Raw genomic sequence first — 288358 nt, 5'->3', positions numbered from 1 at the left:
GCCATTCCTAATATCGGATTTGTGTCCATTTATCCTTTGCCATAGCGACTGTCCAGTTTGGCAGCAATGCCCCTCTGCTATGTACATAGGCCAAACTGGACAGAATAGAGGTACGGAAAGAGGATGCATGCACACTAGTATCTGGAAGGTAGGAGTCTTGTGTCCAAAGAGTTGCCTGGGTGGCTATTGAAATACACTGAGAGCTACAGCGTCATAGAGACAATCTGAACTGAGCTCACTTTAGTTTGTGCTAAAATAAATGGTACAAAGTGCTCAGGAAGGATGATAAGAACTTTGCCTAACAGGAAGAGTGGGCAGGAAAGGTAGGCAGCTAAAGGATTCTGTGCCCCTACTCCTCCTGGTGACTGAGGAGTTTAATCATCTTTTCAGTCATGTGAATATGAACTCTGAAGTGAGTGAAGATGGCTGCATGTTTCTGGGAACAGTACTGAGCCATCAGTGGGAAGAGATGAAGTCACTGAGGTTCAGCAAAGAACGAAAGATTAAAAAGGATTCACTGAAAGTCTGTTCTGTTTTAACAATTGTCTGGGTATTCTGATAAAACCTGAGTCAGGGCAGTTATGGAAACAAGTAACACAAATAAGATGTGAGCAGATAAAGTAACTTTCATAATCAAACAGATATATAATACAGAATATTCATTCCCAAAGAATTGATCAGTATAGCCAGAGTAGCACCCCTAAAATGAACATCTGTTCTGAAAAGTGACTACAAATAATAGCATTGCGGGGTTCCATGTTTCGTGTGTCTCGATTTCCATATCCAGTTTTCTCACTTACAAGTAAAGATGTGCTTTCCCTCTTTCCCCTCCAATTCAGCCTTGAATCCCAAAGTCAAGCTGGATTTGCCCCTTAATCCCTGGTAATAAAGGGCCTATGCACCAATCAGTGCTGTAACCCAGTGGCCAGTGTGTGTTGTCCCCAATCCACAGAGGATGCAAGGCTGTTCCAGGTCCAGTTGCAGACCCTGGCTCTGTAGTTCAGGATGTAGAAACTCTCACTTTCAGTCCCCAGAGTACTAGCCAAGATGGAAGCCATGTCTAAGCCCTATCCAACTTTGCTGAGGGAAAGAGCATCTTCTTCACTGGGTGGATCTTTGAATCTCAGTACATCCTGTATGTTTGTAGCTGGGAAGCCTATTTTTCACTTGTTTATGAATTAAATAAAAAGCTCAGACGTCTCAGTTGTGGAAGGAGTGTTTGAATGACCAGACAGACTCGCTGTTTGTTTGTGTTGACCAGTTCTTTTCCCCACTCCCCAGAAAGCACAGGTTCACAGACAGACTCCTGAGCGGAAGGAGTATGTCGTGCTTCTGTGAGCAATCGGTCCACCAAAATAGGGCACAACATAGAGTTAAATGCAAGTGCGCAGCTGCATTCAGGTGCTCAAAGTTATTCATTAGTATAAACACTTTTCTGCCTAACACTACGATTACTTTGCTAACTCAGTTGCTTACCTGATTGGACTGCTGACCAAGATGTCCATCGGTCCAGGTTGCTGGCTTAGCTTTTCACCTGGCAGTTTTCCCTCCCTGCCAGACAACCAGGCATCTTTTCACATGTTCCAACATCTATTGTATACATTCTACATATTACATAGCCTCTAGCTCAGCGGTTTGAGCATTGGCTTGCTAAACCCAGGGTTGTGAGTTCAATCCTTGAGGGGGCCATTTGGAGATTGGTCTTGCTTTGAGCAGGAGGTTGGACTTAGATGATCTCTTGAGGTCCCTTCCAACCCTAATGATCTATGATTACAGAGCTGGCGAGGACTCTTACATGGACTCAGGCCAGGGTGAACTGGGGTGATTCATGAAGCAAGTTACACTTTGTAGAACTTAAGAAATCAGACTCCACAAACAGGGGACATGTTCTGAACCTGCCTCAGTCTAGATAACCGATGGAAAGAACCTGTGGGGTTCTGAGTACAACATACTTGCAGGGCCACCAGCTGGTGTGCTGGAGGGCATCACCCCATGTACAGGCTAACAGAGCCACAACTTCCTGGAAGTGTACGTGCAGAAACCCTTCACCATAAAGGTGTCTTCAGAAGCCAGGAAGGTTGCAACTGGGGCAGCAGTCGATTTCTTGTACTGCAGTGCCAGGGAGCCCCTGCTGGATGCTGTGATGTTAGAGACAACACAGCATCACCTGAATCCCCATTCATTGACACTGGGAATCAGCATGGCTAATACCAGGTCTATGTCCCTAGAGGCCCCTGCAGGCCATTCTGGAAGGCAGGGCCCCCAGGCGGGAGGAGTAGGGGCACAGAATCCCAGAGCAAGTTCCCTTAACATGACTGGGTCTTTCAAGTAGCATGGCCAGCCAGGTGGCCTGCTAGGACCTGGGGCTAAAGGCAATGTCATTGCTCTCCTTCATTAGGGAGACATGAGGTATTACAGCCCTTGAACCTGGGCCCATGGGTCCCCAGGCAGTGCTCAGGCCATAACATGCCGCTCAGCAGAGAATCCAGGGAAGGGCTAGCTTGCAGAGGGCCTTGCCCCCAAAGCTCCCAACTAGGGAAAATGTCCACCCCGCCGATTGGCTAAGGTGTACTATATAAACCAGGAAGTAACAACCAGAAGTTGTCTGAGCACCCAGAGGAATCTTTGTCTGGCTGTGACTTCAGACCCCTCCTGCTTACCTGATTCCCGAGCCCTGTATTCCCTCCTGCTCCCAGTTCCTGCTTCCCAGCCTGATCCCACCCCTCAGCCTGGCACCTGACCCTTTCTCTGGCTGTGAAGGTATCAGCTTGGTATCTGATGCTGTCTTTGGTTTTGATCCTTTGCTCTGACCACTAGGGATGACTGCCCATCACTGCTGGAGCTACCATTGGACAATTGCCACCATCTTGCTGATGGGTGGGTGAGGGAGCACCAATCCTTTGTTTCTCTACAACATGATCATTGCTGGAGGGCCATTGTACATTTCCTTTAAAGGCCTGGCCTTCAGGACTCTGGTTTCTTTTACATCTTTGCTTTTATGTCATTTTATACCTGCTCTTAGTCTCTAGGTTCTTCATCTTCTAAGTGCTCCCTTAGTCTTTTTCACACAATCCCAGCTCCACGCTTTATCATTCCACACCAGAGTTACCCTTGAACCATTCTCCCAGTTTCCATTAGCCACCAGGCCCCTTTTTTACTATCCTTCTTAAACACATTTCTCTCTGATGTGCTTCACCTTACCAGTAAACTCACCCATTGTTTGTGTCTGAACTGTCCTCCCCTTCATTTGGTTGATGTGAATTGAGCTTTTAAAGACAGGAACCTTTTAAAACTTGCCGTGAAGCAGAACATACTAAAATTACGTAATGAGAAACAAACTATTCTTTGTCATCATCGTGCCTCTGTTCTACTTCCTGCTTTCTTCACTGCTCCAATATCATTTATCTGCACTCATTTCATTAGACTCTTTTCCCTGAATGTCCTCAGCAAGGCCCCTTCCCATTTCACACGATGCTGCCAATCTCTATGCAACAGCGAATACCATCATGCAATAAGGAGGAAGGCACAAATGCAAGCTACCTGCCAATCTTCCCCTTGGCTGTATGTTTCCACTCTTACTCCATGTGGATTTGTTCTCTAGATGATAAACTGGTAACTGTGCAGAAACTCAATTTATCTTGGCACAGTCTTGGCAACAAATCTTGCAATTGCCTAGCATGCTTAACAGTTGCTGACTGTTCTAGGCATCCTTCTGGCTGTATCCTCTTTATTTCACCTCTCAGGATATTTACCACTTTCTTGGACATTCACTCTACCACTCTGGCCACCCTCTTTCCATCCCTAGTGTCTTTGAATTTTCTCCTTTGGTTTTCTCATTGTCTTTCAATACATCTTCCTTAGCTTCTTCCTCTAAATAGTCTCCTCCTGCTGTCATGTCTTGCATGGCTGGTGTTGACTGTGTTTCATGTGTAATTCTCTACTCATTTCTCTTCCTGAATCCCTGTATTTCCTTCTGCTACTGTCACTCACCGTTACTCCTAAGATTTCTTGTTCTCACTAATCTCAGACTGCACGTGCCAAGTTTTCTTCATGTAGAATTTGCGTTGTTGAAAACTACACTGATTGGCTGGTACAATAGCTCTTTAAAAGATCTCCAGTCATTGCCCCTTTAATTTAGGTCCCAAAGAGGCGGTGTGGTGTGGGAATTCTAGTGTCAGCTAGAAAGAAACTGAAGCATCATGGGGCAGCCATCTTTGGCCGCCAGGTCCAAATAAACAAAATCAATACAGGGTGTCATGCTGTCTGGAGTGACTCATGATCATGAGTCCCAACCTCAGGACAGACTGTTAAGAAGCTGTACACAAGCTCCCAATTGGTTGTGAGTTCTACACTTAGATTTCATCAACCAATCATCAGGTGTGAGCTCCTCAAGCACTGTAACAGCCTTACCATGGAGTCACAGACAGTCTGCTCGGGTGCTCCAGTCTATTTTGCCACCCAGACAAGCTTGCCATTGTGACAGATGGTCCCTTACACCAAACATCACAACAATATTTAGGCCACTCCCAGTCCCAACCCCAGGTCAGTTGCACCTCAGATCTCACACCAAAGACAGTGCTTGTAGCCAATTCTATTGTAGCGTCCCCTCTTTACCTGGTTACCTTCTTTAATGCCAATCTTCTTACAGGTCTTGATGGACAGGTCTGGGTTCTTCTAGATCCCGCCAGCCGCCCCCACCCCCCTCACTCCTTCCCGGCAGGGTCACCAGAGCAGCTTGGGAGGAAAAGTCTAACCACAGGATAACTCCCACTGACTTTCCAGATAGTTGGAGACTCCCAAGAAATAACACAGACACAGTAATTATATTAAACAGAGACAAATATAACACAACAGGATAAAACACTATTCTTAGGCTCACCGGTGCCCACTCTGATAATACCCATGACTTTCCCCAGTCACGTGACCTGATGTAGCAAATGTAAGATCAGTGTCCCGTCAGTACACATACTTTGTTGGGGCCCTTGATGACCTACAACCATGGTGGTTTAGCAGTGTGGCTAGCTGGGTTCAGTACAGCCCCAAGGACTCACAAGTGGGAAGAGGTGGTAAGTCCCTCCACAGGTTTAAGACGCAGCAGGTTATAAAATCCCCAAACCCTTAATCCCTGTCTTGAGGACACAGTTCAGGGAGTAGGGGGTCCCCAAAACAATTTCCCTGACTAAAAGATGTGCACTCACAAACTCCATAAATGATCCTCAAGTTCAGAGCTGACTCTGGACTCCTTGATCACTGCAGAGGGGCTGGTCTCTGCTGGCCGAGATCCTCTTCCAGCAGGAGTCAGGCTGCGTCGGTCCCAGGATTTCCCCTCACCACAAAGGGGTGCAGGGCTCAAGGTGCAGGTTACACAACTACCCTAACATCCAAACTGTCATCTCCTAGCCCAGTGTCCAGACACACTGGACTAGCAGCCAGGGCAGAGCTGACCATGTGGTGATGGTCTCACCTAGGGAGCTGGGGGGCGAACTCAGCCTGGTTGGGGAAGTTCCCAGCAAAATTTTACAAACTGGGAGTCATCAGTGGAGAAGGAAAAGCCCAGCTGAGAATCTTGCTTTCAGGTCCCTAGAGGCCAGTTCTTGGGGGAACCCTGCATGCAGGCCTGGGACTCACCAGCTCCCCACATAGCCAGTCCTGCCCTTGCCCTGGCTTGCTCCACACTGCCTCAAAAAATGGCTTCTCCCCTTCCTGAGCTCCCTGGGAGGGACATCTCACTCCCTATTGGTTGGTGGGCAGCCTCTGAGACCCTGACACTACCAGGGACAGTGCCTTTCCCTGAGCTGCCCAGACAGAGCCCCAGGAATCTAGGTCATCTCTTCGGAGGTTACACTATAATAAACTGACTAAAGATTTATTAACTAGGAAAAAGAAATGTTATTTACAAGATTAAAGCAGGTAAACATACACTCACAAATGAGTTATGGTCTTAGGTTGCGAAAAGTAATAGAAGCTGCTAACGTACAAGCTCTGTATGTCCGTTAGGGCTAACCCAGCAAAACAGCTGGGGATCCCTTGCTTGTGCTTATAAGTGTTGCCCTCTCCCTGATGTCCAAGTAGCACAGGGATAACAATTTCTTCTTCATAGGGATTATTATTCCCTTCCCCCAAAGCTCAAGATGATGGGACAGGTGTTTTTGCAGATCTCTCCTAGCATTTCCCACTTGGTAATGCTTCTCCTCTGGCTGATCTAAAACTGGACCAACCCCTCCCCCCCAAAAAAAACATTTTCATTGTTACAGAGCAATCACTTAATATTAACCTTATAGTATGGGACAAAGGTATTGTAAGTGAGATTGATGCAACTCACAAGTTGAAACACTTTTATAACTCTAATGCCTATTTAACAAAAATGCTAACATACAGATGAGCCAGAGTGGTTCCCAGCTCTGCATTTGTCAGTGTTCAGTGAAGCCTAGGGGCCTTGGCATGAGCTGATATCTGGTCTGCCAGCATCACACAGGCCAGTTTACTTCTACCTAGTCTACGAGTCTAAAGAATGAAAGGTTCTGCTTCCTTCAGCCAAGAGTCTAGCTAGAGTACACAAACAAAACTGTGGTCACAGTCCCTAGGCCTCCTCAGTGCAAGCCAGGGGAATAACTCTCCAATTCTGCCTTTCCCCTAACTAGCATCTGGCTTGGGAGTCTCCTGCTTTGGCCCTTGGGTGGAGCTGCGACACCCCTGTGTTTCTTTTTATGGCTTCCCACTATTAGGAGACATCTGTCAGCAGCTTAACAAGCCACGAAGGCCGGCTCTTAGCTCCAGGCCTGTTAACTCAGGTAATCGTTAAAGGCTAGCTACTTCCTTCAGTGACCAAAATGGAGCTCCACCGAAGGGAGGGCGCTGCTGGTGCATAACAGGATTGAGGCCTTAGTTTGCAAGCTCGTCAGGGCAGGGATTGTCTCTCTTTGTGCCTGTACAGCTCCTGGCACAATGGGCTCTGGATTCTATGGTGCGCTATTTGTATTATAAACGTTAAATAATTCAGTGAAGACAAAAAGCTTCCATAAATAACGGAGAATACATTTAAAACCCGAATCAAGTTTGGGTATAGGAGTTTAATACGCAGTTTTACATCTATTCAGTATGTTCGTCGCTCTCTCTTTCCCCCTCTCCCCGCTCTTTCTGTAGAAACAATCTGCAATTAAACTGACCTTGGAGCATGTTGTTCTCACTCTAGAGCATCAACCCTGCCTACAGATAAACGAGCAGCTCTGACCAGGAGACTTCATTATTCCTTGAAATGGAGCAGAACCCACTGAAGCAGCTTGTCACTTGCTTTATTACCGGAGTAACAGGCCCTGAAGTATCAGGTGTGGCCAGACTTAATCAGGCAGAGGTGATACTGAAGGCATGGGCCTTTCACCTCCTGCACAGAGGTGGCTTATCAGGAACCGTGCTCCCTTTCAATATTGCATGCAAAAACTTCTCTCTCTCTTACACACACAATATTTCTCCACTGCACTTTTTTCTGTCTAGTATGTATCATTTTATTAACCTTTCTTTAAAAAAATGTTTTCGTTCTGATACTGTCTCGATCTTGCAGTGATATTGACATGCTCAAGAGGTCTCAGAGTGTGTACTAACCAGCTGTGATAACCATTAAGACAGGGAGCGTGATTATACCCTTTCATGCACTCAGGGAAACTGCATGACATCAGGAAAGTAGCTGCTGTTCAGACCACATTTAGGGTCTGACAAATCGGAAAGGTAAAGAAATTCCAGGTTAAAACTGATTCTCTGACAGTAACTCACCCCATTTAGCTTTGCTATTCTAAGGATTTCCAGCCAGTGTTATGCTTGGTGCCAGAAGGTTATTATTAATTTGTACTGTGATAGAGTCTAGACATCAACATGATAAGAATTGTATACACATATATTAGGGTACTGCCCTCTCCCCCAAAATGCTGCGGTTTGATTAAATGATTTTTTTCCCCTCAAAAAGTGTCTGTTTCCTATAGAAGTTTTTTTTTTTAAAACTTAGCTGAAAATTGGAATTTTTCAGTTTTGGGTCAAAAACCAAAATAAAAGCTGAAAAAAACTGGAAATATTTCAATTCTGAACTGCCGCTGTGATTCATTACGCTACTTGTAGTTTGGGTGCTTCGTGCTCACGTTCATCTCTATAGGTTCCCCACCTGGACTTCATGTTCGATGATGCACCAGAGCCAGGAATCTGCTGTGATGTACTACCTGCCCTCATCAAGAGAGGAGACCATGGTGTGTTGCAGAAGATGTAGTCAGACCAAGGAATCTGGCCTGTACAGGAGAATGTGAGCATGAGATTTAATTAGGGCATCTCATTTAATTAGTTGCCTCAGTGGAAGACTCTGGCCAGTGGAGTTTGAGATACTGCTTTGACAGCACAAGGCTTATCACCGGGGATGATAGCTTAGTTAGCTCATTCCATTGATCTGTCTATGGGAGGCGGGGGCAAGTTATTTCCATGATGTGCACTACCGAAAATCCAATGACTACACAGAAGTACTTATGAGTAACCACCATCTCAAAGAAATACATGGGCAAAGCTGACAGTGGAGATTTTGTCTGAGTGCGGATTGTGGGACTGGCCCACCATATTAGCCTCTTCTGAAATGCTGCAGCCAATTATTGAGACAGTGGCTACATTGAAAATTTGTCCTCCTTTCATTCTTGTGTTGTGCAAGGCTCCTTGATCTCAGGTGACCCCTGCTCTGTACACCAGGTACAGCCAGGTTTTCTTGTTATTTAGGTGATCAGCAGATGGTGGTATATCACATGCTCAATGCACAAAAACAGCTCTGGCAGCTGTTCGGCAGGTCACACATTCCCCTCCTTTGGGCTGACTTGGGCTGAGATGCGAAGAATTTTTAAGATTTCAATTCCCATTCAAATCCAGCTTGGAGTGGGAGTGACAGTATCCAAGTGTCAGTGTGCAGAACCTGAAGGCTTGCTTTTTCTGCTGTTTGCCACCTTAAGAGCCCAAAAGGCACTAATTCACTGTTCGTTTTTCCTTCCAGCCAGTCAGTTGCTGGAACTGTGTTGCTTTGCTAGTCAACCTCAATCAATTCCCTGGCAAGTAGCATTACATTTATTCAGTCCCCACTCAGATCCTTGTTTTCATGTGAAGATCAGTAAAATTCCTTTGGCATTTTAAGATTTCAGCACAAGCCCACCTGGAATTTACTTAAATATCTTCCTGCTCTCCATTGATTTTCTTCTGTAATGTGTGCCTGGGGCTAAGAGGCCCATAACTTGATTGTCTGTGTTATATGAGAGTGCTAATTCTTCCCTGGAGAGGGGTTTTTAATTGGGATTCATCTTGGTGACCCCTGTAACCTTGCAGTTTTAAGCCACAAAACCATCCACTTCTCAAAGGCAGCCTTCTGAATAAGAAATGATTCCTTTCATTTCAGAAATTAGAAGTCTGTTAAATCTCAAGTTATTTTGGGATTAGATGAGAGGGTATACAGTGGTGACAGTGATATGGTATTCAGAGGTCTGATGGTGAAAATAAAAAAACAAATCTAATGGCTGAACTAAACATTCTGACTGTATTCTAGTCCAAATTACACCTCATGTAAAAGAGTACCAGTGTTTCAAAGGAGATCAGATAGTGCTGCTTAAAGTGGACCTCAAACGTATAAAACTAGATCAGAGGAAATCCATAGAATATCGGAATTTCTCAAGATGTTGTCTAAGGTGTTCCATTGCTTTGGTATTTTTGAAATAATTGAATGTTTGTGTTTTAGCAAAGAGTTCCAGCAAAAATCTCAGGTTATAGTACTTGGACTAGAGGGATTTGAATTAGCCAAAGGGAATTTGGAGACAGAAAGCTAAATTTCTAGGAGGTTTCTAAAAATTCATGCACAATTAGAGATGGAAGAAGATTTTTGGATGAATAGTTTATCCACTGAAAAACACAGTTTTAGGTCGACCAAATTCAGGTCAAATTTGGCAAATCATTTCAGAAAAAAAATTAAGGTTGAAACCAAACATTTCAACTTTGCATTTCAAAATGACATTTCATTTTTAAATTTAGCTAGTTGATTTTTTTTTAAAAAGAACTAAATGAAATGACCTCTTCCCCCCTCAAAACCATTTGGGGTTTAATGAAACATTTCATATGACCCAAAACAAAAATTTTTAGAGAAAACCCAAAAATGTTCTGCTTTGGGTTGACCCAAATATATATATATAGTCTGGGGAGTTAATTGGCCTGCCTGGCCATTTTATATATATGTATTTTTTTCTGGTTTGGGCCTGTGACGGGGTGTCCACCCCACACAGGATTGGAAGGGGTTAAAATGGCCAGGCAGGCCAATTAACTCCCCAGACTACACCTGGAGGAGGAGCCAGGAAGCTGGGTACAGACAGGAGGCTTCAGGAAGGCAGAGAAGTAGGCTGCAGCTGCTCCCTGAGTGGAGGGAGTTGGGAGAATGGCAAACCCAGAGGGGGGGAAGCCAGGTAAGTAGGAAGAAGCCCAGGGAAACAGCAGCACGGTTAGGATAGTACAGAGACCTTGGCTGTTTGTTATAGGGTCACTGGGCTAGAACCCAGTGTAGAGGGTGGGCCTGGGTTCCCCTCCCAGTCACTGGGCAGTGGCACCGGGCGTTGGAGACACCAGCCTGCCAGCAGGTCTGGAAAGACTTTGAATTCCCCAGAATGGGAGACATTAGTGACCTGGCTGAAGGGCCAAGCCACGAAGACGAGGCTGCAGTCCCTGGAGTGAGAGGTGAGTCACAGGGTGAGATAGCATGGGGCAAGACACCATCGAAGGGGGAGCAAAATGCCTGGCAGAGCTAATCCCTAGGATGGCTAGCAGGAGGCGCCCCTAGTGGTGAGTGTACCCTGTGACTTGCCTCTGAACTGAAAAAAAAAAAATCAGGTTTTCGCTCAGTTCTACCCACATTATTTGCAGCTGCTTCTGCCTGAGCACCTCACAAGCCAGTATTTGTGTGCAGAAACCCGGTAAATATGCCCATGGATGGCTAGCCCAGCGTGCTAGTGCCTTGTGTGCTCAAATGGATGTGCTGGCTGTCAGAGAAGTAAACTACTCTAGCTGGGCAGCAGGAGAAAAGTCCTGAGGTCGGGACATTCCCACTTCTGCTGGGACCCTGGGCAGACCTGTATTCTCCCTCTCTCTCCCCCATCCCCTTTTCAAATCAGTAATGTACAAACTTTTCTGATGGCTCCTAACTTCCACAACAGGGCTCTGAATTGTCTCCACCAGTATTTATGGCAGCAATGATCTCTCATGTTCTGCAAAGGAGTCAAATGATGCATCTGCACAATATTGGTCTAATGGGGCGGGGATCTTATTAGATAAGAAAAGGCAAAAAGATCTTCTAAGCAAAAGGAGGTTTTACTTAGCTCTCTGAGCTTCTTAGCCAAAGGAGAACTTTCAGATCGCATGCGGCATGTTGTTACAATAAATTATGGCTGGATCCTGTTTCAGTGCTGTAGCCACAGAGAGCATAACTGACCAAGTCTAAAATTCCTATTGCTCTCCTATTGCCATTCCTCTGCGAGCAGAAATATACCACCCAGGTTGGCTAATATTTAAAATCAAGCAGATTATCTCCCCTCTTAGCATCAGGTTTTTGTTTCAGTTCCCAATTAACAGTATGTTTAAATTCAGGGCAGTTCTCTTGTCCTTTGCAGTCACAGACCCTCAGCTCTAATTTCAGTTTGTTTCACTTCGTAAACAGACAATTTTCCAAAAATCCAACATTTCCTATTTCGCTGTAGCAACTGATCAAAGAGAGTTCACACTGGTTTCCGCCAGTGCTTTGGGCGTGGCAGTCAATACAGACGGTCCAAAAGCAGCAGTCTCTGTAAGGGATGTGAGTTTAACAGGGAAAAGCTCATATGCGATGCTCCCAGATACAGAAGACTCGCTGTCCCGAGTACAAATCCCTGGCAAACCCCACACTGCAGCTCCATTATTGAACTGTTATATTTCAGTCTCCGCCAGTTTCCCAGTTCGAGGCCTCTTTGCTTCAGCCCTGTCACTGATGTTCTGGAGGAGTGCAGCAGAGCTGAAAGCAGTGCTCCAAAGCTCTGCATTGGGAAGGAGACTGTTTACACAGAGCTCGTGATTTCCCACCCATCCAAAGATTTCAAGAGCTCACTGACAAATGGAAATTGCAAATTTTAGACCTGCTCCTGCTTCCACTGAAATCAGTGACAAAACTCCCATTGGCTTCACTGGTACAGAATTGGCCTGTTGCACACAGCTGGCTGCTACACAATTCTCCTTCTTTGTTACAATTTGTTTAATTCACTGTCTAGTGAAGCCAAATGGTCTGAACACTCTCCACAGGGTCTTCCTGAGACCACACTATCCTCAGCATTGGCTCGTATAGTTTCATAGGGTGATTCCCCTTCATGGTGCAAGATTCCATTTGGGATAAGCGCTTCCTGGGGCTGAAGGCAGTTGGAGGAATGTGCTCCGCTCCAGCTGAGCAGTAAGAAAACAGGTTGCATTTTGATATGCCTCTAGCAGTTCTATGTGGGCCACTGCCCGGATTTAGAAAAGCGCTTAAGTATCTGCCTAACTTTAAGCACATACTTAAGTCCTAGTGACTTCACTGGGTCTTAAGCAAGTGCTTTGCTGACTTGGGGGCCTAAATGCCATTGCCAATTCTTGGCGTGAAATCTGTCCCTCAGGCCTCCGTTCAGCAAGTACTTACGCACCTGAGTAACCCCATTTACTTCAGTGGGACTAATTCACATGCTTAAAGTTAGTCTGGTTGCTGGTGGCTCACTTTCCCAACCCCTATCTCAGAAACTGTTCCTTCAGAGCCACACTACAAAAAAAATCTGTGTCAGTAATTCAGAGCCTTTTATTTAACCCACAGAAATGGTGGTGGACTCACGCTATGATATTTTTCATGGATTCCAGTCCTGCAGATCTCAGTCATTCTAACATGAGTGAGGGCTGGGATTTTTAAGGACATCCCTGCCAGTCACCTCATTCACTTATAATGTCCATGGAAAGCTCCCACAAAAGGAGCATGAACACAATCAGAGCAAATTCATTTAAATTTCATAATGACAATTCCTGGGTATTTTGGGCAGTGTTCACCCAGCTCCCAGTGAATTCTGCTTCACAACATGTTTATCAGGGAGGTAAATGGAGAAAAACGCAGGCACCTTGACAAAGGGAAAATTTTCTGTTCAGTGCCCAGTATGAGTAACCTGGCTGGCCACTGGTGGTTGTTTGCTGCTGAATAACCTGTCCAAGGCCCGAGGGGGTCCACGGCAGAGCTAAGCTTAGAATCCACAGCTGCTGATTCCCAGCCCAGCGCTCTCACCGTCCATTACGTTCCAAGTGGGATTTCAGGGCCTGACCCAAAGACAGCTGAAGGTAATGCAAAGACACATACTGATTTCCCTGGGTTTTGGACCAGACCTTGAATGCAGTGAATGAGTTTTTGAAAAGCCCTCAATGCTGGCATAAATCTTCTCCCACTGATTTTCAATGGGAGCTTTGCCATGGCTTTCAATGGGAGCAGACTTCAGCCCATGCTGACTGTTTTTAAAATCCCACCCAGTTCCTTTTAAAATGTAAGTCTGATCCTTCACCTGCTAGGCTACGAAGGGTTTGCTACTGGAGTCTTAAGCCTGGAATGTTGATACACTATGTGAATACCCTAATCAACTGTATTGCTCAGACTGGTTACTGCAAATACTTTGTCAGATGCAGATATTTTAATTGAATAACTAATACAGAATTAGTGGGAAGCATGGATATAATAAAGTTATAATATACTGTAATATAAAGTATGGGCCCAAGTCTTCTCCCATAGAGTCAGTGGGAATACAACATTATAAACAGACAACTTCTAAAATACACAACAGCTATCCTTATCATGATAAACATGTCTTAAAAGACATTCATCATTATCAAATCATTAGCATAGGGACAGCCAAAGAAAATCTCATGATCAAGCTGACAGTTATCCAGTAATTGGCACCAGGCTTGCGCTGCTGTTCTGCAAAGGTTTGGCATGATGCCTTTCCCATCATTTGGCACAGGCAAATGTGCATCTCAGTGACTTTGATCCCAATTATTTTCTCCTTGACAGTGGCGCCAACTCTGTGCAGGCTGAGTTACACATCTTGCGAGTCGTTTTGAGGGTTTGCTTTCCCATGCTGCCATTTTCTTCACCTGGGGAGGAGCTGAACAAAGTGGTGCTTGGTTCATATTTGGAAGATGTTTTCTTTTTCTTTGGTTGAACATTGAATTTTAGGGGAAAGGAGAACAGAGAAGGTCCGAGTGCCTCACATTAATCATGGTCCTTGGATCATCAGCAGATTTGTGGGTGCTACTCTCCTTTTATTTGATGCACTGCTGCAAAGTAATTTTCCACTAACATTTCATTTCTCAAGATTTCTCAGCTGTTCAGCCTTTCTCCATGTACTCATATGGGGGAATAGCAATATATGATGTATCTTATTACACTATGAAAAAAAAAACAACTTGGCTTAGAAGATAACTTAGTTGCAATGGGTATTCAACTGATACTTAACAGAAAAATCCATATGTTGCAAGCTGGGACCTATATTGAGCAACATTTTATAAACATGAAAAAGTTGCTGCAAAGCGTGCATGGACAATCCGGAGAGTCCTGCAAATGTGGTCACTTTTTTCTGCCATAACATGAAGGAGGCTTGATGTGATTGCAGGTGTTATGTCTTCAGTTGATGATCTAAGACAACTGACTCGCTCGCTGTCTGTGTGAAGTTTGCAGCTTGGTCAGTATTTTATTTGAAAGTAGAACAATTTTAACAGGGAGAAAAATTGTGTGGCAAATTTGGTGGTGCTTTATTCTGTCCCCATATGCTAGCGTTGTTCGTTGTGTACAGTAAAGTGGTGCCTTGGTTTTTGTAACTGACTTTTAGAAAGCAGTTTATTGAGTGTCAGATCCTCGTGGCTTTACATTATGCAGACCTGTAAACCAGCAGTGCACTAGGCCAACTGACAATGGGGTAGGCGTGCTTGGTTTCAGGGATTTGTATGTGGATGCGAGCTGGGCAGCTGCTTAGCGAGGAGCCGGGGGCGGCAAAAAACAGGACGAATGGGACTAAAGGGCAAATCTTGAAAACATTTAGATCATGTAAACGACCCCTTTGATTCTTCTTGCTCCCAAATAATTTTTCTGGTCCCCTCTCCCATCCACTGATGTTGCAGTAACCTTCAGGCAGAAAAAAAGGACCCAGAATGCTGCGGAACAGAGTAAGTCGCCGTACCTGCAAACACTTATGAATGTGGACAGTCCCACCAACTTCAATGGGGCTACTTGTGCTGAAAGTTAAGCACGTGCATAAGTGTTTGCTGGAGCAGGGCCGTAACCCACTAAAAAGCAGTAATGGCTTGCTAGTGAGGCTGTTTTGTCATTAAGGCTCAGGCCTGATAGTCAAGGAACGCTGAGCTATACCTCCGCTACTATCACAGACTTCCTGCGTGGCCTTGTTATTTATTGTTTGTGTTACCAGAGCAGCTACAAGCTAGGGTCTTGTTGTGCTGGGTGCAAAGAACCTGCAAGCTAAGCGTGGGTGTGTAGACAACAGGTGGATGCTGCAGACAGAGCACAAGGGAACAATGAGACAGTACAGGTGTGTTCTCAGCACACCAGCTGCCTAACCACTGTCAAGATACACGTAGGCCTTAAGGCAAAGGAGCATTTGAAGGAGGTGGCTTTGCAGATGCCTATGGGCAGCTCCTCCCATGCATGTGGCAGACCCTAGGAGAAAGCACAAAGTTGCTGGTTGGAAAACAAACGTTTCTGTGCTTCCATGTGCATCTGATTGAAACAGGGATAATAACCTGCCTCTCTCACTAATGCTTGTGAAGCACTTTGGGATCTCCCGATGGATTTTGTTATTAAAGCCTCCCTAGTGGACGTAGCTTTCAGTCTGGATGCACACTCCCCAAATCATTATCAACCCCTTTGGGATCTTCGACATGTTCAGCCACTTCCGAGAACAACATTGCTAGGAACATTTACTCCTCTGATTAGCTTCGTTCGTCATCCCCCGGCTAGAAAATAAGAAAGCCGGGGAAGAGGGAAGGGAGAGATTCCCTTGTTTCTGAAATTTCTTAAGGACGAGAAAAGAGGGAAATGATTGTTGCTTTCTTCAAAGAGGAGCCCTTTGTTAGCTCTCCTGACACTCAGCAAATTAAAATGATTTGAAATGAAATGAATATGGATGGATGGGGCTGCCGGGTGCTGATAAGAGCATCTTCAGCTCTCACAGCAGAACAATTCGCCCTCACGTTGTGGTTCCCTTCGCCCCAGTTGCTCACAGAACCCTCTTCTATCAGATAAAAGGCAGTCACAACTGTGCGAGAAGTGATAGCGAGGGAAGCAGCTCAGCAGAATCTGAAGGGTCTTGCTTTCCGATCCTTGAATGTGCTGTACCAGCTGCTTTTAAGATACAGAATGCAAGAGCCCTACCAAATTCACGTCTGTGAAAAATGTTCGTCAGACTTTTAGATGATGGCAAAGTCATTAGGCCCAGTGAATATGGAAAATCTAGCTACATGGCTAGTGCGGGGGGCAGAGTTAGGACGAACTGAGAATTTAAATATGAGTGAATCAGAGCAGCTACCACTGGAAAGATTAGACAGGCAGTAGATGGAGTGAAAAATGTTTTGGGCAGGCAGCCAGAAGTACACTGGCTGATACCGCGGTTTATGACATAGTTAGGGAAAGAGAGAGGTCAAAGACCCATCAAGGTCTATCCAGTGCAGATTACATAAAACCTGGGACTACCTGTTAAGGAGAATAACGTTGGGGTTATTGGCTGGAGAAATACAACCGGTGACTAACCTCAGGGTGAAGGTCGCCAAACATATTATAGCTGATTCTTTAATGGCAGGTGATTTGAATCAGAGGGAATTTTGGAATGATGTTTATAAAGGATCGTCTCCCAGTGGTACAGCTCTTCTCAATGTAAGGCTGCATCCTATCGTTATATTAGTCATATTAATCATTTTGCCTGGAACTGTTTGTAAACATCGTGGGCTATGACAATCTGCCCAGAACTGTCTCTTTGAAATTATGGGTGAAGGGCCCAAGCAGCTGATGACGTGACAGCGGATTATAAAAAGTTGTTCGATACACTTGCAGTTTGGAGTCATTCGTGGATCCAGAGCCCTGTTTGAATCAAGGTGTGGTAATGCTGGCTCCCTGAACCTTGACTGGCCATCGGGACTTCATTCTGACCTTCAGACTCTGGTGTCATATGCTTGGAGTATGAATGTGGAGTGAGGGAGGTTTATAAATACTCTTTACGGTAAGCACTAAAGAGAATTTAGAGTATTATATACCAACACTATGTCCTGTATGTGCCTACTCCCCTATTCCATAGGGAGACTCCTGCTGTGGGTCTAACAGCCTGACCATGAGCCTGGGAGCCAGGGCATGGTGATGATGGATGAACAAGAACAAGTAGGAAGTTGTCCAGGGAAACCCAACAGTAGTCCAGATGTGGCTTACATGTAAGTGACCTTACATTTCCCTGTTGACTCTGTGGCAGGATCAGCCACTGCTGCTAGGGCCTTGGGCTAGGTCCCATTGGAGCAGGGTGGGCCCGGGTCCCCTGCCACCGGCCCCCTACACATGGGGCTGGCTGCATGTTCACCTTAGACTAGAAGACCTGAACCCATAGACTATTGTTGTGTGCCCCAGTCAGAAGGCTGAGGGCTAAAGACTGTCTAATTGGTCCACCCACCCAGAGGGCTGGAATCCAAAACTCTTGTTGCTTGTCCCAGCCAAGAGGTTGAAGGCTACAGATTGCCTAGCTGCTCCGACCTACCAAGAGGGCCGGAATCAAAAGACTATTGTTGTTCACCCCAGCCAGAAGGCCGGGCTACCATCTCATTGGTGGTGTGCTGAGCAGTCCGCCTGGAGATCTGAACTGTTATTTGGGCAATTGTGCGGCCGCAAGTCACACTGCGAATGAGCTTTCGGTGGGCATATCAACTTCCTGACACTACCAGAAGGGGGCGACCTGGCCCTGAGAGTGAGGAGCGCTACACCAGGCTATATATCAAAGAGTCACAATTCAGGACAAAGGAACAGAGAGTCCTGTGGCACCTTACAGACTAACAGATGTATTGGAGCATAAGCTTTCGTGGGTGAATACCCACTGTTGCTTTTTACAGATCCAGACTAACATGGCTACCCCTCTGATACTTGAATTCAGGACAAATGACCGTTCTGAAATAATCTCGTGCAAAATGAATCCCTTTTAACCACAACTCCCACAGTATCATGCTTGCCTTTCCAAATGCATTTCTCTTGAGGCCCTGCAGTAGCTACCCATTCATTAATGTATCATATAACTTTTGTACACTTGCTAGTTCAACCAAGGAGACTGTAGATTAGAACACTACCTAATGAAATATTAGCTTTTTATTGAGTACCTTTGAGGCTCAGAGTGCTCTTCACACAAACAGAGTTATTTCCAAATGCTCTTACTTTTTCCTTGAGTCCCTGTTTATCTCCTTCAGCAGAAAACAAAGGACTGCAAGTATTCAAGCTGTCTTTGAATTGGGGGAGGGAGAATAATTCAAACCTTCCTGATACCAGCCCTTCAGAGCCTATAATGGAATGCCCTGCTGAGATTGGCAGCTACATAAACAAGCTAATGAGTCAGAGCATTTGAGTGACTGAGTTTTATTGGCATGAATGTTCATGGGAAGCACATTTCAAAGTCACAAGCGCAAATACGAATTTTACAATCAGGGTTGAGAAATGGTTGAGAACGTGATTTTTCTAATTAACATTTCTCAGCACGAGTTCTACTTGTGGTCAATCCAGAGAGAGAGAAAAATAATGGAATAATGTGGAACAATGAATGCAATCAGGGAAACTGTGACATCCTTGTACATGATACATGAAATGTAGAGAAATGTTGTCTAGATGCAATTACTTATAAAGTGGGTGAGTGACTGGTTGTAAGACCATATTCAGAGAACAGTGCTCAATGGTTCGCTATCATACTCGGTTGGGTTCCCGCAGGGGTCAGTCCTAGGTCCAGTACTATTCAACGTTTTCATTAATGACTTGGATAACATAATGGAGAATATGCTTATAAAAATCTGCAGAGGATACCAAGCTGGGAGGGGTTGCAAGCACTTTGCAGGGTAGGATTAGAATTAAAAATGACCTTAACAAATTGGAGAATCGGCCTCAAATCAACAAGATGAAATTCAATGAAGACAAGTGTGAAGTACTGCATTTAGGAAGAAAAAAAAAGATCAAATGCACAACTACAAAATGAGGAATAACTGGCGAGGCGGTAGTGCTGTGGAAAATAGTCTGAGGGTTATAGTAGATCACAAACTGAATATGAGATATGATGCAATTGAAAAAAGGCTAAATCATTCTGGGATTTGTAAACAAGACTAGAGTATGTAAGACACAGGAGCTAATGGTCTCACTCTACCTGGCAGTGTTGAGGCCTCAGCTCAAGAGCTGTATCCAGTTCTAGGAAACATGTGGACAAACTGGAGAGTCCAGAGGAGAACAACAACTATCAAAGGTTTAGAAACCCTGACCTATGAGGAAAGGTGAAAAAAACTGGGCGTGTTTAGTCTTGAGAAAAGAAGACTGAGGGGGAACCTGCTAGTCTTCAAATACGTTAAGGCTTGTTATAGTGAGCATGGTGAACAATTATTCTCTATGTCCATTGAAGGTAGGGCAAGAAGTAATCATCTTAGTCTGCAGCAAGAGAGGTGTAGGTTAGAGATTAGGAAAAGCTCTCTCATTATAAGAGTAGTTAAGCACCAGCACAGGTTTCCAAGGGAGTCTGTGGATTCCCAGTCACTGGAGGTTTTAAAAACGGGTTGGACCAAAAACCTGTCAAGAATGACCTAGGTTTACTTGGGACTGCCTTGACAAGGGGGGTTGGCCTAGAGGATCTCTTGAGCTCCCTTCCAGCCCTACTTTTCTGTGATTCTAGCAGCAGAAAGGGGGGCAAAATTCATTGACTAAATTATGTGTATGTAACAATTCACTCAGCTCGACTATATCTGGCCCAAATCAGCAGGCTGCCTCCATGTATCACAGTATTTAAATTGCTCTCAATTTGCTAAATTGGGGCCTATGGAAAGCAAATTCCCATACATTGCTTAAGGGAGGCGGAATGTGTATTTTTGCATTCTCTGTGAGGTAACAGCCTTTTGGCCATCAAAACAGTGTTTCAGATTAGCTCAGACAGTGTCATCATAGTCCAGATTCCAACGTAATGCGTGGGACTGTCATGATGTAGGAAGAAGATAAAAATGAAACAGGATGGGTCCAGAATTATATACCAGAATAGAATAAAATATTCAGTAAGGACATTTTTTTGGCTAACAAATGAACTAATCTTTACCTTTCCTCCAAACCGTTCCAGCCAAAGCTGAACCTTCCTGCGGGACTCAAACAAGTTTAGAAACCTTTGTTTAAAGCCTATTTTCCTTCTCCTTTGCTCCTCCTGATTTAATGGGAATTGGAACTGAAATGTCAAACTACAGCGATTGATCTTGGACCATTATTATGATGGAATATTTATATTCTGGTGCTGACACAAGGTCCCCAATCAGGAATGAGGCCCTATTGTGCTAGGTACTGTACAAACAGAAGTGATCCCTGCTTTGAAGAGTTTACAATCTAAAGAAACCAGCTCCTCAGCCAGTGCTCCATTGACTTACCCCAACTGGGATCTAACCCAGAATTATTCTTTTGTTAACTCAGACAAAACGTGGCCTGTTTTCATTGCCTGTGAAGTCCAGTTTGGGAGGAGCTGGGCTGATAAAGCCAAGAAGCTGGCTACAAGGTTCAGTAGTCTGCAGTTACTCCGTGCGAGGATGGAGTTGGAGCTGGTACACCTGAGGGGGGGGGGAGCAGAAAGGAACCAGAAGCCATAGGAAGGAGTCCAGGGCAATCCTGTACTGGACTGGATCTGAGAATAGTGGGAAGACCCAGGTTCCCACCGTCAGGACAGTGCCAGAGAAGACTGCCTGAGACCAGTCATGTAGAAGGACTTTGACACTCCAGAAGCGGGATATGTGCTGAGTGACCTGGCTGGAGGGCTAGGTTACAAAGAGGAGGCAGCAGATCCTGGAGCAAGACTGGCCACAGATAGTGAAAGAGACAGAGCATGGCAGAGTGCAACCGCGGGAAGGGGCTTCGGTCGCACAGAGCTAATCCCCATAATGGCCAGGAGGGGGCGCCACCTGCCATGAGTCGAGTGCCCCATCACAGACCCCCTCTTTCACTGGAGACAGCCCAGGTACCCTCTTGCCCCAAAAAGGCAGGGAATGACAGCAGGGTATGTAGCCAGTTTGTAGCCCAGGAGTGTGTGTATCTGCTTGTGTGGGCTGAGCCCACTGATTTTTTCTCTCCTGCCACACACAAAGCAGTGGGTTTCACTTGCAGCCATTTCCCTCCTCCCCTAGACCTGTGTCCAGGCTCTGTGCAGACAGGCTTCACTGCAGAGCTTGAATAATCTACACTCACATTAACTCCTCTCAAATCAGCCTAGCTCAGCAGCAGAGACTGGATTAGCAACAGAGAGTAGCTGTGTCCCCACTAGATCGCTAACTCCAGTGCCAGGAGCTGTGGGGATTCCAAATCTCTCCGACTCACCAGGCCAGCTGACTTGAGTTCAAAGCACCACCTGATTAAGCTAGTGATTTTTGTGTGTGGACCAGAGTTGGGTTAGGGTCACCGTTCAGATTCTGCCATGAGATAACACTGCAGTGAAGACAGTCTCTGTCCCTGAAAACCTGTCTTTTTGACCTGACTTTGTACAGCATCTAACACAATGGGGTCTCGGTCTGTGACTCAGTCTCCCAGGTGCTTGGTGTAGGAATATGGGTGAACTGATTTTAAACTGAATTTGAACATGAGTGAGAGGCCTGAAGCGTGTGACCAAAAAGAATAAGATCATGAGAAAGAGGAATTATCTGTGTTAAAATTAGAGTGACCCTGGAAATACCGGTGTTATCTTATTTAAGGTTCAGGCTAAGCAACACCAATAAAGAAAGCAGGGTTAGTTGGGCACCAAGTGCAGTAAATAAATGCTTAGTCCAATAGTTGAGAAAAAATGGGATATGAAGAAAACCTTAGAGAGCAGAGTGCAGCCCTACACTGCTTCAGCTGGCTTCAGCTAAGCTCCAGTAACCAACAACATTATCACTTGGTTATTAGTGTCTAAAAAGTGACACTTTCTAGGGGTCATGGTGAAATACTTCCAACATGAGAGTAACACTATAATAATTAATATCACTGCATCAATGTGACCTATTTGGGTCCCGTTTCCAAGTTCTACTTCACAACCTCAAGGGCTGGAGTCTTCCTTAATTTTAACTTTAAATAAAATCTTGAGTTCCAGATGTGATCACATGACTCAGAGAGCTGAGGCCCTAGGCATGGGCCCATAATACCTGCCTTCATCTGGCCTTCAATGGGGTTTCACTTTAAACAGCTCTTAGTTAAATAATACAAATGGCCTAATTGATACCTGTGCATGAATGCAGAATGAGTATACGTTGCAGGGATTGTAGTCCTTTGAATTTGAGGATCCCTAAACTCATTTGTTTTCAAAATCCCCTGTAGGAAAAATCTGATTTCTCTTCTATCTTATTCTGCAAGGCAGCACGTGAAATAACATAAATCTAAAAGGTACAGTTCCTTCATTGTGCATCACAGTAACTTTCTCTCTCACAAAGGGAAAGTAGGACACTTGGCCCCATCAAGTGGTAGTTGAGTAAACTGCAAGGCAAAAGACAACTGGATTAGCAGTTATCTTACATTGAAAGAGATAAGAGAGATATTTAAATAATCATGTATTTAATTTCCTTATATTACACACAGCACTTTAACAACTGGAGGATTGCCTTTGGCTTTCAACAAATGTCTCTGAATGTTATACTGAGCATTTGACCAATTTAAGTTTTACACATAATATCTCTAAAACAAAAAGGTCTGATAGGAAGTAGTCACTTTTCACATAGTGAAACTGAGTCAGCAGGAATCGAAGAGGAGTAAGTATAAGTCTGCTGCTCTGTGTACCATTGTTTATAGGAGGTGGGCTGCATAACATGGGAAGATTAAATATTTTTCTTGTCCAGGGCATCATTTCACACATACATTATTTATCTGACGATGATGCCTAGAATCAACCAAGGTCAGGACACCGCTGTGCTGGCACTACACAAACACGCAGCATGAGACTGCTCCTGCCCTGAAGAGTTCACAAGTGGAAAGAGACAAGATAAAGGGGACATAACTAGCCACAGTTAAACAGCTGGACAGTTGCACAGGTCTGTTACCTGCACTAGTGCCCAGGTCTGTTACCTCCCAGTCCAGGGCTCTGTCCTCTCAACCACACCATCCCCTTACACACCATTTGGAATGGTACCTAGCAGGGATGATTCCAGTCACAATAAAAGCAAGCAAAAGGCACGTTAAGACAGGAGCACGCCAGGTGAAACGCACCCCCATGCAGAGAGCCAGCACAAAGCCTATGAACCTCTTCACTCTTACTTAACCCCATTGTGAGAGCTTACGTGGTGCTTAAGTGACCCTGTACAAAACTCCGGGGGAAGAGACTGACACTGGTTTATAAATTCAGTCCACTCTATTAAACTGCCCAAGATCTGCCAGTTCTCTCCTCCTAGGGGCTCAGCCTCTCCTTCCCCTCCTCCCCCCATGCAAGGTTTCAACCCCTCTCGGTGGAAGGAAGGATGAAGGGGAAATGATGTGAGAGGATTTGAAGTGGAGTTTCCCTTTTCTGTGGATTTTTCTGAGGGAAGGAAATATGGCTCTGACACAACGTAACTTAACACATCATGGCTCAAGCAATCCTGGGGGCTGTATTTAGATTCACATTGGTTTAGTCTATTTACAATTAACAATATGATCAAAACCTTACTCTCAGTTAGGGATTTTCCCTGGCAAGTAGCTTTCAAAAGGTTGCTTCAGAGGCAACTCTGTCTAGCTGATTGAATCAGGTAATTATTTTCTCTCCTCTGCACCTTCTGTTACATTCAATTTCAGTCTAAAAATTACCTCTCCCATGCAAATGAATGCAGCAGCCCAAAGAAAAGATCAGCTGACACACAGCTGATTTGCTTCTGCCTTAGCATGAGACAGCCCAGAGGAAAAAATCAGTTCTGCTGCAGAAAGTCAAGTCTTCCGTTTCCCAAATCCAGGTTATGGGGGCCTCTTTATTCTCTCCAGCTCTGCATGGTGACTTCTGTCCTGAGCCCCACTCTGGGGAACACACTGAACAAGGTGATCACAGAAATTGTCCACCTGTAAATGTGGCCCCATTTCACACAATGTCTGCAATGCTCACCACCTGGAATGCCAGCCAGAGGTCACAAAACAAAAGGCAGCTTTGCAATTGATGGAGGACAACTAGCCCCCATAGGAAACTCAGTTGACCTCCAATGATGTGCTCGAGGCTCACTGAATGAGGAGTGTAACGGCGTTTCGACTCACCACTGCTGGCGCCTCCTGCTGGTTGCTCTGGGAATTAGCTTGTCATCTGTGGAGTGCCCTCTGTGCATGGTGTCTCACCTGTTGTCTGCTCTGCTGATTTGGGAACCACATTGCTCCCCGCTCAGCGTGTCCACTTCAGGACACTGCCCTCTGGCAGTGTCCACTACTCCATTCTCACCCCCTTCTGGGGCAGGGGGGGTAACAACAGTCCTTCAGCTTGCACCTGCCTCAGTGGCCAACCACAACCCCAGAATCTAGCCTCTCACCTCAGGCACACTCCTCTGTGGCCAGGTGCAGTGCAAGGCAGGGACCCAGGCCCACCCGCTACTCTGGGTCCTGACCCAGGGACCCTCTAGCAGCAGCCTCTCTCTGCCCTCCTTCTCTCCCCTCTTGTCCACCTATCTTCCCTGGGTACTTTCCCTTTGGCACCATGCACCTTCTCAACCCTTTTTAGCAGGGGCCACAGCCTGGCAGGTATATGGGCAGGAGCTCTCCTCTGCTCCCCAGATCCTGCCCAGCACTGCTCTGTCCAAGGTGCTACCTCCTTCCCTCAGGAGCCAGTCCTCCTCCCTTAATAGTCAGAGAGAGACTGCTCTCGCCTTTGCTAGGCAACCTTTATATAGGGCCCAGCCCGGCCCTGATTGGCTCTCCACAGGCCTCTGCTGATTGGCTGCTGGTCTGCACAACCTCTCTGGCCTGTTCCAGCCCTTTTTCTCGTGGAGTGGGGCTTCTGCCCCACTACAAGGAGTAAATTCAGTGTACAGCGGAGAGCAAGCCGAGGATACCTTTATTGGTGACGAGTTTGCATGCTCCAACAATTAACTTACTAAGTGAGACCCTTTTCCCTGAAAGACAAACCTCAGGCTAGGATCTCAGGCACTATCACTATTGTTTAGTTCATTTTTGATATATAGAAGTTTTCATTCCCCTGGGGCCACCCAGCTGGACGTTGGAAAGTGGAAATGAATCAGTCTAACATCAGAAGGATCATTCCAAGACATTGCCAATCTGTTTATTCATGTTCACTGGCTTTGTGGCAAATAATTCCTTTGTTAAAAATGTAAAGAATTACATAATTTTTCCTTTTTGCCCCATCATCCAGTGAAGGGCTTCAGCCCAAGGCCAATAGCGCCACTTACATCCTATTTTGAGGCCCATGGTGGGACTTAAATCAGAGTTAAACAGTGCATAGGTCTTGGGTGGACCCCGCCCTCCCCCAAGGATGAATTTCAGCCTCTGGGATCTGTCCAGCAGAAAATTGCACCTTCAAGTGTATAGCTCAGGAAGGCTCTGCATCCACAGACCTCTCCCTCCTGCAAACAGTTCTCTCTCATAGGAAGCAGCTGCCCAAAGCTGCTATGTGATGACCTTCTACTGCTCCTTCTCCAGAGATGGAAGCACGTGCTCTGCCCCCCTCAATTGTAAACATTGAAAGGTGCTGGGGAAGCAGTGATTTTTAGGGGTCTGTCTACACTCCAGTTGGCAGGGGATGACGGCAGCAGATGTAGACATACCTGAGCTAGCTTGGATCTAAATCAGCGCTCGCTGGGGTATGTCAACACCCGCTTCAGTCACACCTCCAGAGTGCAGTGTGGACACTCCCAACGTTGTACTACTTTAAGTATGTAGCAACAGTTGTCCGTTGCTAGTGAGGACTATATTGTTGCAATTCTCATCTATGGCTGCCAACAGGACTCCGAAGTCGGATCCCTGATGCACAGAGTTGGCTACACTGAGATCAGGAGAAGTCCATATCCATGATGTTTGACGATGCTGCTCTGTGGCGTCTTTCACGTGCAGCCTGGAGACCATTTTGTCAGTCCTGCTCAAACCTGTCGCATGCTGATCTTGTCAGAGAGCAACACTAAATCCTGTTCTGAGCCGTTTGCCTGAGATTGATGCCAGCCCACTGGAGACTGCTCTTCAGATTATTTTTGAGGCGCTTAAGTGGATGACCCTTCTTCCTTTTACCCTGCCTCAGCTCCCCATACAGGATCTACTTTGGGAGGTGGTGGTCTTCCATTCTGATGACATGTCCGGTAATCCTAAGTTACGCTCTCAGTAGCATTTCCTTGATGCTGGTTGTGTTTGCTCTCTCAAGGACCTTTATATTGGCCACTCTGTCCTGCCAGTGAAAGCTCATTAGAGAGCAGAGGAAGCGCATGTGAAATTGCTCAAGCTTTTTAATGTGCTGGCTATAAAGAGTCCTTGTCTCAGAACCATACAGGAGAGATATGAGGACCCCTGCACTGTATGGGGGGTATTGGGAAGGGGTAGTGCCCCTGTCAGAGGAATGCGCCATGCTCCTCAGGGAGTAGTTCAGCCGCTTTGGTCCCCTACACCCAGCTCTTTCAGTATATGCTCAATTAGTAAAGCAGAGCAACACCCCCTAGTGGGGATGCTGTGATGCTGGTATACATCTGCTTACTCTAGTATAACTCATTTCTATGTGGAAGGGGGAATGTTAGACCAGTATACAACACCTTTAAACTGGTGTCACTCAACCCCACTAGGGTTTGTACTGGTGTGATATTTTGGTGAAAATCATCCCCCTAACTGTGTTGGGGAGCGGAGGGAGCTGTATATTTCTATACAGGCCGATGGAGCTATGTTTCCTGACACCAGCTGAGGATCTAGCCCATAATGTTTTAGGCATGCTCTGGTAATGGGCTACACCAGCTGACACTGCTGGAGAACCAGCCCTCCATTTCATTTGCTGTGTACCAGGTGATCTCTGCTCCTAAAACGCTAGTCACAACTCAGGTAAAACATACACGACTTTCATGATCAGATGCTGAACCAATAAACCAATTTCAGTCTAAAAGGAGCATACTATGTGTGCTTAACATTTAGACTAGGAAAAACATGCAACTGCTTCTCCACTTTAATATGTTCACTGCTATTCTTCACATTCCTAAGGATCTCAGGCAAGACTTCTGATCCACCACAATAAGTAGAGCATGAAAATTAGGTTTGGGCTTGAATTTTATCCATGACATTAACTCTGCCTCCTTCCTTCTCTTCTCCTGCAGGGTAAAATCCTAGTGATAAAGGAAAAGTCACTGCTAATACTTTGGATGTGGATTTTTTCCCCTTCCACTCAAACCTGTGCAAGGTGCATTTCAGAAATAGAAGCAATTTATAGTCCAGTGCCCGGATGCAATACTGCTTAACCCCATCATTTTCCTTGCAACTTTTAGGGCTAGATGGTCACTTTGCATTCTATCCTGAGTCACAATTTTCTTTTCTGGTTCCTGCCTCACCCAAAGGGAAAGTTATCTGCTACCAGCACTGTAGATAAAGCTAAAATATAGGATATGGTTGCTTTCCCGAGTCAGTCTCTGTTTGACTGATTGTCCTACATTTGCCAGAATACCACATGGTATAAACAGATGCCAAGCAGCCAGCAAAACAAGTGTTGGGTAAGGAAAAAAAAAGTTGAACCTTTTGTATCCAGAAACTGGATTATGAGAAAAATGACTTGAGTTTTTTTATTAGAATATTTTACTCCTGACCCCATCTGATAATAAGATGAAGAGTGGAATTTAATATCATTGTCCTAAATTCAGTTTGTTTTCCTTCTAACTAGATGAGTTCTAGTGGGGTTCAGTTTCTTATGATTTAATAATAAAAATGATTTTTTAAAAAAAAGTCCAAGTCTGGAGAGAGGGGGCCCAGAATTCCCTCCAAAGTCTTCTGTTGGAGGTAGTCTCTCTCTCTCTCTCTCTCTCTCTCTCTCTCTCACACACACACACACACACACACACACACACACACACACACACACACAGTGTGCAGCCCTCAAATCTCATAGGATCACATGGAAATCATGTGCTTCTACACCAAGTCCAAGGACTTCCTGAGGCTATCCCCCACTCCCTGGCAGCCTGTCTCCACTGGACTTAACTCAGAGGGCTGGGTCTTCTCTGCCAGCTGTCCACAAAACAATTTTGAAAGGTCAACATGTATGAAATCCAACTGTCTCAGCACACAGCTCTGTTACAGAGGAGGAAATAAAAGCCTCTCAAGTCGGAGAGTTTGCCTCCCAATTCTCCCAAACCAAGAGCTGCAAGGGGGAATGGAACCTCTTCCCTAGTTAGAGAAACTGCACTTTCTACAGCAATGAAGGCATCTCAAGGTCATCGCTGTCAGGATCCACTCCCCAGCATCCTTCTCCAGAGACAGCCTCCTTTGCTCTCGCACCATCATATGGGCTTTAAAAAAAGAAAGCGAAAATGGACTGTCTGGGACCTGCCTACCACCCCTACTTAGGTTATGCACAAGGATAAGCCCAGCCCTCAGGCAGGATCAGCTCCCACCCCGGGACAGGGAGATGACTGAGGACAGAGGGTTGCAAAGCATAGGCGTCTGGGAGCCTGATCACCTTTAAGAAATTCTGCAAAACCTTTCACTGTGATGAATGTCTTCCACCATAACCAGAATGACATTCACACCATCAGCCCTTTCTCCCCCACCCCTCACACCCAAAAGGAGACCCTAGTCCAAGCAGTGCTTTCTACAAACCAATGAGGGAGAAGAAACGACGACTCCCTGAAGCTCAGAAGGGAATTTGCTGTAGCCAACTTATTTTCTGTGGAAAATGCCCAGGCTCTAGGTACAAAGCCCTTTGCTAGACTGGTTATTTACACAGCCTCTCAAGCAGCTCGACCATTCCCTACCATGCAGGCAGGTTGGTTTTGTTGTTGTTCTTTTCATTTGGGGGGGGGCAGCATTACAGAGTGGGTTGACTTGCTTTCTACGCATGCTGAGTGGCTGTGTGGTTAACACCCATTGCCCATATGTCCCAGAATAACATGGGACAGAACATGGGCTTTGGTGACTACCTGGAAATCTATTACTTTCTGAGCTTTCTGAAAGTGTCATCACAACACCCACAACCATCATGCATTCTTGTTTTGCATTTTATTCCCAAGTCAGGGGAGGTGATTTTTCATATAATTGTCCAAAGCCCTAAGGACAGTTTCCTCCACTTTCCACCCCTCAGTCCTGGACAGTTATTCACACACTGAGTGGGCTGAGGCCAGTACGGATTGCAGAGACTGCTGATGCTTCTTCATTCCTGCTGTAACATACAAAATCTTGCGATCTGAGCATGCCCATCGCCAATGACCTTCGCCTACTCAGTGTGCGAGAGTCCAGCAATCTGACCTGATCTCCAGTAAGATTCAGGATGCTGCCTCTGAGACATCAGGCTTGCCCTGTATTACCTCTAGAGTCATTAAAAATGCCTTTAATAAGATTCTTCATTAAATAAGGAGATAATCCCTAAACAATTCTGCTTGAGCAGACACCTCCTTTGAAAGATAAGCTCTCGGAACCACAAGAGCCCCACGACTGACTATATCAAATGGATGCCAAATGCTGTCAAGCCTTCCGCACCCTAGGCAGCTAATTAATTTCCCACATCAGCCCAGCAGGAGGCCATGCATGGTGCACCGTACATGGCACGTTTTGGATTTGGACACACGTGCGCGCAGCTCACGCTGCCAATGATGGGAACTGAACCATGGTTACAAAGGAGAAACTTGGCACTCTACCATGAGCCATCTGACCTATTCAACAGCTCAGATAATAGCTTCTTGTTCTTCCATCATTTAACACCTCCTCCGAACAATATTTCCTAGTTTGCTTATATTGCTATGTGGTTTTTACAATGTATCAAATGTAAGAAGTGCATGAGCTACAGTAGTTAAACCAAAAACCAATATGCAGACGAGTCTACATTTAATCTTTGAAGCAGCTAATTGCAAAATGTAGGGTCAGAAGAGTTCAGCTCCCATTGGCTTCCCCACTGATTTCAATGGCACTTGTGTCTGCAGAAATACAACCCAGGACCTCTAGAGCTCACAGCATGAGCTAAAGGAATAGCTCAGGGGAGGAACAGAGTCATAAATCGCTAGAGGGGGATGAAACCCCAGCATGGTAGCATGAGATACATCAGTTGTTAGTGGAAGCTACTGAGTGTTGAAGACATTAGACAATCAGGCCATTAACATGGTGGGGTCAGGGTTTCAGAACGGCTGGGCACCCACAGCTAAGTGAAATCAGCAGAACCTGCAGTGTTCATCACCTCTGAAAACTCAGGCCTTTGGTGCCTTCTGAAATTAGCAGTGACTCGGGATTGTGGGGATGGATGTGGCTTTTGAGGGAAGCAGATTATTCAGAGACCATATCAAACCAAAGCATATCAGGCACTCATGAGTGACGCTTAAATCATACAGCGGTCGCTTCTGAAACATCAACCATGGCAAGCAGTTACCATGTAATGGCCGTGTCTCAGATTTCCCATGGATGGAGAACAGAAACCCAATTGCCCCTTCCTGTGGGAAAATCCATAGGAGGGGGCCAAGAGGGAGGAAAACTCTGAAATATCCCCTCACTCATTGTGTGTGTGGTTTGCCCCTCCCTGCCCCAGAAGACTGTGGGACGTGCCCATACACCACCCCAGGTCTGACAACCATAGAGATCAGCAGGGGGACATGGATGGATTATCCACACAGAGGCTCTGTGCCTCCACAGCAGTTGTGACTGTACTCGTTGGCAGCATGGACTGTCCTGATTTGTACCTGTCCATGGAGTCCCACTACTGTAAGGGGAGGGTACAGAAAAGTGATTCAGCCTATTGCCTGGCCACTCCTCCCTGGACCCACCCCGTCCCCTCATTCTGATTACTTGATTGGCAGAACAGCCTCCACAGGAGCCCTGAGCCCCTTCCGCAAAGGAACGGGAGACCAATGCAGTGTGTGCAGTGTGCTCAGTATATGGATCTGAGGGGCGTGATTGGGCCTTGTAGTTTCTACCATTGACTGGGGGCTGATACATGTGGCTTGTTAATGGCATTCACCACGCAAACCATTTGGGAAACAGCTCGTGTGGTTATGAGAGGAGTTGCTGAGACAAAGAGACACAATTTCTTTAAGCACTTCAACCATGAGCAAATGTACAAAACCAGAGATGATCGCAGCCCGATGGCATTTCAAACTCTATGGCTGTGTATACCAGGCTAGCCATCTATTGTCTCCTAATCCAGGAAGTGCGAATTAAAAATGCTAGTTAACATCAGCTTTAACCAGTAACAAAATATTATCATCTATTAAATAGTGGTCAATTAACTGTGCATGAATAATAAAATATGTCCTGGCTTATGAGGAACATAAACAACTCAGATTTTTGGAGAACTACTTTTCAGAACTGCACATGCAGCTGCTCCTTTTGCAATCAAAATAATTACATTTCTCAGGCTTACTATGACATTTTCCTAACCATTAGTTTAGAGCAGACTTGGTTCTCCTGACAAGCACATTACAACAGTGCCATGGACATCTATAAAAAGTCCCTAAATATGAATGTCTCCACTAGCCAGATCATATCGTCCCAGGAAAACATTTTGATTTTCTATTTCCGTTTGCATATAGATTTACACACTCATCCTAGCCATTAGTATTATTTAGTTCAATAATACAGGGCCTAATTCTGGTCACACCTTCGTTGGTATAAATCAGGAGTTCCTACACTGATATCAATTGAGTCAATCTGGTATGAAACGGAGGCAGGAGAATTGGGTGTGTTTAAGACTCTCCTGTTGTCCTGGATAGCCCAGATGCTTGACTGGAGCTCAGCAAGGGACTCCCAAAGATGGCTTTCAGGCACTTTTGAGCTCCTTTGGATCCTGGGCAGGGCGTGTGCCAGTCAAGTCCCATGACATAACTTAGAGAAACTTTAAGGCTGCTCTAACTTGCAACAGCAACCCACAGCCCTCCTGAGAGTTTCTAATCATTTGCTTTTGTGCATGTGATTTCTAGAGAATCATGCCCAGTGCATTGGCAAGGGATGTCACACCTTCTTCTAGCAGGCTTCCGGTCAGGTCGCACTCGTATGCTGACCTGGCCAGGGGCTGGCGCAGCTCTGCACTGCATCAATAGGGAGCTCAGAATGAGCTGTGCCATCGGGGGCAGGATCCGCTCTGAGCTCCCCGGCACGCAGGGCTGGGTGCTGCTTTCTATTGCCTGTACGTCTGGCCCCACCTCCTTTTGGGGACTCACAACATTCAGCCATCATAGTGCAGTTGCTGTACGGAGAGCTATGGGGTAGGAGCTTCTTGTGACCTTCCCCTCAACTTTTATTTCCACTCCTGGAATAGCCGGGCACAATCAGTCCCCCTTTCTTGAATGATGTAATCCTGCAAATCCACGCTGCGTCAGCCACCTGGTGAGCCACACAGCTACCTTATGGGAACGGCAGCCAGGGAGCCAGTTCAATCCCATGCCTCCATCCCTAGAATAATTGCAAACCTAGGCTCCAATCCAGCCACCTCTCCAGTAGCTCGTCCCCCACGACTCAGCAGGACTACTCAGAGGAGTCTGTGTTTGCAGGCTCAAAGCCTTAATCTGATTCACTGGCACACCTGTGTGCAAGCCTAGCCCAGTGACTATGTTGGTGTGAATTGATGTTGGCAACCATGACTGGAGCTCTGAGACGCTACAGTAATACAAAGAATTAATAATAAGTTTGCCTTTTGCTGGCTGCAAACTGGGTTGTGCAGATTGCTGGTGGTGAACAAGTAGTACACAATAATACTTGGCTGTTCAATGACTGTGTTGCTTAAGTGATTGTCTAGCATGTTTTCCTGTTGTGTATTGTGTTTCTTTCCAGAGAAATTCAGGAAGTAAAGGCATCTTTTTATTAAATGAATTAGTGAGGATATAGTTAATGGGTGAGCTAGTGATGTAACAAGATCTAATGTAAAGGAAAGGCAGATACCCATAAAGTTACCGTTCTAGCTCATCTGCCCACTTCAGAGGGCTGTATTCAGATTCTCCAGAGGCCTCTTCCTTCCTAAGAGAGTCCATGAGTGGATTGTGATGTTGTAGAGTACACTGATTTGCTGCAGCAAGAGAGGACTTCCCACAGGTTCTTACTACAAGGCAGAGAGAGATCTTTTAATGTCAAAGGCAGAAACACTTCCATCCGTTGTTCTTAATTGTTGTGAGTTTTTTTTCTGTTTAGCTTCTCAGTCAAGGTTGACTCGAACAGTAAACATACTGTTTGAGTGTGAACCGCATCACCATCCCTCTTTCATGCAACACATTCTTTCATTGTGATTAAAGAGCTATTCTGTAAAACATGCACTTCACTTAAAGCTACACCGTGTATTTGGGTTCAAGAATACAGGTGCAGTCCTGTTCCAACTGCTATGCCTAGGAGCCAGCGACAGAATATAAAAATAGCTTTTGCTGTCAGCATGGCTTTTTCTTATTTGTATTCCAAGTATCATCACTTTGGCAGGCACAGGAAGCTTTCTTGTTTGCATTTTATTTTGCCTGCAGAAAATTTATAGTTCAAATGACTTCTGTATGCTTCATCAGGCTAATTGGATGACAAATTGCTTGAACTACATAGCAGAGACCTCAGACAAACAGAAAATTATAACAGAAGAAAAAAATTACATGTATGATTTTGGTCAGAGTGAAAGATTTTTGTTCGGTAGCTACCTGTCATTAATTATTTTGCTGGGTTTTGATGCAAAGAGTTGTGAAATGGAAATCAAGTTATTTATTCTGGTTACTGGGATTTATATATAGACTCAGAGGATATGTCCTTCAGTGAGACAAAGCCTTAAAAATGTCACCTATCCTTAACCACGGGAAAACAACTACATGTTCTATTTTGAACTGCAACGTCCTACTTCCACTGTAGCCTCAGAAAGTACCAAAGAAGAGCTTTATATCATGCTTATCTTATTGATAGTGTTTGGTGATTTGATGCTGCTCAGCACTAGGAGTTTAATAAACACTGCAAGAGTTGTCTGTATTTCTGGATGGAGGACAGCAGCAGTATTTTTCGTCTTTCTTGTCGTGCTGGCTGACCTTGCCTGGAGCCATATAGAGCAAAGGCAATAAAGATACATTGCCCTAGTTTGGAATGAGCCTTCACACTGACTAAATGTTAGCATTTGGGCTTTCTGCTTCCCTTGGAAACATGTTTACTCTTAATTTCTATTTAATATTAATTTTCGGATTTTCCTACAACAAAGATTCCTTTTTTGGTCTGATATTTATGTTACAGACAGAATTGTGGCACCATCTTCTGGATGAGTCTTCAGACAAATAAAAAGAAAATCCCAACAAAAGATCTTTCGGTCTCATTCCTAACAATGAGAAGGGCTTGAATAGTCATTAAATGCACTCTCCTGATTACAGTAGACTTCAGATAATTTAATTATGCAGTCCATTTTGGAAACAGTGCTAAGAGCTACAGTCAAAACACTTGATTACCAAATGTTATCCCAAAGGAACAAAAGTGTTTTGCTTGTGAAAAGCTACTTTCAAACCTTTCACAAAGAGGCTCAACTTCTTAAATATTAAACACTGAGCCATTTCCCCCCTGGGATAATGTGATAGTGGCTCAGTAAAACATGTACTATCTTATTATTATACCAAACAATATTTGTATTGCTTTTTGGCTGCCTATAGTTCACTCAAAAGTTTTTTTTATTGTGGCGGGCAAAACTTTGGTCACTAATAAAGTCAGTACACAGAAGATACCTGCATACATTGGTCAGTGGAGTTGCATCCAATTACAACAAGGATAATAAAGTGTAACATAGACTCTTCTGTATATATTGAAGTCAGTGGAGCTATGTTATCTTACACTAGTTGATGCCACTACCCTGTATTTGGTTAATAAGACAAGGCTGGATATGCTTTTGACTGAGGAACATAGTAGTAAGCCGTGTAAATAGCTCACTGATTGGATTAATAAACGGTGTGGATTGTTTGATGTTTTGTACATAGGCTCAGTGGGACTGATTAAAAAAAGTTTTAAAAATTCCAATTTTTTCCCCCACAATATTTTACTTGTTTTTTTAGTTTGGAAAAATTTCCATTTTTTTTTGTAAATCCAAAAAATTGCCACCAGAGCTATAGCTGCTTGAAAAAAATATTAAAAATTTCACCCCCAAATGTGACACTTTAAATTTCTTTGGAATTTTAAAATTTCAAAATATTCTGATATTTTTTTTTAAATTCAAAAAAATCACAAGCAATTTGGTTCCCAGAGGCCAGGGTAGTGGTGTTTATATATCCCATCAGAGATGCAAAAAATACAGAAATATAAATCAACTCATTCATAAGTTTTAAAATGGCAATGATTTATGCTCTCTAAGATGCACACAGGCATCCTTCCTTAAAGACGGGGTTTCAATAGACAGAATGTTGCGGTTTTATTAATCTTTATGGTTTATATTAAAGATCACAACATTACAAAATGTAGCTACAAATAAACCGTCTTTGGAAATACAGAATCACATCTGTCCAAGGTACTTATCTGGGCCCTCATTAGCACCTCAGAATCTTTAATGCATTTAAATTCACGACACCCGTGTGAGGTAGGGCAGTGCTATTACCCCATCGTACACACGGGGAATTGAGGGACTAAGTGACTTGCCCAAGGTTGTACAGGAAGACTGTGGCAGAGCAAGAGGATTAAACCCAGGTCTCCTAAGGCCCAGACTCGTGCCCTAACCACTAGACTAGTGGTTCTCAGACAAGGGTCCATGGCCCTCAGGGGGCTGCGAGCCGGTTTCAGAGGGCTGTGAGGCCTTGCAGCTAAAGCCCAGCACCACCACAGGGCTGAAACCAGGAGGCGGAGCTGTGGAGAGCCCCGAGCCTCAGTGCTCCCCACAGGGCTAATGTCTGGCACTCCAAGCCCTGGTTCCCCCCGCTGGACTGAAGCCCTGAGCCCTGGCGCCCCTGCAGGTCTAAAGCCTGGAGCCCCAGTGTCCCCATAGGATAGAAGTCCTGAGGCCCTGCCCTCTCCCACCTCCACAGCTGAAGCCTGGAATCCCACAGGGCTAAAGCCCGGAGCAAGCCCCCGCACCTGGTAACTGAAGCCAGGAGCCCTGAGGCCCCTCTGCTGGGCCTGGAGTTTTTATAGTATATTTGGGGGGGGGTCAGAAAGAAAAAGACCTCCTGCACTAGACCATCATCCCTTGCTCCCTCATAAGGGCATTCCAGGCAGGTACTTTTCCTGTGTAAAATCAGCACCCTACCCTTCTTGGCACTTAGCTTTGCTAACAAAGTCACTAACAAAAACACGGATGGCTTTCTCCCCGGGCTTGGTTCCTCCTAGAGCCCCCCACTCATGACTGCTCAGCCCACACCTTGGAGAGCTACTTGCACCTCCTTTATATTCAGGTTGGATAAAGATGTCGCCATCGGCCTGAACCAGCAGATCCCACCTAACATTCCCCAGTAATATCAGCTCCTGCTGACGGTGCAGAGTGGGGCACGCACACACTGCCAGCTCGTTACAAACAGAAACCCAGTTCAAGGTGCAGAAGTGCAGGTGTCATCTGCGAATGCAATTACTCCATCTGCACAAGCAAAACTCAGGTCCTGAGCTCTCAGATGTCCAGTTACACAGGTGATGATAACGTTCCATGAACACCATACTGGGCAAATCTCAGCAGAGGCAAGAATATCCCAAAATATGGCTCACGTAATTCTGAAAAGACGATTCAGGGAAAGCAAACTTGCTCCAAAGCCCATTGCTGTTAATAGGAGTCTTCTCTATGTGACAATAGTAACAATTTGTCTAGGAAATCCACAGGCAAATGACAATTTCTGCAAACTGGGCAAACTCCCAGAGAAGATACTGGCCTGTAGGCCTGGGAATTCCTTTGCACTGATGCAATCCAAAACAGACCCTATCCTACTTCAAAGGAAAAGTCGCCATCCTGGGGACAAGTATTATATTGCCTCTATATAAATCCACGGTAAGCCCGCATCTTGAATACTGTGTGCAGATGTGGTCACCTCATCTCAAAAAAGATGGACCTGGAAAAGCTTCAGAAAAAGGCAACAAAAATGATTAGGGTATAGAACAGCTTCTGTATGATGAGAGATTAATAAGACTGGGACTTTTCAGCTTGGAAAAGAGATGGCTAAAGGGGGATATGATAAAGGTCTACAAAATCATGACTGGTGTGGAGAAAATAAATAAAGAAGTGTTATTTACTCCTTCTCATAACACAAGAGCTAGGGGTAACCAAATGAAATTAATAGGCAGCAGATTTAAAACAAACAAAGAGAAGTATTTCTTCATACAATGCATAGTTAACCTGTGGAACTCCTTGCCAGAGGTGTTGTGAAAGCCAAAACTATAACAGAGTTCAAAAAAGAACTAGATAAATTCATGGAGGATAAGTCCATCAATGGCTATTAGCCAGGATTGGCAGGCTCCATGTATTGTTAAGTAGCTCTTTATTAAGTAGCTGTTTCTATGATTATTCATGGCCTGGACATACATGTGAGACCAGACTGGCCAGCCAGCCAGGTGAAAAATCAGAACTCAAAGCCCTGTGCTGGGAGGTGGATCCACCATCCAGCTGCTGCCTGTGGGCTAGGACAGTAGCTGTCGCTCCTCCATGCCAGCTGTACAGGGCAATGTTGGCCGCTGGAGGCACATAAACTGAAATCCATCGTCTCTCACCTGCCCTGCCTCCTGGTTATCCCTCCCACACCAATGTGACTGCCCTGTGTGACCATTCAGTCATCTGACCCCCACAACCTCGTGCAGTCCTGACCCTTTGTGCTGACCCACCAGGGGCAGATTTCTCTCTCCAGACGCCTGGACCTCCTTTGGTGAGGCTCAGAGATGGGATAGGCTATGGAACAGGGTAGGACTCTCCAGTGACTTTTAGGTTATGGAGAGCAGGATATAGCAAAGGGAATTTAACCCTAGACCCGACAAATATAAGGCTCCCTCTCAGCTCTACCTCTCAGCCAGCACTGCAGGCCTGTAATCTGGGCCCACCTTTCAATCTCTGTCCCAAATCGGTAGCAGCCCTGGTGCCTTTGAGACTAAGGGCCCATTTAGGAGTGGGAAGATCAATGGAAGCAGGATTGGACCCCAAGACTCCTCAGCCTAGTACATATCAAGTCTTTAAAAACGCACAGTGGGATAAAGGATTGAATTTTTCTTATAGCCAGCAAAAGAACAAATGCAAACGTGTTCTGGCAAGGTTCAGCTGCACTGATCTTCTCTGATGAGTTAACAAAATATAGTTCTCAGTTCACTGCTTCTGCTCCTTCAGGGACTCCAGCCAGACAAACAGAGACCAAATTCAAGGTTTATTGTCCAGTTCATCCACCTCAGATGCCAAGGATTTATTATCGCTCAGTCACAGTAATTTATCCTTGACAAGGTATCTCGTGTCTCGTTTCCTATGAACAGGATTAGCCCGCAATCTCTATCTTCTGATGGATGCTGTTACAGACATAAGTTCTATGGTGCAGTAGATCTAGGGTAGGAAATTGAAGCAGTTCCTCATACATCTTTCAGGCTGGATTGTTGGAGTTTGAAATGGGAAAATCCTCCTTCAAAGAGCTTGGCTTATCCTTAGACATAATTAAGCTCCTGAGCTCCAAGCATTGTCAAAATGCCCAGTCATGAGAGCAAGTGCCATGAGACTATGATGATAAGCAAAAAAGTTGAGAGGGAGAAAAAATCACTTCCAGACGAAATAAAAGCAATGACAAGAACAGGAATATTTCATGATCTCTCTCACATTCCTGCCATAACAAATACTTCTACAACCATGCCTAGAAGACATCCCATTATGCTAGGCACTATACAGACACATAGGATGAGATAGAGCATCGTCCCCTTCACCCCATGTCCCAAAGAAGTTGTTTCAATAGACACAACAGACCAAGGGTGGGAGAAAAGGAGTATTTTCCCTGTTGGGGAGCTGAGGAACTGAAAGATTAAGTGACTTGCTCAAGATCACACAGGAAGTATGTGACAGAGCTAGAAACTAAAATGATATCTCCTGAATCCCAGTCCAGTGCCTTCACCACAAGATCTTCCTTTCTCATATTGTGGACTGAAGCACCCAGTACTGTCCTATCTCTTTCACTTTAAAATGTCATTGTACGGTTCACAACAGCCTGCCTTGGTATAACCAAAGTAAAATCTTTGGCATAGAGTGTACGGCAAAACTTTGGCAAACCAGTAAAGCGCCTGAAACCACTATGGCTTATTGTTAAAGACAGTCTAGTAAGCAAGCTGTTAAAAGCAAGTCTCAGTTTGACCGAGGCAGAAGGGGAGGGGGGTTTTGGGTGCCACCGAAAGAGCAGCTTGACCCCTCGTCCCTCCTGATAATAACTGAGTTAAAACTGCTGATACATGCATTTTCAAAGAGTAGGATATGCCCCAGGAATGTCTACTGAGGTCTCAAGGCTGCAAGTTCTGGAAAAACCCACACCTGGTTAATCAATAAGCAGAAGGAACCTCTTGCTTGAAACTGCTTACTTAACAAGGTTTCTTTAATTACTAATGTATAAATAAGAGGAAAAAGCTTGAGACAGGTGGGACTCATTTCGGGACTGACCTCTCCCTCTGGATGCATCTTGTGTTCCCCAGCACCAGACAGGCTGCTGCTGTATCACACGAGAGCCACACTCAGCTTTAGTAATTATCAAGGGTTGGGGGTGTTTTACTAACTTGTTGCGGACGTGTGTAAGTGCTTGAGACTAAGTAAAGTTTAGCTTTAAGTGAAAGAGCTCTTGTGTTGTTCTGTTTACGCCAGCCATCTATCGGTCGGACGACCGTGTCTCCCCTGATTTATTTCCTGACACCTCCTCGCACAGAGCAAAGTTACCAAGAGCTTTGGGTTGAAAGAACCCCGGGTAACAAGAGCACTGATTCTCTGGCATTGTCTCCTGCTTTAAAAATAAACCTCTCCAGTTTTGCCTTGACATTTTACCAAGCAAAAGGCATTATACTGCAACAAAGTCAATCCTACCAAATGTCATGTTTTTAATTCACTCATATATACAGTAATTGAAAACATCAGGAATTAACAGTTGTGCAGCAGATTGTGCAGAAATACTATGGTTAGACAATGTAAATTCATGATTTTGGATTATGGTATATGGCTGAGGTATGTATCAGATATTTGCAGTCATCTTCTTTATATTAATGGAAACAGGCTAAATGGGTGGTCTTTATAAAAACAATTCCAAAAAGATCTTAACTATACAATGTATAATTATATATTAGAAAAGCATGACTCTATGAACGGTATGATTGTGAGCATTGTCTGAAGAAAATCATTCATACTTTGTATAAAGAAAAATCATGAGTTCTTCATCCAGACAGTATTTGTTATACTTTCCTCTCTCTCATCAGATATAAATTCAGTTGATATATGACTCATTTTGCTCTTCAGAATCTTCATAGGATAAAAATCCAAAGGCTAGGTTGCTGACTTGTAGCTAGAACTGGGGGAATTGTGAGGAAATTAAGTGCACATACAAATTTGTAAAACCCAAACCGTGATCCAATTGAGCCATGTTCAAACCGGCTTTTCCACAAAAATGTGTACGAATGTTTTTTGTTGATACAAATGTTTAAAGAAGAGCTTTCACTTGTGTGGATGCAGGAATTCACTTACATATGAGCATATTCCTGCAGAAACAAGTGTATTTGTGCCAGAGATTCACATACTGCTGTTTTATCAGTCTGTCTTAGCATCATTACATGAAGGGAATGTGACAAGGAAAAATTAAAGGTAAAATCAGCCAGACATCCAATAAATACTTAGATTGCAATTCTATGAGGTAGTCTGATGGGGTGTACCACCAGGCCCTTGGAGACCCCCTGCTAGAAGCATTGTGGTCCTACCACACCCTACTCCAGAAAAGGAGCAGTGAAGGTGGGTCCTCCAGGCCTGCCTAGAAAGGCTGCAGGGAAGCAGCCAATCAGAATGCAACAGGCTCAGTTAAAAGGAGCTGCAGGGCATGAGCGGTTCAGTTGCTGGCTGGGACCAGAAGGGTGAAGAAGGAATAAGGGGCTGTGAAACTCCACAGGTAAAGAGATTGGGAGAAACCCTGCTCAAGCAGGGACAGGACTGTTACAAGCTGTGCAGGCAAAGAGGCCTGAGAGAAGATGCTGAGAAATCAGGACAGAGACTAAGTAACTCTCCAGGCCCTGGAAGAGACCCTGATCAAACAGGGAACAGACAGAGAACCCAAGAAGAGGAAGGGGCTATGTGGGAAGTGGCCCAAGGAGGAGCTGCAGCACCTATTCCAGGAAGCAGCACGTGGTGGTGTTTTATAGGTCCCTGGGTCAGGACCCAGAGTAGTGGGCAGGCCCAGGTCCCCCCACTGGCAGGGTAGCCAAAGCCCCAAGAAGGGGATAAGGCTTGTTTAGAGGCCCAAGTGGAGGCCAGGTCTTAAAGGGACACCAGAGAATGGCTAAAGGACTTAGAGTCTCCAGGGAAAAAGCCCTGGGGGCACTGCTCTATACCAGGGCAGACACGGACTTAGAGCTAGCCCAGAAGGGGCTGAGAACTGAATCCAGAACAGGGCTGCAGATGGTACCAAGGGCACAGGGACAGGCCCTGTTGGACTTTTTACCCAGAAAAGAGTTTGTTTGTTCATGCATTTGGGTGTGTGACTTAGACAGAGGGCTGAAGACCTGCCTAACGAGGGTGACAGCGGACACCACAAGGAGAGAGAAAGAGAGTGCAGGTTCACACCCAACCAACAGGAGGTGCTCATGAGGGCTGTCTGTCACCACAGGCAAGAACATTCTGTGAACTCCTTTTTCACCCTTTTATCACAAGTCTCGTGATATTTGATGTTTTCTAAAAGCCCGGGATGCTGGAGTCAAGTGATTTCAATGAGAATCTCCACTTTCAGTTTCTAGCCCCGAGGGATCCAAAGAAAACCTTGAAAACCTGACCTCTAGTGCATCCTAAATGCTTCCAAGCCAGAAGGCAAATTAAAAGAACCCCCAGTTTATTTTTATTTTTGCAACTCATTGTTCTTGAATACTTCAGGTTGGCAATACTGAAACTGGAATACAAATTTACAAGGCTACTAGTCACAGCAGATGGCCCTGCAATGATCAGAATGGGAAGTCATTCCAAAGCCCAGGCTTTTGCAACAGGCCGGTGAGGACAGAGAAGCCTGCACTGCCCACAGGAAGCAGCATTCTCTAATAACGGAGCCACTGCCTGTTGGAGAAAAAGACAGCAGGCCTGGGACAATCTGCTTTCACTTGCACTGCTGTTATGCCAGTGAAATTCCTTTAATCTCAGTGGAAATGCTCCTGATTTATACCCTTGTGGGATCAGAATCAGGCCTTGCTGCATTTGCCTCTTCTGTTTGGTGTTATGGTTCTGCACCCATCAGCACAGCGGCAATGAGAGAATAAGGAGAGCAAGAGAACAGGCTCGAGAGAATGCTGACACGAGCAGACTCTCCCCAGGAGAAAACAGGATTCAGTGTCCTATTGACCGGAGTCTCCTTAAGACTATGAATCCTCAAGGGAGAGCCAAAGTCTCTGACATCCTGCTCGCACATCACAGCCACATAGCAAAAGGGCATAAACTCTTGGTTTTGATGAGGATAACAAAGGGGCGTGGAGCTTGGGATGGAGGCGATTTTCTTACACATCACAAATTACTAACAGCCAAAATCAGGGGCCAGGAGGGAAACAGCTGTTTATTTTCAAAGTGTGTGTGTGTGTATTGGAGGGGGGTCTATTATTTGTAATCCAGATGCACTTAGAGGCCCCAAACCAAGATCAGGACCCCATTCTGTTCAGTGGTGTCCAAATGTGCTGGAAGAGGCAGTCCCTGACCCTAATTGCTCAAAGTCTAAATACCTTACCCTGATGAATTTTGTGATTTTAACAATATGAATTAAAGGTCTGGGGTGGGGTCATGTGCCATCTGATACAAAGCCTGCTGAAGTCAATGGGAGTCACTTCATTGGTTTCAGTGCCTTTGGATCAGGCCCCTGGTGCGTTTGAATCAGGGCCGGCTCCAAGGGTTTTGCCACCCCAAGCAGCCAAAAAAAAAAAAAAAAAAGCCGCAATCGTGATCTGTGGCAATTCAGCAAGAGGTCCTTTGCTCCGAGCGGGAGTGAGGGACCCTCCTCCGAATTGCCGCCCAATCCCTGAAAGTGCCGCCCCACTCCCGAGTTGCCGCCCCAAGCACCTGCTTGATAAGCTAGTGCCTGGAGCCGGCCCTGATTTGAATAGGTGAAGGCAATAGAGAGGGTGTTTTACTGGTGAAATTGACATGATAGTGACAGAAGTGTATCTGGAAAGGCCTGAAATGTGTTTGCATCCAGATCCCTGGGTGCCTTCATCTACCCTAGCAGTGACTAGAGCCAAAAGTGCCCTCTGGGAAATGTGATAGCAAATTGCGATCTTAATAGTCAGCTTAAAAACAGTGTTTGCGAAGCAATATCGTATCTTCTCAGAGGACACTGCTGCAAAGTGATCCCTGTGTGACAACCCCTCGGCCCCAGCTTTCATTATCTCCAGTGTTAGGAAATACCGTCTCTTAATTTCCTCTCTGATACATGTCGTCCCCCCCAACACACAGACCATTAGAAACTAAAGGTGAAAAGTGCATCTCTCCAACCTTGCAGTGTTTTACTGAGCAACAGAGAAACAAGACCGATAATGATTATTTGTTGTCAGGCTTGTCAAGTCAATGTGATGTCAATTTAGAGGAAGTTCAACTAAAAATAGCCGCCATGACAAATTATACCAGTTCCAAACAGCAAATGAATATTTATAAATGCTTAGGCGTCCCTGATTTTCACTGTGCACACTGGATGGTTTTGCCAGCCCAGATTAACATGTAAATATGCATATAATCAGGCAATTATATGCAAAAATGACTCTCATCACCGAGGAACAATTTCTTACTGCTACGCTTTGCTATAAGGGCTGATATACTAGGTTTCCTTTACACTGTTCTAGTAAAGGCCCCCTGCCAGGGTGGTGTAAAGGGACCTTAGCATAAACAAGACTCAGCCACAATAGCTGATTGCTAAAATGGAATTAGCATTTCATCTTCATTTTGGATTATTGTTAAAAGGCACAGACAGAAGAAAGCAACTCAGAATGCCCTGGGTATTGATTTGTTGTAAGCGCAAGATATTAAAACCTTATGTTTTGATTATGGAAATGGACCAAATTTGTGTTGCAAAAAAACCCAAAACCCTCTGAAGACACATGGATTAATATCTAAAATATAAATATCTTAAATACAGCTCTTACAGTCTCCAGTAACACTATTTTTTTCTAAAAAGAACACATCTCTTGGATAAAGTGGTTTGTTTCTTTGTTTTGCTTTCCACAGTGTTTTTCTTTTTCCATCAGTTAATAAAATCATGGTCCTCTTCGACATTGGTTTAGCTGATCTGGGAAAATAAGATCCACAAGTACTTGGTCCTGCTAGTGAAGGCACGGGGCTGGATTCGATGACCTTTCAAGGTCCCTTCCAGTTCTAGGAGATAGGTATATCTCCAATTATTATTATTATCAAGGTATTCAAACAAGAAAAAAATCCGTAATATGTTCCTATTGATACCACAAACAGGATTTTCATCTTAGTCTGAGTAGAAAGTTCTCAAAATGCTCCTTAAATGTCTTGATTTTTCTCTCACTGCATGCAATTCCCATTATTGTTAATGAGTTTAACCAAAGAAACAATATACCCTTTAGAAACACTGAAGAAAAATAAAATCTCCTCTTCACTTAATAGCTTATTAAAGTGCCTGATAAATCTTCAAGACAGAGAGTTTATTAAAACAAAGCAAGCTGTCCTCTTATTTCAGATAAAGGAAAATTAAGATGTTTTGAAATATTTTTTAAAAGTGCTTTTAATTGCCTTAGCAATAGCTTTCTAAATGAATCCAATTGTTTAAATCAATAGAACATTTAATACAGCTACTATACAGGACTCCTCTCTGTTCTCAGATAAGCCGCACGTATTGCTGTGCATTTAAACCAATAAATCATACCAAAAGTGCACTTTGTGTCAACTTTTTCATGTCAGTTACCATGATCTCTAAGCTCTGGAGCTGAAATACGTCCTGTGGTCCAAGAGTCTGTATGTGGGGAAGTTTAAAAGCCCTGAGAATGAAGTGTAACATGGAGTGGGAGATGAAAACTCATTTGTACAAGTCCTTTCTCTGCTCTGTGGCTTTGGCAGAGGTCAGTATTTATTTATCTTTCCTTATGGACTTAAAGTAACATTTTACTTGTCATTGTTCCATCTATTATGTACACGTATGCATCCATTTCCTTACTTTTGTTGCTGTTAATACCTTAGTTTGTTAAAACAAAGAATTTTAAAAATCTAATTTACGCTCATTTAACTTTTTCCATTTTGTTCAGTTACACAATGCAGATAGATTAATTTGTTTGCAATGGTCCTTTCTGATCTAAGATCTCTGACCAAATGAATCTTTTGCACAGCAGGAGTGCTACAAAGGAGGTGGAATGAGAATCCTAGACTTGGCCCTATATATTTTCCCATACATAATTTTGGATTCAGAAATACAAAGTTGTTGTATCAACCAGACAAGGTACTATCAAGCTTCAACAGGACTTTATTTTTAAAATGGAAACCTCTTTACCAAGCTGCTGCTGCACCATCTGTAACTCTCACTCAGCCTCCTCAACTCCTCCCCCCTCCTTCCTGTTTCCTGTCCTTTCAGACTCCCAACAGCCAGTGCTCCCAGTTCTAATAATTTCAAGCGACATCTAAACACCACAAAAGTGCTTTGTGCTGAATTCAGGGCCATATTAAGGAAATATAGAACCATGAGGTTAGGAAATGTAGGACCCTCTAACATGTGATATAGCGTCCAATGTTTGTGACACTGTTATATTAATAATATTCAGAATTGCCAGTAGTAGCCAGAATTTGACACACACACCCTTGTAGATTGTACATACAGAGTTTCTGTCCATGAAAAGGTCACATGCTTTGGTTTTAAACACTAACAACTCAGTAAAAGACAGTCAAAACTTCCTTGTGGTGAAATCATGAAACGTTCTACATTTCATCATATAATTTCAACTTGACAAAACTATAAATTGTCCTGAGGTCACTTATCTCACTTCAATTTCCTTTAACCTGGACTGAGCTTCAAGTTTGTAACAAAACCCCAAACCAGCCAAGTTTTCATTCAAGTGTGACTATTTTGCATGACTAGCTCACAATAACTATAGCAGGCTGCTGGACAGAGAGGAGGAGATTCATGTAAAAATCCATGTTGGAAAAAAGAAAAAACTCTACATATTGAAAGAGTCCCAAATTCAGATTCTTCCCAGAAGACTTTACCATGATACTAACACACTATTCTAAAGATAGAATATACTGGGGAAGTGGAGAAGCTCCATTTGTCTACAAGTGGCAAGAAAGCAGAACAAAGCTAACATTTCTACATCTTGAAACAAAGCCCCAGACCTTTCCTGCAACCATGATTCTAGCAGCCTTCTTAAGGGCTTGGCTACACTGGAGAGTTGCAGCGCTGGTGGTGACTTTACAGCGTTGCAACTAACATACCGTCCACACTTGCAAGGCACATCCAGTGCTGTATCTGGATACAGCGCTGGCTGTACTCTACCTCTGCCTGGGGAATAACGACTGCAGCGCTGGTGATGTAGCGCTGCTCTGCCAGTGTGGCCACCAAAAGCGCTGTTATTGGCCTCCAGAGGTATTTGGAAGTATCCCAGAATGCCTGTTCAGCCACTCTGCTCATCAGTTTGAACTCTACTGCCCTGGCCTCAGGTGACCTGCCCTTTAAATGCCCCGGGAATTTAAAAAATCCCCTTCCTGTTTGCTCAGCCAGGTGTGGAGTGCAATCACTGAATCTTTCCAGGTGACCATGCCTCCACGCGCCAAACGAGCCCCAGCATGGAGCAATGGCAAGCTGCTGGACCTCATCAGTGTTTGGGGGGAGGAAGCTATGCAGTCCCAGCCACGCTCCAGCCTTAGGAATTACGATATCTATGGGCAGATATCAAGGGATATGACGGAAAGGGGCCATGACCGGGACACGCTGCAGTGCAGAGTTAAAGTGAAGGAGCTGCGGAGTGCCTATTGCAAAGCCTGCGAGGGAAACCGCCGCTCTGGTGCTGCCCCCACGACCTGCCGTTTCTACAAGGAGCTGGACATGATACTGGGGGGTGACCCCACCGCCAATCTGAGGACCACGATGGACTATTCAGAGCGGGGGGCAGAGGCGGAAAAGGAGGTGGGGGGGAAGGAAACCGAGAGTGAGGGTCCTGGGATGGGGGGAGACACCCCGGAGTCCCAGGAGGCATGCAGCCAGGAGCTCTTCTCAAGCCAGGAGGAAGGTAGCCAGTCGCAGGAGCCAGTACTTGGTGAAGGACAAGCAGAGGAGAGGGTTCCCGGTAAGCGGCTTGTATTTTCAGGATGGAAATGTTTCGGGAGAGGAGGTGGGGTTAGGGCTGCATGCATGCATGCCTAGATGTGGAATAGCCCATTGATGTGGTCTATCACATCGCGGTAATTGGCCTTGGTAATCTCTTCAAAAGTTTCAGCCAGACCGTGGGCAATGCGCTTGCGCAAGTTTATTGGGAGAGCCGCTGTGGTCCTTGTCCCAGTCAGGCTAACGAGTCCACGCCACTGTGCCGCAAGGGGTGGGGGGACCATTGCTGCACACAGGCAAGCTGCATAGGGGCCAGGGCGGAATCCGCATTGCTGTAGAAGACCCTCCCACTCTTCCCAGGTGACCCGCAGCAGCGAGATATCTTGCAGGATCAACTCCTGTGGAAAATGTTGAGAGAGTGTTCAATGTAGGTGCCCCCTGTTTGCTTTCCCCAATGCACAAAAACCCCAGTACAGCCCAGAAGCAATCAGTCCCCCTTACTCACAATTTCGGGGCTCCTGTGGGTTATGTGCGCTCTGTTTGGTATGGGAAAAGTATGCTAAAGTGAAGACTGTAAACTCCTTCACTGTGTGGGAATAACTGTCTGAGATATAAACAATGCTGCCTCTGGTAACTGTTGCCTTTTTTGCCTTTCTACAAGCAATCATGACTTCTCGGCTGCCTGTGTTATCAACAGCTGAAAGACTCCAAAATCTCCGGAAGAAGCCGCAAAAAAGCAAAGACGACCTACTGCAAGCAGTTATGGATCACTCTGCCAGAGAGAATCAAAAACTGCAAGACTGGAGGGAAAAGGAAAGCAGAATCCGCCAGAGAAATGCAGCGGCCAGGAAGAAAAGCACAAAGCAGCTGATAAGCATCCTGGCGTGCCAAGCGGACTCTATCCAAGTGCTCGTAGACATTCAGGCAGAGCACTACCGTGCCGGCCCCCCACCCCATGCCAAAGCTCTTTCTCTTGTCCCCCAATGTCAGCTCAAAACCCCCTTCCCCAGCATCCAGGTTCTTACCACCACCACCAGCTGCCTCCAACACCTGTACGTTCACCAACCAGCCCTGAGAACTATGACCCTTACCCTCTGCACTCAGTGCCCATCACCATGCAGTATAGCCATCCTGAAGTGCAGCAGTCATTGCACAGCACTCCAGACAGGGCATATTCAAACCTGTGACTGTACAGTTCCCCACCCCACCCCCCTGCCCTTTTAGGTTCCCAAAATGTTGTGTGTCCGTCAATAAAGTTATTTTCTTTTCAATAAATGAATTCTTGGCTTTGAAAACAGTCTTTATTATTGCAGAAAGTCAAAGATACCTTAGCCCAGGAAAGAAACAGGCACTGCAAATCAGCTTAGGAAAAACAGATTCCTACTAACATTGTAACCACTGCACTTCACTCCCGTGCAAGGCACCAAACATTACTGTTGGTTTTCCGCCTGAAATTCCTCCCTCAAGGCATCCCTAATTCTTGACGCCCTGTGCTGGGCCTCTCTAGTAGCCCTGCTCTCTGGCTGTGCAAATTCAGCCTCCAGGCGTTGAACCTCAGAGGTCCATGCCTGACTGAATGTTTCACCCTTCCCTTCACAAATATTATGGAGGGTACAGCACGTGGATATAATCGCAGGGATGCTGCTTTCCCCCAAATCTAGCTTCCCATACAGAGATCTCCAGCGCCCCTTTAAACGGCCAAAAGCTCACTCCACAGTCATTCGGCACCGGCTCAGCCTGTAGTTTAAATGTTCCTTGCTCCTGTCAAGCTTCCCTGTATACGGTTTCATGAGCCAAGGCATTAATGGGTAAGCGGGGTCTCCAAGGATCACAATGGGCATTTCAAGGTCCCTTACTGTGATCTTTCGGTCTGGGAAAAAAGTCCCTGCCTGCAGCTTCCTGAACAGGCCAGTGTTCTGAAAGATGCATGCATCAAGGTTCAAGCCCATAAAAAGGCTGACATTTACACTAATTTTTAGCTGAATTAATCTTATATGGACAAATTGTTTCTTTCAATGGCTTGTCACCAGCAGCAGGTACTTGGTAGCATTGCATCTTTTTGCTCTAGCCTCTCCTCTTGGGAGATATTGGTTCAGGACTTAAGCTGTTCATACAGGTGAGCATGGTGGTCTTATTTTAATCCTCCACACTGTGTAGCTGGAGGCTTCAACTAAAGATAAGAGCAGGAGTGTGGAAATCCCAGAAGCAGAATGTAGCCAGAAGTTCTGTGTCAAAATGTGGCATTCCTTTTGTAACTCTTGAGATCAGCATCAACTACAGGGCTGTCCTACAGTTCTCTATACCTGCTGTGAGGCTCCTGCATATAGACTAGCCGAAATGACCTCTTATCTATAAAGAGCAGGCTGCCCTAGAAGGTTTTACCTCCTGCAAGGATGTGGAGTGTTGTGTTGCATCTTGCTGACAAGGGTCAGAGGAAGGGAATCCTTCTCTCCCTGACCTTCCTTTCTCTTGTCCCCTCAGGCCCACCAAATGCTGATGTTTAAGCTAGATCTTCCCCACCTCCTGACTGAGATACTGTGATAACAGCATTAGCCACCAGCCTGAAAATCCTGAGGTGTTTTTGCAAGATTTAGAATCGGAATTCCCTTCTGCCAGACTCCATCCAGCTCTAGAGAAGGTGAGATGTTTTTCATTCCTCCCAGCAAGGCGAGGCCCAGACATGGGAGGCAATGGGTGACAAAGACTCAGAGTGAGACCAAAAAAAAATTCATGCAAAAATGCTGTGCGGTTCCCTCTAATAGTATAAGTTAACTCTTTCTACAGCCTCAGTTTTTGTGATTTTTATTTCTGAGGTAAATGATTTCTATTGATACCAAATTTGTGGGAAATGGGTGTCACTGGGACTAAAATGAGAAACACTTGAGAGATCCAGATGTATTTTGATTTGGTCCATTGTGTCTTCACCTCTTTGACCTGCAGCCTATAGGTATAAGTATTTGCTAGGTGAGGCCTGGGGGTAAGTTAAGGTGGGAATATAATGAGCCTACAAGGCCTGTAAGACAATAGTTTAGCTAAACTAGGCATAAGACCCAAAACCATCAGCATAAGCAGCTAATCAGAGGTAACTCTAAATCATAAGATATCACAAGATATAATGCTGTAATAACTAAACAGCTGACAGGTAACTACAGGATGCTAGTTTATATCAGCTTGAGATATTTTAAGTTAGGAAGATCAGCAGATACCTGGCCACAAGAGTACCATGGTAACTAATTGACATATAGGCTAATAAGGTAAGATAAAAGGCCTAGTAACCTTATATCCAAACAAGTGTGCCTTGGGAAGATACCTGGATGGTGACCACTGGTGATAATGGTGAGGATGACTAACAGTTCCAGTTTTTTTGGAAGGTATGATGTGAGTATATGGATCCTCAGACACACATTCCATACTGTCTCTTAACATTGCTGGGTTGGAATGTTCATAACTTTATTGTGTCAATAAAACTATTGCAAAGGCAGAAGGCTTTTCCTGAGTGTGAGTGTTTCAATCATGCATATTGTGGTTTCCAACTGAACAGAAATTCTAATAAGACCGGACATGATCTTGGAAAAAAGAACCTATTAAACCTGAGTGTTGAATGGGAAGCCCTAGGTAATCAATACACAATCAACAGACCATGAAACAGCCCACTCCAAAATTACAGCTATGAGGATTCAGGGTACCTGTTCTGAAAACTAGCTTCTCCAAGCCCAACCAGTAATTCCCCATTCTCCCCCATGCCATGCCATGCCATGCCAAAGGTTACCCTCCCCAGAGATCTATATGTAGAGTCCCTAACTCTGCCCCTAATTGGCATGACCCTGCCTGTGGGTGGAGCTTCCTTTATAAAACTCCACCCTCCATTTTGAAGCTCTTCTGTATCTTTTAGTGGTGGCTGCATTTACAATCCCTAGGCCGGGCCTTCCTCCTGATTCCAGTCTCCTCTCCCTCTACTGGTACCTTCTTCGTCTCTGATCCATTTGTCTCCTTGTTTTCACTTCATTTGTCTTTCTTCTCACCTTTAGACCTTGTACTATTATCTCTTGCTTCATTTAATCAGGGGCACAGAACTCCTCCAGCCCTAGGGCTGCAGGGGATGGGGGAGAGCTTTCCTGCTGCAGCCGACAGCAGGGAGGGAAGAGTGAACTCCTGTACCTCCCACCCTAGTCCCAGCAGAACACCCTCCCCTGCATCCCCCAAAAGGCATCAGAGTTAAATTTCTGCATATGCCTCAGCCTCTACTCTAAACAACCACCCTGGCTCCCCCCCAGCAGCTAGATGGGATCCCAGGTAAGATCCTTTTTTCCTCAATGTCAGAGATGAGGCCATTCAAAATAAATCATAAAAGCCATTTTCAATCTGGTTAAACAAATGACTGTCCACTGATGAGCTTCCACCAATAGGAAAAGGCTTTTGGAAACTGTTTTGAGCCATGTAGCTGAATTTTCCATCTAGCTCAATGCCAGCTGGGGTGTTTTGCAGGACAATCTTGTGGTGTATGCTTGATTAATTAATCACCCTCTCAATGAACCTGCTACAAATATCTGGCTATAATTTGACAAATAAAAGTGATAAATTGGTTTGTTCTCCTTATGTTTTTTAAATGTCTATAAGCATCCATTAGATCCCAGCCTCAAAGCTTTACTGACTTAGCTTAATGGAATCAAGAAACTAATTCTGAGTAAGGCCTTTCTCATACCAGGCTCCTGTTTCAGAGAGGAAGGACAGCTTTGGGGGGGCCAGGCGTTGGCCTGGGACATGAGAGATCTGGGTTCATTTCCTGCCTCTGCCCTGTGTGACCTTGGGCTCCCCTGTGTGAAACAGGCGTGATAATGATTCCATTTCTCCACCTTTTTGTATTGTCTATTTCACTTATGAACTCTGAAGGGGAGGGGTTGTATTGCTGTGCATGTACAACATCTAGCACCTCTAGTTGCCATCTGAAGGGCTTAAAACAGGCTTGGGGGAAGGTTGTGGCTGGGAGCTACTAAGCTGGTCTGATTGGGGAGTGGCTGCATCTGGGCCATGCCTCTGTTAGGCCACAGCTGGCCTGTATAAAGAGGCTGGGAGCCAGGAGCCCAACACACTCTCTCTGTTTGTAGAGGGAGATGGGCCTGGCTGCAGGGAGCTAGAGACAAAGTGCCTGAGTGGAGCAGGGCAGAGGACAGGCTGGGGAGCTCCAGCCTGGGGCTTTCCAGGCTGCAGCCTAGCACAAGGCCAGCAGGTACCAGGGGTTGCAGAGGGCAGCCCACGGTAGGAAAAGACAGCAGTTCCAAACCCAGCCTTGCCAGTGATGAGTGGCTGATAATGTGGTCTGGCGTAGGGGGCTAGACAATGACTGGCAGTAGCCATATACTGAGGCAAGATGGGGATAGTGGGTGGGGGTTCCTGGGGAGGGGAGACCCTAAGACTGAGGGGTTACTGCCAGGGGCAACACCCCAGGTAACAGGGCACCGGGATCCAGGGAGGGACATGGGGGCCAGAGGACAGGCAGATCACTAGCCTGCAGAGGGCACTCTGGAGCTGAATTGAGCTAATTCCCAGAAGTCACCAGCAGGAGGCGCCACAGGGGGAGTCTGCACGTCTACACCATAATAATGCTGATGGGCAGGTTTGGTGGAAGACGATAGGCTCTCAACTGCTCTCCCCACGCTGAAGCCCCACTGCTGGCACAAAGAACTTCCAGCAAGTTGAAAGAAGTGATGGTGGCTCAAATTTCCTCTCTTTGATAAAGCTTGGGTAAAAGGTACAGAGGTTTTTCTCCTCTTTTGGCCCCTTTGTAAGTAGATACATTGGAGGGGACTGTTTGGCCCTTTATCTTTCAAGGCTTGCTGAGCCGGTGTGCCCCGAATCCCCTTCATAGAGTAATTCAGGCATTGCCACTCACTCTTTCACACCTCAATGTTTTCCCAACTTACGTTCCATTCTCGTTTCCTTAGTTATGACAGTGGCACCATGTGGAGCAACGACTGGGCATGCTGAGTTTGGGAAGGATTTGTGAACCTGTGCACCAATTGTAAGGCTTTAATGTTGCTGTGGCAAAGCACAAATACTGGTTCAGGGCAGTGCTGGATCACAATATCGCAAACACATCTTACTGCATTCAGTCCTCAAGCATCTAGCTTAGGCTGAGTTTAGATCATTAAGTAGGCATGAGGCAAAGTTTGACCCCTTCCCCCCTCCATCCATAAACCCTCTGGCATTTGTGCTAAGAGCACTAACTAGATCTATTTTAGATTAATCTTCCTTTATTTGTCTTTTTATTGTAATAAGAGCCTCACCTTCATTTAAAACCACTAACATGGCAAATCATGCTAGTTTTCTACCTCTTTTTCTACAGTTTGCAAAAATGTTTTGTTGGGCAATTGAGGATTCCTTGCTCACTCTCATGCTTGTAAAATGACATGCACAGATAATGCAAGCTGTCTCTCTTCCCTGCTGCCATGGACTAGTTTTCACGTGTGCTACCTCTTGCCATATCTTGCTCCTGCTGTTCTTCAGAAAAATATTGCTACCCATTATACAAATGACAAACCCATGTGCATACCTTTCAAAGGTATTATCTGAATTCCAGTAGCACCTACAGTAGCTGAGGTGAGGCCCCTGTGTGCTAAGCTCTGTGCAAATATTATAAGAGACAGTGTCTGCCCCAGAGAGTCTACAAGCTAAAGCAAGACAGATTATGTGATGAAACAAAGTAGTGTTATTGCTATTTTTACCAGTGGGGAAAGGCAGGGACAGGCAAAGTGATTTATCAACGGTCACACAGTCAGTAGCAAATCCAGGACGCCGAACCCAGAATGCCATTCCAGTGCCTTATCCCTCCTTCCTCTGTTATTTTTTTTGCCAAACTCCAGTTTAAAAAAAGCACAATGTAAATAAATGAAGTGTGTTCCTGTCTCCTGGAGCTGAGTGGATTATAGCTTAGCCACAGTGAAGGGATGAGCAGTTCAGAGAGAATGAAATGTCACCTTAATTCATATGAAAAGGGATGTCTCTTGTGTTATTTTTTTAGCAGCCGTCCATTGCTTAAGTAATTTCCCCCATGATAGATAATAAGTCTTCAGTTCTGAGGCACTGCTGATCATCTGACCTCTAGATGAACTGGCAAATAGTTCAGCCTGTGAGCAGAATCTGAAGTTAAATCAAGCAGAGCTACGTACCAATACCTGAAGACATACAGCAGCTAGTTGCACCATGAAACCAAAGGCTTAGTTGTGAATGCAGTGGAGAAACTGTAGCTGATGTATGAGAAATAGAAGCATTGTCTCGTAACAAAGTAATTGTGTACAGTTAAGGCAGCAGTGGTGGGGTGCCTACCATGCCTGTCAAGTTTTTTGAAACCTTACTTCTCCAAATCCATGATTTTTCCCTTTTGCAGCCCATTTGCTGTGCTGCCCTGTGCCACTTGAAAAGCTATATTTGAGAATTACTGAGGACAACAGAACTCAGCAACAACAGCCAAATTCTTTCTACTTGCCTATCTTAAATACTGCTCTGGCCTTCATTACTGTAGTATCCAAGCACTTCACAAGCTATCTTCACAACAGGTAGGGAAATACCCACATTTTGCAGATGTGGAACTGAGGCATGAAGGCCCAAATCCTGAAAGCACTTAGGCTCCTAACTCCAGTGAAATAATGGATGTTAGGAGCCTAAACACTTTGATGATCTGAGCCTTAGTAACTTGCTCAAGGTAATGCAGGAAATCTGTTGAGGAGCAGGGAATGAAATCAGGTCTTCCAAGTGCCAGGCTAAGCACTGGGCCATCAATTTTCCTGTTACACCACTGGAATCGCACTGGACTCAGGGTTGCATGAGTGTAACAGAGAGCTGAATGTTGACCACAAGAGTCTGCCCATGTGAAGAGTGTGTAGATCAGCTTCCTATACAATAACTCCTTGCTAGGTTCCGTGTGCTTGCCATGCTGCACTCCTAACAAAAAGGCCTCCAAGCGATTTGTGACTCTTCTCACTCTGTTGCTACAACTGGAAGGTTTAAAAGTACCCTAGTCTGGATCTTGGGGATAGATCTTGGCTTTGAACCACAGACGGGAGGGGTGGCAGAGGCGGATTACCCTGGTCGCAGCTTGGGACACCAGACATATCCTCTTGAGGTACTATGGGGAGGGTGTGCAGCTTTATCTGCGTCTGATTCTTTGAACAAGTCCACAGCAGTGGCTGTTGCTCTGCCCTTTGTTAGAGCTGGGAGCAAAGGGTGAGGCTATGGCGCAGCTCCAGTGTTAGTCAGTCCTACTCCCAACGTTAACCTCAGCCCTGTGCAAAGGACCACCACCACCTAAACCCAAATCCTGTGAAGAGATCTGTTGATGACATATGAGTGCAGCTCGCACCATGCAGAACTCTCTGCAGGATCACAGCTTCAGTGCTAAAGTAATGCAAAGGCCTTATGCTGGCTTCCTGCACAAGGTTGCATTTTGTTTTTAGTGAGCAAGGACTGAGGGGAAATGCTTGGCCTCTGCATGACTGCAAGGGATGCAAAGTTCTTTGCACTCTCCATCCTCTTGTTCATTTGCACAGGGCTAGGCACAATTCTTTGCTCCCTTGCATGCAGGACCGGCGCTAGAGTTTTTCGCGCCCTAGGTGCACGGCCATTTCGCCATGCCGCTCCGGTGGAGCTGCCGCAGCCATTTCTGCGGAGGGTCCATTGGTCTGCGACGCCGATGGAGCTGCTGCGGCAGCTCCATCAGAGCCGCCTGCCGCCCCGGCAAAATGCCGCCCCCCGAAAATCCTGGCGCCCTAGGCAATTGCCTAGTTCGCCTCAATGGAAGCGCCGGCACTGCTTTCATGCACAATCAGATCTGCTGCTAGTCTGCTGCAACTCATTTTCTTTCTTTAAAGAAAACATAGCATTTAAACTTTTGCTTTCACTAAGAGATTAAACAAAAAAAGTAGGTCACATTTGAGGCGACCAATCTTGACAGAGTCCCTTTGAGAATTCAGAGAAACGTTCTGGAATGAAAGAGAATATGACTGTCTGTGTTACTGGAGTTTACGTTCACAGGTTGCTTGGCCAAACATACTGCTCCTGTTTTTTTGTATTCTGATATGAAAACCCTAACACAACTTAAATATGGCTGGTGGTCAATTATATTCTAGTGCCTTTAATGAATGCATTTGATTAACAGTAATACATTGTGTTTGCAGCATCCAGCTTTACTAAGTGATAATTATACAGTGGTATTGTGATTGCTTATTTTGAAATTTTGCCTAAAAAGAATTAATTTTTGCTTTGAAGTAGCAGAGGGATATTTCTTCAGCTAAATTAGCTGAAATTTACTAATTACAGAATGCTTTTGTTTAAAGTACTGGAATAATATAATCTGGAAGCTAATATCTAAAAAGATGTGATTGATCTAGACAAGGGATTGGATTTTTAATAGGGAAGAGGAAATAGATTGAATTAAAAAAATAAAATTGACCTCAATCTTTGTCCAAAACTGAACTTCAAGAAAGCCTTCTTTGGATTTTGAAAAATGGTTTAATGGGTCACTTTCCACTTAATTTCACGTGAACTATATATTGAGTTACCAAAGAAAAAATGATATGGCTATTCTAGGTATTCTTATGCAGCTGGAAGAAGAAAAAATCTTGAGATTATTTGTGACACTGGCAGGCCAAAGGCCAGCTCTTGCCCAGGCTGCAGGCATTAGCTAAGAACAGACACACTTCTAGCTGGAGACCAGACCAGTTCACCTCTATGTTAGTGTTGCTCAAAATAGGTATTAGCCTTATAAGAGTATATTTAGGGTTTACACTCTATGAAATGCTGGTAAATTGCTGCATGCATTAATCTCACTTGCAATGTCTGTTTTCCATGCTACAAGGAAATATGTACGTTTTGCTGTATAACTTTTTTTAAAATGTTTGCTCTGAACTGGTGCACTCAGGTATGGTTCAAATGCTGATTTTCTATTTATAATATTGTGGTGCCTAGAGCCCCAGTCATGGAGTGCCGCTAGGTGCTGTATAAACACAGAACAAAAAGACAGTCCCTGCACCAAAGAGCTTACAGTCAACTCCTTGTTAACCCAAATACCTTGGTATCCCTAAGGCTAAAACAAGCAACAGCATCTGACTCCAATTTTACAAATGCTTTGGGTATCCTCTGAGACTCTTGTAACAATGGTGTTTGCCTGTAAACACATCATGAAATGGAATAAAGAGACATCATGTGAAATCTGCCTGCCTTGTAGTGTTACTTAAAAGAAGCTATGCTGATTATAGTGATGAAAATGAAATGCTTTCGTTTCTGCCAGAGGTGCCAGAATGGCAAATGCCGTACGCTAAATATGACTTTTCCTCGTCTGCTGCAAAACAATTATCATTTAACCCATTTGAATTCTAACCACTAATTCATTAAATAACTGTTTGTCCTTTTTCCAAGATGTTTTACTCCAAAGCCAACATTTGTCTCTGTGTTCCAACTGTTTTTAGTTCTAAGTTGTAGCTGTTACGTTGCAATGCTTTGGGGTTTCTTACTTCACTGGACACCTTTCCACTTGAAGGCAGTTAATGTCTCCACTTGACCCCATTTTATATGCATAAAGCATTTTATTGGAAAACAACACTCTACTGAGAATTATTTAAATTCAGAGATATGTGACTATGTCTGAGGAATGAACAATGGTTTGCTACCAGATCTGTATTGCTGGTGGTCTTTTGGCTTTGTTTTTTTATTGTTTTTGTTTTTGTTAGAGGTATGTTGGCAAATCTGCATCTTCCTAGTTCAGTATTTGCAGGATGTCTGTTGGTATTAGTAAATTTTGTGTTGCAGATTGTCTCTGTGATAGTTAGACACCTTCTATTTTACACAGGTATTTGCTGTGTTACACATATTGAATAAAAATGTACAACTATTGACAGCTCCTCACCTAATTTTCCAAAAAGTTACTAGAATGACCAAGAGCTGTTGCCAAAAGCACATCCAATTTTGTAAGGAGGGTCTTGTATTTGGCCTTAGCAATCATGGCATCAAGAGAAAACTCTCTGAAGCTGTTCTGGAGTCATTGTATTTCTACTGGAAGACGCTTTAAGCAAATACTGGAGCAGCTATTGCTACTTCGTATAGTCATAGGTGTTAAGCCCAGGAGAGGCATTATGGTCATTAAATCTGACCTGCCTAGCACAGGTTAAAGACTCAGCCGGCAAGCCCAATAACTTCTGGTTGAGCTAGAGAGTATATTCATACTATGGGCAACTGTACCGTTACCTGTCCTTGCACAGCATTAAGAGGGTCATTCATGAAGAAAGGCTGCAGAATAGAACCTACACCCGCTATGAGTGCCACTTCCATGATATAACCAGCTCCCACCAGGTCAAAGTCCCTTCACATAACTTTTTCTTGGATTGCAGTGAGGGGGCTAGAATCACCCAGGGTGGTGTGGGTGTGGCAGGAGACCACCAGAGCAGAGGCTACTGAAGTCTCTACCCAACCTCTTGTGCAGCACACCAAGTGCTCTGTTTGGCTCCTAGAGATGGAATGCCTTTTGCCCCAAAAGTGAATGTTTGTGTAGGGCTGCATGTAGCTTTGGGACCGGACTTGTCATTCAGACAAAACAAAGCCATAGAAACAATCCACAAAGACAGTCAGATGGGTGAGTGAGCTAACAGGCCTTTTCCTGGGAATTAGTTGGGGAAAGTTTTATGTCCTGTATCATACAGGGGGTGAGACTAGATCAGGGGTTCTCCAGGACCCCTTAGGGGGTTGCGAGGTTATTACATGGAGGGTTGCAAGCTGCCAGCCTCCACCCCAAACCCTGCTTTGCCTCCAACATTTATAATGGTGTTAAATACATAAAAAAGTGTTTTTAATTTATATGCGGGTCACACACAGAGACTTGCTATGTGAAAGGGGTCACCAGTACGAAAGTTTGAGAACCACTGGATTAGACAATTACAATGTTCCCTGCTGTCTTTGCAATCTATGAATCAGTCTCTAACTCCGGTGGCTCAAACAGCGTCCAAATGTATCTGTTCATTGCTGGGGCATGAGGTGAAAGATCGGACATGCCCATTGTTGAGGCAGAACATGCTACAGAGAAATATTTTCATCTAATCACTTTTGATAGCTACTAGATGTAGAGCTTTAAAAAACAAAACCAAAAAACCCACCTCTTTTCCCTCTTGGGCATCTGCCAAGAAGTAATATATGGTGAATAAATTTGATGATTGAGGCCCACAAAGGGCAAAATGATCCTCATCAGTATGGATCCTGAAAAGAGTGACAAGGAGAGTGTGAGACTTAATCCTAGTCTACACTAGAACCATTTGGTGTGCTAAGCACCATATGGTTCCCCTCATGTGCGTGTAAGACCTCAGACCCACACACAACTGCCCCCAACACAACACTGACGTTACATCCACCAGTCAGCTTAAACTTGCTACAAACCATCTGGTCTTCCGGTGGCGATCGTTGATGTATTTGCCTTGTCACATAGCAATCAAGTCATAGATTCAATACTGGAAATACAAGAATACTGGAAAGGCGCAAGAAAAAAGAAAACAAAAAGAGAAGCATAAAAGACCTCAGGATCATGTAAAGCATAGAGGAAAAATATACATTTGCTACTTTTAATGTTAGGTCCAAAAATAGTGTTTTAATGTTACCAAAATTCCCTTTGGAACTTCAAAACAATATAGATTCCCCAGTAAAGTAAGTTAGAATAAGTCTTTGTCTAGGTTAAAGAAAATCTTTCCTGGCTGATGCAGTTCTCTGCCCTGCGTCCAGGCTGAATACAGCCTTTTAAGTTTGGAAGAGGCCTCTGCCTAGGCCAAGGTCTGAAGCTAACTTCAGTTCCAGGCTAAGTCTTCTAAAGCTGGAGCAGGCTTCTGCCAAAGTTTGGGTCCCAACCCAGACCCAGCTCTGATAGACTTCAGCAGGCTTCTAATTAAGCTCCCACTAAATGCCGGCCAATTGGTTAACCCTCTTAGTGCCCCAAATATCTCAAGCCCCAAATAATCCTCGCAATACCATCACACACTGAATACTGCTTAGGTGGCCTGTCTGATCTGCTTTCTGCACTTCATTGCACTGGGGACAAGAAGAGGATGACCAGATCACAAGAGTAAAATATTGGGACACAGGGGGGGAAGGGGCCAGCCACAGGCTCACAGCCGTCGCTGGAGCCATGAATCGGGGATGCGCGGCCTCAGCTCTGGCCCCATGCCATGGGTCGGGGGTGCAAAGCCCTGGCTCTAGCCCCTGCTGCAAGGAGGGTGTCTCAGGGCTGCAGCAGGGGTTGGGGTGCAGGAGGCAGGTTGGGGTGCTGACTCTAGGAGGGAGTTTGTGTGGGGGGGGATCAGGGTTGGGGTGGGAGGTTGGGGATGTGGGAGGGGGTGCGGACTCTGGCAGCTCCCCAGAAGTGGCAACATCTCCCTCTGGGTCCTAAGCAAAGGCATGGCCAGGCAGCTCTGTGTGCTGCCTTGCCCACAGGTGCAGCCCTGCAGCTCCCGTTGGCCATAGTTCCTGGCCAATGGGAGCTGCAGAGCTGGCACTCATGGCAGGGGCAGTACGCAGAGCTCCCCTGGCCCTCCCTGTGCCTAGGACCCAGAGGGAAATGTTGCCACTTCTGGGGAGTTGTGTGGAGCCGAACAGGGAGCCTGTCAGCCCAATGCCAACCGGATGCCTGGCAACCCTATAATATCGAGACAAATGGCATCCCGTGGTTTTTAAGTTGGTATGTTTAACTCTTAAACCTCCAGTATTAGCAATTCTGCCATTTTAATTTAGCCTTGATTTCTTACTCAAAGAAAGAACAGAGATAAGAAAACAATAATGACCCGGTTGTGATTTTTCACACCCAGGATAACTGCGAGCTGGCATTGACACTTCTCTTACTACCCTGTCCTGTGAAGGAGTGAATAAGCGTATTGGTTGGATGAGAAAGGTGGAGCAGGAGAATTTTTGTCCCTGTATTGTGAATGTAATCTCTGAGAAGTGCGCTCCGTGGTGTTGATGACCCGGTGAAAGAGGTTTCAAACCTCTGAAACATTATTTTAACCTCTTTAGTCTCTCTACCATTCATCACAAAGATTTATAATTGCATCTCTTCTGCATTTCTTTTGGGCAATGCTTACCAAGCACAGTCATACAGGTGTGAAGACACAGTGGAATATAATTTAGCACAAGCCTAATTTTAGTCTCTAGATTCTTACTCTTCCCCTTCAGAGTTTCCAATTGCAGACCTAGCACATTTGCTTGTTTGAACACAGGTTTGAGAATTTTTTTTATGTAGTATCAAAAGACTTGGGTCTTTGTTTCTTGAATTTGAGATGTCATTAGTAAAGTAAGATTTAGACTGGGATCTTCAAACCCAGTGAGACATTTCTACTGCTAAGATGTCTAAGATTTTGTGTGCAAAGAGAGCAGCTGTGAAAGCCAAAAAAAGCATTTGTGTTTCAGTGTGACAGAATGCGCCAACAACCATCTGGAAGACTCAATAAAGGATAGAGCAGATATTGATCCAAAACCAGACTGGTCCATTGGTGCCGTGTTCATTGGAGGATTTCCATTCAAAGAGAGATCTGACCATGAACAGGCTCCGTGTTGAAATAGGATCAAATGATCATGAACCACAAATGCCATTAGGTCAGAAGGGAAGAAAATTAAAAAAAAGAAAAAGACAAAGGCACTTGCATATGTAAATCAAAACGCAAGCATAAAAACTTAAAAAGCAGGAAGCAAAATAATCCTTTGTTTCTTCAAGATGGCCCAGCTTTTTTTCAATGTGCCATGTACAATCTCTGAAAACTGTAGCCAAGTGTACTGCTAATAATTTACAGGAGTGTTTGTTAAGGGTGGGATCTGCAAGAGGCTAAGGAAGATAGGTGTCTGAATCCCACTGATGGTCAATGGGAGTTGGCCACTTAACTCCCTCCTTTGAAAATCCCAGCCTAAATAACCCAGGTCAAATTGTGATTGTGAGAAATGATTTTTCTGTATCCATCACAGGTGTATCCTGATTTTCATCTGTCTCTCTATTAAACATTTCAGTATTACTTTTATCCTTCATTTTTGGAATTACATAAACCTATATCGATTCAAGAAATCTCCAATTTAAAAACTACTCTCTATGAAAACTACTCTTTTAAAGGAAAGGTACCATGAAAGCTACTCTAAAGAGTAAGTAATGAGAATGGAAATCTAAGAACTAGCAGTCTGGCAGTCATTTATATTAGTGCAAACTAAGTACAAATCTTCAGATGACATCTGAGGTATTATCTAGGCTACGGTCCCGGGATGGAATTGGAAACCTCTGAAGGAAGAAGGACAACATGCTTGCTCTTTACATACAGTGGCCCGGCCCCCATTTCTTTGTCAGGTCTGTGACAGGGCTCCTCATGTTAATCTGCCAAAGCACCTCCACACTGGCCTGGAGAGACAATGGCTAGGAGTCAGAGGATAACTTGCATCTCTTTGCGTATTCATTCCTTCGCAGCTATACTGAGATTACCAACAACGAATGTCGTGTGGTGATGGTGCGTTTTGGCTTAAGACCACTAATTTCATTTCACCTGTGCCACCAAACAGCCCTCAAATGATGTCTGATCACTAGAGTCAGTCAAAAATGCTATATTTTTTCATTAAAATTTTTGAATGAAAAAAAATTCAGTGGATTTTTCAGTTTTGTTATTAAAAGAAAACTAAAATCTTTTTCAGTTTTTAACCCCTCACACTCAGGCACTCTCTCCTCCTTTTTTTCCCTAGGAAAGAAGAGATGTGTGTATATATATATATTTCTTTAAAAATTTTATTTGGATAAAAGTTATTTTGCATTTGAAAAAAAAAGTTTTGATGAATTAATTTTTCCACCTCTGTTGATCTGGATCAGATATAAATTGAAGACCTTTGGATGAAAGACTGTGTAAAATTACCATTAAGCTCTGACTAGTTCAGTTCCCCCTAAACTGTTCTTGATTCCTAGACTTTCCAAAACCATATTTTAAATGCAGTTTCTGTATGTTCTTTTTACAGCTCTAGGCTGAAAAAGGCTAACCAAATTACTGATTTAAACTTTTGTACATGATTCGTTCCTTATGTGGAGTAACAGCTTCAGGTATTTAAAAAAATTTAAATGTTTGGAAATGTACTTAAGGCCCAGACAGAGCAAACACCGAATGTGCTTAACTCTACTATCATTTGTACTGGGACAATTTGTGGTAGTAAAATAAAGCATGTGCATAAATGTTTGCTGGATTGGGGCCTAAACCTGGAAATTCTAGCTACGGAGTATGTGCAGTCGTTATGTAACAGGATGCTTCGCCCCCACCCCCGCCCGATCTTCTCTTTATCTTTCACTTCAGAAGGACATAATTCCATCACAAAGTTCCCATTGTGATGTTTTCATGTCAAAAGAAAATGAAACTCTGTCAGTGTGAGAGGATGATGTAAACGAGGAAAGACCAATTGGAAATGCTCTCAAGGCGAGGCTATAGCAATGATATCGTATTAAGAATATGTCAGGAAATGGTGCCAAACCCATTGTTCTGCTGCCAAGGAAATGTTACAAAAATGCCAATTTGGGTCTCTGAAACTGGTAGGATGGCACAAGAATTCTGTTGCCACCTACATTAATGTTTCACAGGGTCTAATACAGAATGTGTTATGGGGTGGGGAATTATCTTGCGTCTTACTTTTTAAACGTCAGATTGTGCATTATGGGAGCAGGTTGGTTGCAGATTTTTAACACCGATGGATAGAAATAGTGGAATGATGCTAAGATCTGGAAACATTTTTTCTTGAAAATTTTCCACTCAAAGAAATAATTTTCAGACTTTCTAGGAAAACTCACAGAGAGTGGTTGTTTTCACTTTGCTTTTCCTCTCCTTTTCCCTTACCCCTCCCTCCGCCTTTTACTTTCCCCTTCCTTCCCCTTTTCTCCTTTTGCAAGTAAAAATGCATGTCCAGTGAAGGAGGAGAAAAACAACTGAAGAAGCCCCCTCCTGCACCCAAACTCCCTACCAGAGCCCACACCCCAGCAACCTTCCCCAGTCCAAAGCATGCACCCAAACTCCCTCCCAGAGCCTGCACTCCTTCTGCACCCGAACTTCCTCCTAGAGCCTTAGGCAGGTGTGTGTGTGTGGCGGGGGGGAGCACTGACCCATTCTGGGCACCATCAAAAATTACACAAACCTGTCACCTCTGAATGGCAGCTGGTCCCCTGCATCCCATCCCCTAATGCCCCCACTCTCAGCCCTGCGGGGGCCTTTCCCTCCACCCTGCAGCAGGCTGTATAACCCAACACCTTCCCATCCCAAACTCACATCTCCACCCTGGCTTCCTTGCTCCTCAGCTCATCTCCTTCACCCTCTGAGCCCTATGTCCACTGACACCCCATATCTCACATCCTGGCTGCCCCTGCTCCTCCCAAGCTCAGTTCCTCTCTCCTTGACCTCATCTCAGCTCCTGGGTCCCCCCTGCTCCCCTAGTCTCTGCTCCTCACTCCCTGACCCCCCAATTCACCTCCTGGGTCCCCCTGCTTCTTACACCCCATCTCAGCTCCTCGGTCCCCCCTGCTCCCCTAGTCTCTGCTCCTCACCCCCTGACTTCCCAATTCACCTCCTGGGTCCCCCTGCTTCTTATGCCCCATCTCAGCTCCCAGGTCCCACTGCTCCCCCCCCTCAGCTCCCGAGTCCCCCTGCTTCCCCAATCTCTGCTCCTCACTCCCTGACCCCCCAATTCACCTCCTGGGTCCCCCTGCTTCTTACACCCCATCTCAGCTCTCACGTCCCTCTGCTCCCCCAATCTCTGCTCCTCATTCCCTGACCCTCCCATTTCACCTTCTGGGTCCCCCTGCTTCTATCTACTCCTCCCCCCCCCGTTCAGAGCCGCCCCCAGCCCTTAGCTGCTCGCCTCCCCACCAGCCCCCCGCGCTGGCCCCGGGACGCGCCAGGGCCTCTCCAGCGCTGTGCGCCCAGGGGCGCGGGCAGCGCGCACATGCCCGGGAAGGCGGGGCAGAGGCGCCCGGCCAGCCCCTCCCCTGCCTCCGCCCCGCGCTCTCGGCTCGCGTGTGCCACAGCCCGGCGTGTCTGTGTGGAGGGAGCGCAGCGCCCAGCTCCAGCCCGGCTCCTGGGTGGCTTCTCCGGGCGCGCAGCGGTGCCGGCACCGCGTCTCCAAGCGGCCTCTGCGCGCAGCGGCGCCTGGGCGCTTTGACGCGCTAGCCGGGGAGGGCAGTGAACTTTGGGGGTCGCGGGCGGAGGCGGCGGAGCAGCGATGGAGGCGGTGAACCAGGTACGGGGAGAGGGGGCTTGGGGCAGGGGCCCGGGCCGGGGCTGGGGCTGGCTCTGCTCCATGATCCCGTCTTGTGTTTGCTTTCCCCTTAGCTCGCCTCCACGGGCACTTTCCGGGCGGTGAAGGAGCCGCTGGCTTTCCTGCGGGTGCTGGAATGGGTAAGTCGGAGGAGCGGGCCGGGGCTCGCTGCGCATGGCAGAGGGGCTGGGGGCTGGGGGCTGCAGCTGACTCCCAAGTGCCCCGAGAAGTCTGGAGCGGGCGAGGCGTTTGCTGCCGCGGGGGCAGTCCCCCCGTTTCCCCAGGGCTTGGGGAGGGAGGGACGTGCCTGGTGGTGGGCTTGGTGCTCATCAGCTAGCTGCGATCCTGGCAGTGCGGTTGTGTTCTTCCAATTCCTGGTGGACTCCGGGCCATGCTGAAGGCGCCGTGGTCTGAGTGTATGCGCCGAAGCCCTTCTGTCTCTGGGGGGCACAGCCTGGATCGCCTCCCTCAGCCACGCTGGAGTGGGAGGGTGGAGGCAGAGACTTCCCCAAAGTGTAAACACAGGACAGCGGCTGCGGGCACATGTTCCCGCTCGCAGCAAGCTAAAGAAATGAGTAGCAATGGACAAGGGAAGATGGGAAGGAGACCTGGAAATGGGAGAGAGACAGCAAGGCAGGGGGGAGGAAATAGGGGCTGGGCTGGGGTAGCTCCCACCATCCCAGCCAGCTTCCCCCTGCCACCCTAGCTGCAAAGTTCTTTGGATTTCTGGCACCCTCCTGTTTGGTTGGCTCCCCATTTTGGCAGGTTTCCCCCCCCCTCCTCAGATCCTTGCGCACAGATAGGAGGGGAGGGAGAATTGTGTTGTTTTTTTCCATTCTCCATTAAAAAAAAATTCTTATTATGTATTTAGCAGATTTGTCTCTGGGCTGAGCTGCAGTGCAAAGGAGGCAAATCATGGGTTAGCGGCCACTGTTTCTCTGATCGTTATTCAGAGTGAAATCTGCAGGTCAAATGACACGCATTGCCAGTAGGTCTGAAGGAGGAGGAGAGACTATCTGAAGGGAAAGTTCAGAGCATGTCATGTAGGATTAATCACATTCTCCTAAAGCTGAGTGGCTGGTAAATGATGTCAGATACATATATGTTTGTGTGTTTATATGTGTGTGTGTAGATTAACAGGTAGTGGGACATATTGCTCTCATTTGAAGAGGTATATTTTGCTGGTTCATGCACTTTTATATTCAAATTGAAGATTCGATGTAGTGTTTCTGAGCCCAGCATTTGAATGTGCTCTAAGAATATGTATTCAGATTGCTCTGTGCTGCTTGGAGGCATTATCTGCGACGATTTTCCAGAGGTGCTGTGCTCTTGTATGTTTGTGTCTGTAACAGCCATGCTAGGCATTAGTGCTCCTGCAATTCTGGGGCACTTTGAACATCAGATTTTGTATGGCAGGGTCAGAGAGTCCTGCCTGCATCAGTTTGTTAGCAGGGTCTGGGCACCTGTGAAATTTTTAAGGTGAGGGTGTTTTCTGTTGCTGAATGGATATTAAATGTAATAGGCTGTTGTGTGTCCCTGTTACAATGTCACTCCTGGCCCTGTTTTTTATATGGATAATTTAGGCCAGCCAGGGGATAAACAATGGGAAGCTTTTGGTGCTTTCAACTATTACGACCTATTTTAAAAGCTTATTGTAGTTGTGAACTGGAAACATTAGTAGCTAAGCTATTTATCAAACTTATAGATTCCCTGGTGGTATTGACCAAAATGACCCTCCTCTGATGGCTCTAGCGTGACCAGATAGTAACTGAAAAAATGGGACGGGGATTGGGAGTAATAGGTGCCTATATAAGAAAAAGTCCCAAAGAATGGGTCTGTCCCTTTAAAAACGTGACATCTGGTCACCCTAGATGGCTGTCTAGGGTCTGTGGGAAATGAGTTGGGCTCTTAGTCCAGTTCCTTCTAGGCAAGTGTCCACATCAGAAAACCTGCCCCCCTTTCTTGGCTGTCTCAGTAAAGATCCCAAGCAAGGACCAACTTGGGAGGCCCATTTTCTAGGCCAGCATTGTGAGGTGGTTCCTCAGTCCATGAGGTTCTTTGGACAGTGAGTGGAAAGCTGCACTGCTGCTTTCAGTGCTGTATTTGTGCCGTGACTAAATAGTGGACTTCATTCTGTAGGGCAAACGAGCCAGCACTAACATATGACAGCAAGCTCCTGTGGCGTGGGTGACATGCAAAACAAGGGTGTGGAGCTCTTTGCCTCGAACCCTGTATGCTTGCCAGCCTATGAGTGTTCTAGAGAGACATCTCTTGACTCCATTGAAGCACACTGGATTAAGGGAGCTTTATGCTTTGAGAGAGAGTGGGCAAACTGTAACTATTTTGCTACCATGTTAGAGGGGCTGGGAAATAACCGTTCATTCTAAATAGATGTTTGTGAAACTAAAAGTGCTGTTCAGTATCTGATATCTAAAAGAGTGTGGAAGATTTAAAAAACCTTTCAGATGACCCATTTTTCAGCTTCTCCCGGTTTGCCTTTTTTCTCCCCCAATCTTTTCCCTCCTCTCTTCATCTCCCCTTTGCAGTCCTTTCTCCCTGCTCTCCTAGTACATCTGCATTCTTTTTTATTCTCCCCCTTTTCTGAATGTTCATTTGTTCAGTACTTAAATTTTTTAAAAAACCAAGCACTCCTGCAGATTCTGTGGCAGCTCTCAAATTCCACAGCGGCTACGCAGCCTTGGTGCACTTGATCAGAACAGTCAAATTACAGCACTAATTGCTGGATTTACAGCTGTTTCATTTTGGATGTTAAATGGCGTGTGAGTGATTTTTGTTTTATGCAAGAAGTGCTGACCACAGAGGAATTGATCAAAGCGGCTCACGTTGGTAGTGATGATTTTTTCCGGTCTTTATAGTCAGAACCTATAAGGAGGCCTATCCAGTGTTGTGTGTTGGAGTTTTGATAGCGGAATTGTAAGGCAATAAATTGAACTTGAAAGTTTTTTGTTTTTTTTAAAGATTTCAAAGGAAAATGTAAAGAATTTTCTGGTGCCGCCTTTTTGCTCCTTTATGACGTATAAAGAAGGCCTAAACTTTTTCTCAGCAGCCACAAAACTCAGCTTTTTCCTGATTGTGTGTGAGGTTTTTTTTTTTTTTTTACCTTAGCAATGTTAGGAAACGTTAAGTCTGTTCTTTCCTGGCTTTGCTAAATCAGATGTCTCAAAAGCGTGTGCTGTGCTTTCTCACCATTGAATTGAACAGGCACTTGGAATCTTAGCCACAAACATCCTTTTCTCCCAAAATGTTGCTCAGACTAGCCAAGTAGGTGTGTTTTTATTTAAAGAAATATTCTGAAAATAGAATTTTAAGCAGTCTGACTAGCAGATCACTCCCCTTGTCATTTGTTCCTCTCTTGTGATGTCATCATCCACTAGTTTTCTAGTTACAAGGAGAGACAACGTGAAAAAGTAGTAGGAAAAATACTGAGATGGGGAAAAGTTCTGTATACATCATAAAGAAGCAAAAAAAGATACCAAACTCCCTTTCCTCCTAAATATGTCCCACTCGAGTTAGAAATTGCATTAGCAGAAATGGTGTTCTTCACTTCCTGCTCTGAGTGGTTGTGTGGTGTTAATGTGGGATATTAAGCAGCTGCCATGTTTCATCTCAGAAGCGTCTGCATTCTGGGGAAGGGGTTGGATTATTTCAGCAAAGATGATAAAGAAATGAATAATGTACTGAAAGAGGAAGTCAGTCCAGTCTATCTGTTCATAGAGAGCTTTGGGAATCCTTCAGCATGGACAGTGCTATAGAAACACCAAGTGTTATGTTTATTTACTGGGATGACTTTGTCTTGAGCTTACGGCAGACAGAGGGAATTAAACACACTTGATGTTTAGAAACAGGCCTCTCTGTTTTACCACGTGAGGTAAGGCAGTCAAAAGTTCAGACGACCAAATTTTAAACATAGTGCAGTCTCTCAGTTTGCAGTCACACATTTTCATATCTGTCAGTTAAGCCCCTGGAGCAGGGATCTCAAATTCAAATCACCAGGAGCGCCACATCAGGACCAGTACATTGGCTCAAGGGCTGCATCATTGACACCTTTTCATATAAAGGTACAAAAGCCCCCCACTCCGCCCCCACTCCACCCCTTCCATGAGGACTTGCCCCTGCCCCACCTCTTCCCACCTCTTCCCTGCTCCCAGTCCAACCCCTTCCCCAAAGTCCCCACCCCAACTCCACCCCCTCCCTGCCCCTATTCCAATCCCTTCCCCAAATCCCTGCCTTGCCTCCTCCCCTGAGTGCTCCCCACTCCTCCCCCACTCCCTCCTGGAAAGCGCTAAGTGCTGCCAAACAGCTGTTTGGCAGCGGGAAGCACCTGGAGGTAGGCAGAGGAGTGGGGATGCGGCTCACGGCGGGGGAGGGGAGCTTGGCGGCCACAGGAAGTAACTCCGGCTGCGTGTTTGAGACCCCTGTCCTAGAAAGAATGGCTCATAGGCTAACTCATGATAATCAATAACTATATTTATTGTAAATACTGATTGAAACAGAGCTTTTGGAAGGGCTAGCAAACCGACAGACCCATCACCACTGGAGAAGTAAGCACAAATATTTGTAGATCTAGGTCATCGGTGGAATGGGTTTAGAGTCACAACCGTGAAACTATGTCCACATCAAAAAAACATCACACAGTTGGGCAAAATTCAGCTTACATGCCAGTCTTTTCTAAGGATCTTGAAAAGTAGAGTGTTAGCAGACTGATGCAGGAGAAACTTACCCAAAGTGTACTGATGCACGACTTCTCTCTGTTTTCCAGTATCATCTTTTGATCACCACCAAACATCTAAAGAGAGAATGCTCTAAAAGGAAGCATTTTAAAAAGGGCTGATGTCTCTGGATAACCATGCAAGTCTGTGTGTAATATATTTTTATTTATGTTTCTCGTGTGCATCATCAGTGCTGCTTTGTAATCTCATTTCAAGCAAAATTCTGGATTCAAGGGATTTAGAGACTAAATTGATTTAAGTCCAATAAAACAAAGATGAGAAATGAGTCTTTAAGCAATGGAGGTGGATATTACTGCAAATACAGAACACCAACATTATAACAGATAACATTTACAGATCTATAATTATTTGTGTAGTAAGACAATTAGAGTTTCACTTATATATTTCATATTTTTTCGAGTTAGTGTCAAAATGTTGGAAAGACTTATCTAAAAGCAATTCTGTCTGCTATTCTTTTTTCCCTTTGTTGTTGTTAGAAACATTTGCATGAAAAGAGGATATTTGTTTCTTAAATGATTCATCCGTTTCTGCTGCTTATTTCTCTCATTGCAAGCCTCAGCAGCCAGTCGTGATGTCAGAAACAGAGCATTGCAACTTCAGCTGAGAAATGGCTGTCATACCAGTGTTTCTGCTAATAACAAACAAGTTAGGAGGCAAGGGAAAGCAGAATTCTCTCTAGATATAGATATAGACACACATTTGCTCACACCCCTATATATGGGGCATGTGTGTATATACACAAAAATATATAGCATGATTGTAGACAGAATTATTTGTAAATACAAGGTTTTTTTAAAGTGCTTCTTAATGTTAGCCAAGCCTTGATGGATTTCTGCTTTTTCTCTGCCCTTTGCAACAGCACATGCAAATGTTCACCCTCAAATGTGACGTAACTTCTTGACATTTTCATAGTTCTAACTATAAAAAAAGTATGAATCCAAGTATCATTTTTAATATCTACACCCAAACAGTGACATTTCTGCATGTTTAGGAGCCCAGAGTGCTATAGTTGCCTTGGTCATCACATTTCTATTGTTTTTGTTGTTTTTAAAGTCTGTGTAGTAAACTCAAGTCTGGAAAATCAAGTGTCATGTTGGCCTTGTCTACACTAGGCTTATTTCTGAGTTTTCCCACCAGTTCAGCTTCCCCAGGAAGGCCTGGTGTACACTGGGGGGGGGTGGGGGGGAATCAATCTAAGATACGCAACTTCAGCTACAAGAATAGCATAGCTGAAGTCGATGTACCTTAGATCGACTCCAAATCTCTTATTTTGTGTCCTTGTGGCGCTGGATCGATGGCCGCCGCTCCCCTGTTGACTTTGCTTCCGCTTCTCGCACTGCTGGAGTTCAGCAGTCGACGGGAGAGCAATTGGGGATTGATTTATAATGTCTACACTACACGCGATAAATCGATCCCCGATAGATTGATCGCTACCCGCCGATCCGCGGCAAGTGTAGATGTACCCTAAGAGCCCTAGTGTAGAGAAGGTGCTAAGTACCTTCCTGATCTGAACAAGATATAGACGGCACCTGGCTGCCTGGAGCCCTTTCTACACTCATATGGTGACAACAGTGGGGCCATTTTTGAAAAAAAAAAAAAAAAGCCTAGTGCAGATACTCCCCTAGTGTAAGTAGGTGCTGTTTTTACCAGGGAGTGACTGCATCATTTACATAAATCATAAGACCAGATTTTCAAAAGTGCTCAGCACGTAAGTCCACCTCCCAACATTGTCACTGATGGGGTTCCATCGATGGTGTAGTAATCGGTATTTTTACAGCCTGTTAATTAGTGACAGAAAACCCTGCAATGTAAATCAGAATGGGTATGTATTTGTGACTTTAATCTGCCTGCGCTGTAATGTTCTGAAAAATGATCACTAGGTGTTTTGGACGAGACAATGGGCATTTGGACATTAAAATACTTAGTGAACCTGAGATCTTTAAAATAAAGTACAGGATTTATGAGTTCAGATAATCATTATATATGAGCATCTTTATTGTATGTGGCTGAGATGTCCAAAGCTGCAAAGGACAATTGGGCATCCGGTCTGCCTAATTTCTAGTGGGAATTGTGCATTCCAATTCCCAAGTCATCATCAGCACTCCATAGGTCAGCTGACTGGTCAGCATGCAGGGCTGGGGCAAGGCCACTTCTGTCAGTCTGTCACGAGTCACATTTGCCTTGACTTTGTAATCTTTTGACTATGCCTTGCAAACATTACATAGATCTATGATACGAAGTCAAAGCTCTTGATGGACTGGTAGCAACAGCCTTGCTTTTGCCTCAGTGAGAGGGAAATTCGGCTGGAGCTGGCCAGAGCGGAGTGCCAGTAAATATTTTCAACCCCGGTGGAGCTTTTATAGCATGCTGGGCGCAGGGGGATTGTAGGGGCCCCCAGGAAACACTCTGAGAATTTAAGCCCTGCTCAATGCTGTTAGTCAGTTGACCCATAGAGTGCTTTAGTCAAATTGTTTTGCTTGATGTATGAAAGGACATCAGAGCTGTGTCCTGAAAAACCATCAGGAGAGATGGGCCTAGAAAAACACATCACCCTGGATACTTTGGGTCATGACAGTGAAGGTTAGCATCTGCTTTAATTAAGACATTTCTGGATAGCAAGTTATTCTACAGACTGTATTACAGACCCATCATTTTTCAAGCAGACTCAAGCCATCCTTTACATTTCCCTGTGCGAGTTTGATTTCTGCCCTCCAATAAGGCAAATATCCAACCACCTGATCTGTGCAAAAGGGGAACTTATAAATGGAGGGCCTGTAATGGGAACTGTGTCAGATGGCCCACAGCACAGCATTGTTGAGCTCAGCAGGGCTACTCGTGGATTTGCCAGGGTTGATCCAAGTGCAAGGTTGGGACCAGGGCCGACCCTAGGCTCAATGGCATCTCAAACAAGGAGCATTGTCAGCACCCCCTGCTCCATATGTTAAACTTCTGAATACCTTATTTTTTTATTGCATTTGTAGCCCATTTCACGACTTTACATGATTTAAATGCATGATTTATCTCTGTCTTATAAGACCATACATTTGCATGCTAGGATCTGTTAATCTGTATTTATTCATGCCAAGGAGTAATGGTATTTTTTTTTTATAGTGTTACATAGATAGGGGTTCTATAGATATCTCTGGTGTCTCATTAAATATGTCCTTTATTAGCAGCTACTCATACTCTTCAAGTCTTAAAACACAAGTACACTTTCACAATTACACAATAAAACAAGGTTCATAATATATCAGCTGGGCTCTCACTTCGCTTCGTTCTTATATCTCACTGACTGACTGGTGATGCTCTTTTGCCTTATATACCTGGGAGGGCTTGGCTGACAACATCCTAGGAGGCTCAAGGAAAATGTAGTTCTCAAAGTCTGGAAGGTTTTACAAGATTCTACAAAGCTCCAGAACATTCTAGGAGGTTGGTGACAAACGAATCCGCATATGGAATACCAGAAACCTGTTACTTCCAACTTTCCATTTTCCCTTTTGTCGCTAACAACAAAAATAGCAGTCGGAGCCCAGCACACCCCAAGTCTGGCACCCAGGCAGTCGGCTGCCCCTGATTCTATCCCAAAAGAGGGATATTTGCCCCTCGTGCATTTAGAGCAGTGGTTTTAACGTAGCCTTGTTGTCTGCCTGGTGATACTTATGCTACGCTAGCAGCCAGATATTCCATTAGGAATTAGGCCCTGACTAAAGGTTGTGAAGCTGTGGCTCCTGCCCCACAGATCTGACACAGGCAGCATCAGGGAGAGAGATGGAATAAAACATGTATCAAGCTGTCCGTTAGTGGCTCAAAAGCAGGTGTACCAACCTCAGGGTAGACTGTTAAAAAGCAGGGCATAAACATTAAACTGGTGGTGAGTTCTACACGTAGATTTCACCAACCAATTATCAAGTGTAAATCCCTCACACGCTATAACAGCCTTAAAGTGGTCACAGACAGTCGCCTGGGGTACTCCGGTCTATTTGGTTACGCAGGTAAGCTTGTCTCTCTGAGAGCTGATCCCTTTCACCAAAAGTCACAATACTATTCAGGGGCTTTTTATTCCTTCCCCTCTTCAGTTTCACCTTGCAAACTTAGCTGATGGGATGAATTCACTGGCACCTCTCCTCTTCATGGGGCTGGGGGCACCTAGGGGGGAGAGCAATCAACAATGTCTTTTGTCCTCTGATGTTCAGCAATGGATCTTCTGTGTTGGGCAGGACCTAATGCCTTCTGTTGGAAGCCAGCATTTCACACTAATTCATGCCCCTTTCCATTCTGGTGATTCACCCAGCTAAGGAGGCTTACAATGCAAATGCTCAGCTATTACCTTGTGACATGGGATACAGATGTCATAAGTGAGATTAATGCAGGCAGCAACTTACAAAGCATTCAATCGAGTCTAACCAATGAGCACATTTTTATAATTCTAATACCTGTTTTAACAATCCTTATACCCGGGTGAGCCAGACTCTTTCCAGCTGTGTTTGTCAGTGTCCACATTGAGGCATGGGGACCTTGGCATAAGCTGGCACCTCGTTTGCCAGTGTTACAATGTGCAGTTTTAAAAGTGAATATGAAACCACGTACAGTATTTTAATAGAATTATGTAAGTGTCACATGAGTTGCCCTGACCTCTAAGCATCATTAACTGGTTGATTTCTTATAGGCAGCATGGCATAATGTCATGTTGACTGTAAAGCATTCAGGGTTCTCTCATAGTGTGCTTAAATGACTTGACAAAGGTCACAGGGTGAGTCACTGGTAGAGCTGTGAACTGAGCCCGATTGTTCTAGTAGCCACCTGCTGTTGCTATTTAGACAGCACCGTCACCCTTTGCTACGGAAGCACCCTGAAATCTTGAGTTATTTTACAGAAGCTTTATATATACCATTAAAGGTGAGAGAAACCTCAAATCCCATGAACTTCAATAGGTTTTAAGCACACTGAATGTCTCGAACCACCCACTCAGCCTCTTGCGGCATGAGGCTCTAAGGACAGACTTAGTCCTGATAATTGGCACTGTGACTCTTGTGTATAGATTCACCCGAAGCTCAAACCAGGACCCCAGGGACCCGCAAGTAGAAACTCTACCACATGTATTATTTTTATTATTTGAGAAGGGCTAGTAGCTGGATTCTCCATTTAGAATCGGGTCCCTATTATGCTGGGTGGTGTCAAAGTACATAAAAAGACAATCTATACCATGAAGAGCTCATAATCTAATTTAAGACAAGATGGAACAAGTTGCTGTTACAGTCCATAGATAGAAAGCAATACGAACACATGCAGGGTTGCCAATTCTCTGGATATTTAGTGCTTTTTTAAAGCCTCAGCTCCTGGAGTCATGTGATTACATGAGACTCTCAGCTTTCCCTTTAAAAAATAGTAAATTTCTTGCCTTCATGGTGGAAGAGAAAAAATTGAAGACGTGAACTCTCAGGGCTCAAACACCAGAAGACAGACAAATGAACTTCAAATCCATTAGTGGTATAATCTCTTTTCTATAATAATCTCATGGTGTTTGAATGTATGGGGCTGGCAGTACTGCACATGTTGACATAGTTTAACTGTGTGTATCAACTTGAAGGGAAGAAGTTGGACTTTACTCAGACCCCGCTAGTAAGAGCTGTGCTATTTTTTTTCTCATTTGAAAGTTAGTGTTACAAAGTGAGCCTGGACAAAATAGGCTTTGTGGATTTCAAAGGTTCGGTTTTTTTGATGATGATGACTTGAACATAAATTGGACGCATGTGATTTCTGGTCTGAATGGTTGTCTTGTGTTTAGTGTTTAATTAAAAAAGTACGGTTGGCAAGAAACAGTGGGATCAGTATTGATTTAATTCCTTCAGTAACTTTAAAATAAAAAATGTCTGGGTACAAATGCCTTTCCCTTCAGTATTTGCTATATTATTTCATCTGTCTTGAGATGAGAACTTAAAGTGCTTTCACCAGTGGAGAACATAGTTGTTTACTGTATGTCTCTCTGTCTTGAGATACAAAGTATTTGGAACTGTTTTTGATAGTGTTCATCAGACAGTCAACAGAAGTATAATGGAAGAACTGAGACAAACAGTCTGCTAGAGTTAGCTACATTCCTCTTTGCTTTTGTGGCTATAACCTGTAGGCAGCAACATACTTAAGGAAATATTCAATTGAATAAAGACTAGGGAAGATCATCCTTTACTGGTGATGTGCTCTGCATCTAAAAAGAAATGCATCGCAGCTGATAATAAGCATTTCTTTGAATAGCTAACTCCCTGCCTTGAATGACGGAACTAGCCAGACCATCTATAATAATGCCTCTTGTGACTCCTAATAACTTTATATAGAGAGCTGTTTGTGAATTTTTTGAGGGGGCATATCAGGTTTGATGAATCTTCCATTAGGAAGGTTTCTCAGGTCCAGGATGAAGTATATTTGGGGGAGAAGGGAAGAGGGTTAGAACGCTCATATGAGTCTCCCACATCTCAGTAAGTGCCATGACCACAGAGCCAAGAAATGTGTCATAAACGGATAAAGGTAAATGTCTCTTTTACCTGTAAAGGGTTAACAAACAGGGAACCAAAAACACCTGACCAGAGGACCAATCAGGAAATAAGATACTTTCAAATCTCGGTGGAGGGAAGCCTTTGTTTGTGGTTTTTGGGTTTTGCTTTGTTCTCTCTGGGTCCTGGAAGGGACTAGACGTGCAACCAGGTTTCTTGCCAATCTCCCTGCTACAGTCTCTTATATATTCAGAATAGTGAGTATTGAGTAGGAAAGGCGGTTATAGTCTTTTAATTGTTTTCTGTATTTGCAAATGTGTAGCATGCTGGAAGTATTTTAAATTGTATTTTTGCTAGGGAAGGCTTCTTTCTAGTGTCTATAAGCTGAAAGACCCTGTACTTTTTACCATCTAAATTACAGAGACAACTTTTACTTTTTTTCTTTCTTTTTATTAAAAGTTTTGCTTTTTAAGACCTGTTTGATTTTTTTTCCCCTTGTTGAGTCTCAAGGGAATTGAGTCTGTACTTAACCGGGAAGGAGAAGGGTGGAATCCCTTTGTTTTAGATTCACGGAGCTTGAATCTGTCTCTCTCTCCAGGATAACCCAAGGAGGGAACACCTGGGAAGGAGAGAGAAGGGGGAAAAAAACCTGATTTCTCTGTTTTGTGATTCAAGGAGTTTGAATCACGGTGATCTCCTAGTGTACCCAGGGCGGGAAAGATCTGGGAGGAAGAAAGGAGAAGGAGGGGGGAAATGGTTTATTCCCCTTTGTTGTAAGACTCAAGGAATTTGGGTCTTGGGGTCCCCAAGGAAGATTTTTGGGGGACCAGAGTGCCCCAAAACACTATATATTTTTGGGTGGTGACAGTGTATCAGATCTAAGCTGGTAATTAAGCTTAGAGGAATTCATGCTGGTACCCCAATTTTTTGGACTCTAAGGTTCAGATTGGGGAAATATACCATAACAACATGGCTGCACAAAATAGGAAACTCTTTGGAGTTTTGTGGTCCCTGTTTGCTTCAGTAGGAGTTTGTCATTGAAACTGGTGAGATCTGTTTTTGGTGAGGCTTCTTTTTGATGGAAGAAAAGCTGGTATTCTCGCCGTGTGTGTGAACGTTCTAAGCATTCAAAATAGGGGCTGGGGAGAGAGGCTGATTAATGCTAAATGTTTATTATATATGCAAGTCAAGAGTCGTGAAGGGAAGAGCAAAAATTATTTGACTTTCAATGAAGAGGCATGGGAACGGAGAACTGTATCAGAAGTATTCTTGCCAATTTGTATCAGGGAGATGCTTCAGCCATTTCTTTCCTATAAATTGACATCTGCATAATTTCAGCCACTGGGTAAAAAGCCTTGCAAATTGACATCTGTGGGTGCAGATCCTGCACAAAGGGCTGGGGACGGCTGGGAACGGCTGGGAAATAAGAGCAAACTGCTACTGTTACGATTTGAAACCTGAGTTCTGGATCCCTGACTTGAAGGCCCTGGTAACTCTGGTTACGTTAACATGTTTTGTGTGGCGAGTCGCCTAGCAATCCAAAGAGAAGGCATCCGTTCCCCCAGCCTCTGTATGTACATCTGCCAGAGAGAAAGGAACCCTCCAGTCACTTTTTGCTGAAGCAATCACATGGTAGTCCAGAAAGCATGTGATACTGTCCCAGGTACAGTACTGTGGGAATCCTAACATTCAGTTCCACATGCATGCAAATTCAGTCTTTCCCCTTTTGCATCAGAGGCAGTTAAATACAGGACAGTAAAACAATACATAAAATAGTGCGCAGCCACCTTTCTATTTGGTCAGTCACATGACTTCTAAACAAGGGTGCATGTAACTTGTATATTTTAATCTTCCGACAGCGTCTAAAATTACTGTAACAAGTACCAAAGGTCCCACAACATGCTGTGTGGATGTGCTGCTTTTAAGGTATCTTGTTAAGAATGGCATACGTACCGCAAATGTGACATAGTTGCTAAGGTGACGGCATGTTTTTATTTGGCAGAAACAAGAGTACTGAACATAGGCAAACTGTAAGTTGTTGCTTCATGTAATCTGCATTATTTACTCTTATGGCCATTGTGGGCACCATTTCATCAGCAGGAGCTTTTTCACATTCAAAAGATTTTACTTTCTTAATCAGAATGACCGGCACTTCCCCGCCCACCCTCTTTAAGCAGGTGCTTATAGGGCGCATAATTACGGATTTTTCATTGGCTCTAATTATGATGCAAAATATTGTATTGTATTGTAAGTTTGGCAATAGGATACTTTCAACTACGGAAGTTTTTCCAAAGAAGTACCACACAGTATAAATAACGAACTATAAACTGTTTAAGCTTTTGTGGGCTACATCTCACTTCTTCGGAGAAGTGAGCTGTAGCCCACGAAAGCTCATGCTGAAATAAATGTGTTAGGCCATGTCTACATCTAAAATTTTGCAGCGCTGGTTGTTACAGCTGTATTAGTACAGCTGTATAGGGCCAGCGCTGCAGAGTGGCCACACTTACAGCAACCAGCGCTGCAAGTGGTGTTAGATGTGGCCACACTGCAGCGCTGTTGGGCGGCTTCAAGGGGGGTTCCGGGAACGCGAGAGCAAACCGGGGAAGGAGACCAGCTTCGCCGCGGTTTGCTCTCGCGTTCCCGGAGCCACCCTGCAAACCGCAGGGAAGGAGACCTGCTTGCTCGGGGTTCCGGGAACGAGAGAGCAAACCGGGAAAGGAGACCAGCTTCGCCGCGGTTTGCTCTCGCGTTCCCGGAGCCACCCTGCAAACCGCAGGGAAGGAGACCTGCTTGCTCGGGGTTCCGGGAACGAGAGAGCAAACCGCGGCGAAGCTGGTCTCCTTTCCCGGTTTGCTCTCTCGTTCCCCGAACCGCCGAGCAAGCGGTTCTCCTTCCCTGCGGTTTGCAGGGTGGCTCCGGGAACGAGAGAGCAAACCGCGGCAAAGCTGGTCTCCTTTCCCGGTTTGCTCTCTCGTTCCCCGAACCGCCGAGCAAGCGGTTCTCCTTACCTGCTTGCTCGGGGTTCCGGGAACGAGAGAGCAAACCGGGAAAGGAGACCAGCTTGATTACCAGAGGCTTCCTCCTTCCACGGAGGTCAAGAAAAGCGCTGGTAAGTGTTTACATTGGATTACCAGCGCTGGATCACCAGCGCTGGATCCTCTACACCCGAGACAAAACGGGAGTACGGCCAGCGCTGCAAACAGGGAGTTGCAGCGCTGGTGATGCCCTGCAGATGTGTACACCTTCAAAGTTGCAGCGCTGTAACTCCCTCACCAGCGCTGCAACTTTCTGATGTAGACAAGCCCTTAGTCTCTAAGGTGCCACAAGTACACCTGTTCTTTTTGCGGATACAGACTAACACGGCTGCTACTCTGAAACCTATAAACTCTTTCTTCATTAGCAGACCATGGGTATCTGTGCATATTCAGCTGAGTGTCTGATTTGTGTGCATGTATAACATTCCTAATCCTAGCTGGGTGTGTAATCTTTGGGTGGGCTAGAGTTCACTTCATTGCCCCCAAAACCCCAACTCCCATAGAAAAGTAGCTGGAGAGCCAGAGTTCAGTCTTTAAGGATTTTCAGCAAGGATTGCGCAGGGTCAGCCTCCTCACATTCAAGTCCCAAAAGGAACTAAAGAAATGAATTCAATTAAATAACTTTATAAAATTTTATGATAAAGAAACAAATAATCTCATTTTCATAGCATAACATAGCTATTTTATAATCCACACATATTATCTTCACAGTTATACATAAACATAAAGAAAACCAATTAAAATCTGAACAGTTCAGTACCCACAGAAACACAGTGAGAAGAAAGCTTCGGTTTAGTTCATCTAAGTCTCAGCGTCTTTGATCAGCAAATCTGTACAGTTTGCTGAGTCTAAAACAACATGTTTCCTCCACTTGTTTGTAGGAATCTTCAGCTGGAATCCATGCAGACTCTTCCTCTGCTGAAATCACTGCTAGCAGTCAGCTAACTGATTAAACCAACTTTACTCAGTTAAGTATATAGATTTAAAGAAAACCCTGCTGCAGAATACTTCAGAGTTAGGGACGGCTGCTGACTGCCTGCTCCTGGGCTCAGCTTCTCCCAACTCACACAGGACACATAGCCCCCTGCAAAGCAGCTGCCCTGACCGCTTGCCCTCATGGAGTCTGGCCCCAGCAACAGGGAACCTATTGGAGCATACCCAAAACTACCACACCCAAATCCAGAAGCTTTGGGATGTGGAGTGCTTAATCTGCCTAGCAACAGTAAAAAAAACAAAAAAAACCCAGAAAACCCAATGACCTAGACACAACTCACTCCTCACAATGGGTCTCTTAAGAGATATCTCCATATTAGGCACATGGGTTACAGGTACCTGTGCAAAGCCCAGTTTGAGCATGCGCCTGGAGGTTCATGCACACTTGCACATAGATTTCCAAGACAGAGTTAAATAGTTGCATGCTTACATTGCTCAGGGTCCGTGCAGTCCATATTAAACAAATGGAAGTATAGCAAGTCCACCAGTGAGAAGGTGCTTATGGTATACAGGTGTAAGTCGGAGGTGTAATGTCCAGTGTATGTGAAAGGGGAATCAGGCCCTGTATCTCTAGAATGACACGGTGTTTAACTTGGAGCATTAGACCAAGATGTGGGAGCAGAAATCTGTGGAACATAAAGCTCTTCACTAGGTTCGTGCACAGTTTCAGAAGACAGGTCGTGTACACATCCAGAACCAATGTTCAAAATAAATTGGATATGATTGCCTGGTGAAACTGCTGGCCTGTCAACTTGATCTTTAGTCCATGAGAAATACCAGAAAGTGCTGCAGACATTCAAGTAGTATTTCTAAATGAATATTCATGAAAGCACAGTATTGAAGGAGAAAATTCCCCCAAAATTCCACAAGGTGAGGAATCTTGTCTAAAATCCTTGAGATCTTTTATACCTGGGAGGAAGATCTACAGTGGCACTTCAGTGGAGTTTTGATTTTAAAAAAAATTGGTTATATTGTACTGGTGTTTTAGCCTCCTTTTCTGTTAATGTTAATGCTTTGCCTTAATGTGAAATCCCGTGACTGATACAAATCCACCATTTCTGTGATTTGAAATTATAAAATGCAGCTCAGATCTTATACTGCTGTGCAGCAATTGGATATCTGAATGGGACCCAGTATTTGGCTGTATGTATTTGTTACATATTGATTGTTTCCATCATCCTTTTTTATTGCCATCAGGAGTTAAGCAAGCGTGTGGTTCCCGAGTCACACCCTGGATGTAGGAGAGTTCATGGGAGCAGCATCTCTGAGCTGGGATGCAGCAGAAATTGCCTTGTACTGTGGAAAGCTAGTTGGGAAACATGCCGTATCAGAAGATTTGCCAGACGTCTTCACTTTGTCTTTTCCTTTCTGGGCTCAGTCAGCTTTGTGCCAGGTATTAACAATTATATGTAAAAAGCTGCTCACTGGGTGTTCTTGATGCCTTCTGCTAAAACCAATCAGGCAATCTTCATCCCAGGTATTTTCTTGTGACTGTAGGTGGCTCATAGCTGACAGATGGCACCTATTATTGCCCCGCTAATGATGCTTCTGTGCTCAGAGTCCAAGTTGTAGTACTCCAGGAAACATCTTGTGCTTGATGTTCCTATATGGCCAACAAACTTAGTGTTTCCAGGAACGCTGGACTCCAAGCACAGCCCCTCCTGGTCTGACATTTGTCAGTGGTAGCGGAACTGCATGTGGGGCGTGGAATAAAAGTCAGATGGTATGAAGCAGCAGTTGTTCTAGCTGCAGGCACTAAATATTGTGCTTTTTTACCCCCCTGCATGAGACTGGTTTACAGCTCCTTGACTGGAAGGTGAACAGCAAATGAACATTTTTAGTATGCCCTTGACAGTGCATAAAGTTGGACTCAAAAGTTTTTTTCCAAAGTTTATTTCCCTCTTTTTTTTAACCTTAGAACTATCTGCAATATTAAGTCCCGACTTCCTTGTTTTCACTAGAGAAGAAAAGAAATGGAGTGGGATGGTTTTATCTATCTGGATTGAAACTGCAGGCGCCACTGCGCTCTCCGCCCCCAAAATGAGCCTGGGGGATTCTGAATCTTTCAGAGAGAGTTTTTCTCCCAATTGTTGGGGAACTGGAGGTGATGAAGTTTCTAATTAAAATACACATTCAAAACAGTGGGCTCCAAACAGTCTGACTAAACAACTCCGTTCTCAGAGGAGGACTGGGATAGTTGGGGCTCAGGCTTCAGTCTGTGGAGTCATGTTGTAGTGTTGCACTAACAGAATGTGGGTTTCTTTCTGTCTCCTCTTTTGGCTAGTTCACATCAGAGGTCTATGAATGTGCTAGTGCTTCTACTGCAGGGAGTTTATTCTTTAGTTTAAGTGGTAGAGACTCATACTTCTGGTTCTGAAGGTGCTGGATTCAACCTCCCCTGTCAGTCTGGAGAAGTTACTTTATGTTGTCCTTGTCCCTCCTACCTGCCAAAGCATCCTCTTGCAAAAATAAAACACGGCAATCGAGGTTTGATGTTTTGAATATTAAAAAAATGGAGAAAGTAAAATTACAAAAAGTTGAGGTTTGTGTGTGACCAGTGCCTTGTTATGCCCATGCCCAGGGTTGGATACACACATCAGCCTCTACAGCTAGAGTTTAAAAAGCATCCTCTGTACACAGGGGGTTATAACACGCACATCTGTGCGTTGGGCACTGAAGGGGTATGTGACTCACTTTGACTTGTTGGTTACAAGTGCTTTTATATAGTGCTTTATTCATCCTTAGGTTTTTAAAATGCTTCACAAAGGGCAGAAGGTATCATTACCCCATTACTATTGTCTGCAGTGCTGCGGGAGCCGTATTGGTCCCAGGATAATAGAGAGACAAATGTGGGTGAGGTAGTATCTTTTACTAGATCAGCTTCTGTTGGTGAGAGAGACAAGCTTTCGAGCTGGTCTGAAGAAGAGCTGTTTGTAAGCTCGAAAACTTGTCTCATCAACAGAAGCTGGTCCAGTAAAAGATATTACCTCTCCCACCTTATCTCTCTAATGTCCCCATTGTACAGCTGGAGAAACTGAATGATAGAGACACAATTGACTAGCCCAAGATCAGACAGTTGGTCGGTGGCAGAGTAGGGAAGTGTCTGATGGACCCTGCACCATAAATTAACACAAAAAGAGCACAAATCACTTATTTTTTTTGCTTTGTAGTTCATCTTCAGCCAGTTTTAGCCATTAGATGTAGTTTGCGTCTGCTATAAATCCATGACTCTCCATGAGCATTTCTTCTCCTCTTCACCAGCAGCACTATGGTTACAGTTGATTCGTGCTGTTTGTTCTTTTGCCTTTGTCTTAGTGTTCACTTTAATGAAACTGCACTGGATTTAGGGCGGTCACTCGAACACAGACAACATTCTGGATAAGGCTCTGATGTGACAGTAAAGGCTGTGCCGGGCCAAGGCTGTAACATGTTAAACTGATTTTATTATGGTTATTCAAACTTCTAAGTGAAGAAATGCTTCCTCAGGGCATTGCTTCCCTCACCAACAGCTGGCATAAGAGGACCGGGGTGCAAACAAGAGCAACTTGTGCAGGGACCCTTGACACTCCATGACCCTCTCCACCCCCACGCTCTGTAAGCAAAAGCAACTTCCTTGACCTCACGCACGTCCCCAGTCTGTACTGGGGCCTTGTTCGTGGACGGCTCTGAGCACTTCTTTAAGTGCTGAGTGGGTGCCCACAATGGGGCTCACCCCAAAACCAGTGAGTCCTTTGATTCTTGTAGGATGGGGCCCTCGGTGATGAGGAATTATTCGGCTGAGGACACATCTTCTGAGTTGGGCCAAAGAGGAGAAATAACCCAGGCTCACTCCTGCCTTGAGGGATAACATTTCCTGCATTTAGCTGCGTGTTTAGGTAGAGATTAAAAGAAAAAAAAATCACTTGTTTACTCTGGCAGTGAACTAGTGTTGAATCTGAACAGGTATTCAACCACCACACTCCACCCCAGAGCAAGAGTGGTATGTGGTTAGAAGTTTGGGCTGTACCGAACCACCAGGGGAGGATGTTCATATCAAGGACAGATGAGGGCGGGGGCAATCTTGAGGGAACTACACCTGAGATTGTGGGGGAGACTTAGATTCAGTGGGGTCACAGCCCCATGTTTGAGACTCCAAATGCTCTGCAGCAGGGACTGCCTCTGTATTTGTACAGCACCTTGCACAATGGGGCCTTGATCTTCCTTGGAGTCTTTAGCTGCTGCTACCATATAAATGTTTATTAATGAATGAAAAGTGTTTGAAAATTGGGCAGTTTATACACTCATTATTTGAGACCTGTAATTTGAATATGTCCCTCCAAAATCAAAGGCAAATGTGTGTTTTTTAAATCCAGCTTCTGATCAATCCAGCAAAACCCTCATGATTATCATCTACAAGGAGGGCAAGAGCATATGAGTTGAATTTTGATCCTAATTTCAAATAAGATGCCTGCCAACAGATTAAACAATATGTGCCTTCCTGCTTAATTTTAACATTTTAATTAAATTCTTTGCTGCTGTGTCTCTTTGATCTCAGCGAGCTGATAAATGCAGTGTCACTTAGTGTGTGAACAGTATTTTATGCTAATCTTGCATAAAGAAGCAAGGATGCATTTGAGTGTGAATAGTTCTTAAGGTGTAGAAGATACACTTTGCCAAGCATTGAATGTAGCACAAAATGACCTTTCAAACTGATGACTAGAGATGGGTGCATACGGAGAAAATATTCACGAACGTTTTGGAGATTTCTGAAGCTATATCTATACCAGGGGTCGGCAACTCTGGCACGTGGCTCGTCAGGGTAAACACTCTGGTGGGCCGGGCCAGTTTGTTTACCTGCCGCCTCGGCAGGTTCGGTGAGCCGTGGTTCGCCGTCCCAGGCCAATGGGGATGGCGGGAAGTGGTGTGGTCGAGGGGTGTACTGGCTGCCACTTCCTGCTGCCCCCATTGGCTTGGGACAGCAAACTGCGGCCAGTGGGAGCCGCAATCGGCCAAAACTGCTGACATGGCAGGTAAACAAACCGTCGCGGCCCGCCGGGGTGCTTACCCTGGCGAGCCGCGTGCCAGAGGTTGCCGACTCCAGGTCTACACTATAGTCTTAAGACGACCTATGTTAGGCTGACTTACAGCCACCGCATTAATTACTGCAGTGGCGGATGCCCACGCTACTCTCCTGTCGGTGGTGGGCGTCCTCACCAGGAGCGCTTCCACCGAATGAAGAGGGGCAGTGTGGGGGCTGAGTCCCCTCAGTTCAACGCTGTTCCCCACCAGGAGTCCAGCTGCCCCCCACCTCAGCTTCTCGCCTTCCTGCTCCCAGCTGGCAGTTGTGGGGGGGAAGCCGCCCAGGGCTTCTTGTTTCTGGCAGAGAGATCTGTGCCAAGAGTCTGGTCAGCTGCCCGTGCTCCCAGCCAGGAGTGGAGAGCCAGGATCCCAGTGGGCAGTATGGCTCCCAGCGGGGAGCAGGGAGTCTGGGCACCAGCCCAAGCCAGGAAAATGGGCGTCAGCTGAGATTGGAGCAGAGACCGGGCAGCAGCCCAGCTGGGGAGCCGGGAGCTGGCTTTCTTGTCAGTTTCATGACTCCGCGTTTCAATGTGTACACCTCCACTGTTCTGTCGATGAAAGCTGACTTGTTGACAAAACTGTAGACAAGGCCTTAGTAGAAATTTGCTTTGACCACATTTGTTCCTCTTTTTATGAGTGTTGCTGAAAGGTAACGTTCTGCTTATACTATTATTTGTGAAAAGATTTCAGGCCCAGAGCCGAGGTTGACTTATTTGTGCAACAAAATTCATTTCCTATAAATTCAGGTCATCCAACTGGGGAACAAAAACAACACCATGTGGCTTTGATGAACAGCGTCTCTGTTGAATACTCTGAGTCAACAGTTTGAGAGTATTCCACAGTCTGGACTTTGTTCGCACAGAAAAATTAATCTGGCTACTTAAAATTGTAAGCCAATTAGTAAAAACCTCAGTCTTTTTGGAGATGATGTGTACACTCTCAGCTCCATTGATGAGCAGGCTGTGCAAATAAAGGAAGAGAAATAAGCCATCCAGTAATGTGTTAAACTTTAATAGAAAAGAACTGTATTATAATAGGCTTCCCCGTTTCCATGAGCTGGGTTCAGATGGTTGGGGTTTGAGAGAGGCAGGGGAGTGGAGAATGTGGAAACTGAAAGAAAGTTCTTGGGAGTGGAGTAGGGTAAGCGGGGGTGATATAGCCTGTAACAAGCTCTTAGGGAACAGACATAATTGCATGAAGGCTCCAGCTGGATTAAAATGGGATGTTGGTAAATGTTTTCTCTCTCCCGTCCCCCACAGGGAAAATTTTAAACAAACTGAAACATTATTAATTTTTTGTCTAGATTTTCCATGGAAAACTTCAGTTTTTTTGGCGTACCAAAATATTTCCACTGGAATAGAATGTTTCAGCCAAAACTGAAATATTTTACTTTGGGAATGCGGCGGCGGTGGGTCTCATAGTTTGAGTGTGTCATGCTCCCATTCTCTGTGGGCTGCCTGGTTGGACTACATCTCCTATGATGCACCATGGCTTCCTTTTTTTGGTGAAGGGAGGTGGTATATCAGGGGTATGCAGCCTGTGGCACGGGTGCCGAAGGCAGCACGCAAGCTGATTTTCAGTGGCACTCACACTACCTAGGTCCTGGCCACCAGTCTGAGGGGCTCTGCATTTTAATTTAATTTTAAATGAAGCTTCTTAAACATTTTAAAAGCCTTATTTACTTTACACACAATAATAGTTTCTAGAAATCTATAATATATAACTAAAGAGACCTTCTAAAAACGTTAAAATGTATTACCGGCACACGAAACCTTAAATTAGAGTGAATAAATGAAGATTCGGCACACCACTTCTGAAAGGTTGCTGATCCCTGTGGTATATCATGGAAATCCCTGGCCATGGTGCACCATGGGAGATGTAGTCTGGTTAGGGACAGCTGCCTGTAGGGGAGAATTGCATTCAGATGCTTTAGATCTTTGACTGTAATATGTGTCCACCCTTTACATGGTCAGAGCAGGTGTTTTTCACAGCATTATGGATCCAGTATAATTCAAAGTCAATAGAACGGAATCGCTTGTGTTATGCGCTACTTGACCTGCTACCTCAGTTTACTGGGTTTCCTACGTTCCCACTGCTCCAGTGTTAGGCTCTCATTCACGGCAGTTCGCTCTCCAATAAGAGCACCTGATCCAGCACAGAATCTGTGTTTCCATATTGGTCTAGCCCTGAAAGACAACAGATGCTGGCTGCAGGGCGGGCCAACATATGCAGGGACGGCTCAGCTGGCCACATAACAAGAATCCTGCTGCTTCAGAGAGAGTCACAGAGCTTCCTATGGAGAGGAGATGTTATGTAAATGAGCCCCCTGTCTGCAGTCTGCTAGTGTCTGTTCTAAGGACAAGCATACTCCTCACTGGGGGAGCTGCATGGGATATTTGTTGATTTTTTTTTTAAACCATGCTACACTCAGTGGAGCTACAAAAAACAAGACAGTGGAATCTGGAGAATCCTCGTATCCTACAGCTGCCCACACAATAGTCATAGATTACAAGGCCAGAAGACACTGTTGTGATCATGTAGAACATAGATCATAAAAACTTCCCCAACATAATTCCTAGGGCAGATATTTTAGAAAAACATCCCATCTTGATTTAAAAATTGTCAGTGATGGAGAATCCACCAGGGCCATTGTTAAATTGTTCCGCTGGTTAATTTGTCTCATGTGGATCTTTCTTGTGTGTGCTGTCTCCTGTGTCCCACAGCCCAGTTGTCACCAGCTGTACAAACGAGGGCACAAAGATGGAGGGGAAGTCCAGTGTGACCAACCCCAATTGTTAAAAACCATGAGATTTGCTTAAAAATCTTGAGATTAAAAACAAAATCCATTTTACATTCTCTTTATTTGCCTTTGGGTTTGACTCTTCAGAGTGTGTTTGGGTCCTGTTTCCAAGCTTTCTTTCTCAGCCACGAGGGCTGGAAGAGCATGCATGTAAAAGAGAGCTGGAATTCTCACCTAATAATATGCCTCCAAGAGGTGGGGCGTTAAGAAACACGCCACCCATTGGGTGACTCATGATAGAATTGTGAGAGGTGGCAGCCTTGGAAGTCTGACGCTTTTGTTACAAAGCTGCATGCCATAGTCAGTGCTGCTATATGTCAGAATCAAGATAAAAGTCAAATGCTTTTAGGGTGAAATTCACTCCTCTTACAGATACCCAGGTGTTCCGGCTCTTTGCGGATGGAGAAGGGAGGGGCAGGGGCAGGGACACTGAGGCTTTCTGCCCCCACAACCCACAGCTATTGAAGAGGATTTACACATTCCCCAGTTCCTACCATTTCTGTCAAACTACCGCCCATCTGCACTGGTGGGATCTGGTGTTGGAGCTATCAGGGATGGTCTAGACAGTATTTGGTCCTGCCATGAGGGCAGGGGACTGGACTCAATGACCTCTCAAGGTCCCTTCTGGTCCTAGAATCTATGAATCATAGAATCATAGACTTTAAGGTCAGAAGGGACCATTATGATCATCTAATCTGACCTCCTGCACAACGCAGACCACAGAATCTCACCCACCCACTCCTGTATCAAGCCTGTGTCTGAGTCATTGAAGTCCTCAAATCACAGGGTGCAGAGAATCTTCCAGCAAATGACCCGTGCCCCACGCTGAGAGGAAGGTGAAAATCTATGAATCGGATCTGTGTAAATGTGAATGTTGTAGCCTGTCCCTTGACTTCCTTCCATCTCAGGCTTCTTCCAGGATCTATCAGGGGCTGATAACTTACTCCAGTAAAATTTTCCTTTATTTCTTTAGTAGTTAACATTTAACACAGTACTGTGCTGTATTTGCCTATTTATTTATTTATTTTGGTCTCTGCTGCTTCGTGATTGGGTCTTCTGATTCCAAATGACGTGTGTGGTTGACAGTCAGTTTGTAACTGTGGCGTTCGGAACTCTGAGGCTCTGCCGTATGAGGGATGAAACTAAAGAGACAGCAACATATCCTAAGTCCAGCAGGTGTGTAACTTCACTTGTCATATTCTCCAGTGTGATAGCCCTTGCTAGTTTGATGTAGGGCAGGAGGACCATATACCTTTACTGCCAACAGGTAGAACAAAATACACGATATAACTCTGAATTGCATTTAATTCATTTTATGGCCACAGGTCGGTGACTTTATATATGCTCCTTACATTGTTTTAAATGATGATTTCTGTTAGCAGCAATAAAATATTGCGTGGTATCCGATAACATGTTCATCTCATTTGGAAGCAGAACTACAGGCTGCAAGAGTCCATTGGTATGTTGCTTGACATAAAAGAATATTCTAATAGTCTCAAGGTAGCAACAAATCACAATGAGGTGTATTAGGATCTGAGAAGGAGTTAGATAAAGGTAGGTAAGTTATAGCTAGTTACACAACAGAAGATGGCCTGCGACGGAACCTCATCACTCCTACATCTGGCCTTCAGAACTGACATGAAAATGGTCCTTGATGTGCCAAGCATCATAGGGGTAGCCTGAGGGCTGCTCTAAGTTGTGCATGCTGCAACAGCCTGCAAAGGGCTGTTCCAGTAGCTTGGGATTGCTGGAGTGCAGAGCTCCTTCGGCCAGGCCTTCTAGAGTCAAGCAGGGATAGAGAGGGAGGGGGCACAGAGCTGCTACACTGAGGGTACAGCACCTAACACAGGGGCTCCTAGTCTGTTTCCTAAGATTGCTCATATGCAAAACAGCTGATTCCATGGCAAGGCTGGAGTTGGACTCTCTTTAGGCACATAAACATAACTATGATCTCATTGTATATGTAGGCTTTGTTAATCAATGCTTAGAGTTAAACATCTAAGTTCAAGTGGTCAGGGAGTTTATGATCTTAAACAAGTTAAGGCTTCGAACATGCAAAAAAAACCCTCTTGGTGGTTCCCCCAGTTGCTCTATCAGTTGGCACTGATGCCAAAATTAGATCAGTCACAGAAGGAATACTTCCATTTACACTTGCTTTACTCTTCTGGAAATTGCTGCCTTATAAGCTTGTGAGGGCTCTGTCCCAGAGAGCATTAAAGTCACCGAAAGCCTCCACAGGCTTTACCAGCAAAAAGTATGATGAAATTAAAGCAAAGCAAAAGAAATGTGGTTATACCTACACATTGCTTTTTTCTATTGCCCCGCATTCTCTAAGTAAACAACTGGAGAAAAAACCAAACCACCTACTCTAAAGCATTGGTTCTGCTTTGGGCATGAGAGCACTCTGCTTAGTTTGAAAGAAATTCTAGTGATTTTCACATCCCACCAAGCACTTTGGTATGTTTTCAACCTTCTCCGCTAAATAGTCCTCCAGATGAAGGAAATAAATTATCATAAATTAGAATAGATTACACTCTTCAGCATCATTACATCTGTCGTTGTTTCCCTAACAGTGCCATTTATTTAACATTTTATACACACTTTTCCTGCAGTTGCTTGTGTGTATGTTATAAATATTGGCTGAGTAGCAGATAGCAATCCAGTTCTAGGTAAACGTTAGATTCCATTTACTGTTACAAATTTGTACGATGATGTGCGGAGCAGAAGTATTAAAGGCATCACTTATAGTATTGTTCTGGTACTATATTTGCTAGACACTGGCATGCCGATATGTTACTTGGGAATGGTGTTTCTGAAAAGTACATATGGCCTCAAAGATAAAATGCCTGTTATCTCGTCAGTTCTTTAGTTCCCTTCCATTTTGAGACTGTTCCTGACTCTTTGTTACATTTAGATTAACAACTAGCATATAACTTTTTCTAGAATTTTAGCACATCATGTTCAGTTGGCTTCATTTCCCTCCCCAGAAAACAAGGTAGTGAAAGTTTGACCACAGAAGCAATGGTTGTGTGCAGGGTACATAACACCAGGAGAGAGTCAAGCAAGGGAGATCCCTCCTGCAGTGCCTCCCTTAGAGATTAGACTAGAGTGTTGTCAGAAAGAGACAAGGGAGATTGTCGGATGGCTGTCTAAATTCACCCTTCATTGACGGCTATTGCAAACTCTGAAACCAATGGCTATAGAAACACACTGACAGCCTTTGATAGCTCTGTTTTTAGAGTGGGAGGGTGGATGCAAACCCGTTGCCAGATGTGTCTGTGGTTAACATTACTTGGGAGCTTTGCACAGCAAACTGGGTTAAGCCCACAGTGAAATCTGTTAAGCGACCAGTTATAGGAATAACATCAAAGGATAACAGACAGGGACGGTGCCAGGGTTTCTGACACCCTAGGCAGACGGCCATTTCGCCGCCCCCCGCGGGTCCGGTGGACCTACCGCAGTCATTCCGATGGACGGTCTGCTGCTGGAAAGGCTCCGGTGGAGCTGCCACAGTGATACCGGCAGGCAGTCCTGTAGAACTGATAAATGAAATTGTTTTCAATTGTTCACTTTATTAATGTAACTTCTGTTCACCATTCACTACACTTGCCTATACTGTAACTTCTGTTCCATATTGTAATTCAAACCCCATTTTAAAACACTCACTCCATTTTGTAAAAGCTTCGTCCAACCTTCATTTTTGCAAACGCTGCTGTAATCTTATTAGTTTAGTTTAGATGTGTGAATGAGGTATGTATGAATGATGGAATCAACCTCCAGCCCCAGCCTGTCCTGATGAGATAAAGTTCAAATACCAACGGCTGAAGACCTAGACAACAGCCCTAAACAAAGTAAGAAGCATCCACCCTAAAAAGAAAAGGACAACAGAACAACAGAAGGAAGATCAAAGCCAGGTCCAAGGCTGAAAGTCACACCTGCAATTGATGGGTGATCAATCTAAACCCAGAGGCAGCGTGACACAGCAAGACCTATAGACTTTGAATCCAAACTAAGGCCATGTCTACATCTACAGTTTTGCAGCGCTGGTTGTTACAGCTGTATTAGTACAGCTGTATAGGGCCAGCGCTGCAGAGTGGCCACACTTACAGCAACCAGCGCTGCAAGTGGTGTTAGATGTGGCCACACTGCAGCGCTGTTGGGCGGCTTCAAGGGGGGTTCGGGGAACGCGAGAGCAAACCGGGAAAGAAGACCAGCTTCGCTGCGGTTTGCTCTCGCGTTCCCCGAACCACCCTGCAAACCGCAGGGAAGGAGACCTGCTTGCTCGGGGGTTCGGGGAACGAGAGAGCAAACCGGGAAAGGAGACCAGCTTCGCCGCGGTTTGCTCTCCCGTTCCCCGAACCACCCTGCAAACCGCAGGGAAGGAGACCTGCTTGCTCGGGGGTTCGGGGAACGAGAGAGCAAACCGGGAAAGGAGACCAGCTTCGCCGCGGTTTGCTCTCACGTTCCCCGAACCACCCTGGAAACCTCAGGGAAGGAGACCTGCTTGCTCGGGGTTCGGGGAACGAGAGAGCAAACCGGGAAAGGAGACCAGCTTCGCCGCGGTTTGCTCTCGCGTTCCCCGAACCACCCTGGAAACCTCAGGGAAGGAGACCTGCTTGCTCGGGGTTCGGGGAACGTGAGAGCAAGCCGGGGAAGGAGACCAGCTTGATTACCAGAGGCTTCCTCAGGTATGCTGGGATACCTGCTTATTCCACGGAGGTCAAGAAAAGCGCTGGTAAGTGTCTATATTTGATTACCAGCGCTGGATCACCAGCGCTGGATCCTCTACACCCGAGACAAAACGGGAGTACGGCCAGCGCTGCAAACAGGGAGTTGCAGCGCTGGTGGTGCCCTGCAGATGTGTACACCTTCAAAGTTGCAGCGCTGTAACCCCCTCACCAGCGCTGCAACTTTCTGATGTAGACAAGCCCTAAAAGCCTATAAAAAAGAAGGGTGAGATGAGAGACTCTGGGTAACATTCTGCTGCCAAAATGGAAGAACATCGGTGCCTGCCCAACAGAGATCCAGCTCAGCCTTGTGCCCAGCTTTCCTGGCCAGTTAGCTGCCACAGGCTACGAACCCAAGCTGCAAAATCAAGCCATGAACTTAAGCTATCTTCAGGACTGGTAACTATGCAGCAGCTGCAGAACACCTGATGAATGTGTGTGTGTGTGTGTGAATGTGTGTATGTGTGTGTGTGTATAAGAATTAAGATATTAGTTATTAGTCATAAATTGTTATCATAATAAATGTGGCATCTTTGTCTTGTCCCCTTTAAAAAGATCTTACCGGTTTTTTTTTTACTGGTCTAATGTAATTGGTATAACAGTCCGCTGGTCTAAAGGCTCCGGTGGACCTGCTGCAGGCATGACTGCGGTAGGTCCACCAGAGCCTTTAGAGCAGTGCACCGTCCGCCGAAATGACTGCGGCAGCTCCACCGCAGCCTTTCCAGCAGTGGACTGTCTGCCGGCATGACTGCGGTAGGTCCACCGGACCCGCGTGCTGCCCCCCCATGGCAAAATAGCGCCCCCCAAAAATTCTGGCACCCAACGCCATTGCCTAGGTTGCCTAAATGGTAGCGCCGGCCCTGATAACAGAGAGTGGAAATATGCTCTGTCCACGTTGAGATATGTTGGGGTGGTGTGAGGGGACACATTCTCACAACGGTAGAGAACAGGCCAGTGAGTTTTCATGGGTGCAGCCAGCACTAACAAGGCACACCTGTAAGGATCACTCTGTCTGGAGAGAGGAAGCTTAAAAAGGGAAAGCCTGAGTGGGGGAAGGCTACTGGCTCCAGGTACAGCTCAGTGAAGAGAAACATTTGCAGACCCTGCTGCCTATGAGATTGTATGGGCCGAGTATAAAGGAGGGGCTGGAGGCAGACCCTAACTCTGATCAGGGACACTAGAGCCTGCAGATAAGCCAAACTCTGAAGGGGTGACAAAAAGGCTGCCCCTTTCTCCTTTTCTTTTACTCTGATTCTCCCTCTCCCAGGTAAGGGGGGGACGGTGGGGCGTGTTTGGTTTTGTTTGGACAATCCCTTGTGGGAAGGACTGGGGATGGACTCTGTAAGCTGCCCAAATTGGGGTGGGGTGGGATGGGGTGAGGCTCCCTCCATCCTACCCACCCACTGCAGGTGGTCTCAAGACAGAAGTGGTTTGTACAGATTTCACTGCACTTGTGTTTGTCAACTGCAGCCGCTTGGCTACTTGAGTCCCAAAGCGGGACTCTCTCAGGGGCTGGTATTTCTCTGGCTTCCCAGCTGTGGGCTGGTGGTGCAGCACCACCTGCACTTGTCCCAGAGACCGGCCATTGGGGAGCAGCTGTAGAAGCAAAGTGCTTAGCCCGTCTGAAGCACCTAATTCAGCACTTTGGTGCCTTCCTTGAAGCAGCTTTTCCTACTGCTACAGCAGCATGCGTTCGGATCTATGGATGCTTAATTTGCCACTGTATAATGCAACATAAAGTAACCTTAATGCCCGAGTCAAAGCCTGGCATGTGAAGGGGAGGTGCTCTTCAAACTGGAAATTGCTAATGGTCTCTGTGATGCCTGTATACTGAAAGTTGGCAGGGCTGGTGCAAGGAAGTTTCACTCCCTAGGCGAAACTTCCACCTTGCACCCCCCGCGCTCCCACCCTGTGGCAGCTGCACCCTGAGGTGACCCCCCACGGCAGCTTGCCCCCCTGACCTGAGGTGCCCCCTCCATGACAGCTCCCCCCCAGGGAGCCGTGCGGCACCTCCCCACCCCAGCTCACCTCTGCTCCAGAAGCCCTGCTGTCGCATCCGTCGCCGGGCTCATGCCACATGCGCTAAGCAGAGCTGCGGAGCTCTGCGTCACCACCGGCAGTGAGAAGAATTGCATGGGATGGAGCGGCCGCTGCGCTGGGAGGGAGAGAGAGTCTGGCAGGCAGCCCAGCGCTTCCCCTGGGTCAGCGTGCCGCCGGCAGCCTGAACCCCTGGGCTGGCTGCTGGTGGCAGCGCGCTGACCTAGGGGAACCCCTGGGCTGGGCTGCTGGTTGCAGTGCGCTGACCCAGGGGAACCCCTGTGCTGGCTGCCAGCGGCTCATACTCCCTCTCCCTCCTAGCGCAGCGGTCGCTGAAATGCTTTAAAAAAAAATTGGGGGCGCCGCTTTTTGGCGCCCCCAAATCTTGGCACCCTAGGCAACTACCTAGTTGGCCTAAATGGTAGCACCGGCACTGAAAGCTGGGAAGAAATGTCTTGAAATTACACTTGTAGGATAACTCTCTTGAAAGCTGCTGAGGGGAAACAGATAGGAATATCCAAATGGAAACTGATTTACATTTTATATCTTGCATAGCTCTTGGTTATTGCAAGGAAAACAGAGTGCAGTGTGTTTTTCCTTTTTCTTCGGAGCTGGAGAGGTTTTGTTCAGGGCAAATTTGTTCTCATGCTATTTGCTGATGGGCCTTGTGTTGAAGTGCGGTGCTGAAGGAAATAAATACTGGACTGTGGAAAGAGGCTTTCAAAGGACCTTTTTATTATGTAACTTGGCTGAATGGGAAAATGAAGTAAAATAATCCAGTTCAGCACTGGCTAAGGGTGCTGCTGCAGTGCTCTCTGCCAACTTAGGTCAGCTCAGTTTGGAGGCTTCTGGGGCTACGAGTCTGTCCTCTGTGCTGTCAAACCCAAGTCACTTTCATGGGGAATTCTAGGTACTCCAGGGGTCCATCCAGCCCCCACTGACTTAAAAGGAGCTGGATCAGGGCCTTATAATCTAGGAACCTGTCAGAATTTACCCTCTCCTAACTGATCAATCACCCTTAGCTTGCCTTTTGAAATCAAAGGCAGAAAATAATCAAAGAAACTCTCCCTTTTGTGTTTACAAGGCGGATCCAGAAGGACAATAAGCCCATCCAGGCTCCTTCCAAGCACCCATATCAGCAATGGCAAGACTGCTTCTCATGCCAGGATGGCACTGGTCCAGTCCCCATCCTTGCCCAGCACTCATGCCCTGTCCAGTGGTGTGGAAGCTGCAGAGGGAGAGTCTGCTACTGCCTAGTTTTTTGCAGTATGTCTTAAGATATGGGAAGGGAGCATGCTGCTTAGTGACTGCTATCCCCCCTCTCCAGTGCTCAAGACATCCCGGGCACCCTTTGTGTTACACACTGGCTGTGTTGAGTTCGATGTATGGAGGGGTAGGAAGCAGGTATCCTCTGAGGAGGTGTTACGTGCAGTTTTACAGAGAGGGGTAACTGCTGTCCCAATGCAATTTTGTTCCTTATCTACAACCATAGGAGAGTGCTAAGGCCCATCAACAATAAATTGCCAGGACGTGTTTGGTAGTTGATGAAAGAAGAGTGAATGTGGGTGGGTACCTGACTAACCGCTGGTCAGCCATCATGTGCCAGCAATTCCCCTCTGCCATGTACATTGGCCAAACCGAACAGTCTCTACGCAGAAGAACAAATGGACACAAATCTGACATCAGGAATCATAACATTCAAAAACCAGTGGGAGAACACTTCAACCTCTCTAACCACTCAGTGACAGACTTGAAGGTGGCAATTTTGCAACAAAAAAAGTCAAAAACAGACTCCAAAGAGAGACTGCTGAACTCGAATTAATATGCAAATTAGATACAATTAATTCAGGCCTTAACAGAGACTGGAAATGGTTGGGTCATTACACTAATTGAATCTATTTCCCTATGTTAAGTTCTCCTCACACCTTCTATGGGTCATCTTAATTATCACTTCAAAAGTTTTTTTTCTCCTGCTGACGATAGCTCATCTCAACTGATTAGACTCTTCCTGTTGGTATGCATACTTCCACCTTTTCGTGTGCTCTGTATGTATAAATATCTCCTGTCTGTGTGTTCCATTCTGTGCATCCCAAGAAGTGAGCTGTAGCTCACGAAAGCTCATGCTGAAATAAATTTGTTAGTCTCTAAGGTGCCACAAGTACTTCTGTTCTTTTTGCGGATACAGACTAACACGGCTGCTACTCTGAAATTCACAGAGAATTACTTTGGCCATGTCTACATCTAAAATTTTGCAGCGCTGGTTGTTACAGCTGTATTAGTACAGCTGTATAGGGCCAGCGCTGCAGAGTGGCCACACTTACAGCAACCAGCGCTGCAAGTGGTGTTAGATGTGGCCACACTGCAGCGCTGTTGGGCGGCTTCAAGGGGGGTTCGGGGAACGCGAGAGCAAACCGGGAAAGGAGACCAGCTTCGCCGCGGTTTGCTCTCGCGTTCCCCGAACCACCCTGCAAACCGCAGGGAAGGAGACCTGCTTGCTCGGGGGTTCGGGGAACGAGAGAGCAAACCGGGAAAGGAGACCAGCTTCGCCGCGGTTTGCTCTCGCGTTCCCCGAACCACCCTGCAAACCGCGGGGAAGGAGACCTGCTTGCTCGGAGTTCGGGGAACGCGAGAGCAAGCCGGGGAAGGAGACCAGCTTGATTACCAGAGGCTTCCTCAGGTATGCTGGGATACCTGCTTATTCCACGGAGCTCAAGAAAAGCGCTGGTAAGTGTCTATACTTGATTACCAGCGCTGGATCCTCTACACCCCAGACAAAACGGGAGTACGGCCAGCGCTGCAAACAGGGAGTTGCAGCGCTGGTGGTGCCCTGCAGATGTGTACACCTCCTAAGTTGCAGCGCTGTAACCCCCTCACCAGCGCTGCAACTTTCTGATGTAGACAAGCCCTTAGCCTGATCCACAGAAGATTGTTGGAGACCAGCTACAGTGCCTGGCGCTCTAGCTCAGGTCGGTTCAACCTGTACTTTTGGCACTGGGGGGCCTTCATTCAGTCCCTTCTGTGTTGGCCAATTGTTGGCCGTAACACATGTGCAGGCTTTTATTTGTTAAGCTGACACGCAGGCTTGCTAATAAACTTTGGAATGGTTTGGTTGCAAGAAGAAACACAAGGTTACAGTCCAGACAGTGGCTGCTGTCAAGATGGATTAAGTCTATGGCCCAACAACCTTGACAGAATTGAATTGCTTGTTCTTGTTAAAATGCATATTCCTGTTAAGAGTTTTAAGTTGGTCCTGAATAGAGCTGTGCCAATAACTGACTTTGTGGTAGCTAGGTCAACTGAAACATTAAAGTAATTTGGAGTTGATCAAGAAGCTTTGTTCAATCTAATATGTTTAGTTTTGTTTTAACCTTTTTAAAAATTGATCTAGAATTTGACACAAACTTATTAAATGAAATCTCAATTTTTTTTCTGAAACCTCCCCGCCCCCGATAACAATTTGGCATATTTGCCACAAATTAGTAAATATTTACATTAACCTGAACTGGTATTTTTCAATGAAAAAAATCTGTCTAACAAATTTTGCCCAGTTCTAGTCCTAAATTTCTGAAAAGATAGCATTTTAATTTTGATTACCATTTGTTTTTATAAGACAAATTCTCTAGTGTGTTGTTGCTTGAAACATGTAATTTATTTTCCTGGGGAAGGTGTCTGTATATTCTATTTGTGTCAACCTGCTAAATTTTCACTTTGCCACACTCCTGCAGCTATGTAATAAGGGGATATGGTAGGTGTTTATAAATCTTATTTCCTTTTATGTGTACCTAGAAGTCCCTCTCCCTAACCCTCCACTTCTCTGAAGCCATGGCTACACTGGCGCTTTACAGCTCTGCAACTTTCGCGCTCAGGGGTGTGAAAAAACAGCCCCTTGAGCGCTACAAGATACAGCGCTGTAAAGCCTCATTGTAATCAGTGCCGCAGCGCTGGGAGCACGGCTCCCAGCGCTGCAAACTACACCCGTAGAGGATGTGGTTTACATGCAGCGGATGTGGTTTACGTGCAGCGCTGGGAGAGCTCTCTCCCAGCGCTGGCGCTGCGACCACACTCACACTTTAAAGCGCTGCCACGGCGCTGCCCCGCAGCGCTTTGAAGTTTCAAGTGTCTCCATACCCTGAGTAAACTTTGAGGAATGGCATTACCCATCTATCACTGCTTTAAAGTGCAGGGCGTGCTTTCTCTTTTCATATCAAAAGGCCATTGTATACTGTAGTCTTTTAGTAGGATGGGAGGCCCACATGCTTTCTGGACTTAGATCGATGCTAAATCTCAGGATTTAAAAATATTGCAAGTGAAAAGTGTGTGTGTGTGACTCATACAAACCAACTCCTTATCCCTTTAATTCTAAGGAGAATATGAAGATCACAGACATTCATTCCTCAGATGTCTGTTCCTCCCAAGAGGTAGACACATCTAAGGTTTCAGTTCGAAGTATTTAATCATAAGTGTCAGTCCCTATTGTCAGATACACCCTGAGATCTAACGTATGGACTACTAAATGTCACTAGTTAATAGACTATGTAGAAATAAGTAAATGGTAATGGGCCAATTTTCCTCTGTAAAAGGAAAAAGAAATTCACGGAAGGCTAAAATTCAATTGTGTGTGTCCAGGTGCTCCACTTATTGCAATCTGTAGCAAATGATCCTCCTTTTAGAAAGGAGATGCCTCATTTTAGACCTAAACACCCATATATTTCATGAATCTGGTGCTGTAAGTTGTTTCTCACAGATGAGAATCATGGAACAATCGGCTAAAGAAATGGATTATATGTAGTGTTTATAATGTTTGCAATGTTTTCTTGCTCTTTGCTTTGGGTTCTTATCTCCTTTTCCCCTCAGCAGGTAGAAAATTATGCTTTTGGGTCAGCGAGGCAGAATGATGGAAACTTAACATTCATCTTCTAATTCTTAAAGCAAGTGCACATTAAAATGTCTGAGCATCACAGTTTCCCAGTGTTTATTCAGGATTAATATTTTAAAAGGGACTTTTACTACATAAGTGCTAAAAATTATTTAAATCTGGCCCATGCTGCAGAGATCAGAGCCTTGTGATAAACTAGAGAATTAATAAAATCCCATTAAGGGATGCTCTTCAATTTTAAATGACTAAAAGGTTTTTCTGTGGGATAATTTTGCCCACATTTTTCGTGTCTTCATTCACCCTTTTAAAACAATTAAATATTATGCTTTGGCTGCTGAGAGATCTCCATCTTGCTCATAATGCAGAGTAACCTATTGATTCTATGCATATGTAACCCACTGGTGAGTGTGTGTGTTACAGATCCCTCTCTGTGCCTGATCTCCAGAGGATATGGTGCTTTTGCTCAAGCTGCAGCAGCTCATGCTTTTAGCACTGGAGATCCCTGGTATGTCAGCCAACATGGCAACATTCAGGCCCTGATTCTGGAATTTGATCCATTTGGGCAGACCCCTGCATATGTGAGGAGAATCATTGGCTTCAGTGGAACTCTGCTTGGGCAGAGCCGGAGACAGGACTGGACCCTTCTGTCATAAACAGATAGCTAAGGGTTAATGTTCTTTTACCTGTAAAGGGGGGTAACACCAGTAACCTGAAACACCTGACCAGAGGACCAATCAGGAAACAAGACTTTTTTAAATCTGGGTGGAGGGAAGTTTGTGTGTGAGTTTTTTGTTCTTTGTCTTGTGTCTGACCCTCTTGGCTCTGAGAGTGATCTTTCTGTCTCCTGGCTTTCTAATCTCTGTTTCCAAGTTGTAAGTACAAGAATAGTAAGACAATAATAGGTTTATATTGTTTTCTTCTGTATTTACATGTGTGTAGTTGCTGGAATGTGTTTAAATTGTATTCTTTTTGGATAAGGCTATTTATTCATTTTTTCTTTTAAGCAAATGACCCTGTATTTGTTACCTTAATACAGAGAGACCATTTTTATGTATTAACGTTCCTTCAAGGTAGGAGACCAGGTTATGGTCTTGAAGGCGCAACAGGCCCATAAGATGGAAGTATCATGGGAAGGGCCATTCACAGTCCAAGAGCGCCTGGGAACTGTGAACTACCTCATAGGATTTCCCAATTCCTCACGAAAGCCCAGAGTGTACCATGTTATTTCTCTCAAGCCTTTCTATTCCAGAGACTTACAGGTTTGTCAGTTTACAGTCCAGGGAGATGATGCTGAATGGTTGAAGGTGTCTACTATGACGGGAAAAAAGATGGTGGCGTGGAAGAGGTGAACCTCTCCACAACCCTGAAACGTCTGCAGCGGTGACAAATCAAGGAGCTGTGCACTAGCTTCGCCCTATTGTTCTCAGCCACCCCAGGATGGACTGAATGGGCATACCACTCCATTGACACAGATAATGCTCACCCAATCAGAACCCCACCCTACCGGGTGTCTCCTCATGCCCAAGCTGCTATAGAACGGAAGATCCAGAGCATGCTACAGATGGGTATAATCCGCTCATCTACCAGTGCATGGGCATCTCCAGTGGTTCTGGTACCCAAACCAGATGGGGAAATACGCTTTTGCATGGACTACCGTAAGCTAAATGTGGTAACTCGTCCGGACAACTATCCAATGTCACGCACCGATGAGCTATTGGAGAAGTTGGGACGTGCCCAGTTCATCTCTACAATAGACTTAACCAAGGGGTACTGGCAAGTACCGCTAGATAAACCTGCCAAGGAAAGTCAGCATTCGTCACCCATGTGGGGGTGTGTGAATTTAATGTCTTTCCTTTCGGGCTGCGAAATGCACCCGCCACCTTCCAGAGGCTGGTAGATGGTCTACTAGCAGGACTGGGAGAATATGCAGTTGCCTACCACGATGATGTGGCCATTTTTTCAGACTCCTGGCCCGAACACCTACTACACCTGGAAAAGGTCTTTGAGCGCATCAGGCAGGCCGGGCTAACTGTTAAGGCCAAAAAGTGTCAAATAGGCCAAAACAGAGTGACTTACCTGGGGCACCAGGTGGGTCGAGGAACCATAAACCCCCTACAGGCCAAGGTGCATGCTATCCAAAAGTGGCCTGTCCCAAAGTCAAAGAAACAGGTCCAATCCTTCTTAGGCTTGGCCGGGTACTACAGGCGATTTGTACCACACTACAGCCAAATCGCTGCCCCACTGACCGACCCTGACCAAAAAGACCCAGCCAAATGCAGTTAAGTGGACTGATGAGTGTCAAAAGGCCTTTACCCAGCTTAAGGCGACGCTCATGTCTGACCCTGTGCTCAGGGCCCCGGACTTTGACAAGCCATTCCTAGTAACCACAGATGCATCTAAGCGTGGTATAGGAGCAGTTCTCATGCAGGAAGCAACGGATCACAACTTCCATCCTGTCGTGTTTCTCAGCAAGAAACTGTCTGAGAGGGAAAGTCACTGGTCAGTCAGTGAAAAGGAATGCTACGCCATTGTGTTCGCCCTGGAAAAGCTACGCCCATATGTTTGAGGACGGCGTTTCCAGCTACAAACTGACCATGCTGCGCTAAAGTGGCTTCATACTGCCAAGGGGAACAACAGGAAACTTCTTCGTTGGAGTTTAGCTCTCCAAGATTTTGATTTTGAAATTAAGCACATCTCAGGAGCTTCTAACAAAGTAGCTGATGCTCTCTCCCGTAAGAGTTTCCCAGAATCCAGTAGTTAAAAAGTGTTCTTAAAATGTAAAAGTCTGTTAGTTATATACTTAGTGCTATATGTAAAGGTGCATGTGTTGTATTAATCTGTTTATTTTAAAGTTCTAGGAGGAAATCGCCGCCAGTGAGGTTCCCCACTGTCTGCAATTTGGGGGGCGTGTCATAAACAGATAGCTAAGGGTTAATGTTCTTTTACCTGTAAAGGGGTAACACCAGTAACCTGAAACACTTGACCAGAGGACCAATCAGGAAACAAGACTTTTTCAAATCTGGGTGGAGGGAAGTTTGTGTGTGAGTTCTTTGTTCTTTGTCTTGTGTCTGACCCTCTTGGCTCTGAGAGTGATCTTTCTGTCTCTTGGCTTTCTAATCTCTGTTTCCAAGTTGTAAGTACAAGAATAGTAAGACAATAATAGGTTTATATTGTTTTCTTTTGTATTTACATGTGTGTAGTTGCTGGAATGTGTTAAATTGTATTCTTTTTGGATAAGGCTGTTTATTCATTTTTTCTTTTAAGCAAATGACCCTGTAGTTATCACCTTAATACAGAGAGACCATATTTATGTATTTTTCTTTCTTTTATAAAGCTTTCTTTTTAAGACCTGTTGGAGTTTTTCTTTAGTGGGGACTCCAGGAAATTGAGTCTGCAGCTCACCAGGGAATTGGTGGAAGGAAGAAGTCAGGGGGAAAATCTCTTTGTGTTAGATTTACTAAGCCTGACTTTGCATACCCTCTGGGTGAGGGGGGGAGGAGTACTTGTGTTTTCCAGGACTGGAAACAGGGAGGGTGGAGTCCCTCTGTTTAGATTCACGGAGCTTGCTTCTGTATATCTCTCCAGGAACCCAGGGAGGGAACACCTGGAGGGGAAGAGGGGGAAGGGAAATGGTTTATTCCCCTTTGTTGTGAGACTCAAGGAATCTGAGTCTGGGGGTCCCCCAGGGAAGGGTTTGGGGAGACCGCAATGCACCAGGCACTGTATAGATTCCTGGCTGGTGGCAGCTTTACCAGGTCCAAGCTGGTAACTAAGCTTGGAGGTTTTCATGCTAACACCCATATTTTGGACGCTAAGGTCCAGATCTGGGAAAAATGTTATGACACCTTCATGTACAATTTTACACTATCAAAACCTTTGGTCATCTTCCTATATAAAAGGACACAAATCATGGTTGTCCTTTCACAATGCTCTAGAATAGAGTTGAGTACTGTGTTGCTGCAATATCATCCATGAATTCTAAATGGGAGGCTCTTAATCAGAAATAATGCCTCATCTAATAAATATTTTTCATGCATGCCTTTAGGATGCCTGAAAGCCTGTGCAATGTGACGTGAATTACAATTGTGCCTTAGTTGTTCTTAACTTTTAGAAGCATTCATCTCTCCACAATCGCCCTTTGAAGCACACCTGACATGAAAGCATAATAAAGGAATTAATATACCAGGCCCAGCAAATATTTCTCATGTATGTTGCTTTTAAAAATTGTGATTGGCAGAGGATAAAATGGAAGCAGTGCCAGCTTCTTACAGCCAGAAGTTCCTGTTTGATGAATTGCTTAGATAAATATGAAAAACGGTGCGTATGTGTGTATGTGTTTGCTGCTTAAAACTGTATCTGGGTTTCAGCTGGAACATATTTGATGAAATAATGCTAAATTAGCTTTTCAAAAATATTTTGTTGAAGTTTTCTTAATTATTTCATTATAATGGTAAGGAACAAAGTGGAAGAATCGGTCTGCTCAATTATTACATCTAAATGCAGAGAAATTAGCCAGTCTCTCACTTCTCCAAGGAGGATTAATCTTCCTGTGCTCTATTTCCAATGTCTCCTTGAAAAAATGAAAGGCTTATCATCTAGCAAACATATGGTCTTAATCGCACAGGTCTGGCACGTTCGTGGATTTATAGGCAGTGAGTGGACTCTTACTTAGCAGGTCTTTTGTCATATAAAAATAGACTGTTTCATTTATTTTTAACCACTTCATCTTGGTTTTGTAGTTGGAAGCCTTGAGCCACATATGTTGAAGGGTACAGTTGGCTCCAAGACCTGGCAGTGAGTTTTGCTGACTTCTGGAGGCAGTTCCCTTTGTGTAGGCTTGAAGGGTGAGTGGTCTAGTGGACGTAGCACTGGACAGACATGCAGAAGATAGGTTCTATTTCTGGCTCTGCCATCAGTCTGTTGGCTGACCTTGGGCAAGTCACTTTGCCTCTTTGTGCCTCAATTTCCCCTCCCATTGTTTATGTTTAGATTGTAAGCTCTCTGAGGCAGGTCTTTAGCTCAGTGTGACTCTGATAGCACTACTTCAATACAAATCATTCAAAAAGAGCAATAAATAGGCCAATCTGAGGAGACCTGCACTGCTATTGACCACCTTCTGTGGATAACCAGAGGGCATGGGTCCTCCAGGGCTCTCACCTGTATAAATAAGCTCAGAATCAGTTCTTTGTGGGTCTTATTTGTATGGCACATAGAAAAATGTTAAATTACTTTTATATCATGATAGTGTGATGTCCAGCCCTTCTGACTTGATCACCACTGAGTCCTGAAGGCATCAGTTCAGTGAGAAGCTTAAATTGGTGTGCAGCTTTAAGCATGTGCATATCAAGTGTTGTGAGTGGAATTGATTTCTTACTGGTACGTCCCCCCACGGGGCTACATGACCTGCTCATGTGACCCTCCATAGGACTCCTCCCCGCCCCCAGCCCAAGGGTCCCACACTCTCCCCATCCCCTCCTATTGATCCACCTCCCTTACCTGGGGAGGGAGAGGGCTCTGTTTGTCCTCCTCCCGGCGCAGCTGTCCTTCCACGACCACAGCCCTTCCACGCAGGGTCTCCTTTGTCTGTACCGCAGCTAGCTGCATCGGAGGAGAGGGCTGGGGTGCTACAGCTGTCGGCATGGGGCTGCCTGGTGGCCCCACATTCTGCTCCTTTCCCCGCGCAGTTCCCCGGAGAGCCCTGAACCTAAGTACCTTTTGGAAGCAGGACCTTCTAGAGGCATTTACTTCAGAACCGTGGCTAATTGTTTTGGTGCAGCACGTGGAGGCGTAGATCCGAATCCCTTTGTGTGCATGTAATATAGGGAGGCACAGTACATGGGTGCCAGGGGCCAAGTGCCACCTGCACAATATTCTTTTTCACATAGGTTCATATACCGCACTCATCAGTGTAGTCTCTGAGCACCTTTCTTTAGCACATTAAGCATGGTGACTGGACATCTTTTACGTGTTTGTTCACTCATCCTCTCCTCACAGGAAGAAGAACCAAGAAAACAGGACGAGGTTTTCATGTCCCAGATGTCACAGGTTGAGAATCACCATCTTTCTATGATTTGGCACAAATCGTTGCCCTTCCATTCAAAATTCTCATCCCACAAATATTCTGTCATTTCCATAAGCATTCCAGCTAGCTGCACTTTTCTGTTAGAATATTGACAGAAGGGGATTTGTGGAAACACTGGGAAAAACTTGTGGCTTTTTTATTTTCAGGGTTCTCCCAGCCCAGTTAGATTAATTTCTTATATCATCAATTACCCTCTGTAATTCACTAAGTACCTGATCCAAATCCCACTGAAGTCTGTTTATTGATTTCAACTGTGTTTTGGATCCAGCCTTAAAGCTAAGTTTTGGTCTTTCAACTGCCAAAATGTACAATTTAAGGCCAGCCGCTTAGTGACAGAATTCAAGGGAGCATTTCAAAATGCCAGAGTTCCTTTGCAAGTCTGGTTTGTGTCTGGAATTTTTTTGTGCTCACAGATCACTGCATGAATACATGTCTACTTGAGCACTGGTGCAAAAATCAGATTCTGTCACCTCTTAACATTTGTATGTGTCATTCCCTAAAAATACCAGCACACTTTTGCAGATGCAGATTGCATCTATGAGCTGCAGGATGGGGCACGCCTTCCCCTCGGTGTAGAATAAACACACCAGATAAAACATGAAGCCCAGATAAGGAAGGGCTCTTCTCTTGGGTAGCAATGGGGAAATCAGCCTTGAGTTTTGCCAAACAGAGTGACAGCCAGCTAAGGGGGAGTGCTTGATTCCATCAATTATTTTGCATTATTTGGATTGCATTAGTCACGGTTGTTTATTAATTAGTTGTTTTATACTTTATCTCAAAAATAAAACAACCCATAAATCTCATTCTGTGTCATTCAGTTCCAAAAAAGCATTTATCAAATTATGGTCCGTTCATGTCCCCTTTGGCTATCCATCTTCTTATCCATGGCAACCGTAACTGGAGGGCATGGGATGGGCTACTGATAAATCACCTGATGATGTGGCCAAAGAAAACCCTGAGGTAAAACCTCTGTTATCAGAATAAATTGGGATTTTCTGCCAACTAATGGTTGGTGAAGCCTGCAGTAATGTTAGTTTCTGTTAGATGATGCATTATGGAAGCCAATTTGCCTTTGCGGTGATAAAGTAAGCTTTGATTAAGCAGATTCAGGTGCTCTCATTGCCAGTAACATGTATTACTCATTGGATGTGCAAGCATATCTGTTGTATGTAATTATAAAATATTTTGTAGGAGTGACCTATTTAAAACAAGATTTTTGTTCACCACTATTCCTCAGTTGCTCCAGCAAATGCAGTGGCAACATCTAATTCAGCAAACGTAATTGACTGGCTTTAGGAGTTAAAATATCTCCTTAAATATTTTATGCTTCAGATGCTGAATATAATGAAGCCCACTGTGGTGGGTATGGAAGCTATTTGAAAATGCGTTGTACTCTGTAGCCAGTCTTTGGGAGCAGTAAACTGGCAATACCGTGATCCAAAGCTTGAATCAATTGGAGGGTGATCCTGATCTGATAACAAACCGTGTGCTAGTGAGTTCTTTCTCTGTTGCCTGGGGCAGAGAACTCCTGTCCTGCTGAATATGCAACTCATACCACTTGAAAGGAATTTGTTTATTGATCTAATTAGTGCCCATACTGTTTTCAATGTGATTGTGGATGGAACAACGTAATTAAAATTATGACTGTTTGTCAAGGCTTTAATCCCTTGACACTCATGATTTGGATTTCATGGGTTGCCTTGCACAATAATAGGTCATGATGATACCAAGAAGTTTTACCCTCTTTTAAGAAGACATTCTGATTATTGCTAAGTTGTCTTGCTTTCTCCAATATCTAGCTTATTGGAAGTTAGTTCAGATACAGTGTTTCCAAATAGCTAATCTATACTATACTAGTTCTTGTTACTTTACATCAACCTACAGTGGGCTTGATGAAAGGACTTTGAAAAATGGTTAAGCAAAGAAAATTCCCTTACAAGTAGCAATTCCTAGATGTAACCAATATGTGGATCTGGCTGTAGGAGAACTTGTGTGATGCTTTTTGCACAGGTCAGCAGCTGAAGATATGGGGCAGACTTCTGGCTTACAGTCCCACGAGCGCTGTCTCTGGGGCCCAAGTTCAACGAAGCACTTAAGCATGTGTGTAACTTTAAACATGCGATTTAGGCAGGAGAGTGGGTCTTGCTGACATCAGTGGTATTCAAGTGACTCATTTGCTTAAGGGCTGTGCTTATCAGGGCATGAAGCCCTGAACTGGGCATGCTCTTGGTTAACTAACCTGGCCAAATCCACAGATCAGCCTGGGAGGAGGCAGGCAGGTGGGTAGGGATATACCATGTTGTCCTGTTTGTGTACTCCATTCCTCACTGCTTAGCCTGCAGGGCTGTGAGGTGAATAGGAGCCTTAACCCTACTTGGAAGCAGAAGAAAGTCTGTTACAGAAACAGATGTTGCAGCCAGGGCTGAGTCCATTTCCTCCTAGACACACACTCTCCTCCCCAAACATGCTCCCTTGTCGTGGTAGCATCTTGGGGATGCGTGGAGAAGAGGTAGCACACTAGGAGGCATCCCCCTTTAATGACTGGTCCACTGGCAGGTGAATGAGTGTGCTGCAGCTGTGATCCAAGACCCATGGAAGTCAGTGGCAAAACTCCCTTTCCCTTCAATGGACTCTGCATCAGGCCTGTAGCTCATGACCGTAGCAAGAGAGGTCCTGGGTTCGATTTCTGCTGATGACTGCCATGGGGTCATGTGCAGGATGTGCATGTTTGGGAGTTTGCAACATCAGGCCTTGAGGTTGGAGTATGTGTGTATTTTTTACTCCTTCAGTGCTAGGAGCAACTAACCTTTGAATGAGCAATTGAGTAACTCATTAATGAGCCTTTTGGAGCCTAAACCTTTTCCTAGTCTAGGTGCCAGCATAGCATGTCTACAGTGGAATAGTAGCCCCCTGTGTAGCTTAATGCTCAGGAAGAGACAGGTAGAAGCAGGACAGAAACGTCTCCATTGGGTGACAGAGAAATTGTTGGTGTTGTATGGGATTGTGCAAGCAGGAGTTTCCTGCCGGTGACATTTTCTTTAGCGTCTGATGGACTGAGTGATTGTAGGGGTTTTCCAGGGCTTTCTTCCCAACCTCAGTCCCATGCAACCTTTCAAGTTAATCAGGAACTGATCCATCCTTCAGTGTCCTGTGCAGGACCTGTTCTAGGGCCAGGTAAGCAGGGCGGTTGCCCTGGCGTCAACTTCCAGGGTCACTGTACTGCTTAGCTAATTATTTTTTTCAGCTGCCCTTGGAGGTGCCAAAAACATCTTTATGCTTTGGCTGGCAAAATGCCTAGGGCTGCTCCTGATTCTGTCTTCTTGAAACTGCAGAGCAAGGGAGAGTTCGTATCATGGGTGTGTACAGAGACTACAAGCCAGGACACAAACATTTGATCAAGATATTTAACTTTGTATTGGGCAAAGAAAAAAGATAGATTAGGTTATAACAAGGCTGATTACCATCTTCTACATTCTATTATAGATCCATATGCAATCCTAAAAAAAAATCGTATAGTACCAACATTAAGGTACATAAAGAGCACAAATGCTCACTTAATCATAGCAAATTAGTAGATGTGATTCAAAAACTGATAAAGTATGTATATGAAAGCCAGTAACAAATTGCATTTTGAGTTTTCTAACACATTCACTTGCCTTGGTCAAATAAGGTTGATGCAGTTATTTATTCTGCATGTTTCTGAATGAGCAACTAGGGTATAAAAAACATCACTATGCATCACGTCTGGTATTTTGGCTGACACTGTTGTTTAGTGGGATGTGTATGGAAGTTAAGCTGTTACTTATATATTACGTTTTGAGATAAGTGAACTCCTTTTTTTGGGCCAAATTCTGCAAAACTCCCCTTGACTCATTACTGTAAATGTCTACCATCCTAGCATTTGGGAGGTAAGGTTTTTAGCCAAACGACTAGGTGTTTGGTGACAGAACAAGAGCTGAAATCTTAGTTACTTAGGTTTTGTCATACACGCTTTGGAGCTCATAAGTTTGCATATTGGAAATTTTGCTTTTTATTTGAGACCAGGCTCACATTTTGACAAGTGCATGTGCTGATGCATGCTCACTTCTGTGCACGTATTGCCTGATATGTACATCCATCTTAGTTTACACTGAATTCAATGCTTTGTGAAACAATGGATTTCACCTGATATAAAGGTTTTAAAGTTAAATCAAGTTTTGCTAAATGTAACAGGGTCTTGTAGGTCACTGTCCATGATTTAAATGTAACACAACTTGAATCTTTGTGTTGGAGCACAATTAAAGATTCTGGGAAACATTTCCTTATCAGAAGAGAGACTGTCCTTTTGGCTCTGGGCGCAAGGCTGTGTAGTGTGCTGTAGTGAAACGGCAGCAGAGAAGTTTGTTCTTAGTCTTCCTTTTACTTCTTCTGTAAGTAGTGACCAGTGATTAGAGTAATACATTAGCTATTTCTCTGGATAATGTTTGACTGTTTTGGCTCTAAGGCTTAGCTTTGCACCCACAAGTTCATAGGGGCTGGATGATTGGAAAAAATCTCTTCGCTTCAGTAGAATAAAAGGTTTTCTGCCATTATTTTGGCTCATAGTAGCTTGGATCAAAATCATTCATGTGCAGCTTTGGCATATAATGGTGGTGTAATATATATGATGTTATGCACTGAACCGTGGAACACCCTAGTTCTTAGGCAGTTTGAAGATTTGGAAAAGGGCAGACGTTTTGAGAGCCAAGGGCCATTTATATAATGTAAGGATCAACTGGGTTACTTTTACTTGTAACACAGCATAAAACCCGATTAGCTCCTCGAGCCTTGAAAGTTTTTGTTGTTGTTCAATGTTGTATATTTTTAATGGGTAGTTTTTTATCCTGAGCAGGTGGACCGCAGGAAAAAATGATGCACTCAAAGAATATTTCAACTAGATTTTGCAGAATCTAGTACTGAACTGCAGATAGAATAAGCTCCCCATATAGGGCCTGTTTGTGCGTCCCTGACTGATGCTGAATCGTATCCTTAGTCTGCAGTTAGTCCCATGTCATTCAATAGGAATGAAGTATTAGTCAGTGTGATGGTGGCAGAATCTGTCCTCTCATTACTTTGAGGGCAGAATTCTGTTTTTAAAGCATTTTCAGTGTTTATGAAATTGATCATCTCTGCTTACCGCCTTTCACTCTCATTTGCCCTCATAGAATCCCAGAGCAGGAAGGGACCTCAAGAGGTCATCTAGTCCAGTCCCCTGCACTTGTGGCAGGACTAATTATCTCTCAACCATTCCTGACAGGTGTTTGTCCAACCTGCTCTTAAAAATCTCCAATGATGGAGATTCCATCACCTCCCTAGGCAATTTATTCCAGTGCTTAATTACCTTGACTGTTCGGAAGTTTTTTTCCTCTTGTCCAACCTTGCTACAATTTAAGCCCGTTGCTTCTTGTCCTATCCTCAGAAGTTAAGAAGAACAATTTTCTTCTTCCTCCTTGTAACAACCTTTTACATACTTGAAAACTGTTATCCTGTCCCCTGTCAGTCTTCTCTTTTCCAGACTAAACAAACCCAGTTTTTTCAGTCTTCCCCCATAGATCAGGTTTTCTAGACCTTTAATAATTTTTGTTGCTCTTCTCTGGACTCTGTCCAGTTTGTTCACATCTTTCCTGAAATGTGGTGGTCAGAACTGGACACAGTACTCCAGATGAGGCCTAATCAGAGCAGAGTAGAACAGAAGAATTACTTCTCATATCTTGCTTACAGCACTCCTGCTAATACATCCTAGAATGATGTCTTTTTTTTTTTGTTGTTTTTTTGTTGCAATAGTGTTACACTGTTGACTTTCCGCAGTGCTCCTTCCTAGGCATGTCAATTACACTCTCCCTCCTGTTCTCATTTTCAAGATGAGAACAGTCTTGGTAAAATTCCTGCCTGGTTGTTGACTTGGGGATGTGTGTCTGCTCATCTCTCTACATGGGGATTTCAGATGTTGTATTCAAAAGATGGATTCAAGTGGGCACATTTTATTCTCTAATTTGCTGATTGAAAAAATAATGTTCTCCAGTCATCATTGGATGTTACAGGGATCAGGGGAAATTGCATTGCTCCTCATCTAAAAGGTTTTAAAAGCAGCATGTTATACTTTTATGCATGTATATACATAATACAAAGCAGAAAAGAACTATATCATTTTGACAGCACTGATTGTCCTAGAGCTGTTTTGTTAGTGGGTCTTTTAATCACATTTCTATACCATTTTGAATCTTTTAAAAAATACACTCTGATATATTTTGTGTTTTCTTCTATGCTAGATTAAAATCTGACCTGTCATCTAATTTTTTTTTTTTTTTGGCTCATGGCAGACACTTGGAAGTTAAATGGATAAATTCATGGTAGCTTAGAAATGCGGGATTATTTAAGCCTTTCTTGACATTCTTGTGTACTAAAAATATTCTCATCTTTCCATTAGGGAAAAATTACTGATCTGCACAGACAATACTTTACCACTCTGCAACTATATAATTAATAATTTTAACATTTTATTATTTTATCATGCTGGATTTGGGGTTTTTTGCTTTCGGGAGTCAAATATGAGTCTTATGTTGTCAGTGTTAGTAGGCTGATGTCCATTTCAGCAGCACCCACTATATATAATATTTCCTGATTATTAGGTTTAAAATGCCAGATTCTTTTGCTCAGTATGTTGTCATAACATATTCCCAGATTTGGAACTTAGCGTCCAAAATATGGGTGTTAGCATGAAAACCTCCAAGCTTAGTTACCAGCTTGGACCTGGTAAAGCTGCCACCACCCAAAAAATTAGAGTGTTTTGGGGCACTCTGGTCCCCCCAACAACCTTCTCTGGGGACCCCAAGACCCAAATTCCTTGAGTCTTACAACAAAGGGGAGTAAACCATTTCCCTTCCCCTTCCTCCTTCCAGGTGTTCCCTCCTTGGGTTCCTGGAGAGATACACAGAAGCAAGCTCCGTGAATCTAAACAGAGAGACTCCACCCTCCCTGTCTCCAGTCCTGGAAACCACAAGCACCGAGATAGCTAATCTCTCTTCCACCCCACCCTTCACCCAGAGGGAATGCAAAGTCAGGCTAGTAAATCTGACACACACAGATTTCCTCCTGACTTCTTCCTCCCACCAATTCCCTGATGAGCTACAGACTCAATTGCCTGGAGTTCCCCACTAAAGAAAAACTCCAACAGGTCTTAAAAAGAAAGCTTTATGTAAAAAGAAAGGAAAATACATAAAAAATGGTCTCTCTGTATTAAGGTGACAAATACAGGGTCAATTGCTTAAAAGAATTATGAATAAACAGCCTTATTCAAAAAGAATACAATTCAAAGCACTCCAGCAACTACACACATGTAAATACAAAAGAAAAAAAAGCCCTATTGTTTTATGATCTTTGTACTCACAACTTGGAAACAGAAGATTAGAAAGCAGGAGACAGAAAAATCCTTCCCATAGCCGAGAGGGACAGACCCAAGACAAAGAACAAAGAACTCACACACAAACTTCCCTCCACCCAGATTTGAAAAAGTCTTGTTTCCTGATTGGTCCTCTGGTCAGGTGTTTCAGGTTACTCCTTTCCAGGTGAAAGAGACATTAACCCTTAGCTATCTGTTTATGACATATGTGAATACATGCATTTGGGAATTTTGTTGCATATAGCATTCTGAACAGCCTTACAAAAGTAGTGCATCGCTTCAGCTGAAGAAGGTTCACGGTTAAATATTGGAAAAGGCCACATACAAAATGTGGATTAATTTAATACCCACTGCTAGACATCAGGATCCTAGAGTAGGGCATGGAGGGGTTGTCATTTTTTAAAAGTTAGCTTTTTATAGTATCTTAGATTGCCACCGTTTCCCCCTCTTTTCTTAAAGACAGTTCTGTAGTAACAGTGTAGTAATGTTTGGTAAATGTTGACTTTCTAATGACTGCCAGTGTGCCATAAAGTAAAGTTACATGCTTTAAATATATGGAGATGTACCTATCTCATAGAACTGGAAGGGACCCTGAAAAGTCATCAAGTCCAGCCCCCTGCCTTCACTAGCAGGACCAAGTACTGATTTTGCCCCAGATCCCTAAGTGGTCCCCTCAAGGATTGATCTTACAACCCTGGGTTTAGTAGGCCAATGCTCAAACCACTGAGCTATCCCTCCACAATCTGCACAAGTATAGTCCTTGACACTCCCATACCCCTGAGACTGAGTGGGTATTCTAGAATCCTGTACGGGTAGGAAGACAATGCAGTCATATAGGTATGCTTGCTGATATTTGTGTTGCTCCTAGAGATCCCAGTCAGGGATCGAGGCCCCATTATTCTAGGCACACAATACAAATAGAGATGGACACAGTCCCTGCCCTCAAAGAGGTTGCTCAAAACAAATACACCATGTAAACATCTGGCAATTGGAAGAAGCATTTCTGGCTTCACTAATTATTCGTTGTTGGGTTTTTTGGGGTGGGTGGGGATTAAAAGTGACAACGTAAAATCTCATTAACTTGTACAAAAATCTAGAGCTGAAGGGAAAGAGAAGCCAGGAATACTAAAAAGAGAGAGACCACACTGAAAAATGCTGCCCAAGCAGCTGTTCCTGCCTCCTATTTAGTGTGAATGGAAAACGGAGCTTTGACTGCAGCTGCTACCTAGCATTTTGTAGCAGTCTGCTCTGAGGATTACCAGATGGTTAGCTGTGATTAACTTGTCTCCATGGAGCATGAGGGGAGAGAGATGAAATATATTAAATATGATGAACATACTAGGTACACAGTTGTGGGGGTTTTTTATAATGAATGTGCCAGATTTGTTTACTTGCTTTTCAAATAAAATATGACTGCTAGTTTGACTTAAAACAGACATCTTTACTAAATATTCTGTTGCAAAACCTTGCTCTTTTGATTGTAGGTGTGACTAATTGTTTCAAATGCTGTGATACATTATAAAATTGGTTGACAGAATGTTGATTCTGCAGTGCTGAAATGAATTGCACAGATGGGAGTCAAGTGTCGCCTTTCCTTAGGCTAACAGCATTGCCAAGGTTATGTAGAAGTTTATTGAACTTGGAATTCCTGTATTTCTTTAATAGCTATGAAGTAATAAAAATGGACACCTGGGTAAAAGAAATATAGATTGAAACATGATGGCCATATGCTCCCTGTAGATTTGACAGCAAAAGGTACAGCCGCTTATTACAAATTCAAATGTCAGGTTTTTTTTTTTTTTGTGTGCAAAAACTCTCCTCCTTATTCCGCTGGCAAGTGGAGTGGTGGTTCCCTGTAGATGTACTCTGAGGAAATGTAGGAAAACTTTGGACAGAGCCAAAATACTACTGCACTGATGGTTTGGCACTGAGCTGGACTTTGCCGGGAGGACCCAAGATTGGGGTGAGCAAAGGGAGGTTGAAATAGGGTCACCAGATGTCCTGATGTCCAAGCGACGGTCCTGATATATTCAGGGCTTTGTCTTATATAGGCACCTATTACCCCTCAATTTTTCACACTTATTATCTGGTCACTCTGGGTACAAAGATGTTTTAACCACACAGCTCAGGATCTGGGCCTATGTTGGTAACCCTGGGGAAGAGAACCAAGAACTTCCCTCTTACAGGAAAAAGATGGAGCCATTGAAAGACCCTTCTGAGACATACCAGGGCACAGTGAGTAGGTGTCACCCATGCCCTGTAACTGGGGTGCTTTTTACAATGCCTTGCTGCTGTAGCCTCCAGCCGGGACTGCTCACAAACAGCCTCCGGCATGTAAGTCTCTCCCAGCTAGATCTGTGCATGCTGCAGCCAGCCAGCTGCACCTTAGCTCTTACCAGCCTGGGTTATGCTGCAGGGTGTCCCCAACACACTCCCAGTCCCAGTTCTTCCCCCAGAACACTGTCCCCTGTACGGCCGAGCCTCTGCTGGACAGTACAAATAGGATAAGTCCCTTATTCCTTTAAAGGAATAATATGCATACAACTTGTTACCCCAAATGGAAGTACCCAGACACTTCAAACTGAACACACTGGATTAGATCAATCAGTAAAACAAGTATATTAACTACAGAGATTTTAAGTGAATACAAGCAGTGAGGTATAAAAAGCAGAAATAGTTGCAAGAAAAAGAGAGATGAAAATGCTGATGGTTGCCTAACTTAACAAACTAGATTGGATTCAAAGCAAAGTTTATTCAATGTATGCTGTCAGCAGTCTGACTGACCACTCCTTAGGTTAGGACCCCTTCCCCAGAGTCCAGCGGCTGCTTCAGATGCAGTGAATGCAGTGGGTGGCAAGGGTGGGGAGTATGAGTGCCTTACGGTGTTTTCCCTTCCTTTTTATAACTTCAGTTCCCCTCTTGAAATACACTTCCAGCTGAGACCCAGGAGAGAGAGTCCATGTGGAAAGAGATTCTCTGTTTGTTTTCACCTGTTTTGAACTTCCTTTATTTTCCTTTCCTGCATGATGACTCTGGTTCCCATTTAAATGCAAAATAAGCAGATTACGTATTCCTTTGTCAACTTCTGTTTGGACTGGGCTGTAGGGTTTGGAACGTGTGGTGTTAACATCGCATACAAAGTTGCCACACATTTTACCAAGACAATACTGACCAGCCAATTGAGTTCTGAAATGATATCTTACAAGGCATATTCCATACAAAAATTATTACAATAGGGTGAACATACAGGTACATTCTGTCACACCCTCCCTGTAGAAAAGATATCCTTGTGACTTCTGACCAGGGAGACGGCTGCCAGTTAAGGTACCTCTCAAAATTGGGAGCAGTATGATACCTAGAGTAGTATCTCACGGCTGCCTGTGGTCACCACCTTCCCTGGGGCAGTCTCTACAACTCTGATCAGCCCATCTACCTTGTATGACAGGAGTAAAGCAAAAAGATAAACTCTTTCAATCCGGGGGTGAGTTCTCATCTGGATTTAAAACTGCCTTCAGACCCTGGGTATTCTTATAAGGCTGAGTAGCTCATCAGTTATTGGGTTACATTTTAATACACTCTCAATGCCAGTGGAAATGCTGGGCCAGTGTTGTGCTGTTCAAAGATTCCGCCAGATCATTCCACAGCATTCAATGAAAATACTTTTATGTTGGAAGAGGAATACAATTTGAGTAGCATCTGAGTCAGTGGGGTTGATGGGTTTTAAGACGTGATGAGGTTGCTGCTGTAGCAATTTAACTACCAACCAGTTATTTAACAACGAAGGAATTAAGGGGGAGGAACCTAAATGCTGGTAAATAGTTCAGAACTGGATATAATGTCCAAGAGGTTCAACCAGTGGCTAAGGTATAGGCAAATAGTGTGGTCCACAAGAAGAATTTGTGGCAACCAGCTAGAGAGATTAAACACAGAGCGCTTCCTAATTAGGACCACATTTTTTCTCAGTGAAACATAGCAGACCTACATTAATGTGTTGGGATGGCTTAGTGGGCTAATCACAGCATATGGGAAAATTTGACTTCCTAGAAACTGGTTCAGATCTCAGTAGCACCAGTTCATCCATTTCTCTTCCAAGACAGATAAATTGAAGACCATTCAGCTTTCTACGTAGGTGCTTTCAGCTGGAAAAGCAACCAAGGTTCCTATCTGCTCTCTCGATATTCCCTGCTCTGGCCCTTTTCTTAAAGGTAAATGTTTGCCCTCGTATGCTGGCTAGATTTTCAGTCCTGTCTACCTTGGGCCTTTGACCTATTTATAGACAAACATGTCAGCTCTACTTAAATATGGTTCCAGACAGTGTTTTCTAACCTGGCTTTGTCAGCCAGTGTGGATGCAGCGGGGGCAGGGGGGAGGAGCCATTGCAATAATGTGTCGTACAAAGATCCCATCCCCACTGAGGGGAAGTAGATTACCTGTTTGTGATGCTTGAGAGAGAGCTCTGTACAAAGCCCTTTGTTTCACTTCTGCCAGCAGTCCTTGGTCAGGAGAATATTCATACACCCACCCCATCAAGGAGTGTGGGATAATATGAGCGGTTTAGTCAATTTGAAGGAGGGAGCTAGTTTTACCCATGTAATGTAAATGAAAAACAATGCTCGCCGGGAACCATTTCCGAACTGCAGTTCAACATCAAACTGCTGGAACTCTGACCCCTTTGAATGACCGTGACGTGCAGAGGCATTGCTGAGAACCCCCTGATGAATGGATCCTGACTGGCCAGGAGGTGAAATTTGTCTGTATATTGGGAGTGGTGAGCATAAGAGATTTGCTTGGTATCTGTATTCCATGTGTGTTGCTAATAAATAGATGTTTAGAGCCCAGCTGTGTAAGGCTCTTTCAGTGGGAAAAGCTTCCACAGACCCGTAGAGCCCTGAGCCCCGAGGAAAAGGGCAGGGTACATAAGTTGACCGGGTTTCTTCCTTAGCCTCGTGGTTAAGGGTGGGTGCCTTACACCCTGAGCCCTTGGAAGGGAAAGGGTGGGGGTGCCTACATAGATGGGTCTCGCCTTGAGGCCTTGGTAAGGTATAGATGGGGTGCCCTAAATTGAGTGGGTAACAGTATAGTGCCCAGCCTGAGACCCCAGTCTTAGTATGGGCTTCTAGCTGCTCCTTTAATACAAATAATAAATAGTGCCTGTTGCCTACTTGGGCTCCATTACTCTCAGTAACGTACGAGAGGGTCGGTGTTAGAAGACAACTGCAGGTAACTAAGAAAAGAAATAGCTAATTCTGAAAATAATACTGTGCTGGGGTTTCAGAAAAACAGTAGTAACCTTGAATAATTTAGAAACCTGAAGATAAATATTGTATTTGAGGCAATGTAATGCCTCCGACTGGGGTTAGTGAGAGCAATTAACTGTGGTCTTTCTCCGAATTGAACATTTATTTTATAATGTCTTTGCATTTATTTGTGAATTACAAATATGTCAAAATGATTGAATTGTCAATAATGCTAACCCATCTCCATATATTTGATTATGAATCAAATTATGTGGTACAGATTTATGGCCATACTTGCAGTTTCCTAGAAAACATTACTGTTGCATTTGAGAAGCTAACCTATGACATTCAGAGCTTTGGTTAATCTTATACAGTCACTGTAAGAGTGCTGACTCAGGCTTGCAGCATTTGCAAGGAAATTTATGTAGTCTATTTATTTTTATTTTTAGTATTCATGTGCTGGGTACCACAGAACAGCCAGTGCAGTTGTTGTGCAGTTGTTGTACAGTTCTCAACATTCGAAAGGTACAGGTATCAAAACAGGCTGCAGATTGTTCATTTGTAAGTAAGGTGCAGATGAGAACTCTGCAGTAAGGGTTAATATTAATATTTTGCTGTTCTTTTAGCACCTTCCATCCAACAGGTTTGAAGCACTTTGCAGATGAAATAAGTGTCACAGCACACCTATGTGATAGGTCCTTATTATTCCTATTTCCCAGATGGGGAAATTGAGGCACAGAGATTTTGGCTCACGCAGTTAATGTAGGAGAGAGCGGAGAACAAGGCCTATGTCTCCTGACTCCAGCTAAGGTTCCCGATGTAAACTATGGTACTGACAAATGTTTGGTTATAGATTTTCTTGTGCTACTGTGATGGCAGTCCCCTAGAATTAAACAGAGGCTAGCAACACATGTATAAGTATTTCAGAGTAATTATGAACCCTTAAAGTTCAAATATAAATGTAAGAGGAAGAGTCTGAGTTTGTGCTGGACTGATGAGAATGGAGGCGGCCGTTTGAATTCTTACTCCGACTCTGAACTCTGGGGGCTGCAGTACATTTCAAGTTTGAGCCGGGCTAGTTGGAACAGAGAATGTAAAAGCAAGTTGGATGGTATTTTCCTTGTCCCTGACTGTCTGAACTTTCTTTTCCCCGATGATCAGGAAGAGCAACTAAGCTTTACCTAGTAGAGTCGAATGAGAGACATCATTGTAATTGTGCTCCCTGTGGATGGAAAAATCAATGGTGGAAATCTGTTTTCTATTCACTCATGAGCCTGCCTCGTGCTCAAATAGCAAGGGTTTTTAGAAAAAGAATCCTGTGTTCCTTCTTTAAAGGGGCGGGAACCCAGACCACTTTTTCCATCTTCTTTAAACTTTACAATATTTACATGAACTTAACATTCATTTGAAAGTTGTTGACATTAGAGCTCTAGTTTCATGTGTCTTGTGCTATCCACGTTGCTTTCAGTACAGCACAGCACGATCACTGTAAAGAAATCAACAAAACACCCTTTTGCCCTCAACATACTTTTCCAGACAGCTTTACACTTGCAGATCCACTGCTAGATTGAGTTTGAAGACCAGGTGAAGCAATAGCTGAAAAATTGAAGGAACAACTAAAAGAAGATAAGAAATGACCTGAATGTGGCAAGAGGCATCCATATTACAAAATTCGAACTGTAACTGAATGCTATTGATGAGGTGTCTGAAAAGAGTCTCAGAATATTGCATACAACTTGTAATGATGCTGTCCAAGATTAGAGACTGTAAAGAAAAAAAATGTTTGCCATTTCCTCAGAGACAAAAATAAACCATGGACGATGAGAGCTTCTCAGGTGCAGTAATTCTAAATGTCCTAAGTATGGCTGTACAGCACTATTTAAACAGTATTGAGAAATAAATTGCCTAATACAGCCCTATGGCCTACTGTGAAAATTAAAAAAAATATTATTCCACAGCCAGCCGTCAATCAGCCTCTTATTTGGTTGATTGAAGGAGGATTTGAGGGCCTAGCATTGCGGTAACACTTAGATTCTCAGGAAATTGTCTCTCCACATCTGCATCCAATTAGCATAAGAATGTTTAAATTTGCACTAAGCATGAGGAGGACTGATCAAAACATAGCACGTGTCTTACACAAAAAGAGACTGCAGAGAGGCACTACATTTACAAAAGCAACTTGAAGGAAGTTTGAGGGAATTGACAGATTATGGGCTGATGACACTATCGTCACAGTTATATGGCTTGATCTACTTAACAGTAAAGAACTGTGGAACCACGTAAGGACAAAATCAAAAAACGGTTCAGAGAATCTGTGTGATGGGTTCCCTCCAAGTGTCTTAGTGGGGTACCACTGAGCTCGCCTGACTCACCAGCCTGGGTTCCTCCCACTCTGTGCTGCTGTGATAGGCTCTCAAGCCCCCTTCCAGCACACACAGGCTGGAACACACCCAGCTGCAATTTCACACAGATGCTGAGATCAGCTCTGCATGGGGAAGCTTAGCTAAGGAACTGCCCAGCATTCAAATGCACATCCCCTCTGGAGTGCAAACCCAAAATTGTATCATCTTGCACTGCACAGAGACCTGTAGAGAGTAAGCGTCTAAAATTTGCTCCCTCCCTTAATGTGGAGGAATAGGCAACAAATTTAAAACAAACAAAAGGAAGTATCGTTTTCACACAATAACCAGTCAACCTGTAGAACTTCTTGCCAGAGGATGTTGTGAAGGCCAAGACTATAACAGATTCAAAAAAGAACTAGCTAAGTTCATGGAGGGATGGGTCCGTCAATGGCAATTGGCCAGGATGGACAGGGATGGTGTCCCTAGCCTTTGTTTGCCAGAAGCTGGGAATGAGTGACAGGGGATGGATCACTTGATTACCTGTTCCGTTCATTCCCTCTGGGGCACCTGGCATTGGCTACTGTTAGAAGACAGGATACTGGGCTAGATGCACCTTTGGTCTGATCCAGTATGGCTGTTCTTATGACGGATATGCACAGGAATTCCACAAACGGGTTTTAGAGAAAACAAAAGCAAGTTTGTTAACTACCAAAAATAGATTTTAAGTGATTATAAGGGTTAGCAAACAGATCAAAGCAGATTACCCAGCAAATAAAACAAAAACACAATATCTTAAAATACTACAGAAACCGGTTTCAGGTAGTAATTTCTCACCCGAAATGATGTTTTGGGCAGATTGCCGAGGTTCTTGAAGGCAAGCATCTCTTGCTTGCAGCTTAAAACTCCAGGTATTTCTTTCACAGACACCTTCTGGACTCAGTCCTTCTCCCTCCGTTGGTCTTGGTTTCTTAGATGTTCACAGCAGTCATCCTGGGCAGGGATTCAGTGAAGAATGACCTCTGATTATGTCCCTCTCCTGCCTTAAATAGGTTTTACACATGACGGGAACCCTTTATTTTCCAGGGTGGTTTCCCTCCCCCCCACCTGACCCTCGGTGGAAAAATATGTGGTACTGGACTCCATGATGGAATACCACATGACCCTGCATTGTCAAAGTAGCCATGAGTCCAGAGGTGGTTTCCCAGGAAGATGGGAGATTAGCACCTTCAAAGACCGATTATTCTCCCTAACGGTCCATTGACTTGTTCCAAGATCCAGGCAGACTGACTGCATTCTGCATGGTAGGCATTCCCCAGGTGCAAACACTTTTGTAGTGCAGATGTATAGTAATATTTCTAACTTTAGATAAAAAAAGATAGATTTATACAAATGGGATAATCATGTTCAGTAAATCATAACCTTTCCAATGATACCTCACATGACCTACCTTGCATATAATATGCCATGATTATGACACAATCATATTATATGGTGTAGAGTGCACCCTCAGCAAGTTTGCAGATGACACTAAATTGGGAGGAGTGGTAGATACGCTAGAGGATAGGGATAGGATACAGAGGGACCCAGACAAATTAGAGGACTGGGCCAAAAGAAACGTGATGAGGTTCAACAAGGACAAGTGCAGAGTCCTGCGCTTAGGACAGAAGAATCCCATGCAGTGCTACAGAATAAGGACCGAGTGGTTAGCCGGCAGTTCTGCAGAAAAGGACCTAAGGGTTACAGTGTACAAGAGACTGGATATGAGTTGACAGTGTGCTCTTGTTGCTAAAAAGGCTAATGGCATTTTGGGCTGTATAAGTAGAGGCATTGCCAGCAGATCGAGGGACGTGATCATTCCCCTCTATTTGACATTGGTGAGGCCTCATCTGGAGTACTGTGTCCAGTTTTGGGCCCCACACTACAAGAAGGATGTGAAAAAATTAGAAAGAGTTCAGAGGAGGGCAAGAAAAATGATTAGGGGGCTGGAGCACATGATTTACGAGGAGAGACTGAGGGAACTGGAATTATTTAGTCTGTGGAAGAGAAGAATGAGGGGGGATTTGATAGCTGCTTTCAACTACCTGAAAGGGGGTTCCAAAGAGGGTGGATCTAGACTGTTCTCAGTGGTAGCAGATGACAGAGCAAGGAGCAATGGTCTCAAGTTGCAATGGGGAAGGTTTAGGTTGGCTATTAGGAAAAACGTTTTCATTAAGAGCATGGTGAAGCGCTGGAATGGGTTACCTAGGGAGATGGTGGAATCCCCTTCCTTAGAGGTTTTTAAGGTCAGGCTTGACAAAGCCCTGGGTAGGATGATTTAGTTGGGGATTGGTCCTGCTTTGAGCAGGGGGTTGGACTAGATGACCTCCTGAGGTCCCTTCCATCCCTGAGATTCTATTATTCTAATATTACAATGAAAAATATGGGAAGCAGTGTCCCACTATGGAAACTTTTCTTTCCTTAGCCTGCATGACTGTTCCCACATATAAAGGGTCACAAGTTGAGCCCAGAATAAGGAGAGGTTGAAACGTGTCTGGGCTGACTTTTAATTTGTCTCTCATGCTAACACTGCTTTTAATTTAGCACAAAATGAGCGCTGGGGAAATCGGGTTAACTGGATTCTGAATCTTTTGTAACTTCAGGGCCTGACACCACCCTTGTGATCATGTTCTGAACACACATGGATTTGTGAACAGTTCTCGGAAGGGTTGGCAGTGCTTCAGGGTGTGACTTTGCAAAAGCGCTTAGCATTTAGCTTTTTCCTGTTTGAATCAAAGGGAGTTTGGGTATTGGCTTCAGTACTCCTTTGTATCGCATGTAGCACAAAGGAGCCTTATTCTTGGTTGATCCTTAGACACTAGTGTAATAGACATGATTAATAATAATGGAAGCAGAGATCGGTCGACACTTTTAAAAATCCCGGTTTAGGTAATGAATATTCCCAGCTCATAAATAGCACCTCAGGTTCCCTACTGTCTTTCGTAGTAAACCACCTGTATATAGCCCTACTATAGTATTAGTTTTGTAATTGAATTTTCATAAATCAGGTTGTATAAGTAGCAATTAGTAGAGCTACAATTCCATCACAGGTAATTTTCACTCCATGCATCTGAAGAAGTGAGGTTTTTTACCCTTGAAAGCTTATGCCCAAATGAATCTGTTAGTCTTTAAGGTGCCACCGGACTCCTTGTTTTTGTGGATAGAGACTAACAAGGCTACCCCCGGTACTTAATTCTGTCACAGTGGTCACAGAAATCATGAATTAGAATAAAATCAGAGGAATCTTGGAAATGGTTGTAAAAAGCCACATTTGATTAGGCCCCCAAACTGAGGGGCATTGCAACTTGGTGCAAGGGTCCACAGCGCCACTCAGGTTTGGTGCGTCTTCACCTCTTCTGTGACCTGGTGCTCCAGATTGCAACACCTTCAGCAGGGAACTGGACATGACCCTGTGGGACAGGAGCCCCCAGTGCCGGGGTGGGGGGCAATGTGTGGCAGGTGAGTCTTCCATGCCTTTTATTTCCCCACACCCGTCAGGAAATTTACTAAAAGTTTCTGTGCCAAAATCATACTTTAGCCCTTAGAGGACACTGTCTTAAGCTGTCAGAATCCATGTAAACATGGATGGGTTGCTGTACTGTATCAGCACAGCTGTTACTTGTGTGTCTCATGTTTGGTTTTAAATCATACAGCAAATCCATGTTAATAAAATGCCACTGGATCTGCTCTTGAAGGTAAGTTTTTGTGAGCATGGTTTTCATGTCCTTTGCTATTGACCATTGTAAATACCAGCAGAAATGAAGAGATTTATGGCTTGTTTCTTCTGTGCTTTACTCCATCAGATCTAATGTTAAAATGGGCTTGTACAGTGCTTGAGATTTAATTTCTCTTTAATATAACATGCTGTATAAATTTTAAATACTGATCTATATATTACTGAAAGCTTCACAAAAAAAATTAGCTTGGTCTACATAGAAAGCAGATAAATGTGACTTTTTATTTTCTGAGCTGCATCCTTTGAAAAGACACCAGCATCCAACATTTTTATAATCATTTTTATTTAACTTTGTTACTAGCAGCATTAAACATCCATCAGCTCCATGTCATTTCATCACAGGCAATTCATTGCATGACATTTTGCTTGCAATGTTTCTGAGCAGAGGTTTTGTTCCCCCGGCACCATCAGCAGGGTGGAAATGGATTTTATGCTTTCTTAGTTCAAGGCCCAGTGCAGTTTTGAGGATAACAGTCCACCACAAATAGCAGCTGTATGGCAAAATGTCATGTGACTAGGGTGTTCAGAATTCTGAACCCCTACATGGTGTCCAAAAGCATGCGATGAATTAAAATATTCCAGGAAACCCTGATAAATAGCTGTTTCTTAGTAGCAGGGTGTCTTATCAATAGCAAAACATGTAACTAGTCAGAAAATGGAAGTCCAAACTACCACTGGTTTTATTCATCCTGGTTGAATGAAGGTTTGGCTTAAGAAAATAACAGCAGGCTTTGTTCATATTCAGAGCTGCACCAGTTGAATTGAAAATTTGCTTAAAAGGTTAACGTCGTCTGGTGTAAAAAGGTGTGGACACTCTTAGTTTGATTTATCTCATCTCTTTCAACTTGAACGCGCTCAAGTGACTTGGAATCAAAAAGTGCTTTTGACAATTCCGCCCTGTGTTTCTAAGTAGCGAACACTGATCTCATGGTCCTGCCCTGGCATTTTTCTATGTGAAAATTTAAGCAGAACAAATCAAAAGCTTTGCAGAAAGCAATCAGCTTGTGTGGTGGCAGGCCGTTGTCCTAACGTTAGTAATAATGGTGGTGGAATCAATTGAAATTCAATTTTCTTGATCTGTACTGTAAAGGTGGGCCAGAATGGGGGTGTCAGTGGGAACACCCCTTGTTGTTGGTTTTTAAACTAGGCAGACGTAGCACAATTCCCGAAGGTCTAGTGTTTCAATAGAAGATCCTATTGGAGTTGTGGTTGGTAAATAACTTAGAGCTGCCTTTTGCAGCAAATTCTTCAGCATTTTGATCTGTAATGCTAAAAAACATTAATATGTTCTGGCATCTCTGCCCTTTACTGTGAAACTTTGTGAATAGCCCATGTGCTACTAAGATGCATCATTTCAGGCCATAGTTATAATGCTTTTCCCAACCAGTACAGTTTAGGCGCTGACTTTGGATGCCTAGACCATTGGAAAACTTAGAGCAGCTTTTTGGCATTGATACGAATTGCTTTGGGGAAGGGATCCAAATCACGTTGCTTAACTAGTCTGCTCAAGCAACGGCTTTGATGCCAAAAGGACCTATGAATTCAAACTGTTGCCAAGATATCTAAATTAGCAGCCTAAGCCAGAAGGGAAAGGCGTGTTGGTTGGAATATGGCAAACTCCAAGGGAGGGATTTTCAAAAACATCTCTGGGAGTTTGGTGCCCAGCTCTCCCTGAAAGCCTGGGGGAATTAGGCCCTTAACTCCTTTAGCTGACTTTGAGACTTGTATTGCAGATTCTCTGCTGTGGGCCATCTGCTACTGGAGACCTCATCACTAATCGTAGGCCTGTGTTTTTTCCCCAGTTGCAGAGGTGTGGGATGAAAGCTGATCCAGCCTGTTCTGAGCTTGGACCACGCATTCTTCTTCCAAGCTCCGGAGTCCTTCCTGCATGCAATATTCCCACTGATGTATAGCTTGGTTTTTCACCTGCCCCAGCCCTTTATGTCAAATATCTTCTGCAGTTTTACCATCATGCTCCTATTTCACATTGCAAACCATGGTATTGTTCAGTGTAGTTGCAGACCGGGGTGCATACGCCGTATTTAAGCGGACCGACCCACTCTGAGAGACGCTGAGTGCCCATTGGCTTTTTACATGGCTTCAGATGCCCAGGCGTAGGCCCCCAAACTTAAACATTTCAGCTTTGGGTTTCAAAGCCTTTATGGAATTGCCCCCTGGAGAGCCATTGCTCCACTGTGGATTTGTTGTAGCGCTGGCAGGCTGACTTTGATAGAGTGTGAACAACTTGGACTTTGCTAACTACTGGCTACATTCAATCCCAGCTCCATTCAGTAACAAGATAAAAGATTCTTTGTTTTTCCATGTGTGTTCTACCCTTAAGGGTAAGCCTACAGCTTCTGGCTGGAAGAAACATTGTGGAGGCTGGAGATAAAGAGAAACTATAATCACTCAGTTCAAAGACCTCAGTGTTACGACAACCCTGTGTTTTGAGCTGATTTTTAAGCTTTGTTAGGAGATGTGCATGTTTAAGTCGTGCCATGCAGCACTCTTGATGTGGGGTACACAAGGCCAGATGTTCAAAATCACAGGGTAAGGCAGGCACCAGATAATGGCCAAGAAGTGTTATTCGTCCAGCTGGAAGCATGCACTTTTGCAAACATCCCCAATGGCAGCCTCCTGTGCAGTCTGACATGTATTTTGCAGATGTCATTTGGGTGCATGGTTTAAAAATGTTCCTCAATGTGTTAAACCATTTAAGAATTGCCGGCGTTTTCACACTTGGAAAAGTGCTTCGGGACCCTGCCGCACAGATGCAGCTTCTCTTCTTGTGGCATCCCCTATATTAATACAGCGTGAAAAATCTCATCATACAGGATTAGAGGGTTTAGTTTGTATTGTTTGGCCAGGCTGGTTAAGCTGTGCTCAATTTATCCACAAGCCTGAGTATTTGAAAGGGTTTCTGAGTCCCTAGCCTGGAGTGTGGGATGTTCCACTCACTAGCTATGGATCAAATTAAAAAAAATCTGAAGTAATGGAGCTGAGCAATTGATCTGGATTAATCAGAATCAACACTATTAGTCTAATACAACATTAATCTGATTCCAAATTGTTAACATATTAAAGCTGCTTTATTGTCGTATGTTAGATTGACCCAATAACATTGTAATGCTGTTTGATTTAGGAGCATATTATCACAGTGCTTGGCTTGACATGACACAGCACCAATAAAACAACTGAACACAATATGATTTAGGAGTCGATAGGAATGGATTACCTAGGGAGGTGGTGGAATCTCCATCTTTAGAGGTTTTTAAGGCCCAGCTTGACAAAGCCCTGGCTGGGATGATTTAGTTGGGGTTGATCCTGCTTTGAGCAGGGGGTTGGACTAGATGACCTCCTGAGATCTCTTACAACCCTAATCTTCTATGATCTATTTTTGTATTCCAGTAGGATTGAGAGGCCCCAGTTGAGATGAAACCCCTATTTCCTTGTTTTATGCAGGTAGAACACGCTGAGGTGTAAATCTAGAGAAGCAATTTGCTCCGAGCAGATTGTTCAATAATTTATATGCTTGGTGTGTACCAAGGCCCCAATCCTGTAATTGTTTGCACACAGGTCCAGCAGTGCTCCCACACACAAACCGTTCCAGGACTGGAGGAGAATCTGGGAGATTCTTGCATCATCCACACGTGTTGACACAGCCAAAGTCATGGTGCCAGCTAGTTCCTGACACCAGGGGAGTGGTGGTTGCTGTGGAATCCTCATCTTCCTGCAGACTTGGTGCGGCAGAGTCTCACGTTTCATTACAATAATGTTTCTAGCTCTTTGTGGGTTTGTGAGAGAATCTTCCAAGTGCAGAAGTAGCCGAAGTACATTCTCGAGTCGGCAGGTTGACTGAAACAAGTGTAACTGCACGCTTTTGTCTGACCGCACACTCTAACACCTAACAATAGATTAACCGAAACTGTTGATATCTGGATCACTACATTGATATCCATACCACTGCTACCATTCAGTGAACACGCTTCTCCTACAATCACACACCACCGTCTATGGCTTTCTGGCTGTCGGAAGGTCTGGCATCAGGAACCCGAGCCTCCAGTACCCCGCTCCCACCCAACGTTTTCTACAATGCAGCTTCAGCGTTTGTATTGCAAATGCCGATAGCATGAATCACATTTTGAGCCTGCATATCGTCTTCACAATGAACACGGCGCAAGCTTTTATTGCTTGAACAGATTGAATTACTCATTTCCATATATAATTCAACAAAAATCTCCAGAAGTTTTTATATGTACATGCAGCTATTGCAGAAATTTTCAAGGCTCTTGGTGTAGAACTTAGTTTAAGCTCATCGCAGAGGGCTTGGGAATGCTGGTCAAGTTTCCTTCCCAAAAGGGAAGCATTTCTGTAGGCAGTGACCCATAGTTCGGTTATTTGTGGTTTCGTATCTGGGTTAGTAATTCACCATCTCTGTGTGAGGTCTGCAAAAATGTCCTGTGTCCGTGTATGTGTCTTCTAAAGTGGTGTGGGCAGAACTGCTCCTGACCTTTACCAGTGCTTTTCACCAGCAACGCAGCTTCCTATGTTGCGTAAACAATAGCAAAGAACGTGGCTAGGCTTGGCAGAGTTTGATTTTTATTTTATAATTTTCACGGATTGTGTGTGAAGCATTTTTTTTTTAAAATTTTTTATAAATGTAAATGTCACAGTGGTGCAAAATTGATGGTGGGGGTTTAAAACAAAGGGGAGGTGAGACAGTGATTTAACGACAGCAGGTGCTGAGATTCAAAAAGCTAAAGTTCTTATAACTTAATGTACAAATTGTCAACATCACATGTCAAAATTATACAAGATCAATATCCATAAATCGAACTCCAGTGCGTTCAAGCAGTATTTTTCTTTTGCCTATCGGTACATTTCTATGGATGGAAATATTTTGTCTGTGTTTTACTGACCTTTACTGATAAAAATCTGATCCTTCTAAGCCTAAATGTGGCAGTATTCACCACAGCAAGAAGTTTACTCTCACTCAAGAGATGAGTGACAAGCCTATTTTCTTTGAGGCTGACAGGATTTCTATTCAAAGAGGAAAAAAAAACTGCTTCTGGGAGGAAAAACATTAGCATATTCCAGTGTCCCAGGTTTGTCCTAGCACAAACTGTTCTGCAAGAGTTCACTCCCTTCAGCAAGGGAACGTAGGGATTATTGACCAGGAAAGAAGTTATGGTCCCAAATGAACTTTTTTTATCCATGGCAGTTCGGTTTGGAACTTAACAAATATATAGTTCTGAGCCCCTACAGGGAGCATTTTTCATCTGACAAGACAGAGTCAGGATACTGCAAAAATGTTTCCTTGCTGATCGTCTTCAAAATAGTCTCCGTGTGGCTGTCTCTTTAGGCATCTAGTGCTATGGCAACATGCCCAGAGTTAGTGCCACGGGGCCTCTTTCATGTATGACACCCCTTCGTCTTTTCTCCCCATGCTAGTACAGGCTGGAAAACTTTACCTCCTGACACTGCATTCTTTGCAGGTTATCCATGAGGCCAATAATACCTTCTCCTCAGTTGATGTTGTGGTTTGGTTTTTAGAAAGATCACATGTGGACTAATATAGAAGAATATCCAAAAGATACTTTCTCTTTTTCTGTTGTTGCTTTTCCTGGTATTCAGCGATCCCATCTGTTGCTTTCTTGGCTCTTCGGGTTTGAAGCTTGGTTTGCACTGGAAGTAGCAATGATGGCACACGCAGTGTAGATTTGAGGACAGTTGGTCACTTGACAGCAATTTTTTTCTGAAGTGCCCCTTAACTTTCTGGGTGAGGGTGTTATGCCTGGCTTTAGACCCAACTTAGGACCCAACTTTCACAACTGGGGCTGTAGGTGTTCCGCATCTCTGAAAAATCTTCTAAAAGTGGGCATCCAAAATGAGGCCCTTTGGAAATCTGAACCGTAACCTCCGTGCCTCAGTTTCCCCCATAAAGCAGGGTTAATAAGTCTTGCCAATCTCACAGGAGGGTTTTGAGGCAAGCCAGGTAAAAAGTATGGTTGAATAAAGAGGTTAGAGTGTTCACATCTTGTGGGGGAGGGCATGCCTTGATGACAAGAACAAAAATACTTTGAAATAGGCAGTAAGTGCATGGGGAAACTTTGGGCACACTGACTCCAGTCAGAACCATGAAACCTGGGCTCTGTTTTCCATTACGCTCACTTAGAACCTGTGACATAGTGCATTCCAACAATTAGCTGAGCTTTCTCAGGCCCCGGGAGGTAACTAAAATAAATGCATTGGTTCTTTTATTCTTTTTATAAATGGTGAAAAATCAGAATAATAGGGCATGAACAAAATAAACAGCCAATAAAGTAACTTTCTGGACTCTCAAATAATGAAAACTATTTAAAAGAAACCTCGACAATTCTTAAATTAGATAAGTTTTTCTTTTATTGCTTGCTATTTGTATGTGTGGCAAATAAGAACCTGACATACTGGCTCCTGTAAAGACACACTAGAAAACTTGATCTATATTATTCAAGAATTTGGTGACACCTGGTGGAAGACTATATAATGCCCGGTAATAGTTATCTTTCAGAAAAACATGTATACTTTTTTGTTGACCCAGTTTTGCTAATGGATCCCTTTGCATTCACTTCCACAAAATGTATTATTGTTTACCGGTGAGGATCAAATGAAGCAAAACCTGGTGTGTTTTGAGAGCTAGGTAATGGTAGGTAGCAGTAACAGAATATTGACTTCTGCATGATTATTTATACTGTGTGCATAGGAAAGATTATGTATCTGAGATTGCCCATGCATGTTTCTTGTTGTCTGAATTCAGATGAGCACTGTAGTTGCTCTTTGAGTGTCTTTCCTGTAAAAGGAAGAATTACACAGAGCTGAGTCTAACCTCAGATATGTTAACACCAGAGGTATACTGGCATAGATAAATCACATTTATATTTACCTCAGTGGTGAATTATGAATTCTACTGGGGGAGATATTGGGGTGTTAGCTATCTTAAAAATAATAGCATGCTCATCCCCTAAGATCGGCTATACTTATCAGTGTCTAACCCCTCAGGGAACGTCCTTGTGCTGGAATATAAAGGCTCTGTAGCTATGTCTCTGCAAACTGATACAAAAGCAGTGACAGGGCCCTGAAGTCTAATATCTCAGTATGAAGACACTAATGTCAGATTTTGAAAAAACCATGGATTGAATATATGGGAGACTCCCCATCCTCCCCCCTGGCTATGCTTATGTACATAGGTGTCCCGACCTTAGGGGTTTTGTCTTAGAGACACAACTATCTCCCTTCCCCAAAAAAGTGTCCTGATTTTTCACACTTGGTCACCCTAAATAGACCCAAGAGGGAGGGGTTTTATAACGAGGCTATAAAAACACAACCTATGCAGAGGTTAGAGCTGAGTGCATAATTTGAAACAAATTACTTACTGGGAGAATGTTTCCAACGTCTCCATTTTCCCTCAGACCCTCACACACCCTATTCATGCGGGGCTGTCACAAACTCAAACACACATAGTGGACCCACTCACCCACCCACCAATGAATGGAGAATACTGGGTTGAAGTACTTAGTGGCAGAACATTAACATTCTGTATTTATCTGTGTGTGTTTGACTGTGGATGTACAGACGCTCATATTGGTAAAATTCAGTTGCTTGTATTTTTGTGGGGAGTACACACAAAGAACTGAAAAACAAATCTCATTTTGTACTATTCACACCCTTGTATAGGGCCTGCTGAGGTGTCTAGGCACCTCAAAACTATTGACAGACGATTGGATTCCCCCTACAATCAAGTCTGTTTTCAAGGTGCATATAACCATTAGTATTCAGCATGCATGCATTGTGATGAAATTCAGCCCTATGTAGAAGGGGCCCCATCTTGTCCCACTTAAGTCCTACTGGAAGACCTGTGGACCCAAGTGGGATTTAAATGGTCTATAGGCCTTGTGGTAGTCCACTGCCCAGAGGTGAAATTCACCCTATCAGAATCTGATATGTAAAGTGGATTGATGTGTATTGCATGTGCACAGCAGAGTTGGATTATGCTAATGAGACTAGCACTCCGTCGTTAAGAATATTCAATGTGAAAATCCTGTCTACAAACATTTTGTATTTATGTAAAAAACATGCAAAAGCAAATGTTTGTATAATGAATATTTATTGCCTTATGTAACCTTTTTAAGATGCTTACATTTTTCTAGCCACGAAAGAGAGAAAATTGGGAAGGGAGTGGGGAGTCTATAGATGTTTGTAGCTGCCTGGAGGTGAAAAGAGACAGTCAAGAAGAGTAGGCCTTGAATTTGACTTGTCTTAATATTTGTACTCCGATAGAGCATCCTGGGGATTTTTATGCTGTCAAACCAATCCTGCTTGTACAGAATCTCTTTTTTTAAGGCAGAATATAATTGCCACAATTCTTGCCTATATGTAGAATATTTTTACTCTCCTAATGCACAGCCAGATGAGGACAGTTTTTTAGGACTTTTGAACAGGCCTGTGGAAAAACAAGTTGCCCGATCAACCATTCACCCCAGTATAAACAATTCCTGTCCATCCACTATCCGAGAACTGCCCTTAGAGCTTGGGGGAAGGTTAGTGAGATGATTCTTTGGGACAACCCCGAAGTTTAACAGACTCAGTTGATGCTAAAAGCGTTGGTTTTGGGGGAGGACTAATTTTGTTCATGGTTTCTTACATATGAAGGGTATATTTCCATGCTGCATACTTCATGGGCATTACAGTGTGGAATCCAGGTAGTGCGTAAAGAGGGCCTGATCCTGATAGGTGCCAGCAAGCCTTGCCACAATGCAAATAATAATAATGACCAGTAATGCCCATTTGTAGGGCCCCCTGCTCCCCTCCTGTACATGGTGGGGAGAGACCCAATGTCTGACAGACACTGCCATGAACAAGTGGAAGGGAGGAAGCAATGTTCTCCTCATGACTCCAAATCCTTTGATTTTGGGGCTCTGTGGCACTGGGGAAGCATAGGGCCAGAACTGGGGAGCAGCAGCTCTTGGTGGCAGGCTTTTCTTGGTAATGAGTTATATCTTCTTGGAAATCTGCTGCTTAGGGAGCAAGCTGGGGGCAAGCATACACTAGCAGCTAATAGCTGCTCAACTCCTAGGGGACCAGGCATCTTCCGCACATACTAGCAATTCTGAGTTTAAAACTTGCTATCTACACTGTTCAGTGAATATTCACTGTTTCCACCATTGCGCCTGCTGGTAAACAGATTAGTTGAGAGATGCACCCAAAGTGAATATGAAAAGGGTGTTGGGTATTTTTCTGCCAAGTTCTGGTGGAGGGGAGGACCGCTTGCAGCATGCGTTTAACATGCAGCTTGGCTATGGCGTGGCTGCTCTCTGACACGGAGAGTGTATTTAGCGTTTTTTATTCAGTTGCCCCCCTCAGTTCCCCTATAGCCACAGGTTCCGATCCCAGCCCTGCAGAGGGCAGATACATTTACAGTCAGGGCCAGCTCCAGGCCCCAGCGCGCCAAGCGCGTGCTTGGGGTGGCATGCCGCAGGGGGCGCTCTGCCGGTTGCTGGGAGGGCGGCAGGCAGCTCCGGTGGACCTCCCACAGGCGTGCCTGCAGAGGGTCCGCTGGTCCCGCGGCTCCGATGGAGCATCCACAGGCACGCCTGCCGGAGGCCCACCGGAGCCACCAGACTGACAAGTGGCAGAGTGCCCCCCGCGACGTGCTGCCGTGCGTGGGGCGGCGAAATGGCTAGAGCCGGCCCTGTTTACAGTGAATGATGGATTCTGTTTATCCACTTGTAAACTGAGTTATTAGCCACATTAAAAAGTATCTGCATTCCCTAGGCTGGGCTGCGTATATTACCTGAAAATACCTGAGCTATCATTATTATCTGTGCAACATCGCTTTAAAGCAATTGCAAACTGCTTAGAGCATCTGCTAACCTGCGATATAAACATAGCCATCATGCAAAGCCTACTGTTGTCCATAGCAAATATTACAAATCTGAGGCCTGAATCAATCTCCAAGGACCAGAATTTCAAATATTTGGCACCCAGAAAACAGGGCCAGATTTTTAAAGAGTCCAGTTTCCATTGCGACAATGTGCTGGAGTTTTTTTTAAATCTATCCATTTTTGGGGGGAGGAAGGGCTAAGTGGGAGCTGAGATATTTTAAAAATCTGGTCCCATATATCTCCACAAACTCACCCATCCAGTTCCCTTAGGAGTGCTATCGCTGCTCGGATGCAGAGTTTGGATATGTAATATTTATTCTGTAGTGTTTTTGAAGTAATAGAGAGATTTGTGTAGACAGAGGACATTATTCTCAGTGCTTGGGGATAACAAATGCACAGTTTAATACGTTACAGATGTCTGTTATGGTGAATCAGGACTCTGGAAAGCTTCCAAAGAAAGAAACCTTTGCTTCTGAAAACCATGTGCTGTAGGCTGGTGCTGAAATCAACCAAGTCATAATTGCATACTTTGTCATGATGTAAATGGATCCAAACTCAAAGTCTTAATTTGAGGGGTGTTTCACAGATGTCGGCCATTAGGAGGTTTATCTGTTTCTCTGACACTCTGTTTGCTCTTGCTTCATTTGCAATCACTTTAAACAGTGGAGGAACATATGAATAATGTAAGTCTCTCTGTTTGGAATATGTGGTTTGGTGTTTTTTCCTAAATAATTTTGATGTCATCAATGGGATGAATTGACTGCATTGTGAATGTGAGCCTGTCATCATAAAAGAGCTGACCAAGTATGTAACCAAAGCAATCAGTATATAAAAACCCACTTACAATGAACTTGGATATGGGGAAATGCATGTGGTGTGAAGTGTAATGCCCCCCATTACAAAATCAGATTGCCGTCCTCTGCGCTTACCACAGCAGTGTCTGAGAACCTCAGGTTTTCCCTGTACGCAGGCTAGGAAATACTCCTGCAGACTGTGAGTAATGTTGATGTTTTAATAGCTTTTAATACAGTACAAAAAGACCCCGCTTTCTTTCAGTGCGTTGCAAGATGCATGTTGCAAGTGATGCTTATAGTGAAGATGTCTCTGACAAATCTTATTCTGTGTACCAACGCCATAGCCCATGGGGTACATTGAAGGTATGAAGAAGGGAGGAAACCCCCACATCTGCTGCATTTTCCTATTGCAGCACCCATCAGAGAGCCATCAATTCTTTTCCCCCTTCTCTCACTCATCTATTCCCCAAGCTCCCCACCAAGCTGCACTGAAGGAACAGACCAGGAAGAAAAAAACTGAAACCAAGTGCTTGTAAAGGAACAGACATTTCTTTTGAAGAGCAGTGGAGCTAACTTTCCCTGTAACTCTTCCCAAAAGTTTCTCTGTGCTGGTAAATTAGTGTGGCCAAAATGGATAAGCCATTCTGAGCAGTTTCCTGTTGCATCACTAAGTGTTGATAACAAGTACATTTCCTACCTGAGATGTAACCCTCTCAGTACTGGGATTTTCTCTGTGCAGCGCCCAGCACAATAGGACTCCAATCTTGTTGGGAGCCAATGGGTGCGAATATAATACTAATACACCATGAGAGATGAGGCCTGACTGCACACCAGGAGGGTATGTGAGACATTTGAGGAACCTCAGCAACTCGGACAGAATATTAGTGTAATGAGGCTCAACAAGAAAATCTCAAGGAATAAAAGGAAGAGAGCCTGACCTACTCTGTCAGAAGACAATTGGTCCAGGTAACTTTAAAGAAAACAAAACAAAACCCCCAAAACTGTGCTGAGGTGATAACCTACCGCAATATTCCACAAGGAGGACTGTGTGTCATGTGTTTGGAGTGTTCCCACAGAAGGTTAAGTCTTAATTTTGTGCTTTTAGAAAACAAATTAGAGAAGAGAAATGTACTGGAGACCTTGTGTCCAACCAAAGTAGCCCAGATTTGGAATATTATATGGTCTCAACATAATGCTCATGAACAGATTACAGGCCAAGTATAACTTGCTGGACTCATCGTTCTGCCAGTAATTTAGAACAGTCACAATCGTGTTTGTGAACAGAAAGACTTGAAATTTGTTGGTCAAATTGATTGTTTACCCAGATCAGTCACTGGATGAATAATTCATGATAGACAATAAAGGGTTGATCACATGATAGACAATGTGATGAGTGTGTCAGCCCTTCCACGTGGTGGCACGTGGGAGGACACATACTGTGGATGGAGGATTGGTGAATAACCTTGTTTTATATATCAGAGAAGAACAATATGAAGGTAAGAAACTTCCCAATAGCTTTGCTCTCTCTCTTTTTGCTCCGCTTACAGTCAGCTCTGCTGAAGGTGTCTGTCCCTGCCAAAACCCTCCTGGTCCTAAGACATGACTGGATGGAGGTGCTTTAAGCAGGGCTCCTTAAATTCCCTCTCTGATGTTTATAGCCATCGCTGCATCATGCCACACACGCTGCCAGACTGCTTGGAGGTCATCAGATGTCTCTGTTTTCTATACTCTAGCAGCGAGGTGCTTACAAGCCGATTGCAGACGCTGAGGCTGGAATTTTCAGAAGGACTCTGTGGCCCTACTTGCTCTTTCAAAAGAATTCAGCACTGAGCAGCTTCCGAAATTGGGCTGCCTTTTAGGTCCCTAAAGGGCAGCTGAGTTCTTCTGAAAATCAGGCCCTAGTTGTAGGTGAAAATCTAATCCTGAGCATGTGACGTCTGCAATCCCCTCTCCCTCATGTCAACCATATGTATTAGACCTTGAAGCTCCCTTTCAGGGTGGCTATCCCAAACAGCAGGGACTACATGACAACATCAGCTAGGGCACTGAGCCAAGCTAGAGATTATTTTTTCATTATGAAGTGCAAGAATTAAGTGAAGACTAATATACAACATGAAAAGAATATGATAGCATGGACTGATCTGCAGTTCTCATTGACATTCCAAGTACACTCCAGATTCACTTAGGAGTCTCACTTCTGCTATAGCAGAATATCCTTTCTGTTGGAGGGCAAGTCTCTTTGCTGTCTGACTCCTTTAAACCACCCCGTATTTCCAAGGTTGTATTATAACTACATCTCTTAGCTGTAATGCAGAGCCTACTTCCCAAGGTGCTGCTGATGAAATCAGGGTGGCACATCTGGCTGGCAAGCTACCTTTGAATTGTTTTCACTGTTTTGGAATATACCAAGTTATTTTATTTAGGAGTCTTTACACACATGCATTAAAGGCATCTTGCCATAGGTGGTCCTTGACGGTTATTTTGTGTGTGTGTGTGTGTGTGTGTGTGTGTGTGTGTGTGTGTGTATATATAAAAAAGTATAAACTAGACCACTCCTGTAAAAACCCTTTACTCATTAGCCACAGCAGCCAACAATGACCCACCATTTTTAAGATCTCCCACCAGAGCCTTTCCGTTCCCTCACAGCCAAAGAAAGCAAATGGGCCTTGTAGGGTACCATGAAGGGAAATAAATTAAGGCCATTTTGGACTAAGGAGGGAGTGAGCTGAAGGCTGCTGGGATCTTGCAGAGCCAGCTGCCCTCGATCTTATAAAAGTGAGGCTCTAGTACACGCAGCTGTGGCAGTATGACACAGGGTGTGAGCTAGGCTTTTGGCTAATCACGCACAAGCCATTTGGTTGATTGTGTTAAATAAACACAGGCCTCCTCTTAGATCTGCTTCCTCTAGGCAGTGAGAAAGGACTGGTGTCAGGACCCCAGTATTGAGCTCAGGCCTGCTAAGTCGGCAGGTGCTGCACCATGGTAGTGCACTGAATTCTGCCCTTAACCAACAGCCTTTGTGCTAAAGGCCTCTGGGCCCACAGCAGCCACATCCCAGGTCCGTGACTGGATGGACAGTGCTCTCATTGCATGCCTCGCCGATATAAAGACTGCAGCAGGAAGAGAAAGCTGTCTGAGCAACATACCAGTGCTTACTGCCTCGATCGCCTGCTGCATCACCTGACTCCTCAACCCGCTGAACCTGGCCCCTTGGAATAGCTCTTCCAGCTACTGACCCTTGCACGAAATCCAACCATTGCCCTGGGCTGCCTCTGGTAAGGATTAACCGGCTGGCTACCCAACCACCTGCACACAGCTGACCGCTGCTCAGGACTGTCCCCTAGCCTGCCTCGGCCCCTGGACTCTGCAGAAGTACATGGTGTGGAACTGATCGGTGCTGTGTGACCAGGTGTAAAGATACTGCTTGAGTCCCGGTGTGTAAGGGGTTACCAGGAAAGTCCAGGTTCCCTCCTAGTACATGGCTGATCTGGGATGCAGCTAAACAAACAAAGGAGAAGCTGCTGCAGTGGCGTCCACCTTAGCACTTGGGCTCATCACTTCCGCCGTTTGCTGAAAGCCGGAAGGGTCTCTAGCATAGGTGCTGACTCAGTGGGTGCTCCAGGGCTGGAAAACCCATGGAAAAAATGGTGGGTGCTCAGCACCCACTGGCACCCCACAGTTCAGCACTTGCCTCTCCACCCTAGCGCCTCCCACCCACTGACAGGCCCTGCTGATCAGCTCCTCCCCCTCCCTTGCAGTGTCTCCCACCTGTCATTATCAGCTGTTCCACAGTGTGCAGGAGATGCGGGGGGGAGGGGGTGGGAAGATGCAGAGTGGGGTGGGGGCTTGAGGGAAGGGGTGGAGTGGGGGAGGAATGGGGTGGGAAGAGGCAGGTTGGGGGAAGGAGTGGAGTGGGGGTGGGGCCTGGGGAGGAATGGGGTGGGAAGAGGCAGGGTGGGGGGTTGGGGGAAGGAGTGGAGTGGGGGTGGAGTTGGGGCCTGGGGCAGAGTTGGGGTCGAGCATCCCCTGGGAACAGCTGAAGTCAGTGCCTGTGGTCTTTAGTGTTGTCTTTTACCAAGTGCTCTGAGTTACTTGGTTCTTACGCTGGATTCCCAGTGGGTTAAAGCCAGCGCTAAAGAAAGTGTCTCAAAGTGAACTGTAGCTTGGGGTACAGCTGTCTTTTTAAAATGTGGATTTCTTATTCAAATAACCAACTCTTTTGGCTAAAATCCTAAATATTTTGATTCTGAAGTGCTGCTGCAGTGCATCCTGGGAGTAGTACCTGGGATGTCTCCAGCTGTCATTCTCTACAGGCCATATCTCTGTTTAGACCGTGTCTCTCATAGAGAGAGGGAGCGGCACAATGCAGGAGATATGGTCTAGCCAAGGTGCTCTCCCCTTGAGGAAAACAGAAGCATGAGGCATTGCAGTCAAACTAGTTTGGGTTTTGCCCAAACCATTTTGTTTTGAGCATTTTCATTTTTTTGTAATTCTCTGAAGCTCAGTTGTCACTTGAATATTCATAAGTGAATTTTCCAAGCATCAAGTGGGAAATTGCCAGGGTCCTGTTAATGTCAGCTGGATTTCAGGGTAGAACTCCACAAGGTGCCACTTTGATAACCTACCAGTCAAACGCTGTTAGTACAACAAAACACATTTGATGTGGCTGCTGGAAAGTTCATTCCAGCAAAATCTCAAATCGATGCTTCTATAAAAGGACATTCGATGGAAAACTCTCATTCAGCCCTTCCTAAATTTATTTTAACTTCTCTGGCTGGAATATCATTCTTGTCCCTTACACCTAAGCACATCACATGCTGAATGTAATGTTGTGAATTTTGTTCGTTGACATTTAGTTTGGCTCCTTTGCTGTGAAGCCTACAAAAGAACTCCACGAGCGTTACGTTGCTGGTGTGCAGCGTCCACTGCCTACCATTCTCATTCCTTGTTTCCTTGTACTCCCCCATCTGTCTGTATCCATCTTTTTTCTCATACTCAAATTGTAAGTTCTTTGGGATCTTTTTGTTGTTTGTTTGTGCAGTGCCTAGCACAACAGGATCCTGGTCCATGACTGGGCTCCTTCATATTATAATAACACAAATGATAATCTACCTTCACTTCATTGCACTCTGGCACTGTAACTATTTGAAAAAATCTAGATGGAATGACTTTCAAAAGTAACTGCTGTGTGTTTTAATCGGTTGTGATGAAATATTGTTTTCATTTTAAAGTTGTAGTTTTCCCACATTCCAGCAGAGGTCACAGCTGCCTTTCAGATGCAGTACATGCAGGTGTCTCAAAATTTTCTTAATCAAAAATGTTGTGTGTGATATGGGCAGCTATTAACTCCTGACTTAACATAAAATGGTTTTAGAGGCTACGAAAATTGTGTTTTGAGTGTTTTTCTGATAAGAGCCACATCAAATGTGTTCTAACAACGTTTGACTGGTGGGTTATCAAAGTGGCACCTTGTGGAGTTCTACCCTGAAATCCAGCTGACATTAACAGGACACTTGCAATTTCCCACTTGATGCTTGGAAAATTCACTTATGAATATTCAAGTGACAACTGAGCTTCAGAGAATTATAAACTACAATAATGTTGCCACTTAGTTTCTGGCATTTTGCGACATATGTGTACATGTGGTCTTGTTAACTATTGTAGGTACTCTTGTCAAAAGTGGGGTAGTTTTAATTTTGATTATTTAAAAATCCAGTGTACATAATATATTTCCTTACAACCTGACTTATAATTAATGAAATATTTCTGGTTTCTGTGTTATTTTCTTGACCTTCATTTGGAGAAGTATAAGGCCAACCAAGGAGTAACTTGATTCTGTCCATCAGATCCTCAGTAGCTTTCTCTGCTTTCTTGTGAGTCATGAGGTTTGCTTGTAGGCCAAGACTGAGAACATTGGTTTCCATTTAGTTTATTTTAATATCATTATAAAGCATGTAGGATTTTCACTTAAAATAGAAGTCTGCTTGGCCTAATTATTAGATCTGACCCACCCAGATCCAAGCTTGAGAAGATCCAGTTGTTTTCCAACCCAACCCCAACCTGAGTCAGCACTGCCACCTCCTGCCCATGTGGTTGGCATTGCAGTGGCTTCATACCCTGTTCCTGCTATCTGCCGCCCCTGGTGTGCGGTGTGTGCTACAGAGTACAGGTGTTGCAACTCACCTCAGTGTGTGTGCATGCAGCACAGAGGTGGCAGCAGCTGGCAGGAGCAAGGCATGCAGTCTTAGTGCCAGCCCCAAGGACAGGAGGAGAGACGATCCAAACCTGAGTGGATCTGGTTGTTTTCCTATCCTACCATACCCTAAACCTGACACTTTTAATCTGGGCCCATCAGGGTTGGGTTGAAGTTCTCGACATATAGAAGGTTTTAAACATTTCTGCATAGTGTGCACAGATGTCATTAGGCTTGGAAAGATTAGATGATCAGTATATGTTTGATTTCACTGTACACAAACAAATCAACATAAATATTTCCACTGATAATAAAAAATTTACTAGTAGGCAAAGTAAGAAAAATGCTGTTTGAACGTATTGGAGTTTGATGTAAGGACATTTACTTTGTATATTTTGACCCGTGATGCTGACAATTTGTGTTAACGGTTATAAAGTTTTAACTTCTTGAATCTCAGCGTCTACTGTCATTACAAGATTGTCTGCCCCCTATTGTCTAAGTGCCCCACCATGACTTTGGTCAACTGGGAAAATTTAAATTAATAAAAGTAGGAAAAAATGCTTAAAAATAAACTGATATCCATTGAAATTATATTTTAAAAAAATGAAATTCTGCCAAACCTGGACATAATTAACAATACATCACATGCATGTATAGTACATTTTAACTTTCAGTTAAAACCATAAATACTTAACAACACAACTGCAATGGTTACTATAGCTCTTTGGTATAGGAGTTTGCAGATGATACAGAAAAGGAACGCTCAGCTTTCATAGTACCAATGTGAGACATTGCTGTAACTTGATCTGTAATAGCAGTGCTGCCAATTCCTCTGTAATCCTTGAATGCAAAAAATGTATTTGTTGTTCAAAGGAGTTTGCTGAAAAGTTCCCAAACAGTCATTCTGGTTTTCCATTCAGGGAGATTGTATGAAATTGCCATTTGGTATTGTAGTTTGCACAGAGCTACCGAGAAGTTGAAGTCCATACCAAGTCCATACCACTCTTCACACCTCTGCAGACCTTGCAAGGACGTGGTGTTTGTTTATCTGTATTAAAATGAAATATGCATGGCAACAGATCTGGCAAGATTCACATCAACATGCATTAGTGGGTATCACAAATATTTGAAAGCAGTTTTAAAACTTGCCGGGTTTAATTTTCTCCTCAGAATCCATTTGCTGGAGCTGTTATCCTTCTGTGGCTCCCTCTCTTGAGAGGAAGGATGGTTTTGCAGTTAAGATACTGAGCTTGCACTCAGGACATCTGGATACAATTCTTGGGCAAGTAACTGCTTCTCTCCTTGCCTCAGTTCCCCATCTGTAAAACGGAGGAGGATAAATCCTCCTCCTCTTCTTCTACCCTTTGTCTTGTCTATTTAGATTGTAAGCTCTTTAGGGCAGGGACTTTCTCTACAGTTGTGAGGAAATACACTCCTTTGTTCACATCCTGCAGGCTATTGTAATGATCTTTGAACAGTGTACATCTTGAAGCTACAGGTAGGCAGGGCTGGCGCTTCCATTAGGCGACCCTAGGCGGTCGCCTAGGGCACCAGGATTCGGGGGGCAGCATTTTGTGCGCTCCCCACGGGGCGCATGGGAGCTTCTGGTTCTGCTCCAGTCGCGCCGCCGAAGAAAGACCTTCTGCCAACGTGCCACGGAAAACAGCGGCAGGCAATTGAGCAGCTCAATGACTGTCGCTGTCTCCTGTGGCATTTCGGCGGAGGGTCCTTTTTCGCCGGTGCAATGGGAGTGGAACCGGAAGCTCCTGCATGCCCCGTGGGGAGTGCACAAAATGCCCCCCTCCCCCCCCGAATTCTGCCTAGGGCGCCAGAAAACCTGGCGCCGCTCCTGCAGGTAGGTGATAATCTTTTATTGATCAGAAGTTGGTCCAATATTTCCTCACTCACCTGGTCTCTCTAATATCCTGGAACTGATATGGCAACAACTACACTGCAGAAGATGCCTTGTATCATTTGAAAACTCATCATTTGCTTTTTTCAGTATCGTCCTGGTAATGTGTGGCAACATTGTATGTGAAGTGATAAGATTTCCCTGTATGACGTGTTCAACACATGTTCCAAATCCCACTACCCTGCTCTGGCAGAAGTCAGGTGTGTCCTAAATGAAGGACGGAATGTGTGCTTGCCTTAATTTGCATTTAAGCAATAAACAAAGTCAAGCAGGGAGGAAAACAAAGGAAGCTCAAACAGGTGAGGAGAAAAAAAACCCAGCAGGGAATATCGTTCTACAGAGACTGTCTCCTGAGTCTCAGACGGAAATGTTTTTCAAGAAAGGGACAAACCAAGGGGCCCCCCTCCTCCTCTCCCTGCCCACCTCATTCTCCACACCTGAGAAGACTAAAGGAACCAGCCCTTGGATTCTGGGGGAGGGATTCTGAAAGTTTGGTCAGTAATCTGCTAGAGCATGTGGTGAGATTGTTTTGCAACTAAGAGAGTTTCTTAAGTAAATACTAATAAACATTTATCTTTATTTTCTTATAACCATTTGTGACTCTTGAGCCTCATTGTATGTGCTCACTTAAAATCTATCTTTGTAGTTAATAAACTTGTTTTATTGTTTTATCTAATCCAGTGTGTTTCAGTTGAAGTGTCTGGGTAACTCTGTTTAAGGTAATAAACTGGCATATTATTCCCTTAAAGGAGAGGGGCTGCAGCTACACACAGACACGCATCAGTGTGGCTTGCTTGCTATAAGGCTGTTTGAGAGCGGCCCAGGTGGGAGCTACTCCAGCAAGGCATTATGATTGTCACAACAGTACCTAGCACAGTGGAGCCCTGATCTTGGTTTAGAACCCCAGCGTTGCCAGGATATAAATAATTAGTAGTAATGAATATATTTCTATGTATTGAATAAGTCTGATAGCTCTGAAAAGTTTATCTATGTATTTTTATTGTCAAACATTATCCCCCCGTATTTCAAAATCCTTTGTCGAACCAGGCAAGAAGTAACAAACACACACTGTGACATTTCAGTGAGTCTACTTCTGTGAGCCTTTCCAATCCGAGTAAGTGAAGGGAGGCTCTACTGCAGGTGCCACATATTGTACTCATGATGCCTTTGTTTGTTTGAGTAGCAACCTTGGTCATCTAAAATAATACTGAAGGCTGTGCTGAGTTCATAAATATTTTCATTACATAATTACATCAACAAAAGAGCTGGAAGGCTGAGTCATGACGAATCCATTTGGTTTTCTGTGGAAGCAGAAACATTTTAATTGGCCTTACCTCTAGTGCTCATTAACCTGTGTACAGTCAATGCTTGCATGTTGAGTTCAAGGAGAAACCAAATCCTGAAAAATATTGAGGAAAAAGAGCTTGCAAAAATGCCTACTTCTTGTGACAGATTTTTCTCAAGACAGACTATTTTGGCTTTTTACTGAAAGAGAGCCTTCCGCTTCTTGGATGCATTAACTCGGCTCAGCCAGCATCTTTATAAGAATTGGGTCTTTACATGCAAACTGACATAGGGTGCTGAGCTGAGACTCCATTTTCTTTGAAGGATTAGTTAATTGCAAAAAAAAAAAAAGCTTATTGTATTACCTTCTGCATGCTCTGATGACTGAGTGCATGCTCACTCTCCCATTGAGTCAGTGGCACAGCTCCCATTGACTTCATTAGTACACGATCAAACCCAATGTGTAGTAACCTGAAGCTCCAACTCAGACCGCAAAGCTGTATGTCCACATACCAGCATCCTATAGACAGGCTGAGTGCATGCTTCTCCCTGTGCTGATGTGCCAAAGAGGAGGGGCGGTAGCAGGAAACTTCATCCCCATATTCACGCCGTATGGGAGGATCTTGCTGCAAGTCAAGAAACTGCCTAGAGATTGGTTAATGTCCTTTTGCACAGCATATGCCCAAGACGGGACAGCCTGTGGATTGGATGACAAGTCTGTCCTCTCACCCAGCATGTATGCTGTGCTCTGTAGCTAGTGCTGAGTGGTGCTGGGCTTAGTTGCTGTTCAGAGGAGCAGCAAAGTGGTCTCTACAGCTTGGCCCTCATATGGAAATCGGTCCAGACCAGCAGGTGTCCTGCTGCCAGTGTTTCTGGCCCCCATTCCTGCACTGGCCACAGCAGAGTGTAACTCATATTACCACCCCATTTAACTGGCTTACGACTCCTTTATCTCTGTTCTAGTCATAGGATTTCTTCACCAAAAACAGCCCAAGGACTAGGCATCACTTGAGGTCTATTTCACCCTTCCGGTAACGTTATTAAAAAACACCTACTTCCCATGATTAAAAGTGATGTGGCAGTTAGGAGCCTAACTCCCATTGGCTTTCATGAGCTCCTATGCCCTTTGGTCACTTTTGAAAATAAGGCTTAAGTTCCTAGGTCATTTAGGCACTTTGGAAAATTCTAGCTGTAATGTTAATTTTAAAACTGTTTAACCCCTGAAATAGAGTGAGTGAGGTGGTTAAGGATGAGGCTGCAGGGTGTTCCCCACTACTGGGAGGATCAGGTCTTTGGAGAAGATCCTGCTTTGTTCTGTGTTTAAAATACCAAGTGAAGAAATGATAAAATACTGTAACAGAAACTGCTGGAGATGCCTAAATATTAAGCCTAAGGTGAGTGAGGCAGACCTAAAAAAATCCACTGATCAAAGAACTCGGGCCAGGCTGAAAGCACCATTTTGTTCCTTCTATGGCCACAGCATGCCCCATCCCTAACACTAGACCTAGCTGATTATTAGAGAAATGGTTGAAATCCCTCCCTGATAAAATAGGTTGCCTGCAATTTAATTGTTCAAGCTCTGAGCTAAAGTTTGCTGTGTTGCCGGGAAGAGCTAACATAGTGGCATGTCAAGAAGATGCCCTGAGCAACGTGTGATGCGGCTGGTGAAACAAGTTAGAACGTACAGGTTACAGCATAACGGGGAGTGTGGAAGAGTAGTTAGAGGTAAAAGATATTCCAGTCTTAAAAGGAGGGTTGAATTGTTTGAAAGTCTCTGAGGGACTGCGCTAGATGACCTGTCGAGGTCCCTTCCAATCCTACATTTCTATGATTTTGTGCTGTTAGAATGTGAGATTTCTGGATGAATCTCGCTAGATAAAGAGGATTCTGCCATTCTATTTATGGGAAGAAATAGTAGCGCAAGTGTTAGAATTACCTCTTCTTTTGGCTGGATTTAGAGAGCCTTCCTGGCAGAAATGAAGATTCCTGACCTATGATTGACAGACAATGTATCCAAAACAGAATTCTAGAGGGGAACCTCGAATACAAGAGTTTTAAAGCAATTTTCCTTTCTGAGCTTTGAGACTCATAACTGAAAATGAAAGAACAGAATCTTATTTTTTAAAGTCTTTGCTGAACTTGCTGAAGCATCACTACACAAGTCCAAACTCAAATTGGTTACAACAACTGAACTTTGCCCTTTCAGGATAACAGCTGTCCAAAGAAAATCAAAACAGGAACTGGAAGAAGTGAGTCCGAGAATTCTGAAAGGCTAACTGACTAAAGAATTACAAAGTGTGTTATATTGCCTGTGGATGGAATCTGAATTCTTCATTTAACAGGCTTCTATGTGAACTGGTATTTTGTGCTCCAGTTTTCCCCATCCTGTGCAGTGTTAATTTGTTAACTTGCTGTGCAATATTAAATAGCCTGAAGCTCTTATACATGTGTTGAAAATGTTACTCACTGAATATCCTTTTTGTTTCCATTTTATGTTTAAATAGAAAAATTTCTGCATCTAATTTTATGGTATCGTGTATGTTGCTAATTGGTCAGTTTTTACCATATGTCTCGTAATTGCTGGTATATTCGTCCCTCATCGCCCAAGACTTGCTGTATGTCGTAATGAAGACATAATGTGACACTTGGTTTTTATGTTCAGTACTTTTGTTCATAAAGGGTGAATTCACCCTTTATGTGCAGAAGGCAGAAAAGGCCTTTGCACCCCTTGTTTAGCCAGATTCATTTAAGTCACTAGGGCTTAAGTGGTGTGTAGGCCTTGTTTTAGTTCTCTGCATCTGAGTGAATTTGACCTACTATTTGGAATGCAACTATTAATGCTAGAGATGGCTGAAAACGAACTCTAGAATCAAACTCCCCTGAACTGGGAAGGGGATGACCTTTGGAATCTGTAACTGTATCAGAATTTCACTACCAGCTGCTAGTTATATAATGGAGTGGGAGGGAATCTACTACAGGAGACAAAATATGGATCCAGTTTTTTTTTCACTTGGGCCCATCTCTTGTGAGCCCATCTAGAACTGCTGCTTGATAACTGTGACAAGGAAGGACTCACCACAGCAGCACCTCCTGCTAGCTGTCCTGGGGATTAGCGCTGCTGGCCAGTGCCCCTCTTCTGGTGGTATCTCAGTGCTGTCACTTCTGCATCCCAGGACCGTGGCCTCATCTTCAGGACACAGCCCTCCGTCTGTGGCATGCTCAGTTCTCCCTGCATTTTGGGGACTCACAGTCCGCTGTCCAATCGCTTCCGTTCTCCCTGCATTTTGGGGGATCTGCAGTCCGCTGTCCAGTCACTTCCCTTAGTGGCAACTGCAGCCCATTGTCTGGTCACTTCCTCAGTGGCAACGGGGGGGGGGACCTGGGCCCACCCACCGCTCCATGTGCGAGCACAGGGACCCTGCAGATGGCTGCCATTTGCTGCATCCCCTCTGACTCCTCAATTCATTTCCCTAGGCCACTTCCCCATGGCCCTCAGCACCTACTTCATCCTTACCTCAGGGCTTCAGCCTGCCAGTTTTAGCAGCTAGCCAGGAGCTCTCCCTGCTGGCAGCACTGCTCTGTCCAGGGTGCTTGCACTCCTTCCTACTGCTAGGAGCCTAGGCTTTCCTCCTCCAGCTCCAGGCAGCTACTCAAACTGCTTTGCCCTGCAGCTCTTCTTATGTGGGCCTGCTGGGCCCTGACTGGCTGCTCTTCTCAGCCCTTCTCTGACTGGCTGCCTCTTGTGCACACTCCCTAGGGCTTCTTTTTACCTCTTAGAGCCCAGTGTGGGGCAGACGCTCCATCCCAATAACCTCCTACCATTATAATATATTATCAAACTTTGTGGTGTTAAAGATTTCTTGTGTGATTGAGTTATGTTCTGAGCCAGTGATTTGTACTTAAAAGCAATCATAAGAGCATTTAAAGAAAAGACCAAATGAATGTGAACTACATGACTCAATGAAATGTTAAGTATCGCCAAGATTTTTCTATTTTCCTTTTTGCTAAGAACTTTTTTGTACAGATATACACAATAGCTCAGAGTAGTTCATACTGAAAGTGTCTATTCCAAGTGCAGTAGTTGACTCCAAACATACCTCAAAGTCCCTTGAATTGTCTGATGCACAACACTAAGATGATGCAACTAAGTTTTATGCTGGAAAGTCATTTCTGGTTCTTACATGAAAGTCCTTCTTACAACTGTAATTATCAACTGTAAGTGACACTGACAGCCTAGAAACTTAAAGTTCTTTCCTACAGTAAAATATCTTCAGGCAACAGTAGAAGTTGGGAGAGCTATGCAAAACCTATCCTCTCCAATTGAAATCACTTCCTTTGATCTAATGCCTCATTTTAGCTTTCTCTGAAATCAAATAAAAAATGAAAATAGGGAAAAAGATATAAATGAGAACATGACAGGGCTGTTGCAGAATATTGTGTAACAGCAGAAGCTAAGAAGTTGGAAATGTTAAAGGTCTTTACTAGACCATGTTTGAAGTCCATTGTCTGGCAAAAACCAACTAACAAGCCATTCTAGCTATTATAAAAAATGTTTGAGATGTGACTTTACCTTTATTTATTAGTTGGAAAACTAAATGTTTGGGATTACTAAATAACTTCTCATTCTCTGTGGAAATGGGACATTTCATTTGCAGAACATAAAGCAATATATATTGGAAGATCAGGAAGTGCAGGAATGAGAACAGAATTCTGACAATGGCACCTTCTTATATCTTAAACCTGCACCTTATGCATATTCAGTTTATTATTTTTCTTTTTTTTTTATTACTCCACATTCTTGCTAGTCTTAACTTCACCCATCAGCACCCTTGTTATGCCTGGAGACTTCATAGGCATTCAGGCAGTTCGTGATTTTAAAGTTGCATTACATGCCACTTTGCAACATGCTTCAGCACCTGGGCCGACAGGGTAGTTTTAAGAATGAAGTGTCCATCTCAATTTTAAAATACAAATGTTCAGCTGAAGCTTCTAAACTCCATGCTCAAAAGTTCCTCATACAAATCTTGCTTTTGTGATTCCTAGTGGGAATTTGTGTGTGCAAAGTGAGTATTTAGGCACATGGCTACCCGATGTGTTCATCCAAGTATGCAAGAGCAGAGTTTGCCTGTTCTTTTGGGTTGTTCCTATGAACTGTTGTGTGTTCAAATATGTAGGGCAGTTTGGGGCCAGCTGAAAACTTGGTATTTAATGCTGCTGTTTTCATTGGTTTGTTACGTTCTTTGTTGTTTAGGCTTTATTTTTGTTAAATTGTTACACAGTGAATACTAGCATTGTGATTTCTCCTTTGGCTAGAATTAATCTTTGGCAGGTTATAACATATTTGGATTATTTTTTACATTTATTACTTACCCACATACCCCTCCATCATCTGAGACTCAGTGTTTTCTTAGCATTGATTTTTTTTTTGAGAGTGACAGAGATTTACCAGCTCCAGTGATGAAATGAGTTCTCTTCTAAATGATCAGATGACTTTGCTGGCTTCATGTAACTTTTTATGAATTTTCTCCATTGGCCTGTCACCATGGCCCAACCCGAAGTGACATGTAACCTCGACAGCTGTTACAGCAGTCAGAGTAATCTACCAGCTGGTAAAATACATGAATCTAATCTCAGTGCAGTAGCTGATTCTCTATAAAGAAAATTAGTTTGGAACTAGATGCGACATCAGACTTAATGTTCCGCCAACCAGCGTGGAAGGGTGGGCCCTTGTGCCACAATTTATAAAAATTTCACTCATTTATTTACAATTTTAGTTGCAAACCTAAAACTTGCACGAGATTTTTTGCAAAAAAGTTGACTAAGCTTTTATCCAGCATGGAAAATCCACTGCTCAAACATTCTAGCACAAACCATTAATGTGTTGTGTTCTGAGTTAGGCTTTGGAGTCATCTTCTTTTCTCTCTCTCTCAGAAGAGATTGTCTCAAAGAACCATCAGACCAAGCTATGTGGGGCCAAGTGTTCATTGCACAGTGCAGTGTGCTGTTTCTGAAAGAGTTTGATAGATTCTGAGACAGTTACTTTTCTACATAAGACATCTTTCCTCTACTTCTCATCATTAGCCAGACTTGCACAATAAACTAATAATAAGATAAAGCACATTGTTTGCACTAGGAAGACAATAAAGGAGTTTTGAATGATAGGAGTAGGATTTGAAGCTGGGGAGGGGGCCAGATTAGCACAGCTCTGTTAGCTGCAGATCTGACCCCCAACTGCTGAATGATGCTAAACAGGAAGCACGTTACGAAGTTGCAATAAAAATGTTACACTCCCGCTAGCAGCCGGAGCCCAGCTTTTGTACATGATGACAGATGAGGAACTAAACAACAGAAGCAGAAACCTGCAAAGTTTGTAAACTGCAGTCAGTGCAAGTCATTTAAGGGTTCCATTATCCCATCAGATCTGCCCGCATGACTTCCATTGTAGCTAATGGGAGTTCCATGGACTCCCCGGGAGGGGAGCCCCCCATGGTGCTTAGTATCTGTTTAGAAGTGAAGAAATCTACATGGCACATTTGTCCATTTGGAAATGAATTTTTGCAGCTGGTGAGATGTTTAGCTACAAGAGCAGGCAGTGGAGTACCAGCTTGGTTAGCCGTCTTGAGCCTCCACATTCAGCATACCTTCCTGCTTCGCTTCTGGCTAGCTGAATTGCACGAATGTGGACAGCTCCTTAAAGGGTGTGATGGAAGGTAAAAAAAAAAAGGCTTTCTATTGTATGTATCCTTCCCATGCCGAGTGAGGCAGTTTGTGTTAATTCCATATATTTCAGTAGTACCTAGAAGCACTAACTGAGATGGGGTCCTGCTCCGTGACTGGAGCTCCTAGGTGCTGTGGTATTACAAATGAATAATAACGGTGGCTCTGTTGTGCTCCGTGTATAGACACACCAGGAAAAACAGTGTCAGCCCTGAACAGCTTGCAAGTTAGGTAGACAGGATAGACAAAGGGTGAGTGAAAGGAAGGGTTCTTAACCACACGAGCCTCCTTTGTAATCTGACCCAGCAAATGTTTTTATTCCTAAAACTAGTGCTATCTTTAGAATACCGTCAGGATATCTGTCTAGCTATTTCTCTTGCTCCTTAATCCTTTGTTGTAACAGAATCTTTTAAATGCACCCTGGTCCATCCCCAGCACCCTGAGTATTATGAGTCTTGCGGATCTGAGCAGCGACTGCTGGCCTTGAGTTGTGTGTCTCTCTCCTGTTTACAAGCTCCCAAACTCGGGCAGCGCCAGGGAAGCACAGAGAGCTTGGGCTCCACTTGAAATTGTGATTTTTACTGTAGATTAATTACAACCAATTCTCTTTAAAGAAAAATCATTGCATTGTATTGTCATTTCATGTAGAGCCTGCCACAGTAGTGATAAAACACGGTGCAATCCTTTTAAAACGCAGGACAACAAATGTGCGTCTGGTGTTCCATTTGTCATCGCAGCTTGCCTACTCAAAGTGTCTAGTCAAAGAAAGTTGGATTAGTCAGAAGCCTTGGAACATGACCTGCAGCTTATTGGATTATGGCTCTGCAGAAGGAGCAAGTGCTGGAATCTGTTATTTTTTGAGATCGCCCTTCAGTTGACCCAGGAAAGCTGGGCTCCAGCTTCTGACGACCAACATATCCCATCAGGTGATGAGAGTGGAGACGGGACAGAAGGGAAAAGAGGCCCTGGACTGTGAAGATTGCTTTTGGCATCTTGAACAGAACTTCAAATCAAGTGTGTAGCCAGAGCCAGCGGGTGGCATGCAACACGGGTCCGGGATTCATGTCCCACCCTGCTCAGAAGGCAGGGCTCTATGTTCTGTCTTACGATGAGAGCTGCCCCGAGCTTTTATGAATAAAGAGAGAGGCTTGATGTTGAAGAAAAGCATCTTCATCTCATATGCTGTCCTAATCATTCAGTCTGCCCCGTGTGCAAAGATTGGGTGGAGTTGTCAGCTCGACCTATTGCTTGTATGAGTGATGCCTGTGCAGAGTGAAGCTGCCAGACTATCAAAAACAACCAGGTTTAGTATCCTAGATGCTGTGTAACTGTGTCAATTCCTTCCCTCTTTGTTCTTATACACTCACAATATTGATAACCAGTCGTGTAAAGTATTAACATACTGACAATGTGTGTGGCATCAACCTCTAATGGCTGGTCAGCCCTGTGGTCATTAGTGCCACTAGCTAATGAAGCTAACTCAAAACTCAGGTCTATGCTGAAGGGTCCAGATTCAGCAACTGCTGCTGAGCTGTTCCAAGGGTCTTTACAATTGCTTTTATCATCCATTGTCTTAAGGCACATTACCTGTCAATCATTCTGCACAGCGTACCCCTTTTACGTTTGAGGAAACTGAGACACAGAGGGAGGTTAGGTGATTTACTCAAGATCTCGCTGAGAGTTAGAGGCAGAATTGGACTAGAATCCAAGAGTCCTGATATCCAGTCTCTTGCCCCGATGACTAGAGCAGGGGGCCCAGTGTACTGGCCTGTTGTAAATTGTCATGGTCTTTGGTGGAAATATCCCAGTAGAAGCATCCCAGTTTCATCCTGGGTAGCCAGAAAAGTCTGGTATATTTGTTGGAATGAACAGACCAGCCAGTGAAAGCTGTTCTAACCTGGAGATCCCTGAATACAGTCCTTTCCTTTTTACTCCAGTAACCACCCTAGGGATGTGCACAAGTTCTAGTGTTTGTTGGTTTTTCTAAGATTTTTTTAATGCCTCAGGGAGTCATTTATGAGGCCAAAATAATGAGCAATCTACATCAGCCTTTCAGTTACTGTGCTACTTCATCCGCATAAATAATTCTTCGTGGTATAAATAAGAGCTTGTGGAAGAATGTGAACAAATGCCATGAAACTTGTGACCCGAATGCACTGTCCTAAACCAGTGAATAAAATAGTAGCTACCACTGTTTGGAGCTGGAAAGTCAGAGTGGTAAGGTTCCAAGTTAATGGGAGTGAGACAAACTAAGAAGTAGTGAGTTTCCATATCCACCTGAATGCTAACTGGTGTAGGAAGTGACAGTGGAGTTGTACTGCTACCTGCTTGGCTCTTGGAGAGAGTGACTTAATTCTGCTGGGTTATTTGTTGTGTTTCCTGTGAGTCCTATTGTCCTTAAGCATCAACTAGAACCATTTAGTTTTGACTCAAAGGTCCCCACAACAGCTCTCCTCTCCCTGCACCCCCATCACGCGCATTCTGGATCCAGGCAGGTGCTTTGTTGTGAGGATGATCTGCAGCAGAGCACACAAGGACGTTCCAGGTACAGACAGCAAGGAGAGGTGGTGACTGGCCTTCTGCCTTTTCCATTCAAAGAAGCGCATCAGCTCGTGGCATTACGGGGGTTGGACCTGGGAGTGGGAAGGAAGACCTGGTTTCTTGTGCTTGATGGCAGTTAAAAATAGGCAAGTGGAGTAGGACAGATCTTTAGTTGGTAGACGTTGGCATAGCCTCGTCAATGTCAATGGAGCCCTGCCTCCAAGGATCTTGTTCAGCATAAGTAGATCCTACATGCAGAGCTGCCATATTCTAGCTGGAGGCTGAAAAGGGAATTGGGTTTTGTTTCTCCCACTTTGCTCCTATGTGTCTCCCCAGTTTGTCACCTCTTCCTACCTCCTTTTCCACCAGCTGGATGATCCACATAAGCACAGTAATGCCTGTTCTCTGACTCCAGTTAAACATTGTGAGTCTTATCAGAGTAGTTGGGACCCTTGAAATACTACCAAATCGTGCTACCGGCCTCTAACCTCCAACCGGGTTTATTAATGCAGTCAAAACAGGCAGGACCCAACAGTTCCCTGATGGGTGGATCCTTTGAGCTATCTTTTCCACTAGTACCAGGGATATACCTTGTAAGCTGAAAATGAATGTTTGCTGGCCCATTTTACATATGGGTACCACCCAGGCACAGTCTATGTCCTCGTTCATGTCTCCATCTTCGCAGTTCAGTATGCACCAGTGTCCCAAAGACCGAAATCCTCATCGCCTAAACAAAGCCGGTGTTCAGAATGCCTTGCCCATAAGAGCTACGCGTGGTTGGAAGAAAAAGACCTCAGAACCAGGCAGCTCACCAACCTGCTGCTACTACAGTCCAGGGGAGGGGTTGTGGACATACTACTGACCATACAGGTGCTAAGGGCATTGTTATTATTAGGCGAAGGAGAACTTCCATCTTGCTCTAAAAATGAGGCAGCCATTAGTAGAGTCCCTCTGCCTCCAGGAGCCCATTGATTTAGGGGAGTTGTCAATATAATGAAAACGAAGGCAGGAGCCAGACCTGGCTCAGTCTGTATCTTTTCTTAGGGTACGTCTACTCTGCAGATAAAAACCTGCAGCTGGCCTGTGCCAGCTGACCCAGGCTCCCGGGGCTCGGGCTAAGGGGCTGTGTAATTGCAGTGTAGACGTTCAGGCTCAGACTGGAGCCCAGGCTCTAGGACCCTGCGAGATCGGATGATCCTAGAGTTCATGCGAGCGTCTACACTGCAATTAAACAGCCCCTGTGAGCCGGGCTCAGCTGGCATGGGCCAGCCGTGGGTATCTAAGTGTAGTGTAGCTGTACCCCTAGAGAGACGTGCGGGGGAGTTATTCCAGCATTTGGGCCATAGGAATTCCTGCCCAGCTGCAATCGTGCAGTGCTAAATGAGTGTGTTTAGAATGTGAAGTGGTTATACATATTTACATTCTGTTCTCCCTCCATGTGCAGCACTGCAACTCCCAGTACAGTGCTCTTCTGTTCGCCCCCCCCCATCCTTTCCGCCCGTTGTCTTCCAGCTAGACTGACCCTTCTCCTGGATGTATTCGCCCCGGTACTCAGCACTCTCTGCAGCCCAGAAGGCCGTATTTTGCAGTCTGCTGAATCAAGCCCTGAGTACTGAAGAAGGCAATGAGCAATTCAGTGTAAGCACATCTGTTTACTTTTTCAGAGGCTTGGTCAAGGGAACTAATCTAACAAGCAGCTGTATAATTAGTGGAAATTGGTATCAGTGCTCATATTTGTTGTATAATCCGTTTCAGTCAGAAATCTCATAGCACTTAAGGGGGGGAGGATCGACTCATTCCGCATCTTTAACAATAACAGACCTAAAAGTGGCAATTGTTCAACAAAACAGACTCCAGTGTGAAGCTGCAGAACTGGATACCGTCAGATTAGGCCTAAGTAAAGATGGGAGTGGTTTTTCCCCAATATTAATTTCTTCCTACTGTTAGTCACATCTTCTTGCCAGCTGTCTATAATGGGCCACTACCACTTCAGAAGTGATTTTTCCTCCCTTAGTGTCCTGCTGTTAATTGATTTATCTCATTAGACTGACTTCACATTTGCTAAAGCAACCCCCATCCTTTCATGTATTTCTACCTGCTCCTGTATTTTCACTTCATGCATCTGATGAAGTGGGTTTTAGCCCACAAAAGCTTATGCCCAAATAAATTTGTTAGCCTCTAAGGTGCCATAAGGACTCCTCATTGTTTTTACTGATACAGACTAACGTGGCTACCGCTCTGAAACCTATCAGTGTCTTTGTCGCTTGCCAAGTTAAAACGTGCTAAGTTGGACACAGGTGGGCTGCTAAGTGTGGCGAGAAATAATAGAGACTATTAGTTTTAGCCTGAAATAAATTGGCTGTCCAGCTGTAGTTGCTGTAGAGAGGAAGTTGAATGTTAATTAGATGCCAGCAGTAATTGTAGTGATTATGTACTTTTTGAGTAGCTGTTGGGAATAGCGCGATTTACATCCAAAGGGTAATGTGAACGACATGCTAATTGCTTTAAGGGAAAAAGGAAAGCACTCTGTTTTACTAAAGAAATTGTAGTGAAACAAAGCTACAGGGAGCTAAAAAGAGCTGCAAATAGAGTGACCAGATGTCCCGATTTTATACAGACAGTCCCGATTTTTGTGTCTTTTTCTTATATAGGCTCCTATTACCCCCCATGCCCATCCCGATTTTTCACATTTACTGTCTGGTCACCCTAGCTGCAAAAGTGGCTCAATGTAATTACTGAGTAGCTGCAAGAGTAGCTGCATATTGGAGAAAGTAGGGGAAAATGTTTTGGTGTTGCTGCAATATTTTCTGCTTTACTGTATTCCTTAGTTATCATCCGATGTCTCATGGAAGGGTGTCCATTTCTGCATGGTTTTTCGATAATGTGAGATGGGTTCAGCTTTGATAAGCATTGGCGGATCCATGACCATTGTGTCTTCATGACTTCTGGATCTCACATGCACGGTTAACAAGTGAAAAGCAGCCTTCCCATATCCAGCCCTGTGAACATTCAGCCGGGGATCTGAAAGAGCCCAGCTTCAGTCTTTCTGGCTCATGCACAACACCATTAAAGAGTCTGCACTTGTTACTTGATTAACTGTTCTGTGCATAGCACACAGAGCAGAAAAGGATCCAGGCTGGTCTCTGTTCTGTAGTCCTGGTGGGAGTAAAACTTTAATTTTAGGGCTTAATACTGAAAACTTGTACATGACTGACTTTACTCAGGTGACCAGGTGCACTGACTTCAACAGTACTACTTGCCCAAGTAAAGTCATTCATGTATGTAAGTGTTTGTAAGATTGGGCCCTTAGTAAAGTAACTCCACTGACTCTGAAGATGCCTAGGGACTAAGATTGGGCCCTTAGTAAAGTAATTCCACTGACTCGGAAGATGCCTAGGGAGCAGTTTACTGAGTAAAAGGATGGCAGTTTACATTGTCAATCTTCAGAGCAGGTCAGTACTTTAAAACCAGACATCGTGTGGAAATGAACACTTCATTTTCCAAGTCTTACAGAGTCCAGCAGAGCCTTCCTGGAGCTAACACTCAAGAGACACTTCTCCAACTAAATATTCAATTCAAACAAGCATTAACAGACCCAGAATTTCCTTTCTAGTTCTGGATATTTTGTCAATGGGAACTTTATCAGTTGGGTTAATAACATTTAATAATACAGTTCTTTAAAAAAATAAAACCAAACACTTTTGTCCATCCTGTTTGCAGTGATAATATATATCTGAGTAAGATGTAGGAGACTTCATTAGAGGAGATCTCTGGACCAGAGGAGAATAGATATGGAGAGGACACCTTTGATGACCTCAACAGACCTCCACCAGGAGGAGGGATAGCTCAGTGGTTTGAGCATTGGCTTGCTAAACCCAGGGTTGTGAGTTCAGTCTTTGAGAGGGCCGTTTGGGGATTGGTCCTGCTTTGAGCTGGGGGTTGGACTAGATGATCTCTTGAGGTCTCTTCCAACCCTAATAATCTATGATTCTGTGTCACAAAGGGAACATATTCTTGTAAGGCTGAATCCTATGAGATATTACTGCCTCCTGGTGAGGGGTTCAGTTTAAAAAAAAAACAAAAACAGTCCTCCACTATGAGTAGATGCCTCTAGGTCAAGCAACACAGCAGTCTCTGAACAAACCACATATTCTGCTCCTAACCTGAGGGGAAGTTCTGGGCTGCTCCTCTGACAGCAGAAGGGAAGAGAGGACAAAGAGATGCTCCCTTTTGTTTGGGAGAAAAGCAAACCATAGGCTTTAACATGAACCACACAAAATCTTGTCAAAGTTTATACAGCCTAAAAAATAACCTGTGCAGATTCTATATGTCTTGAAGAGCTGAGCGAAACTGTTTGCAAACATTCAATCAAAGAACATTATTGGCCATATTCCAGTAGCACTAAGAGACCTCTACCAAAATCAAGGGCCCATCATGCTGGACATTGCACAGACACACAGTAGGAGACAGTCCCAGCCTCAAAATATAGACTGGCAAAAGTTGGTGAGAATAAGGATTGTTATCCCCAGTTTACCAGAGGGAAAGTGAGGCACAGATAGATGTGGTGCACGCAAGCCTGTCCTTCCTTTCAAAGCCACTTTGAATTTGCTTTGTTTGTTTTCAGGTGCATTTGGTGTTGCTTTTCACAGTCATTGCCAGAAATTTTCATGGAAACAGAATTTTGAGTGAGTCTGAGATAATATGAGCAGAAAGGGAATTTTATATTTCACACCCTAAACCAGACTCTGAGGCCATGCTATGCTGGCACAGTTACAGCACTACCATTAGATGCTTCCTACATTGACAGAAGGGTTTTTTCCATTTCTCTGAGAGATGGTAGCTAGCTTGGCAGAAAAATTCTTCCATCGACCTAGCCACGTCTACACTGAGGATGGGGTTGACTTAACTATGACACTCAAGGTGTGAAATCTTTCACAACCCTGAGTGATGTAGCTAGGTCAATCTAATTTTTAAGTGTAGACCAGGACTAACAGTTACGCTTATACAGTCAGGGAATAGAATCAAGACCGTACAACCTGGGTGTCTAATCAAACATAGTTGAAATGTGCGAGGTGTTGGTTATCGTATAATCTGAGTAAACAGCTCCCAAGTAATCTCTAGGCCAAGAATTATTTGCAATATAGTTTTGCATAAGAAATCACAAAAATCACTGGCAAGTCACATGTAGAAAAGAACAATGTGTTGATTACATTATTGTACTGTAAATGATTTGCTCAGATCTAATATATTGTATGTCCTTTCACAGTATAAAATCTTTCCTCAGGGATTCTTGGAATGTGGTGGTCCCTATAATCCCAGTGCTATACTGTGAATTTTCTCAGGGTCCCTATCTTCATGAAATAATAGGAAACTCTTGAATATTCTACCTAACAACATGTGCACAAGTCTAACACCAGTGAAATGATTTCCATAGAAAATCTACGATGGTTGAACTTGGACAAACCCACTGTTTTGTAGGAAAAAGATGCTCCAGGAAATGTTCTCCCTTAAGAACTTGTACCACCGCTTCTCACAAACATAGAAAACACGTCATTTCCCTTCAGTCACAGGGGACATACAGGTCTCCTGCCTCTGATCCTACTGTTAATACTGCTTGAGAGGCTTATGCTGTTGGTGACCAGATATAGCCTTTCTTTTCTTTTGACCAGGTCACATTATTCTGTCTTCAGGAGATTGTTGGGTTTCGCATATGTCAGCGCTGTACAGGATTCCGCCCTATGAGATTACCGCACACCCTTGCATTTCGTGATAATAAAATATATAGAGCAGTGATGTCATACATAGCATTGAAATAGACATCTAACTCATTGCTGTGTCCGGGTCCTGCATCCACCTCAGGTCTTTCATGGCTTTTCAGTGCCACTCTCCCATCTGCCTGCTTCCTAGAAAGACCAAGCCTTTTGCTGGATGTCCTAGCCATTACCTCGCTCCTACTTCCCTTCCTCCTTCAGGCACGAACCCACTTTCTCTAGGGTGCTCAATGGCAAAGGTTTCCTGCCCAGCTTCAAATATAACATTTCCTAATTTCCTCCATCCAGGAAAGATAGTCTCCTAGATCAGTGGTTCTCAAGCTGGGGCCGCCGCTTGTTCAGAGAAAGCCCTGGCGGGCCGGGCCGGTTTACCTGCCACGTCTGCAGGTTCGGCTGATTGCAGCTCCCACTGGCCATGGTTTGCCACTCCAGGCCAATGGGGGCTGCAGGAAGGGCAGCCAGCACATCCCTCGGCCCACGCCACTTCACGCAGCCTCCATTGGCCTGGAGCAGCGAACCGCAGCCAGTGGGAGCCGCGATCGGCTGAACCTGCGGACTTGGCAGGTAAACAAACTGGCCCAGCCCGCCAGGGGCTTTCCCTGAAGAAGCAGCGGACCGGCTTTGAGAACCACTGTCTTAGATGGATTATTTTATTGCTTCTGAAAGGTTGAATGAAAAGCATATGGCAAGATAAATGTTTTGCTTTCATGTTCATAATCCCTGCTCGAACTAGATTTAATCTTAACGTGAACTGTTTTTCGTTTAACATGTCAACTGAAACAGTATCTTACACTGTTGCATGCAGTGTTGTTGTAGCCATGTCGGTCCCAGAACATTAGAGAGATGAGGGCGGGGAGGTATTATCTTTTATTGGACTAACTTCTGTTGGGGAGACAAGCTTTTCTGTCTCTCTCACTGACAGAAGCTGATCCAATAAAAGGTATTACCTCCCCCACCTCGTCCCAATAGGCCTCTACATTTCACCATTTCCTTTGCAAGACTTAATTCTTGGCATAGGTAAAGTCAGAGCAACCCAAACTTTCATACAAGCTCAAGCCCTTACAAAGAAATTTGAAGGGTTAGGATCACAGGTGCCAACTTTCTAATTTCCCCGGGGCTGCTCAACCCCTCCCCCCACTCTGCCCCAAGCGTGCCCCATTCCACCCCTTCCCCAAGATGCGCCCCCGCCTTTTCCCGCCCCACTCCTCCCTCCCCCCCCTCAGTGCTTCCTGCACGCCGCTAAACAGCCGATCACTAGCAGGTGGGAGGCGCTGGGGAGGAGGGGGGTGGAGCTGATTTCTTTTTCTGTTGGTGCTTCAGCCCCGGAGCACCCACGGAGTTGACGCCTGTGGTTAGAGTGACTCTGATTTATTCTGGTGGTTACAGATACTGTGTTTTCCCTTTTCAGGCTCCTCTGTAAGGATCTGCTGCTGAATGTCAGGGAGTTCCTGAAACACACGATGCCACAACAGGAAGGGCACCAAGGGATAGCCGGGGACTTTTATTTCTTACCTAGATAGCAGACAAGCACGCTAGGTACTCCACAGAAGAACATGAAGATGCGTTTTCATCTGCATGGACACAATGCAAACCCCAAGGCCTGTGGGAGGTGGGAGGAATCAGGACCTCTCAAGAAGTGCTCACCACTTCCAGCCCCAAGGTGTATGCAGTTCATACCTTAAGGCCAGTGTTTTCCAAAGTGGCCACAGACATGGTTGTGTGTCCAACTTGATGGTTAGCTTGGGCAAAAACAGAGCATGAAGCATCAGTGACCCCTTTAGAAAAGGCTGATCCAAATCATCAAGAATTATGTGGGTTTTGTTGTCTAGTTTTTACAGCCCAGCCATTGCCATTCATCCTCTTGTTGCCCTCCAGGTACCCTGGCTGCTCCCGTTTTCCCTTTCCTCCCCAACAATCCTCTCCTCCTCCTTTTCCCCCCACCTGACACTCTGACCTGGGAGAGAATCAAAGGATCCCAACAAATGTCCAAAGAACGTCCCTATGTCTCACAGCCAGTGATTGCTGCTTGTCTCAGTGGCAACCCTCCTTCTTCCTCCCCCCTTGCAGGATAGTGATGTCAGTATGCCGAGGCCAGGTGGTATGGCCGTGCCTGCCCCTGGCAACTCAATGTCCGAGTTGTTTGGAAAGGTAAGTGTGAGGCTTTGAACTCCTGGTGAACAGGATCCATGGGCCACATCCGTTAATGTTCATTTTGTTAGTTACGTGGTGAAGCGCTGAAGTTTAAATACCCCCAAACTTACCTTTACAGAAAACCCATACAGGCAGAGAAGCATGCGGTGCTCTTCCTGCAGACTTGCTGGGTGTTTCGGCTCCATCCTGCGCTCAGCAGCCAGTCCTTCCTGAGGGACCTGTAAGTAACCATCTCTGAGGTTAGTTCTTGAAATGCTGCAGGTGTCTGGAAATAGGGAGTGGGGAGGGGACATGGATCCTGATCCTAACGCAGCCTGCAAGGGTTAAACCATGTTGGGTTTTCTTGGGGTGGAGGTTGAGAACGCCTGTCCTGGTAGGGATCTTTGTCAGTTGCATAAGGACATATTTAGGCCTTAACCTGTGGGTTAGTTAACCTGCACTGTTAGGGTCTGTGATAAAATCCTAGATGCTGAAAGCTTTGGGCCGGGCTCACGAGAGACATTCTGTTAGACCACAGATTGCAGCTTCCTACCCTGCTGTCCTGAGCAGGGGGGAGGCAGGAGGTATCACATTCTTCCTCAGAGACAGGTGGTGGGCGAGATATAGCCCCAGCTGTCTCTAGGCTAGATGTAGCCCCAGCTGAGACAAGACTGCAGGCCCTGTCGGCTCAATCAGAGGGCTCTTCTTGTTTGGTTCAGCTGGTGGAACATCTGTCCAGGGGCTGCCATGTCACAGGTTAGGGCAACTGCATTGGTATTCCTTCTCTGTGGTCCCTTGGGGGCACCCACACCAGGCTTCTCAGCTGTCACCTCTGTTGGGCTGAGATCTGTCTCTCTCTCCCTCCTCACCGGGGTCTTTCCCGCCTGCACAGTTCCCTATCCACCTTCTGTTGTTCCCCAACAGGCCGAACCGCCTGTACTTTGCTTTCTCACTGAAGGCTGTGAAGAGCTGTGAGTGCCAGCAGCCACAAGCTACCATGCAGCCCTTCTGAAGCAAGTGCGTTTATTCTTAAGGTAAAAGCGTTACCAAGAAAACACACAAAATAACACACAAGAAACTACAGATATGCTAATAACCTTGCCAGAGATCACCCCCAGCTTCACCCGGGCTCTGCTAGGAGGCAGTCCTTGAAATCCCACAGAATGTTTTTGCTGTGGTGACCAGTTCACAACAGCCTTAGGTCAGAACTAGCAGCCCATGAATATTCAGTCTTTCCTTTATACAATTGGATCTTTGATCGTCAGACTCTGGGAACAGGTAATCAATGGCCAGTGACCCTCTCCTCAGGGCATAGCTTCCAAAGCTAGGTTTTTGCGTAACCAGAGGTGGGTAATTTGCATTCACCTCCCCCTAAAGATTCCCTAAGCAATCTGCGTGACACTGTTTGTCCCAAAAGTCCATTCTTGTCTGGCCCATTGTTCAGTACAGTCCTTTTGATGTTGTTAAAGCTTCCCAGGGTTCACATCCCATCCTCCCCCAGAGAAGTGACTTACAGTCCAGGCCCCCAGTATACAGAACCTTTGCGTTTAATACAATGGACTCCAAAGAGATTTAAATTTAATTCACTAAGAGTTTCAAGGATCTAGCAGGAAATTGCGATATCTGTCACAGGCCTCATTTCAGCGATGTGCATGTGCATGGGGCGCTTAGCCGCTGGAGGGAAGGCTTTGCTGACTGTACATGTCCATGGTATTGAGGCTAATTTCACCTGTTCAGTCCCAGTTGTAGCCATTGTGAATTGCCTGGGTGTACCTGAGGGCAACCCTCTGCCTGTCTCACTGACATCAGGTGGACATGGAGAGCGGAATTCTTTTAGCAAAGAATAAAATAAGAAGTTGTGGGGACTGGGAAGGGGAAGAAATAACTCAGTGAAAGAAAAAGAGCTGGAAAGAGCGTGTGTGTAATATGGGAGTGAAGCTAAGAGCGAGTAAGGCTCCAAGCCTGCAAAGACTTGTGGATGTGCAAACAAGTGCGTGTTTAACTTTATACACTGAGAATCATCCTGTTGTCTGCACTGAGGCAACTCACAGTGCACACAGTTAAGTGTGTGGAAAACGCTTTGCATGATGGGAACCTAACCCAGCATCCTGTAGACTAGCTCCATCTCACTCATGAATCAGTTGCTCCTTTAATGCTGCCAAGGCATGTATCCCGTTGCGGTGCGACCGTTCAAGAGCTGGTCACTCAGCATAAGGGACTTTGGCTTAAACTTTTTAATAAGCTGGGTGAAGTTTTTCTAAATGTTGCCCCTGCAAATGGATGCAAGATGCCTCGTTTCTTTGTGGGGATGGGCTCTGTCACTCCTGCCCCACTCAGAGTAAGCCAAATCAAAGCGACTTAACCTCTGTCCCGGTTCCATGCGTCATTCAAAGCTGTTCATTTGACAGCATAGCACTGCCATCTTCCAGATGAAGGATCTCTGCAGGGCAGTTGCTCCAGTGCACTGGCTACTAGGGGGCTCCAAAACAGCAGCAGCCAGGCTCCAGGCCAGGTGACCGTTTTTCATTCAACCATTCATCGAACACAAAGCAAAAAACAAGGGCTCCTTTTAACAGGGATGGGCCGGGAGGGGGAAGTTCCTGCCCGTTCTCCCAGTTCCTCTTTTTCTGCCCTGCCAGTGGAAGAGTGCAGATCTCCTTTCTTTGAACCTCCGCTGTGGGTTGGGGGATATGCCTCTCCTCTCCCCACGTTGGAGATCAGGGATGCATGGGGCTCATTATTCATACCTGCCCCATCTGAGAGGTGTTGGCTTGACACAGTGAACTGCTCTCTTCCAGCTCGTCCTGATCTCATGCAAGGGTTGATAAACTGGCCCCCTCACCTGGGACCCTGACTGGATAAAAGCCTGGTGGCCTGGGCCAGGTCTGCCCTTAGCCTGTTGTGGCCCCACAGATAAATCAGACAATCATCATGTCCTAGTTCTCCCTCTGTTGCTATGAGCCTTCCACATTCATGAAGCAATGTGTGCACTGGCCACGCCAGTGTCTCTCTCGAGCTCAGGCCTTTGACTTTCCACTCTGCTCGGTGACTCGACGTGCTTTCATGGTAGGTGATGCCGATCTGCTGGAGATTCTGCCTTCTCTTCCTCCGTCATGATTTGTTAGTAATTTCCTTCTGTGCCACCAGAGAGCAACACAAGTACAGAGTTGTTGTCTTAATCGAAGCAGTGTGCAGACAGTTGGAACGCTGACTCAGTCGGGTTACCTGATGGCATAGCTGAGAGGCAGAGCAGATAAAAGCAGCATCGTATGGAAGATATAGATTTGGTTATAAGACCAAGACTCTGATCTTCTGTGTTCTTCTGTCACCCCAGCGAATGGAGAGGACTCTTATTTTCCAATGAGTAATGACTCCAAAAACTGTCTTCTGCGCACAGGGGGCACTCAGGTAGAATGCTGTTGTATCTCTTTGGGGAGCTACAGCCCAGCTCAATCTGTCTCACCTGTTTTGCTGTGAGTTTTGGGCATGCAAGAAATGAAGGGTCAGGGCTAGGGTGAAGGAGATATAATATTGTCCACTGGAGGTAAGACTTCCTGGCTTACAGCACCAAAAGCTCCTCCTGCTGGACAAGAACTGTAGGCCTGAGATTTAGCAGTGGGAGAAAGGCTGATTTAAAAGGTAAAAAGCAGGCATGACTCTAAACAAGGGCCATGACTTTCAAACTGGGATGTGTAAAGAGCTAATGCACCACAAAGGCACCTAATAAGTGGCCTGTTTTCCAGGGATGCTGAGCGCACACAGTTCCCATTGATTTCAGGCCCGTTATTTGGATTCAGATCCTAAGCATGGTTTTGTATGAGAGATACTATTCTAATCAGGAGGGTATAACACCCTCCTTTTTTCCCCCCCATAAGCCCTGATTCAGCAAAGCCCATGCTTAAAATGAAGTCCAGTTGGAGTCAGTAGGACTTCAGCACAGTCATAAGTGAATTGCTGAGCTGGGGTGCTAGTCTCTGTATAAAAGGCAAGACTGAGCCCCAATAGCATGGGGGATCAGAGAGACAGAGGGGAGAAGAGACACAGCTTCTAGCTAGTTATTTTTTTCTGTCATCATCTGGTGGAATCTGATTGACAGGCTCTGTTATGAAGCCAATATTGTGAGATTTTAGCTGTGAGTAAAATAGTGCTGCTCATGTGGGAAGCAGAGTACAAGAGGCAATTATCCAGTAGTTTTAATAACAGCTTTCTGCTGGCTACATCGCTGAAAACTTAAAGTACAGTTGACAGTAATTAGATTTTTAATTTTTAAATACCTTCAGGAAAATACAATAGAAATGGATCTGATTAATTCTTATTCCACATGGTTTTCATCCGCCCTCTGCATGTTTGGGCTCCAGGTTGTTTTTTAAAATGCCAAATGTTTAAGACTTAAAGGGACTTAGTTATGGGAACGGGCCAGGCAAAATTTTGGAGCAAAACAATAATAATGAGGGGTCAGTGGCACTGCTTTGAACTTCAGAAATACAGTGGATGTTCAGATTGACATGGATAGGTTTTCAAATCTGCTGACACTGATTACTTGCTAGGTTTTGATGGGTATGTGCCACAAAAATAATTCCAAATCCATTAAAATAAGTGGAGAATTTAGCCATGCTCCTAAATATGATTTTCTGGAACTCCTTAAAAATCCTCCTAAATACACTTTTTTTTTTTTTTTTTTTTTTTTTGCCAGGAGTTAGTACACAAGTCCTCCTTACAGTCTGTCATAGAATCACAGAATATCAGGATTGTAAGGGACCTCAGGAGGTCATCTAATCCAACCCCCTGCTCAAAGCAGGATCAATCCCCAATTAAATCATCCCAGCCAGGGTTTTGTCAAGCCTGACCTTAAAAACCACTAAGGAAGGAGATTCCACACCTCCCTAGGGAACCGGTTCCAGAGCTTCACCACCCTCCCAGTGAAAAAGTTTTTCCTAATATCCAACCTAAACCTCCCCCACTGCAACTTGAGACCTTTGCTCCTTGATCTGTCATCGGGTACCACTGAGAACAGTCTAGATCCATCCTCTTTGGAACCCCCTTTCAGGTAGTTGAAAGCAGCTATCAAATCCCCCCTCATTCTTCTCTTCTGCAGACTAAACAATCCCAGTTCCCTCAGCCTCTCCTCGTAAGTCATGTGCTCCAGCCCCCTAATCATTTTTGTTGCCCTCTGCTGGATTTTTTCCAATTTTTCCAAAGCCTTCTTGTAGTGTGGGGCCCAAAACTGGACACAGTACTCCAGATGAGGCCTCACCAATGCCCAATAGAGGGGAATGATCACATCCCTCGATCTGCTGGCAATGCCCTTACTTATACAGACCAAAATGCCGTTAGCCTTCTTGGCAACAAGGGCACATTGTTGACTTATATCCAGCTTCTCGTCCACTGTAACGCCTAGGTCTTTTTCTGCAGAACTGCTGCCTAGCCATTCAGTCCCTAGTCTGTGGCAGTGCAAGGGATTCTTCTGTCCTAAGTGCGGCACTCTGCACTTGTCCTTGTTGAACCTCATCAGGTTTCTTTTGGCCCAATCCTCTAATTTGTCTAGGTCTCTGTACCCTATCCCTACCCTCCAGCGTATCTACCACTCCTCCAAGTTTAGTGTCATCTGCAAACTTGCTGAGGGTGCAGTCAACTCTATCCTCCGGATCATTAATGAACATATTGAACAAAACCAGCCCCAGGACTGACCTTTGGGGCACTCTGCTTGATACCGGCTGCCAACTAGACATGGAGCCATTGATCACTACCCATTGAGCCCGATGATCTAGCTAGCTTTCTGTCCACCTTATAGTCCATTCATCCAGCCCATACTTCTTTAACTTGCTGGCAAGAATACTGTGGGAGACCGTATCGAAAGCTTTGCTAAAGTCAAGGAATAACACATCCACTATTTTCCCCATATCTGCAGAGCCAGTTATCTCATTATAGAAGGCAATTAGGTTAGTCAGGCATGACTGTCCTCTGTTCAAGAATTTGTAGGCTACAAGTTAGCTCCCTTCCTTGCACATATCCTATATCAATTAAATTCAGTGCACTAATGGAACTGGATGATTTTTTCCTGTTTAGAGGGGCAGTGAATTTAGTGCTGTTGAAAGGTACGTGATTGATGGCTTAGGAGATTGCAGTCTGTACAGAACAGCATGAGCAGATGCAGGCAGCACAGATGTTGTTGAACTTGACCATAAATGAGCCTCTCTCTGATCCTGGCGGCGCTCCCTGTAAGCGGAGGTCCAGTCGCCATCTACTTTAACCACGGATGAAGATGTTCTCGGCACACTATCCAAGCCGGTGTGGGAGAAGTTGGGGAACGTACCTCCCCTCAGCAAGGGAGAGGAATGGGAGCTCTTCCTCTGCTTGTAGGAGACAAGAAAAGTGCCACGCTCCACACCATTGCCTCGTACCTTATGCCCAGTCACGTCTCAATGCCAGGTCATTCCTTGACTGAGAAATATCTGCAATAGTGCCAGGGCTGCCTCCTTGCCTTTATAACCCCACCCAAACAACTGCTGCTTTCTTGCAGAGACTGAATTTTGTGGTGTTCACATTGAAGAATATGCAGTCTATGTAGGCGTCTCCTCTTCCTGTGATTTTTCTCTCCCCAGTGACACCTGTACTTTGGCTGCTCTTCTTGTTACTTAAGGGTTCTCTCTTAATATTTTGTGTCTCGACATTAAATTCTCTCTTGTACCAGTAGTAGTATTAAAACTATGAATTATTTTAACAGTTGCATAGTTTGGAACTTAGAGCAGAACTCGATGAGCCAGCAAATGTGTGCCATTTCAGCGGCTTATAACTTGAAATCACTAAGCAGTATAAAGGGAAGGGACTGGGAGCCTTGCTATCAAGATTTAAAGCTCATGATAAGATAGCTGGCTTGAGGCTGAAAGTATTTTCCCCCTCTTTGCTGAATAACACAGAAGAACCAGATGTGATGAATGATTTTTTGGTGCTTGACATTGCAATAGGATACTTGCGAGATCAACTGCCAGGTCTCATTTTGAGTGGTTCCTGACAGGATCTTTGACACATGCAGCCAATATTCTGATCAAGATGCACTCTCCTAATTTCAATGGTATCCATGAGTGTGACAATATAGCACAAGTTATTTATATTCTTTTCCATTTCTTAAGCTTCAGGTTTCAATTTTAAATCAGTGTTTTAATCCTAAATCTGCAAGTCACTCTGGAGTCGCTCTGAATCAGAGGTACGGGGGAGGGTACATGCAAGTATACATTTCACCTACTTTTTTATGTTGGTTGGCAAGAATATACCATTTTTTGGCCACAGTAAGTGGTTTGGATGGTGCAAATGGGAGATTTGATTTTAACCCCCTTTGCCTCCATTAAATCCAGTTCAACTCAAGTAGGTCCTTTTCGATGCACATTGATTTTAATTCACTTTCCTGCCCCTTGCTCTGGATCAAGGAGCAAATCTCAAAATAAATGTTTCCCCCCAGGTCCTCTTTGTAACCACAATGAACTGCTGCATTCACATACCCTCAGAGTAATTCATTCTACTACCAAGTCCTTTTGGCAGGATTTTTGGTGACAGACTCTAAGGGGACGTCTAGGCTGGTTTAAAAAAAAAAATCCAACAAAACCAAACCTGTGGCAACAAGTCTCGACGCTTGAGTCTGCAGACTTGAGCTTGTGGGGGCTCATGCTACCCTGCTAAAAATAGCCTTGCTGATGTTTCAGCTTGGGCTCTGACACCCACCCCCCCACATTGGGCTTCAGAGCCTGAGCTGGAACATCTGCCTGGCTATCTTTAGCACCATAGCTCAAGCCCAGAGCTGTAGATCCAGACTCCGTGGCTCGCTGCTGAGGTTTAGTTTGGATTTGGGGTATTTTGCAGTATAAAAGTACCCTAAAGGATTTTGTAAAATTGTATGTGATTCAGTAGATTGGGGTCGGCAACCTGCGGTACACGTGCCAAAGGCGGCATGCGAGCTGATTTTTAGTGGCACTCTGCTGCCAGCCAGGGTCCTAGCCACCGGCCCCAGTCAGGCTGCTGCCTGCCTGGATAAATGGAACCCCAGGCCGGCAGCGCTGCTAGTCTGGCGTTCCATCCGCGAGCCTCTGTAAATGTAAAATGAATTACTGGCACTCGAAACCTTAAATTAATGAAGACTTGGCACACCACTTCTCAAAGGTTGCTGACTCCTGCTCTAGATTGTCAGCAAAAACTTCTCCAAGCACCATCTATAACGAAAGTATGGCCACTTCTCAGATTGCCCCTGCACTGCTGTTTTGAATCTAGGGCTTGACTCTTCTCTTTCACTTGTATAAATCAGGAGTAACTCCACTCAATTCAACTGAATTGGTTACCTTAATGCTCATGCAACATGCTCATTTGCAAATGCTTTTAAAGTGGATGCAGGAGGGTGTCTGTGTTTACATCTGGCATGCCAAGAATCTCCACCGCAGACTCCAGCTTGCATAATATGTTGAAATTGGTTTTCTCATTAGCACTGCAAACTTCTGAAACAAGCTAGCGATTGATCAACTCTCTGTGATATTTGCATATAGAAACGAATGGGGGAATGTTCCTTAAAAAAGATCCCATTTCCAACAGAAAGGCAAATGATTTCCAGTTGTATCTCAGACATAATTAATTTTAACGTCTTTGCAAAATTTAAATAAAAATCAAAATGGAAATATGAAAATGCATCCCACCATGATGAGAATCTGCTTTAATATTCTGTAGGCTCACAAGTTATTTGCACCAGCGATTCTTGGTAAACTAATTCTTTCATCCCATTATTTTAGTGGCTGAGGCTGAGACATCAGCCCATTCTCTTAGCAGACTGCAACCTCCTTTAACCCTACGAGGAAAATATCTCTGTGTTTGTATATATTTGAGTCATGGTATCGCAGACTTTCACACAGTGGATCCAGAAAGTCAAGGAGATCGTGTAATATTTTGAAGTAATAGCCGAGCACCTACAGGGTGCTAGGTACTGCACAGGCCAGGAACAAGGCAAGGGGTGTTATCCCCAGTGACAAAGCTCCCAGTGAGTTTAAGAGGAGCATTTTTAGGTTTATGGTAACTGACCCAAGGAACCTACCATCCAAGGCTCCCCATCCTGAAGTGGGAGTTTCAGTGAGACTCTGCTTGGGTGCTGGGGTTCATGATAGCAGATTCACTGAAAGGACTGTGGCCTAAATAAGGAGCTTACAGTCCAAATAAACTTTCTGCCCCAAGAATTTCCCTGTGCTAATACTGATCTGTATCTTGTGAAATAACCTAGAGCAAGGGAACCTGTCGGCCCAGGGGAAACTGATGCTGAGTTGGGATCATGTTACAAGAATGGGTCTGAGCTTTTTCAGGCTTGAAGTTTCAAATGTAATGGAGTTTCATGGGTTCCCCCACCCCGTCCAGTTTAACTTAAAATTGGGGAAGAGGAAGCCATTGAAAAATGCCTCCTTAACTCTGTGTGTGTGTGTCTGTGTGTGTGTGTGTTTTCTGGGGCATCTGTCCTGAACATAATGTTATTTGGAGACAGGTTCGTACCTAGGAGGGTGCGGGGCCTGGGGCAAATCAGCCTCTGTGGGGCCCCCCTTACCATTTTTTATACAGGTAAAATCTGGTTATGGTTAACTTCAAGGGCAGCTCCTGGCCACAGGTGAAATATTGATAGTGCCCAGCTGTATCATTATAATGTTGTGTTGTATTGTATTGTAGTTCTTTTTTATAGTTATAATGAAGTTCAGATAATTAAAAAAAACAACTCACCAATCACGATTAGTGTCGTGTCGCTTACATTCTGAAATCCACCTTCCTGGACTTCCTTGCAGCAAACTCAGTTCCCAGATGTATATGGTCTCGTTACCCTCAGCAGATTTATTAAAAATATAATTACACATTTGCAGCACTGAGAGCCCATGTCTCAGGAACTGGGTGGCTCTTGGATGGCTTATATGTGACCTAGTGCTGGGGGACCCCAGGACCCTCCAGCATGGAGGAGGGGCTCTATGATCTGTTTTCTCTGGGGGTTGGGGAGGGGGGAAAGGTGGAAAAGCAGATGATGAAGGACCCTGTCCTGGTGGGTAGTGGAGAGAGCAGAGTTATGGTACTTCAGGTCCTGGTACTGCGGGGAGGGGGACCCCAAGGCTAGAGAGCTGCAAGGCAAGGAGGACCCTGAGCCAGGGAGGTGATAGGGGTTGGCTCTGGCCTGGAGGTGGCATTGGAGGATCCCACCCAATGCTGGGAGAGGGGAGAAGGGGCAGGTGTGGGGCACTGAGGGGACACCAGTGATGGGTGAGGGACAATGGAGACTGCTGGCTGGCACTCACCTGTGCTAGGAACAAGGGGGCTCCCTGTGCTGGTGGAGAGTCCTGCTGGAAAAGGGAAGGGTTCATTTGAGGCAGAAGGGCAGGGACAGGGTCAGCCTGTCCTGGCACTAGTGATTGGGGTGGGAGGCGTGCTAGGACCCTGCAACACCAGGAGCCAGCAGAGCGGGCTAGGGCTGGGTTGCTCACTGCTGCTGCCACAGAGACTGACTCCGAGCCCGGTGGGCTGCAGGCAAGAAAAGAAATAAATGCCCAGGTCGGTGAGTGCGGGGCACAGGCCTGACCCCTGCTGCTGGCACCAGGCCCCTGGCTAGCCCCCTGGGTCACCTAGGCCTCCCCCTGGCATTCTCCCAAAGCATGGGACCCGGGGCAGTTGCCCCAGTCCCTCCTGGCTCTGTCTGGAGAAGTCATCTAAAGAGGAGCATTCTCGCACTATTTCCAGCTGAGGTTGTCTTCAGTGGGCTATTGAGAAGGAATACAGTGCCAGCCACTAACTGGCAGGGGCTGGAAGGCCTTTCTCTAGAAACGGCTCATTCCATAACTGTCCATTATGAGGTTTCTTACGCCTTTCCATGAAGTAACAGGAGTCAAGCTGTAATATGTGCCAAAGCATTTTAAAATGCAGCCAGGTTTCACACTAGCGAGAGAACTGAGTTGTTCATGATCTTGGTGGAAAAGAACATGTACACAAGCAAGAGATCTCAGCTGGAAGCTCAATGAACCCAAGAGACTGGGTATCCTCCAAAAGCCTTGAACAGCTGTGTATGAGGTGGAGTGGTGGAGAGAGCCTTACAAATAGCAATGGAAGGACAGGGACTAGTCCCTGTTCAGTTACAGTGGGGATTTTGGATGGTAAGTTTTGTGTGTTCCTGGGTCAACTTTTCTCATTGTATTGAATATCTCTGTGTTGCATTTTTGTTACTGTGCTGTTCATATCACAGGGAAGCTGCTTCATTTTCAGTCCATCTCGGATGCTATATATGATGTCATTTGTGTATTGTTCAGTGTGCATTCGTTAGTTGATACAGCGCATTGGCACTGCGCCTCCATGCGGTTACGTTCATACAAAATGGGTCTCATATAATTTCTCCTTCCCGCTCTCTTTTCCCCCTTGCCGTTTCTGAATCACAGAGAAGTGATAAAGCCCCAAACTCCTGTGGGTGGAGGGGAAAGGAAAGAACTGTTTCCCCAACACCCACTATTCTCATGTCCTAAAATGATCACTTGTCTAGTTAAGTATAAATGCACTTTCTGTGTTTGCACTGTTCAGGTCCTTGTCAGAATCTGTATTCACTCAGTATGTAATGCGTTGCTCCAGATTAGAAAGCTGTTCAGTGTGCTGATTGAAGATGCAGTTGAATTTGAGTGCGCCAAAGTGCTGCAGATCACAGGAGCTGAGATTGCTGTTTAATCTGGATGCCTGGGACACCGATTGCCACCCTACATTGCATTGGTCAAATACTTCACTTACCTTTTAAATACACCAAGTACTGGAGCTGCATGGTAAAGTCTCTTGCAAGAGAACTCTTTGCACACGATATTTCCCATAAATAATAATAATGTAATTGGCCAACCTGGAAGCGCTTCATGGGCCAGGCTTGCCGAAAGGGCAACATCACAGAGTGCAACATCACTCATTTACATGGAAGAGTGTTGTAGGCAAAATATCTACCTTGCAACAAACGTTTGGGTATCCACTGTGTTTGGAGTTTACTTAAGATCAGGCCTGTGAGAGTGTGTGTGGCTGGAGCATCTTAAATCTAATCATCCAATTAGGGGGCAACCTCCTTCATTTTTGTCCTCTAGAATGTCCCAATATCGAGAAGGCCCACTTCTCTTCTCATTCCTACCAGTGTAAATCCGAACCCACCCTGGGAAGTTAATGTGGTTATGCTGATGTAAAATCATTGGCCAAAGTACGGCAGCTCAGATTCTGCTCTCACTGTCTTCAGTAGTCGAGTTGCACTGGTGGAACACAACAGAATCTGGCCAAGTGCCTCCCCTGTGCTGGAACTTTCTCCTGTCCCACTTTTGAAAGCAAATGGGTTTCAATCTAGCTTTGCAGGCTTGTCGTCACACATTAACGTTTCTATGTGAAATATAACAGCACATCTCTTGTCCTCAAATAAAACTGTTTTTTTGTATTTCTGTTAAGTCACAGGCGCGTGTGTCAGCATATGTTTATTGCGGTGCACAATGAAGACTTCAGGTACAAAGTGATAGGCCCATGTGCGAGATGGGGGAGAAGCAAACAAAAAGGGCCTTTCACTATTGGAGTCGGTGCCAAATGCCACTGTTGTGATCTGCGAGCGCTTTACACCCGCTATGCATAGGTATAAATGATAACGCAAGGTGAACGGTTGAAGAATCACCCCCAGAGACTAAGCAATGAGCCAAGACCTTTGCCCAAAAAGACAAGATACAGGGGTGCTTTATACTTAGCCTGTCAAAGGTTAACCAACAAGGGACAAAATGAAATGCTCAGTGTAGGAAAGTTGAGCTGATATGGGCTGATTTTCTTTTTGCCACTTGTTTAACTGCGGAGAGGGAACAAATGTGAGGAATTGATCTTTAGGTCAAAGAATGGGAAGCTATGGAGGGACTGAGCCCTGTGCTGAAAGGCTTGGGGAACTATGGGTATGTCTACATTGCAATAAAAAACCTGTGGCACCAGGTCTTAGCGCCCACTCAGGTTCACGGCTCAGGCTGCAGGCCTAAAAATAGCAGTGTAGACATTCGGGCGTGGCCGGAGTCTGGGCTCTCAGACCCACCCTCATTGCAGGGTTTTGGAGCCTGGGCTTCTGCCCAAGCCCAAATGTCTAGACTGCAATTTTTAGCTCCACAGCCCGAGCTCGAGTCAGCTGACCTGGGCCAGCTGCAGTTCTGTCATAGGTATTTTATTGCAGTGTAGATGTACATCGTGTTCCTCTTTCCAAGAGAATTCCACGGAAGTGCTATAAAAATCCCATGTATCCAACCTGTGAGCTGGTCTCTGTGTTTGTCAGATGTAATTAATACACAGTCTTACTATCTGTCTCCCTTTTTCTGGTTGGCACAGGTACAGGATTGATATTTCAGGTTTTGGATAATGAATTGACTAGAACTTTTTCCTACTTTCCTTATACCAAGGAAAAGCCACCAAGAAAAAATAAGTTCAATCAGTCCTATAACGTACTGAACAACCTCAACGCCCATTAAAGCCCAGGAGGATTGGAGGCACTCAGCACTTTCGCAGCGGGGCTTCTCTATGAATTTAATATACACGAGAATCCGTGCAGATCAACAGAATACAGATCTGTCTCCATACAGTAAATACCCAAAGATGAGTGTTGCCCCACTAACAGCATCTTGACTCCTGCCAAGTGCTCTTTTTAAAATGTCATTGATCTGAATCAATCTTTAGGCTTAGCACAAACCCAGTAGAGAAGAGAGAAGGCTTCTTTCCTATAGCATGTTCATAAAAACAAAAAACAATCCTGCATTTACTGTGTTGAGTAATGAACTACATTTTATAGCACACCATAGTGGTAACTACACCACAACAAAGCATTCTTCTTCTCACCAAGGGGAAAGTATTCAATTTCTTTGCTTAGCCTGTGCGTAGTCATTGTCTAATAATATGACCATTTTGCCATCCCTCTGCAAATAAGGTTGAGGCTGCTGCCTGATTGGTATATCCTCTCACTTTCTCTCAGCATTGATTTTCTTGCTCTCCTGATTTGCTTCATAAAAAGAGAGACAAGGAGCTGGTGCTCTCTCTGCTGAGAAGCTTTTTGGGAGCCTTTATTTTTAGTATGAGACAACCTTTGCTTTATTTCAGGAGAGGGAAGTTGGATTATAAATCCTTTTGTAAATGTGTATGGTGATATTTGCTCCGGTAAGTTATATAAATGTGTGTGTGTGTAACTGTACTGTTTTGGAGCATGGTTAGATGATTTTGAAATCTCCAGTTATATCAGATGTGCTTTCTTTTCATTCACATTCTGACCCCCACTGAGCTGTGTTTCTCTTGAAATTCATGTACATGAAGATTATTTCCATTTTATATTTTGCTTCTCATAGTGGGGAAAACTATGTTGGAAAACTTATTCTGCACTTTATTATAATGTGGAGGGAGTGAGGTTGTAATAGGGAAGAGATTATGATTGATCATTTTACTTTTGGCATTTCAGATCAGAGAGTCTTTAAAAAATAGTGCAGCTGTGGTTGAGGTTTTTTTTTTAAACCATTAGAAACTGTTTAATACTGATTGAACTAAAGCATGTGAATACCAGACTGGACTTTTATGAAGATGTAAGAAAAATACTGTTGATTAGCAAGGAGGTGTTGCTGGTTTTGCAAAGGTATTAATGAAAACTGAGGTAATCTTTAGAGGAAATAGCCAGACAGCTGCCTTCTTGCAGAGTGTAAGGTCATTACACAAGTTGGTATACTGTTGCTTTCCTTGCTCCATCTTGCTTGTGTAGAGCAGTGATCACCTCATTCCTTGGCTTTCTGTCTTATTCATATACCTCTTTGTTCACCTGTAAATAAAACTTTGTCTTTTTATTTGTCTGTAAAGTGCCATGCACTTGGATGGTGCAGTATGAACAGTGATGATACCCATGTACCTAAGCAAGGCAAAAAAAATGTTCACCATTATTGGACTGATGAGGTTGCATGGTAAACTTCTGAATTTGTAGCATTAAGTTATTTCATACATTGGTCCCATGACTTTCATATTAGAATTAGCTAAATATGAGTCATTCTTCATTTGATGCTTAGTGTCTCAGAAGTCTTAAAAAGTCCTGATAATTGTTATACAGCTGCAGGCTGATTGCTGTCATAAGAACATGTATGAAGAAATACCTGCTTTTAATATCAAAATATTAGTTCTGGTATAACCTCATTACTATCACAATATCAGTCATGGGGGGATTCTGGGAATGGAAATGAAAGCACAGTTTGTTGGGATGTCAGAAAAAGATAGGTGAGGTTATGTATTTCTAGTGAAAGTTTGATACTGTGTCTATTAGTCTCAGGTGAGCTCTGTCAGCAATAAATGCTTTGCAATCTCAAAATCTGTTTTTGAAGCTTTTTCAGTGTTTTTCAGGATGAATTAGTTACTCATCCCTTGTTCCCCTGTATACGCAGAAATCAATATTCATTTCTTAAGGTTGCCACTGTGCCACTTGTACTCAGAGCTGTAGGGTTTGCTTATTGATTGGTGTAACATTGATTTGGAATAAAGCAGCTGTAAGGACACATTACTTTACATTTAACAAGAGAAATGATGGAGTGTGTAGGACACTGAAAAATACAAGCAAAAGCTGGGCAAATCCAATCAGATTTGATTCCTTTTGAAAATGATCCAATAAATACCATTCTTAGTAACTTTTGAATATTTAGCCTGTTATAAATACTGTGTACGTTAATACCTACTGCCTATTTTCCCATAACTGTACTCTTTCTGTACAAGAAGACTCATTTCTTAAGGTTGTAGAAGATGGTGTATATCAAAATAAATATCCAGTCACTTTTTTTCAGAATCATTGTTTCTTCTGCTAGGGAAGAGTCAGTAGCACAAATCAGGCACAAGCTGCAGAAAGCCAGGTGAATCAGAGAGGCAGTATTCAAAGAGGCCATTTGGTGGCAATCGGGGGGGAAAGGTTTGGTGATGTGAAACACCAGACATGGTCGGCACTTTGAATACCCTCAGAAGCAAGCATATCTAGAGCTTAGGACCAAATGTCTAATATCTCATCACAGCGTGGGTTCTCAGCTTATCCTTTACTTTGAATATAAGGCTCATGAAACACACCCAATTGAGAGCCCTGGACTCTGAGGATCTCTGTACATAGAACAGCCGTAGTGGGGTTAGCATTAGAGTACGCTCCGTGAATTCGGTGCAGCCCTGTCCTCTAGGGATATATGTAAGAGTGAAAAGATAATTCCTATTCAGCCACTGGCTTCTCTATCAAGTGAAAGTCATGAGAGTTTACGTACAGAAAAGCTCTCTGGGTTGGTTTTCGTGGCTCTCACTGAGCCCTTTACAGCTGGCTACTAAGCCACCTGGATTTCCAAGGGCTGGGGTTCAAAAGAAGTGGTCCAACGCAGTGTTTTTGAAGTCTGTAAAGCTGTGCTAAGTGAGTGTTTCTATAAAATATGTGGCATATCCTGAATAATGGAGTGGAATCTGATAGAGGTATTATTGGCCCACTTTCGGACGGCTTGCACAGCTCACTCATGGCTTGGTTGGTCGCCACATTCTTTACCATCCCAAATTCATCCTTTAAAACCTGTACAGTGCTCCACGCCATCATGTTCTCGCTCACACATAGTTCTGGTGATCTGTAGAATTATAGAGCGCGAGATGGCGATATAGACATATATGTATAATGATGGGTGTGCATACCTAACCATATGTGTGTGTATCCATTCTTCCAGCACAGTGCCTGATTTTAATGAGATTTGCGTAGTTTTGCTAACGGCTGAGCTGCTTTGCTCTTCCCTTCCTTCAGTGCTCTTGGATACGTAATATCCAGTTCTAGTGACCTGTTGCTCAGCCTTTAATTTATCTGTGTGGCCTAGCACATTTCATTCTTGCCACTGTAATCTCTGACAGTGCTTCATCTGTATCTACTCGCAAACAGTTGGGGGGCTGGGTCTGCTTCCCGCTAATCTATCCCTGCCATGAATGCTTCTCATTTTTCAAGCTTCTGAGTGGTTTTTAGCAGCTGCCAGGAAAAATATTACTTTCTTTCCCCCAAAATTCCCCTGGGCTGAAGTGCAGATCAGGATTCAGTCCTAGATGAGGGCCAGCTTAACAACTCGATACTTCAGTCCATCCAGGATAGAAATGTGAATTTTATGCCACTGGGATTGTAAGAGTCACACTTCCTCTCGCTGATAGGTGAAGAGGTACCATTGCATGGGGGAAGAGGAGAAGTATTGGGGAAATTTGTGGAGGTTTCTAAAGTAAGTTAGGTTTTTCTGTTCCTCTGATCCCTGTCCAGCCGGCTGCATGGTAACGAAAGGAGCCTGGAGAGATGCAAACAATACCAATAGCAAAACATTCAACTAAAAAATTCCTCAGATAATTGTTGCCTAGAATAAGAGGTATACACAGCAGACAAAGCCTTATCCTGGAAACATTTAGGTAGGTGAGTGATGTGACTCCTGTGCATTAGTCCCATTGAAATTGGTAGTACTACTGTATTGGGTAAGTTATTTACATGCTTACGTCTGTGGAGGATTGGGCCCTTAGACCCCAATCCTGCATGGTTTCTAAATGAATGGACCCTGCACCCACATGGAGTTCTCATTACAGGATCAAGGCCTTGGTTTGCGATCTCAGGTTGGGAACTGTCTCTTACAATGTGTGTGTTTGGCACCCAGCACAACAGAGCCCCCAATCTCTGGCTGGGCCCTCTAATTGCTTCCACAACACAGAGAAGGAATGTTGTGTGCAATTACGGTTTCATGGGTCCCTATATGGGAGTAGGAACATTACTCAGCAGTAATGGAGCCAGGAGTGAATTATGCAGCTGTCACAGATGCATGCAGATAAAACGTTTATCTGGCAACTCCCCATCACGTGCATTCTCACCCCAGCCATACACGACACACACGCTATAGACAGCCTGGGGAAGGCGTGGCAAATATCTCCTGCCCCATATGTTGGTGTGAGGTGGAGTAGCATTGACCCTGCAGGAGCTCCCCTGTGTTGTGTGTATGATATACACACAAACGATGTGTATACACATACCTACCTAGACTAGTAGAACTGTTCCGTACTTGCTTATTTTTTTGTGCTGTTTTCATGTTTTGTTTCGATTTGCTTTCTAACACCCACTTGAGCTTCATTTGCAAAGGTGGACAGTGCGTGTCCCATGGGGTGTAATTCAGTCCTTAAGTCCCTCCTGAACTCCTCCTGACATCAATAAGTGGGAGTGTAGGATCAGAGCCACAGAGACCGCAGGGTGCTATAAAAGTCCTCTCCCTTCTGCGTTCCCCTTTCATCGTGTTCAACATCCCAGTTTTGCAAAAAAGCCATGGGCCAAATTGCACTGTGCAAAAACAAGATGGGGGGAGGGTGGTTGCGGATTGTGCACATACCGTCCTCCACAGTTTGCTTTCTCTGTGGTGTGTTTTTCTGAGCTCTGTCCTTTCTTCTAAGCCTTTTGACAGTGTCGAAGGCCTGAGACATCGTTTAAGGGTTTCTGTTGGAAGCTTGGTATGTTTATCATGTGAGTTAATTTTAAAATGAACACATCTGTCAATAACCTTCCCAAGCACTTTGGCATAAACAAAGCTGATGCACTGCAATAGACTCAAGCCTTTAACATCTGGGCATCAACAACTCATTAACTGACTGATTTAGTCTGAGGGAGTTGGAAGATTAGGGTAAAATGTATTTTAATTAAAAAGATGACACTTGCATAGAGTCGGTGTGTAGGAAAGATCCTTGTTGGCATCAGCGGGAGTTTCGCCTGAGTGTTGAATGGTACTGTCAGTAGATACATTTTGTGCGCAGATCCTAGGGTTCTGACATTTATACACCCCGTCCAGCTAGGTGCCTTTAACCCTTTCTCTGTGCTTCCTGACCATGGGACCATCAGGTTAGCTAGTCCGCGTTAGATAGATAACTCAGCCCTCTGTTGTGGCATTAACAAACCAGAAACTGATGGAGGAAAAACCGTGTATTTGCACATTTCACTTAATGGGTCCATTTCATAGTAATATCTTTTAGTATGAACAGTGCCTAGAACAATGGGTCCCTGATCAGGGCCTCTAGATGGTACCATAAGGCAAATAATAAGTGCTAATAAGTGTCTCACTGGCTGTCATCATCTCTTCTTGAGAACCACTGTAATTAGCTCTTATCTGTTTCTGAATTTATAGAATGCTCAATTGCAGACAAGCCCACATTGATGCATTCTTGGTTTTAAACACGTTCTTGCTCTTTCCTGTATCTGGCAAGAGTTGAAGCCTATCGGGCAGCAACAAAGAAAATGCACGACCGTTAGCAGTAAGAATAATTTGAGATTGCAAATATTTCAAAACAAAGTAAAAATTATAATAGAATTAGGGAGAATTCAAGTAAGGGTGGGAGGTTTGCCATATTTCCCATGTTCACAAGCTACAGTAGCTGCAGGATTTTTCTTCCTCCCCTGACTTTAAATATTAAACCTGAATAAAAATCTGTGGAAAGAGAAAGAGGTCTAGAAGATGTGTTAGGAGAAAAGTCATGAGGATGGAGCCATGGAGGATATAGGGGTGATGTAAGCAGGCAGTATATAATGCCTCAAAAGCAGGGGATAAAAGGAACTTTTCCAATTTTTAAGAACCATATTATTCTTAGTATCATTCTGCTGAAAAATTAGGCCAGTTTTGAGCGTTACAAGGCAATATTAAGAGTGAAAAGGACGAAAATTTCTTTGGGGAGTAGATGAAGGAGGGGCTGAGATATACAGGAGGGAAAAAGTTTTAATTTTACAAAATTTTCTTTGCTTGAAACATATTCTCCAAGCTTACAAAAACCAATTTTTGATTTTGGAAGAAATCATTTTTTGAATGCTTTGTATAAGCCAAGCTATTTCATTTTTTTATTTATACCAGAAAATGTTGTTTTGAATTTGTGCACCAAGATTCAGCATGAAATAAATTCTTATAGCCGTGTTATAACTAGAGCTGACTGAATCCTTCCAGGTTCAATTCTAAACAGGGTCTGGAATTGGCCATGACAGTGGGTTTTGGGCAGATTCACAGGCCCTTACATTGGAGCTTCCCATTCGAAGGGACAGTTGTCATCTTAGCGTATGCACAACGTGCCTCAGGTGGCTAATGACCAGGATTCATCACCGAATTTGGTCCTCAGGTTGGATCATTAGCTTTCCTGGGCCAGGCCAGGTACCGACAAAGATTGCACTGTGAACGCTGATCCATGCCCCCCGAAGGGGCCGCGATAAAAGTATGCAGAATGATGAATGGTTTAAAGAAAGTATCTCAAGACTCTTTCTCTTCACCCAAGAACAAGCGGACAGTCAATGAAATTGAAAGGTGGCAAAATCAAAACAAAACAGACAAATGTAAATTTGAAATAAGGCACAAATTTTTAACAGTGAGGGTTACTAACCATCATAACAAACTACCAAGGGAATTAGTGGATTCTTTGAATCAAGAGCAGATGCCTTTTTGGAAGATGTGCTTTAGCCAAGACTCAAGTTATTGGGTGCAATATTGGAGTAAATGAGTGAAATTCAATGGCCTGTGATATACAGGAGATCAGACAGATGATCTGGTGGTCCCTTCTGACCTTAAACTCTGTGAAAACTGCTAAAAGGGAAGGGTTTTTTTTCACACATGCACAATTAACCTATGGAAGTCATTGCCACAAATCAGTGTCTTTGGGGCTTTAAAAATAAAAGAATGAGATAAGGTTAAAATAGGTTCCCCTAATTGAAGGTATTAATAATGATGCTCTGAGTTGCTGTCTCAAGCCACAAGCTTCTCCTCCCTGTTGCTCTGTTTTATGGGTATACAAAGCCAGGAGTGTCATAAACAGATAGCTAAGGGTTAATGTCTCTTTCACCTATAAAAGGGTTAACAAACAGTGACCTGAAACACCTGACCAGAGGACCAATCAGGAAACAAGACTTTTTCAAATCTGGGTGGAGGGAAGTTTTGGGTGTGAGTCCTTTGTTCTTGGTCTGTGCCTTTTCTCGTCTCTGAGAGTGATTTTCTGTCTCCTGGCTTTCTGATCTTCTGTTTTCAAGTTGTAAGTACAAGGATAGTAAGACAATAGGTTTATATTGTTTTCTTTTGTATTTACATGTGTGTAGTTGCTGGAATGTTTTAAATTGTATTCTTTTTGGATAAGGCTGTTTATTCATTTTTTTCCTTTAAGCAATTGACCCTGTATATTGTCACCTTAATACAGAGACTATTTTTAATGTCTTTTTCTTTCTTTTTTATATAAAGCTTTCTTTTTAAGACCTGTTGGAGTTTTTCTTTAGTGGGGACTCCAGGGAATTGAGTCTGCAGCTCACCAGGGAATTGGTGGGAGGAAGAAGTCAGGGGGAAAATCTCTTTGTGTTAGATTTACTAAGCCTGACTTTGCATACCCTCTGGGTGAAGGGGGGAGAGATTAGATCTCTCGGTACTTGTGTTTCAAGGACTGGAAGCAGGGAATCTCCTAGGGTCGTCCAGGGAGGGGAGCCTGGGAGGAAGTAATAAGGAAACAAGGGGAGGGGGTTATTTCCCTTTGTTGTAAGACTCAAGGCATCTGAGTCTGGGGGTCCCCCAGGGAAGGTTTTGGGGAGACCACAGTGAGCTAGGCACTGTACAATTCCTAGCTGGTGGCAGCGATACCAGATCCAACCTGGTAACTAAGCTTGGAGGTTTTCATGCTAACACCCATATTTTGGACGCTAAGGTCCAGATCTGGGAAGAAATGTTATGACAAGGAGCCACTGAAAATCAGCTCACATGCTGTCTTTGGCACGTGTGCCATAGGTTGCCTACCCCTGTGCTGGACACCTCTGTGTCATGACCAATGTGCAGCAGATGGAATACAGGGGTGTTCCAAGCATACTAATCCTGTACCCTCTACCCACTACTGAAGACAGCTGTCTTGGGCCTAGTCACTCTCTCTGTGTTGGAGCAGCAGGACTATCACCAGCACTATGCCACTTGCTCTTGGTTTTGGTCCTGTATGCTGCAGAGAGCGGGGGAATTTGGGCAAACTCTTGAGGAAGGTTTTAAAAGACTTGGTCCCAGATTGTCACTTTGCATGGCTCAGGTCGTTGCTGGCCAGCAGGGAGTTCCCGTGGTGTAGGAGGTTGTTCTATGTTAAGCACAGTGTGGATACAGAAAAGAATCATAGAATATCAGGGTTGGAAGGGACCTCAGGAGATCATCTAGTTCAACCCCCTGCTCAGAGCAGGACCAATTCCCAACTAAATCACCCCAGCCAGGGCTTTGTCAAGCCTGACCTTAAAAACCTCTAGGGAAGGAGATTCCACCATCTCCCTAGGGAACAGGTTCCAGTGCTTCACCACCCTCCTAGTGAAAAAGTTTTTCCTAATATCCAACCTAAACCTCCCCCACTGCAACTTGAGACCATTACTCCTTGTTCTGTCATCGGGTACCACTGAGAACAGTCTAGATCCATCCTCTTTGGAACCCCCTTTCAGGTAGTTGAAAGCAGCTATCAAATCCCCCTCATTCTTCTCTTCTGCAGACTTAACTATCCCAGTTCCCTCAACCTCTCCTCATAAATCATGTGCTCCAGCCCTCTAATCATTTTTGTTGCCCTCTGCTGGACTCTTTCCAATTTTTCCAAATCCTCCTTGTAGTGTGGAGCCCAAAACTGGACACAGCACTCCAGATGAGGCCTCACCAATGTCAAATAGAGGGGAATGATCACATCCAAGCCTTTATAGTGTGTTAATGTTGTTGTGTGTGGCTTCAGGCTCCTGTGTTGTATTAGCAGATTTCGGTTCTGTCCTTCCCTGCACCCAACACAGGGCTGTTGTGAATATTGACCCTGCAGTTCAGCTGATCTGGAGGGGCAGGACAAAGGCCGTGTTCTAAACTCAGAATGGAGAGGTGCTCCTTATGTCATGGGAATGCTGGTGCAGCATGGACACCACCAGAGCGCTCTCTGTGGTATACGTGTGTTCACTAACTGATGGAATTAATAATACCAGGCCATGAGTAGACACACATGCCAAGCTGTCTGCTGCTGAGTTTCTATGCATGGCCTGTGCCCTGCAAAATTGTTTCCGTTTTGAGTGAGCTGGTTGTGGAGATTTTGCCAGAGGCAAAAAACAAAAGAGCACTTCACTCTTTGCCCTTTCCTTCTCTCTCTCTGTCCTTCACCAGCGCACACAACCATTCTTGTCTGTGTGATAATTTACCCATTCTGGTTTAACCTGTTCACTTCCTTATTTTCAATTGGATCAGAGAGATCAACTAAACCCAGCCTTTCTGTGACAGAGACTGTCACATGGCTTCCAGTGAGCCCCCAGAGCACCTGGGACCAGGCTCAGCTCTCTAGAATTAAGGGAAATGGTCATATCTCAGGCAACTTTCTGGACTCTGCCACGTTGCTGCCCATGAGAAGGCAACCTCAGAACATTTGCAGACAGAAGAAAGAAGTATGCAGCTTTGCTGAGATGCTCCCAGACCAGGCGCACTGCTGAGCTGAGGTCTCACTTGGAATCAAGCTGATCTTGAGTGAATGCAAGGTTCATGCTGGATGTTTTGCACCCCTCTAGATTTGACCTCTCTGGCTTTAATAATGGGCATGGTGGCGATAATTACAGTGAGCACCTTTCAAACCAACCACACGGGGAGATCCATTCATGAGGGTGGTCTGCGCAGTAGGCATGTTTTCAAGCTGTATTTTGGATTTGAGAAGAACACTTTGTCCTGAGAGGTGTTCTTCTGTAGAGAGCTAAAGGAACGTCAGGGAGTGATGAGACCCTTCTCACAAAGATCTAGGGTGCTGGAAAAGGAGTCAGTGAGTTAGACCCATTGTGTTCACTGTGAGGGGGAGCACTTGGTCCTGCCGTTTGAAATCCTTAACCCTTATTTGAAAATAGAAGTCCTCAAAATAATGGTGGCATCTGCTTATTTGGCTTTGTACTTGGGGTTTGCTTCAGGGTGTTTATGCGTTTACAATCATATCCTTTTTCCGCACATATAACATCTGTTGACATCAATGGGATGTCAATGTGCTGCATTGATGGCAGCACATTGTCCTTGAGGAGCAATGAACTTGGCTATCAGTTTGAGCAAGAAGAGTGTTCTGTTACTCCTTCACTGCCCTTGGACACTTGAAATAACTTCATTGACTGTTCCCAGTCTGGTTTCAGACAGTCAGGGCAGTTTCATGCATCTCATGTTATTCAGCCTTAGGGTGGAATTCAGCTGATCATAATCATCTGCTAGAGAACCGCTCTAATTATAGTGGTGTGGGAGTGCTTCTGTAGTTAAGGTTGCATCACGACATCTGTTTAAGGTCAACCTTTATCAGTCCTCTAATAAAATCAACATTCTTAGTTGGAGTTCTTTGAAATTTGGTGTTCCTCCGGAGGGCTCAGGGTAGGGCTAGTGACCCAAATTTGGAGTCAGTTGACTGAAGGGTTCTGGAAATATAACCATTTTAAAAAAAGTTTCTAGTTGTCTTCCCCTCCCCCACTGAGCTAGAGCTCAAACTACTGATGAGCTGTGGGACAAGCTGGTCTGAGTCTGAGTTTTACCCAAGGTAGTTCATGGCTGTCATGGTATAATTCCCCACTCTGAACCTTAGCGTCCAAAAGACGGGGTGCCAGCAGGAATTCCTCTAAGCTCGATCACCAGCTTAGTACTTGTAGCGCTGCCACTAACCAGGAATTCCAGTGCCTGGTACACTCTGGTCCCCCCAAAACCTTGCCCAGGGACCCCCAAGACCCAGACCCTCTGGATCTTAACACAAGGAAAGTAAACCCTTTCCCTCACCGTTGCCTCTCCCAGGCTTCCCCTCCCTGGGTTACCCTGGAAGATCACTGTGATTCAAACTCCTTGAATCTTAAAACAGAGAGGAAAATTCACCTTCCCCCCTCCTTCTCTCTCCCCCTCCCAGACTCTCCCTGAGAGAGAAAGTGATCCTAACACAGAGAGAAAATTAACCTTTCTCTCCCCCTTCCCTCCTTTCTCCCCACCAATTCCCTGGTGAATCCAGACCCCATCCCCTGGGGTCTCACACCAGAAAAACAAACAATCAGGTTCTTAAACAAGAAAAGCGTTTAATTAAAGAATGAAAAAACAGTAAAAATTATCTTTGTAAATTTAAGATGGAATAGGTACAGGGTCTTTCAGTTATAGACACCTCCCAGCTTAAGTATACAAGTACAAATTAAAATCCTTTCAGCAAAATACAAATTTGAACTCCTCCCAGTCAAATACACATTTGCAAATAAAGAAAACAAACATAAGCCTAACTCGCCTTATCACCTAGTACTTACTATTTTGAATCTATAAGAACCTGTATCAGGGAGATTGGAGAGAAACCTGGTTGCATGTCTGGTCACTCTCAGAATCCAGAGAGAACAACAACCAAACACTAACAGCACACACAAAAACTTCCCTCCCTCAAGATTTGAAAGTATCCTGTCCCCTGATTGGTCCTCTGGTCAAGTGACAGCCAGGCTAACTGATCTTGTTAACCCTTTACAGGCAAAAGAGATATGAAGTACTTCTGTTTTATTAACTCTTAACTATCCATTTATGACAGTGGCACTCACTAAATCTTTGGGGGACCCAAACTAAAAACTACATTTAATAAAATGTACCTTTTTACACTGTGTATTTGCCAATACAGACAAATGACGAGAGGGTTTCCATTCCCGCCATTCTATATGCTTTAAACTAAAGCTTGACTTTTAAGTGCGCTAAAATCTGAACAGTTAATCAGATTGCTTTGAAATTTGGAGTATGTCATGGAGGTGTGGGGTAGTGTTTGTTATCCAAAGATGGGTCATTTCACCCAGGGTTTTCTGAGTTAGAGTGCCCCACCCCACCAAGTTTACTTTTGCTGCCTGAGCCTGTCTACTCTAAAAGGCTGCAACCTGTGCCATTGTAGCACGTCAATGTAGACGCTCACTGCAAGCAATGAGAAGGGTTCTCCCGTTGCTGTCTTTAATCCACCTCCGCCAAGAGGGGATAGCTAGGTTGACAGAAGAATTATTTTGGTAAACTAGTGCTCTCTCACTGGCAGGAGTTAGATCTGTATTGCAGTGTCTCTCAGGGGTGTGGATTTTTCACACCCCTGAGCACATAGCTGGATTGATCTAATTTTCTAGTGTAGACCAGCCGTTATACTGTTAAAAGAGAGGTACGAATGACTGGATGAATCACAGACTTCTTGATTGTTGTAAACTCACCTTCCTGTTAACATCTAAGGGCTGTTCTTTGCTGGAAACATCCATCAGCATAGCTGCACCCAAAATCCACACCCTTTAGTGACATAGTTGTGCCAGCCTAATTGCTGGTGTAGACAGCACTAGACTGATGGAAGAATTCTTCTGTGGATCTAGCCGCCATCTCTTGGAGAGGGGGATTAAGTTTGGCAATGGGATAACCCCTCCTGTCCCTGTAGTGAGGCTACACTTAAGTGCTGTGCTGCTGTAACACCTTAAGTGTAGACATAACCTATGGGCAAATTAGTCATAAATCCCACCTGACAAGACAAAAGATGTTTTGAACTGAGTAACTTGAGGTTGCTACAATTCATGAGTTATGAGCTGCAATTTTAGTTTCTTTGGGTGGGGAGAATATAATCAAAGCATTTTTTGGGGGGAAACTAGTCATGTGAATGCTTTCTGGGAAGAGAGGAGTAATACGGGGTGGGGGAACATAGAGAGAGGGATGTGGGCTGTATGAGGGCTAAGGACCAGAGACCTGCTACTGGAGGCTTCAGGGTCCTGCCAGACCCATCCCAGGGAAGGAGCAGTGAAGCTAAGTCCTTGAAGTGCCCTAGAGAGACTGTGCAGGAAGCAGGCAATCTAGGGGATTGGGGAGGCTGCAAGGGGATAACAAATCAGAGGGTTGCAGGTTAATATAAAAGGAATCATAGAATATCAGGGTCGGAAGGGACCTCGGGACGTATCTAGTCCAACCCTCTGCTCAAAGCAGGACCAACCCCAACTAAATCATCCCAGCTAGGGAGTTGTCAAGCCGGACCTTTAAAAAAGGGAGCTGCAGTGCAGACCAGACTCAGGGTATGGCTACATTTGGAATTTCAAAGCGCTGCCCTGGCAGCACTGCGGGAGCACTGCCGCGGCAGCGCTTTGAAGTGTGAGTGTAGTCAGAGCGGCAGCGCTGGGAGAGAGCTCTCCCAGCGCTGCATGTAAACCACATCCCTTACGGGTGTAGCGTGCAGCGCTGGGAGCCGCGCTCCCAGCGCTGCTGCCCTGATCACTGACGCTTTACAGCGCTGTATCTTGCAGCGCTCAGGGGGGTGTTTTTTCACACCCGAGTTGCAGCGCTGTAAAGTGTGAGTGTAGCCAAGGCCTCAGTACCTTGCTGAAGCCAAAGGAGTGCAGTTGGTGCTCCTGGCTGGCCAAAGGGAACTGCAGCACCATGGACAGCTCAGTGCTGGCAAGTTCCAGGGGTGTGGGGGAGAGCTCCTGGCTAGCTTCTGGGCTTAAACAGAAGAGCCCTGCGGTAATGGTGAGGCACTGGTGAAGGCTGGGGCTGCAGGGACATGGCCCAGGGAACTGACAGCACTTTAGTTAAAGGGACACAGCAGCGTGTACTGCTATTGTTAGGGTCCCTGGGCTGGGACCCAGAGTCGTGGGCAGGCCTGGGTACCCCCATAAGCCACTGGGGAAGTGACCTACAATTGGAGAGTGATAAACCTACAGAAAGGAATCTGAAATGTTAGGAGGCCCAGCTGGAGCCAGAAGAGACCAGAAGTGGCAAAGAGTTTCTAAGGAGGAAGCCCTGGGGGCACAGCCCCTTACCTCATGGCCACCTACCAGAGCAAAGAGCACTTAAAGACGTTGTTGGATTAATACCCCGAAAGGGGTCTGTTTTGAATTACTTTCCGTACAGACTGTGAGTGACTCAGCGGGAAGGTTGAGTCCCTAGAAACTGCCAGAATGGGTCACAATATACTGAGAGTAGTGCAGACACACCTCACCAGAAGGGGGCACTCACGAGAGGTGGGGGCCACACCATTACAGACTGCAGTGAGGTGAGGAAGGTAGTTGGGATGGGTGATAAGGGAGAGATTGAGTGCTCAGATGAGGGAGGTGCAGAGTATCCCACAACCCCAATTCCCGTGCACCGCCCTGAAGTCCTTCGAGGAGGGAGAATTAGACATGTGAATGCTTCCTGGGAGGGGAGGGATAACTAGGGGGTGGCAAGATGGCAAAACACTCCATGAATGCAGAGTTAAGATTGCTTTGGTGGTATGTCATCCTCCTGTAGAATAAAACAAACTTCTGAAAACTAGGAAATGAAAGTTAAGATTGCACAGGCAGTCTTAACTCTGCCCTCTTTCAGCAATGTCCCAGCACACCCTGTTAATACACATTCCTTTACTCAGGCATCCCTGCAGCTATCGTAAGACTCATGAAAACATTGCCAGAGTTGGCAACTGGACTGTCACTAGAGGGTGAGTGTCACTTGGCAAATTCTGACTGGTAACACAGTGTAAATTTCTAACCATGGCAGTCATTAACTGTAGGAACAATTGACCAAAGGTCAGGGTGGATTTTCCATCACTAACTATCACTGGTTTTAAATCGAGGCTGGGTGCTTTTCTATAAGTTCTAGGAATTTGGGGACGTTTTCTGGCCTGCGTGATACAGTGGGTCAGACTAGATGGTCACAACAGTCCCTTCTCACCTTGAAATCTATGAATCTTGGCAGGTATGTCAGGGCTGTTTCGAAGCGTAATTGTTTTAATGATTGTAGAGCATTTTGAGATCCTCAGATAAAAGGGGCTGTACCTACAGTACCATTTTATTAACACAAAGCTATTTATACTGAGGTCATCTACTGCATTTTAATCTAGTTCTAGATTCCTTGACCCTATATGTGTAATTTACATACATTGTCGTAAGCTTCCTTGAAAAATGGAAAAAATGTCAAATGATAAATTTCTCGATAAATGGGGGGAAAAACAGAAGAAAAGCAAACAACACCAAACCACTAAGCTGTCTGACTCAGTAATGCTAACAGCTAAAAGGAAGATATTAGTGACTTCTAATATGCACTGCCATGGTGGTCTGACAGGACAATATTGAGGTTAATTTCTTCTCACTCATCCAGAAACATCTTTGCTGAAGTATAATTTAAGGTTGCCAATAAGCAATAATTAGATCATAAATAATGCACTGTGATTGAAGGACAGTGGCCTTTCCTGTAATCATAATTTTTAGTCCTTTGGGACTCTGGGAGTGTTTTTTTTCTTTCACCCATGCGATGTCTTATAGTCATCAGAGATTAGTAGTGTTGCAATTTCTAGTTAATGTAACACTGCTCATCATTTCTGCTCTGTGCATTTGCTGGTATAAAATTTTAACAAAACTACAAGATAATGCTGGGCAAGATGAAAAGAAGCTAATGGAGAGAACAAAGAAAAACAGATAATGAAGTGATTCCAGCACCCATTAGGTTTCATTCCCTGGGGACATTATCTGGCTGGAAATGCCCACCAGACTTTCCAAAAGCGCAGCTGTATAACACTAAAGAAACCCACACCGTTGCTTATTCCCAAAGCTTGGTAAAGCGGCTGTGCCCTCAACCCCCCATTTCTGCCACACAGATCAGATGCCCAAATTGGGAACTACCTGCATAACTCCCTATCTTCAAGTGCAGATGCCAGTTTGTGCACAAAAATGAGGGATTTGGTAGATGGAACTGGCACGCACTCATTCCTGCAGGTGCAACTGCTGCAACCATGTTTTGGAAACATGGCTCTAGATATGGGAAAAAGCTGATAGGTCATGTAGTGAGTCCAACTCCACTCTGCACTATTTCGCACTCTCCTTCCTGGAGATTAATGAGTGCCTTAGTTAGCCTATTTTTGTCGTTCCTAGTAATGGAGCTTCCAGAATTGTTCTTGGTAGATGAAGTCACATTCTTAAGATAATAACAAGAAAATATTTTATTTCATTCCCCATTGCCAGATAAGGTTTGTGAGCAATTTGATACCATTACTCCTCATCCTTTCTTGTGGCTTTCTGACCAGTGCTTTATGCCTTTCCAGCGTTTACAACTTTAGATATTTACAGACTGCTGTCACATCCAGCTGCCATGCAAGGGTTTGGGATTTATGCAAGAAAGGACATGGATATATTTGATTTTCATTCAGCCCTTAGCATTGTGCTAGCCATCCACAATCATCATCATTTAGCCTTCTATTGTACTTTTCATTCCAAAGCACCCATGGAGTTTCACAAGCTGTGGATTCAATTCTGCCATAATGTGAGATCCCTACAAACATCCTAAAAAGTATTTAAAAAAAAAAAAAGAAAAGAAAAGGGGGGGGGAGATTTACCTATCTCCTAGAACTAGAAGAGACCTTGAAAGGTCATTGAGTCCAGCCGCCTGCCTTCACTAGCAGGACCAAGTACTGATTTTTGCCCCAGATCCCTAAGTGGTCCCCTCAAGGATTGAAGTCACAACCCTGGGTTTAGCAGGCCAATGCTCAAACCACTGAGCTATCACTCCCCACCCTAGAAGGAGAAAACACTATGCACTAGAAGTAACTTGGATTGCATGCAGCATGGGTCTGTATCTCACTTTATGTGGCGATCTATAGATAAAAAGCAGTCCTTTTTTTTTTTTTTTTAAAGGGGGGTTGGGGAGAGAGAGAGAGATCTCCATTTGCAGTTCAGGCTCCAGGAGGTTTGTGACTGTCTGTGAGTGGCCTAGGAGACTTTGCATGTGGTGCATGGGAGGCTAATATCTTATGCTACGGCTAATGTATGTGCAGAAGGACGATGCTACCCATTCAGAGGCCTTTTACCTTTGGCTGCCTACTTGGACAGTTTAAAGTAGTGAATGTGCATGTTAAATACAACAACAGAAGGTCTGAAATAACTGCAAATGGACAAATATTGCTACTTGGGGGTTGCACTAAAACACCACCCCTAAAATAGCCCTGTTGCAGCAGATTTGGTGGGATAGAAGGTTCAATATTTCAGACTTAGCTCTAACACAGATTCCAGCAATGTAAATTTATATTTTTCTTTTGGGTCACTGGTCTAGCACTAGCTCCTGGAAAAGTTTTCAGCTTACAGAATAATTTTACTGCTCCACCAGAGCATTCCTACTCCTGGTGTGCATCAAGACCTCAAGTATTCAGCAGCTAACTGTGCAAATTGCCAACATTTAACCCTTGCTTTCATCTTTTTTAAAAGAACAGTACACAAGGATGTGCTTGTAATGATTGCATGGGAAGAGCTGTAACTTCTACCGTGCTTCATGTCCTGGGGGGGAAAAAACTTCATTCTTTGAACACTTGAATTCCATCACATTGTGGAATATCCCCGCATAGTTACCAAATGGAATCACTGTATATATGGTAGTTATCTCATGTACTCATAGATGTATCTACAATGGGTGTCAATAGATTTAGGTTTTTTGGAAGACGGTGTCTTAGTGTCTGGGTAGAAAGCCACTAATGCAGGAAAGGGAGGGAAATGGAGCACAGAAAAGCTTATAGCTTGTACAAGTCTTCAGGTAACCTGAGCATTTTATGTATGCTATGGAGAGGACTGAAACAGCTTATCGTTTTATACATATTGTGTAATTTAACTAGGTTTGTTTTATGACAACCTTTAATTTCACTAAGACCAAGAAGCTGTTCTTAGGATATGTTCTAAGTGTGCCTTTTTTGTCTGCATATTAACTCTTCTGTGTATACTGCCACCTTAGCATTAACATTCAATTTTATGGCTGGCCCATCCAATACAGAATGATGAAATGTATTTCATTAGCTTACACTACATTTTGAACTTGATAGGAAAAGCAGTACAGAGAGTTCTGTCTGGCCATCTGAAGGAACAATATTCTTTACCTCAAAGACTGCGTATCTAATCTCCTAGTGTACAGCTGGGTTTTATTCTATTAAAATATAATGAGACAGGACTAGTATATCATTCTGTGGGGGAGCTAAATGGGATTTTTAGAATAATCAATGAAAGATGATTAGGAAAGATGATTTTCTTCAAAGGAAAAGAGAAAATTCTCTCCTTGGGATTAAAGTATAGTAAAGCTAAATTGTTGTAACATCTTTCCTCACTTAGACCATCCACAACTTCAGTCCCATAATCCTTCCATTAAGAACTGAATTAAATATTTTTTTCATTTTAAAATGTGCAGCCTTTAGTGCTGCAGTAAGGGGCAGCACGTCGTTAGCTCAGAGATAGTATTGTAGTTCCATGCACTGGGGATGCATTAAGATCACGAAATGGTCCCTCGCCTCAGTGGGGATGTAATCTGCACCAGTCCTAAGACATCTGTGCTGACTTAGTAGAGCTGGCCTGTGTGTTGAGGGAGGGAGGGATTAAGGCTTTACTATATGGGAGGGAGAGAAATAGCCCTGCAGAAATTATACTGTCCCCTATACTGCTGCCTGCAATACTGGTATCCTGCATGGATGAATAAGTGGGCACTTTTCTCTCCTCTCTGGGCATGAAAACATGGCTCACTGTTTTGACATACGGGGCCTTTGACAATGACCATCAGCAGGGTTTGCAGCTGGCAAGTTCTCCCAGCCTTGTGGGATACCTAGAAGGAAGGGCCTCTGCCCTGTTGCACAGCTCCACTGCCTCCTAGAGGCCATGGCTTCTTTAGCTAGGTCCCCCAGCTAGGGAGAGGACCAAGGACATGAGCTACATGGTCACTTGAAGGTAGGGTGTGAGTCCCAGCCCATGTAGACATACTTGTGCTAGCTTGCTAAAAATAGTATAGCCACAGTCGTAGAGATAGCAACGAGCCACGGCACGAGCTAGCCACTCCGAGTATGTATCCATGGGATCCAGGCAGGCTTCTACCTGCCATGGCTAGTCTTGGCGAGCTTCCGCGGCTGCACTTCTCTATTTAGTGCAAGTATGGCCATGCGAGCAGGGAATCCTACCCCTAACTCCAAGGGTAGATGTAACCTAGTTAGTGCAGCACCAAGCTGTGTTGAATTCAGTAGGCTGGCAGGGTTTTGCTGCCCTGCTCGGATCCTTGTTGTCCACAGAGCTGCCCCCTCATAGGTGGGGAAGCTCGGTTGGGCTCCAGGCAGAGAGGGAAGAACGTGCAATGGAGTTGGCTCTTGAAGCACAAAAGGAGCTGAGTTGGGGACATGTTCCCCTAGAGTAGTGCCCACACCAAGCTAACAGGTATAGGAGACAATCCAGCCCAGTATGGACCTTTTTGTAAGTTCTTGAGCATCTCCTTTGAGATGCTGAGTGCACTCACTTCCCAATGACCTGGGACTGGGATCTTATGGGAGCTGAGGACACTCAGCACTCAGGATCTGGCCCCATATTATTATCTTGGAGCTTTGTACTCGAGTCTCATTTTTCCTAAGGCCACTTTAACACTCCCTGGCAGTGTAGAGGGCCTCAGCATGTGTGAATTATAACTTGTTAGTGTGAGAATCAGAATCTGTTTAAATGTACCCTGATGAAACATGACCCCTTGCTTATCTCACCCTGGGTTAGTATGTGAGAACGACTTACTGAGAGTCCTGGATCTACAGGAGACTGGGTTACTCTATAGAAAGCGCTTCTGTTCTAAAGCTATTGGCCAAGATTCTCAAAAATGACTGATTTCTCATGCCTCCATTTCTGGATGCTTGGTTTTTTCATGCTTGGATGTCTCACTTTTGGAAAGTCTTAGCCTTTTATTTTAAACCTAACCTAACACATGTTCTAGAGTGATTTACTATAGTGGTTTTAATGCAGTTCCCGCAATAGAATGATCATAGAAAGATAAGAATTTGCTAGATGGGATCAGCTAACTGGACAATCTAGTCCTGTATTCTCTCTCTAACAATGGGCAGCCCCAGCATTTTCAGAGGAGGGTCCTTGAACCTCTGGTATGGGTCATTATGAAATAATGAAATAAAACAATTGTTTTAGATTCGTGAAGCTCCTGATATTGAAAATTCCCATTAATTGAGAGTTACTCAGACCAATGCTATCACCAAAACAATTTTTGTCCATGATGTTGCTGTTTGCTTAAAGATGGCATGCTAAATCCAGGCGTTTAGTTGACAGTTGCTGTAAATCTTTATTTCCCATTAGGATAAAAATTATCTCAGCAATCTATGTGGATAACGGGGAGGAAGAAAATTCTTACCAATCATCCCCTTCCTAGCACTGAACTAATGTGATTATGTTAGCTAGCTCTAATTTATCAACCAGTCAAGTTTATATAATTAGGAATCCCAAAGTCAATAATCTGATCATCTGCCCTGCTTGTGGGATAAGTGATTCCAGGAAGCGCACATCTAAGATTGGCATGGGAAAAGTGCCAGCGGTTAAAAAAAGGAACAGGCAGAGATTTAGATCAGAAGGTGCTCCTTAATCTATCAACAGGGACATTTTGGGATGTCAGTTCTGCTTTAAATGTTTCATCATATATTTGTTCAGTGCTTTTGAATCTTCACATTACTATCTTCAGTTGAATTGTCTTTATATTTACTTTAAACAAATCATAACATAATCAAGATACACTGTGTCCTCTGAAAGCCATACGGTAGAGCTAAGTGTTTCCAATGTACAAAGGGCAACTTTTTGAGCCATATACTCTTCTGCCTTATTCTCATGTAGCTCTATTGGAAAGTATTAGGCAGTATAAAATTTGCCAAACATTTTGCAATCTCTTTATTATAGAGAACTGGGGAAAGGAAATATTTGATCATCACGCTAGAAAGTGTGTTTGTTGTAAAACACTTTAAATCGATAAAAATCGCTAATTAAAAAGTGCAAATATTTAATATGTTGCTATTAAAAACTGCCTGTGGCCCCTCTTGCTTTTCAGTTTTAAGAAAAGGGGAATCGCGTTGGAAGGTGTTTCGTTCAATTTTAGCTCCTTTAGCACAAAGTCAAAGTTTTAAAGGCCAGTCTTGTTATGGTGAAAGTGGTGCCCAAGCTGTACCAGTGTGATCAGAGCGTGTGTGTGTGGGGGGGAACAGCACTTGATGGTTCTCATGACTGTTACTGTGTTGCTTGTAATCTCTGTTTTTCATTTAAATTCAAACTCTGAAGAAGTAAGTACCTCTTGGCATAGCTTGATGTGGACCTCATCCAGTTCAGATTAGAGTTCTCAGGCAGTGGTCTATGACCCCCTGATGTTAGCAGAGCTCCTCATAGTGGGAATCCACAGCCTGAAACATTTTGAGAGGCAGGCTGTGATCAACTGAAGCTTTGGGAAAGAAGGGTGGCCTAGGAACATGCTGTCTAATGAAGAAGGCGCTGAATGAAGATGCCAGGGAGCCATTCCTCTAGTCTAGATGAAGCTAAACAACCTTAAGGTCAAGTATGAGAGTTTTAGCTTTCCTGGAATAGCAGGAAGGCAAGATTAGCAGATAAAGCTGGAATCTTACTTTTCCTCTTGGGAGGAATTTGGGTGTGTACAGAGGCCTGCTTTCCTCTTCACATTTAATGTGGGCAGAGCTCCATCACTAGATGTTGTACCTCACACAATTGATAAGACCATTCAAAGTTAGAGCTATCACATGGACTCTTGCATAACATAAACATATGTGTGCAAAAAGCCAGTGGTTTATATAAATGTTTCATCAATTTTTAAATAGCAGTTAGCTTCATAACAGGATGTTGGCTGCCATGTGCTCTACATAAGCCTTTTAACTTGAGACACATAGGACATTTTTACATCTTCTAATGACCAATGAAAAAAAAGCCCATATAATTCAGCAGACCTCGAAGAAAATTGATTTGAAGCAGGGTAATATATCACAGCAACTGTGAGGGTTTTGGGGGGTCACATGATAGGGAGATGCTAACTTTCTGACATACTGCTAGGACGTCAGACCTAAATTTTCAATATCTGCCCTCTCTTGCTGTGAATCAAATATTTGAAATTCTGAACTTTCAGAAAGTTTAACCAATTTGCGACTGCAAATGTTTGTGTCCCTGAATCAGACTGATCGCCAGCTGATGTCTGTCATTACACTGGCAAATAATATTTCTCAGTATGATGTAAACCTGAGTGCAGTGGATTGCAGGAGCAAAATTAGAGCCTGGATTGTCGTCCTGCTGAAGATATGGTCAGATCTCAAAACAGAAGAAAACTCTAAGTGCTTCCAATTGATTGAAGTAAGTCAGCTGTTGCACCCTGGCATCTCCAATGCTTGTCCTAATACGACTGCGAGACTGTGGTCTGTTGTGTGGCTTTTCCCCCACAGCAATTAGTAACAAATGAATCTTTAGAAGATGGAGTAAAATGAGTTCTGGAAGTGTATTGTGCATTACAGACTATTCACTAGGCACCAGATATTTATTCCTTTTACATAGTGTCATAACACTTTCCAGGGATAACATAAGATAGTCACTACCTGGAGATTTGTACAATGGGGTTTACACAGGTGAAGGCCTGAGATTGTGGAGGGAGTGAGGGGGTGACAAAACAAAGGAAAGAGGAGGCTCATAAAAGCATGTTCTAACCACCACCTCGCAGAGCGTCAAAGATGTGCTGCCTTTGCCACGGGAAACTTAAGGCAATGACCTCCCCACCGGTGTGGCCATGGGCCGGGCCTGTGTGGTGCAGCATTCTAGCGGCTCCTTCACACACAGCAATTGGGGAGGAGGTGGAGAGCTGCCAGAAATGGGTAGAGCCTCATCTCTCCCATGCATCAACCACTGGACAGAGTGGGCACAAGCTGAGCAGTAAGTCACCCCCTTTGTACTCAGTGATTGCCTGGTGTGTGACCCTCCGAGTCACTGTTCCTCCTGGAGCAGTACTGCTCCCCCATCGCTTCTTGCTTAGGGCTGGGCCTAAGGACACAGTCTAGTCTATAGTGGCTCAGAGCAGCTATGTGATCGGAAGACGTTTTATTTAATTTTAAAAGGAAATGTGGTGTGGATTCATGGCACAGATGAGGATATCGGTAAGTGTGGATTTATGGGTAGGAAGTAAATAGGAGCATAACGAAACATAACTTTTACCAATAAACTTTTCAATTTCAGAGGGGCCAGGTTCCATCAAATTATTTTCCAATGGAGCTTTTATGAAATCTGGCCCAGGAAGTTCCCATTGCGGTGTTTCCAGCTGCAATTTACATAAATCTGCCTACAGTAAAATATAAGGTCCTTGCAAAATCACAATTAACAAAATCATCCAAAGCCCAAGATTTGGTGGTGATGGGGGACTTCAACTATCCAGATATATGTTGGGAAAATAACACCGCGGGGCACAGACTATCCAATAAGTTCCTGGACTGCATTGCAGACAACTTTTTATTTCAGAAAGTTGAAAAAGCTACTAGGGGGGAAGCTGTTCTAGACTTGATTTTAACCAATAGGGAGGAACTTGTTGAGAATTTAAAAGTAGAAGGAAGCTTGGGTGAAAGTGATCATGAAATCATAGAATTTGCAATTCTAAGGAAGGTAGAAGGGAGTACAGCAGAATAGAGACAATGGATTTCAGGAAGGCGGATTTTGGTAAGCTCAGAGAGCTGATAGGCAAGGTCCGATGGGAATTAAGACTGAGGGGAAAAACAACTGAGGAAAGTTGGCAGTTTTTCAAAGGGACGCTATTAAGGGCCCAAAAGCAAGTTATTCCGATGGTTAGGAAAGATAGAAAATGTGGCAAAAGACCACCTTGGCTTACCCTTGAGATCTTGCGTGACCTACAAAATAAAAAGGCGTCATATAAAAAATGGAAACTAGGTCAGATCACAAAGGATGAATATAGGCAAATAACACAGGAATGCAGAGGCAAGATTAGAAAAGCAAAGGCACAAAATGAACTCAAACTAGCTATGGGAATAAAGGGAAACAAGAAGACTTTTTATCAATACATTAGAAGCAAGAGGAAGACTAAGGACAGGGTAGGCCCACTGCTCAATGAGGAGGGGGTAACAGTAACGGGAGACTTGGAAATGGCAGAGATGCTTAATGACTTCTTTGTTTCGGTCTTCACTGAGAAGTCTGAAGGAATGTCTAGTATAGTGAATGCTTACGGGAAGAGGGTAGGTTTAGAAGAGAAAATAAGGAAAGAGCAAGTAAAAAATCACTTAGAAAAGTTAGATGCCTGCAAGTCACCAGGGCCTGATGGAATGCATCCTAGAATACTCAAGGAGTTAATGGAAGAGGTATCTGAGCCTCTAGCTATTATCTTTGGGAAATCATGGGAGACGGGGGAGATTCCAGAAGACTGGAAGGGGGCAAATATAGTTCCCATCTATAAAAAGGGAAATAAAAACAACCCAGGAAACTACAGACCAGTTAGTTTAACTTCTGTGCCAGGGAAGATAATGGAGCAGGTAATCAAAGAAATCATCTGCAAACACTTGGAAGATGGTAAGGTGATAGGGAATAGCCAGCATGGATTTGTAAAGAACAAAGCGTGTCAAACTAATCTGATAACGTTCTTTGATAGGATAACGAGCCTTGTGGATAAGGGAGAAGCGGTGGATGTGATATACCTAGACATTAGTAAGGCATTTGATACAGTTTCGCATGATATTCTTATAGATAAGCTAGGAAAGTACAATTTAGATGGGGCTACTATAAGGTGGGTGCATAACTGGCTGGATAACCGTACTCAGAGAGTAGTTGTTAATGGCTCCCAATCCTGCTGGAAAGGTATAACAAGTGGGGTTCCGCAGGGGTCTGTTTTGGGACCAGTTCTGTTCAATATCTTCATCAACGATTTAGATGTTGGCATAGAAAGTACGCTTATTAAGTTTGCGGACGATACCAAACTGGGAGGGATTGCAACTGCTCTGGAGGACAGGGTCAAAATTCAAAATGATCTGGACAAATTGGAGAAATGGTCTGAGGTAAACAGGATGAAGTTCAATAAAGATAAATGCAAAGTGCTCCACTTAGGAAGGAACAATCAGTTTCACACATACAGAATGGGAAGAGACTGTCTAGGAAGGAGTATGGCAGAAAGAGATCTAGGGGTCATAGTGGACCACAAGCTTAATATGAGTGAACAGTGTGATACTGTTGCAAAAAAAGCAAACGTGATTCTGGGATGCATTAACAGGTGTGTTGTAAACAAGACACAAGAAGTCATTCTTCCGCTTTACTCTGCGCTGGTTAGGCCTCAACTGGAGTATTGTGTCCAGTTCTGGGCACCGCATTTCAAGAAAGATGTGGAGAAATTGGAGAGGGTCCAGAGAAGAGCAACAAGATTGATTAAAGGTCTTGAGAACATGACCTGTGAAGGAAGGCTGAAAGAATTGGGTTTGTTTAGTTTGGAAAAGAGAAGACTGAGAGGGGACATGATAGCAGTTTTCAGGTATCTAAAAGGGGGTCATCGGGAGGAGGGAGAAAACTTGTTCACCTTAGCCTCCAATGACAGAACAAGAAGCAATGGGCTTAAACTGCAGCAAGGGAGATTTAGGTTGGACATTAGGAAAAAGTTCCTAACTGTCAGGATAGTTAAACACTGGAATAGATTGCCTAGGGAAGTTGTGGAATCTCCATCGCTGGAGATATTTAAGAGTAGGTTAGATAAATGTCTATCAGGGATGGTCTAGACAGTATTTGGTCCTGCCATGAGGGCAGGGGACTGGACTCGATGACCTCCACAGGCAAAACCTGATGGGTAAATCTTGGTGTAATACATTATATACTCAACTGACAGCATAAAGCAATGAAAGCAAAAAGGGCGCCTGGCCAAAGCAGCATTGCTTGAACAAAAAGCAAACAATGCTTACAAGTCTGCTTTTAAACCCAGGGGGAAATATCCATTGTTGACAGCCTCTGTGCTTCCCCTCTGCCATGTGACATGTGGAGCTTCTCCCAAAAGGTACTGTTTGTGTATTTCCTGCTGCTGTCACCAGACCAGCTGTGCTTTTGTTAGCTTCTATCAGTTCAGTGTTTGCTATCGATGACCCTCCCACAGCAAGAGACAAAGCAATTGGCAGTGCCAGGGCAAGCCCCAGCTTTTGCAGAGCCTTCTGTAAAGTCAGACATGCAGAGCCCTTTCCCGTCGTCTTTTCACTTCTAGCCAGGAGACCACATCCATATCCTTCCCCAGGCTTCTGAGAAAGCCCAGAAGGCTGCTGGATGTGACATACGGGCATGGGATCGGGCATGCAGTGTTGTTAGGCTGGATGTAGACCATGGCTGGATAAGGAATTTAAAGAGGCTGCACAAATATAGGGGTAGCCTAGGCTGATTTGCCCACTGAAGAGATGATGTCAAAACAGGAGAGGAGAGAGCGTAGAGGAAGAGGAAAGTTACTGCTCCCTCCTGAGTAGTAGTAACTGTGGCTGTGGCAAATTCTTTATGAAGAGATGGATAGTTTCAGAGATCCCAAGGCCAGAAGGAACCATTGTGATCATCTAGTCTGACCTCCTGTAGAACACAAGCTATAGAAATTCCTCAAAATGATTTCTAGAGCAGATCCTTCAGAAAAATATCCAACTGTGATTTAAAAAGAGTCAGTGACCTTGGTAAAGTGTTCCAATGGTTAATTACTCTCCCTGTTAAAAAACGTACACCTTATTTCCAGTCTGAATGTGTCTAGCTTGAACTGCCAGCCATTGGATTGTGTTAGACCTTTTGTCTGTTAAACTGTAGAGCCCATTATTAAGTATTTGTTCCCCCTGTAGATACTTATAGGCTGTCATCAAGTCTCCCCTGGATTAAAAGGGGCTCCTTGAGTGTACACCTATGCCATTGAAACTATCTTATAAAGCTTTAGCAAAACTGAAGTACCTTCAATGTGTACATTTCTTTGAACACCGTGCCCCAAATACAGAGCAGCCCAGCTGCCAGGGAAATGGAGGAGATGCTACTGTGTACTTATAGCAGGGCTCTCTCTTCCTGCATGCCTTTACCTCCCTCTTTATTTGTTATGGCCTATTAATCTTTGTGGCCCCCTGCATATCTGCAAAATAGTTGCATTTGCAACTCCATTAATTAGGCCAGAAAGCTGCTCAGCTCCAGTATTTCCCATTCTCCTTAAATATATTGTTTTCTGACTTTGCCTTTACAAATTAAAACAGAATGATTAATACCAGTTTTCATTGTGATTCTGTATGGAATTCAATTAGTTCCAAGTGCAGAATAACTCCTATTTACAAAGGAAATGTTTGAGCCTCATTTACTATCAAGGCCTATTATTTGAGTTACAGTAGCAACATTTATAGTTTCGGGATAAATATTTAACAAGCTAATACACAGCAAATCTCAGCTTTTACCTGCTTTGGTTTTTAGCCAGGCTGACATGGAATAAATGTTGTATTACTCCTTTCTATTACTGTTGTTCATTCAGAACATAGTGGCAGCTGGAGGCCAGTACCAGGGCTCCATTTGACTAGGTAGGGTGACCAGACAGCAAGTGTGAAAAATTGGGACAGGAGGTGGGGGGTAATAGGAGCCTATATAAGAAAAAGACCCCCAAATTGGGATTGTCCTTATAAAATTGGGACATCTGGTCACCCTATTAACAGGACTTTAACAAAAAAAACCTGTTCCTGCCCCAAAACATTTATAATATTGCATCAAGAGATAAGAGGGGGGTAAGAGAATTGCAGGGGGCATGGCAATGTAATGGCAGCATATGCTAATGTTGTACAGTGAACAGTAGTTGTTCATCACTAGCCTATCTGCTGTCAGTTGACAGGGTTCTGTAGGCATCATAGCAGAGGTCAATTTCTACAGACTCTGCTCATAAGGAAATGAATTAATAATATTGTTTTAAAATTATCTTCTTATCTACGGCATTTATTTGGTCCCATTAGCTTAGTGTCTGAACGTCCCATAATCTTTCTAATGTATTTATCTTCACATCAGCCCTATAAGGCAGGGTAATGCCATTATCCCCCTTTTACAGATGGGGAGCTAAGACAGAGGAGCCAAGGGCCAGATTTTTAAATTCCAGCGCCTGAAGATGTAGGTAGATGTTTAGTGGGATTTTCAAAAGTGCCTAGGCATCTAACTCCCACTGATTTCAAGCTTTCTGAGTAGGGCCTGTCTGTCCTTTGTGTCCTGTACCGGAAAGTACTTGATAATGCTGTGGGGAAAGGGAAGAACATAGTGTATGCTAGCACTGGGATACCTGTGAATGAGTGTTACGGGTTTCCCTCTGTGCACAGCCCATCGAAGATAGGAGCCTGCTACAAGCCCAGCTAGGGAGCCCTGGATCTTTAGCTCAAACTAGTGCAGCTCGTGGTTTTAGTTCTGGAGGCCCCTTGTTCAGTTCCTGTTGTGGTGGCCAAGATGGTGGCCATCAGACTGGCATGAAGAGAATGTCTCATCCCTTCACTATTGGGACTCCATTCTCACATTGCAAATTTACTGGAAGACCACCTGCTATAGCTGGGGAGTTTTATGTTTCGATTTGGCTTTAAACTCTTTCTCTGGATTTTAATTATCATTGCCCCTTATAGATTTTCCTTTCAGCTCCCACCCATCGCTGACTGAAATCCCACTAACATTTAAGTAGAAGTGTGTTGTATAGATGCTGCCATGTGGGGATCATGCCTTATTTATTATTTCTATTGGGATAGCGCTAAAGACTACAATCAGGGCTCCATTGTACTGTGCAAATGAACAATACAAAGTTTCCGCCCCAGAGAGCTCTCACTTTAAGAGTGCTAAGCCTTCACACTAGGTTTGTTGGGAGACTAGACCCATTATGCTGGGCTCAGGGCAAACTCATAACATGGACCCCCATCCCACACAGATAGAACATAAGAACAGCCATGCTGGATCAGACCAATGGTCCATCTAGCCCAGTATCATGTCTTCCAACAGTGGCCAATGCCAGGTGCCCCAGAGGGAATGAACAGAACAGATAATCATCAAGTGATCCATCCCCTGTTGCCCATTCTCAGCTTCTGACAGTCAGAGGCTAGGGACACCCAGAGCATAGGGTTGTGTCCCTGACCATCTTGGCTAATAGCCATCGATGGACCTGTCCTCCATGAAAACATACTCCAATTATATAAATAACAAACTCAAATGGCCACAACTTGGCCAGAATTTTTTTTCTCATGGGATGGGCTTGTGGCCCTCTGGCTAGCTGCCCCCTTTGGACCGGGCCCGGATAGTGTACCCATTCCTCCCCCACCTCTACTTGGAGCCTGCTGTTAGGCAGTCTTCTGCTTTGTTCCTCTCCACTTGCTGTTCCTCTCGCTTTGAGTGCTTCCTTCCCATACAATCTCAAGTGCCTGTACAAACGCTATGGCCTGGCTTTGTTCTGGGTCACCCCCAGCAAATCATCTTGTGCCAGCAAAAAGCTTTTTCCGTTCCAAGTGCTCAGGAACAGGCCAGGTAACCTGGCAACAGCTGGCAAAAATATACATGTATATTAAGGAAACCTGAAGACAGAGGAGGATAATGCATCTCCCAGTTTGGCTGTGATTGTGCCATGAAGTGGGGTGGTTGGTGGGGTGACGGTGTACAGCTGTTATTGACAGCACTTATTAGGGTCTTGTGCCTTGGAGGGGTTACAGTATGCTCTAGTTTTCTGTTTCCTCCATCTTTAATGCAGCAGTTGTTCTTTCATTCTGCCTCAAATTTACTTTTCCTGTTGCTGCTCACATATGTCCCTCCAGTGCTTCAGGACAGGCTCTTCTTTACTTGAAGTGTGCTATGCTTGTATTCCTCCTCCCTCACTGACTCATCGTTTATTTCATTGTTAATATGAATATGACATCATCTAGACAGCCAAATTCCATTCTCATTGACACTAGTGTAGCTCTGGAGGAATTCCATTAAAATGAGTGGAATTGCTCCAGATTTATACTGGTGCGAGTCAGAACAAAATTTGGCCCAGTGTGTGATTTTTCTATAGAAGTTACAAAAGTAGAATCAAGTGCCTGACCCATGTCCATGTCAAGTTTTGTTTTTGGAAAGCATGTTAAATGGACAATTGCAGAACCAATGCCCGCTTTGTCCTCCTGAGTTTAAAACAGAGTTAGAGCGAAAAAGAAAAACAATAGCACTACCACTTCCGCCATACGATATGCACGTGTCTTTGGGAATTAAGATGAAGTTGAACCTGGATTTGAACCACCTTAATTTTTGCCCATGTCTGGTTGGATGGTTGAATTTATTCTGTAACTTGCTTTGTTTTCCTTTGACTTTAGCATTGATTTATTGCATCTGCTCATCTGTCTAAGATTACAATAATGATTCCAAAAACTGATGAACAGTGTTAATCTTTTATTCAAAGTCATATGTGGCCTCATTAAAATCTAATGAAGGATAATGTGATAACATATTTTGCATGTTGTGTCAATATATCTACATGAACCATGTGTCTGCCTTTGTGTCACTCCTTCGAAATCCCTATACTGGCTCCTTATAACATTTTGCAGTGATTTTACATTTAAAGATTTCAAATGGTCCATTGTATTTGGTCAATCTTCATTCTTTCTCCATATGTTCCTAGTCTAAACTAAGGTCTAAATTGCCTAGTTGTCATTTTTGGCACTGAGAGCAAGAGAAGCTCTTAATTATGGCTCTTAATTATGGAATTCACGTCCTATTACTATTCAGAATAACCAGTCTGTTTGTATTAAAACCCAGCTCCAAGTAGTAACTGTTCTTGACTACTCTGCATTATTGATAATCTGAGGGAGTTACTTGGGTAGAGCCCTCTGACTTAGTCAAGAAACCCACTGTCTAGATCCATTTCTTCTTGTCACTGACGTGAAATTAAAATGTTATTTGTTTTTGACAGCTTTTTGCGATCTTTGCATTTGCAACATGTGGTGGTTATTCTGGAGGCCTGCGGCTCAGCGTGGACTGTGCAAACAAGTCAGAGAGTGACCTCAGCATTGATGTAGCCTTTGCCTATCCTTTCAGGTAATCCATTTTGGTTCTTGACTGTTCATATTCAGGGATGCAGCTCACCTGGGGCCTTATCTGAATCCCACTGTCGACAGTGGGAAGACTCTCATTGAGACTTTCAAGTTGCAGTGGGGGAGGTCGAGGCTGGATGTTAGGAAAAACTATTTCACTAGGAGGGTAGTGAAGCAGTGGAATGGGTTACCTAGGGTGGTGGTGGAATCGCCATCCTTAGAGGTTTTTAAGTCCCGGCTTGACAAAGCCTTGGCTGGGATGATTCAGTTGTGTTGGTCCTGCTTTGAGCAGGGGATTGGACTAGATACCTCCTGAGGTCTCTTCCAACCCTAATCTTCTATGATTCTGTGATTACAATGGGCTTTGGATGGGGCACCTCTTTCAAAAAGTTTTGGACAATAAGGGTAGCATTTTCAGAAGCACTTAAGTGACATAGAAGCCTAAGTCCCATTTTCAAAAGCGACTTAAGAGCCTAAGACTCACTGAAAAATCAATGGGGCTTAAAGCTCCAAAGGGCCAGATTTTCAAAGGTATTTAGGTGCCTAAATGCAATTTTCAAAAGCATGCGAACAGGTTATTCTAATGGAAGTTAGGCGCTTGGGTACTTCTGACAACCCCATTAGGCAGCTAAGGCATCTTTAGGCACCTAAAATCTGGCCCTAAATCCCCTTTGAAAATGTGATTTAGGCTCCCTAATCACTTAGATATTTTTAAAAATCTTGCCCTGAATATAAGAGGAAGAAGGTGGGTGAGATAATCTTTTTATTGGACCAGAAGAGACAGAGACAAGGTTTTGAGCTCCATTGAGCTGCAGAAGAGCTTTATGTAGCTTGAAAGCTTCTCTCTGCCTTTGCTGCCAACAGAAATGGCTCCAATAAAATATCTCACCCACATTCTTTCTCTTATGTCCTGGGACCAACACAGCTACAATAACACTGCAAACTCTAAGCCGAAGAAGAGATAGTGGGGCAAAAAAAAGATTAAAATTGAAAAAATGTGTTTGCTGCTAAGGGTTCTAATTCTATACAACTTTGAGTGAAAATGACACCCTCAGCATCACTTTTAAAATATGAACGAGGTCCAGTCTAGGAACCCATACTGCATTTCTGTACAACTATCCTCTTCAAGAAATCTTGAGATGGCAAAAGAACAATGAAGTACACCATGACCATATCTGAAATTGTTATATTGCTTCTAGAAATCATATGCTGTTTTGCTTATGATTTCATTATGCATAGACCAGGAAGAATGTGTTTGCCTTTACAGCACTAACTGAAATATAACATCTTCCAAACTATGCACACTGCTGGTGATTTCTTGAATTGCTGTTAGTTTATGGTATATTTATATTACTCTAAAGAATCATATTTCCTTTATAGAAATGGTTTTTTTATTTTACTATTCTGCACAGCCTTTAACATCTCTTTAGTATGCATGAGATGGGCTTTGCAAATGGAGTTATGTGAATTTATAATGTGATTTGCTTTCAAATAGGTCATTTCACCAGCATTTATTATAGAAGTATCTGTAGTAAAGAGCTTTTAATTTAAATTATTATAAAACATTATTTTATTTTAAAGGTTGTTAACACTAAATGGTAATTAAGTATCGATTGGCACTGTACGAGGAACGTAGAGTATTGCTTTGGGAAGAAAACAACCAGGTTTACTGTATTATTGTTCATTAGGAAATGGCAACAAATTTACAAATAACTACTGAGTAATTGTACGTTTCTAACAAATATGAGGGACAACTTGTCAATGCGATGCCGCTGTAGCGAGGAAATCTAACAGAATTACTTACATTATAAGACTTACAAGTATAGTTCCACATCAGAAGGGAGATATTATCAAAGGAGAATTTTAGGACAGATACTGAAGATACTCAAAGTGTTTTTGCAAATAAGACACTTGTGTGCAAAGATCAAGTACTCAGAAACATACACACACAGTCTCATCTACTAACTTTGAAAATCTGTCCCTGTGCTTCCACTAGTAGTCAGTTATGTTTCACTTAATTAGTCTTTCCTCTTATGCCTGTTATTCACAAGTGTTTCCTTTCTCCTTTCTCTTTAATGCTCATGTCAAGCGATGAGATAAGGTGCCTTTGTACAGGCTGGCTAATGCAACTCTTGAAGCAATGGCAAACAATCTGCTTTCTGAGCGCTCACTTATTTTCAAGGCTCTCTTCCATTCTCTGGCAAACCTGATTCTACGGTTTGATCTACACAGGCAGAACTCTGACCACTAACTTCTGTGGGACTCAGCAGGGGTCCACCCATTCAAATCTTACTTCGGGATCCCTAACCAGCACCCCAAAGAACGTGGCATTTGTGCAAGCAGAGTGAATTTCCCACTGTTTGTAAGTCTATAGTCACACAGCAGTTTTATCAAGCTGCCTTCTGATTTCTGATCATTGGCTGAAAACTGAAGGAGGTGTGGGTGAAAATCAGAAATCAGAGGAGCCGCACAGATTCTGGCTATGCTTGTAGCTGTCATGGCTGTCAACTGGAGCACTGGAGCATTTGAATAGGGGAGAGCTGTCTTTTTAAAAATCTGCCTTGCAACTTAACTCGAAGATATAGAAACATGCAGAGGGCTCAGCGGATGCTTTCCTTCCTATTGCCATGGGCACTGCAGGATTTCTGACTGTTTTTCTTGGAAGTTACAGCAACCAGGCTTAGACCATTGAGTTTTTAATGGGTAAATGTGAACAGCTTTAAACAAAAAAAAATTGAGACTCCTTGCCCAAGAAAAGCAAGCAGGATTTGGCTTTGCAAGGGTCTGCTGGCCAGCTTCTTACTGGAAAAGAGGAGATTTCAACGTAAGCAGCATAACAAGTTTTGTAAATGTATTAAAGTGGTTTGGAAACGTTATCCTCTTATCAGCTTCAAAACGCCCAATTGATTTAGGGGCCTGTCTGATTTTCAGAAGTGATTTAGGCACTAAGAGTGCAGTGCTCAGCGTGATAGCACGTAGCTGACTTAGGAGCCTACATCTCATTTTCTTCAGGGATTTAGGCACATAGGAGCCAAAATCCCATTGTCAGTTTATGGCATTTAGAATAAGTGCCTAAATCACTTTTGAAAATGAGACTGTCTCCTAAATCAGCTGGTGTTTCAATGTTTAGTGTAGCAAGGGCTAAATACCCTTCAAAATCTGTGCCTTTGCTGCCTAAATATGCAGATAGACACCTAGTGGGATGTTCAAAACCACCTTTGAGGTGCCTAGCTACATCCTTAGAGGCCAAAATACCTTTTTGAAGTCTGGTCCTTAGGCCCCTTGGGTGAGATTTTGGCTCTTAAGCCACTTAGATGCTTTTGAAATTTTTTCCCAACATGCTCACACTAGAGCAGGTTCAGAAGATTTTCAGAGAAGCAAAAGAGAGTTGGGTACCCAAATGCACCAGAAGTTATGCATCTAACTCCCCTTTCTGCCTCTGAACCACTCCCCTCCAGTGAGTAGGAAGTTTAGAAGTAAGTACGGAACCCAGGCAGAACTACTGCAAACCCAGGGCTTGTCATCTGGGGATTAGCTCCATTCAGGTCTGACGCTCCCCTTCTGATGGTTGATCACGCCACATTCCTCCTGGCTCTCCATGACTTGCAGTGCTTCCTCTTCATGACTCAACCCTCCAACCAGGTCACTGTAGTCCTCCCCTTCCATGGCTTCAAAGTCCTACTGGCTCAGCTGTCTGCATGCCAATCCAGACAGTCTTCTTTCTCACTTTCCCAGCAGCTGGTAGGGGAACCCAGGCCAACCTGCTACTCCGGGTGCCAGCCCAGGGACCCGATGTCCAGCAACTACAGTCTGCTGGTTCCCAGACCCTGTCACTATTTCCCTAGACTCTTTCCAACTCCCTTCTCTATCTTCTGCACCCAGTTCACTGGCCAAACTCCCTCCTCCCATGGAGTAACTGAAGACTACTTCCCCTCGTGGACTCCTTGCCAGGCGCTGTAGCTGTTAAGAGCCATGGAATGAATTGGGGATCCTATCCACACACAGTTGATTTCTGTTCACCATGCTGCGTATTACAATAAACTAATTTGTTGGAGTCTAGTTTTCATACCATGAAATGAAATATAGAAACTACATTAACAGTGCATCTACTTTGCACATGAATTACCCCCAGAGGTTCACATCTGTGCATTTCCAGAGATTTAAAAACTCATTTCTGAAAAAGAATTTACATACAATGCCATGCTACACAAGGTACAAAAGTACTATATAACTAACACTAGGTACACTTTTCAGCACAGATTCTTATCATTTTGACATCCCTAGCAGGACTTCTTCCCTGGTATTTACAAACCACCTACTCAGAATTATTTCTACTAGTCTAAGCAGCTGATTATCATTCCAGTTTTGATTTATCTAATTATCCTGGTGCCTGGAAATGCTAGTTCTCTGCAGCTAAGAACCTGCCAAGGTTGCCATTTTGTAATGCATTTTGCTATTCATCAGTGTCACTTTGAAATCTGGTGTATGAATAAAAAGCCCTGAGAGGCAGATATTTACTACTGATGTTCCTGGTTTTAGAGTGCATTTGATCTATGTACAGATGAAGCCCTTTCAAAGTTGCTACACCCATTGTCACCTACATAAAGTATTTCTGAATTGCTGACTTTGTGCTGAACACAGTTACTTCATAACTGTCCACATAAAATGTATTGAACGTGTTTTTCTTCCAAGTGGCAAAGTTGCATTGAAATTATCAGGCTTTCTCAGCTGTTGATTTCAATAAAACTTTTCTCATAGCAAAAATGCTATGCCATAATGTGTATTGCACTGAAATGGCATTGTTTCAGCCAATCAAGAGTACAGGGATGCTAGGGGTTAATAACCCACATAAGTATTATCATCTCTCACTTATTCAAATTCCAGAACTGTGGCTGATGGGGAACTGACCTGAATCATGACTGTGGTTATATCTCAATAAATATATAATATGCAAATCTCTGTGCTCTGGCTAGCTAAGGGTCATTAGCCAATCGGAATGCAGAATTGTGCATAATAACTGCACAGCCGTTCCATGCAAAATGATAGGCTGTTGAACCAAAACTCCACATTCCGGTGTGCACAACAAATATGGCGTCCTCTCCTTCCTACCTCCCTGTTATGACACCCACCTCTGCTCCTCTCAGGAGCCCACCCTCAGCCCATCTGCCGCTCTTCTGAGGAAGCTGCTGCTCTGTGGGCTAAATCTTTTTTAATTTCAATCCTGTTTATTTGAAAAGCTCTCTCCAGCCCCCAGTATTAGCTGCTCTGATAGAGGAAGAGTCTTTTGCCCTTCCCTAGTCAGTGTTTAAAATAAAACTTTGAAATGGGGGGAAAAAGGCCACTCTATCAGAAGGCACAAAGGAAAAGCAGGAGAGGAGTATAATGTGTTATGTAATGAAACATATTGCAAATCATCATTGTGAGAGTGGGGGGTGCTCCTTCCTAAGGAGGAGGGAGGATCTGTTTCAATAGAATAACTTAAAGGGACTGACTGTTAACTCTTGAGTCAGATCCTGGACCTATAAACCTCTTTGTTTTCTGCTATAGGATTGCAGTAGCCCAACCCTTGTAATCCAGAGACACCCTCGAGTTAAGTAGTGTATAGAAATTATTTTAGCACCTGCTAGTTGCACTATGGATTCGATCCTGCAAGGTGTTGAAAATATTGGTTCAGCAGAGCACATGCTTAAATTTCAACACAAGTCGTCGTCTTAGCATATGCACAACATACCTCCCGTGGCAAGTGATCAGGATTCGTCACCGGATTTAGTCCGCTGATTAGATCGTTCGCTTCTCTGGGCCGGGCCAGGTACTGACGGGGAGTGCGAAGTGAATGTTGATCCATGTAGCCCCACTGAAGTCAAGGTTAAAGCTCAGCACATGCATAAGTGCTTGCAGGGTCAGGCCTTACTTACTAGAGAGATGGAGATGTTGATTGTCACCTGACTGTTGTAGAAGGCCTAGGAAGCTGATGAAAGGGGAATATGATGATTTTTCTATTACTGTTTCTGTGCATCACCACAGTGAACAAAACAAGCATTAATGTTTGTCCTCACCACCTCAATATCTTTTCAGAGAAATATTCAATGCCTCTCCAAATAATCCTGTGTCAGTTTATGAGGTCAAAGAACAGAAAGCTCTGTCTGACTGGACTTTTTCGTTCATTCTCTCTGAGTCTCTCATTTGAATAAAAAATTCCTTTAAAGTTTGCTTGTTTGCTTGCTTAAAGTTAAAGCTTGTTGGCACATAAAGGCTAGGCTAGTATTTCTACTGAACCCAGGCCTGATTGCCAGATCAGAAGCCACAGATTATCATTAGGGAAACCATAGCTAGACCAATGCATTTTTAAACAATCTTCTGTTCAAAAATCCTGTTTCTGTCCCAAAAATGAACCTTTTTTTTTTTTTTTTAGGTTTCTCTTCTTCCAAATCAAATCCCTTTTATAAAGTTTTTTTTTCTTACCTTTTCAGAATTTATTTTCAGTATTCACCAGAAAGCATTGTTTTGTCCCAACTCTGGCATTTTTACTGATGCTTTTGAATTTGACAGATTGTTAGGGAATCATTTGTTCTGCTAATCTGTGGGCTTCTAGAAGACTTGCATAAAGGCCTTGATGCATTTGACCTACTAAATTATTATTTTTAAAATTAAGAGGTGTCTCTCTTTGCAGAGAATTATTTCTGAGTGTATGATCATGGCCACTGAGAGAACAGTTGCAGAAATGTCACTTCAGAAGCATGTTTGCAGTGTTGTTTTACCCATGTTGGTCCCAGGATGTGAGAGAAACCAAGGAGGATGAGGTAATATCTTTTATTGGACCAACTTCTGCTGGTCTCTTTGAAGAGCTCTGCGAAGCTCAAAAGAGTGTCTTTCTCACCAACAGAAGTTGGTCCAATTAAAGATATTACCTCACCCACCTTGTCTGTCTCAATTTAGAACCATGACGAATGAAACAAGTGCAAAACCTTTATACAGATACTGTGGCGCTGTCTGGTGATGTGAAGTCACACCTACCTGATAACTCCCAGCTCTGTGAGAAAAGTCTAGGAAGGACATGCAGAACAGTATTTATTGTTTGTATTATTGAAACCCCTAGGAGTCATAATCATGGACCAGGACCCCATTGTGCTAGTGAAACTGTCTGTGCCCCCAGAGAGCTTACAACCCATGTAGTAGCTTGCACATTCTGTTAATTAAGATGTTATGTCTTTAGGGGGTAGAGTTATCCAGTGAACAGAAGTAGCCTGGGCAGGAGGATATGGAGGAATAAATTGTTCTCATTATTTCAGCTTGCTGCCTAGGACCTGCTCATTACACTCAGCATCTTCCAATCATAGTTCTCTTTTGAGGACGCGTGGAATGAGACAGGAGAGCAGCACTCTTGAGTGGTATAGCAAATAGCGAGGGCACATGGTACACTGAACATATCAGACTAGCCCTAATTTCAACTGGGGATGGTTTTGGGCCAAATTTCAGAGCAACCAATGTCTGATTTTATCTTCAGTCTGCTTTTTTTTTTTTCTTCTTCACATTCCAGCCCAATTATATTCTGGGATGAGAGTCAGACAGTACAATGCCAGTCTAGGAAGCCAGCTGGAGATCTTGCATTTCTGTCAGTTTGCCAGTCAACCAGGTGTAATGCGAATGGTACGTTAGTGGTAGAACAGATACCACTGGTGTCACACTCTCTGGAACCTTTCCTTTGAATCACAGTGAATTTACACTTTGAGCTCCCAGGTTTGTTTTCCGCCCTTTTAACAAGATCTTGCAAGGTATTTTATTGTGGGAAGCTGGCCAACCCTGTAACTACAGTATCTAACTAGCTGTTGACTGAACAATTCGCTCTTATTTTATATAGCATTTTTCACACAAAGGGTGCCTCAAAATGTCCTATAGAATTAAGTGCAAAGTGGTGAGGGCTGCATGAAATAAATGACAGAAGACAATGGTATTAATGCACTGGGACCAGTCCTTGGGTCTGGCCCAGCTCTGCTCAGCATGTTCCTAGAGCAGATGTGCAAATGTGACTGTGTCTCACCTTTTCACTCCCCCAGTTCTAGGACTGACTGGGATTTGGTGTCCAAATAAGAACAGCCTCAGGGTTAATTAATAGTGTTTGAAGACATTCCTCTTGCTGATGAGAAACAGTTCTGCCTTTGAGGCATTTAGCTGAAGGTATCTGAGATGAAGCCACAGGTTTGGTTGGCCAGTATGAACAGTTTGGGTGAATGTGGACAGTTATCGAAGAGGTTAAAGTATATCCTGATGTACAGCTGAGCCTTCTCAACATTAAAGTGGTAGTTAGGCCTGAGGGTAGAAATAAGATGACTTCGATGAAAAGGTGGAGGAAACCAAACGCTGCACCTACCATGACTCCAAAGGGGGAGTGGTTTGTAGTGGTAACTGTAGCCGCAAGAAATGGCTGTTTCTTCAACCACTTTGCTGAGCAGTGAACATTTGGGGATTAGGATTGGGGGCAGGGAGAGGGGAAGGGATGGATAGTGGCAGAGTTTAGAGAACGGGGCAGTGTAAAGGAGCTGTTAGCCATAACGGTAATGTCATGGGTAGAGATGAGGGAGATGGCACTTAATACTTAGAGTTGGGTGGAAATTTTTGGCAAATAGTCAATTCATCAAAAAACCCATTTTGGGGGGCACACTGAAACGATTTGTGCGTTTGGGCTGAATTTGGCAAATAATTTCAGCAGGAAAAAGAATTTGAAAATGTCTAGACATTTCATTCTGATATTCTGAAAACAAACTATTGCAATGTTTCACTTTGAATTTTTTTTTAACAAAATGGGTTTTTTTCCAGAAAATTCAATTATTTGCTTAAATCTATTAATAAGCAAAAGAGGAAGCTGATTTTTAAGTGACTAAATTGTACCAGCAAGAAGCATGCAGGATAATGGTGAAAGAAGAAGATGGGTTAGGGTAATATTTCCCCCTACATCTCTATAAAATAGATCTTCCATTTATTAGTCAAATACTTTAGAATCATAGAATATCAGGGTTGGAAGGGACCTCAGGAGGTCATCTAGTCCAATCCCCTGCTCAAAGCAGGACCAATTCCCAACTAAACCATCCCACCCAGGGCTTTGTCAAGCCTGAGTTTAAAACTTCCTAAGGAAGGAGAATCCGTCACCTCCCTAGGTAACCCATTCCAGTACTTCACCACCCTCCTAGTGAAAAAGTTTTTCCTAATATCCAGCCTAAACTTCCCCCATTGCAATTTGAGAGCATTGCTGCTTGTTCTGTCATCTGCTACCACTGAGAACAGTCTAGATCCATCCTCTTTGGAACCCCCTTTCAGGTAGTTGAAAGCAGCTATCAAATCCCCCTCACTCTTATCTTCTGCAGACGAAACAATCCCAGTTCCCTCAGCCTCTTCTCATAAGTCATGTGCTCCAGCCCCCTGATCATTTTTGTTGCCCTCCGCTGGACTTTTTCCAATTTTTCCACATTCTTCTTGTAGCGTAGGGCCCAAAAGTGGACACACTACTCCAGATGAGGCCTCACCAATGTCAAATAGAGGGGAATGATCACATCCCTCGATCTGCTGGCAATGCCCCTACTTATACAGCTCTAAATACCATTAGCCTTCTTGGCAACAAGGACACATTGTTGACTTATATCCAGCTTCTCGTCCACTGTAACCCCTAGGTTCTTTTCTGCAGAACTGCTGCCTAGTCACTCGGTCCCTAGTCTGTAGCAGTCTGTGGGATTCTTCTGTCCTAAGTGCAGGACTTGTCCTTTATGAACCTCATCAGATTTCTTTTGGCACAATCCTCTGATTTGTCTGGGTCCCTCTCTATCCTATCCCTACCCTCCAGCATAACTACCACTCCTCCCAGTTTAGTGTCATCTGCAAACTTGCTGAGGGTGCAGTCCACGCCATCCTCCAGATCATGAATGAAGATAATGAACAAAACCGAATCCAGGACTGACCTTTGGGGCACTCTGCTTGATACTGGCTGCCAACTAGACATGGAGCCATTGATCACTACCCATTGAGCCTGACAATCTAGCCAACTTTTTGTCCACCTTGTAATCCATTCATCCAGCCCATACGTCTTTAACTTGCTTGTATGACCCATATGGGATTAGATTTAGCCACTGTACTGCGATTTAATAGAGCACATTTCTGTTAAGGCGATATCCGCCTCTGTTTCTAAAATGTATTTTTCTGGCTGTTGGCAAACTTAAAGGCTGCAGTAACTCTACCTCCTTTGGACATGATCAGCGTTGCTTTTTGTATCACGGTGGCACCCCCTTCTGTAAGTAATGATATAAGCCCGTATCCTAGTGAGTACAGTGTCAATTAGTAATGGTGAAAGACAGAATGTGTAAATTATATGTCTAACTAGTGTAATTTACAGGATGAAGGACCCTAAGAGAGAGTTGTAGGAGTAGAAAAACTTGCAGTGTACATTCAAGTAGGCCACCCACTGCTTTGACTCTCACTCTTCCTGCTACCTTTGGGGTTCATTCTCATTTGCCCTGTACTTTGTGCAGGCATTATAACAAATCAGAATGGTGATGTTTGTCACTCACTTTGCACAGGTTGAAGTGATTGTTCAAGGCAGGGGAGAATCGAGCCTTTTGTGCTAAGGTCCCGTGTTTGAGGGGTGGTGGGGGTAGGGGGATGAGAGGGGTTTGCACTGGGAGAGCAGTGCCAGTGTATGGTGGGGCTTCCATCGGTGTGGCTTACCGCAGTAGTTGACCGGCGCAGTGGTTCTACGGTAGGTGTCATGTTACACCAGTGCACATTGTCCTAGTCTAGACAAGCCTCAAGACAAATTCAGACTAGAAATACATTTTTTTAACAGAGAGGGTAATTAACCATTAGCGCAACTTACCAATGGATGTAGTAAATTCTCTGTCACTTGAAGTCTTTGAATGAATGTGGGATCTCTTTCTAAAAGATATGCTGTAGCAGAAACACAAGTTATTGGGCTGGGTGTAGGAACTTCATGGGGTGAAGCTCTCTGGCCTGCACTATGCTGGACGTCAGACTAGATGATCATAGTGGTTCCTTCTAGCCTCTGTCAATCTGTAAAAGTCTCCTTTAAACCTGCTTACCAAGGTGTGACCTCCTTACCTATCGCTTCTGAACAATGCCCCTTGACAGGGTTAATATCCAATCCTTTAAGGCTTTGTGTTCAATAATAGATCAATAAAGCTGGAGATCTTGAGCTCTATTGAGTGATTAGATACAGTTAGTATAGGCACTTAGGAATAGGTCACTGCTTTTATTATCTTCATCCACCATGCTGCTTCGTATCCTGCTCTCAGCAATGCCTTTTATCCTAATTTTGGCCCTCTGTGGACAGATTTGCCTAACCAGCCCTTTTTTTTAATAGCTGTAGTACAAACTGGAAGTGACATGAACGAAAACCATAATGTGGCATCCCACTGTGCCAAGTTCGGGAGGAGAATCCTTCTGGGTGCATGCTGCTCTAATTGTGACATTTTAACAATTCCCTTTTCATTTTAATGTGGCCTAATAATACAAAGCTAACTTGAGTCTTCAGCGTCTTGGTTTCACACATAAGTATTAGTTTATACTTCTTTTCATTTAACTCTGATTCACATATTTTGGTTATGTATGGTGTTATTGGGAAGAGGGAAAGGTTTCATTTTTTTAAAATAGGGCATTTAAAAGCTCTGACATGTTTTTCCATGTGTGGGTACAGCCAAACAACAACCTGGGGGTCAGATTCACAACTCATGTAAATCAACATAGCTCTCTTGAAGTCATTGTCAACATTCATCGACTTGAGTGATGCTACACTGATTTCCACCAGCTAAGAAGCTGGCCCTTTGTTTTTGACTGTGATGATTTGAGGAATCTGTCTATATACAATGTATAAATTCTGTTGGATGTACAATTGCTGTTCCATTGAATGCCTCAGTGTATATGGAAACCACCATTTGCTGTCAAGTCTGTAGAGTGCCTTCCAGAACAGGGAAAATGGAGCATCATTAAACCTTGATGGGTCAGGTGGAAGCCGCTCAGAAGAATGGATGGCTGAAGCCTGGAGAAACCAGTCAGACCAAGTAGCTGAAAGGGGAAGGGATTTAGAGCAAAGAGGGCCTGAGGGACTCGCAGACACAGGAAGCTTGGCCAGGAAGGAGGAAGAGAGAGGCATACTGTCATAGCAGAAGCGTCCTTTTGAACTGCAGGACCTGGTGCAGAGGGAGGAGACTGGCTGCCCAGGAGAGAGGGAGTCTCCATGATGCAGAGGAGAAGCCATGCGCAGAAGAGAACTCTGACTTCAGCCCAAAGAACGCTCTAGAGCATGAGGAAACTGAGGCAGGCAAATATATATGGCTGGCTAATTGTTCAGTCTAGATCTGCATATTACTCATGCGATATAAAGTACACAGTGATTGGTTTTAGGGAACCCTTGCTAAGCCCATGTGTCTCTTTGCTTTCACTGTCAAGTTTCCCTGAAGAGGTCAGCCATAAACTCAGTGCAATGACAAGGTTGGAGCTCTAGGAAAGAGGATGTTTAAACTACTGGAGGCTAAGGGGTATTGAACATCAGGGTAGTTTCAAGCTAAGCATATGCTTAAGAGCTAAGCATGTGAGTTGAGTGCTTTGCTGCATTGGAAAATGGCTGTCTGTGCTCTACAGAGCTCTACGGCTCATCAGTAACTGTCTTGCTACTAAATTTGAAGAGCAGCCTAATGAAGGGTGTCACTTGATTTACATATGTAAGACTGACAGACCCCAGTCGTTGGTGGGTGGGATTGAACCTTGGACCTCTGGCACTTAATACATGATCCTCTACTTGTTAGCTCATTAATCTCTCTCTCTAAATGGTCTTGGTGCTGCGAGATGGGACAGAACACCGCACCCAGGAGGTGTGTGGGTTACATACTTCCCCTGGCTGAAGAAGCGTGTCCAAAGCTTCAGAGACTTCCCAGTTGAAATCCCAGACATGTCCCCACTTGTAACCTGGATGGGCCATCAGCCATATGGCTTTTAGCTCATGCAGTAGAGGTTCATGTACTAAGGTCCCAGGTTCAATCCCTCCTGGCAACAACTGGAGTCTGTTGGTGTTACACATATATGCTCAGGAGAGTCCACTGACACATAACTGGGTCTGAAGTGAATGGGAAGGAAAGTGGTAGCAACATTCTACAGGTCATGTTTTGTTGCAAAGGAAGGAACATTTGGATTCTTAAATCAGCACCAAATTGTAGGCTCCTTTATTGTGGCATCTGCAGCAATTGCATTTTTGATTAATTCGGACACTGTTGTTCCACACTGGCTTCTCTCTCTTAATAGACATGATATTTTATGCTTCTTTACCCTGTTTTGGAGCCAGAGGAATCTTCACTAATGCTTTACACATAGTGAATTCTTTAAGTGTAAGTAATCCTTGGATTTATTAATGTATTCAGCTTTTTCCCCATTTCTATTTTAATATACATTCATGCAGGGTCTCTGTGGCATTCTGCATATCGTGGTGTTTTTATCTAAGCCTGTCATGAGAACTTTTTTTCTGAAAACAAGACTTTTTTTCAAAATTACTTCTCTTGCAGATTTTTTTTGCACTTTGTAATGCTACTCTTTTCTAGAATATTTTTGAAAATTTCAAGCCCTGACTTCAGTGCCAGAACATAGGCAGCCAATGCAAAAACCATTCCTACCTACTTTACTTTGGTTGCTATTTGACTGAATTTCCACTGAGGTTATGTAGTGTCAATGTAGTGAGTAATGGAATAAATTCTCCCCCTTTTTAATCTTCCTTCAAAATACGTGTTCACAGGGCTTCTCCAGAATACTAATTCCAAATCTAGACAAGTCTACGGATCCATTTGTAAAGCTTTCACAAGATTTTTTTTGTCTGTTCTGCTATTACCCGTGACTCAGGCTTGAACTAAATTGCCTATGGTTTAGTGAAATATATCACTATTGCTATCCACAGTTAACAGATTACTGGGAGTGTCTGTGTGATATTTCCTAATATGGCCACATTCTTTTATGGAATCTAGCACTGCTCCTGGATTCCTAGGTAACAGTTGTGGCACTTTGGGCAGATCCTTTGTCAAGATTCCTTCCCCACTCTGAACTCCAGGGTACAGATGTGGGGACCCACATGAAAGCCCCCTAAGCTTATTTCTACCAGTTTAGGTTAAATCCTGGTACTCTGCCACCACCAAGTGATTTAACAAGAAACAGGGAAAGGACCACTTGGAGTTCCTCTTCCCCCAAAATATCACCTCAAGCCTTACACCTTTTTCCTGGATAGGCTTGAGAAATGTCCTAACCAATTGGTAACAAAGTGATCAAAGACCCAAACCCCTGGATCTTTGGACAATGGAAAAATCAGTCAGGTTCTTAAAAGAAGGATTTTATTAAAAAGAAAAGGTAAAAATCATCTCTGTAAAATCAGGATGGAAATAATTTGACAGGGTAATCAGATTCAGAGAGCCCAGAGGAACCTCCTCTAGCCTTAGATTCAAAGTTACAGCAAAACAGAGAGCCCTCTAGCAAAGGAACATTTACAAGTTGAGAAAACAAAGATAAAACTAACATGCCTTGCCTGGCTGTTACTTACAAGTTTGAAATATGAGAGACTTGTGCAGAAAGATTTGGAGAACATGGATTGATGTCCGGTCCCTCTTAGTCCCAAGAGCGAACACCCACCAAAACAAAGAGCACAAGAGCCTTACCTGTCCCCCCTCCCTACCACCCCAAGATTTGAAAGTATCTTGTCCGCTTATTGATCCTTTGGGTCAGGTGTCAGCCAGGTTACCTGAGCTTCTTAACCCTTTACAGGTAAAAGGATTTTAGTCTCTCTGGCCAGGAGGGATTTTATAGTATTGTACACAGGAGAGTTGTTATCCTTCTCTTTATAGTTATGACATGTCATAAACAACAGTCCCAGCCTGCCCACTGCTTAATCGTTGACTTTATACAGAAATAAGCAGTTTATCTCACAGCAGCATATACAGCGCAGAACATGTGAATAACAGATTGTCTCATTAAAAACAGAACTTCAACAAAAATTCTTACTAATGAGTCAGGAAACTGAAAACATGTGAGAGAGGAAAATATTTTCCAGTATTCTGACTGGAAACCACCCACCAGAGAATACTCTTTTAGTAAAGCTTTTCTAGATAAATTGCCAATGGCATATTACATTTTTTTATATAATGTCTGCTGTGGAATTACACCCATAGGTGCGTTCTGACAGCGTTCTAGGGAAGTGGAACCCTTTTAAATCCCTGAAGCCTGCTGTAATAAGAATGAGATTTTTAGGATTGATGTTAGGGCCTGGCCCTACAAACATTTCAGCAGGTGTGTGATACATATGTGCAAGTATATAGTGAAGCTGATGTCTGAAGCAGGGCTGCTTGTGATTTTGCGTATCCCTAGGAAGACCTTAGTGGAAGTTATGAAAGGATTTTAAAAGTGAACATCTCTTGGACAGCGATCAGTTTAAAAAAATACAAGGGGCCAAATCTGTAGCAACTGACACTTGATTTTATGTGAGTATCTAGATCTTAAGTGACACTGGATGATTATTTTTTTTGTCCTGTATTCACAAGAGGCATTGGGCCAGTTTTAGCAGTGATGTGTACATGGCATAGGTTAGATAAGGGTTGCCAACTTTCTACTCACACAAAGCCAAACACCCTTGCCCACCCCTCCTCTGAGGCCCCATCCCTTCTACAAGGCCCTGCCCCCGCTCACTTCATCGCTCGCTCTCCCCACCCCCGTTCACTCGCTCATTTTCACCGGGCTGGAGCAGAGGGTTGGGGTATGGGAGGGAGTGCGGGCTCTGGTGTGGGGCTGAGGATGAGGGATTTGGGATGTGGGAGGGGGATCAGGGCTGGGACAAGGGATTGGGGTGCTGGAGGTTGTGGGGAGGGCTCTGTATGGGGGTATGGGCTCTGAGGTGGGTCCAGGAATGAGGGGTTTGGGGTGCAGGAGGGTGCTCCAGGCTGGAAGTGAGGGGTTTGGGGGCAGGAAAGGGATGGGGGTTGGGGCACGGGGGAGTGAGGGCTCTGGCTGCGGGTGCAGGCTCTGGAGTGGGGCTGGGGATGAGAGGTTTGGGGAGCAGGAGGGTGCTTCAGACTGGAATCTAGGGATTCAGAGGGCGGGAGGGGATCAGGGCTGGGGTAGGAAGTTCGGGCACGGGGAGAGGCAAAGGCGCTGGACGCCGCTTGCCTCAAGAAGCTCCCGGAAGCAGCAGCATGTTTTCCCTCTGGGCTCTGCACACTGCCCTGTCTGCCAGCATCACCCCTGCAGCTCCCATTGGCCATGCTTCCCGGCCAATGGGAGCTGCAGAGCCAGCGCTTGGGGCAAGAGCTGTGAGAGCCACAGCAGGCACCCTTCCTTAGCTCCACTGCACCACAGACTCGACTTTTGACCCTTTCGACCTTTTCAAAAACCAGACACCTGGCCACCCTAAGTTACACCCTTACACTCAGTTAGACTCCCTTAGACTCACGTACAAGAGAGTCTTTTTTGGATTGTACCTGGGGTGGAGACAGCAGAAGGGGTAAGTCAAAGAAAGGAGTTAGGTGCTGGGCATCTCTGAAAATCAGGCCTAATGTCTCAAGATGAGTCCCCTACAATACAGGTCCCCAGAATTTCTTGGACACTTGTGAAAGCGTAAACCGTACTGAATAAATACATAAACACTCCACGCCTACAGGTGAAGAATTATATCTGCAAATTGTGCTGTGAAGGGCGGTCTTATCCATATCAAATTGGAGTTAGGTAGGCAAACATGGGGGAGAAGAACATTCAAGCAAATGTTAATAATTGTTTTATCTGGAAAAAATAGCAGAAGATACACAGGAGAACAGGGTTAGAGGTGGCAGCGTAAAATTGTTTCATAGCTTAATTAGCACATTTGGAGAAAGATTTCTTCCTTTCCAAGAACCTCCCAAAGGGCATATTTCTGAGAAGGGGATGTAATGACTGTTGGAGGAGGAAATGCAAAATGGTGTATCCTTTGAAATCACCTGTAGGTCACTTTTTATCTTTCATCTGTCTGCTTAACCACACCACACCTTCACAGAATCCTCCGTTCCATCTTATAATTGTAGATGTTTGACCCTGAAAGGGCAAAGAGAACTTTAACTCTGAAAGACTTTGAGAAGATCACATGCAATATTAACATATCATCTTTCTTTGCAAATAGATCCTACTCAACAGCTTCTTGATCCTGAGAAGTAAGTGGTGTGAGTGGAAGTCACTGGATAAAGGTTAGAAGTGGTGAGAAGTGGACATAGAATGGTAGAAACAACGGAATCGTCCCCACTTCGTAGTAAATCTCCACTTGCAAGTGTCCACATTATTTAAGAGTACCTTCCAGAAGCTCTTATTACTGCTTCAGTTCTGCAAATAAAGATTTCCCCCATTGTAAGGAATTCCTCTTCAAAGGGTCAACTTTAGAACGGCAGTGAAGTGTATGCTAGGGATTCCACTCATAGCAAACAAAAGCTCCCAGCTTTGTTGCTGTTCAGATGTTACTTTTCCACAAAAGAGGAACCCTGAGCCTAATATGGCTAATTGCAGGAACCAACAGGGTTAACAAAAACTCCAGATAATAATCGCAATAAATATAGCACAGACAAATGAGTCACAGTGCTGATGCACCTGACCTCTTATCAGTGGCAACTATCCGGCTCCATCTACTCTCCTGATTGCTATAATAGAACCTGCTTCGTGGGTTGCTGTTATTGGATAGCCTTTCAGATGTTAAGGATTTAATCATTAAATAATCAGAGACGCCGAGCACTGGAAGAACATACTTTCCTGCTTGGTTAAGAACTACTCCCCTTTGCTTTCCCTTTGGAGAACCATGCTGTGGGAAATGTTGGTGCTTCAGAAGATGTTGGCCATGGAAAAGAATAAATTCTGGGGGATTTCAGAAGAGTGGAGACCATTCCTTCCCAGACAGATCTGCCCTTCTAACTAAGGATCCTGGAACACTTTTAAAATATTTTTCCTTCATCAAAGTAGTGTATATAAGAGACTGCTTCTGGGAACATGATTTAGTCCATTAGAGGAATGGATAACAGGTGTAAAGTCAGCATGTGCCCACACCTGTAAATGTTCTCCGAATGGAGTTGATGAAAGATTTAATATTCAGCACCTTTGTAAGATGCACTGCTCCTCTATATGCACAATTTCCCAGAGAAAGAATGGCTGAAATCAGCATGCTCAGGAAGAACTGCTGGGAACTTAATTATTTCCTAATGTATCTAAAAGAAGTTTCCTTATTTTGTTCACTGGAAAAACATAGACCATTAAAAATGTGTTGTGGGTTTTTTTGGTCTCTTATCTCACCAGTCACTGGGAGCTGTATGGATTCTATTCATCTCAGGAGATGACTTTTGTATTTCAGAACAGCACCTCCCCTTTTTAGAGATTACCAGCCTAAAGGAAACATTTCACCACATGTTCCTACAAGAATTGCTACTCCAGTAATGAGTTTCCAGGACACACACACTTTTTCTGGTGGTGGTTCTGGTTGCATTGCTGTTAATACTTTCTTTTGCTTAAAACGGCAAAGAAAATTGACAATGGGTGTAGCAGATAGAAACAAAAAATGGAGGAAATAAAGCACAAATGCAAGGAAGAAAATTTAATATTGTTTTTTCCATGGGGATTTTTGGACCAGAACAAGAACAATATATGGGTTGTGATGGGCTAGTCTTTCCCCTTAAGAGCAGTATAGTCTACTGGTCAGTCTTACACATGGCATGGGTCTTCAAGAGTTTGGGTGGTCTGATACACACAGCCTGAGGAAATATGGGGAGAGGGGAAAGGAAGACCTGGCATCCAGAAGGAATCACCAGAGCCTGGGCCCGGGAGCCTTGCAGCAGGACTGGTGCTGGGCTCTCTTCTCACTCAGCTAATAAGGAATGAGCTAGGAAGAGGATCCGGTATAAATGCTGCCTCCTCCTTTATAGCAGGGCTGATGCCTGCAGACACCGACGGGAGTAAGAAGGCTCCTGTACCACCTGTGTTAGCAGGGAGCATACACCAGCAGTGAGAAATGGCAACCTTTCTGAGCCTGAGCACTAAGTGGGGCTAGCAGAGGTTGATAAATTGCAGTCCAGCTCCAGGAGGAGAGCTTGGGCTTCTGCGTGAGGAGAGATTTAAAGGCAGAGAAAAGGGACTGGGAACAGAGCTTAGAGAGCTGGTGTGGGAGGATCCCTGAAACCCAGAATTACCTTTTGTTATTTGGGACTCTTCGTTATGACCCTTTTTTCATCGGCGTATTTGTAATAAACAAGAGGATATTATTGAATCAAGCATCCAGAGTACCTCAGCTGGAGTTATTGGCTTCCTGAGAAGGGACACTGAGGCAGGAAGTATGTGCAGCACCACACTGATTCACCAAGAGGGGCAACAGAGCAGGCACTCCCTTTGACAGGGTGTCACATTGCGTGTGTGGATGTCACATGTCGTCTGGTCACCAGTTTGTAAGCTTTTATTTTAAGAAAATAAGACAACTTACCAAAGTATATAGTGGCATCAAGATATTTGTATTGAAGTATCTGCTTTTCTGCTCATTTCCAGTAATGAAATGGAGAAATACCCCTCATTCAGAATTTCCCATGCAGAAAAAGGTTCACATTTTTTCTGTAAAAGCAGCAAAGAATCCTGTGGCACCTTATAGACTAACAGACGTTTTGGAGCATGAGCTTTCGTGGGTGAATACCCACTTCTTCAGATGCATGCATCTGAAGAAGTGGGTATTCACCCACGAAAGCTCATGCTCCAAAACGTCTGTTAGTCTATAAGGTGCCACAGGATTCTTTGCTGCTTTTAAGATCCAGACTAACACGGCTACCCCTCTGATACTTGACACATTTTTTCTGTTTACCAGGAACAGATCATTGTCCTGACTCAGGAAAGCACTTAAGATTCTTCTGTATTTAGCAAAAGACCCTAAACACATGCTTAACTTTAAGCACATGCTGCAGTGCCTTCAGTATCAAAGTTAAGCCCATGGTTAGGTGCTTAGCTGAACAGGGATGTTTCCTGAATCAGCTCCCATGTGTGTATCGGTTATAAGAGGAGATCAGTAACAGTGAATGTCAAGGAGATGCTCATTCATGAGCAGGGGACAACTCACCTTAACACAGCCTGCAATTAGATAAGGAATGGGGTCCCTTTGATGCTGCTATTTCCCCACTGAAGGTGTCTTGAAACCTCACAATGCAAAGGCAGCTTGAAAGGGGGTATTCAAATGGAAGGATCTCACAGGCTTCCCGCAAACTGTGTGCAACAGTGCTAACCCTTATTCTGTGCTCCTACCTCCAAACTCTTGTTTCCTAGGGACATACAGTAAGTGTCTGAAAAGACAGTCGTGCTTTAGTATTGCAGCACAAGGCTGAATCCAAAAAACCCAAAGGGCCCTTTTATGATATTGTCAAGCTCGACATTATAGCTGTCTTGTCATCACATTTCTCATGACAACTTAGTTTGCAAAGCTGTAGGGGAAAAAAGGATATAAAACGTAGGGTCTGAGTGTCTGATCTCACACAAGTTTTAAACCAGTGTACCTGTATTGCTGTCAGTGGGCTGACAAACTCACTAAGCAGTGCAGCATACCCAATTTTATTTAGTGCTGAGTTTAATGAAAGCGCAAGACACTGCGAAGAATAGTTATCGGGGCCGTGAATATTTTCAAATTGCAGTCTGGAGAGCTCTCTGTCTGAAAGGGAGAGAACGAGCCCACGTGCACGCACGAGAGATGAACCTCAAATTGTCATGAAATTTCAAACGAAATAAAAGATGGACTGTGGCGCTGAACAGTGACAGAGTGATTAAACTGCGAAAGAGCCAGGTCAATGTGATGTCAGGATCACAGTCTGAAATTTGTCATTGCTTCTCTCCTGTCTTCCATGACTTTTCAAAGATATCACTAATGGCTCAGATATCTCCTCAGTCAGCTCCTTGAGTATTCTAGGATGCATTTCATCAGGCCCTGGTGACTTGAAGACATCTAACTTGTCTAAGTAATTTTTAATTTGTTCTTTCCCTATTTTAGCCTCTTCTAATCCTACCTCATTTTCACTGGCATTCACTACATTAGACGTACAATCACCATCAACCTTCTTGGTGAAAACAGAAACAAAGAAGTCATTAAGCATCTCTGCCATTTCTACATTTTCTGTTATTAGTTTCCCCCCCTGTCCTTGGTCTTTCTCTTAGCTTCTAATGTATTTCTAGAATGTTTTCTTGTTACCCTTTAGGTCTTTACCTAGTTTAATCTCGTTTTGTGCCTTGGCCTTTCTAATTTTGTCCCTACATACTCGTGTTAATTGTTTATATTCATACTTTGTAATTTGACCTACTTTCGATTTATCGTAGGACTCTTTTTTGATTTTGAACGTCCAGAACAAATCCTGCAATGGTAGTAATCCTGCCTAACCACCTGTATGTGAGGATCATCTATCTTCCTCCTGCTAGGGCTGAGTCATACCCTATTTTTGAGCCCTTCTGCACAGCTGATCTATAGATTGTTTGGGCTGAGGTGAGGTGGCCACAAATGGCACCAATTACTGCAGCCTCCCTTAAGGGCTGGAAAAATCTAAACAGAGATGCTCATGAGTAAAAATAATGTAATAAAAGAAGGCCCGTGTAACCACAATGTATCCAGTATCCCTGTAAGACACTTGGCCAGGAAGGTACTGCCAGAGAGATCCAGGGGTTAGAAATTTAAAACCAAAACTTCAGGCCTATCAGAGCTGAGGACACAGTAAGGGTGAATGGAGGGTAGAAAAGAGAAACTATATCAATTAGTTTTCAAATATCCCATCAGGTTTGCAAAAATCATTTTGAGAAACTCAGGGCCAGATCGTCAGACTTCAGTGACATGAAGTCAATTTGCACCAGCTGAGGATCAGGCACCCAACTTGAGATGCATTGGAGAAAACTTTGCAGACTGCCCCTTAAATGTGATGAGAATCATGTCCTTTAGTTACTTTACCTTTGGTCAGCTGTTTGCTACTCACATTAATTGCCTCAAAATGTTATTTCAGGACTGCAGGAGGAAAAGAAAGGGTTAGAAACAGATTTTAAAATGATAAAATGTGGGCAGCTCCTAATATTACCTCTTTATTCTTTCTTTTTCTACCTCACTGCTTTTATGGTTTAACTAAGCACAGTTCCATCATTCTTAAAAAGCTAATGCTGGGCCTGAAGTGACATTTACAAGTCATGGTCTTGTGTTTTTGCAAGTCTGTTTAACAGATGTTAACATAAAAACTGCCCAGATGGCTCTGATCCTCAGAGCAAAGCCAGTCCCTTAATAACTTCATTCTTCCCCCATTAGAGGACAAAGCCTTTGCTCTGTCCAGCTGGTAAATATATGCATCAAACTCCCACGGTGGTTGCCATTAAAACATCACCACAGTTGCCTCAGAGTCATATTTGAGATGTAACAATATTTCCTGCAGTATTTCAGACCCATAAATTCCTAGAGAAGCATTCAGGAAACTGAGCTTAGATAAATAACTGACAACTTTGCTGTCAGGTTCAGAGGAGCTGAGGACCAAATGGGCATTGGAGAGTGAACTATTCCTAGTGGTGGTTCTCCCCGGATAGATCAGAATTAAGATACATTGGCAAAATATCATCAAGGAAGCTTGGAGAGCAGCTAACTGTGCTGTCCCTGTTCCATGGATAAATAAAGGATTTCCCCTCTAAGAATGTCAGCCTACCACTTTTAACAAATGTAATTAACCTGCTTGTGGAATCAGAGGATGGTCATGCTTAATAACTCATCCAGAGCCCACTGAGATCAATGCAAAGTTTCCCTTTGATTCAAATGGGCTTTGAATCAATCCTTATTTCTGGATAGGTACGGTACGGTACATAAGCAAAGGTGTGCAAGGGAAGTGTTCCTTGCTGATTGCTGGCGGGAGATTATTTTTCTGTCCATGGCCAGGCCACCTTTGGAATACTCTACCCTGATTATATTTTTAAAAAATTAAAAAAACCTTTTGTCTCCAGGACTTGCAAAATCCCAGAGACAGGCACTAGGAGATCTTTTCTTTTTCCATGGGAAGACAATAAGCCTTGATGAAAAATGTAGGTATAACTGCAACAGGAAGCTTTAAAACCAAGTCAGATAACTGTCTGAATATATATTCAGTATCTCTCTTGTGTTCAGTTTTAATCAGACTTTGTTGGCTGATGGGGGACAAGAGCGTCTGTTACTGTACATCTCCAGAATGCTGAAATCTAAGGAGACAAATGAATTATTTTAGCTATACCAAAGATATAGCAGCAGGAGCTCATTGAAGAATATGTCTGCAGCAAATAAATATCTTTATGCATCGGCCAATAAGAGAGTTCCTTCTGTGCATTTAGTTAGGTTCTGTTTGGCTTAGAAGAAGAAAAAGCCATGCAATCCACCAATGTCCATTACTCTACCTTGTGAGATTTATACTGTGAATATCTTGTTTTCCTCTAAGGACCTAATTCTCTTTAGTTAGAAATATATTCATGACTGCTGTTACCTTTGGCACTCAGTTCCACACATTACTTACCCTCTGTGCTAAGGAATGTCTTCCATAAGGCTCAGCCCTTTCTTAGCTTCAGATCATAACCGCTTTTGGAAATCGCTGCTACCTCTCCAATAGCTCTGTCACCTCCACCTTCCTTAGATCCTCAGCATTGTATCTGCACCTCTGTCATGCCCTCCTTAATCTGCTCCTCGATTGTGTTCATTAGATTCACTTTTCTAACTGCCCAGTATCTATCACCCCAGAACCCCCTTTGTTCCTGATATTTATAAATGTAACAGACTAGAGCCTACAGACATGGTTGTGCCTGCTCATCATGCAGCACCACTTCTGCCTGGTGCTCTGTTCCTGCATTCTAATGCTGTTTGATTTCCAAGTTACTATCAAACACTGAGTTAACAGGATTAGGTCTCTGTCTAGACCAGGGGTTGGCAATCTTTGGCACGCGGCTCACCAGGGTAAGCCGGGCCGGTTTGTTTACCTGCTGCATCTACAGGTTCGGCTGATCGCAGCTCCCACTGGCCACGGTTCGCCACTCCAGGCCAATGGAGGCATCGATGCTTGGATTTTCTGCTTAATGGAATCTCTTCAGATACTTGGTACCCGAGTTCTTGCCACAGGGCGATGATGCTTCAGCTACATAAGTATTTGGAGTTGAGTGCCAGTTGACACTTTTCAGCATTCCAGATCAGCTATGACACAGATGATATTGGAGCAGAATGGCGAGGGGAGATTGACTGGCTGCCCAAACCGTGGGGCGATCTTTTAACTGGCTTTTGTTGGGAAGTTTTAATATGAAAAATAACACACACCCCCCGCCACAGTCCCAATCTTAACCTCTGTTCATGCTAGTGGTGGATAACAGAACCCAATGCATCAAGCCGGGGGGAGTGTTGGCTCACAATATGCTTCTTCCTGAGCTTGCAAACATCTTTCCATTACATGATTCGGGGAAGTTGGTGTTGGTTGAACAGAGGGGACAACCTCTGCATGGGAAATGCTGGTGCAATTTAGAGCTGAGTCAGCAGTGACTGGTTCGTGCACTCTCTCTCACACACACACGGATTTTCTACTGCAACCACATTTCGAAAGCCTTTTATGTTAAAGTGCCACATACCACACAGTCATAAGTTAAAGATCTACTGGAAGCCAGGCACTACGCAATTTACGCAAGACCTGAGCTTGCTTTAATGATTTATTAAACCAGCAAATTCACGGTCTTTGTCTGTCATTCTGGATTAGATTGCAAGCAATTTTGTGCTGAATTAATTGTTCTCAAGAAATCAAGAGTCACCCAGTTTTGTAATGTTTCCTCCCCTTAATTATTGTAAAAGTGAAAAATCTGAGGTTTTTTGCTTAGATGAGCAAGTGTAATTTTTACTTTTCCCTACAGGACTTCACCATTATCTCAGATGTTTGTGCAAAAATGTTGAAATGGTCTTACTTAAAGCTAATATTTTGTTTATGATGCAGTTGATTTAAAGGCTTTAATTTAGGTTATGTTCCCAACCCTGCAAACACTTGCACATATGAGTAACCTTAAGCATGTGACTAGCTCCACTGAACTCAGTCAACGGGACTGCTCACACACACAAGGGTTTATAGGATTGAGACCTACATATGTCAGCATTTAAAGCAATGAGAACACAGCTCAGATGTAACATATCACTAGTAGGTAACAAATCCCTAGGCCTTTTCAACTCACCTCTCCTGTCTTGGATTTTTTAGGTTGCATCAGGTGAATTTTGATGCTCCCACCTGCGAAGGCAAACGACGAGAAACGCTCTCGCTAATAGGGGACTTCTCTTCTTCTGCGGAATTCTTCGTCACTATCGCAGTCTTTGCCTTCCTCTATTCTTTGGCAGCCACCGTTGTTTACATTTTCTTCCAGAACAAATATTGTGAAAACAACAGGGGGCCTTTAATTGTAAGTGGGAATTTTCAGTGTCTTTTATGTCTTTTTCCTATTGGATTTTTGGTGCTTGTGTTTGTTGTCTTGTTGGAGAATTGATGAGTGTCCCACTTCCTTGTGCAGCTCTTGACTCTGGTACTTCCATGCTTAATGTTGATTTAATCAGTTAGGACCATGAGAAGAGGGATGATGGAAACCACATGGCCCGTATAAATATAATTTGGTCTCAATCCTGTGAGTACGTGTGGTACATTATGCCCATTGACTTTCAATGAGGCTTTTCAATTGTGCTGTAAGTGTTTTCAGGATTGGATCTTTACTGGTGAAACTACTGGTGGAATGTGGGAAAGTGGCGAATGGATGGTCTGAGAAGGAGAGATTGCTGAGGCCAGGAAGAAGTAGGCAGGTGGAAAAGCAGGGGGAGAAGAGAAATCTCTAGTAGCAATACAGATCTTAGAGTGACCCTAACAGGCCACTAAAATGATTCCTTGGAGCCCAAGCTTAACCCTGAAGACAGCTTGTTTGTTGATTTAGCAGCTACATCCACATCTAAATTTTAGACCATTATCTGCTGTAGATTTGTTGAGATGCCACAGGGGCCTAAGCTACAGTGTAGTCAGCTAGAAATATTTTGCTCCCTGAGATGGGGTTTTGTCACATTATTTGTGGAATGTTTCTGGGGCTGGTTCTGCAGCATCACACTGTCCTCCGTGCTGAGTTCCCTGTGGGTGCACAGTTCCACACTGGGTATTAGTTTATCCCACTATTTAAGGTAACAGCATTGTGCAGCTCTTGCTTTAGTGCACTGTAGCTGTGGTTGTTTCTCTACAAAGATTGATTCTTGCGAGGTCAGAATAAAAATCAATGGCTATTAAATAGCCACTTTATTATAAATCAGTCTTTTAGGGTCCTTTTCTTCCTGGGTTCCATTCACACTTGAATGCATAATGAATCGTGAGATGCCCTGTGGTCTGTTTATTCAGATAATCTCAGCATGCTTGAGTCTCATGCTATATTCGTGTTTAATTGGTTCTCTGAATGTGCACGTTTTTACAGTAACCCACTTGTGTCCTGTCTCCTTATTCACATATTGAATTCTTCCCTCCAAAGATTGTAGAGGAGAAAAAGGATACACTGGGGTAAGTTGCGAAACATAGGGCTGTGGAGAACAATTCAATTAGAGAAGGGCTTAAGGGAAAAAGAAATTCAGCTCTGGATTTCAAATACCCCAAAGTTCATTAGGGCGGGGGAAGAAGGGGGCGATCCAGTCTATCTGGTTCAGAACTGTCTCTACAATGACTCATAGTTTTACATGCATAATAAAAACACAAGGTAAACAAAAGCAAAATACTATAAATTGCCAATATAGAAGGGATGTACCTATTGAAGGAAATGTCTAGAGTAAAAGTAATGAAAGAAGAAAAATGGGAAGGTTGCATAAATATCTTTTTAGTGCTTGGTGAAAAGTTTTTCTTTAAAAAATGTCTATTTTGAGCTATTCAACTTTTTTGCAACATTCAGAATGTCCAACATGACAAATTGATTTAAAATTTAAAAAAATAGGTTCAATTCCCATCTAATGAAATAAAAATGAAAATGTTTTGGGTTTGGGATTTTTGTCTCCTTTTTTTGCTTTTCACGCTGGAGGGGAAAAGATTTACTGGAAAAGGTGAGGGAGAAAGAGGAGAAATCCCTAAAAAAAGTGAAATACACAATTTGCTTTGATTTGATTTGATTTAAGTTGAATGAAGTAAATTTTTATTTCAAGTTGCTTAATCAGAAAATCTGAATATTCCACAGGAAAAAAGCTGAACAAAATGAAAAATTTTGGTTTCAATTGTTTTGTGGAAAAGAATTCAGTTGTTGTTTTTTTTTTGACCAACTGCAATCACTGCAGGAAATAACTTACAATAAGGAGAGTGGAAAAATGATACTAAAATCTCAGAATACCATGTAGTTTATTATTACATGATATTTTACTGTTAAGAATATTACTGCCACATTGCTTCCAAAAGTCATTCAAAATCCATGGTGCAGTCGTCACAGGTAACAGCGTAGTATTAATTCACTGTGTTCTCTTTAACCAATTGTAATTGAGTCCAGGGGTTACATTTAATAGGCTTCTGTGGCTAATGTTGTTGTTCTCAGTTTCTCTGTCTGTAAAACAAGGATCATTTACATTACTCGTAAGGGTGTTCTAAATATTAAGCCATCTATTTGCACTGTGTTTTAAAGATGTAACCAGCTGTTGGTGCTGACTATGGTTATGAAGTGTCATTGTAGCATGACATCTTCTTGGGTGTCTTAGTAATGAATACACATGTAAATTTCAGAAAATTTCTAGTAACTTGCTGAGATTTTTTTCTGTTGAAATATCATTCAGTGCGACTTTTAACTGGCCTATCCATTTACACAGCATGGTTGGGAGCACAGTGACCATTACAATTTATGCTGACAATTATGATCTCATTGAGTACTTGTACTCCCGTGTCTGTCTGTATCCATCTGTCCAGCTCCTTGGGGCACAGACCATCTTTATGTTCTGTGTTTGTGCTGCACCTAGCACAGTGGGCTCTGGTCCAAGACTAGGGCTCCTAGGCACTGCCATAATATAAATAAATAATAACATTAATAATTTGTGCATGCAGTGAGATTCATTGGAAGCGTTTGGGTGCTGGCAATAGAGAGTTCTTGAAGCGGTTTCTTCAAAGAAAACAAACTTAATCTTCTCTTCAGGTTGGAGAGACCAATCTCTATTACAGAGATAACATGGGTGGCACAAATGGACACCGAGTAGCCCTGCCCCTCCCATTTCATCTAGAAACACATCTCCTCGTCAATTGTGGAGAATCTGCCACTTCTCCAAGTGAGAGGGAGAAAATGGGAGTAATGCCTCAGTCACTAAGCCCAGTGGAAAAGAGAAGTGATTATGAGACCCAGTAATTTAAAATGTCTCTACCTGAAAGAGTTAGTGTAGCGGTGAGGCACAAAGAAGCAGAAAACATCGGCAATCAAGTGGCCTGTCAGTCGCCTTTCTTTTCACCTTCAGGCCTTCATCCCATCTACAAAGGAAGAAAAAGCAGGTGTAGCCAGACCTCATTCAGGGGCCCATATCATCTGAGTTTACTTCCCAATCTGAAAATTAAAAGTGCAAACCAGCATCCTGTATGGCACAAGTCCACGTAGCCCATGTAACGGTGAAATACTGGCAGTGAAAAGCCTGTAACACACCTATCTTTGATCCCTGAGATGCTGATCCTCCCAAAGAAAGTTATTCTACAACTCTGGAATGTTCTGGGCAGCGCTGAAGCAATCTAAGAGGCCTCCTGTTCACAGCACTAGAGATACATAGACCAATTGTCAGTTATTTCCTCTAATCACTGGGGATGGGTACTCCTACTGCCATTTCTATAATGCATTTTTTCCTGCTCCTCAGTGAATCATTAGGTAGAAGATGATCACAATTTCAGTCTTCACTTTGTTCTTGTCCTTGATCCCAAGCTGACCTTGAACAAAAAACCCCACCCCTTTTAAACTTCATTCTCACTCTTGAATTAACATTTGTTCCTTCTGTGATTACTCTCGCCTTTAAACTTCACGCTTCAGGGAGCTGCTTTTTGCTTTTTCCAGGATATTTAAAGTAAACGCTATAGGAAAAATGGGAGAGAAGCTGTGTCACTTGAAATTTAAAAAAAGGACAGAAACCCTGAAATAGACAATAGGAGCACTGCCAATTAATCAAATCGCATTGAGCCTAATTTAATGTGAGGTATAGTATCAATAGAACAAATTCAACATTTTAATTCCTTGCAGGAACAAGAAAATCATATAACATATATTTTGGTAATTAAACGTTTTAAATAGTACGAAAAGGCAATATTTATTACTGTGACAACCCAGAAATCATTAGATAGTATAAATTATTTGTACAAATATACACATTTGTGTGTTAAGGTTTTCAATAAACAACACTTTAATTGAAGCTTATATTTTCTTGAGAAGGAGAGAACAGTAAGAAATCAAACATTATTGTGATTAAATATTTCCAATAACGAAAGATTTCAGTTCCCTCTGCCGCCAGTCTGATGATGATGCTAAAGGCAGTGCGGGTAGTGATGCCTATCAGTAAAGTTTCCATTATAAGACCCTGTTTTCAGTTACTTATTGCTCTACCAAATTTTAACCATTCAGGTTGAAATTTTCCATCTGCCTAAGGTTGAACTTTTTTGAAAAGTGTCAGCGCTAATGGTTCAATTGCTTCTGAGATCGATGTTATGGAAAAATACATTGTTTTTCCATGTTAAAAAAAATCCATATCGCCATTTTACTTAGATGTTCTAGCACTGCCTGGGGTCATGGTTGTGCTTTTGTCATGCCTTTGATGATATGCCCACATTGGACCAAGTTATAAACCTCTGAAAAATCTCTGTTTGCACCTACTCAGTAGAGACTTGTTAGCGCTTGACAGCAAAATTGTCTGAAGGCTAGTATCTGAAAGCCTGGGCTGTCACACACAGGTGTGGCGGAGGCACAAAGTAATCCACCAGCTGTGCAGTTTCCTTCATATAGCCAGTGAAATTGTTGCTTGCATATTAGCTGTAGAGTAAGGGTGTGATTGGCTGAGTTATCTCTGAGTGGTCTAAGACTCGTGGCATAGAATAGATACATACCTTACTGTAGCTGTACCATCTACACGTGTAATTTGTAAAAGCAAAATGTCTGATAACTTAAATGGGAGAGTAACAGACTGCGAGTCCCGGGGATGATAACCCAGGTGAAAACCTGGACAAAATTGTTCTTGGCCAAGCTTGCAGTGCTTTTCATCTCTGCACGCTGACTCAGCAGGCATTCTGGGCTTCAGAGCGACACCCAATGACAATCCGGGAATCTTATATAGATTCCTTCTGCACAAAGTATGCTCCATCCCCCCTCCACTCCTGCATACTGACCATCCGGTGCTTGGGCTTATCCTCACAGAGCCACTGAGCAGGCTTGAGCCCACGGCTGTGCTGGACTTCCCTTGTAATTGTTCCCTCTGACTGCTGGCCTCTGTGGTAGCCGTCACAGGAACTGAGAGCAGGGAGCCTGTCTCTCCTTTCTCTCTCTGCAGGCCCCCACCCAGGCAGTGTGGCAGAGAAGGCGGGAGCTGCCTGACTCAAATGCAGATGGGAGAAAAAGAGGAAGGGGAGAGAGAGCTGATTGTAGGAGGGAGTGGGGATTGGAAGGAGAGCCAGGACTTGGGGACAGGAGCAGAGGGAGCAGAAGACGGGGAAGTGGGGACGAGAGCAATCTTAATTTTGGCATTTCCTGACTTTTGTGTGCTTCCCTTTGCAACCATAATGTTCTTTTAACATAGTTGTGGTTTTTTTATGTAATATGTATGTACAGTGTATACTGAGCTGTTTGTTAATAATAATTCTAAGCATCAGTCACATTTGACTCTGCAGCTGAACTTCATTTTATTTCAAAATTCTGAACAACATGCACATTCTAAACATAAATCTGGGTCCATCTCGAGGAATGAAAAAGTAGGGGAACAAATGTAAATGAAAAACTATTCAAGTGATGGATTAGTATTCAACAGACAGGAATATTTTTAAAGGAATTAATTACATGGGTGACCTAGACTCTAATGGGCATAGAGTCGAATTCTGAGGTTTACCCCCCAAAAAGTCATTTTCTGAGACATCCATTACTCAGGGCAGGTATCTAATCTGAGGCCGATGGCCCTGTTTCTGAGCACATTACAGTGGAGTGACTCCATTATCTCCCGGGGAGTCGCTCCTGATTTACACTGGTCTGAGATCAGAATCAGACTGGATAACCTTAATGCATTCCAGCCTCATCTATTTCAATAACGTACTGAAAAGCTATATCGTCTCAGTCATTGGCAAGCAGTTAGTAACCAAACCAATTAAACCATACAAAGCTTTTGGGAATGTGGGGCAGGCAATGGGATATTTCCATCATGTACTGAATGGGAAACTATTTGGGAGAACATTCATAATCTGCGACAGTCAGTACATATCGTCCATCGTCTCGTTTTTCTTTACAAGCTTCTCCATGTGTACCCCACTTAGAATATGTAATGTGACAGCTATAATACGTTGTGCTTTCATCTGCTTTTACTGTTTTCTGGGGGAGATTTATAAGTCATCGTGAAAAATACATTTAATTACTATTGAGTGTAACTTTAATATTCAAATCAGTTCAATAATGGCACAAATTAATAAGAGCATTAGAAAACTGATACTGATGACTACAAAACTGAAGAGAAACTTCTCACTTGCAAAGTGATCAGTGGATACATCTCATTGAAAATACGCGTGTAAAAGGATGAAGTCTTTCCTTAGTATCTGGAATTCAGTGAATAATTAAAACAAGCAGGAGGTTATTTGGTATTCTACAGATAGTATGTAACAGTTACAAATGTGTACATTTAAAACAATCCTATCTATTTTCTCTTCCTCACAAGATATCCTCTGCTGCATATTTTTAAATTTTGTCCTCCTTTTGTATTTTAGAAAACAATAAGAATTTTCATAAAAATCCAGAGAACAAATATGCAGAACAATGACTGCCTCTTTACAATTAAAAGAAAAATGAAAGCTACCAATAATCTTAAGGATTCTGTGCATTTCAAAGTGACATTTTCAATCCACATTTGTCAGAATCTCCTTCCTTATAGGTTTTTAAGGCTGGACAAAGCCCTGGCTGGGATGATTTAGTTAGGGATTGCTCCTGCGTTGAGCAGGGTGTTGGACTAGATGACCTCTTGAGGTCCCTTCCAGCCCTGATATTCTATGTTTTCCTTTTTAAAACACAAGACTGTTTTACTTCAAGCCTTATTAGAATAGAATGTGCATTGTCTCTTTGAACCAAGAAGGTTCCAACTGTATCTGTCACATTCTTAATGTTCATCCTAAAGCTAAACCATCACACCTGAAGTATTACCAGTATTTTATTTTACTATTCAAAGATGTTACATTCTTGTCCAAGCTTCTGTTAGCCATAGCTTAAAACAAGTAAAATGCAGATTTACTTTGGGCAGGGGCAAGAGAAAGAACAGAAAAATGCCCATCTTGCATGCAAAAGGCAGAGTCTGGAAATTCTTCATTTTCCTCTTAGCTGATCCCTCAGCACTTTGTGAGTTTCCATACCTGAATATGGCAGCCTGCTAGCAGGCTCCTTCAGTGAAAAGGCAATAAGGATACAGCCAGCTCCCTGGACTTCTTTTCCTTTAACTTTATACTCTGGTTCAGGGGCTTCCTCATCCGTAGAATTTGCTGATAAACAGACAGGCATCAGTTCGGACTGGCGGGGGGAATCATTTTTCAGACTCTGTCAAATCCGCTCCAAGCCTTTGCTTATCCCTCGGCATATAAATCTTGGACAAAATCTTATGCCAGATCTAGAAGTGATGTCTCTCCAGCATGGTCAGATTTATGTGGGGGGAATTCATCAATCTAGGAAGTATTTTCAGAACAGTATTATATAACAGGAGGCAAAACAGGTAGCCAATGTACTACCTGAAATTTAAAAAAAAATAGGCTTACCTCCTTCTCTTAAAAGTTAACAAAAGGGAAGGTGAAGACATGTATAGCTGTGACTTTTGGCATTGAGGAATGTGATCACATGCATTAGGGGGCTGTACATTTCTTTTCTGAATGGTTTGTTAACATTTTTCAAAAAGTAGTCTGAAAAATTGGTCGAGTTATGTAGCACATTGCAAACCTTTCAGTAGAGGCTGAAATTGTGCTTCCTTATAGAATCTAAGAACAATGAGAGAGAATGTGGAACGTCCATTCTAGTTATTTAGCTATAATTTAAAGCTGAGTGAAATCTTTTGTAAAGAGGAGCATCTCAAAGGGAAATGCTGGCAGGCATTATTATTTTTCATTCATATGAATTACATTGGTGCCCAGAGGGCCTCAACCATGATATCAAGATCAGGGTCCCTTTGTGCTAGGTGCTACACTTTTATTTCATAAGGAATTACCCGTGCCCTGAAGAATTTTGTCTAAATACACAAGACATAGGCTGGGAGAAGGCTAATACTATTATCCTCATTGTACCGAAGGAGAACTTTTACACCCCAAACTGGAACATGCTAATATAGAGATGACTTTGTCTTCAGACAAGGAGCATTTTGTATGGCTGAAGGAAAGTGTGCATTCTGGAAATGATTGCCTGTTCTTTTGAAGAAGGCAGAGCAAACGTTTAATGTCTTTGTTCATTCAGTCACCTGGGAGATGTTACAAAGAAATGGGGAATTGATGGTTTGTGGCTCATTAATGTTAATTTGGTATGTAATTAAAAATTCACAATTATATATCCATGAAAACTGTAGCATTTTTAATCTAAAATGTTCTGATGGGTCCCTTCAAATACTGGGAGGATTGGATTGGAAAAACAGCCACATATCTGGACCTGAACCTTCTCCAAATGTAGAGGTGTCCATACCCAGTCACACTGCTGGGTTACAAAAATTAGGAACTTGCCTCCAGCGGTAGCAAATACCTTATAGAAATACCAGAGAAATCCCTATAATGTTTGTTGCCATTTTTTAATGCAGCTGAAGGAGAAGAGATTGTTTCCTGAGCCCTGCAGTGCTCTGCCAAAGGATGTTGTGAAGGCCAAGACTACAACATGGTTCAAAAAAGAACTAGATAAGTTCACGAAGGATAGGTCCATGGATGGTTATTAGCTGGGATGGACAGGGATGGTGTCCTTAGCCTCTGTTTGCCAAAAGCTGGGAATGGGCAAGGACGGATGGATCACTTGATGATTACCTGTTCTGTTCATTCCCTCTGGGGCACTTGGTATTGGCCTCTGTCAGTAGACAGGATACTGGACTAGATGGACCTTTGGTCTGACCCAGTATGGACGTTCTTATGCATATGCTCTAAAGTCTGCCATGTGATTGTGCCTATCTTAACATACATAGGTACAAATGTTGCTACTGTTCATCAAAGTATCCCTTGATGCCATCTGACTTAGTGACCTCCCACAACACTGAAGTGTGGAAGGTGCCAACACTCATAACAACAACAAGTGCAGCTTGAAATTTGAAAAACAGTAATGCAGCACGAGTTTGACACCAACAAAATGTTTCTCAGTCATAATAGAAAAGAAAAATCATGTAAAATTTCATTGGAAAAAAAATACAATGTCATAAAAGTGCTCCAATGAGGAATTTTTTTGCCAAACTCAAAAAACAGACAACAAACTATTTTGCTATGAATATTAAATACAATTCTTAACATTACCCTCTTGGATCTGCAGTTATTTCAAATCTAGATTTGTGCTTTCCCTGAATGTGCAGCTCTTGCCTCTTTTCCAGTGGCACCTGTGAGAAAAAAGCAGAGTGTGTGAGCTGAGATTTGAGAGAGAAACTTTTTGCAGTGAGAAGTGAGCCGTAACCATGCAACAGTACACGTTGAAGTGATCCATAGACATTGGTGAGGGATAGCTACTAAAAATGCTGATTTGTTCGAAAGAAAAAATTGCTCAGGGGATATTAAACATTCAGAATGTATGATTTGTTTTCGAATACAGAAACTCAGGCTTTCACTACCAAGGAGAAATCCTTATGCTAAGAATTAAACCCCAGAATAACTTAGCTTGAAATTCTCTTTTATTTTCAGCATGTTGTTATCTTGTATCTCTGCTTCTCCCAGAGCTGTGGGAACATTCAGCCAGAAGCCCAAACCCACTTGAGATCAAAGTGGGTTCAAATTCTAGCCAAAGCCACACAGGTCAGCCCAGACTGACAAACCTTTGGTAGACATAAGCTTGTTCTCACACAGTTGTTCCCTTCTACCCAGCTATTCATGCCTTCAAAGTCTTGGGACCTTACATCCTGGTCTCCAGGGACACTGGGACCTGCCTCTCTTCTGTGGCCTGCTAAAGGTGCCAATTAAAACTCATATTGTATTACCCTCTTTTGGCCTGCAATGTGGACAACTGTTTGGCTTCTGGCATGATCCACCTTCTCTGGTATTTAGAATGGGGCAGGGGTTTTGACTCAGTATTCTGATTCCCAGAGGCCCCACCTTCTGACATTTCCCTTCTGGCCGGACACACGTGTTGTGCCTGCTCTCCTGTACGTTTTCTCCCCATGCTCTGTGCCCCAGTTTGGAGTGGCATTTTTCTGTATCCCTCTCCCTAGATCGGGGTCTCATTTTACAACCTTGGACTGCCTTGCCCTTTGTACCCCTGCTCTAGAGTGACGTTTGACCAAACCACGCTTAGCCTGCACCAGCTTGAAACCTGTTGGTGTTAATACAGTCCCATCCCAACTGTAAACAGAGCCAAAGCATCAGGGCAGCTGCACAACAATCACACAGGATTCGACAAACTGAAGCCCAGGAATCCAGCACATTTCAGCTGACTGCGTTGTCCGCTCTTGTTCCAAATGACACTAGAGAAAGGAAAGGGATTAGCCAACACACCTAATGCATAGTGAACACTACATTAGCTCTGAAAAGTCTCCGGCTGGAGGCACCTGCATGAAGTGCTTTGCCAGTTGTTACGCTTTCCTTTCTTAGCAAGCTTAATCTTCATTATCAAGTTAGTTTCACTCAATTTGCTTCTACCCACCTCAAATTTCTACCCAGTGTTATTAAAAAAAAAAAAGCCTTGACTTCCTCAGCTTGATTTAATTTCCAAGCTATTAAAATTCTGGCAGAATTAAGAAAAACAAATTATGCTTAATAAAAAAAGGCTTGGATTGGAACCCATGTGACATTTGATGTGCAGTGGTGGTGTGCAATTAGATTACATGCCAGGCCCTGTAAGACTGGACCTCACTAAATAAAATGTGAATTGTGCTAAATGTCAATTTAGCAATTATCTCAGCAGTTTCAGCCCCAGGTATGATTTTTCAGGAAGATATTTGCCGTTAAACCATGATGATGTCTTCATCGATAACGATGGATGATCTTCAACAACTCATTCGTTCGATGACCGGGCTCTGTGCGTCCGAAGATGGCTGATCAGTCCGATTCGGGCGTGGAACGTCCTGTCACGCGTCGGGCAGACATGCGATGGCACCGTCAATAATGCGTGGGCAGCTCTGGACTTGCGCAGCTCCCGCTTTCTTTCAGCCTCAGCAGTATGTCTCGCTTCAGAGGTATTACTGCCTGTGTGAATGAGGCTGCGCCAGGCTGGACGGTTCAGTGCGAGGGTTTCCCATGTGGCGGTGTTGATCTCGAGGGACTTCAAAGAGGTCTTCAGCGTGTCCTTGAACTGCTTCTTTTGTCCTCCAGGTGAGCGCTTTCCCAGGGTGAGTTCTCCGTAGAAGAGCTGTTTAGGAATGCGCTCGTCTGACATTCTCACGACATGTCCGGCCCATCTGGTCTGGGCTCCCATCAGCAGTGTGTGAACTGACGGCAGACTGGCTCTAGTAAGGACTTCAGTATAAGGCACTTTGTCCTGCCATCTGATTTTTAGAAGCTTTCGCAGACAGGAAATATGGAAGTGATTGAGCCTTCGTCCATGACTCCGATAGACAGTCCAAGTCTCGCAGGCTTACAGCAGAGTTGAAAGCACCACTGCTCGGTAAACCTTCAGCTTCGTTGGTAGGCTGATCCCTCGACGTTCCCAGACGTTGGAGTGCAATCGGCCAAATGCAGAGCTGGCTTATCAATTCTGCAATTTACTTCATCATCTATTGATACTTCTTGGGAAAGGGTATTGCCCAGATACGTGAAGTGGTCCACTGCCTTAAGTCTCTGTCCATTTACAGTGATGGACGGTTCTGAGTACGGAGCATGGGGAGCTGGGCTGGTGCAGGACCTCAGTCTTCTTGATGTTAATGGTGAGACCGAAGTTGTTGCATGCAGATGAAAACTTGTCCATACTGGTTTGCATTTCTGGCTCTGTACTAACATTCAGAGCAAAATCATCGGCAAAGAGAAAGTCGCGAAGTACAGTTTCCTTCACCTTGGTGATGGCACGCAGTCGCCTCAGATTGAATAGTTTCCCATCAGTTCTGTACTTCGGTGAAGTGTTGAAAGGCATCAGTCAGAGTGGCAGAGAATATCATGCTGAACAAAGTGGGTGCTAAAACACACCCTTGCTTGACGCCGTTGGTGACTGGGAAGGCTTCAGGTGTTTCACCGTCATCCAGGACAGGGTTTATAGGGTTGTCAGGGAGGAGTAGTACTTCTGATGGGGGGGCAGTCATACTCCTAGTTGTAGCTCATCCACTTGGGTCCCCACTTGACACCCAGCTCTCACCTGTGGCTCCAAGTAGCTGTCAGCATGCGACAGTGGCCACACCCCGGAAACTATCTCAACTGGCGGGGTAAACCAGGTGAGGGTAGCTGATGAGTCTGAGGCCCTCGGTGAGTTAGGGCCTGTCTACCCATTGCATGCAAAGGCTGGATCCGGCTGACTCAGGAAACCTGGTTCAACGGTGAGGAAGGCTGTGACAGCAAGCGTTGTGGAACGCTCAAGAGCACGACAAGACATGTAGGCGTCCTGGTCATCCACTGCGCCCTGCCCTGTCTCCAGCTGTCTCGACTCTTGTCCTACCACTGGATACAGACAGGAACTGGGAAGAGAGAGTGAGGTTGATGTCGCGCAACTCTCCCTCACTTTAATCCAATTCATGCGCAAGTCTCGACATCATATCCTATCACCGTTAAACCATACCCGTAGGAGCTAGGATTTGGAGTTTTTTTTACTGCTAAGGCTTCAAAGAATAACATCTTTTCATTGGAGGTGTCCTTGAGACTAAATGAATTGCACTCAGGCCTAGTGTTTTTACCCACCATGAAGCCCTTGGGTGTTGATATATTTGTCATCAATTCCATAACACAAGCTTCAAGAGAATTCCTCTAGGTAGCAAGAAACGAGGTCAGTGTAAATCAAAGCATCATAGCCTGGCCATTTAGCTGCTGCAGCCCTGTGTGTCAGGGAGGTTTGCCATTAAAGAGAGTAGCGAGCTTTTGGCGTTCTATTGAGGTGCAGTAAATTTAATCCTGTTTGTGAGGGTGAAGAAATCACTTCCTCATTATTTCTTGTAAGGGTGGCTTATGGATTTAAGTGGCTTCAAGCATCAAAAGGAGGGGGGGGACTGAGGCGATGACCCTCCTCTAAATTTAAAATATCACTTATGCTTTGCATGTCAGCCCACCATACTGCACTTTGTACTGCATTCTTTCACTTCCAGTCATACCTCCCTTATATGTTAAAGTGTGTGTGAGGGGGGTGAGGGCAAGAGAGGGAAAGCAGCCTGCATGGGAGATGGTGGGATACCAAGACACAATCATGTAATGAGCGGCGCGTTAGACTTGCAACACGTCAACCATCTGCTGCAGACTGACAGATGGGATGAAGAGTGACAAATGGCTCCTTAGTTTTAGCAGGACATAAAAAGCTAGAAGAATAACACTTTTTTCCTCTCAAGGCCCACACAGTAGCAATAGAGTTGGTCACTTGTTCCTGTAAAAAGTGAGAGGTGTGTGTAGGCATGTCTGTAACAGAGAGTGGGCAACGCAGTTTCGGTTGTTCGTTAGACTCATAAAGCCCTGAAATTCATTCTCTTGGGGCTTCACATTGGTAGGAAGTAGTCGGTAATGGTGCATGGTATCTTGCAGAACCAAGCCCTTGGAATGTTTTTGTTTGGTTGGTTTGCTGCTGGTAGTAGTGAAGGCCTAGGCAGTTTCAGATGGCACTCAGCTGAAATACTGATGCACAGTGACAGCATTTTGCAAAGGAGCTGCTGAGCACACAGCAAATGGAAACTGAGCTACAATTAAGCGTGTGTGGAACTGCTTGCATGGCCAGACAGTCAAGAGTTCAGCTCCTACGTAGACATCTAAATAAGGGCCAGATTTACAAATTCACTCACCTCCCAGCAGCCTGCTTTGTGACACTGAGGGACAGATTTTTCAGGACAGTTCAGCATCCAGCAGGCTGGATGGACTCTTCTGAAAATCTGTCCACTTACTTAAAAACTTAAATCAGATCTGTGCTCATTTGAAAGTCTCTACCTAACGGGGGGCACTGAGCACCTTTGAAAATTCTGGCTGTGGCTTAAGACCATCAGATTATTGCCAGGCAATACAAAGCTCCCTTTCTGTCCGATAGTCTGAAGTTTGATTTTTGATACATTTCCTCTGATGCTTCGCTGCCCAGTAGACACATCTATCTAATGCTTTTGTCTCATCTGGTTTTACAGGACTTCATTGTGACAGTGGTCTTCTCCTTCTTGTGGCTGGTGGGTTCGTCTGCTTGGGCAAAGGGACTGTCTGATGTAAAGATTGCTACTGATCCAGACGAAGTGCTATTACTGATGTCGGCTTGCAAACAGCAGTCTAACAAATGCATGCCTGTGCGCAGCCCCGTTATGTCAAGCTTAAACACTTCAGTTGTAAGTAGATCTGTTAATTTTTTTTTCTGCAAGGCAATGAAAGTGTGTGCACCTATTTTCAGCTCTCTGAATATGCCGATTGGGCCACATCCTCAGCTGCTGTAAATCAATGTAGGTCCGCCGATTTCTCTGGAAGTTCCTAAAACGTTGCCAATGATTTGACTGAAAATGCTGCCTCACTGAGATAGTTACCATGGAGAAAAATTGTAGACTGACTCACGGGTAGTTTCGTTCAACAGTCAATTCACTTTCAAAGTGAACATTGAGGACACATCTATAAAACAAGTGTGATTTTATGAATGTATCTCCCATGGGTATGGTTCTCTAATGTGTGGAATATTTATGCCTTTGCCTTTGATCCCTGTACCAAAGATCTTACCGGCCAAGGTTCCAATGCTTAGCTAAACTTTGAGCTGCTAACATATCATTTCCCTTCCTTTGACACTCCAGCTTTTGCTTATCTTTCCATCTGGATGCTCATCCCCATCCATGCAGGATCTAAGCCAGACCGCCCATAAGAGCACCCTCCCATACACCCCACCTATAATTCGGTATTCTGCTTGTGTATTGCCATCTCCTCCAAATGCATTTTCTTCAGCGGCAATGAGCTCTGCAGGTGGAACACCACAGCCCAGCAAAGGTGGTCGCAGCGGCAGCATCAGAATGAGACACACAGAAACCAGAATTAGTATTGTGCCAGGTTTGCACTGCGCTTCCTGGGTGCAGCAAAGGTTATGTTTGCTTTCAGCTTGAATCTACCATCACGTGTTAAAAAATAAACACTCTGTGTTTGTCTTAAGTAGAGCTGGGAGGAAAACAGTTTTCCTGACCTGACAAAAAATGTTCAAGATTTTGACATTTTCTTCTCACTCCACATTGAGCTGAAAAGTTGAAATCTCAAGGTTCATGAACAGATAATCCAAACATATTCAGGTTGAGTCAACTGAAATTTTGTTTCAATTTTGACTTAATTTTTACTCTGAATATCTAAGTCAAGGAATTTCAAAGCGAGAAGCAGAACTGTTCATTTAGAAAACGGTGGGGGGGGAAACATTTTGACAAATTAAAAAAGAATTGAAAGTTGTCAGACTGGCTCGTTCCTGTGAAAAGTTTAAGTTTCAGCAAATCGTGAGTGCCTCTAACACTAATTAATGTTACAAAGACAACAGCAAAACCTTCAACCACCAACACAACAAAATAGTCAAGGCTTTCTCTGGCAACTCCCATCCCCTATAAACAACCATCCCCTTCAAACCCCAACTGGTTTAGCTACTTGGGCAAAAAGATGGGCTTTGCAGCCACTGTCCCTGACTATTTTGGGCTAAGCAGGAACCCTTGTTTTACAGTTGAGCATGTAGCTTCCTGAGCCTTTTGGGAAGGGTTGTCTTTAAATAGCCTAGGCTCATTTAATTAAAAGTGTATTGGATAAAGCTGAACATATATATATATATATTAGGCCACAAAAGTCAGGCCTTTGTACTGATGAATTGCTTTGGTTCTTGTTTAGGTCTTTGGATTCTTGAACTTTATTCTCTGGGCAGGAAATATTTGGTTTGTTTTTAAGGAAACTGGGTGGCATTCCTCGGGCCAGAGGTACCCTCCAGACACCATGGAGAAACAATCAAGCAGCTATAACCAAGGTGGCTATAATCAAGACAACTATGGCCCAACTGGAGGATATAACCAACCTGCAGGCTTTGGCCAACAAGCTAACTATGGCCAGGTGGGTGAATATGGCCAGCAGCAGAGCTATAGTCAAAGTGGGCCCACCTCATTTGCCAATCAAATTTAGCATTCATAGAGTTTGCATTCTTATACCCCTTATATGTAGACAGTGTAACAACACTGGGTTTCAGTGGCACCAGATTTGTAAAGAAAGTTTAAATAAAGTAATACTCCATGAGAGTATGTAATGTAAATCAAAGATCAGATGATATCTATTGAAGCAGATGGTGGTGGCTAGTTTGTTATTTTTGTCACTAGACAACTGATGATGATGTATTCATCACAGGTGGTGAATTGGAGTAAGTATTGTTGTATGTATTGTATAGATAACTTTATGGTAGTTTGTATATGTACTAAAATGGTAGAAGCATTTTGTAGCCTCAAGTCTGTAGTATGTAATATGCATAACATAATGAAGTAGAATGGAATTTTTCTTCTGCATTTTGGTGAAAAAGAGAAGTGTTTTATTCTGATTTCTAAAGATTATTCAGTATATCACGATGCATGTAACATTGTTCCCAAATTTTCAAGACTGCCTCTTTGTGACGCTTTTAGAGCATTTGTTCTTAGTATATTTTTTCCAGAGGATTTTTTTAATTATTATTTTGATTAACCAATTCCCATGTGACTCAGTGCATGAATAAGCAGTTTCACACCAACAGAATGTTTTGGACCCTGTATATGGAATTTTTCAATTTCTGCCACTACTTTTTTTTATTAAATGTATGTTTAAGAAAACGTATGTATATTTTATATATTTTGCAGAGTTGGGTATATGGCTTACCCAAGTTCTGAATGCTTTGTAACTAAATTTTTTCCTTGAAAGAGCATTCAGTAGCATAAACAGTACCTGACCAATGTTTATTTCTGTTAACTAGGCTAAGTATTCATTCTATAAATCACTATTTCTATTGATGTTTTGTGAAACTTTTAATGTGAGCTGTGAAAACTAAGGACCAAGTAACTGTGTTATATGTTTACAAAGGTATTTATTTAATTAGGATAACAGAGGTGCAGATATCAGTAACCAAAACCATGTGAAAATATGCCATGTTGCATGTGTAATTTTAACAGAACATGGCAACGACATAGACTGTTGTTAGTCATCATTATAAAGCGTAATTATTCCTTTATTCCGGATGGAAATATTTCAATCTATGCTATTTGAAAATCATTAAATGACCGTTCTATTCCATCATTATGGTGAATGCTGATTTTGAATAACAGTTTTGGTGCTATCAGGAAATGTTAGGAAGATGGCAAAATCTAAAAAAACTCATCTTAAAATATATAAAGGCCAGATTCCTAGCAGGTGTAAATTGGCATTGCTTCACTGAAGATTTGGACTTTGCTTCTTACAGTACACAGGATTCTGTGTAGCCAAAAGGGTCACCTTAAATTCGCTTTTCTTACTCAGTTTGAAGCCTGAAACACAGCATCATAATTGAAACTGATCATCTGCATTTCTAAATAAAAGTGTATCCGTCTATAATATTGTATGAGCTGTATGTAAAGCATCTTAGCATAAAACAACATAGTCTTATATGATTGTTGTAACCAATTTATGGCTACTCAGTGGATGGATCTATATTGTGATATCTATTTGACCCTAATAAAGTTATTGCATACAATGTACATTTGAAGAGTATGATGATATTATAACAGTGTAAAATAAGCCTGCGCTAAACCAAAAAGTTGATAATATTTTAACAACTATGTTTTGACCTTATAATCCTCATTTTGAGTATTTTCCAAGATTTTTACAAGGATTGCACAGACACACATTTGGAGACGTGATTCATTTCTGGTAGGTAAGTCAGTGTCACAAGATAAAAATACCCAATTTTAACATATACAGTCCAATTTCTGTGTGTTTGTCTCTCTCTCTCCAAGTATTAATACGTCAATACTGTGTTGTTTAATTGTCCAGAACAAAACAAAGAATTGCAGCGGGAGGGGGATCCTTATCTTCCAGCTTTGCCCCTTTCGTTTGGTGCCTCCCGGTTTCTTGAACTGGGGGAGAGACTTTCTCTAGGGACTTGTGACTTTCTGTTCTGACCTGCCTTAAATTTAAAGCATTCTTCTTTTACATGGCCATTTTTTTTCTCTCCACAGTAACAGGTCCCAACCCAGCATCCAGGAACCTTGCAGCCTGTGAACCACAATGGGACTCCACCAGGATGCCAGCTCCAAGCATTCAAAAATCATGAGTCAGGATCCCAAAACCATGAGATTGGCTTAAAATATATATATATATAGAGAGAGAAGTTATTTCTATTTGCCTTCTCTTTTCTGAGCCTTTTGGGGGCACTCAGATCATGTTTTCAAGCTTTTCTCTAAAACCATGAGGGTTAGAAACTTACTTTTCTAAATACAAGCTGAGTTTCTCCCATAAGCACAGCTCACCAGAAGCTGGGGCTTTCATGACTCATGATAAAATTGCAAGTTGACAGCACTGTCAGGGTCTGCATTTTCAAATCCCAGTGTAGGATTTCGGTCTAAATGAATAACATAATTAACTCGTGTTTTGGACTAACTGTACTTAGATTTTCAGAAATCCTTTTAGAAGGTCACTCACCAAAGGCTCTTAAGCAAAGTAAGCTCTCACGGTATAAGAGGGAAGGTCCTCTCTTGGATCAGGAATTGGTTAAAAGACAGGAAGCAAATGGTCAGTTTTCAGAATGGAGAGAGGTAAATAGTGGTGTCCCCCAGGGGTCTGTACTGGGCCCAGTCCTATTCAACATATTCATAAATGATCTGGAAAAAGGGGTAAACAGTCAGGTGGCAAAATTTACAGATAATACAAAATTGCTCAAGATAGTTAAGTCCCAGGCAGACTGAGAAGAGCTACAAAAGGGTCTCATAAAAACTGGGTGACTAGGCAACAAAATGGCAGATGAAATTCAATGTTGATAAATGCAAGTAATGCACATTGGAACACATAATCCCAACTATACATATAAAATGATGGGGTCTAAATTAGCTGTTACCATTCAAGAAAGATCTTGGAGAGATCTCTGAAAACATCCACTCGTGCAACCACAGTCAAAAAAGTGAATAGAATGTTGGGAATCATTAAGAAAGGTATAGATAAGAAGACAGAAAATACCATATTGCCTCTATATAATTCCATGGTTTGCCCACACCTGAATATTGTGTGCAGATATGGTCACCCCATCTTGAACAAGATATACTGGAATTGGAAAAGGTTCAGAAAAGGGCAACAAAAATTATTAGGGGTATAGAACGGCTTCCGTATGAGGAGAGATTAATAAAACTGGGACTTTTCAGCTTGGAAAAGAGATGACTAAGGGGGGATATGATAGAGATCTAGAAAATCTTGACTGGTGTGGAAAAAGTAAATAAGGAAGTGTTATTTACTTCTTTTCATAACACAAGAACTAGGGGCCACCAAATGAAATTAATAGGCAGCAGGTTTAAAACAAACAAAAGGAAGTATTTCTTCACACAATGCACAGTCAACCTGTGGAACTCCTTGCCAGAGGATGTTGTGAAGGCCAAGTCTATAATAGGGTTCAAAAAAGAACTATACACATTCATGGAGGATAGGTCCATCAATGGCTATTAGCCAGGATGGGCAGGGATGGTGTCTCTAGCCTCTGTTTGCCAGAAGCTGGGAATGGGTGACAGGGGATGGATCACTTGATGATTCCCTGTGCTGTTCATTCCCTCTGGGGCACCTGTCATTGGCCACTGTCGGAAGACAGGATACTGGGCTAGATGGATCTTTGATCTGACCCAGTATGGCCGTTATGTTCTTATTTTTCTGCACAAATGGGAGGCAGTATTGCCTAGTGGCTAGAACACTGACCTGGGACTCAAGAGATCTGGGTTCTGTTCCCAGCTCTGTGCCTAGTCTGAGAGGTGGCCTTAAGAAAGGCACGTCCCCTCTTTGTGCCTCAGTTTCCCCATCTGTAAAATAGGGATAATACTGACCTCTATAACATGCTTTGAGATCTGTGGATGAAAGTGCCATGTAAGAGCTAGGCATCATTATTAAGTTTCAAGTTTAAGCAAACATTTTCATCTGAAAAACAGAACTGAGGGAATGACTTAGTAATAGAACCAAGCAACATACCCATTCTCAAAAAAGAACTTATACAGTAATATATTCAAGGAAGGAGTAGGATATACAGGCTCGTTAGTAGTGTTTAGCAGTAATGAGCTGATTGGTGTCTGATACATCCTCTGCCTGGGGACTATAGTTTCACGGACAGGCATGTGGGTTAGAAGGTCCAGCAAGTTTTCTCCCTGTCTGACTTCTCTGATGAAGATAACATAGCAACTGCAAAAATGAAAACAAAAATCCATGCATGTGTCTGTATATGTAACAGCTGGAGAATATGCAGGAACATTCCCTTTGTGTTAAAGTCATGGTACAGGGCCGATTACATCACAGGGGAGCATCGGAAGGAAAAATACTGAGTTTGGTGTTTCCTGATGTAAGGCAGATAATGGCTCTGTAAACTGCAGCTTCCTCTCCAAAGTCCTGTGTGCTGCTGGCAGGTGGCTTTCTTCCCCCCTGTGCTATTAGTGGGCATATCTGCTAGTTAGTTAAATAACTAGGTCAACCTTGAAGCATATATGTCCCTTGATGTTCAGGACAGTCCTTCTTGCTCATTTGTAATCCTTCCTGGGTATTTCTCGTTGTAGCTCATTTCTCCGCTATCCTAGTGGTTAGACGTGTTGGTATTAATAGATATACAATCAGTGGAGGCTTCTATCCCCTTCCTTCCCCATAGACTCCTTTTCCTCCCAGGTAGCTGGCAGTGATTGTGTCCTGAAGCTTCATGTGCTCCTTAAGCCCAGAGAGACGTGTGTGCCTCGATACTTTCCCCTGAGCACCTTGTGGCTGTGCCCAGCTCGCTGCCTTCCAGAGCTGCTCCCTTCCCCCACCACACATCCGCTTAAACAGCAGGTTATCCCAGCAAAAGGAGAGCTGCAGAGAGTAATCCCTGGATGCATTAGCCCTCCAGCTGGGGAGTGATGGGCACCTCCCGTGCCTCACGCTGGGCTGGCCCTATTTCCAGCCCTCATAGACAGTGGGAGCTGTGGGGCCTGGAGCATGGGGAGCAGACCCAGAGACTGTGGATTCCTGGGGCTCTGTCTATGCCAGGATTTCAGCACAGACTTCGAGTGCAGGCCTGGTTTACGCTGGAGCAGCAGGACATGCAGTGCAGGAGTTGTAAGGAGATAACATAGAGACTGTGATCAAGTCGCCCCTCGTAAGTATCTACGTGGGAAACGGATATTTACTAATAGGCTCATCAATCTAGCAGACAGAGGCTAATGCAGTCCAGTGGCTGGAAGGTAAAGCTAGACTATTCAGACTGGAAATAAGGCAGTGAGAGTAATTAACAACTGGAACAGCTTCCCAAGGGTCATGGTGGATTCTTCATCACTGACAATTTTTAAATCAAGATGGGATTTTTTTCTAAACGATCTGCTCTAGGAATGACTTTGAGGCAGTTCCCTGGCCTGCATTATATAGGAGGTCAGTCTAGATCAGGGGTCGGCAACCTTTCAGAAGTGGTGTGCCGAGTCTTCGTTTATTCACTCTGATTTAAGGTTTCGTGTGCCAATAAAACATTTTAACGTTTTTAGAAGGTCTCTTTCTATAAGTCTGTAATGTATAACTAAACTATTGTTGTATGTAAAGTAAATAAGTTTTTTTAAATGTTTAAGAAGCTTCACTTAAAATTAAATTAAAATGCAGAGCCCCCCAGACTGGTGGCCAGGACCCCGGCAGCATGAGTGCCACTGAAAATCAGCTCGCAAGCCGCCTTCAGCGCGCGTGCCATAGGTTGCCTACTCCTGGTCTAGATGATCACAATGGTCCTTTCTGGCCTTGAAATCTATGTATAAGGCCTGATTTTTACTCTTCATTGTGATGGGTATAAATCCGCAGTAACTCCATTGAATCCGGGTGGCTAAAATCCCTGTCTGGACAAGGCATGTCCTTCCCATGCAAATTCTCCAATATTTATATTGTCCACCAACTGTAAAGCTAAGCAAAGAGAGAACAAGGCTCCAATGGCCTTTTGCTGCCTTTTAGGGACACATTCTGTGGATGGGTACATTGTACCACTGCTTCTGGCATGCCAGGGGCAGCAGGTTATGCAAAGCTGCTACATTCCCCTCCCTAGTACTATTGGTCTGGAGGGAGGAAGGAGCAGAGGGTTGGCTCCACCCCCCTCCCATAGTATATTGTGATCTGGCAGAGACATGGAATTTACTTCCCGGAGCAGTAAAAAAACCAGGAGGGCAACTGTGCCTGTTGCATTCGCAGGGCAGCCCATAAGCCTGGTTGGATATTTTCTTTCTTCCCATAAGTCTCTGCAGATCAATGTTTATATCTTGTCTCCTGCTTGGCATGGAGTTGGCCTATGATAAATCATAAAGGTTTGGTAACAAGCAATACGCAAGGAGATGCTGAGGTTCTGTGGCATGCATTCATCTTGTGAGTGTTTGACCCGAGTAGCCTAATTATTTCCAATTTGAATATCCTATGAATTAAAAAAAGTTGTTTAAAGCTGAGATCTATTTATGCCTGGCAAAGTGATTGATGAAAGCAGCCATTGCATGCAACATTCATCACATCTCTCTTCATTCTGCCACATGTAGTATCTCCAGAGCACCACAGTTAATATTAGAGATTTAGAAGAACACTCCAAATAATAATAGACATGAAACAGACTCAGATGTATTTCCCTTTCATTGTATATCTATCTAGTGGTTCTATAGTCCACTGTGTCATGAGCCTTTAAGTCCTTCAGTCTACTTTTAAACCATATTGATTCAAAAGTCTCTCTCTGGAACCCATGTGCTCCTTAACTTACACGTTCCCCTAACATATATTTTATTCCTTCCTTCGAGGAAACACTGATCCAACATCAGGAATAAGCTACATTTCAATATTAATATCGACAGCAGCTTGACACATCATTCCTTATCTGAACTAGACATCTCATGTAATGTTTTCAGTGCATCAACATTCAGTTTTAGTGGTATGGGGAATACTTGTCAAGAGTGGTGTGTGCATTTACACCTTACACCTGATATTTTCAAATGAGTCTAAGGGAGTTTGGTGCCTGAATTCATTAGGCTTCTACACCAGCTCCATAGGTCAGAGCTCTCCACAACCACGGGTTACGGAGCAGAATTTGGTCCAAAGTGATATGCCATATTCTGAAAGGTGTCTGGACTTGAAATGAGAAATGACTTTTCCCTGCAGACAGAGACCAATTCTAATAGCTTTTCAAAATGACATTTCACTTGCTTTGTCTTCTGCAGTGGGATTCATTAATATTTGAATCATTAATGACCACAGAGCTAAATTCCACTCTCAGAACTGCACATACATATTTCTGAAGAGCGAATTCAGGGAGAATTGTGTGAGGTAAAGGTGCTCAATTGATACACTGTGTGATTCTCTCTTAATCCCAAACAGGCCTGATTCCTAATGCACAGCCCCACCGGTTGTCTTAGGCGGCACAATCATTTCTATTGCCCTTGGGTGAAGTGGTCCCCCTCACAAAGGCCACCAGAATACGTTCACAAAAGGTAAATACTGGAGCACCGTTACGCTTGGGAACTGAGAACAAGATTGAAAGTTCTTTTTCTGGAACATGGAACAAATGTGGAAGACCTGGAGTTAACCAGATTATAGAAGAGAACGAAAGAGCATTAGAAGAGTATTTCAGCCCACAGCAGACTTTGTCACTTCTAAGAGAGACGCATGCTCACCATGACTCCATCCTACCAGGATTTGACTGCCAAGTTTGAGTTGCATGACTTCAGAAAGGGCATGTTTCAATCGGAAGGGAAGATGGTTTATGCGGAAGAGTGATCATTGCAATGGAGATATAGAATGTGTCTGTTCGTGATGGATGGAAGAAAATGGCAAACCTTTCAACAATGCACTTGCTATTCCCAAAATCAACTCAGAAACCACTTCTTTAGGCCACTGCACACAACTACATTAATACAGTCATGAGACTTCAATCGTTATTATCCAGAATGTGGTAGCTAAGGTGAATGAGTGCATTCAGTAAGACCACTCACGTGCAAAGTTATGTATGTATGTGTTTGCAGAATCTGGTTATTAAAAGGGTGTCCATTCTCCTGCTGAATAGCATTCATTGATGTCAGTGAGAATTTTCCACATGTGTAGATTCCCTTTGAAATTAACTAGCATGTGCTGATCGAACGCATGTTAAAAATTCAGAACAGATTAAGCTTCCAGCCAAGAGCAGATCCCCATAGCCGGGGCTCAGACTATACCTGATCAAAGCTCTGACTCCAGTTGTACTGTGCTTGATTCCAGGGGAAACCAGAAAGGCAGTGGATACAGACTTTAGTGCTTTGCTGCCACTGGGAGTGTAACAAGCTATGACTATGTACATATAGGTGCAATGGTCATCAGCTAAATTACATGTATGCAGACTAGGGACAGGCCTCTGGATTGTTTGGTCTAGTAACATAGGGCTCAACCACATGGGTGAAAGGCAAATCACCATTAGTGCTCGCAAAATTGGGTCCTGCGTCTTCCTTTTAGGCCAGGAAGCAGAACATGAGAAAATTCACAGATAATTTAGCAGATCTGATTCCATTCACCAAAGGGGAAGGGTAGATGTACACACTGGTGAAGGGATTAAAGACATATACTGGAGCTTTGGGATAAGTGGAGCAGTTTTTATATAATGGGTGCACTTAAAGATCTACTTCTAATGGTTTTCCAATTTTAAGGCTATGTAACGTATTTCAAAGTGTAGAGTAATAGAACCATTAAGTGTAGCTGCTCTAGTCAATATCACTTTCAGCTTCGCATGCTTTGGCTGCAATACTTTGGTCGCAAACCATGCAGGAGAATTTTGTTTTATCAAAACAGTTTCCACCAGAATTTTTTTTAATTCCATTTTAAAAAATCTGTTGATCAAATGTTTTTGGTAAGTGTATAAAAAGAATGCTATAGAAAGAGGGTTGCCAACTTTCTAATCACACAAAACCATACACCCTTGCCTCACCCCCTGCCCCACCCCTTCCCCGAGGCCCTGCCCCTGCTGCACCCCTTCTCTGAGGCCCTGCCCCCACTTACTGCATCCCACCTCCCTCTGTCGCTTGCTCTCCCCCACCCCCACTCACTCATTTTCACCAGGCTGGGGCAGAGAGTTGGGGTGCGGGAGGGAGTGAGGGCTCTGGCTGGGGGTGCGGACTCCAGGGTGGGGCCAGAAATGAGGGGTTCAGGGTGTGGGAGGGGGATCCGGGCTGGAGCAGGGGGTTGGCATGTGGGGGGGAGTTCCTACCCAATGAGAGCTGTGGAGCTGGCGCTCAGGGCGAGGGCAGCATGAGGGGGACCCCTGGTAATGCCTCTGCCTAGGGGACACGGACGTGTCACCGTTTCCAGGGAGCTGCACAAAGTCAGGTAGGGAGCCTGCCAGCCCCACGCCAACTGGACATTTAATGGCCTGGTCAGCAGTCAAACTGGTGTTTCGGTTGAAAACTGGACACCCTATCTAGAAAACTACACAAACTTCAGGAAGACTTGGACCTACATTAGAGACATCGACTTTGGCACCTATAAATAAGTATTTACAAGCATCAACCCAAGAGATGACCTAAGCAAAATAATGTTATATCCTTGTATTTATTTTAGTAGTGAAGGAAGGAAGATTATTTTAAATAGCCACAATTATTAAAATCAAACTACTCTTTACAATGATTCATTTTTAATCATTCACACTAATAGAATTCATTTGTTCATATGAGAATGAATGAGAATTTCCCCTTACCAAAAAACCTAATATATTTATTACCTTCTTGAGTGCAATTTAGCAACATTTCTGCTCCCATAACACTACACAACAATGGTTTAATTGAAGAGATGTCAGGGCTGGAAAGTCTGAAGGCATTAGGGAAAGAGTAACTGCCAAATCCATTATGCTTGTTTGGGCTTTATATTTTAGTGGTAGCTGTAATGGTATCTACTAAGCTGTTAGTCTTCACTCCTAACATACCCCCTCCCAAACCTGGGCATGCCCACGCATGTTTATGGGTACTGTTGAGTCCATCGCCATAGAACCCAGTAATCTCATGACACGGTACATATTGTATTAGAAATGTAAACCAACGTGAAGCTTTGGAATGCTTTAGTGTATAAAAAAGGAAACACCTTTGGGAGAATGCCAAGAAGAAACTTCATAGCCTGGTCTTTTGCAGCTGCAATTAATTTAAATGATTGTATGAATAATTTATGTAGTCACGTGTTTGTGCATCCATCATTGTGGGCATGTGAAATCTGCTAAAACTTGTCCAGTCGATAATAATGAATGATTTGCACATTCTAGCTAGAAATCAAGATAGATATGTAAAACAGAACAATGTGTATATGTACACAAATCTATTCTTACTTGCCGTATGGGTGTGTGTATATATATCTGGGTTTAAAGCCTGAGCAAAATACTACACGAACAGAAAGTTGCGTAATAGTGTGAAATCTGATCATTTAAAAAAGATGTGTGTGTTCTCTTCAATATTTAAGTTATATATATATATGTGCATGTGCAAATATGACAAGTAGATATCATGAAAAAACCTTTTCATGAAGCCATGCAGGTCAGGAAATGAGTAGCAAGAAGTGGTGCATATCAGAGTTGTGTTCTGGGGCTCTGTTGTTGCATATCTAGGGTGAAATTCACCTCCAGGCAGGGGCTAGCCTTTTATATCCCGCTTCAACTAGGATTGCCAGTTTTCGTTGGACGTATTCCTAGAGGTTTTGTCACATGACATAATCTTCAATTAAAGATTCATCTTTAATTCCTGAAGACTCCAGGACAATCCTGGAGGGTTGGCAACCCTAACTTCAACACTGTTTTGAAGTGTTGCATAGGAGGCCTTGTGCACAGGGGTGAATTTCACCCTTTGTGCTACTGTGTCAGTTACACCCTAAGACTCCTGTTCAAAAGGTGCACATGCTTATTGATACCTTCTACCCAGATAACATATCTCATATCTGTTTCAACTCATTTCTCACCCGACAAGAAAGTCACTGCTAGAGTTCAGATCATCCTGAGGATTGGGGAGCCAAGGTAATACACATGAGGGTCCTCGAGGGATGTATAGTCAAATCTACACATTACAAAAAGCTAGCATGCAGAGGGCTGCCTTTGCGCTCCAGACCTCTCAATACTTGTTGCAGCTGAGATCCGTGCATCAGGTTTCCCTTTTCCATCCACATTTTTTCCCTCGACCTAAGACCAAATGTTCTTAAATTCTTGCACATTAACTAAGCGGTAAAACATTTGATGCTTTGTTTTATGGTCCTGGAGATGAAAAAGCGAATTACCACTTCACCATGAGAAAGATTTTTTGTTTTTTTGTTGTTTTTTTAATTGATGGCAGATTACTAAACCCTAACTCTTGTTTAATTTTAGTGTGTTAATTGATGGGATAACGAGCATTGATTATATGTGTTTTGGCTGCGTCACTGCAATTATGGCTCTGTTTTATTCATGAGCCAATCCCGAAGAAGGCACTGGAGAGCTAAGACAACTTAAACCTTTCAAAAGAGGCTCAGAGTAATGACACTCTTAGATGGAAAATTAGGGGTTCTCTTTTCCCAGGCTTTTTAAGATAATTAAATTCCAAGAACAGAAAGGTGGTGAACATCCTTAGTCATTAGCCTTCAGTAATTTAGCTTCTATGAAATGAGGAAAACATTTTAATTCTCTAGGCCATCTGTTGCAGTCTCCTTTGAGTGTCCTGTTCCATAAAGTCTCACTCTGGGTAGTTTTGTCATTGGTATTGTATCTGTTAGCGGAAAAAGTGAGTTGGAAATTGTTGAAGCCATCCTATTCACTGTCCAGCCTTAGGGAGGAAAGGGACCAACAGGACTTCCAGGTATAAGCCTATAGGCTCATAGGTAAAGCAGACAGAGCCATGTGAAAAGCAATTTTCAGAGAACTTTGAGAAGAAATATGTAATGTGTGCCAGTGTATTTTCAAATATCAACAGTCCTGCTGAGACGCAACAGAGTTCAGAGGCATTCTCAGAGTGGGGATTGAGCTGTCCTGTGGCTCTGTGATTTTTTGGAAGTAGAGACCGTCTGCCACAGTTGAAATGATTATTCTTGGATGCTATTTTGCTGGAAGCCTGAGAAAAGACAGAACACCTCCTCCTACTACAGGGTGGAAAAAGTTATTAGAAAGGCCGCATGCTCTAGGGGACGACCACTGGCCTAGGAAGTGGTCTAATCCCGTGTATGACAATGATTTACTGTGTGCCCTTGGACAAATTACTTAACCTCCCCAGCCTTGTCCACACTAGGAAAATTATCCAGTGTCCATAAGAAGTGCAGCTGACTGGTGCCATGGCTTAGTTTCATTGTTTGGGAAATGGAGGTAACGAAAGAGGTTCTCTGACCTATTCTGTCTCCTGTGCACAAAAGGACAGAGTCCAGCCCTAGTTTCCCTGCTGGGGGGTACCCTCAGTGTGGGGGGAGACCCTAGTGGGCACAGAAGGAGAATTAACAGCATCTACTCCACTTGTCTCACAGCCCCTACCACGGGGGCATGACAGGAAATGGAGAGGAAGCATGGGTGGAACGTGCTGTTCAGGGGCGCATGCTTTCTTAGATACTGTTGTCAGCTGGTGCAAGTTGGATCAGCCACCAGAATGCTCTCACCTGCACTAGGCCAGAGAACCGAGACGTCAGAACTGGTGCCATGTTGGTCCTCCTGCTGTGTGCTGTGTTCAGGGTCTGCTGCAGGCAGCAGAGAATCACGCCCATGATTCCTGCTTACTTGTCTCGCAGGTGCTGTTAGCATTGACCAGGTAATGTTTGCCCAGCACCTTGAGAACACAAAGGACTGCATTCCCATGAATACTGTTACTTTAAAAGGCTAAACCAGTCAGGTGCCAATTTATTCTGGAGAACAAGAGGACTTCAGGAAGAAGTTTCAGTGGCACATGTGTGAGGAGGGAACACTCTGTGGTAAATCGATGCTGTCAAACCTGCACTTAGGATGTCAGGAGGCGCGTCAAGTAGATGGCAGGTGTGCTGACAACTGCCAAGTTCATTCCTTTTCATGCTAGCACAGTAACCATTGACATGGTGTCTGTCACGCAGGATAGCTCCAGAGAGCTTGTTGGTCAGTTAGTTTCAGATCACCTGGAAACTTTTTCCCAAAGAAGGAGGAGAGCTAAGAGTCTGATCATCCCTGGAGAGTGTGTGTGTGCTGATCCTTGGCATGACAAGCATCTACACACACATTTGCTGTAAGTGTTCTAAAGGCACCTGTACATTAGACCTGCTGCAGAAAAGTCTGTGGCCTTGTCTTGGCTAGGATTTAAAAGTGTGTTGTTACAAGGTGTTAGCTAACACCTGGTTAATCTCTAGTGTAGACAAAGCAGTATAGGTTAACTCATGCTAAGCTGGTCCAATTGAAGCCTGGCATTTAACACTTACAGCTTGTCTACACAGTGCTGTGGACTGATCTACGGGGGTTGTGAATTGCAGAGCGCGCTAACTCCCCCGGATACAGCCTGCTGGCGCAAACAAAAAGGCATCTAGTTCATACTGATGTAGTCAGTACTAAAAGAATGAATCAAAGGCCTTTAAAGTCCATGGGAAGATTCCCATGGTTCAGGCCCCAGTTGAATCCAGTTCATTTCCTCTTAGTCTTACATAAAATAAACAGCAACTTCTACCTTCCGATACCTCTCCATCCTCTCAACCAGGCTGCTCCAAACTGATTTATTTAGCTATCTCCGTGTTCAGCAAGTGGCATTTACATTATTGATAGGGCGTGCTGAAGCCAGGCTGTGCTCTCTTTCCCTTTCACAGCAGGGAGTTTGAATTCATCTGTTTGCAATTACTTGAGTTGCTTAGAGATCATAAACAACAAGGCTATTGTGAAGGATGTGTGGCTGCACTTCTAGCACTCAGAACTCAAAACTATATTCCGTGAATCAACTCGGTGCTGCTTCGACTCAAAAAACAACTTCAGCTACTGCAAACATGCCCAAACGGTAAGTGAAAGTTTTGTTCTTTACTCTTTAATAATCTGACATTTTGTCCTAAAATTCATTATGCAGACAGATTTGTCTGTATCCATCACAGGAGATGGATTCCACAGCATGATGGCTGGTCTATAATTAGTTTCCAGCACTTTAGCAAAAGTAATCACGCTTTAAATTTTAATAGAATGTAGGAAGAGCCCTTCTCACCAAAATGACTTCTGGTAAAAAATAAAAACCACATATGCTGCACTCCAGAAGTGGGAATGGTACAGAGTGGAAAATGCACAGACCTGCTGCATTTCTCCAGGGTGCACTCAAAACCAAGTTTGAACATTTACAATTCCTGTAGTACTTTCATGCTTTGAAAATGTCATTAAACAAATGATATTAAATGAGCATCCATCAGTTCTCAAGCAGGGGTATGTGCTTCCTTGAGGGCACACAGAGGTTTTCCAGGGGATACATCCAGGGCCGGCTCTAGGCACCAGCCCAGCAAGCAGGTGCTTGGGGTGGCCAATGGTGAGGAGCGGCACGTCCGGATCTTCGGCGGCAATTCAGCGGCGGGTCCCTCAGTCCCTGTCGGAGGGAAGGACCAGCCACTGAATTGCCGCTGAAGACCGAAGTGGCGGCAGTAGAGCTGATTGTGATTGCGGCTTTTTTTTTTTTTTGGCTGCTTGTAGGGGCAAAAACCCTGGAGCCGGCCCTGGATACATCAACTCATCTATATATTTATCTAGTTTTACAACAGGCTACCTAAAAAGCAATAGCGAACTCAGTACAAATTAAAATTTCGCACAGATAATGACTTCTCTATACTGTTCTAAATACTATCCACTGAAATATAAGTACAATATTTATATTCCAAATGATGTATTTTATAATTACGTGGTAAATAGGAGAATAAGCAATTTTTCAGTAGCAGTGAGCTGTGACACTTGTACTTTTATGTCTGATTTTGTAAGCAAGTCGTTTTTAAGTCAGGTGAAAGGGCTACAGTAGTCTGGAAAGGTTGAGAGCCACTGTGTTACAGTTAGTTCCACTTCTTTCATATTTCATACAATCTGTGGGCTGGAAGCTGAGCCTGAGCAGCAGAATAAGTCCATTGTTGTTGGATTATTTTGTGATAGTAGCTTGTAAAGAATATTGATCTTTCCACTGTGGAGGAAACTCATTCCTCTTTGAGGAGCCCTCTGGAATATTTCCGTGGAATGGAATAAAATTAATACAAATAAGTCGATTTGTTTATGAAGGAACTGGACACACAAGGCTCACCAGTATAACTACATTTCTTCCCTCTTGTGACTAGCACACCTATATCCAAGCAGCTGGCTTCTGTGAAAGGTAAGGCGACCTACTCCACGTGGTTTCTTAATACTTTCGGGTTCTGATTTTCAAGGCAAAAACATCAACAGCAGGAAATAATGGAAATTTAGCGGACACCCCCCAAATCCCACTGCTCAGGCCACAGCCAATGGCAAGTAGAATGGGAATTGCTGTGAGTGAGTCCTCTGCCCTTCGCTGCCGGGGCTTCTGCAGACAGCAGCTTTCCCTGGGGATGCCCCTTTTAGAGGGATTAACGTTTAAATCTACTGCATTTTTGAACTAACAGACCCAGTGAGCTAGACCCACAGCATTGGTTATACCTGGCTCACTTTTTGTTGGTGCCTTTGTTTTGTATTTATTCATGGCATGAACTCTTAGTGGTAGGGTGCGCTGAGTTACTGGCAGGGCCCAGCATATAGTGCACGTTGGTACCTCGCTTGTACTAAATTCTGGGCCAGATCCTCAGAGGTTTATTAATTGTAAGGGAGTTACACTGATTTACAGCAGCTGACACCAAGTCAGAGCTGGAGTCAGGCCTGCTGGTCAGAACCAGGAACCAAGGCCAAGAGTCAGAACCATAGTCAGAGTCCAAATATCGGAGCCCGGGGTTGAGACAGAGTTGGAGCCAGGAATCAGGGTCAGACCCAGACTACGTGGTGTCAGGGAAGGCGGGAGCAGTGCTGGGACAGGAGTGGAACAAGGCTGGGGCAGGGCAGGAGCAGAGCTTGGAGTAAGGCAAACACAGGACGGCAAAGACTTTACAGAGGTGTGCACTGAGCAGCCGCTGGGCGTAAGAGCAAGCCACCTGACTGCCTTGGCCAATCAGGTCACCCAGCTGTGGCTCAGCATCACTTGTGATTGGGCAGGCACTGCTGCAGGCCTCATTCCTGACACTGGAGCTGTTTCTAGTGCAATGTTTTCCACAATATTGCAAACCTTTGTATGCAACGTTTTCTTCCCGTAGCTCTAGGGAAAGGCTCAGACCTGGAGAAAGCATTTGCTACCGTAGCCTTGGTTTACAACAACTCTGCTGACCCCGAGGGCAAACTCAGCAAAGCTGAAACCAAAACCCTGCTGCAAACCCAGTTTATGAATTTCATACAGGTAAGAGCACGCAGAGCGGGTGTCCAGAGCCAAGCCTTGTGCTAGTTCACCTCTAGGACGGGTCAACACCTTTTGTCATTGCCACCCAAGACGTTCTCATTGTGCACTGTTCATGCAGTCGCAGCAGACTTTCTTGCATACTTGGAGGTATGAGACATGCATTGCACAGACTGAACTATCCAATTCCCAAACTCCTTTCAGTGCAAACCCTTTGCCCCATGTCTGCCTTTCACCTAATGACTAACCAAATTATTCCTCAGCCTGGGAAGGCATTTTGGAGGCTGCAGATACAACATACATATTGTTGCCTTGCAAATCCCCAGTGAGATTTTAATGACTATGTAAATAAATTCTTGATGGATTCCTTGTCTGTATTCCTAGCCACCTCCGTATGCAACACAGGTCAAGAATTTGAGAAACCACTGTTAATGTATCTGCCTGCATTTCCACAATTACAAGGGCTCATACAAAGACTGTATACTGTGTATTTGTGGTAGGAAGAAATGCACATGCGTTTAATGCTGAACCTGCCATTACATCATAAACACCTGACATGAGAATCAGACTTGGACCCCCAAGGCAGCTGAAGCCAGATAAATTGCAGAGGCATAAATGATGTCTCTAGCAGCCAGAGAGCTGAAAGCACCATGTTATCAGCACCTCTTTGTGAGAGTGTTAGTGACAGCTCCACAGGGGATCTTGTCATCCCAACCTTCCTAGCTCTGTCTGGAATATAAACACAGTATGAGACAAGGAAAGGAACGCATTGGAGTTTGAAATAAGGGAAGAATATATTATTTCATATGGGTTCTAAATACATAGGGCCTGATTCCATGATGAACACAACTTCCATTGAGTGCAGAAGAGAAGAGAGGCTGTTGGAGAGCCAGATACAGCTTCTTGATTCTCCATTTGGTGCCAGTACTGAGCACCATTTAGAGCAGCCAATAGGCTGCTATAACATGCACTACTTAGGAATTATCCATTCTTAGGAAACAAAGATTGGATTTTCCCCAGCACTCCTGGCCAGCAAAGTTAAGGACAAAAAAAAAAGGAATATTTTAAATATATTAGGAACAAAAGAATCCTAACAATGGTACTGGCAAATCCCTAGATAGAAATAGTAGAACTGTCAATAATGATGCAGAAGAGGCAGAAGCGTTCAGCAAATATTTCTATCTTGTATTTAGGAATAGGCAGGTTGATGTAGTCATATCCTATGATGATGATGAAATATTTTCAAATCTAACAGTAACTCAGGATTATGTTAAACAGCAGCTACTAAAGTCAGAAATGTTTAAATGAGCAGATCCAGTTAATTTGCATCGCAGAGTTTTAAAAGAGCTGGCCACAGAGCTCTTTGGACTGTTAATGTGAATTTTTCAATGGACAATGGGAGCGTTCTAGAGGACCAGAAGAAAGCAAATGTGCCAATAGTTAAAGAGGTTAAAAAGGCTTGTCAGTCTGACATCAGTCCTGGCCAAAATGATGAAAAGGCTGATACAGGACTTGATTAATAAAGAATTAAAGGAGAATAATATAATGAATGCCAATCAACACAGGTTTATGAAAAATAGATCATATCAAACTAGATACATTTTTTAGATGAGATTACAAGTTTGGCTGATAAAAGTAATAGCTTTGATGTAATATACAGTAAAAGCTTTGGTATCTGGCATGTTGGGAGAATGAGGGGTGCTGGCAAGTAAAAATCTCTGGTTAACTAAGAGGGAGGGAGTTTGGGTGCAGGAGGGGGCTCAGGGTTAGTGCATGGGAGGGAGTGTGGGGCATGAGCTCTGGGAGGGAGTCTGGGTGTGGGAGGGGGCTCAGGGCTCAAGGTTAGTGTGTGGGAGGGAGTGTGGGGCATGAGCTCTGGGAGGGAGTCTGGGTGTGGGAGGAGGCTCAGGGTTAGTGCATGGAAGGGACTGTGGGGCATGAGCTCTGGGAGGGAGTCGGGGTGTGGAAGGGGGCTCGGGGCAGGGAGTTGGGGCATGGAAGGGGGTGCGGGGCTCAGAGCAGAGAGCTGAGGTGCAAGAAAGGTTTCAGGGTGCCAGATCCAGGTGGCGCTCACCTCAGCTGGCTCCCCACAAATGGCTACATGTCTCTGCTGATCGTAGGTGGAGGTGCGACAGGCAGCTGTGTGTGCTGTCTCCTCCCAGAGGCACCGTCCCTGGCCAATGGGAGCTGCAGAGCTGGCACTGGGGGGCAGGGGCAGCGCGCAGAGCCACCTAGCCGTGCCTCCACCCAGGAGCAGCAGGGACATGTCACCACTTGGGGGGAGCCACCTGAGGTGAGCGCCCCCCAGATCTGGCACTCTGAAACCCCTCCTGCACCGCAAGCCTGTGCCCCAAGCCCTGCAACCCCTTCCATGCCCCAACCCCTGCCCCAAGCCCCCTCCCACACCCAAACTCCCTCCCAGAGCCTGTGCCCCACACCTCACCCCAGCCCCTCATGGCCATTCCTCTGCCTAGGAGCAGCAGGGACATATCGCCACTTCAGGGGAGCCACGTGGAGCCAGGTAGGGAGGCTGCTGGCCCTGCACCAACCAGATTATAAACCAATATTTCAATGAAGATCAGAAATGCCAGTTTATAGAACTTTCTGGTCGGTAAAGTGCCAGATAACACAACTTTTACCATACTTAGTTTTCTGTAAGGCATTTGAGTTAGTGCCACTCAACATTTTGATTAATAAATTAGAATAATACAAAATCAACCTGGGACACATTAAACGTCTTGAAAACAGGCTAACTGATATGCCTCAACATTTAATTGTAATGGGGGAATAACTGAGGGGGGTCTAGTTCAAATAGAGTCCCACGGAGATCAGGAAAGACTGGTGGAGCGCCATCTATTTAGCTTATCAAAGAAAAAGGTTACGGTGTGAATTGATCGCAGTTTATAAGTACCTTTACGGAGAACAGAAATTTGACAATACAAGCCTGTCCATCTGGCAGACAAAGGTATAAGAAGATCCAGTGGTTGGTTGTTGAAGCTAGACAAATTTAGACTAGAAATAAGGTGCAAATTATTAACAACGAGGGTAAATAACCCCTGGACAACTTCCCAAGTTTTGTAGTGGATTCTGCATCAGTGGAAATTTTAAAATCAAGATTGGCTGTCTTTCTAAAAGACCTGCTGTAGTGTGTACAGGAATTAATTAAGGAAGGTTCTGTGGCCTGTGTTACCCTGGAGGTCAGACTAGATGTTCACAATGGTCCCTTCTGGCGTTATAATGTATTAATTTCCTGTGAGACAATCAGAAATTTCAGTGACAGGTATAGTTATAAGAACCTGGAGGGATGGATGGACCCCAGATAGCCTGACTCTCCATGGTGTGCTCCATCTCATCTCAGTTATTATGTGCTCATGAATGATAAACAAGTTTAAATCAGTTGCTTTATGATCTGAAAATGACCATGCTAACAACTGCCCAAGAAGTGGATGGGGGAGGCCTTCTTTAAAAGGTTGTCTATTGAAACTGACACGAACCACCCAACTCTGTGCTTAATTAGGGCCAGATCCTCAACATAAGGATGTTTCTATGATGAGTCATACCAGCAGGAAAATATATCAACATTTACATCACAAGTACTTTGCTATTTTTGAGAAGATGTTAGAAAAAGGAATTTTGTGTTAAAACTTTTTTATTAAAATTCTCCACAGGGCCAAGAAAGCAAACCAAAATACCAGGAAATCATTTCTGCCCTTGACGAGGACAAAGATAACAAAATTGATTTTGAAGATTTCATGATCTTGCTCCTCAGCCTCGCTCTGATGTCAGACCTCCTGCAGGAGATCAGAAATCTCAGAACCACGAAGTGAGCCGTCCTCCCCGCAGAGACTGAAAGGAAGAACTATGTACATAAGGGAAGGAGCAGCCAGAAGTGGGAACACAGGAATAAATGGCAAATATTTGGATGCACTAATACCTATATATTTTTCAGATTTGGGGAAACAACCCATTTTCAATTTTTTTGTTTAAAAAATGAAAAATTTCCTTGAGAATTTCCCCCAACATCTTTTAATTACTTTAAAAAAAATTCATGGAAAACATAATTTTCCAACTATCTCTACAACTTACACATGGTAGAACCTTCCACTCCTAAAAGCCTAGAACGAATTTCCATTTGATCATTTATGTAATAATAATAATAATGACTAAAATCTTAGCACTTATACATAGCACCTTCCATCAAAGGGCTTGGAATTAATGGACCTGCACTATCCACTCAAAAAAGAGATCTTGGTGTCATTGTGGATAGTTCCCTGAAAACATCCACTCACCGTTCAGCGGCAGTCAAAAAAGCAATCAATGTTAGGAACCATTAGGAAAGGGGTAGATAATAAAACAGAAAATCTCATGAAGTCACTGTGTAAATTCATGGTACCCCTGGACCTTGAATACTATGTACAGTTCTGGTTGCCCCACCTCAAATATATAAATATATGAGAACAGGAAAAGGTACAGAGGGCAACAGAAATGATTAGGGGTATGGAACAGCTTCCACGTGAGGAGAGATTAAAAAGACACGGACTATTCGGCTTAGAAAAGAAGCTAATGTGGGGATATGATAAAGGTCTATAAAATCACGAATGGTGTGGAGCAGTGGTCCCCAGCCTTTTTCATCTGGCAGGCACCAGACAACAAGCCACAAAGGACTGTGGCAGTGGATGAGCATCCACCGAAATGCCGCCGACAAGAAGCAACATCAATAGGCATCGCCGCCAAAATACCGCTGACAAGCAGCAACATCAATAGGCATTGCTGCCAAAATACTGCCGACAAGCAGCGTCATGCAGAGGCGTCACCGCCGAAATACCGCCAAAAATCAGCGGTGATGCCTCTGGATGATGCAGCTTGTCGACAGCATTTCAGAGGATGCTCATCTGCCAGCCACGATGCGGGCACACTTAGACGCCCCAGCAGGCACCAGGGCACCCGCGGGCACCGCATTGGGGACCTCTGGTGTGGAGAAAGAGAATTAGGAAGTGTTATTTACCTCCGCACATAACAGAACCACCAGCAGTCACCCAATGCCGTTAACAGACAGTAGATTTAAAATAAACATCAGGAAGTACTTTTTCCTACAACACACAGTCAACCCAGTGGAATTTGTTGCCAGGGGATGTTGTGAAGGTTCAGAAAAGAACTAGATAAGTTCATGGAGGATAGCTCCATCAATGGCTATTAGCCAAGATAGTCAGGGATGCAACCCCATGCTCTGAGTGTTCCTCAGCCATCCAGGATGACAGAGGATGGATCATTTGATAAGTGCCCTGCTCTGTTCATTCCCTCTGAAGCATCCTGCACTGGTCTGCTGGCAGACAGGACGCAGGGCTAGATGTAGCATTGGTGTGAGCCAGTACGGCTGTTCTTATGTTCTTATCTTCAGTGGGGAAAAATAGCCCATGGAGAGGTCAGGTGACCTATTCCATTGTGCACTGTGAAACAGGGTTAATGTCCTAAATGGACCCCAGATAGCCTGACTTTTCACGGTGTGCTCTGTCTCATCTCAGTTGTTACGTGCTCAAGAATGATAACTGAGTTTAAATCAGTTGCTTTATGATCTGAAAATGACCATGCTAAGAACTGCCCAAGAAGTGAGTGGGGGAGGGCTTCTTTAAAGGGTTGTCTATTGAAACTGACAGCAACCACCAACTCTGTGCTTAATTAGGGCCAGATTCTCAACATAAGGATGTTTCTGTGCTGAGTCATACCAGCTCAGGCTCTAGTTCACACTCAATATATAGCCTATTAAAACACCCACACACCTTAGAAAATCCACAGCTTTTTAAACAGCCTGGTAGGGTACAGAAAACACATCCAAATTCCAGTTCCACGGCCAATTTTTACATGGGGAAAGTTTCTAAAGGAGGAATTGGAAACAAAAGAGATTTCTCTGAGATCTTGACATACCCTTAAAAGAGCACTCTGGTAACAAAGCCAACAAATCCTCTCTCTTTCCAGATCTGGAAGAAACAAGAGATAACGATTTAGCCTTGCCCTGGTCTTACTTTCTTTAGGCAGAAAAAGAGCAAAAACTGGCACAGTCATTGATGACCTTTGGTTCTAACAGAGGGAGAAAAAATATGATCTTAGGAACTAGGTTTAGGTCACTGAAAGAACAGGATTTTTCACAGCTGACATTTCTGCAGACGAAAGATGCCTGCCGGGGGAGAGGGGCTATGATCAGTCATTTCAGGAGGGGGAGGGCTGCATCCTGATCTGACATGAGTATGGGCTCTTGCAACATGGGGCAGAGCTGAAAGAGACAATGCAAATGAGAGTGTTGAATTTTGAAAAGAAGCTCAGCAGGTAAGACTAGAACTGGGAATAAACCCAGTTCAGTGGTTTATCCGCTGGCCTGTCAGGATGGATTCAGGGCATGAAGGGAAAGCTTGTGGAGCTGATAACTTATAAAGGCCTTTCTATTGAAGAGAATGGGACTTATCATGTGATTGATTGGCTCTATGCATCCTGCACTGAAGTCCTGGCTGATGCCCTTTCCCACAATACAGCCAGGGGTCACCTGATGAAATGAATAGGCAGAGGGTTTAATATAAACTAGAGGAAGTACTTCTTCATACAACATACAATTAACCTTTGGAACTCATTGCCAGGGGATGTTGTGCAGGCCAAAAGTATAACTGGGTTCAAAAAAGAATTAGGTAAGCTCATGGCAGATAGGTCCATCATTGGCTATTAGCTAAGGTTGTCAGAGATGCAATCCTATGCTCAGGGTGATCTTGAACTTCTGACTGCCAGAAAGTAGAAGGGAAAGATGAGGTGGATCTCTCCAACTGCCCTGTGTGGTACATGTCCCCTGAAGTTCTGGTACCAGTTGCTGTTGGAGACAGGATACTGGGCTAGATGGACCATTGGTCTGATCCACTATGTCCATTCATATGTGATGCCCACCGACTATATGAGCTAACACTCCCAGTACAATTAGGGCCGTGGGCAGATATGCAGCTTTGCTCTAGAGGATGTGCTTGTGTGAAATTGGACTTTTTGTGGTTGCCCAGAGTACTCCAGTCTGGCAGCTTAGATGCCTGACCTGACACACACAGTGCATGAAGCTGGATCCTCGGGAGACTGCTTAAAAGCTTATCTTGCTTAAAAGGCTCCTGTCATGTTTCATTTAAGATCTGGTCTTGATCCTGTTGAAGACAATAGGAGTCTTGCCATTGATTTCACATGGCAGAGGATTAGAGCCCATACATTTATTCTAAACTAAGTAAAACCAAGTAAGTGCTAGGGAATCTAGAGAGGGTCTGAGTGGATGTAATTTACAGCTTCTTCTGCTTTGTCAATATCACATCAATCTAGAATCCCTCCAGACCTACTAGGGTAAAAGGAGGCTCATGCAGCGTTCTGAGCAGATGTTTAAAACCTGACCTGTTTTTTGTTTTGTTTTTTTTTTGCAACTGCACTTTGCTGGTGTCAATAACTGCAGCCACAATTTTAGGACATTGGAAGGTTAAAGGGATCGATCCAGTTCCCAAGGAAGCCAACGGGAGTCTTTGCACTGACATCAGTGGGAGTCGGATCTGATTCTAAGTACTGCCCCGAGAAGTCTAAATTATAACTGCAATTATTTGCACTTTCGAGGTAAGGGTTAGATTAGGACTAGGCTAAAAATTCCACCACCACCCCCGCCCCAAATCTTCATCTTCCCCTTACTAATATCTGATTGCATTCTTTGATAGGATAACGAGCCTTGTGGATAAGGGAGAAGCGGTGGATGTGATATACCTAGACTTTAGTAAGGCATTTGATACGGTCTCGCATGATATTCTTATAGATAAACTAGGAAAGTACAATTTAGATGGGGCTACTATAAGGTGGGTGCATAACTGGCTGGATAACCGTACTCAGAGAGTAGTTGTTAATGGCTCCCAATCCTGCTGGAAAGGTATAACAAGTGGGGTTCCGCAGGGTCTGTTTTGGGACTGGCTCTGTTCAATATCTTCATCAATGACTTAGATGTTGGCATAGAAAGTACGCTTATTAAGTTTGCGGACGATACCAAACTGGGAGGGATTGCAACTGCTCTGGAGGACAGGGTCAAAATTCAAAATGATCTGGACAAATTGGAGAAATGGTCTGAGGTAAACAGGATGAAGTTCAATAAAGATAAATGCAAAGTGCTCCACTTAGGAAGGAACAATCAGTTTCACACATACAGAATGGGAAGAGACTGTCTAGGAAGGAGTATGGCAGAAAGAGATCTAGGGGTCATAGTGGACCACAAGCTTAATATGAGTCAACAGTGTGATACTGTTGCAAAAAAAGCAAACATGATTCTGGGATGCATTAACAGGTGTGTTGTAAACAAGACACGAGAAGTCATTCTTCCGCTTTACTCTGCGCTGGTTAGGCCTCAACTGGAGTATTGTGTCCAGTTCTGGGCAGCGCATTTCAAGAAAGATGTGGAGAAATTGGAGAGGGTCCAGAGAAGAGCAACAAGAATGATTAAAGGTCTTGAGAACATGACCTATGAAGGAAGGCTGAAGGAATTGGGTTTGTTTAGTTTGGAAAAGAGAAGACTGAGAGGGGACATGATAGCAGTTTTCAGGTATCTAAAAGGGTGTCATCAGGAGGAGGGAGAAAACTTGTTCACCTTAGCCTCCAATGATAGAACAAGAAGCAATGGGCTTAAACTGCAGCAAGGGAGATTTAGGTTGGACATTAGGAAAAAGTTCCTAACTGTCAGGGTAGTTAAACACTGGAATAGATTGCCTAGGGAAGTTGTGGAATCTCCATTGCTGGAGATATTTAAGAGTAGGTTAGATAAATGTCTATCAGGGATGGTCTAGACAGTATTTGGTCCTGCCATGAGGGCAGGGGACTGGACTCGATGACCTCTCGAGGTCCCTTCCAGTCTTAGAGTCTATGAGTCTATGAGTCTATCAATGGAACAGCATCCATTCTCACCCTCCTCATTACCTAGCTGGTTTCTGAGCTGTTGTAAATTGCTAAATCTGTAACAGCAGCAGATACTAATCCCTGTGACAGTACAGACTTCAGGTGTTCAGCTGGCTGCCAGGAAAATAGAATTTCTATTTTCTCCACCAAACTCAGCCAGACAAATGCAGGCACTGGTGTGCAGTGAGCTGTGCATTATTCAGCAGGCACTTCTTGTCTGACATCTTTCTCATACAAACGTTGCTTCTTAATAGTTTTCTGTTCACATTTTCATATGACAAAGTACTCGGTCTCGGTCAGTAAATGTAGCTAAAAAAATGCCCAGGCGTTTCAGTGGCCACAAGGGAAAACTCAACTTATTTTTAGCATATCTCAGGGTGGTTACCTGAGATGCTTTTACCTGAGTTTAATACTTCAGCTGGAGAAGCTTATGGTAACACAGTCAACTGCATTCCTTAGGCAGTACTTTTCAAATAGGGTTAATCTTTGGGGAGATGTTGTAAGGCCAATGTCTTATTTTACCCTAACAGCAGAAGTTCTTTCCCTGAGATTCAAGTAAGATTACATACAGTCCTGGCCCCATTAAAGTGAATTGGAATTTGATGTCTGTGGGGGTCAGGATTTCACCCAGTGGAGCAAATCCTCAGCTAGTGCAAATCGTCATTGCTCTGTTGAAGTCAATAGAGCTAAGACAGCTGAGGAGCAACCCATGTCATTAGTTTCTTTATATTCATTCATCCTAATAAAACACCAGAAGTCTGATTCTCCTTTATACCACTCCAAGAGAGTCTAAGAACATGGATGAAGGTGTAAATGTAATGTAGACCCAGTTTAAGTCCCCTTACACTGCTAAAGTCATCTGGGCTGCAAGTGCATGCTTTGCTCTTTGCAAAAGAGAAACCACACACACACACACACTCCCACAATAACGGCTTGCACTTGTGTCTTCTTGAGACGTGCATTTCTTGCTGCATGAATTCAACAGGGATGACTACAGCTGGCCATCTTCTGCCGCGTCGTGCAACGAGCAGGATGACAGTGCAGCTACGGCTCACATTTTCAAGCAACGTGGGCAGCATTTAAACCCTGGCTTCATTTTAAGGACTTTGTTCAAGAGCATTTGAATAGCTCAGGTGGCAGCATGGGTAGTCCGTTGTCTTATAAGCTTACTATTTTGTGCTGAAATTACAGTATTCCCAAAGTCTTATACTGAGGGCCACATCTGGATATGGAAATTGGTATGGCAGGCCATGAATGCTCATGAAATTGGGGTTGAGGTGCAGGTGGGGGGTGAGGGCTCTGTCTGAGGGTGAGGGCTCTGGGCTGGAGCCAGAAATGAGGAGTTCAGGGTGCAGGAGGGGGCTCCACGCTGGGGCAGGGGAGCAAGCTCCAGGTGGCACTTACCTCAAGCATCTCCCGGAAGCATCGGCATGTCCCTTCTCCAGCTCCTGTGTGGAGGGGCAGACAGGTGACTCTGTGTGCTACCCGGTCCACAGGCACTGCCACTGCAGCTCCCATTGGCCACAGTTCCAGGCCAATGGGAGCTGTGGGGGTGGTGCTTGGGGCAGGGACAGCATGCGGAGCCCCCAGCTGCTCCTACGTGTAGGAGCCAGAGGAGGGACATGCTGCTCCTTCCAGGAGCTGCGCAAAGCCAGCCCCAGACCCCCCTCCCCAGCTTGAGGGATCCAGATTAAAACATCTGATGGTCTGGATGTGGCCCTCGGGCCATAGTTTGTCCACCCTTGCTTTAGAGGCTGTTGTGAGCCCCAAAGGTGCACTCGGCAATGATGGCTTGAAAAAGCTCTAGCTGTCAATCTGCTTCATGACCAGCCAAGACAGCTGACTATATAAGAGAGGGGGTTGTTAGTGCTTTCTGAACTGCTGGCTTGCTGGTAATGCTAGTGTTGAATCTGATTACATACATTAGCTCTCCCAGTTTGCAGTGCGGCCATAAAGTTGTCTCTTCTCCGTGGTTCTCCAGATGTCCCTTACCCCCAGAAGGGCTGATCGTCTTGGCTCTGGGTGCACTTCCAGAAAAGACAAGCAGCAGCCTGCGACTTGCCAGCCAGATCAGTCATCCTGTCTGTCTTACCTGCCAGTCAGACACATGAGCCATCAGGCTGAGACCTTAGGGGTATGTCTGCACGGCAGCTAGGAGCGAGCCCCCCAGGCCTGGATAGACAGACTGAAGCTAGTGTGTTAAAATATAGCCGTGGGGATGCTGCATCACAAGTCTATGGGGTTGAGTGGACTCAGAGCCTGACCCACACCATTCATACTGCTATTTTCAACACACTAGCCTGAGTCTGTCTACCCAGGCCAGGCAGCTCCCTCCCAGTGAAGACAAACCCTCTTAGGGCCAAGGGAGTATCTTTTAATCCTCATTATGGTGTCTATTGCAGTCATATCTAGCGCTCCCACAGGAGACAGGGCCCCATCGTGTTTGGTGTGTGTATAGGGAGAGGCAGTCTCTGCCCCCAAAAAGTTTGCAATCTAAATAGGCAAGGTAGGATTGTCATCCCCATAGTATAGCTGGTATAGCCAAGGTCACACCTGGGGATTCTATAGCTGAGCTGAGAACACAAGGCAGCTCTGCATTGGCCTAGTGCAGGGCTTTCCCTGCAAGCCCATGGCTGTCTTCTGGCTACTGTGACAGAGCAAGCCAGAGGGCTATAGGGAAGTAGAAAGAAACAGGTATGTTAGCCCCAAACAAAACAAATCCCTGTTACCATGGTAACCAAATGGCAGTTGCTGCAGGTTAATCAAGTCACTTGGGGCTAATTAAGAACCTTCTAGAAAGCAGGGGAGACAGCTAGGTTGATTGGGACACCTGAAGCCAATCAAGCCTGGGAATCTATGAATGAAAGAATGTGAGGACTCTCATCGGGACTACACACACTAGTTAAAAGCCTCCCAGTTAGTCAGTTGGGTACGTGTGTCAGGAGCTGAGGGAGGAAGCTATGCTGCTGGAGAAACTGGGCAGTATAAATGCTATCAGGCACAAGGAAGGAGGTCCTGAGGTAAGGGTGATGATGAAGTGGGGCCTGCTGTGTGGAAGTGGCCCAGGGAATTGTACTTCTTCTGTTTCAAAAAGTCCGCTACCAATAGCTGCTACTATTAGGGTCCCTGGGCTGGAGCCCAGAGTAGAGGCTGGGTGTGGGCTCCCCCTCACCTTCATTCTCCCCAATTACTCAGAGACTGCGAGACAACTGAGACTGAGCAAGGGAGAGTTGCTTCTTCCCACTTCCCTTGCTGGCTTATGATAAAAATGGCTCAGGAGGCTGAGAGAGAGAAGAGAGAGAGAGAAGGGCTATGTGGAGGGTCACTGTGAGCTTCTGAGGCTAGTGAAAGTTGCCAGGAAGTGTGGGACCCACTGAGACAAGGTTGGAGTTTTGCCACACTACTTAGCCCCTCTGTAAGTCCAAACCACATGGTAGCCAGGATTGCAGCTGGTAGAGCTGTGAGGGTGAGCAGCCCATCAGGAAAGTGGTCCTGGCATCCTTCTCCCCAGGAAGAATGGGGTCCTCAGCATACACAGAGTGTGAAAGAGACTCAGAGGAAACAAACGGGAGAGCCTGGCTGTGGCTTGCCCTTTCCCCTGGCTGTAAGTGCAGGAGACAGGCAGCTGCTTGCTGTCTGGGTGTGGTCAGAGGAAGAAGAATGCAGAGGTGGGCCCAGCCCTGTTTTCAGCTATGAGAGCTTGTAATGGGGTATACTGGCCCTGTAAGAGTAGAGGGGCCAGAAGTCCCCATCCCAGGGAGCTGGAATGCACAAAAGCCCAGGAAATGGCCTGGTAGTGGAAGAGAGGATGTGGTCCTGGGGAAATAGAAGTTGGATGGGGGGAACACTGATCCTTTAAGGGCCTGGGATCAGGAGCCCTGTAGTGTAGGGGAGGGCTGGGATCCCCTCTCTTCCAGCCAATCAGGAGGTGCTTTCCAGAGGAGGAGAGTATATAGACGGCCTTCTCCCTGGGACAGGACCAAGGAAGGGAGAGAAGGGCACTAGATAGCTCTCTCTCCCTGGAGTTCGGCTCTGAGACGTGACCCTGTGCAGAGCCAGCTGTGGCTGGGGAGGAGTTCCTTGTGAATAGTAGAGGAGCCAGAGGTAAGTATCAACCTTTGGATTTCAGTGATGGGCTTTATTGGGCGAGGGAGGATGGGTTTGTGGGCACCAGGCTGGGGGTGGTAGGACTTCCAAGACAGGCTGAGGGGAATCTGTAAGGGGCCCTGAAGGGGCAGAAGAGAGGGAGGCTGCTCCTGAGGAAACTCTCCCCACAAGGGGACACTCGGGAAGCAACATTCCAGTTCCAGAGCTACACAGGAAAGGCCCCAACTGTCTCTCTTAAGAAGGATTAACTTGGGGTGGGGGAACAATGGTGAGAGAGAGTTTGTTCCTTTGGCATCCCCACTCGCACCCCCAGATCTGCTGCGGGTCTTCACTGGAGGGCAGCATCTGTTAAATGTTCACCGTGCTGCTCATCACAGCAGAAGTCTGATGTTCTGCCACTGTGTGTTTCTTGGCACTTTCCTGTGCGCTGGGCAGTCACGTGGCCATTGTGCTCTCTGAGCTCTATGGCAATGCACATGCTCTCCTAGGGATTTCATGCCCATCCTGTCTCTATTTTATTGTTCTCTTCATCTAACATACTCCTCGCTGTGAGCAGCTGCTTGGTCCTTGTGTCTGGAGGAGCATAAGGGCCTGGTCTGGTGGTGGTTCTACTTGCAGAAATCAATGAGCATTCAGGAGCCTTCAGACTAGAGGCAAGTCAGTCTTTTCTGGTATATTTGCTTCTAACCCCTCCCCCAGATCAGAGTGGGCAAACCCAGTGATGTCACTGGGGCTCCTGGTGGGTTCAGAAGTCTGCTTGTGCAGAGCAACTAGCAGGATCAGAGCCCAAATTTGTGCTTAAATATACAAACTCAAACTGTGCTGCACCCTGCCATCCTAGCTAGCCCGCTGCCAACACGCAGGGGCCAGCTGGTCTCCTGCCTCATGAGTGGTCGGATCAATAGAGAATACGTGTCACGGTAAACGATCCTCACTGCAAAACGTGCCTTATTGTATATTTTCTGTGTGGCTTGTCTGGGGATTAAACGTTGCAGGCCTGCGACATATATGGTCTGTCATGGAGTGCCGGCCAGAGCTGGAGCAGCTCTTTGCCCTGGTCAGATGCTAAAGCCCATGTGGCTACACCAGGCCACCCCTGCAAAAAAAGAGAGAAAAGCTAGGGAGGAGAGACTGACGCATGAATTCCAGTAAGTGTGTATCAGCAGCAGCATGTCCTCAGAGTGCAACCCTCTTGCTATTGCAGAGGTCCCCAAACTGTAGAGTGTGACCCCTAGGGGGGCACAGAGGAACATCCAGGGGGCATGGCGGGATCCAGGCCAGCTCCCACAAGGTACAGGGAGGAAGCACCACCCAGCCCCTCCCCGCCCCCAGCTCTGCTCAGGTCCTTTCCCCAGCCATGTCCCTGGCTCCTGCGTCCCCAGCTGGCCATGGTTCTGTTCCTGGCCCAGGTCTGAGGCTAGAGGTGGGGCCAGGAGCTGAGCCATATCTGCCAGGCCCAGCTTCCGGTCCCCGCCGCAGCCTGGCTGTGGCTCTGCTCCCACCCCAGACTCGGCCCCTGGCTGCAGCCCTGCTCCTGGCCCCAGACCCACCCCTGAGCTATGGCCCCCTGCTCGGGGAGGTGGTTGCAGACAGGGATAAGGGGGGGGGGCACAACCCTCAAAAGTTTGGGGACTGCTGTGCTATTGCATGGCACAATTAAACATTCCGATTTAAAGGCGTCTCTGGCATATCTTCTTTCTAGAACTCTGCTTGGAATAGGTTGTTTGGGGGCTAGGAATAAAGCAGTGTTTGAATTGTGTGGGTCACTTGTGGTGGAAAGGCTCTCTCGAAGAGGAAGGCTTTGTAATGTTTCCTAAAGGAGATCAGATTAATCCAGTCTGATCATCTCTGGAAGGTTGTTCCATTGCCAGAACCCCTTTGTTGAGACTGTTTTGTTTCCCAGCTCTCACAGGCTACATCCTGGGCTTCAAGGTCTGCATGGCCCCAGATGAGTCCAGCTGTCATGGTAGTTGCACAGATCAAAATCTGGGGCTTGATCTGTTTGTTTTGAATTATTGACGCTGTGGTGAGGAGGGCCATGTGAGTGACCTACACAGAGATGATTGTACTCCCACTAGGGCCAAGCCCTCAGTGACATTAGTGTGGAAGATAATGGAACCAGGTTTGTGGGATCAAGGAAGTGATGGGAGGGGAAGGCGTGGGTGTGATTATTAGTTAGGGGAGGTTTGTTTTTTTTATGGTACAATTCTCAGATTATTTTAAATCCTTGGCTTCTTCTGAGTATCCATGTAACAGCAGTAAACCAAAGTGCTTTTATCCATCTTTGCTTGCTGCTGCATTCAGTGGCTCTACTCCTGGCTTGGACTGGTGTAAATGAGAGTGAAATCTGACCAGAAGTGAGGAGACTAGCCACTCTAACAAGTGCCCATTAAGGCTGCTTTGCCCTGTTGGCCCCTAGAATATCTGGCATAAATCTTCCAAAATTCTATACACTGTGAGGGCAAGTTCAGCCCATAATGTCTAGCACTGGATCCTTAGCTTCCTTCCTTCATTGTCACCTGTCATGGGTCACCCACCTTGGGCGAAATCCTGGCCTCAATGAAAACAATCAGAGGGGTGGCCGTATTAGTCTGGATCTGTGTGTGTTTAAAAAAAAAAAAAAGGCAAAAGAGTTCTGTGGCACCTTAAAGACTAAGACTATAAGGTGCCACAGGACTCTTTGTTGCTTTTTAATGAAAATAATGGGAGTTTTGAAGTCAATGGAACCAGGATTTCACTGCTTAGGAGTAGTGTGCATATGTTTAAGAGCTATTGTATTGACAGTTCTGGACAGAATAAAAGGTTGAACCGATAATATGGTTGGTCTGCCTAACAGGACCAAAAGTGGGCCTTGCTGACCTCAAACCAAAGGAAATAACATGGTTATCATGCTCAGTATCATCCCTATTTTTCATGCCCAGGACATGACCAGACTGTGCCCAACTTTACCTGTTGAGCCAGAAACTACCCGATTCTTGGGCTAACTTGAAGAGTCATTGACTCATTGCAGGAACATTGAAGTCTCCAAGGACTTCCAGCTCTAGCCTGAAAATCTTTGAAGAGTTGCTTCTCTCATGAGACTTCTAGCACTAGATGTTGGTCCAGCTGGAAATGCCATAAGATCAGCTTTGCTCAGATCTTCGTATTTCTGTATACCGTCAGCTGGTACCAGAAAGTTGAAAAACAAACTTCACTAAAAAATCGAAGTTTCCAACCCATGCAGGTGCCTTTTGAATGATTTCTCCATCCTATCCGGCACTCCCAATATCTCCTACTTTAATATAGTGAGTTTATTGTAAGAGAAAGATGTTTGTTTTCTCTATAAAAACAGCAGTGTTCCTTTTTGGAAATTAGTTTTGCTGTTTTGTCTGTAATAAGCAGCTGAATTTTAACTGCATCAAGAGAAGGATTATTACTGCAGAAAAATGATCCAGTTCTTCCCAAGAGACAACCTGTAACAGGTGTACACTGTGAGAGCCAAATATTTGCTAGCAACCCCATATGATGTGTGCTAAAGTGAGCTGAAAGCTGCATCTCCAAAATAAGATCTGTTAGCAATTAGCTAATGACTCTTCAGGGAGGGGTCTGGGATTTGTATAATTACCTGGAAAGACAAAGATAACCAAAAATGAGTGCTTTAGATTCTTATGCTAGTAAGAGTATGGTAGACTGCCTGGTCTGAGGAGGCATCTTTGCTCCGGTCAAAGGAAGGGTTTAGAGGGTGAGAATGTTTTAACATCAGAGCCTTCTCAATGGGTCACAGCCTCAACAGTCTTGTCCACTATCACAAGGTGATGGACTTGAGTGGAATGGTCAAGTGAACAGGTGGCTGAAAATTTTCAGTCAACGAGTTTTCATGTCAATAAATGGAGTTTCATTGATCAGGACACTTTTAAGGGGAAAAATGTCCCTTCTCGATTTATCAATGGGAATTTTTGAACCACAACACTTTGTTTTCCTCTTGCTGCTCTGTAACTTTATAAGAGTTGGAGAAGTTTGAGAGGGTGGGAAAAGTGAAGAACCTGCCTTATCTTGGACTTAATTCATTTTATTGAACTTGGGGCCAAAGGGAGAGGGAAGGGAAAAATCCAGTAACTACAACTCAATAGATTATTTTTCAAAAATCAAAATATGAATTTTAAATGAAAAACATTGCAATACAATTCTTCCTTCTATTTGTTTCCCAGTGGAAAATAATGAGTTTTGTGATAGCTCTAGACAAGGGGGTAGGGGAGGCTAAAGAGAGGTCCCAGGGCACTGAGGCAGGAAGGGAAAGTTAGTGAATCACTGCTGAGGTGCACCCTGGGAGGGATCAGCTTTGACATCCAGGGTTGCCGTGCAATGGGAAAGCATGTAGCTGCGCTTGGTTTACAGGATTGTTAGAGTACTTTAAAGGGGAATGTGGGGGGAAGTGGTTCAGGGAAGAATGTCGCCTTAACTGCAATGCCTCTTGCTCTTCTTGTGCGTCATATCTGTGAAACATTGCTAGGTATCCTCCTTTAAGATACAGTGAATAGCGTATTAAGACTGGCCCTCTTCTTCTGAGTCCATTCTCTCAGCATCTCACAGCTCTTGTGGTGAGAGCTGTCCCCACTGCAGATCCTGCTCCAATTTGTAGGAGGAACACTACCACTGCAAAAGTGATATTTTTTTTTCCTCTCTTGGTATCCTAATGTCAATTGAATTGTCTCATTAGATTGACCTCCCACTTGGTAAGGCAACTCCCATCTTTTCATGTGCTGTGTATTTATATCTGCTACTATCTTTTCCACTCCATGCATCTGATTAAGTGGGTTCTAGCCCACAAAAGCTTATGCCCAAATACGTTTGTTAGCCTCTAAGGTGCCACAGACTCCTCGTTGTTTTTGCTGATACAGACTAACATGGCTCTCGCTCTGAAAACTGTTAGCAATTCTAGAATAGCGTAAAGCTGTACAAATATTTCCCGGTACCTGCTCTTTAGAGAAGCCTTTCTCTATCACTCCTCTATGTATCATCAACCCTCTATCCCTTCTATCTAACCCAACTATCTTCAAGCACAGCTTACCGCTGAACTTCCCTCTCCCTCAATGGGCCAGGTCCTCAGCTGCTGTAACGCAATACCCTTCCTTACTGCGATGCAGTCGTGCTAATTTACTGGCCCAATGTATTTGAGTACAATGTCTTTGTGCCACTCTCTGCGCTGTCTTGTCTCACAATCATGTAAACCTATTAAAAGAGAGTCACGCTGTATAGCTAATGGTGTCTTGCAACTAGATGTGTTTGAGCCTTACTGGGGACCACTTTTGTTTATGAACTGATGTAATAAATGGCAATTCGGTAGCTAAGGCGCGCACACACAGGAACACTTTAGTTTGCTGATCACTGACAATATAAATCTTACAGGCATCTTCCCATCACTGAATCTCTGCAGGCTAGCGCTGACTAGTCAAGATACTTATGAAACTGAAAATGATCAGCGGTTATTAGCCATGGACTGAATTGCAGCTCTGTTGAGGAGGATGCCAGTTGCTTTTTGCTGCCCCTCACCCATCTGTGCCAGGGCCATGTACAATCACTGTCTCTGAGCATAAGGACTGTTCACTCCCAGTACCCTATGGATCCATGCCATGCTGAAGGGAGGAGGTTAGAAGAAGGATGAGGCCCCCAAACCCCTCCACACCACATAGTCATGTCTTCTCCTACAGCAGCTTGGCTACACCATTCTACTTGCTAGTGCAGTCTGCAAACAGCCTGGGGCAAGGGTCTGTGCCACTCCAGTTTTGCACTTTCCTGGTGCATGATGAATATCTGGCATCTAAAAATGAGAATCTTTTTTGTCTATGCTGGACATAATGCAGCCATTACACTATCATCGTAAGAATTAACAAAAAATAGTGTCCTGCAAGTTCTGGGTTGTCACTATGTTGCACATCACTTCAGAAGAGACAATGCAGATCACACTGCTCTGAAAGTACAGGTCTGTTGCTTGAATGAAAGGAGATTGACTTGGTGTTAACTTAAGGGCTGTGACACACAGTAGAGCAGTTCTGAGTCCATCCAGTAGAAGGCAGCAGTAGACGTGCCCTAATCAGTACTTTACACTTACAAAACCAATGTTAAAAAGAAAGCCGGCTTCTTCCTGTGTGGCTGAATGCTCTGTCTCCAGAATGCTTAGGGAAAGTCATGTGCTCTGTGGTTTGGTTGAATGGCAGTCACATTTCTATATTAACAGGGGACTCCACTGTCTTTTGCCTAACAGTTGTGTTCCCAGAATTTGTCTGGAGTGAGGACACCAAGGAATGCAGTGGAGAGCTACCTGGCAGAACATCCCAGTGAAACATCAAAAGAAAAGACTTCAGTCACCTGCGGTCAAAAGTTATAATATAAAATAAAGAGAGAACTTGCATGGGAAATGAGAAGCTGCAGACCAGAGTTGGAGTCATGGCGTGCAAACTGCAGACGGAGGTGTTGGCCTTGAGAGCTAATCCCCAGAGTGACCAGGAGGTGCCAGCCCAGAAGTGAGTGGAGCACCCTGTACATACCCCATCACAACTGCTCAATGTGGTACCTGAGGCATTCAACATCGAGAGCAGCAAATCAGTTTTTTTGGCGCATGAAATGCACCTCCTGTGCCAATTAATTTCAAGGTCTGTGCACCCCCCAAAGACCCATGTACGCCCCTCATATGTCTAGGCCTTGTGCTGATGCACTACACAGGGTTGGATTTCACTCTCTGTGATCACTAGTATCTTCAGCAAACACTTCCTTGTACCTAAACTGTAAGCTCGTCTAGGCAAGGTGTGTGTGGTTTGCTAAGCACAATGGAGCTGAGGCCACTCTGCAGTGCCAGAATACAAATAATTAGGTTTAACATATGCAGTCTTTTTAAATCTGTGACTCCATCTCTCTTCCGTAGTCGTCATTGAATGGGCCTTTGCTATGGAACTTGTTCTGCTCCATGATACCCTGTCTGATAACTCGAGCCTAAAGGACTTGTCTACACAGACCAACAATGCACACCACAGGGGTGGTGATTTGTAAGTGCTCTACCATGTTGGGCACTAATTGGTCTGTGTAGACTTTGTTGGTGTTCACTAAAGCTTTCCTAGCGCTCTTTAATGTAACACTGTTTGAAACTGAGCTCTGTTAAAGTGCCCCAGCTAGGCCAACAGGGATCAATTAGAGTGCTTAAAAATTACACCTTTGCGATTGCAGGGCCATATAGACATGCCCTAAGAATATTTAGTATCAGAGGGGTAACCGTGTTAGTCTGGATCTGTGAATACACCCATGAAAGCTCATGCGCCAATACGTCTGTTAGTCTAAAGGTGCCACAGGACTCCTTGCTGCTTTCAAGAATATTTAGCCCATCAAACAACTTGCCCCTTGGTAATGTCACTTTTCTTTCAAATCCTTCAGAAGTCCAGTGTTGCTATTGTACTACAATGAAGTGGCACCAGCTCTTATTTCAAAACTCGTTCTTGGCAGAGGCAGTGTAGTAGTTCTAATCACATCTGTCCATAACGACAGTCCCTGTCAGGGGCTGGACAGCTGTCATGTTGTACAGGTTGTCATCAACAATGTTAACCACAAGGCGATAGCACTGCTAGAATTCAGCCTTGGCTCCACAGCTAAGTGTTTTTTTCAATTAGCTGAGGTGTGTTGGAAGCCTGAGCTGGGACAAATGCAAAATGATCATTCCTGTTGCCTAAAAGGGAAAAAATTAATCTCTTCAGAACTTTAATTTTCTTCAGCATATTGTGATGTATTTTTGTCTCCTGCAGCCTTAAGTCCACAATACACTATATCCTGTACGTCTAAAACTTTCTGTTTAGTCCCTAAATCTGAAAATTCATTTGGTGAATATCCAGTATAGAAACAATCTTTTAAAGATTGTTAAGTAATGAGAGAGTCTGATTCTCCATTGCCCTGCACCTTGCACCGGCACTTAAGTCACTGTGCAGTGAATGGCCGGTGCTACCGTTCTACCGTCGTAGCATTTTACATCCCCTCTGCACGTGTGTCAATGACAATAAAAGGTGTGAATGAAGCCAACGTCCATCATACAGGATGGAGTCGATAAAATAATCATTGGTAGGTTTAACGTGCATTTCCTTTGTCTGTTTTCTGTCTCTCCTTGAAGCTTGTGAATGAAGCAGAAGCATTTGTGTGTTGCATCCAGAACTCAGGAATTTTTCCAGAAAAGTGCATGGAAAGACTCCTTGACATCACTTGAAATCCATAAAGGAAAAGGGGAGCCTGCAGACACTGTACCTCCAGCTATGTGAGGGAAGGGTTTTCCTACCTGTAACTGACATGAGGACCTCCAGGAATGTGTTTGGGTTGTGGGATGTGTGTTTAGTACTTTAGACTTGTGATACTTGGCAACACACATTGCCACTAGACTGTAGCACGCCTTGTCTTTTACATTGAACATTGGCTTGGGAAGATATCATGATTGCCACAAGGTGCCCTCTCTAATATCCCCAAATGCTGCCTGTTGAAGGCTTTCTGTTGGGAACAGATTAATGTTAACTATGTATAAACGACGCACAAGCCCTCAGATGCTTGGCAAAGGGAACATGATCAATAAATACAGATAATATAGAGGAAATAAATTAGCACTATTACTATGGAGTAATCTGCAGTGCTTTAATTTTCTGAAAGGCAACATAACATTACCATTTGAAATAGAAAAGGTATAATTGCTTCCTTTAGAAGCAATCAATAGCTGAGTCACAAGTTGCAGCAAATACAAAAGCCTTTACCAGATACTGTCCCAAACCATATTGCAGGGTCACTTGAGTCTATGTCATGGCAACTAAGCCAAAAAGTGTTGCTGTTTGTCCCAAAAGTAACTTTTTTGTCGACGACAGTTGCCTTATCCACAGATGACTTGCAGGGCCGGCTCCAGGATTTTTGCTGCCCCAAGCAGCAATAACAAGGGGAGGGGGCTGGGAAAAAGCCACAATCGTGATCTGCAGCACAACCCCCGCCGGTTCAATCTTTGGCGGCAATTTGGCGGCTGATCCTTCGCTCCCGGAAGGAGTGAGGGATCTGCCACCAAAGAGCCGGACATGCTGCCCCTCTCCGTTGGCCGCCCCAAGCACCTGCTTGCTGGGCTGGTGCCTGGAGCTGGTCCCGGTGACCTGCATGCTGGTGGTCGATCATTCTTTTCTTCAGTGTTCATTGTAACCTGTTCAAGGATTGAAGAAAAATGAATGAGCCCGTAGATCATACTGTAGTTATAGTTTATGATTTGCCTTTGTGCACCATATATAGTCTGTAGACAACATGAATAATCTTGGTAGATTCACAGGCCTTGCATGGCTAAAAGTCACACCAGGGAGTTAAGCTATCTACTACTTAGTTGGATACCTGTGAATGATGCTACAAGCTGACACATCTCTTCTCTTGACACTGCAGATGCCAGTTTCAATGCTGCACTGCCCATGGCCAGGCCGTTCGGAGCTTGCACTTCTTGTATAACATGAAATCGAGTGCATTAAAGGTTGTGCTTTAAAAAGTTGTTTGAATTTCTAAATGAGGGGAAAGGTGTTTTTTTGTTTTTTTTTAGCTTGAGGCCAGGCCACATACGAGCTTTGTAAAGCAAGTTATTGTAGGGACTGCAGTTTTGCTATAGCCTAGCTGCACTG

General features: G+C 44.1%; 2 protein-coding genes across 5 annotated transcripts; both read left to right on the top strand.

The window, feature by feature from the left end:
- The first annotated feature begins 65801 nt into the window (after positions 1-65801).
- SYNPR (synaptoporin) lies at positions 65802-250852 on the top strand. Of its 4 annotated transcripts, XM_030570234.1 has the most exons (7): positions 65802-65994; positions 66087-66152; positions 163026-163127; positions 207556-207680; positions 232924-233122; positions 247299-247490; positions 248998-250852. In XM_030570234.1, exons 1-7 carry the CDS (start codon positions 65977-65979, stop codon positions 249280-249282), a joined length of 987 nt encoding a protein of 328 aa, XP_030426094.1. In that variant the 5' UTR covers positions 65802-65976; the 3' UTR covers positions 249283-250852. The 4 variants fall into 4 exon arrangements, with proteins under 4 accessions (XP_030426094.1, XP_030426096.1, XP_030426095.1 ...); XM_030570236.1 differs by lacking the exon at positions 163026-163127 and having other exon boundaries at positions 65805-65994; XM_030570235.1 differs by lacking the exons at positions 65802-65994; positions 66087-66152 and adding an exon at positions 162788-162904.
- A 12264-nt stretch (positions 250853-263116) lies between these two features.
- On the top strand, positions 263117-269610 carry SNTN (sentan, cilia apical structure protein). Its single transcript, XM_030570238.1, has 4 exons — positions 263117-263264; positions 264562-264596; positions 265543-265682; positions 269348-269610. Exons 1-4 carry the CDS (start codon positions 263155-263157, stop codon positions 269504-269506), a joined length of 444 nt encoding a protein of 147 aa, XP_030426098.1. The 5' UTR covers positions 263117-263154; the 3' UTR covers positions 269507-269610.
- The last annotated feature ends 18748 nt before the right edge of the window (positions 269611-288358 follow it).

This window comes from Gopherus evgoodei, chromosome 7 (genome assembly GCF_007399415.2).
Source record: "Gopherus evgoodei ecotype Sinaloan lineage chromosome 7, rGopEvg1_v1.p, whole genome shotgun sequence".
NCBI lineage: Eukaryota > Metazoa > Chordata > Testudines > Testudinidae > Gopherus > Gopherus evgoodei.
The sequence above is the reverse complement of the archived record's forward strand: the minus strand, read 5'-3'. Positions and strand labels throughout refer to the sequence as shown.

Coding starts and splice junctions, on each gene's coding strand:
- SYNPR (XM_030570234.1), top strand. Junction 207,681..232,923: donor GCCTTTGCCTATCCTTTCAG/GTAATCCATTTT, acceptor TGGATTTTTTAG/GTTGCATCAGGTGAATTTTG. Junction 233,123..247,298: donor ACAACAGGGGGCCTTTAATT/GTAAGTGGGAAT, acceptor CTGGTTTTACAG/GACTTCATTGTGACAGTGGT.
- SNTN (XM_030570238.1), top strand. CDS start 263,155: ATGTGTGGCTGCACTTCTAGCACTCAGAACTCAAAACTATATTCCGTG. Junction 263,265..264,561: donor ACTGCAAACATGCCCAAACG/GTAAGTGAAAGT, acceptor TCTTGTGACTAG/CACACCTATATCCAAGCAGC. Junction 264,597..265,542: donor GCAGCTGGCTTCTGTGAAAG/GTAAGGCGACCT, acceptor TTCTTCCCGTAG/CTCTAGGGAAAGGCTCAGAC.